The sequence below is a fragment of the Pimephales promelas genome, chromosome 5, assembly GCF_988280905.1.
Source record: "Pimephales promelas chromosome 5, fPimPro1.hap1.1, whole genome shotgun sequence".
NCBI classification, from domain to species: Eukaryota; Metazoa; Chordata; class Actinopteri; order Cypriniformes; family Leuciscidae; genus Pimephales; species Pimephales promelas.
Window position 1 is genome coordinate 28,617,517 of NC_142773.1, and position 267,647 is coordinate 28,885,163.

Here is a 267,647-nt window from a genome sequence, read left to right on the forward strand (position 1 = left end):
TGCCAGTTCACGTCCACATGTGGACACTGAGAAAGTGCAATGACCACATCCACGTAGCCCTGGTAACACGCCACTATCAGACCTGTCTGTTAAGCAGTGGAGAGGAAAAAGATGAGTTATCTACATAGTAATTTTCCTGAATGTCCATCATTACTGCAGAAGAAGGTGTTGTGCAAACTGCAGAGGGATTGAACCCTGCTATATAGCAGTTTATTGTAAATGGTAAATGGACTGCATTTATATAGCGCTTTCATAGACCTAATGGCCACCAAGGCGCTTTACATATTGCCTCACATTCACCCATTCACACACTCATTCATACACCGACGGCGGTGTCAGCCATGCAAGGCGCCAGCCAGCTCGTCGGGAGCAGCTGGGGTTAGGTGTCTTGCTCATGGACACCTCGACACTTGGTCAGGTGGAACCGAGGATTGAACCACCAACCCTTCGGTTTGTAGACAAACCACATGAACCACTGAGCCACTGCCGCCCCATTATTGTAGGCAGGGATTGTTGCAGGGTGAGTTTCCAGATCCATCTTTGGAGGAAACACTTGGGTTTAGTGGTCTTATTTATGAGGTTGATGAGCTCTTGATCTTTAAAATAAATGTGTCAACTGGTAATTAGAATGGCAAGTGTAGCCTATGCTGTAGTAAGGTCAGTCAATATTACTGGAATGTCACCACTGTGCATTTATATGTGCATTTAAGGGTGAAATGTGTATTTTATTTCCCGGAAACTTCCCCTCATCTTGCATTGGTTGGACATGAGATAACCTCACCCAAAGTCTATTAACTAATTTGCGAGTGTTGCTCAAACAAGCAATGTTTTGAATACACCTCATAAGCCAGTGTTTACACTATTCTTGGAAATCGTCTGGGCAATGACTGGCTTAAAGGGGTCATATAATGCCATTTTCGTACAAGTTAATTTATAGGTTCTAAATGAAAAGTTTGTAAGATTCAGACAGATCATTAACTAAAAAAAAGTTGGTTTAGGGTTTAGTTACCTTTTAAGATAGGAAAAAAGTACACATTCAGACTAAATAACACACTCTAAAAAATGCTGGGTTGTTTTAATGCAAATTTGGGTCAAATGTGGACAAACCCAGCCTTTGGGTTAAATTTTTAAATAACATTTTTAACCACACGTTTGGCTTTGTCCATATTTGACCCAAAATTGGGTTAAACCAACCCAGCATTTTTTAGAGTGCAGTTATGCTGTAAATGGAGAATAATTGTTATTTGTAACGTATAACAGTTAAGCATAACAAACTGTACAAATGAGCACAGAGACAAATGCAGTGCAGGGGAGACCTGCTCTTTGAACGTAAGTAAAATCTCAATAGAATTCTCAATAGAAAACTGAGAAAGTAAAGTAGACTGAATTTTGCATTTGAGGTATAAATGATGATTATATCAGAGTTTCCAGCAAGAGATTCTGCCAGTCCTGTTTTCTCTATTGTAAATTATATGAATCAGATTACTGAGACTCTTTGTCTTAAATGGCTTTGGGAGCCCCTGGCTCAGCTTGAATAGTTATGCTGATTGGATTAGGATTTGTATCACTCTTAGTCTTGGGCAGGTTTCTAAACCGGTATACTTAATTTACCTGCTTTGTTTAATAGTGTCTCATCACAATGTAAATCCCCGCCCCTAAATATACATAGATTACAAGGGAAAGTTCCCTTAGTCAGACTTGATGACTGCAGCTACCACCAGCACAGCTCGTGCTCTCAATAAAGAATCCTGCTGAAGGACAACAAGTCTCCTGGTCTTTCCTTCTATGTTTCCTGTACACTTTAGAAGAAAAAAAAGTTCACGACGGTACAAAGCATCTTCCTTTTATTTTGTGTCTCCAGATTGAGTGCTTATAGAGCACTGCAGGCAGATGGTAAGCCCATAAAGGCTATTAGCTAAGATTTAGTATGGAGATCCCTCTGGGCTCAGAGCGCTTGACTGCTGGCATTTATGGTGCTAATTCCAGAATAGCAAGAAACTGAGTATGATCAATGCTATAATATAATCGATATATGCAACTAAATTAAAATATCATTTAGGACTAGTTTTCTCTTAGCCGCCATTAAGGATCTTTTGCAAATATATATATATATATATATATATATATATATATATATATATAAATTTATCTCTTAATATAAAGGTTATTAATAGGCCGAATGAGATAGCATGAGCAATTTCTACCTATGACACTTCATAGGGATCACATCAGGTCAACACAGCACAGTCTCACATGCGAAATGTCATGCTGTCGTAGATGATTGTGAAGAAAAGCCTCTCTAACCTCCTAAAGCTCCCCCTCTGGGGATCAACAGAAGTTCAGCTGTGGAGGTGATTACAAACTCTAAGGTGAAATACAAACTTTAAGCTATCAAATGTGCATCCCCAGTCAGCAGGTTTCCTGAAACTAAAATCTCATATTTTTTTGTTTAATTTTCAGCACTGTGAAAACAGGTTGAGCACTGCCGAGACTGATAAACAGGATCATTAAATATAAGTGCTTAATGGTGCTGTTTAACTGTGCTACACATAATTTCCCCAGTCCTAATGGTGGTAGAATAAGATTTGTATTAAACAAATGATCGGGGATTGTGTTAGTTGAGACGAGACATTTACATGCAAATGGGTCGTAGAGTCTTAAGGAGGACTGCATGTCTTTAACTGCCACACACACAGCCTGCTGCGTTGGGGAAAACAAGAGCCTTTTTATCTCTGTGTGAGTAACCGTTTGTTTCTGTGCATGTATGTGTAGTTTCTGTTTGTGTCCCGAACATTGAGTTTTCAAACTGTGTTGCATAAGAGTGAGTCACAAACCAAGCGTCCAGTTCGACACATTCTCATCCCAAGACGTCATCTAACTACGCTTTTGACCATCCGTCAACATCCAACGTTTTAGGGTACCCTTTAGCGTCAGTTAGATGACGCATGTAGGTTTAGGTCTGGGGTAGGGTTAGGATTAGATAGCATCATCTCACTGACGTTAAAGGGTACCCTAAAATGTTGGATGTTGACGTATGGTCAGTTATATGACGTCTTGGGATTAGAACTGTCCAGTTCTATTCAGCAATGATGAACGGTTAAAGGGATAGTTCACTTTGAAATTAATTTTTGATATGTTTTTAGCTAAGATGTAGGTATCTTTGTTTCCACAGTATTTTCAATTTTGACATTTTTCGGTCCAACCGTTCTTGTCTGTCAGTCATATTAATGCAGGTATGGGGGTCCACGTCAAAAAGCATGCACAGAGAAGTCAAAATTAAACATGATTTAATGACTCGTAAATGTAAGTACACATTGCTGGCCTAAGACACGAAACGAGCGGTTTGCGTGAGAAAACAAACAGTATTTATATCGTTTTACCCCGCGTAATCACATTCACGTCCAAGTGATATGAATCAGTTGTGCAATGTCCAACTGAACCGAACTGAATCATGTTCAAAGTTCCGCCTGAGGTGATCGCTTGCGTGTGTACGTCACGCAATATTTACACGGAGATTCTAAGATTTACCTTTTTCTAAACATATTTAGATTTACCGAAATCGTCTTCCATTGCGATTTTCTGTATCTATTATGTTTAGTGAAAGGTAAAACTTCCGAAATCTCTGTATAAACAAAGAGTGACGTAGGTGCACAAGCGATCACTTCCGGCGCATGCGCAGACTGAAGCGCCTGTGCCATCAGATCAGTTTGACATCGCTGTGGTAGTACGAGGTAAAAACGATATAAATACTGTTCGTTTTCTCACACAAACCGCTCGTTTCGTGTCTTAGACCATCAATGTGTACTTACATTTACGAGTCATTCAATCATGTTTAATTTTGACTTCTCTGTGCATGCTCTTTAAGGTGAACCCAGGGTGGACCCCCTGAACCTCCATTATATGACTGACAGACAACAACGGTTTGACCGAAAAATATCAAAATTTAAAATACTGTGAACACCTACATCTTGGATGACCTTGAGGTAAGCTAAAACATATCAACAATTAATTTCAAAGTGAGCTATCCCTTTCAATAAGACGTTTATTAACAAATTCAATGCTTGTGCCAAGCGGCAAAGTGCACCAGAGAATCTTTTGGTCTCAGTAGCAGCAGAAGCACAAAAGAGGGGAGCAGGTGATGCTTCATTTATTATAGGTTCTATTTTTAGGAAGACCGACACGTTTAGCAGTAGTCAGTGCAATTTGAGTTGAAATGATTCACTGAGGAAGGAAGTCATCTCAATTCTCACATATAATTTACCATGACAAGGTGGCAGAGTCAAATTTAGACTTTTATGGCCTGCAGCTAGACTCCCTTGAGTGGAATTACACTTACATTATAAGGTCTGTGCTAAATGGACAAATTAGGGTTTCTCTCCTCTATTATGACATGCCGGAGAAAAAAAATCCCTGTCTACTGTCTAGGCAGAGCCCTGCAGTATTTTCACATCTTGGAGAGCCTTTAAAAGCTCATTCGTGATTATGATCTGCTTGGGCTGCATCTCATGCAATTCAAACTCCGGGCTTTGCTGGCTGGTGCACCCATTATATTTCGGCTGCAGATCACAGTCACACCACAACTGGACATCAAGTCAAGACATAGATTTGAATTAGAAATGTCATGAATCTTTTGTGGACATTTTCTGTACACACAAAAGTGTTATTTTAGCTTTATTTTTATACTATTACGTTTAATTTTAGTTTTAGTAATTTTGCTACTGTGCTTTTTCCATGGACACCCTTGTAGCCCCTTGGCCACCCATTTTTAAACTCCTGGACTTGACAATGAGCCATTTATTTACATATTGTGATTGTCATGTCAGTGAAAACCTAACTACAATTTAATATTTTTAGACTCGATGCAATTTCATGTCAAGAAGGCACATGTTTTACTTACAGCCGCCATCCGAGCCAGATGTCTTTTCTTATAGATTTGCCTTTAATGTTATATGGATGAAAGTCTCAGCCTCGCTTTTGCGCTACATCGATATTTATGGAGGAAGGAGACAGCCGCCTGAGCTCATTCCCTGAGGAGCACTGCGTGGATCATTCATGTTTAAAGACTCTTTGATATGATAATAGCCTTGCATAAACATGACACTGTTATCACCGACATTGTCATAACTGTAAGCTTCTCAGGGTTAAGGGGAGTGAAAGCCCGTCTCCCAGTCAAGAATGGCATCCTTTAAACACATGATTTAGCTGAATGGATCCTGGAAAGTAACATGTTCATTATTCCAGTATTCAGAAAAATCAAAGCATGGATGGTAATGATAGAGATTTTCTCACACTGCATGAGTGTGTTCCTGCAATTGAATTCTTAACTGAGAATGTTTCAACTGCCTGTGTTGCTAAAAATGAAAAAGACTAAAATAAACATAAGACCACTTAAAAGACAAATGTGAGTCTTAATATTCAGTGACAACTGGTGTTTGATCCACAATCTTCTTTGTGAAATTGAAAATAACAAAAGAGCACTACAATATTTATATCAAAAATGTTTCATTTTCTATAAGTAACTCATTTTTAGCTTGACTTCCCTAGAAAAGTGGAAACACTAAGAGAAAAAAATTGAGCACCCCGACCATCAACACTGATTTGACTAATAGGTTGAGCTTGGGGCCAGCTAGTTTGGGCAATGATGATAGGGGGTGAGAGTGTTTGGGAAACTTTTTAAAACAATAATTTCTGTGATTCAGTTTGGTGGCATTGAAATTACACATTTCCCTTTTAAAACATTCAAAAGCTAACTTACTCTGTTATTTTTGTCCACCTCTCGCACCTCCTCCTCCGTCACCCCTTGTCTTATCAGGATTTTGACAATGATGGCATTGTTAGTGCAGCATGCTTTGAAGAAGCTGAGTGGTTCGGGGCTCTCAGGACCCAGAACTCTTTCGAAGTTGAGCGAATCATCAGGTGGGTAGAAGGAATCATCCGACAAAACGCTCGTGTTATCCTGTAGTTTTGAAAAGTCCAACTCCTCAAATTCTTGGTAGATATCGTCGTCGTCATCATCATCATCAGAAAGATGGTGGTCTTCATCATCTGCATAATAAGAGTCATCTGTTGGCTCCACAATAGTGGCGCTCTGTATGGAGGACTCCTCATTGTTCCAGCCTCTTGCTTGGTTGACACTAGTGCCATTTTGGTGATCTTTGACCAGAAGTACACCCTTCGCAACACCATTTTCAGTAATTAGCACCATTTACCTGTCCGACAGGTGGAACACAAAAACAATAATCTTGTAGGATCCAGAATGAAACTGTCACATAATGAATGGCAATCCTAAAATCCAGTTATTGACACAAGAAATGAAGAACCAGAAGTCATAGAACATTTAGAATGATCTTTTCTATATCATATCTGCTGTTCTTCAAGGACCAGTTTCTGATTATAATATACATACCCAAGCTTGTTTTGTTTTTCACCAAAACTATCCCATTTTTTCTTCACTGGACTTGTTCTGTGAACCAATTTGACTGTTGTTGGAGAATTCACCAATAGCTCAAAGTGAGGATGAAGGACTTCCATCGGAAATGCATGGGCACTGTTTCGAGAGAAGCCTCCTAATCGCCTTAGTCTTTTTCTGTCTGCCTCTCCCCCTCCTTCCTGTGTGCACGTGCTGAACGGTAATCTTACTGTCCGAGGAATCAATGCAGCACATTTTCCAACTGATGCAAAACGAATTTGCATCAGTTACACAAAACAGTTCTCAACACAACTGATGCCTGTTAATGTGCGGAGCACTTTTATATCTTTCAGGATACGAGTAGTCCTGCTGTGTACCATCATTACTCTTATCGCTTCTATTTTTAGCCGACTTTGATACTCACAAGCACATCCAGAGCGACTTTCCACACTTTGATAGCCTATATTTGACTGTGATCAACTGTTGTCCACACAAGCCTCCTCAATGGATTAGTGGAAGGTTAATTGGATGCAGCAGAAATAACATTTTGTTGTGGATAAGCTGTTCTCTCATTTGCATTCTAAGAAAACAATAACAGAATAACATCACTTTCAATGTTTTTGGTTGAACTAAGACTGCTGTTTTCTGACTACTCTGTAAAAAATTGAATGATCAATAAGTTATCACAACATATGTTTTTTGCTTTGCTTTAACTCCAAATAAGTTAAACAATTTGTTGAATCTTGCATAACAAAACAAAAAAGTTGAGAATTGCTTAAGTCAGTCTAATTAAGTTGAAATTACTTACATTTTTAAGTACAATCAACTGGGATGTTTAAGGCAGCAACATTTTTGGTCTCCGGGCTTTAGGATGATGTATTAAGATGTTTTGTACTGATATTTCTTGTTACAGCACAGGCCGTTAAATTATCCCAGAAAATGTATATACTAGATAAACCTGCTTAATATCTTTACAAAAGGTCACGTGATCTAATATTTTCTAAAGGTAATATGGTAACTGATTTGGCCAATTATATTTCATAATGCCAGCTTTCAGCTAAACTCAATTTAATTCACATTTACTTGTATAGCACTTTTCACAATACATATCGTTTCAAAGCAGCTTTACAGAAAATGCATGTGTCTACATTACAGTTTAGTTATCTGTTATCAGAGGTGACTGTCTATTTCAGAAATGTATACAATCACACAGTTAGCTAACAATGTATTAAATTAAGGCAGAAACAATGAGCTCATTTAAGTAGGTTAATTAGTAGGGATGGGGCCGATCCGATCCAGTATCGGTATCGGGACCGATACCAGCGTAATTCACGTATCGGATTTTTCCGATCCAACCTGCGGAGAAATCCGATATTTATGATCCATGTCTGCGCTTTAACGTTGTCTGCTGAAATGACTGCAAAAGGGATTCCCCGGGCCTGCTAATCTGCTAGCTGGCTGCAAACTGTGGAATGGATATTCTGAACGGAGGTGCAGCTCAATCATAGACTGTAAAAAATAGGGCTCAATGAGTCACACAGACCCCCACTCAGGAAATCCATTCCGCAGTTTGCAGCCAGCTAGCAGGATAGGATTGAGCTACCAACATGTTCGCTGTGTGGAAATACTTCACACTGGAAACACCGCAGCAGAGCAAGACCACAAAATGCAATGTTTGCAAAGCCGTATTAGTTAAACTATTTGTCTGTGATGCATGTTTGCAATTCGCAGTCCAGAAGAGAAAGAGAGAGATCTCTCACGCAGTCCCACAGCACGCACAACACGACAGCCCTGCTTAATGAGTGACGACAGAGGAAACGTAGCCTGGTTATATCTATGATATTAGTCTGATTTCCAAAGATTAAAGAATATTTTGAGGTAAAAAACCATTAAAAACAATAGCCGCATTCTGTCTAGCCAACTTTCTTCCCATCGCGGCGGTGCGCTGTCATTTCTCCTTAATACTAAAACTTAAAGACAGAATCAGCACGATCTGTGATTGTTGTAAAATGCAGGCTCTGCTGTTGCTAAATTGCGGGACACTTTTAATGATAAAGAGAGCTATTAAAAGCACAAAATTTGCGCAAGAAATGCTGTTCCCAATGCGCGCGCGCTCCGAAACAGACTGCAACAAGACAAGCAAATTATAATCTGGGCTTCATATGCGCGTCTAAACGATCAAATGTAGCCTGCACAAGAAAAATGTCAAACCGACCGGCTTGGAGATTAACACTTAAACCGCTTATGTCTAAAATGAACGTAGTTATGGAAGTAGTTGGGAGAAAATATGGTGCATCAGTAGATGAAATCTGAACTCGTTCTTAAAGGGGCAGCAGTATAAATGTGACGATTGCGACATTACTGAGAGTCAAACAACAAAAGGCAAAGAGAAAATCACTCACAGCTCTTGAATGAATTACTTCAGCTCTAATAAGCATAAATCTATCTATGGTAAGCTTTGCAGTGCTATTTTACTTTTGATTACTTTATTATAATTCTTTTTAGACCATACCTGAATAATGTTAGTAGACCTTCCTGAAATTAAAGCACTGTGTAGGCCTGTATAATGTGTATCTTTGTTTAATTGTCTATCTATTGTTTAATATATACACTTACATACATACGCACATATCATCCTTGCCTGTAGAGAGGAGTTTATTTCAACATCATATAAAATCAACAATAATGATAAATAATATTAAAGCAAACACAGCTCTGGTATCGGAAAAGTATCGGTATCGGCCGATATCCAAAGTCGGGTATCGGGATCGGATCGGAAGTGAAAAAATGTGGATCGGTGCATCCCTACTAATTAGGCACAAGTAAGCTGTGATTATAATAGAAAATTTAGGATTGGTTCATGTTGATTCAGAGTTTGTGTCATGAGTTGGAGTCATCTCTTCACAGGAAACTGAACTTAACTTAGAAGAAAACATCTACAAAAGAAAAATAAAATTTCTCCAAAAAGGTGGAACAGTGATAGCTTGCCTTACATAGGGATAAACTGTCATGGTGAGTTGAATAATTGAGGATGCTAATATTACATTTCAAATATATATATTTTTTTTAGTGTTTTAGTATTATTATAGTATTTTTAGTGTTCGTTTTAATTTAATTTGTTTGAATAATTTTGTTAGGTGCTTTTAGCATTTTTTTTTCTAATTCTATTTAGCTTTAATTTATATTTATTTCTGTTTTAGTAATGCTTCAACTTGTTAGTAGCCAAGGCAACATTTCTAATTTATATATTTTAAGCTGATTTTTTCATCTAGAGTTTGTATTTTATTTAAGATTTAGTTCAATTACTGAAAATGTTTAGTAGTTTCAGTTACAACAACACTGATTCATAAGACCTTTACAACTTAACAGCACTGTATTGTGGCAGGTCATTCTGTAACTCAGACATGACACATCTGTTACATCACCGTAGACTGTAAAAGATTATGTGACTGACCCACAAGGCATATTAAGGCTGAAGGTTATGAACTTTGACTGAGCGTCCAGATTGTTAACTGGACACTCACATGCGTGTATTTACAAAAGGATACTTTTATTTTGCTGTGTATTTAGGAATACAAAATGTTCTGTACAACCATGCCAAACAACATAATATGCTGCCAATGCTCACATCAAACATCAAACAAACTAGCCTAATTCAATAACAGGAAACCATAGAAAGTAAAAGCACTGGTAACGAACCAGGAGTCCTAGAAATTTGTTGATCTACTTGTGTGCACCATTGATTCACAACATGCCATGATTCTACAGATGACTAGGACAGGACAAGTGTACAGTTTGTACTGAATGTATGAGAAATTATGCTCAGCTAATAATGATACATATAGAGATAATGTATCATTAGACATATCAAAAGTCTCAATATGTTACAAAAACAGAAATACTTGTGGTCTTGTCCTGCATTGCTTTTGTACCACCAAGTTTTAGCTTTTAGTGCAGTTCTCATTGTGTGAGTAGTCAGTCTTATAAATCCAGATGCTGCAAACCCCATTACTGTTATACATCAAACCTGGTTAACTGAGTCGTTTGTATAATAAACATCTTTATATCACACTTTGTAATAAACGGATATCATAAACAGTGTCTCAAAGTTGGATTAAAGACACAAAAGCACTGCGAGTACCACACTTTGTGATTTAATATTTGTAATAAAAGTTTTCAACGAAAAAAACAAAAACAAAAAATTATCTGCCATTATGAGAATGTAATTGTTACAGCGAGAGCCTCCTAGCAGGAGGTTTGAAAACATTCAGAAATACTGAATACTTCTCACCAAAACATGCTATGAAAAGGCTTCGTAAACCAGACACGACGGTGTTTAGTGCTGGACCACTACCTTTTTTTTCCTGGATTCTAGCTGACCTCAGAAAACTAAAAGAGGATATCAAATCAATGGCTGATCAAACATGAAAACGGTGTCACTAGTTGCACATATAAAAATAGAACATTTTCCTTTCAGAGGAGCGCAAGCTATCAAGAAGCATACAGTATCCAGTTTCAGTGTAGTAAGATACTATAAGGTCACTTATAGAATCTCTCAGCGCTGATTAACACTATCTATCTATCTCTAAAGCCATCTGAGACAAATTCTTCGGGAATCGTGAACCTGAAACAGACGCGGCAAATCTGAAATGGAGAAAAACATACACAAAGAATTGAAAGGTTACGTTATATACAAACGTGTTGTCGAGGATCTCCTCCTTACCTACAGACACGAAAAAGACTTCTCTTCTAACAAATGGAAGCAAGAATCATAAACCACACGTTTCGACTGAAATCTGATCAGTTTGATGAATTATAAGGTAAGGACTTAAAATTTTGGTCTAAAGGGTTTCTGAACTATTGCTGCTCTTAAAAAAACGCTTTATTCATTAAAAAAAGCAACAACCTGTGTACGTGCCAGAGTTACATCTATGAGAAAGTGTTGCTAGGCCATGCTGAGCACAAGACAGACATACAACGGTCGATATCAACTTGAACAGCAGACAAATATGCTAGCTCAACCACTGACGAAATTAGCACTCTAAACGGTCTTCTAAACTACTCGAAAGGCTTTTTCAGAGTTGAACGAAGAGCTAGCAGGCAGAGGTAGGCTTTGCGGCTCACTGTGAGCCATAAACACTACCGTCAAACTATGCTTCGTCTGCTAGATACCGACTCTGCTTCGGTCTTCTTCTTGAACAACAGTCGTGCACAAACTGTTGGTGAAATGAAATTCCCTCTTTTCCACATGACAGGAAGCAGATAGGTGTTGCGTAACCGCTTCCATCCACTTCTGCTTCGCACATAAAACTAGGGGGGTTAAAGCATCGAGAAATAAAGGTAAGACACACTGCCAATTGCACCAAATCAAACGAGACACCCTCTCATTCAAAAACCTCAAGATCATATTTCATTGAAAATTCAAAACTAATAAATAAAAAGGTACTAATGTGACAGTCCAGCTCCATTGTGACACAGACGTTTGTCTGAGAGACATTTCAGCTCTGGAGTCTGAGTGGCCTCTCCATGAGATTGGTGAAAGGAACCATGTGGGTCGAGTCCTACCACAAACAAATCTCCACAAATAAGGTAACAACAAGATTTAATAAATTAATACACATACTTAATCTGTTTTTTGTTTTTTTTTTCTTTCTGGGTTTTCTTTTCGAAGCGAGACATTCTTTTTAAATCCACGGTTGGTTGGCTGTAGGGTTTCCATCTTTCGCCCCATTTATGTACATGGCTCTTTCGCCCCTTTTTTGCTGGCAGAGTCAGAGAGGCCAGTTTTTAGTCTTAGTGGACGTGATGGTTGTATGGACGCATACATCACGGGTAAGCAGAGGGAGCAGGAAAATTAATTCAGTCGTTCACGCATGCTCACACATGCTCGCTCAATTACACGCACACACAAAACCATGACTCCAAAGCAATCCCAAGCTCTTTACTCCTGCACTGAACTGCTGTGTGTGGTAGTGCTGGCCTTGCCAGCTTTTCGTTCATAGTTCACAAGTCTCTGTCCAACAAGGTACCTGCGTGGACGAATAAAGAGCAAGTGTCAAATCAGAGCAAAACAAAGTCCAGATAAACAAGGCTGTAAGTATTATTTATTCAAACTGGAGACAAAAACGCTACCAAAATTGTATTTTTATTCAAATTATAGAACAATACTATAATACTTACCGGTACAAAACAACAATCAGAATTTACTGATTTAACTAAATCTGAATTTTTAAATGATTCATTATTTCAATTAAATCTATCTATCAGATTAGTTCAAACATTTGGCGTCGGTGTGATTTTTTTTGAATGTTTCTGAATGTTTATGCTCACCATGGCTATAACGTTTCTGTTAAATAACTGTTTTCTATGTAAATATGTTATAAAATGTCATTTAATCCAGTGATGTTAAGCTGAATTTTCGGTATCATTACTGCTCAGAAAAAAATATTTCTTATCATAAATGTTGAAAACAGTTAAGGTTACACTATTTCGATAGTATAGACAGTCTGCTAACTATTAGTAACTTTGCAACTAGTAGTACACTGTTAGGTTAGGGTTTGGTTTGGTTTAGTCAACATGAAGTTAATTCGTAGAATGTCTGTTTAGGACCATCAAAATAAAGTTAACAGATATTAAGAAGACAGTCTACTAATACTTCAAGGAAAGTTAGTTGACATGTAGTTACAAAGTTACTTATAGTTAGCAGAATGTCTAAAGTGGACTATCGAAATAAAGAGTTACCACAGCTGCTTAATATTTAGGATAAATAAAGGATGAATAAAGATTGTTTGTAACATTATGTATTTTCTCTCACTTTTGAATGGTAGAGTAAATGAGTGATACACCAATCAAAAATGCTTGCAAGGTACAAATGTCCCTGAAAATGTAATCTACAAAGCAAGTATTGGCTCTGAAAAAATAAGTTAATTACTGCTCAGGACTCACTTGTCATTCTTGATGTGCTCATAAAGGCGCTTGAATTGTCGGATTTGGAAAGAGAGGATACCCATCAGCACCACTACCATCAGAAGGAAGGGGTAGATTCTCCTCTGCACCAAATTCTGCATCTCCATAGTGACCCCTATTCAGAGAAAGAGCTGGTTAGAATAGGTAAGAGCGGTTAATGAGCATGAGAGAAGACCCCTGGAACAATCAAAAAGGATTTTGATTGATTTAATTAGGTTGTCCGGCAGACAAACAGAAAATAAGATTTAGTTTAAGGATATCTTGCATGCCTCAAGGAGGCCAGGTGTATTCTCAATGTTCGGTAGCTCCGCCAATGAGGATTTGATTTGATCTTTGTTAACCATAAAGAGAGGTCTCGACCTGAAGAAACGGGTATGTATTGCAAACGCCGCTACACAACTTCAATATGCAGTATGAAGGACATCTTACTGTTCAGACATCAACAGAATTTCGTACTTAAAGAGCTCAAGTAGTCATTTACAATGCATCTGTCAAAACTAAACTTTTCCCCCATTGATTAAAGACCCACAAGAGTCCCACGGGATAAAGCCACGCTGAAACCTCTTTAAACTATTAGTATCAAACAATGTTCAACTGCAACAACCGAGTCAGTTGTTCTGTGAAATTGAGGGTGAATAAAGAACTTTATACATACTTTATATATGTAGGGGTCATTTGAATGAATAAATAAATATGGGGAAAAATGTTTTAAAAATACATAGATAAATTAGTAATAAGCAAATGAATTAAAAAAAATCAAATTATTTGAACAACTATAGAGACTTAAATATATGATACAGATCAATAGTTCAGGCTCAGAACTATTTTTCATGTTTTTGAAAGAAAAAACACCTCACCACGGCTGATTTTATTTTCAAATAGAAATGGAAATATTTTGTATTAACATTATAAATGTCAATTAAAGTTAGTTAAAAAGTTAAAAACCCAAATACAATAAATGAGAAATCCTATAGACCCCAACTTTTAAATCGGAAAATAAAAAGTGTTCGTTTTTTGAATGAATCTTATTTACAGTGACCGCACCAAACTTATGAAACTTAGAAAGATAACAGATAAAGTGTACACAAAATACAACAATGTCCAATACAAAATTTTATATGAGAAACAGAGCTTTGACGCTTCTACCCACCAAGAAGGGGGACGATGCCTACAGAAATCACGTAGGGAATGCAGAGAGAAAGCAGCAATACAGCGATGACCGGGGCCGCTAACTTCCTGATGATGAAATGAAGGTCAATGTTCCTGATTCCATTGGCATACACCTAAAGAGTGGTAAATCATTCAGTTAGTGTGTGTATCCATCTAAAGTAGAGCGGCACGATGCAGGATTATAAATTGAGAATTGCGATTTTCCAGCAGAGATCACGATTCTGAAAAGACAACTTAATAAAATAGAGTAGAGGTTCTGACAAAATGTTAATTGCTGCAATCGATTTAAATTGTTTAAATAATCTGAATTATATTTTAAAAAATGGTTTGAATGATTGATTCAATGACTTCACTTGTTTCATAACTGGATGAATCAGCATTTTTAACAAATCTCAGACATCAGTGTTTTTATCCGATTCCAAACAAAACTTTTATTATACTAAGAATATTTGTATAACAGAAATTATGAGATTATTTGAAAAGATAGCTGGTTAAGAGGTTTCATACCAATACATGATAACTACTCTCTCTGGCTCATCAACAACGCAAAAAATGACTTGAATGTTCCGGTGTGATTTTGTCCAAGGTTTAATAGTCACGTTGTTGTTTATGAATATGATCGCATGGGGGTTTGAATTAATTTAACGATTAATCACGCAGCTCTAATCTACAGTAAAGCATCTAGAGACTTAACAGCACCAAACAACAGCCACTAACCTGCTCAATAACGGTCTTCAACCACCACTGGGGACCCATGAGGGTGATGGCAGCAATGATTTTGGCATGCAGCACTCCTAAAGCCCAGTCCTTAATGATATAGAAAAACAATTAAGAGTCAATATACCTCTGTGCTCAACTTTGCACCTGTGGAAATTAAATTCTCCAAACAGGATGGATTAGATTTAGTAGGGAAAAAAAAATTTCTTTTTTTTTTTTTTAAACTGCCTCCTACTGGCGTAAATCCAAACAAAAATCTGTTTTCCTGTTCATCAGTGACACAGCTCTATAGCTCAAACAGAGAACAGTAGAAGCACAAAGAAAAGCTGTGTCAGATCAATACTGACACACAGAGGACATGTCAGATGAGAATAATGTCATTTTTAAACTCTATTTGTGTATAAAGATCTAACAACACTAATACACCTGGTGGAACTTTATGCACTGGGATCATCAAAACTTTCTCAAGTGGCATTAGACTAATAACACTCAAAACTGAGAAATCTGTCATTTATTCACCCCCGTTTCAAATGTTTTTTTTTTAAAGTTTTGTCTAACAAAAGAATATCCTTTAAAAGGCCATTGGTTCTTTGTGACCAAATGCAAACAATGTCATACAAATTGCTTTTGATACTGTGGATGAAGAGAAAACAGAAATCTTTACAAATAAACCTTTTGTGGTCCACAGAAGAAAGTCATATGGGTCTAAAACAAGATGGTGATTATATGATAGATTTGTCATTTTTGGGTGACCTGTGTCTTTAAAAGCAGCACCCCTAATCAAGCTTTACCTGCCAGGGGTAAAACAGAGGCGTCTGATCCAGCGGCACTCTGAGAGGAGCTACAATCACCAGCTCGAACAGCAGTCCCAAGAGCAGAGGGATCACTCCAGCCAACAGCACAGCCACAATCAGAGTCTTTAAAATCTGAATCCACACAGAAAACACAAATCACCAACACGCTTCATTAGGGAATCATCTGTGTCTTTAATTTACTTAACATGTAATAGCAAAAGTTTTTAATTCCTGTTTGTTAACATTTTTTAAATATTTTTCTTATTCCTTAATTGTTGAGGAAATATTTAAAGTACCCCTATTATGCCATTTATTAAGGCTCCTAATTTTGTTTTGGAGGTATCCTACAACATGTTTACATACATGTACATCCAAGGTAAAAAAAAAAAATACTTTACTTTTTTCAGCATCGCCTCTTTTCTCAGTGTCTGAAATGGTTCGGTCAACGATCAGTACTGATGGAGTCAGTTTTACCATATTAACTACAGCCACAGTACACTTCCTTTGGAAGTGCACACAAAGTGGGTTTGCTTTCGCAATGTAGTGAATCGCGTCTTCTCAACACGTCGACAGCACAAACCAAACTCTTCTAGACTACAGTTTTTTTTGTTGGTGGGTCAAAGTAGGCATTGTACACGGGCAGGCATTATGCAAATGTGTTATAGATTGGTGTCAAATTGAAATAAATAACACAATAACTTTGTAAAAGATCAAAGTGTATGACAAATATTCGCAAACATCTAAATTACACACTACATGAAAGGTAATATGTACAAAAAAAAGCACAAAAGGGGCACATTATCCCACAATGAGGCCAATGAATTAAGTACCATGAGGGTCCACTCCTGAACCTTGAGAAGGATTACTCTACGCCCCTGAGGCATCCAGGCCAACAGCACTGTGATCGCTCTGATGGAGAGCCAGCACACATACAGCCCACATGCTGCAGTGTACAGCTCATGGATCTTAGCACTGCCCGTCCAGAAGGACATCAGCCAGCGTCCAGTGAACACTGCCATGAACACGGAGGAAATCAGTAAGACAAAATGTACCTATGCTCTCTCTCTGAAAGCATAAAACTTATCAGTATGAAAATAAGATGAATAAAGGTAAAGGAAAACATTGATTTAATAAGGGATAATTATTTATTTGTTTAAAAATGCAGTTAAATAAGAAATATGAAATCTGTCATCATTCAATGCTGATCAGTTTTCCATGCAGTTAACTAGGGACTGAATCTTCATACTTCACAAATAGCTTTAAAGCACCATTAAAAAGATCTATAAGACTACTGTGCTTTAAGTCTTATTCACAGGTCCTTTTTTAATCTTGAAAGCTTGTCATTGTAATTAATGTCCACTTTAAGACACACTTCCTTTTGGAAGAAATGCAAGTCTCACAAGTTTGGAAAACAATTAGGGTGAGCAAATGATCAGAAACCCCAATTTGTTTGGATCTCACCTGGTAATGTGAGACACACCAAGCTGGCCAAAAGCAGCGTCAAGCACATGAACAAAATCAGCAACACAATCTATAGGGGGCATAAAGAGGAAAATAAACATTAAACACCTTTAATCTGAAAATCAGATTTTAAAAAAAATCATGACATACACTAAAGACATATGGCATACCCTCAGAGGGAATTTCATAGGCCGGTGATAGGGCTGGAAGCCCACAGGGCCGCCCTGCTGCAGTATGGCCTGGTGGGCAGCGTGCAAACCTTCTCCCACCACAGGAATGGCATTGTTACGGGCCTGCTGGTTGATGTTGTTGGCTTGCTGGTTGGCATTGTTCTCATTGTCTTCCTGGTCTCCCAGCAAGTAAGAGTGCAAGTCTCTAAAAGGTGTGGCACCAAGTAGATTGATCGAGATTATCATCATGACTTCAAGATTCAAGAAAGGTGTAGGCACAATGTAAATTAAAGATTTATTTAGAGATGTGGACAGCTTTACTTATTTTGGATTTGTAATAAGTGCATTAACTCTTTCCCCGCCAGCATTAAAAAAAAAAAAGTTGTGAGCCACCGCCAGCATTTTTGGTCGTTTTCACAAAAGTTTCAAGGCCACCAGAATATTCTGTAGTATGAATATCTGAACATACAATATATCAAAAGAAAGAACAGACCCTCTGCTTTTAAACAAAAAGAAAAATATGATCAAAACATTGATTGGGTGGATCGAGTCCATTAATACCCCCAAAGCTTCACAGTCCTATAGCACTTCCTGGGGCGACATATCATTCAGTAACATTAGGCCATTTTGATTGCATCTGCTTACATATGAGTTCGCTTGTTTCTGCTTCTTTGTCTGCGTTTTGATCTGGAGATACTGTACTAATTAAGGAGATGCGTAATAGTGCCCCCTACCTTATAACAGTGATAACACGGAAAGCCGTAAAAACTCATTGGCAGGGAAGTGTTATATCATGAATGACGAGATAATTGTCAATGGCAGGGAAAGAGTTAATTATAATGGAATGATATTCCATGAAGCATCAACTGCTATTATAACATCAACAGAAATATTCAACAATTAGAATGTCATAATCGTGCTGCCCTAACACAAAGTTCAGTTCCAGTGACTTAAGGACAACACAGAGAGAATCAGGAAATGTTGTCATTTCAGTTCACGAGGTTATCGGATGTAATGGGCAACAGGGTAAATATGGATGTGAGACTCACAGCAAATAACCAGCGGTCATGGTCCAGGCTCGTACCAGACCTTTGAGCCACTGTCGTGTATGTCCCTGTTCCAACAGAGCAGGAAGAACAACCTGCAATAACAGCAACTCCAGAGACAGCTCACTCACTGGAGCGTCGCTGAAAAAGAGAGAGAGTGAGAGAGTGAGTGAGAGACATAACAATTCTATATAAAATACTGGCGTCACTGTTTTCACTTAGCAATAGTGCTGTTCAGGAATAGCAGTAATGTGGAGGCCACCATTAAGGCTAAACCCTTCCCTATGGAATATCTAATTGGTTTTGAAGGTCCCCTGACATGAAATTTTCACTTTCTGAGTTTTTAACATTAATATGAGTTCCCCTAGCCTGTATATGGTCCCCCAGCAGTGGCTAGAAATTTCAAATGGTGTAAACCGAGCTTTGGCTATCTTTCTCAGCCTTTGAAAAAAATGAAAGGAAAGGTTAACTCCCTTTTCTCTGCTTTGTCTGCCCAGAGAGTTCGGCTCGCCCATGAGACAATGAGCTAGGAAGTACAAACGCGCGAGCGCGATTTAAGTTTTTCCTCGGGAGATAACATGGCTTGCAAACGAGCGATGCATGGCAGTTGATCGGTGTTCGGATGGATAAATGAACACAAAAGTATTTGAGTTCCATCATTTCCTCAACTTGGGCCAATACAGAGCTGGCCTCAAAGAACGTCTGAAAATAAATCATCGAGCCATGCAACAATTTCAGATGTGTAAGTTATCCTAATTGTTCAATTCTTCAGTTACACTGAATCCCACAGCAGGCGCCCTTCAAACAGTGCGTTCAAATCAGAGGCTAAAATCAGGCTAGGAAAAATGCCTTTTATTTCTAAATTATGACTATTTTTGATCTAAAAAACATACTAACATTATAAGGGCAACCCAGGAAACATTATAAAACAATAAAATAATCAGGGGATTTAAAAAAAAAATGTCACGGGACCATTGTGAGTCATCTTAGCAGATCTGTGGCATTTTTCACCCCTTACAACACTCATTTGGTTGTCTTAAAATAAACTTGTCTGAAAGTCAAGGTGTGAAATAGTTATTCAATTAAATCCTTTCAATTCTTGAATATAAATATTTAAAAATAGAACTTAGACTACTTGTATGTGCGCATGAGCTTGTTGTGCAATTCATTCGATAACAGCTGTGGTGTTCTTTATGTAGCAACTTGTTGCTGCTTTTAAAGCACAAAATTTCAAAATTGAGGTATAACAGTGTCATTTGTGTGGAACAAAAGGTTTTTTGAAGTGTGGTTAACCACATACTTTAAGGACCATTCACACTAAGGACACGGACTATAAATTCCCATTCCAATGTTTGCTGCAAATATGTTGTCTTCTGATTTAAATGCTCAAGCTCTTTAAAGTAGTTGGATTCTGATTGGCCGACAATGATTTTATCATAAATCAGCTGGGGGAGAAAGTCGTTCTGAAAGTTACTCCAACTATAATGTCCGTTATCATTATAGTTGTGGTTTGGGATTCCCTATTCTCATAGAATTAGAATGATTATTAAAACTTTAGAATTACAGTTATCAATATAGTAATATAGTTATTGTCTTTGATGTGAATTCTGAACATCCTTTTTTTCTACTCATAAATCAAAAAAACATTCTAAAAACTCATTAGATATTCCAGAGGTAACCTAAGGAGTTAAACTGCATGTCCAGGACAAAGAGAGTACAGGATGTTTTGTAGCATAAAACTAAAAACACCACTGCATAGATTCTGCATTCAGAACTGAAATTTCTGTTCATTTGCTTACCCCCATGTTGTTCCAAATTTGTATGACACTTGTTCTTCTGTGAAACACAAGAGGATATTCTGAAGGATGTCTCAGTGGTGTTGTTTTTTGTCAATACAATAAAAGTCTGTGCTGTTTTGGACTGCACTGACAATCACTGCATACAAAAAAGTTGAATCCTTAAATCAAAATATCTTCTTTATGTTCCACAGAAGAAAAAAAGTCATGCAGGTTTAGAAGTCCAAACATCAGCTTTCTCAGTCATTATTTAATATTTAAAAAACCCCAATGGCCTCTTTCCACAGAAGTCAGAGTCATGCCCGCAACAAACACTACAGCGGTTCAAAGTACTCTCATAGTGACGAATGTAAAGCTCAGCATTGCTGACAAAACAGAAAGGTTACATAGGGTAAAATACACAATACAGAGTGAAGAGACTTTTAATGGCATTATTGTTGTGGACAGCTCTCTGCAAGATCAGACTGAAGTAAGGTCTGCTGGGATTCTGGGAATGATGACATCAAGTGCAATACACCTCCCAAATGATACAACAGAGAGTCTTGGCAGTTGGCACTCATTAGGTAACAAAGCAAAGGTCTGTCATGATGACAGCAATAATTAGCACTTCATATTTATGGCCCTTTCTTTTAAACATGATGCCACATCAAGAGAGAACTTTGCTTCTACTGGTTGTAATCTCTGACCAAATTTAAAGCACAAAACGTCACTTGTCCGCGAACTCTGAATCACTTTCTCTCCAAAGTTTAGGCAATTACCACAAGGCACATTCAAGTTTATGACTTCTCATTTACCTGTAAAGCATCACATTGTAGGGAAGAAATGAAGGGAAGATGTGTTTGATTATCCGGATAGGAAGCCACAACATGAGAAGAACGATTGAGCCAAAAACAACCTGAAAAGAGAGCAAAGACTTTACATTGAAGACCATGGAATCCAGAAAAGTACTAAAGAAAAAAGAAAAACCTTTGCCTTTTCTTACAAAACTATTGCGTTCCCTCGAGAAACTTTACATTTGCTTGCTAAAGCAATTAAATATGGGTTTCATCCCACCTAAGTTAAGGGCTCCATGGCAGAAAAAGAAAAAAAAGTGCAACATTTACTCACCACTGATAGTATGAATCGTCTCAGGTGTCTGTATATTGGTAGGTGAATCATTTCCTGCACTGGGTTAAAATCTGGATCGTTCAGATTTCTCAGAAACCACAAGACTCCAGGCCTTAGAACCTGAGCGATAAAGGAGCAGCATCTAAATTCCCCAAACATTTCCGGAAATATCTACTCTATGGTTAAACTGATACAGAAATGCTCACCTCTCTGAGCAGAAGAATAAAAGAGGCAAAATAGAAGACGTAGACCATCCCCACCAGCCAGTGAAGGAACATGGTGGTCCCTGGAGCGGATTCAAAACTCAACTCTCTGTCTTTCAATGAGGCATCAAACATTTCCTAAAAAAACAGGCAGAAAAAAAAAACACTAAGGTTAAGGTTCCTAAACTAAACTTACCAAAAACATATAAAATATTAAGATGAAGCAGAGATCACTGACACTGAAGACAAATTAATGGGAATGATAACTGACTTTCTGTATAACTGAGATATTACAGACCTCGTTGGGCCAACATGTACAAAAATGACTGAGTGCATCTTAAATTAGTATGATAAAATGAAACTAAATACCAGAGAGCAGATATCAAGCCACCAGCCACAGATGAGGGGGAACACGCCAATCTCTACAACTACTAGAAGAGAGACCTGGAAGGAAGATCATTTAATATTAGACTCAAAGTATTACTGCTATGCCGCTATTAAACTAGTAAGCCAATATAAAGACACAAACACACACATAGTAGCATACATACTGTAGGTGTATTAGGCCCAAGCCTGTAATCTAAGCTTAGATAATGTGACCTAATTATAGCAGTAGCATGACTGAAAACACAGCATTAAAAGGTAAAACCCAAAGATCTTATTCAAAACCAGGTGTTACAACTTTAAGTAATTGGTCTCGCCCTTTCAAACGACTGAAAAAGTTTAGCAAACAACACATGCCAACTGCTGATATAACTGACCTTAACCACAATGTAGCAGACTCCTAACAAGCGGCGTGATCTTTGAAATCTCACCAGTGCTGCTAATCCCTGAGATCTGAATTAAGGAAAGGAACATCAAGGGCCGCATTACAGAGACTTCCCATCTTAAGATATGAGAAGTTCAATGTTGTAAACTAAGACCCTAACTGAAATAACTGTTACTAAACATATGATTTAGTAACGAGTTAATGTGCAGTTAACATTAGCGAAATTTCAGTCAAATTTTGTGGGAAAAAAGGTCCAATGTCAATAGTGTAGTGATGTATGCAGAACAGGTCACACAGAAGTCACTTTCAAACCAGGCAGCTTTCTACAAATTTATACAATGAAATTTAATACAATGCAGAATCTGCTTGGGAAAATGTATTCCTATGAAAATAACAGGATTCTGCCCACAAATATTTGCTGAACAGTGGTAAATGTGACCACATCTTTAATATTTTTAAACTGAAAAGTTGTTTTAACTAAAAAAAAGTAATAGTAGTCGTTTGTTGTGTAATTTCCAGGTCTTGAAGATATGTAAACCCGTGCAGGCTAGTTATGTTGATTGGGATTATTTTTTTCCAGGTGTTTCTGAGTGTGGAAGGATACATGACACACGATGAGTGTGATGGCTAAAAGGACATATCCAACTATGGTGGTGATGAGACCCTCAAAGTGTGAGGCACGAACCTGAAAACAGATGAAAGATTGTTGTCAATGTTGAAACAGTGAGTGTTTACATTAAAATCTTTCAATCAAGCTGGAAAAAAGGACCCAAAACGAATCTGATACTCACATATTCTTCAAAACCAAGTCCAACCACTGAGAAGTGGCCAATATGGTAAGGACAGAAAGCTTAAAAAGAGTTGATTTTAAGAGTTGAGGTTTGTAATTGGAGAACACACAGTAAAAGTTGTCATACTGGTGAACATTATTGAATGCGTGTTATAATCTGATTGAAACTTAAATGCAGCTATGCTTACCAAACACCAGTATGAAGAGTGTGTTGAGCGAGACCACCCAGAACACATGCTCCTACAGCAACAATAACAACAAAAAAAAAAATCCATTGATTTTTCTGTTCTCTTCAAGGAGATTTTTATTGAGACTCATGTATAATTACTTACCAGGAAAACCAGGGACCCATCAAGCCCAAGCATCTGAACAAAAAGGGGAAGAACAGGTTTAATGAAGAACTTTCTCTGAAAGATTTTGGTATGACGTACAATATATGGCACACAGGTCTCACCCTTTCCCAAGTGAGCTCTTCAGCTGCCCGATCCCATTCCAGAGCATTCCAGTTCATATCATCTGTACAGAACACACACAAAACTCAAGTTCTAACTAACTACAGTTCACCACCAGTCAACAGTTATACCCACTTAAGAGTTTCTAACTTGTTTAATTGAAGCCTTCGTACCCTGTGGCCCATTGTTGGCATCCGCTGCATCTTCAGCTCCTCCATCCTCCTCATCTTCATTATCGAGCTCCATCTCTTCCGCAGGATCAGCAGGGAGATCAGGAGCCTCAGCAGCTGCAGCGTTCTCTCCTGGAGGTTCAGCCGGGGCCGGGATGGGCTGTTCAGCACCTCCATTACCCTGGCCCGGGGCCTAATGGATAAGATATCACATCGATAATGAAGAAAATCGGCCGGCTGACTGGAGGCAACGATGATAGAGTATCTAAATAATAGGATTTGTAAAGAAGTAAACTGCATCTGATTTAATTCAAGCAAGAACAAACAACTATTCTGGTAAGAAAGCAGTCTCTAGAGATTCAGGGGATAATGTGGGACTTGAAGTTGACAGAAGGTCAGGCAGGCTACTGTGCTGTGCTCAAAACAAAATGATAATTACAGTAAGTAGGAAGCAAAGTAAACAAAGAGGTCATGGCGCAACCTGCATAATTGGTCTCTGAAGAATATCAAGCTTCAGAAAGTTTCACTGACATAAACCGCAATAAGAATGTAATTTTTGCTCTCCAAGGGAATATACGTTCACAAACATAACTTGCCTGTGTGGAAACTTGGGTGTAAAATTACATAAAATAGCAATACATTTTTTTGGCCAAAAGAAAAAAGAAAAAAAAAAGGCTGAACCTGTGAAAATATTTATATTTTGAGATAAGTTTTCTGCACCTCATAATAGCGTGCCAAAAAAATCTGATCTGTTTGGAAAATAAATATTTAAAGTTATTATAAAACAACGTGCATTAATACACTTTAAAAGTTGGGGGAAGAAGGATTATTTTGAAAGAAATTGACACTTTTTTTCACACACTGAAATTTATGTATTTTATGGTTTCCACAAAAATATTAAGCAGCACAACTGTTTTCAACATTGATAATGCTACAAAATGTAACTAGAGCAGCAAATAAGCATTTTAAATTGATTTCTTAAATATTGCGTGACATGAGTAACGGCTACTGAAAATTCAGCTTTGTCGACAGGAATAAATTACATTATATATCTTTTTTATTGTTATAATACCCATGGTGGTCTTTCAAAAAAAAAAAAATTAAATTAAAATCATACAACCCAAACTTTTGAACTGTAGTGTAGATGGTTATGTAATAATGACAAGTAAAGTAAAAACAAAGTGTAGTTATACAATTGTATTAGTGTATTACTATTGTATTTTCTAAATTATTTAAATTTGAGGGTGATCTGCATTCAGTCTGATGAAAAGCGGTGTGGATATTCTACCTCATTGGGCGGTCCTGCTGCATTGGCAGGCTGCTGCTGGTTCTGCTCCAACCATAAAGGGGCTCCACCATGAACAATCTGCTCCCGCAGCCACACCAGACTGATGAAGGCGCAGAGGGTGCAGGTCACAACAAAGCAGCCCTGCAGACAGTCAGCCAGCAAGTTCTCTCTGCAGAGGATGGACAATCGCTGATCATCACTTCTGAAATATCCAACTATTACAATTCACCACATCCACAGCTAAACCCAAGACCGCGGAGAGGAACAAAATAACCCATCATGCTCAGAGTTCACAATGAGCCGATCCGTAATTTAAATGAATATTTTAAGAAGAAAACTTGAGCTTTCCTGTCTGGTACGTACGTGGAGAGCATGTCTAATGGCAGAGTCAGCAGGGAGCTTACGGATCCAGTGAACAGACACTTATAGATGCGACCTAAAGGAAAAGGTGAGCATTATATGAGCAACATATGGAAAAAGACAACGTACTACTCAGTAAAGTCACACACTGTGATCTATGGGCATCACTTACATGCTGTTAGAGGTACAACCCCCAGCCAGGCGAAGGCAACAAGCGTGTAATGAAACCAGTATCGGATTGCCGTGCCTATACTGGTGACCAATCCTGCGAAAATGTCTTGCACTGGCAGCCGTGAAGGCATGTCTGGAGAGTAAACTGAAAGGAAAAGAGATCAGGATTTTAATACATTTTATATCTATCATAGATAAACATTGTAAAGGTTTGTCATAAATTAGTGGAAGTGCAGCATTCAGTACTGAGAAATATGGATTTTAAACTGATTTTATTCAAATGTAAGATGCTCAAAATCCTTTGCAACTATTTGAGTGCAGGCTTGTTTTGATTACTAGTTTATTTTCACAGATGTTTAATATACATCTTGCTCTCAAATCATGTATCAGAAATGCCTCATACCATAACTCTACAAATAGAAGTACAGAAGAAGCAGAAGTGTCCCAAGTGTGTCATCAAAAACTTGAGAATCAAAATAACAATTATTGTCTACATAAACACAGATGGGAACATTTGAGAGCAGAAAAAAAATGTTAACAAGTATACATTTAGGATAACAAGGATACGTCTGGGCTGCACGATTTTGGGGAGAACATTTTTATATTTTTTATTTTATTCAGTTTTGTAGGGCTGGTCCAATGTATATGTATATATTATATTATGTAAAACCTATATTATGTATTATATATGCAAATGTATATATTAATGACAATAACAAAATAATAATAAATAACATTTGTAGTATTATTATTACCAAATAATATTAATAAAGTAAGAAATATTACCATTGTAATATTTCACTGTAATATAAAAGAGCATTCAAGAAAAATAATTTTTCTTAATTGTAATAATTTTCTTTTTTTTTTTTTTAAAGCTGCAGTTCGTAACTTTTTTTGTGTTCAAAATGTAAAAAATGAGCTTTGAGCACCTAATGAGCAAGAACACCGTGAATCCATTTTCCAAACTGTGTTTTTGTCTTATCTCGAATCACTAAGGTACACCAATAATAAATGTTTATCTTGACTATTTTAGGTTGGCTTGGGTCGGCACCTTTGCGGAGCAGCGCGTTACCTTCATGAGACGTCATTGACATAAACAGAGAGAAGTAGCTTTGGCTACAATGTTCTTCCGCAAGACTGTTTACTAACCGCTAGAGCGCCAAAAGTTATGGACTGCAGCTTTAAAATTGTAATAAGACAGCTGTACACTACAACTGTAAAATTACAATACTAATATACTTTATATATGGTTGTCTTAATTTCTTAATTTTCATACATTAAACCATTAAACCACAGGGACTCCAAAAAGCTTCTCTTTTATTGACCACAGCACTTTTCATAACAAGTTTAGGAAGATAGAAGCATTTTGTGACCCCAAATGTGTGTTATAAGTAACCTAAACAGAGCACATGCAGAGATGAGTTCATGGGGAGCATCATTTTCTGTAAACTGAGCCGCTCTTACACACTGAAAACACTGGGTCATGAGCTGTATGTGTGTAAAATAACAGTGCAAGAAACTGGAACTAATGGTTCCCAAAGTGCCTGTGTTTAAATTAAATTAAACGCTTTTGTAAAACATAGCCCAAAACTCAATTATGACATCTTCATTGTAGTAAAGCCCAAAAGCCATGCAACAATGACTCACTCTGGCCTGGGTATAAAAACCTTGTTTCACCTCAGCAAATATCTACGTCAGACAACACGAGTGTCGTGCTTTTAAATCACATGACTCAACCCATAGAACCCTATCGCTCTGAAGCACACAATCACTGCTATTGAACAGGCCATTCGTGGCCGTTGTGACTATATAGAGCTTTGGCTTTACCTCCCCGGAAGAATGTAATGAGAGGGGTTTACTTACTTGGTGTGAAAGCAAATCTGTGCTTGCATAATTCACAGTACTCTTTTCTGCTGTGTTTAAGCCACTGCACCAAGCTGTGAAAACACAAAAGGAAGCAGGCATGAGAGTGATGATCTGACGTATGTGAAAAAGCACTGAAAATCCAGCTTCATTTCCCACTTACACAGGGGAAGAATAACAACAGCTGGAACTCCATAGCTGGTTTTACCATTACATTGACGAGGCCCCCTGAGCTCATAAATTACAGTTTGTAATTTAGTCAAATGGGTGCTGCTGGCTCTGTCTATTCAGTAATCAAATTATATATATATATATATATATACTGTATACACCGGTTTCAGATTTTTTCTTTTTTTTATATGTATTGCCATTTAACTGTTCAAAAGTTTGGGGTCAGTAATATATTTTTTTTCTTTAAAAAATCGAATTAATAATATTTATTCAGCAAGCATTATACAGTATTGATCAAAATTGACAGTAAATACATTTCAAATAAATGCTGTTCTTTTGAACTTTCTAATAATCAAAATCATCAACCATGCTTAATGCCTGCTCTTGTTGGCTTGTAAGCTTAATTTGTAAGAACAGTAAGAACAGTGTAAAACCACCACCTTCTTAAATTGCAAGTGGTTTCAATTTCATGCTGTGCCATTTTTTTTGCCATTACTGACTCGTCACTCCTGACTAGTTCCTTTAGTTTATTAGGAAACCTATTATTATTACTGCAGGACATGAGGTTCAGTGTAGTTAACTGCTCAAATTACATCTTCTGAATTTTATTCCACTCACGATAAACTAATAATAAAGTGACTTTAGGCATGATGAACCAGGTTTCATTACTGATTGTTACCTCTAATATGACACTTTGGAAGACATTTCACATAGTTTCAACCAAAAGCATCTCATTAAAAGAGTTATTGCAAAGGGAATACGACACTGAACGAACAAAGCTCTTACCATTCTTGGTGGATGAACTTAATACTTCCAGTACACACACAGGGATGGTAGAGGGGTTTGTCTTGAGTTCCCTCAGATCGACACACCCTACATATATCAGCTGCCAGAAAAAAAGGGCAAAATAAACTTTTTAAAAAGAAGTTTAAATAGCCTAACACATTCAATTAAATGAAGATGAATGGGATATGAACGTTGCAACAAACCCAGACTCTACTATAACATGAGAGAATGCGAGTTATGAAAAAAGACTTTATTATTTTTTATATAAAAAGACTTAATTTTTTTATGTTTTATTATTTTTACTGACAAATACAAAACAAGGTCGATGCAAGCACGATTATGGCTTTCTATCTTGCCAATCAATCTCTGTACCCTCTTATATTATAATAACTGTAGAAACCCTGACTAGATATAGTAATGAAAAACATGACAACTATCACTCTTCCACACATAAAGTTAAAACAATTATCGAGCACTCACTGCAATGTTTCAAAGATGATATACGTGATTTGACTTACTGACCTACTAGGTTGAACTTGTCATCATATTTCATGTGCGTTTAAACCTGGCCAAAATATGCGTGAGTTACAGTTGTTATGATAAAGGCTAAAACTGGTAACATGACTAATGTGCTTTAAAACATTTCCATGACACGCTGTTAAATCAAATTCATAGTAAAGCCATCTTTATGTGGACGTGCTCGGAGGATGACAGCTGTACTAAAGACCAAGCTGGCAGGGAATCATATAACTTAGCTTGTTAGCTTGCAAAGGCCACATCAATTGCATATTTGCAAGATGGATAGCAGCTATTTGGTTGAGCGCCCTGGCTAAATAAGCACATAATGATAAACACACTTTTCTGTCAAAGCCCATGTACAAAATCAACGACAAACAGACAGCAGACAGATTGCCTCGTTGTCTAGACAGCTTACCTTCTTCGGCAGTGTCCATCTTGTACGGTGACGCACTGTCCTCTTTACAGTCAACACATAACACACACCGCGGAGCAAAACACAGTATCAGCTCACAATTACGCTAAAATTAAACATGACAAAATCGATCCAAGCATGGCCGGTGCATAATCTCAGACCGGACACTATTTATTCGTGTAGTGCACACAAACAGCGCTGATCCAGATACTTGCTGGTCGACTATTTTACACTCGGCTGAACATGTTTGTGGCCTCTGGATCCGAATGGGCTTGTGCTTTGGTTTCGATTTACGACAGATCATCGCGCATGCGCAGAGAACGCTACGACACTTTCTAGCGTTTTCCGGTAGTGACTGCGCTGGATTGTAGAACATTTTCATATCGGGCTCTGCTACTGCTACCACTCGTATGCATAAATTATATAAGCGAATTTGTAACATACCACCCTTAATCTTTGTATTATTCTTATGAATACAAGGCGAGCATTAAACAAGAGGCTTTGTGGTTTGCATGTATGTTAAGGAGGTAAAAGGGATAGAACTGTGAATCTAGTTACACACCTGGGCATGTGCAAAACACACACCTTTTTCTTAGCTACTTTTTAGTAGTAATTCATGTTTTGTATGGGTGCGTTGGTCCCAACAAAGCCAAGTTTATTTGGTGGTGTGTAAATAAATCTTTCTATTTATAAAATCCTTTTCTTTGTCACAATAAAAAAGCTGAAAGAATAGATTACTTTTGTACAAAAACAAAGGGATATTTTATTATGAACATAACACCAAAATAGTCTGAATTTTACAATGACATTACAGAGACAAAATGTTTGTCAATATTGTAAAGAAAGTAGTATTTGTTTTCCTAGGTCATTGCTGTTGAAGACTTATGGCATTTCTCATCTTTCACAGTCTTTATCATTTCTGATGTGTGGTTTGAATGTCTTGGCATTGTAAACCCACACTGTGTCAATTCCTTCTCCAGCTACATCATCAGGAGTCCAAGTGGGAAATGGAAAGCGACAAGCTACTACTTTAGCTGAACTCTGGAGCTCTGTTTGGAGCTTGACTTCAAGCTGCTCCATCTGTGGAGGGAAAAAAAAAGTTAAACAATATTTGTCTGATCTTAGATTAGATGCATTATCGGAAACACACACATATAGATATCAAATATACATCATATTACCATTTGAGGAACCCCAAAGATGACCACGTTGGAATATTCTGAAAAACTGACCTATGAAAAGAGTTTAATGTCACCATGGAATCAAAATGGACAGTTTGTATTTTTTTGGATAAAGCAGTATTTATGATAAATGATACATCCATGGCTGTGCAACACTTTATTTTTGTAAAAATTCATGTGTCCACATAATCTTTAATCAAAATAACTGCCCCTCCCTTTTGCAACAAAAACTCTTCTCTGATGATGTGTTTACTGGCACGAGGGCGGGACAACCTGTCACTCACATGAGATTACAGAAATAGCAATCACAAAGATCCAATAAGTTGTGGACACCAAATTGGACAAACAAGTCCCGGCCTAATTTTTTATTATTGATCATGGACTATTGATCTGTAGATGCTTAATCAACTGATTAATAATACAAAAGGAGATCCACATTTAGATTATGATTGACCTGTTCTTACCTTCCAAAGGTCTGAAATATAAAAAGATGTGCTGTGATGAACACCTTCCCTCCAGGCTTTGTAGCGGGAGTACCAGACCAGCCATGGGTTCAGCTCAAAGCCAACTGCCTTGAAGCCTCTTTTTGCCGCAGCGATAACCTACACCAAACAATGCAGGAATAAGATTTTTAGGAGATTTTGTGATAACTTAATGGTTCAACTATGTAACAGTAAACTAACATCACAATGCTGTAATTTAGTTTAATGACTATGATATAACACGCTACTGAAGTGGTGGGGTGTAGTGATTGTTAGTGCAAACTCCAAATCAAAAGATGAGAAGTCCAATTCAGGAAACTCACTATCCGTCCATCTCCGCTACCGATATCCACCAGGGACCCTGATCTATTTTTCAAAACCTTTAGAACGTTTTCAACTTGTGTCCTTGTTGCAGGTACGAATGGGAGACAAACTTTCCTCAATGCTGGTGTAATAAACGGCCCGGTGACTGCATACAGAGCGACCAATGACCCTCCGACGACACAAGTTGCAATAATACCGATTCGTTTTTTAAAACCACCTTCACTCGCTGATCCCTGTTTAAAAGTCTCTGAGCGTAGATTTAATTCTGTGCCAGAGTCAGACATCCTGAAATGAATCCACTGACCTCCTTACCGAATTCCCAATGACAGCTGTGAGGTCAGATACGCAATGAGCAAAACATTTCAATAAATTAACAACGTTGCCATGATATCTATGTGAAAAAATATAGGCTACCAGCATAAAAGTCTACTGATCTTCTTCTTCTCTTAGTTAATGACGGATTGCAAACAACTTAAAGTGCATAACGCCACCTACAGCACTGGTTTGTGTAACATCATATCGCTCAACCCTACTCTCATATTCTTTTTCTCACGTGAAAAGGGTAAGTTGATTCCTTATATCAAAACAAACAAAAAATATATTACAAGTTTTTTTTTTTTGAAATTGTTTGTTAACACGGACAAACGGTGCATAATATAAAGATCTAAACATTGGGTAATGTATAGCAGGTGAAACTGTTTTTTTTTTTTTTATCTTGTTGACATTTAACAGTAAAAGGCTTAATGTTAAGGTCTGAATGGAACCCATTTAGGCTACCCATGAACATTAATACAGGAAAAAGTACTTCAGAAACCAGCCTTTATTAATTATTATTGCAGAGATGGGGTACAGCCCTTTTTGAGTGGTGAAAATTCCTCTCTTGCAATTACTTTTTAAGCCAGTGGGAGGCACTGTTATGCGGCTCAAAACTCACAACATCTTATGGTTGCTACTATCAACCTTCAATGGCATTTGTAATAAAACATCACTTTTAAAACTTATTTAAATGTTATGACGAGGAATACACATTTGTAGAAATGTTTACATGTGGTACTTATGACCACATTAAATTGCTACCAATAGGTGAAGAAAGTGCATGTACATGACATTTTATAATGCAATAAAATCAGACTGCATAACAACTGTGTTTGTTCGTAATTTTATCAGTAATGTGAAATGAGAATTAAAATTGAAGGGTAACAAAGTATAAAAGAAGCACATGTTCTCACACTGGCATAAAAGCAATGACTATACAAATAAATGAGGTCAAAGTTAAAACAATTAAATTAAACCACAGTTCAAGAGAGAAGCTTGTTACAGATCCCCTAAAAACAATGTTAAATATAACCATAACAGCAATGACAGGATTTTATGTCATGTTTTAAATAATACATGAAACAGTATGCATCAGGTACTGTTGAGAATCTGAAAGAGGACCCAGGCACAGAATAGCTGTGAAGAATAGACAGGACAAGGAGAGTTCATGTGAAACAGTTCAGAGAGTAGGGCTGACGACACAATGAAAGGCAAGGAGGATGACCAATGAAATCAGTCCTGGATGAAAACGGGCTTGAAGAGGCAGTACCAGGTGGAATGATGGTGAGGAAGACCAGGCAGGAACACAATGAACCAGAGGCTTGATCTCTTAGCTGTAGCACCAGTCTGGCTGCAACACAGTGAATGTCAGTGGTCAGGAATTCTAAGGATGCAGGGCAGGGACAAACACAACTCACAATGAACAAGACAAGACACAACAAGATGACAGGGCAAGACAATAGAATATTTCAATAGGAAATAAAAAAATAAAAACTATAAAGACTGAAACAGAACAATGACTAGTGAAGCAAAACAAAAGAAAACTAGGAATAAAGTTACTGAAACTTGCAATCAAAAAATAAAACAAGAATAAACTGACAGGGAACTGCATGTAATAAGAGTCCAAAGAGATAAATAAAATCCAAAGAGACAAAAACAAAAGAACTAAAATTAACTAGAATAAGACTGGAAGGGGGAAAACACAAAATGATACACTAGATCTAAAAAAAACAACAACATAGAAACAAGAACAAACCAGCAAAGACAAGAAGGAAAAAGGCACAATATAAAGGGACCAGAGCACATGAAGATCAGGTAAGTACAATTAGTGAAATGAGGACTAAACAAGGTAGTGTGGTAACAGGAAACAAGGAGGCGGGACAAGAGAAGCACATGGCTAACACAAACAAAGACAAAGCCATGTGCACAAGACAAACAAGGAAACAATGAACAGTGACAAAATAGACAAGACTGTCATGGCGGGACCCTGACAATATGGATCTAAACTATTTACAAACATATGCAATGATCCTCTGTCCTAATATAATTTTTCGACACTAGGAGTAAAAACAAAAGTGCATTACAGTCATCAAATTATATGGAATAGACAGCAAGCACAATATTTTAGGCAAAACAGGGAAAGAAAGCTGACAGTAAAACTGTGATTGTTGTTCCTTTATGGATGCAAAACGGTGAAAATGTGACTAGACAAGGCAATTTTGTCTGTCAACAAACAAAATACTACAAATAAAACCAAGACAAAAGACAATAAAGAAACAATCAATCCGAAAGCTGGGCTGGTGTGCATGGAAAACCATCAAAAGTCATTGGATATTGACCGATGCACAGTTCTGTCCATTGCAGCTCGCCCGTGGCTGGTGGTGGGCCCGTCATAAAATTCATCATCCAGGTCGCACTCTTCAGCCCCATCGTGTGAGTAGCTGTGCTTCATCACCAGAATATTCCTGCGGCCAGTGGGGGTGGCTTGCATAGGGAACTGGGGTTGTACTGACGTCTCCATCTCTGAGAGAATGGCAGCAGCATCTCGCAGGCTGAGGTCGGTGCGGCTGCCTCGAGTGCTGGACACCGCCGAGCCACAGTGGTGACCGTGGACGCATTTGGAGGAGGTGCGCTGCAATTTGGGGAAATCCTCAGGTAACACCTCATCATCGGATGAGGTTGCTTGCCGTAACGTGCACAGCTCGTAGTGCGGGGGTTCAAAGGCCTCGTGAAGCAAGGTGGGGTCAAATTCATCCCTGCGGATTATGTACTTTTTCCGTGGCTGTTTTATTTGAATGATTATCGACACGGTCAGCAGGATAATCACCACTCCGCAGGTCACTCCGATGATGGTTACATTGGTATTGTCAAGGCTGTCCAGGATAGTGGCTTTTCTTTTCTCTGTGTGAGAGGGGCATGATAACTTTATGAGGTATAGTGTTTTGAATTTAGAAAATAATTAAAAGACAAATAATTAAAATAAAATACACAAAAAATACACTAATATTACAGCATGAACAGTAATATGGTAAAATATTATTACAATTTATGGATCAAGAGGTGTAGCCTACTAAAAAAGGGATAGTTCACTCAGAAATGAAAATGCTGTCAACATTTACCTGTATGATTTTCGTTCTTTTGTGGAAAGCAAAAGCATTTTTTTTTTATCATTCAATTTTATTTTGGACCCCAACTGACTTTCATTGTATGGACAAAAACTGTTTTTTTTAATATTCCACAGAAGAAAGAAAGTAATATAGGTTTGGAATGACATGTGGGGGAGTAAATTATGATGTTTTATTTATTTTTTATTTTTTTGATGAATATCCCTTAACTTTACATTAGCTTTGTAAATACATTTGCAAGTATTTCATTTCGGAGTATGTGATTATATACCTTTGCAACCATTCTCATCCCAAGGATAGACACAGTTTTGGATACCATTGCACACCAACGTGTGGTTAATACACATGTTGCTATGGCAGAAGAATGCATCTCCTTCACATGGAGCTGAAGAGCAAAATGATAATTATAGAAACCACATGAGACACTAACATGTCATGCAGTTAAAACTGCTAAAGTGACTCAGTACATCACTCATAATGTGTTAGTCCAAATATGTAGATAAAATAAGAGGTAAATCACAACGTTAATGCTAAAAAGCAAGCTATATGTGCTACTGAAATGTGTTAAGATGATTTTATGACTCACGCTCGTGGAAGGTGGTGAAGAGGATACGAAATCGGCTCCTGCGGCTAGTCTCATCGGCCCACATGCGAATCACACCTAATGAAGTCACCAGCATCACGTCATTGGCCACCGTGCTGCAGAATTTATTCTTCAGATGCTCCACCGAGCTGCTTCCATCGTACACCGCCACAAAGTTACGCTTGCACTCATTCGAGTTCTGCATCTCATAATCCAGGAAGCGCAAATAGATCTGTGCAGTAGACACATCATGCTCAAAACTAGTTTACATACACCTTGTAGAATCTGCAAAATGTTAATTATTATTTTATTGAGCACTGTCCTGAATAAGATATTTTACAATGCGTTTACATATAGTCCACGAAACAAACAAACAAAAATGCTGAATTTATCAAAAGTTTGCATATATGATCCACGGCTGTTTTTATGTTTTGTGAACATAAGTCCCTTGTTTGTTCTTAGCAGTTAAACTGCCTAATGTTTCTCAGAAAAATTCTCTAGGTCCTGAAAATTCTTCAGGTTTCCAGCACATTTTGCAATGGTGAAAACAGTCACTGATGCTTTCGAACAGGATGATGTCCAATTGTTCTTATTTTATTTAAATAACAAATGTTTTAATTTAGTACTGCCCTTCAGAAGCAACAGAAGATACTTAAATGTTTCCCGGAAGACAAATTATAAGTACAATTTACCTTGATCTTTAAAATTCAAAAAGTTTTCACTTTTTGTAATAGTTGCGTATGAGTCCCTCAATTGTCCTCAGGGTGAAAAAAATGGATCTCAAAACCATACATTCACTGTTGGAAAGGGTCATTAGGCAGTTTAACTGCTCAGGATAAACAATGGACTCAAGAACAAGCATCACAAAACATTAAAAAAGGTTGTGAATCATCCAGGTAATGAGAGTAAACTTCTGAACAAGGTCATTTTTCATAAATCCAGCTATTTTTTGGTTTTGTGGACCATATGTAAACATCTTTTATGTAAAATATATAATTCAGGACGGTGCTAAATAAAAAATAACATGCAAATTGTACTATGATTCCTTTTATTTTGTTAAAATAATTCACATTCTGCAAGGTGCATAATCTTTTGAGCACGACTATATATTGACATTTGTTTTTTTTTATTTTATTTATATTTTAATTAGACATAATGGAGAATAACAGGATATTATTTGAAAAATAAATGTGGAACAAGGTAAACCCTACTGGAAAGACTAGCTTAGACCAACATGTTAGGTTTTAATTGAATTGAATACAGTTGTGAATAGAGGTTTACCTTAGAGCCAGGAGGACCTCTTATGAACCACCTGCAGTCTACAGCCTCTGTCTGCAACGCTTTGCCCTCTTTCGCAACCATTGCAGACTCCACAATGCCCTCTGGCCCGCTCATCTCGAACTCACAAACTACACCATGAAAACACAGCAATGAATTGTGAACTGGTTTTCATATCCAGAGGGTAAACTTGAAAAAAGGAAAATAAAACACTTACATGGAAGAGGTGATGGAACTCCAAGGTCCTTAAAATCAGGATCTGCAAATATATGAAGAGTTCAGATGCAAAAGCCTCTAAATGCCATTTGAAATTTTCTTCTAGAATGATCATTTTTATCAAGCTTGTATATTTAAGTTCAGTAATTTCACTTAAATTACAATTAATAGGTAATCTTCATTGCAATTTAAATGAAATTACTGAGCTTAAATATACAGTACAAGCTTGATAAAAATGATCATTCTAGAAGAAAATTTCAAATGGCACTTAGAGGCTTTTGCATCTGAACTCTTCATATACAGAGGAGAGTGAGTGGTTAAGGATTTGAATAAAGCCTTGATCTGTTTACAAGGTCAAAATCACAAGTGATTTCAAATTCAATTAAGTAGCTTTATACAAATTATTGTCCTACATATCAAAATGAATGGTTGTTGTAAAGATCTCTGCAGAGCCGCGTGAATTTAACAGTCATGCTGTTTATCTTCAAAAAAACACTAGTTCTCCACCATCATCTTTCTGCAAAAGTTGGTCAAGCAAGGAAAGTCTTGCTGGTTGCAGTGTGCAAAACGGTGTACTACTGTCCAAAGGTGTAGGATTTGTAAGATTTTGTTTTGAACAACTGTTTTCAACTTAGATAATAATACAAGATGTTTCTTGAGCACCAAATCAGCAGAATCATTTCTGAAGAATCATGTGACATTGAAGATTGTGTAATAACACTGAGTAATGATTTGGAAAAAATCAATAAATCTCATTTGTCACATTGTAATAATGTTTCACAAGATCTTTTTTTTTTTTTTTTTTTTGTCTTTTTGATTCAATAAATACAGCCTTGGTGAGTTTAAGAGACTTTTTTTTAAAACCGACCCCAAACCTTTGGACGGTAGGCGCCATTATTTCTTCCTCGGAACTATTTTAAAAACAGATGTTATTTCGTTTCCTTGACTGTTTCAAAGACTAAAACAGATAAATGAAACACATGGTTTACTTCCTGACCTTAAAAAAAAAAAAAGTATATCCCAGCACAATCATTTATTTTCTTTTTGCCTAATAACTGAAACATGTAGGATTAGGGAATGAGAATGATGTCCTGGGGCTTGAGTCATGATTGTACATGGATTAATAATCCCTGCACCAAACTCGCACAGATTAGACTGCACAGCGTGAGAAAGCAAATTAAATATGATGTAGGTGTTTTTATAGAAGGCTGTTTAATATTTTTGCACAGTATTTCAGGTTTACTGTAAAAAGTTAATAGGTTCTGGCCAGTTTATAATGTAGATCAGTTTAAATCTAGATCTAATCTATCATTTGCAATTAAACTCACTAGGATATTTCAGAGTCCTTTAGAGTTTCAATCTAAAAATCATTCAGGGATTCGCCATAATCCTCTCGTGTTTTCTTACCTCTGGTACAGCTTGGCTAAGATTATTCTCATGATGATATAACAGGACGCATGGATGTAGGTCAATAATAAATCTATAATTTATGATGTGTGCAGGATTGTATTTTATTTCAGTATTCCAGAAGTAACCTAAAATCATTGATTGTAAAATTAAAATAATTTTACCTTTTATTTTTTAGCTTTCTGCAGTGTGTAGTAGATGTCATAGTGTTTGGCTGTAATGCATGGATTTTGTATTGGACTTTATTTAGGGCTCTCAAAATTCACAGTGCTCAGGACAAAAACGTTTTTGCAGGCCCCCCGTCCACCAGGACCTGGCAGGTTATCCCTCATGTCCCTGCTTCATTACCCAAATACTGCTTACCTATCTGTTCACTGTTTATTAGGCGGCTGCGATAAACACGGGTGTAATCAGAAATTAAGTTTAGCCTAACATCACATAATTAGGGAGCCCAGTTTAGTCAAGACGGACATCATATCTGTCTCGAACCTGAGTCGAATCCAGTCATAAACACTTTTTTTATTTTTACTTTGAATGATGTGACTATGAATTCAAAAATATTCTGACAAAATATTTATGACCCCTTTGCAACCTAACAGTAATGCATACTCTATAACAAATTATTTTGGCCATCCCATACGCTCTTAAAAAATAAAGACACTGGCATTGATGGTTCAATGAAAAAACTTGATCATCAATGAAACATTTCATTGGACATAGTTTATGTTCTTCAGACTAAGGAAAAAATGGTTCTTTTAAGAAATGTTCACTAAAAGGTTCTTTGGGGAACCCTAAATGTTTCTTTTAGGGCATCACTGCAAAAAACAAAAAACAAAACTTAATTTGGAATCTTTTGGAACTTTTCTCTTTTTTAGAGTGTGGATTTTCAATAGGATTTGGTGAAGCTGAAGCAGGAGGACAGAGCTCAGGGCATGGAGCAGACTGAGTGTGCTCCTCTGAAGACAAGCTTTCATTAACTGGGATCAGAAAAATCAAAAACCTCCCCCACTCAGCTGCTGCATGTGTGCCTGCACTACAAATGCAGAGCCATCAGACTTGAGCACTGAACACAGCATTTACCAAAACAAGAATGATTCTTACTAATAAACAACCAGTCCCAAACCAACATTCTAACTGTGTATGCGTTTTGTTTTGCAATAGAGCCAAAAGTCAAAAATATGCAATTCAAAACGTCATTTAAACCTGTAACATGCTAAAAGAATTATTTCAGATTTCCAGGTCGCTAATCAAAAAAAGTTAATTTGAGACAAGGATCATATGGCTCTTTGTACAGATGGTCAGATGTTCTCCCACTGAAGAACAAGATGCTCCATGGACGCTTCTGGACAACATGATCATCTGGTTTTACAAAAACTTGTATAAAAGAAATGGATATATAATTGGTTGATACAGACATATGCATATACTCAGGCCTGGCGCTGGATATCCCTGTGCCATCCTTCCGGACCAGGCCCCCGTACCCCCAAACCCCCCACAGCAACCCTCCCGGGCGCCGGACCACAACCATATAATCATGACACAAACAGAACTCTTACCTTGGGTGAAATTGTACCGAGCTGAAAATCCAATGGATTCTAGTTCACCATCTGCCACAAATTTTAACCAAAGGTATCGTCCACTGGACCTAACATAATTCGGGCTCTCTTGTCCACAGAAACGGCCGATGATAGGAGAAAAGCTGAAGGGTCCATCCCTGACTTCAATGTGGTCAAACTTACACTCCCACGATGGCTCAATGGCATATTTTTCATCAAAATACAGGTCGATGCATTGCCTTGGAAAAGCTATGGCACAATTCAAATTTCTAGTTAGATATGGAAATATGACTCAATAACAATGATCAAAATGTAAGCTGAGTAACCTTCAATTATGTATATGCATTCTCGGTCAGGAGGATATTTCTCAGGATAGTTAGGAGATGTAAAAATTCCTCCATCAGAATCTTTGACCCAAGAACCGCACAATCCCGCCGGCGTCACACCTGAGTTGTTTTCAACTTAAGAGACAAAGCATTAAGAAGACTGCCATGAGATTAAAACTTCTTGGGTTAAACAACTACAATGTGCATTGTTAGAATCAGTCAATCGTGATTTTGCACAAGATCACAATGCCCTTCTTTCCCACTTAGTATGTCATTGTTAATAAGAGATAATTACCTACAGCTTTCTTGTTCGGTGGTGCTGTTGGTGCTCCAGAAAATCCAAGATTGACGAGACTTGAAACGACTGCTAAAATAAATAATAATGATCAGAGATACTGATGGTCAAGAACAGCTTGCTTCATGCTTAAAACGTTCTTAAATATGCCAATACAACTCGAATGTAAACATGTATAATGTCTTTTTGCATTTATTGTTTATAAGTGTAAGAGTTTTTGTTACCAATTCCCATCTATCTATCTATCTATCTATCTATCTATCTATCTATCTATCTATCTATCTATCTATCTATCTATCTTTTTATCACTGCATTGTCGAAATTGAGGACAACATAGGCTACAACAGGTACGTCGATGTTTTCTCAGTCAATTGTGACATTATGGTTTCTGTGTGTACCACACAAAAATAAAGACTATAGGCTAAATAACAATAATATGCAATGTACAACGAAATGTTGATCTGCGTTTTACAACTTTATAACCACTTTTGCAAGTGTAGCCCATGTTCCAGCTGCCACTTGAGGTTTAGTGATATTGCTTTCGTGTGAACATTGCAATCAGAATTACACTATTACAGAATTTCATTATTAAATATAAGAATAGCTTAAACTTAAAGGGAATCATGCATGTATCGTTCCCAAGTGTACTTGGTCGATATCAATGAACGAAACATTTATGTTAGGTTTTATAGGCTAACGCACTGTTGATATTACTCACCAAGAAGCAGTTTTACCCGCGGCACCATGATTCTTCCCAAGGGTTTCAACTTTGAATTCCATGAAATGCAAATTGTAGTGACGAAGCGAAGGATAAATTTTAGAGATAATATAACTACAATATATAAAAGTCCGTCATTAGAAGAGGCTGCTTGAAGGACGCGACCGAAATTATGCGAGATTCATTGCAAAGATTGTTGCGCCTATTCACAGAACTCGCGGTGTAGTTGAAGACTGTTTGATGGAACAGGTTGAACACAAACACATCTGCGTAATCCGCCTCATTGCACAGAAGACCTGCGGACATGAAGAGTGGATTAACGAGATCCCCTCTCTCATATGTTGATAGACTTGGCTAACAACGACGTGAATCGACTATCTGCCTCAGATGAAGTTTGTCCAAGTAGCCTGTTACAGTAACTAATGATTTGCTGATTAAAGTTGGCCTACTACTTTGTGTAAAATATGGTTGTTTGACTGTCGTGTGCCAAATGAAAATGTGAGGTATTCCAAGTTCCTGTAGCAGCATATTATGCACCTAACAATAAGAGTGATGTTCCCAGATAGCACAAGGATATTTGATGTCCTATTTACATCTGGAAGACGTATTTTTACTGTAAGAGTGTTTGCTCATCTGCAAGACGTCTATAGGACGTTTCCTGTCAGATGTAAAATAGACGTTTATAAGATGTCAGTTTAACATGCATTCTAAATCATTACATCTTAGAGACATCTTCTAAACGTCTTTGACATCTGCAGGAAACTTCCTATAGACGTCTTGCAGATGAGCAAACACTCTATAAATATAGGAGATCAAACAGCCTTGTACTATCTGGGTTCAAACTAGAAACTAGATATACAGTAATGTAGAGGGAAAAGTGAAAAATAAGACCATAGTATGTTCCCAGATGCTTTCTAAACCAGCATTCGCTGTAGGACTGTTTTTCATTAGCATCTTGAAAACAAGAAATAAATGGATGCTCCAAAACTGGGAAATACTGGAAAAAAAAAAAAAACCTGCTTCCGTCGGCTAAATCTCTCCTCTTTTAGCTGGAAAGTAATTTACAGTTTTTCTCAATTGATAAAACTTTAAAATCCATTGGCTGAACAAAAACCTCAGTTGCCTGAACTCATTTATCTAATTGTGTCTGTTGTCAATACTGTAAACAATTTCACATGGTAAAACACAATTTGCAGATCTCACTTAGACTTTTCAGCAAAACTCTGAACACGTTCTCATTCTCAAAACACATTCTGCACTCTAATGCACATGTCATCCACACTGGTAAATACAAGTGGCAACAATCAAATACAAATAGAGAACACATGTCATTTGATTGAACACAACCACTCAAAACTGATTCAACCTGTTTCAAATGATGTGACAATCAATATTAGCCAGTTCAGAGAGCAAACTGAACTGAGGTTGTTGAAGGTGGAAAGGAGAAAGTGGGGGACATGGAAGAGGAAGAAGAAGTGGAAGAGGGGGGCAAGGGACAATATTGCTTGTGATGTCGACGAAGTGCTCTGGCCTGACCCAGGCCAAAGACAAGAAGCACATTGATCACATGTTTACTCCTTTCATTTGTGTCCCTTTGAGTATCGTATACTGTAGTACAGTGCACCGCTGTAGACTGTACAATGAAAAAATATGAAATGTGTTTTGAGATTTGTTTTGACATATAGTTCTCCCTGAGAACTTATATGTTTTAACAATGTGTTTTACTGTAAATGTTTTGGTGTATTGTTTACTGACTGCTTGATAGTGTATAGCATTTTGATCTCTTTGTTTATGATTTGAGAGCAGTGTTTGATTTTAAACGCAGGTAAAACTCTTTTGAGAGGAGTGTTTGGTTTTGAACACATGTAAAACTGTTTTGAGATGAAAGTTTCATTTCGTAAGAGGAGTCAGAGGATTTGTAAATAGTGCTTGAAGATAAGGTTTTGTGTTTAATGTTTTTAAAAAATGGAGCAAGGTTTAAGAAATTGTGTTTTAGCAATTGAGAAAAGCTGTAATATCTTATAACAACCACTGGATGGAGCAATAGCACATCTAATTCCTTTTTTTAAAACACTCACAAACAATGGGATGTCACCAGTGTAAAGCCATTGTCCTCTTACAGTAAATTGAAAGTAATTTTTGCGTAAATGCTGAGCAGACCCTGTTAAAGTTAATAAAGTGGTAAAATAAGACATTTACTTTACATTAAATTGGATAGAGTCCTTTTAAGGAGATGTGTTTGGACTAGGCAATTTATTGAACCCACAAATACTTAACGTTTATCCTTCTAGATTTGTCGTAGTTGCGTCGTGATTCTTTTCAAAGCACCGATTAGGCTACTGTAATAAGGTTATTCTATAGGCTACGCTATGTGTATTTGGCTGTATAGGCTGTGATGCATCAGTTTTAGATTTGAACTTGATTGGAAATTATTATTGCGCAATTTAAAAACTTTAGCACATGGAGAAAATTTAGGGCGTTGTTTTTACTGTAAATAAGGCTTGCGCGCGTTGTGTGTGTGTGTGTGTGTGTGTGTGTGTGTGTGTGTGTGTGGATGAGAGAGAGAGAGAGAGAGAGAGAGAGAGAGAGAGAGAGAGAGAGAGAGAGAGAGAGAGTGTGAGTTGCTGTCGTCTTCACTGATCTCCTAAGAGTGGTCGTTTTTTGCTGAGAGGTCTTCCACAGTCATGTTGAGAGCCAGGGAACAGGGCTCTTTGGCCGTGCTGGCTTCCACCCTTCTTTTGGGATGCGGCGTTGCGTTTTCCCTCGGACAGAATGACACAGAACCGGTAGTTTTGGAAGGAAAATGTTTAGTAGTATGTGACTCGAACCCGTCCGCCGAAGGAGGAGTGACCTCGTCGTTTGGGATATCTGTCCGGGCTGCTGGTGCTAAAGTGGCCTTTTCTGCTGTCAGAGGAACTAACCATGAACCATCTGAAATGAGTAACAAGTCCATGACCATCTACTTTGATCAGGTCAGACCCTTGTTTTTTTTTACATTTACGCATATCTGTGAGTTAATGTGAGTTAAAAAAAAAAAAAAAAAAAAACATTTGAACTAAGTGAACACACACCTCTTTGCAGGTACTAGTGAATATTGGAAATCATTTCGATCTTAAGGCGAGTGTATTTCAAGCTCCTCGTCGAGGCATTTACAGCTTCAGCTTTCACGTTGTGAAGGTCTACAACCGACAGACAATCCAGGCGAGTCTATGTTTATATTTACATCGGCTTTTTATCATTGCATAGGCTATATTAATTATTAATTCTATTGAAATAGCTGCTGGGATCGTTTCCAGTTTTACTAATACATTTTATTTAACACTATGCTACTACTCATTCTTTATAGTTAGGCTACTATGTGTTCCAGTTTTCTACTAATTGAATATTATTTATTAGATTTATTTATTATTTGTTTATTTATTTATTATCATATGTCATTTCATAAAACATTGGAAACAAAGAAGTAGCCTACTAATAAAAATGTTATTAGTACCATTAAGAATAGATACTTGTGTCTCATAAATATTTACTGTAGTAGACTAAATTAAATAACCACTTGCTAACCTGGAATAAATGTTAGTAACTCCAGTTAGTAACTAAGAAATTAAACTAAGAAGTAAAATTGGAATAAGTATCAGCAACAATTGGAAGTCAATATTAGTCTAAAGGTAATATTTTAAATGGTAACTACATACCAGTAAAAAATAATTTGTTTTCACTGTTGGACAAAACGAATGAATGTAATGGACAATACTAGTGGCTTATTAAATTGAGACTAGCCACTACTGGAATAAGGACTACATCTAACTAGTACTAATGAACGAGTGAAATGTAAATGATGGCTTTATATATACCATCTGCAGTTTCATTCTATGAAGTAAAGGTTAATCTGGCTTGTAATGCATCTGATCACATCTTGTGTTTCCATGTCATTAGGTCAATCTGATGCATAATGAATACCCAATAATATCTGCGTTTGCCGGCGATCAAGACGTGACCCGGGAGGCAGCGAGTAACAGTGTTCTTCTTCACCTAGAGCGTGAAGACAGACTCTATCTCAAACTAGAGAGAGGGAACCTCATGGGTGGGTGGAAGTACTCCACATTCTCTGGCTTCCTTGTTTTCCCTCTCTGATTGAATATAGACCACTTTAAATGGCCCAGACTGAAGACCAAGGGACATTTCCATATCTGCTTTCAAAAATAAAGGTAGCAGAGAGAACATGAAATGCATTCTAGTTTATTTTATTTATTGTTAGGATCTGAAGAAATGTAATGACTTTCTATGTGTGTGTGTTTAACTATTTTTGAAATTTAAAAGCAAGTAGGATAGTAACAGTATTGTCTGCGTATTGCTTTGGAAAAGAGTGGTATGTTATTGTCAATGACATTTTTGCATTCAAGAGCATATTTTGCACGAATTGTGTTTTGTAATGTGCTCGTCATTGTATTTTTTGTAGCCCTTATAAATTTGATGTTCAACATGAACAGAGTACAAGTACAAAAACAGCTATTTCTCTTAAATTTCTCTTGTTGTTTGGCTTAATGCATAGATAAGCAATGATATCTTGCATTTTATATTACTTGAATGTATATATATATCATAAAACAAGGAATGTATTTAAAAAACGAATTTAGGACTTGAAAGTTTTATTTTGAAAAAAGGCAACAAGTCATTAAAGAGAGAGTGGAGGAAAGAAGAAATCAACGCTGTCCGTGGTGCTGAAAACAGATGTCCGTCAAAAACTGCAATCTTGTCCAGTGAAATATGAATGATTTATTTAATTATTACTTAGAAACATGCAGTGCAACATTTATCAGTTACATTTGGTTTGAATACAAACAGTACGTCACCATTTGAGAGTAGACTAGGTAGACTAGATCTATACAGATTCAAGTGTTGATTTTATAATCTTAAAAGTTGCATTTAAGATTACCAAGACTGTAAACATATTTATAAAAATCTTAAGACATATCTGATTAAGTCCATCAACGGGAAAGCAACACCCACCTACGGAGATCAACAAGAAAGATATAGACACCATGCAGATTTGTTGTCTCTTTATTAAGGGCAGGGCAATGGCATGTATTTCAAGAGTCTGTCTTATGCAACAGTGAACTTTAAAGATTTAACATTTATAGATTTATATGTATTTCAAAGCATGGCTGGGAAATGGGATGGAAATTAGGTAATTTATTACCAAGGGCACAATTAAAATCTGTGAAGACAGCAATTTTTGGAGGAGAAATGCAAATGTGATGAGGTATGAGAATGATGTGGGCGTTAAGTGTTAAACAGTGAAATATTCCTTCCAAGATTGGAGCTTAAAAAGACACTTGCACATATTTTCTCTGATCAAGACCGCCATGTGTGAAATGTTTCAGGGGGTAACGAGTGGTTATGTTTGACCTCATGATCAGACCTTTTGAAAAAAAACAATTTATCTCTCTTGTCTGTCTTGGAACTGTCGTTTGATTTGGCTTGGAAGTAAAAGGCATTGCCCAAAGGATGAAAGCTGTCTAATGGATCTATCTGACCTTTTCTTTTTCATAAAGATGATTAAGAATGAAAGCATGACTCAACAGCACATGTCGCTGCTAGGTCACTAAACATGACTTTGGTTTTGGGGGAAAAAAATGCAGAAAATGTTTTTATGCATAATTCTTTCATTTGTCCTTTAAGAACATAAATCTTGTTTCTAAAACATACTGAATTCTCAATATATATATATATATATATATATCTCACCTCCAACAGTCATGCTTTAATTACTGTAATAATTATGTAGAATAAAATATCATGATTTAATAGACAGAGTGCATGCTTTACTCATGGCTTGTACTGGGTGCAAAGAATTCTTTGTTTCTCATTCAATTACACTAGACATGCCCAATTATGTGAACCAGAGCTAAGAGATAAAACTAATGGAAGGATAATAAATCTGCAGTGACTAAAAAAAAAAGTTCCATAAATCAAAACTATAGTTTCTAAAGTAGCCACCCTCTGTCTAGATTACAAATTTGGGCTTCTCTCAACCAACTCCCTGAGGTGCGTCATGGGATGTGTGTTAAGCAGCATTTGGCCTGGTAAACTGGACACTTGCTGGCTGTTGCTCCATCATCTGGTCCAACTCCATTTTATTTATTGAATTATTCTGTTGGCTTTGTAAAGACAAAGTCAATACTAAGCATTTAAGCTTTAAGCTTGAAATACAATTTATAAGAATGCAAAATAGAAATTCAGTCTACATTCACTAATGTTTGGATTCCAAGATTTTTCATTGTAGTGTAAGAAGTCTCTTCTGCTCGCAAAGACTGCATTTATTTAATTTAAAAAATATGAAATAAAAATAAACACAAATTTACAATTTAAAATAACTGTTTTATATTTTAAAATGTAATCTATTCCTGTGACGGCAAAGCTGATTTTCAGTGTCATTGCTCCATGCAGTCTTCAGTGTCACATGACATGCTCCTTCAGAAATCATTTTGGAATGCTGATTTGGTGCTCAAGACACAACCTCCCACAAATGTCTTCACTTTATGACCAATTTAATGCATCCTTGATGAATAAAAGTATTATTTATTTAAAGAAAAATCTTACTGACCTAAAAAAAAATTATCGTGATTTTAACGGTAAAAGAGTGTAAAAACGCTACAGTGAAAAACTGTTAATTGGTTAACAGAACCTTTCCTTACCATACACAGTAAATAACTGTGATCTAATGGTAAATTTCATGTAATTTTACTGTAAAATACCGTTGAATTTACAGTTTTCTACAACTCACTGTATAATTTCCAGTGAAAAAAATGTAAATTGACATTCCCACAATTCCCTGCTTGACACTTCGAATTTGATGTATTTTTGTTGAAATAATTTGTTTCTTCATAGTTTTTTCTTCATAGCTTAGACTTTTTCTAATCAGTTATGTACGTTAGGGTTTTATGTAACATTTAATGTTGTTAAATTAATTTTTATTGCCTTTTTAAAATTTCATGTGTGTTACCATGATGGTGTTTAATGTTTGAGTGAATGAGACTGTGCAGCTTTTCAATATTAATTTTATGTTACTTGTATGTGATAAGCTGCCATGCATCATGTGACTCTTGTCACTGGATTATTGGTTGTCAGTGTATTAAAATGGTCCAAAACAGATATTAATACTTCAATTGGTCAATAATGTGACAATATATCAGATAATAAAATAAGATTTACTTTTGTAAATTTAACTTAAGTCCTTAAAACCTTGTTACCCTAAGTTCTTGCTACCGTATTTAATACGGTAAATTTCTGGCAACCACAGCTGCCGTTTTTTTACCGTAATTTTTTACAGTATTGTCTAATTGTGTGTAATTGATCTAATGAAATAGATTTGATCAGTTCAGTTGGTTTAGTGACAGACCAGAACCTAGCAGGGCAGGGAGTTCTGTAACTTTACATTTTAAAGGCCATAAACCAAAGGAATAACCTAGATGTAATAATAAGATGGGATCAGTCAAATGTTTTTATTTATTTATTTATTTTTTTACTTAATTTCTACAATACAAAAAAGCTTTAATAACAAAATGCACGCGTGGGATTATCCTAGTTTGCTTCAGACTTTTGGTAGCAAGCATTAGGCATTGAAAAGTCATTGTCCTGAAAAGTGCTGCGTATTTTTGCACCGCAATGAATGATTTATTGACCAGATTTAACACTTAACACCCCTCTGAGTTAAACGTGTTACCTCTCTTGACTAGAAATCCTAAATGACCCACCAAGCAAATGCAAATAGATTTTCAAGTCCCTCTTTCCCTATCTCACGCCATCAACAGGAGCATATTTCCTGTCGCTGCATCTATCTTTGGACTGTAATGTGTGTTAGTGTTCTCTGTCCCCGTTCAGATGGTAAAGGCACAGCCTCCTCGTCTTTCCAGCATGAGTGCAACACGGGGCCTTTTGATGTCCGTACCCCTTGTGGGATGCATGCTGGGAGAACCCGAGTGGCAAAGCACCGGTCCAATCTGTGACCCACTGACACATGGCATAAGCAGCTCCATAATCAGCCCGAGCGCTGCAGACTCATGCCAAGCTGGCCTTTACAGGCATGAGGGACAGAAGCGTCCAAAAGAAAGAACACACGGTTACATCTCAACCGGGCATTCATATATCAGGATATCTGGATAACAACTTTTAGCCTGCTGCTTCAAACAAGCCAAAGCACAACTGGAATGGAATAGAATAGTTTGAGACACTAGATAATGTCTTTGAATCAGAATGATTTTACTGTAAAGATGAGAACAAAATGAAAAGCATGCAACTCTGCTTGTAAGAGGCAAATATTGTGCTGATGGCACGATGCTTACAGTTGTAGTAATTAAAACATAATTAGGTGTTTGGCTCCTCTGTGCCTCCATTACACCTGGAACACTACCATCAATCTTCATTACACCCTAACATTGCAGATGCATGCATGCACGCACACACACATTTTTATACAATTTGTATTTATATATATATATATATATATATATATTTACATATGTCAATAATTGAACAATGCAAAAAAAATATTATATATTTATAATATAAATATATTATATTTAATGTATAGATTTCATATGCAGGATTTTAAAAATCATAAAATTTATATCATTCATATTAATTATTTTATGCATTATTATTAGGGCTGTCAAACGATTAATCGCATCTGTGATGCATAATATATGTGGGTGCACTGTGTATAATTATTTTATATATATAAATACACACACATGCTTGTATATATTTAAGAAATATTTTCATGTACAGTATACACTGTATATAGGTTTATGTATAATTTATATTATATCAATATTTTGTATATAAATAATATTTTTTTCTTAAATATACATGCATGTGTGTGTATATATATATATATATATATATATATATATATATATATATATACACAAAATAATTATACACATTGCACCCACATATATTATAGAAAACAAACTTTTATTTTGGATGCGACGATTAATCGTTTGACAGCCCTAATTACTATTAATAATAATAAACAAAGACAATACTTTTAAGAATAATAAATAGTGTTTAGGTAAAATAGTTTGTGAATATATCAATGTGTATCCTTTGTCCCTGTCCTGTTACCCCAAACAGATTCTCACTTTATGGCCTCTGAACAGGTTGTTTGAATGCAATAGTTCACTTCGGATGCTGGCTCCGTCACAGACAGTGGTTTATGGTGTCAAACTTGGCCAGAGCATATTGACATTACAGCATTCACTTTTCTGCATCTAAAGCATTTTTTTTCATATCCCATCTGCTGTGATTTTCAGACCGCTTAACAGAGTATGGCTTAAAATCATAAAATTTATGTCCAATCTGTTGAAAAAAGTTGGTCATAAATTTGCTCCGGTTTGGTTTGAAATACGTGGGACAGCAATTCCAGAAGAGTAATGTCCAGCAATCAGTAATATTAGATTTTTTAAAATAGTCCTCAGAGGAGCACTTCAGTTTTGAATGTGAGTACATTACAAACAAAATTTGTCTAGAGTGTCTAGTGAACATTGGCTCAGTAATCTAGTTATTTTGTCAAACGCATTAAAGCGAATCTTTAATAATCTCACAATCACCAGCATAAGAGTTTGAGCATTTGTCCTCTGTTCTCAGAGCCTCCTGGTTGTCTTGTAAGCTGTAGACCGTGATGCCAACTGAGAAGCTGTCTCTAAAGGATGTCAGTGGCTGTATGTAAATAATAAATAAGGGCATCTGCTGGTTCCTGTTATGTACCCTTTACTTACTTCTCATTAAGTCAGTGAGTCTGAGAGAAGAGCGCACTCCTCACTTCTAGTTATTGTCACAATGATGAGCACATGGTGTGCTGATGATGCTTGAACAATCTCATAGTTTCGGTTTAGCCCATTGATTTTTGTATTTACGGTAACATTAAGGTTGAATATGTTCATATTATTAATGATCTATATTTGATTTCATTGTGACTTTAAATGTTAATTTCTTCATATACTAAACATTTTAGTTGTGCATTTTAACATTAGTTATGTATAAATGACCAAAGATATTTGTTGACTAATAAATGCTTTCAATTGTTGTTAATTGTTAGTTCACTCTAAAACAAATTAACTATTGACAATATTGTTAAGTCACCATCACTGGTGTCATGGGTTGTATAGGCAAAGGAAGACGAGAAGTCCAAAATGTCAACTTTTACTTACCATAAACAACGCACAGGGTCCATAATGGCAGACGGTACATACTCATGAAACACACATAAGAACGGACACTGAACTGAAGACAAGCAAGAACTAAATACACACTAATTAACAGAAACAGGGGGCACAGATGATGACAAAGACTAAACACAGGTGATGATGATGACAAGCAGGTGTGTAGACAATAGGGATGCTGGGAAGTAGTGAAGAGGGGGAGACAAGACAGACTGTGACAATCGGATTGTTTTAAACAGCTAAGTTCTTTTGTAATGCTATATTTTTGTGTTAGATAAAAACACAATTGCAGCCTAATATTAATAGTGTTTTAATGTGTCTTTTGAATTACGATAATCTCTACTTTAATGCTGGCATAATTTAGGCCAAACTTAAGGAATGATCTCCTATGTGGGTGAGACCTCAGGGGATACATTAAATTAATGAAACCACACATTTATTCTTGCAGAGAAGTGTGAATCTCAAACACATGCAAAAGTGGCAGACCCAAATTAATTTCTTTTTAAAGAAGGATGCTTTCACCACTTTGTCATTATTGATCATTTCAGACCTCTTTGTTTAATCACACATCACTGCCTTTATTTATCAGTACTAAAATACTGCACATATTTAGTTTATTTAGTGTATAATGTATTTGAAATATATACATTCATGTATTTAAAAAAGAGAAAGAAATCAAAAGAATGAAAATGAGGGCTTTCATGAGTTTGAAATAAAAAAAAAACATTGTTTGTTGCTATAGATTTTTCATGATGTACACGGATTCAGGATTTGTTGTTTTTAATCTGGTTTCTCCAAAAAAAACAAAAAAAAACAACAAAAAAAACCAAAAGGAGAAAACAAACATCCACCTATATATATATATATATATATATATATATATATATATATATATAATCGCCATCTGTGAAAATAGGTTTACTAATAAGAATTGTCCTGTAATCAGCATATGTTTAATCAGATAAGGCATAGTTTTTAATGTGATCATGGTCATGTAATGTTCCTCTCCTGTAAATTTTGAGAAAATTAGCAACGAGCAAACCAGAGTGTTGTAGATGCTACCAAACTGAGCAAGAATCCTCATGGGACACGATTGCAAGCTATCCCACCAATATGCTACTAAAACAGCTCACCTGAAACCAAAACACAGCTGGAAAACCATGAAACTTTACAGCCCTTCTGATCTTTCACATTTTATCTTGAGCTTAACTTAATTTGGCGCTAATGATTTAAAGTGTTGTATCGGCTACACTAAGATGTATACTACTGAGAACAACAGGTGAATTCTGGGTTATATAAAGCCACATCTGGAAATGCCCTTAGGGTAATCTCATAGAATAATGAATCTTCAAGCGAGTGAGGTACAGTATGGTGCCGCGCAGTACTGTTTGTTTAAGCCACCCTTTTATGTGGAGACACATGGTGTGCTCAGAAAGAGGTCTTCTGGGGTTTCTGACAGATGGCATGGCTCACAGATAAAGACAGCGTCAATGTGACAAAAAGCTCATCTCTGCAGGTCTCTAGTAGAGATCCACTGTAAGACTGCGTATGCCTTTGTGAATTTCTACATGCTCAATTGTTGCTCTTTATGCACTTAAAGAGACTGAATCTGAGATGTTGAGGTGTAGTGCATTACAATAATGCAGAAATTATGTACGTACACTCACCTAAAGGATTGTTAGGAACACTACTGTGTTTGACCCCTTTACGCCTTAATTGTACGTAGCATTGATTCAACAAGGTGCTGAAAGCATTCTTTAAAAATGTTGGCCCACATTGATAGGATAGCATCTTGGAGTTGATGGAGATTTGTGGGATGCACATCCAGGGCACGAAGCTCCCATTCCACCACATCCCAAAGATGCTCTATTGGGTTGAGATCTGGTGACTGTGGGGGCCATTTTAGTACAGTGAACTCATTGTCATGTTCAAGAAACCAATCTGAAATGATTCGAGCTTTGTGAAATGGTGCATCATCCTGCTGGAAGTAGCCATCAGAGGATGGGTACATGGCGGCCATAAAGGGATGGACATGGTCAGAAACAATGCTCAGGTAGGCTGTGGCATTTAGACCAATTGGCACTAAGTGCTTAAAGTGTGCCAAGAAAACACCCCCCACACCATTACATCACCAGCCTGCACAGTGGTAACAAGGGATGATGATCCATGTTCTCATTCTGTTTATGCCAAATTCTCACTCTACCATCTGAATGTCTCAACAGAAATCGAGACTCATCAGACCAGGCAACATTTTTCCAGTCTTCAACTGTCTAATTTTGCTGAGCTCTTGCAAATTAGCCCCTTTTTCCTATTTGCAGTGGAGATGAGTGGTACCCGGTGGGTCCCATCCGCCCCAAGGTTGTGCATGTTGAGGCTTCACAAATGTTTTGCTGCATACCTCGGTTGTAATGAGAGGATATTTCAATAAAAGTTGCTCTTCTATCAGCTTGAATCATTCGGCCCATTCTCCTCTGACCTCTAGCATCAACAAGGCATTTTCGCCCACAGGACTGCCACATACAGGATGTTTGTCCCTTTTCACACCATTCTTTGTAAACCCTAGAAATGGTTGTGCGTGAAAATCCCAGTAACTGAGCAGATTGTGAAATACTCAGACCGGCCCGTCTGGCACAAACAACCATGCCATGCTTAAAATTGCTTAAATCACCTTTCTTTCCCATTCTGACATTCAGTTTGGGGTTCAGGAGATTGTCTTAAACCAGGACCACACCCCTAAATGCATTGAAGCAACTGCCATGTGATTGATTGATTAGGTAATTGCATTAATGAGAAATTGAACAGGTGTTCCTAATAATAATAGGTGAGTGTATATTTAATAAATAAAAATTATTCAAGAAGCAAATTTTAAAGAGCAGTTCTTGTGTTACTGATCTAAAAAACTATATTTAAAGGAAATACAAAATCATGAATGGACTATAGTTGTTTGTCAACTGAGGCTGAAGGTACCGTATTGGTTCAAATGAATACATAACAGGTGGTCTACAATATTTATTCTGAAACATTTGTAGGTGTCGGTCCAACTGAGATAACGTTTCCTCATCATCAAGCCAGGAGAGAAACGCCACCTCGAGCTATGGAAATGTGATTGGATTGTTTCATCTGTGACATTTTGCTCCACTGTGAAATATTCAAATATATTTCAAAAGGCACTTGGCCTTGCCAGTCAAACTCACATCAGTTTTCCAGTGAAGAGAATAAAACCTAATTTAGAGTTTAATCTCTAATGTAACATTTGAAGTTAACAAACATACCCTATATTGAGCAAATCAGCAGTGAACCGAAGAAGCATTCAGTCTTATCATGTGCCAGTGCCATTAAATAAAACTAACACAATAGACTGTGGAACAGATGATATTGTCAATAACGGGATATGTGTACACGACCACATTATTTACAGCAGGTAGAAAGAAAAACACACTTATTTGAAATTCAAGGACGAATGTGCAAGAATTGTGCCTTTGAAAGAAGTATGATGGTGGATGTTATAAGCGTTGGTCGGGGCTTTTCAAGCACAAGAGTCAAAGGTTGAAATGCGAGTGGGGGAGTACTACAAAAACATCCAGAAGCTGTACTCATTGTTAAACTGAAGTCATTATTAAGAGAGGATGAAGTGTACAGGAACAATGAAATAGTGGCAATGTATTAAAAGCATCTATTTGGAGTATATAGCTAACCCAATATGACTACATGATTAAAATATGAGAATTTTGTTTTGTGTCTCAATTAATTTAACTTTTAAATATAGTTGGTTGATGCTCAGATTATGTATTTTTAGTTACCTCAGACTCAATAGACAAACATAATCCAAAGTGGCAATTTTGATTAAAACATAGAAGGCATTTGCACCGGTAAGTGGAGTGAAGAAAGCTCTCAGAGGAGTCTGAAGTTAAATTCCAAAGAAACCAATTAGAACAGAAGGGATGGAGTAATAAACAGAGCCAAAAATCCTTCACCACCTGTAATAAAACATCCTCCAGAGCCTTAACAGAATGGATTACTATAGGGTCACAGTGATGTAGGGGATTGACAAATCATGCATTGACAACATAATAGCCAACATGATGAAATGAGATAAAAATACTTCTGCAGCCTTCTAAGCGAATCCTTACTGACAGTGGATGACAGTTGGTTGGTTTTAAGCAATATGCAAGGATGCTGGTTAAGATAGTATTGAATGATTCATCTTATGCTTATGCTGGATCTTATGCTTTCTCAAGTCTTAGGGCACGTAAATATCACATTGCCTGAGCAACAATCACCTCCGCGAGGGCAGATGTTGACCTTCTTTAAATGAATAGTGGAGATATTTACTTTGTTACTGTAGGCCTACTCAAGAATTTTTTTTTCCAAGTAAGACCTCTGTACTTTTGCTTTAGCTGCACTACATCCCAAAGCATAATACTATACTTTTTACTCCACTACATTTAAAAAAAAAAAAAGTGTCATACTTGCTTGCCATTTGCATCTGTTCTCAACATGAAAGTACCACAAGAACGATTAGAGATCAGAAGCTCCATATGCTTTCGTATCGCTCATGTGGTACTTTGATGTCATACACCGATCGGTCTGCTGCGCATCACTGCTTTTAGTCAAACACACCTAATTTTGATTAAAATACATAGATCTGGTCAGAGCGAGTCACCAGTTCACAATTCACAAGTCTGTCTAAAAATGAGCAAAGGGGAGATCCTCAGCTCAGAGCTTGAGTGCATTCCCAACTGATGGCGCAAAGAGTAAGTTACTAATGCAGAATTTGGGGATTTATTATTTTAGGGCTGGATAAAAATTATAATTTAGTAAATTAATTAGGTCAGGACTTACAAAAATCCTTTTTTTCCTCCCAATGTAAAGGTACACTATTTTAATAGACATTCGTGGAAGTATTCTGCATATTTGTATATCTGATTAGTCTAATATTTGAGAGCAGAGTGTCCAGATTTGTGCGAGATTAGTAAATCCACCTGTGATGTGCTCACAACATTTGTCATTCATTACTGCCCCACTCATTAAAAATACATTTTCAAAACAGTTCCTTGTGCAACACCTCCCTTTTAGTATCATATATACTGCTGTGTTTTTATTTAATCATTTATTTATTTATTTTATGTAGTTATACAATAAAAGCAGGTCAACGCAATGTTATTGCATCTTATTGCATTTTTTGGGTGGAGAGTTTGGGGTGATGGCAAATTTTCCCTTTATAGGGCAATCAAATGAGCCAAAACAACCTGGACCAGGAGGATGGAGTCTATAAAATTGTAAATTAAGTTCATCAGTTTACTTTTAACACTAAAGTACACTAAAAACGAAGTACTTTTGTACTGTTACTCAAGTAAAGTTAAAAAGAAGTACTTAATACTTTTTCAGGAGTAAGATTTTCTTCATCCACCACAGGTGTTTTAAAGGCAGTGAAAAGTACCATCAAAACTTAAAGTTAACAGCTGTCTTGCGGTAAAGCTGGCATTAGCAAAACTTTGCTTTCCTCTTCTACATTCCATCATATGGTGACGAACAGACACTGTGATTATCCTACGGCGACATCAAATTACACTTTTTTCATTACTGTGAGCAGGTCAAAATCATTTTACTTAAAAACATTTCTCTGGAGTCTGAAGACAACTGCTTCTCTGCGTTCAACATATATTTTTTTGCGAAAAGCAAGTTTTGATTCAGCCAAAAAGGGAGTTGTTGGGCCTGTGAGGTCTTTCAGTTACTCAGCAGTTGAAGTTGATTTTATCCTGGCTCAAATTGCTTGGTAATAGTATTAATATAAACGAAGAAGAAAAGGGTAAGAAATTCTTTAAAATGGGCATATGTGCTGGATGGAGAAAACATTGCAAAGCCTATTTGGCAACCAATATTAAAGCCTACACGCTGCCCACTTTTACAAAAGACCATCAATTCACACACAAAAACAGTAAAATAACAGCACTGCAGCATCTCAAAAGGAGCACAACTGAACATTAATCTAAACCCACACACATTTAATTCTGTTCTAGTGCACCAAATGTTGATCACTGAATTTCTAAAGATAGTCATGTCACACACACTTTAAGGATGATGATCAATGAAAAAATAAAAATCTATGAATCAAAGACAACATATATGAAAATCAGAAAGAAAGACTTGCTACTAGTAAATAACTTATTCAAGAATAAAGTATTAAAGATATTATAGCATATAGGAATTATATGCAAGTCAAGAAACTCAACAATGGCACAAAAATTCAACACCATTTGTCCAATTCATTAACGAAAAAAGGTGAAAGCTAAAATAACTACGGGAATAAGTGGTGGGAACCAAGAAAATCTATACATATATACACACACAATCATAGCACTGCTCTCTACTGCTGTTAGAATGATTTTACTACATTTAAATAACAATAATTTAAAGTTTTAAATTAGAAGGAATTGACAGAGATTAACCATATAAAACTTTTATTTTGAACTGGAGAACAAGTTCAAGTTACAACATATCAGTAAGCAAATGATGTTCCCAAAAAGAGATGATTTTAAACTGTACCATTGACATAGTCCATAAGAGGAAAACCCTTCTGTTTTCAAACAATGATAAGTTATTCTAATGAACACTTAAACAATGGACCAGATGCGTTTATAAAATAACTGCATGCCTGTTAAAAGATGACTGTTATAAAGAACAAATCATACAGTCTAAAATCAATTAGCTACAGCAAAGACGAATTTCAGCGAGGCACCCAACCTTGGCTTCACGTGCTAAAAAATGCAAAACAAAAAACGGTGTGACAATATGATCTGGCAAATATGAGCAGCTAATATAGCTTATTAGAGTAACTCCACAGAAGGGTAAGATCATATGTAGGGTGAGAGGACATCATTTGGCATATTGGATAGTACATTTTCCCTTTGAATAAGGTCATGACACAACGATGGCTAGTAAAACAAGTCATGTGTTCAAAAAAAGGGGTGAGGCGGAATGTAGTCTATGCATTCACAAACATGCGGCCATTATTAAGGCATCTATACCTCTGTGCATTGCTGCCAAGAATCTCTAAATGCCCTACAATAAGCTGGAGCTGGAGTTGTGTGCTGATATTTCATAGTGTGGGATATGCAGAACAATTCTGGACTGTCTTTGACTGTAACAGAAATCACATGCTACAGTACTAAGAGAACATGCGAAAAAGGCTCCAAACACTCTAACAACAATCTGGCACTGCGTTTCTTCACAAACCACTGAATGATCTACTCTACCAGACCGACACACATCTTTTCTTTCAACAAAAAGTGTAATTGAATGGTAACAAAACTGTTGAAATGTTTGCGAAACCTGCTTCGGTGTGTTATCCAAAAAGTGCAAGTAGCAACCAAGTCAGGATTTACTGCATTCAGTAGTGCTTTTCCTGCAGGTAATCTTTCATTTTGTTCGGTAAAGGCAATTTCTGGATCAGATCTATCCGCGTGTACTGGCGAATAACAAAACGGCACAAGTACTGCATTGAACGCACTTGCATAAACCTTGAAACGGGATTGGTCAGTCTAACAGGGTAGGTGGCGGAGCCCGGTAAGCGGGATCTGGAGTAGCAGAACGCTCCGTTCTCCGAATCCTTGACTGAATTATCAATGAGATCCACAATTGATACGTGGCCTTCAATGTCAGGCTGCTCATAGAAGCTGAAACTGCCGTTCGAGTGCTCAATCCGTGTGTGGAGCGTCTTACCCTGTGAGCGAAAGCTCAAGCTTAGGAGATATCGATCGTCGGAGCTGTCGCGGACTAAAAAAGAACCGTCTGGAAGATTTGTCAACTTCTCTTCTGCCTCCCATCTGGTGATGGGACCCCAATACCAACCCTGCTTGGCTAGCTTCTTCAGTTCAGCTGTGAGACTAGTAACCACCATGGGTCCGCTGTTCTGCACAGCATCATAGACCCGCTGCACCCCTGGAGCCGAGTTGGGGTCAAAGTTGAGATGTTGCATGACTCTTTCAGCAACCTGAGCGTGAGTACCACCAAACCGAGAGAAGCTTCTCTGGAGATAACTGTCGGGCAATGGAGGTAGCATGGGGGAAAGAGGAGCTTCGAGTCTGGAGCCCTGCAGTAAGACATTTGCAGTGTTTAAAAAGAGCTGGTTCACAGATGACGACTCCATGAAGATGTCTGGTGACAGGAGGTCCTGGACATTTGGTTCCTCATCCACATGAAGAGATCCTTCTGACTGTGGAATAACATCCATGGGTGTGGGACCATCTAAGCAAAAAGAGTGCGAACCTTCGTCGTCAGGATAGAGTACATCATCTAAAGGCATTGTGTACTGAATATAATCCTGAGCTGCAATACCAATGACTACAGGCACATGTTCATCCATTTCAAGGTGTAAATCAGCATTATGAGCTCCAGAATGGTGGTCTGGCACACGTCTGGTGATTTTCAACGAATTGCTTGATTCCTCAAACTCTCTCTGGAGGTTTAGGATGTCTTGGCGCACACCGTTGAAAGCCGGACTTGGATCTGAGGAGTTCATTAATGCCTTGACGTCCATTTTGACGCACATCTCCTCTGAGTTCACTGGTCTGAGAGGCCACGGGGTGGGACTGTAATGATGACTATGGACGGATGTGGAGCGGGAGGAACGCTGGGATTTTATGTCACTTAGAGTAATGGGTGCCGAAGAGGAGGAGAAGGTATCGTCATCTATAGAGCATACAGATGGAGAACCACTCTTGACCTTTGGTTTCTGTTTCGCCGATAGCCTTCGTTTCAAGGTGCCCATGAGACCCTCGCTCTTAGATCGGACTTTGGATCGTTTTTCATCCTCATTATCCAGGTCGCTGCTGACGAAATCTTTGCTGTAGCATCCTCCAAACAGAGAGTCTTCAGCAGAGAAACTGGCTGCCAGGTCCGGCTGCGATACGGCATATTCGTTCTCTTCTTTGCCTTTAATGTTCAATGACTTTCTTATTGTTTTCAGACTGATCTTCTTCATTCTGAAAGATCCCCCTTAATGATCTGGAGGGGGATTACACGTGATGTTCTTGGGATGAGGGAGATGATTGTGAACACTTACACATTGCTGATCACATTCGGCCCACAACTGCCATACCTACAAAACAGAAAAATACATTAATATAGAGTAAAAAAAAACACAGAGAAATCTAACATAAACATGAATTATATTTAGGATAAAAAGATGACTGCAACCCGTTAGTTCCGCAATGAAACTATAAAATCAATACAATTGTCAGCAATTTTTACACCTTTTTGCCTAGCTCATCTTGAGAGGTCCTACGCTGTGACAAAAAAGCACAAATATTCTGTTGTGTCTAATAAATTAATAAGTAATAATTAATTAATATTAGACTACAATTAATGGTTGGTCTCAGTGTGGCATTGGCTTTAATCAACATTTATGTTTGTCTTTTTTCAGAAAAATATAAACCAAATCAAAAATTTTAGCAGGGGAAGTTTCCAAACTGGTTGATTTAACATGAAATTAGCCCTGAATGTTGCTGTTGGCTGGTATTCGTACACTAAATTCGTAGACTCCTCTATAAACTGGAGTTCATGGTGAAACGGAAATATCAGCAAAAATAAATAAAAAATTTGTTCAACAAGATTGCCAGTCTCTTTCTAATAGAAGCTGCACACAGAATTATGAATGGAATCTAAATACTATACAGCAAATTTAGATGGAGTGCAGCACAGAAGGACATGTCAACATCATTAAAGAATTCCAAATCATCTCATGAAGTAACATCCACAAATACTCTCTAAGATCAGCAACACGAACCAATAAAGTAAACAGGGTTACAAGCCAAGGGTTTTTAATTCATGTTGACTTTAAGTGCTTTTTGTTAAATAGATGAACACAGATTCAGTGGAGATTCACTCAATATAACTAAAACCAATTTGCACACAAACAGCGCTTTTAATCTAGGCAAATGTCTTTTCAAGGAAGGCTGACGTTCACAAAATACTGACATTATTTTACACTAGGTTCAGTATTTATTGACTGATAAGGATTAAAGCCAGTATGTAAAGAGAACAAAGTGATTATTCAGCTGATAAGAGGCATATAATATGAATTTGTCACCCTGTTAACAAGTTATACATTTCAAAGTTCAAAATAAAACACTTCTGTAATTCATATATGAGCGAGCTAGCTAACGCTTTAAGAGGAGTTAGCACTCATGCTAACCTGTACAGGCCCTCTACAATAAACATCACTTTTATCTAAAGCTACAACACTAGCCATCAATATTTACACATATATATCAAATATACATTACCTGATGTTCCTTGAATACACTGTCAACTAACAGGAGTGGTCATATCAGTGTCCGGAGAGTTATGAAATCACATAAAGAGACATTATTACTTCACGGCTAGCTGATACCTGTACTTACAAAAACAGCGCAAAAACGAACTCAGTTTTCACAGAGACGCTTAACAATGGGCAGTTTATGACCGCGTTTTGTGATAAAGTGACACCATAGGCTTTGGACTTTTTGAATTGTGCCTATTTTCGCCGTTTGAAACTTTTCTCTAGCTAGCTGCCGTTTCTCCATGTAATGTCTCTTTCCTCTGCCCTCTTTGTTTGCTGTTGCATCATGGGAGTGAATGTGAAAGAGGGGAGGAGATCTCTGATGCTCGTCGGAACCAACACCAGTCTACTTGGTGAGCACAAAACCACATAGATATTATTTCATTTATTATATATAAATGCCAATTCATTTGTCACGTTTATATGTTGTCACATTTATTTGATGTAATTCCAGTTAGGCTACGTTTTGCCCCTTATAGCCCCTTTAAATGAACAGTAGCCTATATTGTTTTCTGGGTGATAACAATAATCAAAATTGTGTTTGAGTGTGAATGTGTCCCAGCACTCTCAGTGGTTGTATTACCAAATAAAACGTATGTGTGAAGCGAACCCTACAAATTAGTGGGAATAACGCTATATGGATAGATGGATAGATAATGGGGGTAATATTTTTTTCTCTATTTGAGATTTCAAGATAGGCTATAAGAGTGATATGGCTTCTGCATGAGAAAAATGTAGGGCAGGATTAGATTTAAGTTTTTGGGAATTGTTCAAATCATAGGAAGTTGGGCGTTTCTAGATCTGAATTCCAGTTTGCTGTTAAATGGAGGATAGGCTTAGCATGCACCCTCCACCGAGACATGGGCTATGTCATGAGAACAGGTGCCGTTTAACATAAAGGGGAGAGAAGGTTAACGTTTTTGATTAAAGATTACGAGGGCATATGATTTTAAAAAGAACTATGAAGCCTACATGGATGAATAATTTATAAATAGGCTAATCACTGTAAAAAGAAACAAATAATTAAAAAAAATGTATTTCATGGTGATTTAATACTGCCAACATATTTTACAAGGTTCTGTAGTCCTATGAATGTTGATTTGTTATATAGCTTTGATTCTAAATTTAATTATTTAAATGTAGGCTATGTGTTTTTCATATTTAACAAAAAAAAATAATAATAATGAGATACACATTATTGTGATCATAATTGAAGAGCTGTTATTTGTATTCTGTAACAAAATATATTTATTCTCAGGGTTACTTTTATTGGGAACAGATTTAATCTGTCAAACCTTAAGGTATTTTTTGATCATTTGTATATATAAAGCCACTGGTACTTCTTTTCAGAGACCTGGGAAAAGCAAACCAGTCTTTCTTACTGCTGCTTACAGAAAAAAAAAAATGCTGTGCTTTTGCACATCAGACTTTTAGATGATTAAAGTGTGGTCTAATTAGTGTCAGTAATATTTTAAAGAGGGCGCCTATGCATGCCAAGGCCAGCTAATTGATGTCATACTCTTTCTCTGTGTTGTTTTTTCCGCCCTGTTTAACTGACAGAGCTGTGGGCTGTTGTGGTCAGGTGTACTGAAAGCTACAACAAGGAGACAGATACTCTGCAGTGGGATAATTAACTTCAGTGATATGGGTTTAAACAAACACCTCTCTCAGACATCGCAATGGGTTCTGCTCTTTTGCATAAATGCAACTTAGAGCATTGTTTCAAAACATTTTATTTAGTATTATTATTTATGCAATGAATCCCTGCCTTGTTGGCTCAGAATTATGGATGTAATTTGACAGGATATTGCATTTTTTTTTTATTGCAATATCCTGCTGTATAACCGCCTTTTATGTCAAAAACTGTATTTTGATCATCCACTCAATAAAGCTTAATTTTCACTAATTAAATGAAGTGATGTGATCTGTAAACAAACACTGTTTGACAAATTCCATCACGACAGCTCGCATTACTTTCCCCTGATAGAAGTAACTGCCTCAGACTCAATGTCATCTGACATGTTTTCATGCCTCGATTAGCAGCGAGGCCAGATGGAAAACATGAGCAAGAGTGATTGACATGCTCGCGAGGGTCGAAGGTCACATTAAGCAGTCATGACGGACCATCCTTTATCAGGTGCACATAGAGGGCTGGTGAGCAGCAGGACAATGAGTTTGATTGGGGGCGATGGAGCCCAGTGTGAGGGTACGTGTGATGACTCACCCAACAGGCTGTTCTCATTCACTGCAAGTCTTCACTGTGTGATGGAGTGATGTGAATGATGGATCGCAAATCAGGGACTGATTGTCGACATAAGGCTTTATTTCGTTCTTCAATGGAGAGAGCTGACCCGAGTTTCCTTCACAGCTCGAGCGGCACATGTTAGCACAGGACATTAACATCAGAGGAAAAGAGCATTGACTCCAGTTTGACTCAGTTGCGCTAAAATATTAGATTCCTTGAATCAACACTGAACTGACTTGAGCTGAATAATGACACTATAATCTTCTGTTTTATATTCGAATTGAGTTCATTATAAAATGAACTTTGCAACACGGACACTGTTTTTGAACTACATTGAACCAACTAAATTGAGCTGAGCATGAATAATGACGCTATTGCCGTTTTATGCTGCTTATACAATTTGTTTCATAGCTGAAGAACTTTGCAACATTTAATACTGTATTTTTTATGACTGTAAGCTGCTTTGAAACCATATAGTGTGCTAAATACATAAATGTGAATTGACTTTACATCTTTTGGAGACATACTTGTGGATTGCTTGTGGAAAATAACAATAATGAATCATAAAAGAAACCAGTGCTTGTGAAAATATAGGCCTGCTGCAAAACAAATCTATATAAGTTCCACAGAATTTTTATTGTTTAATACAATAAACTGGCTACTTTAGAGGATATTTTACTGACCAAACAGCCTGTTTAGTCTATTGGTTCTCTTCAAGTGCTTTTCCATTGTAAGTTAAAAAGTTGAAGCACATTTCAAATAATAGGACTGAGAGTTGTTGGTGTGTGCTGCACTTGTGCAGCTATTGTCATTTGATTAACCATCTTCTACTAAAAATAAATACAAAATGAATGACAATAATGATTTACAAGCAAACAAAGCAGAAACAAAACTGTAAACAAAAGCAAAGTGCTCTTGGTTGGTTTAACAGCTTAACAGCATCTAGCCTGCAGCAGAACACATTTCAATCTCTCACCCAGACACGTCCCTGAAATGTGCCGAAGCATTCAATTTATACTCAAGCTCACTGTTTGATATGTCTCTCAATTGCTAGCTTTGCTTGATTTCTCACTTTCCACTTTGCCTGCAAGTGAAAATAATGCTGAAATTAAGATTTATCTGGTACCCCTCATTATCTGCACCAGGCACCGGTATCTCAATCGCCTTCTACAGCTGTACCTCTGCTTATTTTATTCATACCAATACAACACTTTAGGCTACAGTTGAAAGTAACTAACATCAGCAGGAATGGACAAGCTTCATTTTCATATAGCTTCCTGTACCGGTTCCAGGGTTTGTTTGTTGTTTTGCCCCCCTTGTGTATCCGTTTCCTCCTGACTGGCACTGTTACCCTGGGGCCTGTCTGTTTGTGCTATTAAAATATCTAGGGAAAGGGGGATGCTGCCATCAAGAGGTGTGATAGCATCTCCATGGAGGAATTAAATATTTAAACTGCGTAGCTGCTATGCACTGCTGTGAGACCAAAGCGCTTAAGCCGTTTGCAAACTGCACAGCTTTATGCAAAAAATATGCTACGCTAATGCAAACTGAATAAAATGTGCAGAACTGTGTAGACTAATAAAACACAGTTGTTAGTCATCTATAAATATCACACAGTCAGTATATTTCAAACATAACTTTAATGTCACAATGACAAACTTGTTGAGCAAACTTTAATTCATTTTTTTAAATAATGAAATCAAATTTCTGTCATGACATGTGGTCGACATAGGTAGCCTGGATGCCAGCCCGAACCCCGCCCACAACATTTTTTGGTCGGGAAGTTTTAAGTTTATTTAAGATTATTACAGTATGTTCTGATTATACTCATATTCTTCTGACTAGAATATGAGTATGACGAAGTCAGGCTACGACATAGGGAAGGTCAGGGAAATGTTTGAAAAAAGGATTTAAAAAAATCTTTAAAATCTTTAAAAACATAAAAAGTGTATGTGTAATGTATATATATATGAAGCCTGTCATTACATGAAGCATTGATCATTACAGTGTTTTTGATGATTGCTTAGTAAAAAGTTAATAGTAGTGCAATGTTTTGTAATGAATAAGCCTTCATGAAATCAGTCCCTCAAATGTCTAAAATTGAATAAAAATAAATAAATAAAAATTAAATATATAATCAAAGTGAATATAATTAAATAGATATTTACTTTAAAGAAAAATTAGGGCTGTCAAACGATTAATCGCGATTAATCATATCCAAAATAAAAGTTTGTGTTGACATAATATAGGCTATGTGGGTGATAAAATAATTATACACAGTGCACCGTGCACTGTGTATAATTATTTTATATATATAAATACACACACACATGCTTGTATATATTTAAGAAATATTTTCATGTATATACTGTATATAGATTTATATATAATTGATATTATATATAAATATTTTATATTTAAATAATTTTTTTAAATAATAAATTAAATAATTATACACACTGCACCCACATATAATATGTAAACACAAACTTTTATTTTGGTTGCGATTAATCGCGATTAATCGTTTGACAGCCCTAAGAAAAATACATGTGCGTACATTCATATAAAAAAATGTGTTAAATACTTATTACACAGTGTCCACTCAATGTTCAAATGAAATATATGAACAGCTGTCAATTTCTAGGCTATGTCTAAATATTTTTTATGCTGCTTCTTGAATGATATGATTTTTTTTAGATCTAGTATAATTAATAAAACAAATGATTCATTAATAAATAATGAAATTAAGGTAACATCAATGTACATATCCTTGGATATTAAGACATTAATTAAGCAATTAAGACACTAATTGCACATTTAACATCTACTCACAATCCATGAAAGTATGACTAAATGAGTGACAGTAAATAATACAATTTGAGATCTTTACAGGTCACGCCACGTTTAAATAAAACATGCCGATGAAGTGTGCTTGGTTCACAACTGCTGAAACTGCCATTAGTTAGGTGGTTACAGACAGGAAAACACGTCAATCATCACTGAGGGACTCCTGCCAGACATTTACCCACTGGTGCATTGCCATCCACGAATGCAAAAATCAGATGGTGAGTAAATAATCATAAGTCATATGTGATTATTTTGGCTGTATTTAATGGACTGTTTGTGTATGCAAACCTCAAGATTTTTTATATCTTCAATAGCTGGCTTAGAATTGATTTTCCCAATATGATATTGTGGACTAAGCAAACTAGCGCAAATAAGAACAGAGACACTGCATCTATGCTTGAGAGATGACAAAAAGGGGAGACATTTAGACTTGAATCAATATGTTTTCTTGATGGAAGATTTAGGAAATGCATTTGCATCAAAAGGTATGCAAAAATATCATCAGCACCCACAATGAATATATTTTGGAGCTGAACGAGTAGCTCAGCTGCACATCTGAAGTGCCACAGAGGCCATATGCATCCAGTCTGTTGAAATGGGGTTTATTTATTTTCTGCGTAGCTTAACCCCACTGGTTCCCTGTGGTCTCTCCTCACAGTTCTGCTGCATTTGCTCTTTCTTTGATTATCAGGAAGAAAGCAGTATATATTGTGCCAAACGTCCCTGAAGCGAAACGAAATTTGGCTTCTTCCACGCAGACCAGCTTTGACTGTACCCCCAGTGTCCCCTTATAAAGGGTTCCCTTGTTATCCCAGACTTTGATGAGACTAAATTTAAAGGTTGAAAATAGGCCAAAAAAAAAAAAAAAAGAAGAAGAAGAACATAATGTTTCGTCAAGCGTATAGGTAGACCTGACAAATTGAGCGCTTTCATTGCATTCCTTTGAGGAATAAGCATGAGTGAATGCAGAACAGGTTATGACTGTTCTCTTTGGATTTATAAGATGAAACACACTGCAATAGATAGGAGATCTGTTGCAAGGTTTCTTTTATGAAATGATGTGTAAGTTTGAACATTTCTGTAGTGCAGTCATGGTCGGCTTATAAAATATTACTTGTGGGATAGAGATGGACTAGTTCCAAACCGCCCAGTTGGTTTCCTTGTGATAATGAATTATCACATCTGTTGAACAAAAGGATTTTTGTGCTTAAGGCTAATTGAAATGAAAATTGCAATAACAACAGGAGGAAATTAAGTCAAAGAGTCCAGTAGAGGGCAGTGTTGCATTTAAACAGCGGTTGACACTTGTTGACATAGCCTACCCGAGCCTACCATAGGAGTTTTGCTCAATGTTTGGTGTCTACATTATGAAAATAACAAACATTATAGATTAGGCGAACAGGTAGTTTGTGCTTGTACATAACTTATGTCGTCATATGTTTTGATTTGTTGCGTGAACACGTTAATGTTAGATGAAACAAGCACTGGAGACCAAAAAACTGAATGACATCCAATCTTATGTCCAAACACATAAAAACTTAATACAAAATAAATAATTTCAGGTTATACAAACTGGGAATGCATAAGACTGGACTGGAATGATGCACTCATGTTGTCTTAAACTCTAAGAGGAACAGATCAGCCTACAATACTTAATAATTTTGTATCTAAAACTGTTTTTTACTGGCGTTCCTGTTGGTTGTGTGCCATGGTTTGATGCGTTGACTGCTTCACCTCCATCAGATCAAGATTTTACACTCACCCACTGTCCACAATGGTTTATGTGTGAAAGTGAGAAAAAAAGATGAAATCAAATACCTCCTCCAAACAGAAAAAAGGTCAGAGATGACGTGGAGAGTGAGGATTAGCGCGTCTCCTGACCGTATCATTAAGCGGTCCAATTCTATAAGCAGCACCTCTTGCTGTTTACCCTTGGCGAAAGAAACCCCAGCACCCATATAAACACCACGACTTGGATGAAATCATGTCATCGCATGAGTACACACTGCACAGTGCACTTATGTAAGTACTGCACAGTCAGCATTCAGTTACAGGGCATAGGCCAGGCCTATTTGAAGACAGAGCAACACATCCACAGCAAAAAGTTTGTTTTCTGAAATGGTTGGTAAATTTTCTGCTGTAGAATAATTGATAGTGTGGTTTGAAATGCTTCCTTGCATAGAAAATCTATGTTCTGCCAGAGGTTTGGGACCTCATTAATTCAATACATGAGAAACCTGTGTGCCAGTGATTTTATAAGCAGTTTGACTTTAGGATAGTTTCCTATATTGTGGATGTCCGTTTCTGCCTCAGAGTAAAAGAAAAAAAAAAAGGAAAAAAGGTTACTGTGATACATTTAAAATGAGAAAGAAACTCATTGTGGATACAAATTCATAATTGTGATGTTGGCCATCATCATTTATGAGATATACAAGCATAATTGTGAGATTAAAAAGCCATAATTATAACACATAAAGTCATAATTGTTCATTAAAAATGCAGAATTGTGAGATGTAACATTACATAATCACGTGTAAGTCACGGTTGTAAAATGCAAATTTAAAACATAAATAGTACACGTTTTATCTGATAATGCCAGCCAGACACATAAAAAAATAATCACCATGACTAATTATTTCATTATGACTGATCATGTCACACTCTATCAGTATGATTGGTTACATTGTTTAAAGCAAGCCCCATCCCCTCATCATCCTTTGTTAGTGACATCAGCAAAAATATCCTATATATCCTCAAAAACAGTTGTAAGGGGTTAATATGTCATACAGTAAAAGAACAGAATGTTCAGTTCATTTTCAAAGTTACATTAACCAAGGTTACATTAAGTCAAAAGTTTGTTAGATGGTTAGTTCATATTGAAAGTTCGTCTCATGGCTACATCCTAAATAAGGAATTAAGATTTATCTTTTTTTTTATTGTTAGATCTAGAATGGAAAGTTTAGTCACCTTTAGACAAAGAAGTGGAAGTATGATAGATTTTATCACATGATAGAATATAAAATCATAACTTTATGGTTAGTTAACATAATTAATCTTATCTACTGTATTAAAATTTCTATGACAGAAGTCATAATTGTGAGATATAAAGTTACAATTGTTAGATTAAAATTCATTATTTTGAGATATAAAGTCATAATTGTGAGATATAAATTCATAATTGTGATATAATCACAATTTATAATATATAAATTCATAATTGTGAGATATAAAGTAATGATTATATGATATAAAGTCTCAATTCTGAGATATAAAGTCGCAATGATTGAATTTAAATTCATAATTGTGAGATATAATATCACATTATAAGATATAAATGAGTAATTGTGATTGTATATATATATATATATATATATATATATATATATATATATAGTCACATTGATATAAAGTCATACTATGAGATATAAAGTCATAATTGTAAGATATGGCATCACGTTATGATGTATAAAATTGTGAGAGATAAAGTTGTAAGTCATATTGTTGGATATAATGTCATAATTGTGAGATATAATGTCACATGAGATATAAAGTCATAATTTTGAGATTTGGGCTAAAGTCACGTTGTAAAGTCAGAGTCACAAGAAACCAAGTTGGGATTTAATTCATTTAAAGCAGCAGATCATATTGCTGATAAATGTAAGAATAATGATAAACAAAGCAACATATAATCAGTGCCTGAATTAATTCAGGACATTTAATCAAAATGACCCACTGAGGCATCCAACCCAAACAAACCACTCTCTTACGGTTGGCTTCACACAAGCTGACAAAAACGAACCCTCTGTCGGGATTTCAAGAGATGGTGTGTGCTCCTAATGAATCAAAATATACAATTTAATGAAATTCATAAATATTAAGATCAAAATATAGGCTCGGTTGTGTGCTCAGGTCAGCGACAGGAGGGCACCAAGGGCTCGTGCCAAACGTTAGCATGCCTATTTTAGCCATGGCGGAAAATTTTCCTCAGGTTCTTCGAGGACATACAGTGGGGGTACAGGGAGTGGGCAGAAAGCTCTTTGCTTTACTACTGCTGTGTGAACATAGGGAAAACTTACACAACCACCACACTGGCACAACCTCAGTGTGTGTGGGATCTCGACAAATACATCTTAGAACACAGCCAATATCGCATCCAGGAGGGGGAAACGCAAAAGATTTAGGGTAGTGAGAAACGGGAGGGTTGGCATTAGATGAGTGTGTGGGTGAAAAGGAAAAAAAAAGGTGAATAATATTTCAGCATTTCAGCAAATGGTGTGGCCTCAGTTTGAAAGATTTTGTGTGTGTAAAACTATATTTAATCAAAATGACCCACTCTTTCCACCCATCAGAAAGGGCATCAACATGTGCAACCAACATTTTGGAATCATAACGTTTCTCAGATCAAGTTACAACAGTTTTCCTGTAATTCTGTCCCATGCACAATGTCTTATTTTCAGAAATACACTTACACATATAGAATGAAAACATCTGGAACCAGATATGACACTTCTGTGGGTTAGGAGTTGGATATTTATGTATATAAGCACTGTTAAAAATATTCCATTATTATTATACAAACCAGCAATGCAAAGAAACGCACCCTCATCACCAAGTTCCTGCTGTAAGTATGTTAGAATAATACTCATTAAAATCTGCTGTGGTGGTGAGCTCGCACATGGCCTCTGCAAGCTCTTATGTGAAGGTACTTATTGTCGACCGCATACACCATATACGTCCACTCAACAGAGTGGCTTCTGAGGAATTCATATGAATGTGTGAGGCATTTCTAGAAACTGGCTTACATTGACCAGGCTGTGGATATCAAAAATGGATTGGTCACAAATAGACATCCTTACCGTTCAATGCTGTGGTCACCTCTCTCTGGACCACTGGCTCTCGACTGGTGGGTCACAGGTTTGTTCTGAAAGGACTGTGGGTAGCAGGGAAAAATCCAATGCTAAATACGAATAATAAAATGCACTATGCGTATAATCATGCATAGCAAAAATGCCTATCAAATCTAAAGGCTATGGACAGCAAGGGCAGGTTGCGCATGTCCTCAAGGTATAAAAGAATATTTGACAGAAATATTAACAGAAAATTAATCCAGGCTTGGATTAATGTGGTTTGTGAAACCCACAATCTGTTTCCCGCTGTGATTTATTGGCCGCTGAGAGCATGACACCATTGAAATTACATTTTGTGCAATAAAAAGTTTTAAATTGTACAGTTAAGAATTTAAATTGTAAAAAAAAAAAAAAAACGTTTTTAAATTGTACATGTGTGATTAAGGGTAGCCTAATAATTACATAAATGTTGTCTAAATCATACAAAATTTCTATTCTTAATAAACATTAATGTTGTCTTTAAAAATCATTTGCTATGTATAGTGACCTAATTTTGGCAAAAACAGGTCGATTGACTTTATCCTATCAGACGTGTCACAACTCAAAGTCTCGGTTTGCAACCTCTTACCTGGGACACAACCTGCCTCGGACCTGGTTAGCCGTGAATGTAATTTACTATGGTGATGAAAAGCCAAACCACTTTCATGGTGCCCAAAACCCATGTTTGGCAGGGTTACTGGGAAATGAGCTCTGACGAGGATGATGGTATAAAACATCTGCTCAAACTGAACCCTTTAAGCTTCAAAATGTAACACAAATATGCTTTATTCTTCTGTAATTGTTATATCAGGAGAGTTTTATATTATCGCGACAGTAGCGATACTTCCGTGTTAGAAATAGATCCGGGTCACTAAAGACCCGAATGATAATTGGTCGAAACATTCATGCATTAAATCAAATACATGGGTTAAATGTGAATTAATTTAACTTGATTATCAAATTTTAAAAAATAAGAAAGTACTGCATTACACAATAATTCATATTTTAAGTTTACATTTTGTAAAAAAAAAAAAAAAAAAAAAAAAAAATCTAAAATTTTCCATAGACCTCCACCCCCGTGTGGCACCCCAGACCCATTTGAAACCCCCTGATCTAGACCGTAATCATGCATATATTTAGTTAAGGATCTCTCTCAGTCTAATAAATATTGAGGATTAATCATATTTATTAAGGTCATGGCAATGAACCACATTATTAGGAAAAAACATGGTATGCTCATGTTTGGGGGGGGGGGGGGGGGGGGGTCATATTTTGACCACAATATGAACCACAACGATTTTTCATTACAGTTTATGCATCCAGCCAATAGTCTGTTGGGTGCAAATATAAAGTCACACTGTTTTCAGACCTTGGATCTAATCCAAGAACACATGAGCATGTGAAACCTGTGTAGCTTCACACTCAACACCCTCCTTCAAAGGTCCACAACATATTTGAGGATATAGAGGCATGTGTTTGCTGGGGTTGAGACTTAGATTGTCAAATGTGAAAAAAAAAAAATATATATATATATATATATATATATATATATATATATATATATATATATATATATATATATATATATATATATATATGTGTGTAGAAAAAAACTCCAGGAACAATCCCATTGTGTTTTTGTATGCAGTTCTCTGATTGGTGTGCCATCCTCTGTGTCTTGAGTACAGACATGTCCTTATCCTGTTCCAGCTCCAGCTTCTGCCACACTGGCCTGTGAATTTTGACAGAGCTCTGATGCATGCCTCTTCTCTCTGGATACCATCATACAGATCTGCTCTGCTTGCTCCACAACACAGCTTCCATCTCCAGGTAACTGTCAACAGACTGGTGACTAATTATTTAGAAAGCTTGCTTCAAAGTGTAGTTGGACAAAGAACTACTGCAATGTGTAACTTCCAGAGCAAATTGTCTTGCAAAAGCTCATAAAAGCAAGATGTATGCTATAGTTAACATTTGTGACCTTGTTACAAATGCTTTTGTAGATGGTCAGTCATGACTTTATTCTACCATCAGAAGTCTTCAATAACAGGAGGATTACTGAGATGAAAAGAGTAGTGTTTTGCTGGTCATGTGATTTCAACATGGTGTCCTCCATGAGGTGACCTGCTCTATGTACAATAAAACAGCATTTTAAGGGTTACTTTTATGACTGAAGTCTTATTCTCATAATGAATGTAAGTCATTTTTTCCACACACACTATCTGGGTCAGTAAGATTTTATAATGTTTTTTTTTTTTTAAAGAAGTATCTTATGTTCAGTAAGACTGCATTTATTTGATCAAAAATACTGTAAAAACAGTAATATTGTAAAATGTATAATTACAATTTATGTGTTATTTTTTATTTATTTATTTTATTTTTTTTTCTCTCTTTTTTGTGTTACATGATTTATGACATGATTTCTAAATGACTGACCGAAGAAATAAATAAATATAAAAACAAAAATACAATTTAAAATAAAGGTTTTTGTTTTTTTGTTATGGTAAAGATGGATTTTTAACATCCATTACTCCAAGTCTTCAGTGTCATGTGATCCTTTAGAAATCATTCTAATTTGTTGATTCGGTGCATTTCAAGAAACATTTCTTCTTATTATCAATGTTGAAAACAGTTGTGCTGCTTCTAGATAAATATATATAGAGAGAAAAATACATTTTTCCAGGATTCTTTGATGAATAGAAGTTAAAAAAACCAGCATATATTTGAAACAGACGTATTTTATTACATTATAAATGTTTTTACTGACACTTTTTTTTAATCAGTTCAATGCTTCCTTGCCGAATAAAAGCAAAAAAATATATCTTTTTGGGAAATGTTTCCCAAACTTTTGAATGGTAGTGTTCTACTCATTTCTTCTCGAATAAAACTTTTTAATAAGGAGAAATTGAATGAGTGCACTTTTATATGAACAAGGCAGGAACATACTTGTGATTTTGTGATAATCTAGGGTTCTCTAACCCTGGAGGCAATGATCTTGAGAGAGCCTGAGAGGGCAGACAGGAAATGAGAGAGGTCAAGGTGAGTGACAGAGAGCCTGCTACTACCACTCAACCACATCTGTGCCTGCATGGAGGAAATGCACTCCAGGAAGTGAGATTAAAACCATCACACACACCAGCATACACACAATGTCCTTCTTTGTCTGCTGTGCCGGTCCACTGCCAGCAGAAGTTGAGTATTTTCACATGAGGCACGTTGGGTTTTCATTCTTCAAGGTGCAGAGGCTCTGTCTGTGCTTTTCAGAGTCTTGAATTTGAAGTAACCTCACAGCTGTGTTTAGCCAACAATCACAGAAATTCAAATACATAATACATCAAAAATAAAGATTGTGATGGGACCATTGTGAAATATTTCTTGAATGTGCTTTCACAGCAATAAGATGTACTTTAAAATGTTCACAGTCAAAGTCATAATAGGATATTATAGTAATATTTGAAACAGAAGAATTATGAGTCTAAATATCTTTATTTTAGATTGCATAATAAATAACACAAAAAGTCTCCCTTCGTTTCCATATTGCTCCTTTTGTGGTACATTTTTCAAAATCTTCTATAGCAATAATGATTAATGAATTCCTGGCCTGCCAGGTTGTTACAGTATCAGATTCTGAACATTCGCAGCATAATATACTGTATTGAACACTGATTAAAAAAATGTTTACAAAAATATAAACTGTAATATAATATGGCCTTTTTCTACACATTTGACATGTTCAGAGATTAACACTGTTGTGTTCGCATGCACAATTGCCTATTTTGTTACTTTAAGGAATGCTTTATATATTTATGTGCTTAAAATAACATACACCTCTATAAAAACATACACGAATGAATGCAATGAATAAAAACTGTATTTACACATCGTATATACATGACATTTACATGGGGGGGGGGGGGGGGGGACCAGATGGTGTCAAAGTCAATGTCTTTTTTTTTTTTCCTGTTGAGGATATTTTTCGTGACAGCACTGGCCTTAAATCCAGCCCAGCAAGACCAGCAAACCAAATGCACAGTAATTACCGGCTGTTACATTACCAAGAGCTCTATTTCTTTGCGTCTGTCCTTGGAAGATGGTTTCAAATGACCGCAAACACTCTGAAGGCTTTTCCTCCTGGGGGATTCTGTAGGCTAAATGGAAGAATAATGGCCAATATAAATCCAGATCTAGCAGGATAGAAAGATATATGGTTCATATCTAGCATGATTATGATTCATTAATCACGCTTCAGATACTTATGATACCCTCAACATGCTATGTAATGAAGCAAAATAAAACCAGGCTGTGTTGGTGGTCTGGTTTTATTTAGCAGAAGTGCAGTTTATAAGATTACCGTTCAGCCACCCATTAAATAAAATGATTACGTTATCCAACCAAGCTCATATAGAGGGATATTAGATAATTAGTCTGAGGACCAGAAGCCAAAAAGGAAAGATCATCTACACAGCAGTAGTAGCTCAAAAGCTGACTCAACACACTCAGTACCTCTCTGAGGTGATGCCATTCTGGTAGGAGCCCTTGTACTGCCTCCTTTTGTCCACAGGCATTACGTCCAGATAGCCTCCGGAGTCACTTCGAATCACCCCTGCGTGGATCGCTGCCCTGCATATACTGGAATTCTGCTCAATGGGACAGAAAAAGGATATATGGCTCATTTTCTACAGCAGTTGTAACAAGTAACAGTGACTTAATAGCTGCTATATTGCAACCCAGAGGAACATTTCATTGCTCAGACATTGTTCTTTTGGACAGAACTCATTGTTCTGTGCTCAGGAGACTTATGCGAGTAATCAGTTATGTTTAAGTCTCAACTGAAAATAAAAGTAGACACAAATGAGACTTTTTTACATATAATATTGCTATACAGATATAACAAATAATGTGGATAGTTTTAGTTAAATTAAGTTTTGGTGTCAGAGCAAATCTGAGCAGTTTGAAAACGTTTTTGATAGTTTACAAGGTTGTGAGAGAACTGTGGTTTGTTTCTCAGAAGGAGAATCTGAGAAACAGAAAATGTTGGTAAAAGTCTGTATTTGATTTTTTGTGCTTAAAAACACAATGCCTTATATCTGTAGGGCAGAGAAATGGAAAAAAAATGTCCCTAGATGCTTCTTTTAATTTAAGTGTCAAGTTTTTTTTTTTTACATGTGTCATGTGTGAGACACTTCGAAAGATACAAGATATGAGAGCAATAACCAAAGATGTCCATTTCGTGCATGTTTACATAGAAAAACAATGGAAAAGCAGTGCGATGTGTGAAAATGGGCATGAAGACTTACATCTGAATAATAGCGAGTTCCGATTACTCTGGCATAGCTACCATATAAGCAATTACGAGGACAATACAACCTGAAAAAAAACACAACATCTTGTTAGTTGTTGCGTTTTTAATGACAAACTGATTTTTCCAAATTTACTTCATGGTATCTTGTGTAATCGGTCAATGATATTTTTGATTATAAAGTAAAGTTCACCTGGGACAGTGCTGGACTGGTTTCTTGAAAGGGCAGAATTGTGCCACCGTAGTTTCACAATTAACTGCTTTCACTGGAAGTCACAAAACATTTGTTTTTAAATTTCTTTTCTGAAACTATAGCAACTTTATCTCATTATGAATGATTATCTGTGCACTGACCTGGGACATTTGTTACGGTGAAGGCATTGGCACTCTGATTTTTCCTGAGGAATAAAATGGAAATAAAATATGAGAACAATGTTGAACCTACATCCAGCAGCATGAAACGAGCATGTAGGTTCTATGACTTACGCCAGAGTCTGAACTCCATTTTTGAAGGACTTTGAGAATCGTTGCCTTCTGCCCACCCTTGTGACATCCAGCCAGCCTCCATCATCATCTATTATTCCAGCATGCAAGCCGCTGCCACAGATACTGGATTGCTGGAAAAACAGCAACATTAATAAGAGAGACCCTGAGCTGACCACAATCCATCTGAAATTGGATACAGTATATAAATGTGTAACTGGAAAAATCAACTTGAACATCTTGACAGTTGATGATAAAAAGTAATAGAAAGCAAATGTATTCACCTACCATGTCATAATGACCTGATCCAAATACTTTTCCATAGTTGTACAAACAACCTGGTGGGCACTCGAACCTGATTAAAGATTGACCAGTCATAAAAGTAATTCATAGTGGCATGATCCAACCACATCTTTAGTAACTGATGTGTGAATTATACCTGTTACAAGTAGTTCCTTTGCACTGATCACGTAATCTAGTATCACATTCTACTTGCTGAGCTGCATAAAAAAATATATGGAAACAAAGATGTGTTATGTATTTTAGGATTAACCTTTTAGTACTGTGTTCTCGTGTGCTAAATTAGGGGAATAAGATTCTCTCTTTCTTCAATATTAAACTGCTTGTAAACACACCCCAAGAAAATGTACACAGAAACATACATACCTTCTGATGTCACCCAGCAAAGACATTACAGCCCCACCCACTTTTTCAACCAATGAGCTTAAATTAGCTTACACATCTGGGAAGTACTGACGACTTCATTCCTCTCAATGTTCTCATTGGGAGACGGAGTCGTGGTCTCATCCCTGTAGTGAGTGTCATGGCTTCGGACTGGCTCTGGTTCGATATAGTTATTTTCCTCTGCCTCGGGGGTGTAATGATAATGACTGCCATCATCTGAAGAGAGCACAATTTAATAACTTTTTTCAATATTATTTAAGACTTACAGCCTTCACAAATGTTAGCTAAATATTGCTTTCATAACTAATTTAGCTTAAAATGTTTTAATCAAATTAACCGCATAATACAGTATTGGCCAAAAGTGATGTCTGGCCTAGGAAAATTTACCTATTATTATTGAAGTATTAAAAAAAAATGTGTTGTTGCTTAGTTGTACCGCTTAGTTGTGCTTTGCGTCAATTGTTTTATTTGTGATGACACAATGAATCATGGCAAATTGTGCAAATAAATTTTTTTTTGTCATACAGGTTGTCATACACCGAAATTAGGCACACAGGCAAAAACAAGAGAGATAATATATCAAAATAATAGCCGATTATGTTGTAATGTAATAAATATATGTTTTTTTCCCCCCAGTGAGCTTTTTGTTTTTCTACACCTTTTGTTTTGCACAGTAAAATAAAAACTGTGGCTGTAGTTTGAATTTTTTGCCAAACTTTATCAGATTTTTCCAAATTTACAATTTTATCAGATACATTTTTTCCAAATAATTTGATCAGATAAATACCTTAACCAAGTTCAGTGTTTTGTTCTTCCCTCATTTTCAATATATATATATAATATTATATTTTCCTAATTTTTCATTGTAACCCCTCCAGACATCTCTTTAAGTCATTACTATACGTCATGATAATGAATCAAATTGATTGCAATTAATCACATATCAATTTACTGCCAATATAATTCAAGATAATGAATTGACATTTAATTGAAAATTATTTATCTTTTTTATTATTCATTGTTTTTTAATCATGCTAAATGAACAGATTACAGTAAGTTACTATATTTAAATACGTGAACATTAAACAATTGAATAATATAGTTAGTTTAGTACCTTTATAGCAGAGGTTGTTTCTGCAACCACCGCCATAGCTGGGTGGGCAAGCAGAGCAAGGGGTCCCGTGCTTGTATGGTGCATGTCCCCACCAGTTTCCTCTGAGAAAAGGATGGCACAAGGCAAGAGCTAATAATAATGCTTTATTAGAACTATTTTATATTGCAAATGAAAGAAAAGATGAAAATTCATACGGGGGAGAGTAATTGCAGACCAGATACACGGCTTTGGTCCAGATCATCCCCCATACATTCATGTTGTAGCACACATTGATGGCACAGCCAATTTTGCTGCTTGTGGCCCAAACCAGCTGTGAACAAATCACAATATAACATTTACTACATTGCATATCTCGCCTACTTGAGTGCTTGTATTGTCACAAAATGTCAAAAAAAAAAATTCAAAACATTTTAAAGTTATGTTTTTGGGGTTTATTGGATAGGACAGTAGAGATTTTGAAAAAAATCGTTTTATTTTGCGGGAGGCGCAGTTGCTCTATATGTGTGCGATAATCACAAAGCTATCGGCGCCTATGTTGCTTTTTTTATAAAACCCACCCACATTCAACTGTTGCTTAAAAAAGAATGCATGAAACTAAAATAAAATGGTGACAATGAGTTTCTGTAAAGGTGCTTTGAAACAATGCATCTTGTGAAAATACATTTAAAAAGAAAATTGACAAAACGTAAACTGGTGACTATTTTTCCTGCCAGGGTTTTGTGGATATTGTTGATTTGGTAACATGAATGTGTTTTTACCTGTGTGTAATGAGTGCAGACCGGTCCAGAGCATCTGTAGGGGCAGTGAGGGTTACACTCTTGTGGATAGGGGTAACTGAAATCTCTCACCTCATCATACCAGGCTTGGACATGAAATGTCGGGGGTCTGTCTCTGAAGACAATCATATTTAAAGATACCAGTTAATGCACTGTATAAGATCTGCATGAGATGCAATTGTTATTGACCTCAATATTGTTTGTATCAATTTTAATACAGCACCTGCCCCAGTGAGCTCCCAGGTTCTGGCCAATTCGGGTCAGTAAGTGAGACGGTCCATGTTCCCAAAGACAAGTGTGTGCCCAGTGCTCAGCACTTCTCTCCAGTTCATTGTCCCACACCTGTAACAGCATAGAAACCCAAGCCACTATCACAAAGCAACATCAAATAATTATCAGTCCTGTATTTGAGTGCACAAGAGGGACGAATTGTTATTTACAAGAGAGCAAGCTGTGAAGGTATTTTCGATTGATTATAAATGTATCTCATTTGTGTTGTGTGTTTTCATGTGTGACTTTGGTATTTTGCAGAGACTGAATGAGCTACGTGTCACTGTTTTCCAGAGCTGCTCCCAATCAGTTTTGTGATAACTTATACTAATACATAGGTTATTAGTAGCAACTTTAATACTGTACTGGTTGAGTCACACCTGTTTTGAAATGCAACACAGGAGCTGAATCTGTCATCATTTTAAGGGCCAAAAAAGGTCCAAATTTTAAAGGGATAGTCATGAGGATGAGTAAAAGATAACAGAATTTTTTTATTTCTGGGTTAGCTACTCATTTAAAACACAACATCAAATGTTTAAATGTTTGATATTCTGATAACATTCTTGGCATATGGTTGAACCTGCTTCTGCCTATGTACATCAATGCATGGTTGTTTCTGACCAGTAGATTGATATAAATCTACAAGTGGGGCAGTTGAAGTTAAAAACCATAAAGCATTTCTGTTTCACTAACTTAGGACAAAAGACATTAACCCTACCATTAGGTTTCTTACAGGTTTAAACTGTTTTGTATGAAAGAATAAGCACAGTGTACTGTTCTGCACAGGGCTCTGATTATTTCAATTCACAGCAGTTTCATTTAGAATTACATATACGTCGTTTGCTGCCCTGCCAGTGCGCTAATCTATTCCATGTGTGCAGAGCTGGTGCATTCCATTCCAGAAGTCCTGAACAAATACTATTGCTGAAGAACCTTGATCATTCTTTTATATTTTGCACAATAAACACATCAAATAATTTTCATTTTACAGTAATCTAACTTAGATGCTACTTAGATTGCATTCCTGCTGTTAATGATGTTAATGTGAGCTGTATAAAATATGTCTTGTTGTCAACATGCACTTGAAATGTTTATCATAAATGTAAATGTAATAGCGGTCTTTAAGGCGCATAAAAGCCTAGCAAGCTTTCAAATATGAGCAGAACCAGCATAGAGATGCAAAGCCCGCTGGCATTTTAAGTGGCCTTTGAGACCCAACTTGACATTGTTTATTTGTTGTGATGCCTAATTTGCTGTTACAGAGACCATCTGGGTGCATTCCAAGGAAGATATGCATCCTCTGCGACTCCCTCCACTTCCCTTTCAGAGTAATTACCCAGAGGACTGCACAGAATGGAGGTAGCTAATGTCTCCTCCCCTACCTGCGCCCCACACAAAGACACATTCTGTTCAACTTTGCTGAGGGATACAGGCTGGAGGCATTTGACAGTTTTAACTCTGAATTGTTCAGAGTCCCAGAGCGCCGCAGATGTTATCAACTCAAAAGTAATTGACTAAGAATGTTTTGAAACGGTTCTCTTACAGCTGATTGCAAGTGTCAGTCATATGGAATGATCCATGTGAAATGCAGGGAAATTAATGATATTTTGGACATTTAGTGTTCTATTCTATTCTGTTCTTTGAAGTGCGAGTCAAAATTTGCCTGCATTGCTGCCAACTGCAATGAAGTGGGAAGAAGCAGCAGCAGCAAACCATAGAGAGTTCTAAGAAGTATCAGGTCATATTTGGCCAGAAAGCAATTGAGAGGTCTGGCTGAATGCCATTTACAGTAGGTGAGCCACAGAACGTGGGAAGAAGAAGCTGCATTTTGGCCTTCCTGATGGACCTGATGAACTGTTTGTTGTAGACCACAAACTTGACTGTAGTTCAGTGTGTTTGGATGCATTTGTTTAAAGTGCGGTTATGGTGGGTAACCCAATACTGGTTGGCAGAGCCATCTGATAAATTTAAGAGCCCCTTCATGACCCCTCTAATGTATAAATAGCCTTCTAACTCCAAATTCAATGGAAAAGTTGAACTAGGCAGTAGCCTAGTTTTTGAAATGGCCTACATTTGATATTTTATTCCTGTAGTTTGACTTAATGAAGGGATGAACGATATAGGAGTACCGTATTAGTTATCAGCCGATATGAGAGATTTTCAATTTATTGGTACCTGCCGATAATATTTGATATTTATCGGCAGATAATGCATATTTAAATGTTCATTTCCTATATTTTTACATTTAGATTATTTTGCCATCATCTAATGCTCAGTTAATCTGTAAAGAACTGTAATAGCTTACTAACACTACAATCTTAAAATATACATTTTCAACACTATAATGGTATGATGTCTGATGTCTAAATTCAGTTGTGCCATTAAAAACATTTTTTTTTTTAATTTTAGTGTTTTTTTATTTATTTAGACAAAATGATAATGGTAGTAGACAATTTATTCGTATTGACTATTTGGCAGGTACAAAGTCTTACTGTCAATTTCTGTATGTCCTTCTGCAGTAAATATATATTGGATCATGCTATATCTGTAGGTTAGGAAAATTATTCAGCAGGAATGTGACTGACGAAGAATCATGTGATCTTACCATGTACTCCATGTTTGAGGCAGGGGGGTACACTTGACCCCTAAGCTTATTATGTAGGTCAAGAATGAGTTGCATATCACTTTGTGAAATTGCTCTCCTGCCCCTTGGCTTAGATTGCCACCATGCCTCATCCTTATCCATGTATTTTTCCAGGATGGCTTCTAAGTGGGTGGCATTGGGAATGACCATGGAAACCACTGTTTGGACAATCACAAGCAGCACAAACCCACTAAACAAATCTTCATGTCCACACTTCATGTTTCCTTTACATCTGTCAGCAACAAAATCCAAAGTGGTATCTGTCCTCTGCCTGTAAAATCAAAATGATTGTAATCAGTTCTACATTTTAACGCACATGAATGTATATTTTTATATACATTTTTGTAATAAATGTATACATAATTTGGTATAAGAGAATGACATTAGATTTGATTATGTGCACTGGTTCGCATGGATGCTCAGCAATAGATCAGTTCATACAAGCCTGACTGAAAAGTGCAGTTTCAGCATTTTCACAACTGAGGTGATAGTTTCTAACTTGTCAAAGACTTGTGTACGTCTTTTGCCACACACATGCAATATTTCATACGTTCGTGTCCTGTATTAAAACCAACCACACAAGTCTTTGAAGTCTGAAGGGCTATTGCATCTTCTATATTATGAGTAGCTAACTCTAATGCCATCTCTGAAAATAGTAGTTACTAGAGGTAGCCTACCCTTACAAAGTTTGTAGTAGCATCAATTCCTTTGACATATTGCAGAAGAAATGTTAAATGTTCTTTACACTAAAATGAAAGTAAGCAGCATTTTACCTTATGCGGTTCCGCTTTAGATCCGGTGTTGATCTACTGAAATATTGTTTCTCTGCAGTTTTTGCATTTCAAATACACGAGCCTGGGCAACTGTTTTGATCTGCTTGCAAGTTTCTTTATGAATGAGTCATCATGGGTCTTTGTGCCGCTAAATAATGAACGTTCAAATGTTTAAAGTTGTGATGCTGCGTTTCTCATTTATAGTGTACATTTAAGCCACGCCCACAACCACACCGCCACACCCACAGCACAGAAGCGTTTAGGTAGCCTATATATATACCGGTGCATTTTCCTGTATTTAGTAATTTAGTCAGAGTGAACAAATCATTATTTTTATTTGTGTTTTATGTGATTTAGTGTGTTTATCTTACATGCTTTAAAGAAATTCAACACTATCTATCTATCTATCTATCTATCTATCTATCTATCTATCTATCTATCTATCTATCTATCTATCTATCTATCTATCTATCTATCTATCTATCTATCTATCTATCTATCTATCTATCTATCTATCTATCTATCTATCTATCTATCTATCTATCTATCTATCTATCTATCTATCTATCTATCTATCTATCTATCTATCTATCTATCTATTATGCTGTGCAGTGTTGTGTAATAGGCCAAATAAACACTAGATGACAGCATTGAGTGATTTTTAAAGCCTTCGGTATATGGATAAAATTGACTGTGTGTGAAAATTCTCCATAATGCCATTTGGGCTGGATGATCATATTGATTACATTTAGCCTATACAAAACTGATTTCCACAGCTTGAATTTTATTTTGTGAAGCTTTCTAAGGCAAAGTCACATAAGTCACATACTTTTTCCTGTAATCTTAGTACTTTAAGGGGTATTCTTTACTGTAAATTTGTGCACATCTCATGTAATTGGTAAAGGATGATTTTTCTTTAGTGTGAATATAAATAAAATAATGACTATTTAGATGTATCTGTTGGACGAGAGGGCCTTTAGCAGGCAATGCAGTGGTTTTGACCTATATTTTGCTGGGAGAGCTGGATTGTTATGAGTGTTATTTGATGGTCGAAAGGGGGGGAGTCTTTCTTTTGTTTCTTTGTGCTCACATCCACAGCCAATATCGATGGTCTGCAAAATTACAAAAACAGGGGCATATTGTTTTTTTTTTCCTAAGCAAACATACTATTGGTTCACCATTTCTCGTATTTCAGCTTTATAAACATACAGAAATGCTGAGAATGTTTTCATCAGATCAGTCTTGCACAGTGATCACGAATATTTTCAGGTGTGAAGATTTGAAGACAGCTCTGAATTCTTCAACAGAAACAGAACAGAAAGGCATACAGTATATTCAAAGTTACACAAGAGGTTAACAAAAGAAGAAATAATGAAAAACACAATCTGAAAAGTGGATGAGGAGAATCACTGAAGAACTGTCCAAGAAAACTGAAACCATTTAGTTTCATAGCCACATGTTTACACAATCAATAAAGTAGTGCAGCAGTCTCTGAAAGACACTGAAACAATGTGAACATGCCAGGGAAATCTTGTGAAATGTGTTTACAAATGACCCAATACATCTCTTGTCAGTGTGCATTTGCAAATACAATTTTTTAAATGCAATATCATTAATAAAACTACCACTGAATGACACTTTTCACACACATACAATGCACCTTAAACAGTACCCCAAAACAGACACTCAAAAGTAGTAAAGAATTCTTTATTAGGATATATTTTCAATATTACTAAAACTACAAAACTATAGAAAAACTTAAACTACACCAACTGCATATTGGAGTAAATATAAACAATCTCAGTGCAATAGTGTTAAGGTATCTTGTGTTTAGAGAGATAAATTAAAGAACATACAATCTATATCTCTCATTTACTGTAAAAAGAAGAAGAACATGAAAAAAACAATACCGCTACTATATGCTGGGAATATATAGGCCTAACATATCTCAGTGAGCCACCAATTGAAAGAACTGTTATGCAGGCACAAAATAATGCATTTTATATCATTGTATATGAAATTACACAATCATAATTTGAATAGCTTAGGTGCACCTCATCTCTCCCAGAGAACTAACAAACTAGAATGTGGAGGTTGGTAGAGGTCACAATCTGAGGTCATGCTAGTGTAACCATGGCAACATCACTGTTCAGCAAAACATTACGTAAAGAGAAAAGCAAATCAAATTCAGAGTAGCAATCCTTGAAACAGAATAGCACCATTCCACGATCATTTATCATGATTTGCCAATTGACATAGTTACACACACAAACTGTATAAGCTAAACATGAGAACTTTACATAACCAAATAAAAATGTTGAAAATACATTCAACGTTATCATTAAAAAAAACTTTGTTACTGAAAATACATGTACAGCTATGAAAACAAAAAATAGCTTAAATGTTTAATGTCTAAGCACCTTGGAAAAACCCTGACATAACGGATGTAAAAAAGAAAAGTGTATAAAAGTGGAATACAAACATTCATATAGAGTGATCAGTTCAGACTTGATCTGTGAACCAGAAGAAACTATAACTACTATACATGAGCATCAATATGATGGCTGATCCTAAAACAGTCATGTTAAGATTGTATTACAGTAACATTAGCACCATTTCTGGAATCGATAGTATCACATACAAAAAAGCAGCTAAATCTGCTGTACAAAATGTATATATATATTTCAAAGATATATTACACAGTGCATTACTGTAAAATTGTGTTAAACATATGACAGACAGCTTATTTAAACCAGTACATGAAGTTTGAGTTGATGGCAGGAAAACACATGTTATTGCTGCATGAACCTCCATAGCTTGGAGGACAGGCTGAGCATGGCACACCGACTCTGTAAGGTGCTTCACCAATCCAGTTGCCCCTGAAAAAAAAATAGGATTCGTTTAAAAATATGCCACAAAGGCAAGCATGCGTAACACGTTAGTCGTGCACTGGCATTATCAGACTAAGAAGAACGGTACACTCTGTGCTCTTGTGGAGTGTAAGGTCTGGCTAGAGTCACAGTAAAGGATAAAAACATGACTAACTTTGGGGAATAATTGCAGACCAAGTACGTTGCCTCCCTCCACACAGCGCCCCACACTACCATATTGTAACAGGTTTGGATGGCACATCCGACTCTGTTTGATGATGCCCACACCATCTGTAACATTCAGAGAGAGTCACACATGCACGTTTTTGCTGTTTGCTTAATCTGAATTATGACTTGCAACAAACTCACTTGTGTGTAATGTGTGCACATGGGTCCATAACAGCGCATCGGGCAGCGGGGATTGCAGTCATGCGGGTATGGAAATGCATAATCTCTGACCTCATCATACCAAGGTTTAACCAGCTGAAGAATGGAGCGGTAACTGGTAGGAGCAAAATTTAGGTGGGTGGGGGGACAGTATTATACACTGGACTGTATCCAAAACACAATTCTAGACTGGCATTGAGTTTTGTTCATCATTTGTAATTTGATAATGCTGCCAAAGTGACATTTTTAAGTCTTAAATGAGCACCATTCTTTTTTATTCAAGGAACACTAAAGATATGAGAGGTTTTTCTGTCAATGGCAAACAACTGTTCACCTGCAAGACTTACTAGCCAGTTCGAACTGAGAGGTTTTGACCCAGATATCTGAGAAGGTAAGGAGGTCCATGTTCCCAAATACAGGTGGCTGCCCAAGCTTCTGCTGACCTGGCTAGGCCTTCATCCCAAAGCTAAAAAATACATACAAAATAAAGGTAAATGTCTTCAAGAAAAAAAGTTCTAAGTTATTATTATTATTTTACTTATTTTACATTAGAAACCATGGAGGAAAGCATATAAAATCCATGCCATGCCATCAACATGAAATTTACTATCTGCTACGTACTGTCTGCTCTCTATTTTTTTTTTATTTATTGGAATGTAAGTTACAAACATACAAGCATCACAGTTACTGTCTGCTCTCTAATTGCTCTTGTGGTAGCCTAATTTGATGTCATATACACCGATCAGTCTGCGCAGTCAAACACTACGCATCCGAAATCAAATTCTTTTAGGTAGGCCTACTTGAATAAATAATTATTTTGCAATTACTAAAAGTATGTTCAATATAGTGTGTGTACTATGAATGTAAACTGGACGTAGGCCACTACATTTTTGCTTTTGTTTTGTACACAGGTTGTCATTATCACGTGACCATGCTATTTTGGATGCAGCCCTAGTGTGATTAGTCACATGACCGGAGATGTTTAATTCTCTCTCTCTCAATATGTGTGTGTGTAAATGGCATACTTGGTTTACTTTATAATAGACTACTTGTAATAATTGCAAACAAACATGGGATTAAACTGTTCTGGTCTTGTGACAACAACACCTACGAAATGTTTACATTAAATCAAGAAAGCACTATTTTATACTCATACATTCTCTGTAAAATAAATCAACGAGTATGCAATATATTTTAAACTCATAAGTAGGCCTAGGCTATACATTTACCGGTTAAATTATTTGAGACTAATAAACTAGTATTATTGTGTTGTATCCAGCAGGAGGAGCTGTGGAATGAATTACAGTAAATGCAGCGCCGCATTTCAATCTCAGTTTCATTTAGCTACTGTAGCTAATGTTGATAATGAGGGGTAAAATGCTTCATATTCTTTTTTTTTTTCTTCTTCTTCTTTTTTTTTTTGGAAATGCTTACCATGTACTCCATGTTTGCTGCAGGTGGAAAAACATTCGCGCGCACCTTGTTGTGATAGTCCAGAATTGCTATCATGTCATCTTGAGAAATGTACCGTTTTCGCCTTGATTTGGGTATGGATGCCAATCCGTCATCCCCCATTTCCGATTTTTTGATAGTGAGATTGGTTCCGGTGAGCGTTTCAGACGCATTTCTGGTAATCCAAGCGCTCGCATCACTGGCTACGAATACAAGAAACAAATCGGTAAAAAAGTTGATGGTCTTCATCTCCTCTTTTGGTGACTAATCAGTGATTATCTGCAAGTAAAATAATACTCATGAACATTTACATGAAATAACTGATACAAAAAAGACAAAACAAGATATTTTAATTAGGCTATATAAAAATATCACATACACTGTAATAGGCTATATAAAAAGTGTGTGTAAGATTCCTGCATATGATCTACATCGTACCGTGGAGTCGTTCGTATCTGAATGAATGTGCGGAGCAGCTGTGAGTCTCATATCCTGATGGAGATATCTCATCCCGTCCACTGCTGCCTCTGGCTTTTATAGCCTACTGCTGCTGGGATTCAGGAGGCAAGCGCAAGGTGCTCTGACTGCGAGCGGTCACCTGAACACCAGAATGAGGCCAGCTATTGCAGTATAGTAAATAATAATAAAAATATATAATTACGTGCTGGCTGTTACATTATTACACTGCTAGTTTAATAAATGGGCTACATAAATATAAATTATTAATATTTTTTTTGAAAAGAAATACTTTTGGATATAGAACAGGGATAGGCGGGATTCCCAGATAGACGGTTCTATGTTCTACAATTCCAGAAAAATAAGTAGCCTAGGCTGTTCCAGAAGGACTGTACTAACACTAATTAATCATAGTTTGCTATTAGTTGCATTAAAAATATGCATGTTACTGGATGCATTTTTTTGTCTCCTTAAAAAAAAAAGACAAATGTCACAAAATCAATGTATAGACTAATACCATAACCTTTGTAGAGACTAAAAAATCTTGTTAATAAACACAATTAACCTTTCTCAGTATGGCTAACATGAGATAGTGAGATATGTTTTTGTATTAGCATACTGTATATGATTTTCTTTATTCATTATACAGATACACTTGTTCAGTGTTTGAGTCCAAAGAGCCCATTTGCCAGCATGTGTGCTGAGCCAAGTTAAGAAGCCCTTTAGAAGCATATCGTTTTCTTTGGCAGGTGGAAGCAGAGTAAGAGCAACGTGACGCACATACGATCCCACTCCCCTGTTAACTCTCCTCCCCTTTTCCACTGAACTGTGAATTTGCAGGTTTTCTTGGATTTGAGTGTTACTGCTTATGCACTATTTGGTCCAGAAGTGAGACGTTTACGGGTTACATCTTAAATTGGGTAATTGGGTTAAATAAGGCAATGCATTACATTATCTCATCTCATTGCAACTTTTTCAGTTGCGTTGGATTATACCAGAGGACCTTATTTGGTCCCCCTTTTCACAGGACCATGTTAAATGTTCCTCTCAGTGATATCATTTATCACTGAGATAAAGGATATAGTGAAAAATGACCATTATTTTGACTTCTGTATCACACAATTGTAATTTGCTATAAATCAGCAAAACAGAAGCAAGCGCATACTAGAGTGACTCTAATAACCAGAACAGAATAAACAGTAAATGTCATAGTGTATGAGGGGCAAAACATATTTAAAGAATAGAGAAATAATTGTAAACTGCATAATTTGAGATGGGATCTTATCTGGGGTAAAATATAAAACAGCATGCAAGAAACCATGAATAAGATGAATATCTAATCTTATGGATTTATTTTCACCTGAGCATGGTATTGGATTTTATTAACTCATTCATATTTAATAATGAATATTTGATCATATCACAGTGCACATTCACTTTGACTGGTGCTGTTTAGCTGAAGAGTGGGAGCTGGAAAGAGAAGGTCTACTGCCAAGCCATCCTTGCTTAGCATTTGTGTACTCCACCCAGTGATGTTCTTACTAACTGGCAGCTAACATAACGACTTCATTTCCCTGTGCTCCCCTTACGAGGTAAAAACTGTCCCAGGGAAACTTCCAAATGACAAACCTGTAATCAGAGGTTCACTAAAGCCAATGGCTTCTATATATAACTGCTGTTTATTTTTTTTTCTAAAAAGATTATTCGAACGACCTACTTATGCGCCCTGTATTCTGTGAATTCTGCAGTAATAAAAAAAGAGTCCCAGAAAAGCTTGCCATGCTACATTGCAGTCTTTCAGACTGCTTTCTGCATATACATCTTCATTACATGAGGCAATTATCCATTTCATTCACAATGCTTTCCATTATTTTATAGTCAAAACTCATTTACACACTTAAATCTACCCTATTTAATTAAAACTCCATAATGGTGAAAACACAACAAATACATGATCAGGTTTAATATGAAGGTGTGAGCATGAGGAAATCTTTTGGTCATTAGGTTGAATGGTTCACCACGATTCATTCAGTCTTTAAATCTAGAACTGAAAGTAGAAACATATTTGTAGCAACAACTTATAATGATAAAAAGAGACAGTACTGAATTATTCATTAGGGACCAATGAAAATGTCAAACAGGAACATTGTGTTCATTCACCTTCGCCATGCTGAATTGCTGGTATATGCTCATTTCCTCATTTATGATACAAAGTATAAATAAATATTTGCTTTTATTGTTCTGACATTTTGAAATGTCAGGGAGAGAAAAGCCATTTCCCCCTTAAGGGAACCTCCAAGCACAACAATTCTCTCAGTACTCCATAAAAGCACTGGACAGATATGAAGAAAAGAAAAAAAAGAGAGATTAAAAACCTCCCTTTCTATCATAAGTCACTTAATAGAATTCCCTGGAACACAAAGAGAACAAACTTCTAATGCACTCACTTAAACTGCAGTTCTGTTTATAGCAATCTAGATAGAATTTTTGGGGGGCAATTTATTAACGTGTGAGGTTTATGAGCACTGTAATGAAAACAATTTCAAATGAAGCACATTAATGGAGTCAAATCTCATAAAGCATAATGGGAGATCATCAAACAGCCTCTGGAGCCTCTATGCTGAATTTCATTAACACTATTATATTTTTCTTTAAAAGAGTGACATTGTCTCAGACTAATTCTATGACCAAAATAAAAGTATTGAAATGAAATTAGGTTAATGACATGTACATGAAAAAGACCAGCTGCCTCGTTCTACCACTGAATGTCTTTGAATGACCTTTGGGATGATCCCGTCCTGAACCTATTTGTTAAAAGTAAAGTGACTGAACTGAAAAAAACAACAACTGTATTTTGTGGTGCACGTTAAACAGTGGAAACCATAGGAGCAAGCACTTTAAATAAAAGTGAATTATAGTGTGCAGTGTGGACTAATGCACAAACTAATGTTGAATGTTGTAAAATGTCATGTTGCATCAAAGGGAATTTTAATGTGGTCTAGACCAAATGGAACAGGAGTTGTATTTTTTTGCAGTGATTAAAGTGATGGTGCACTGGGCTGGTCAGTTGTCTGGTTTAGACAGGAAGTGGCAATGACCCACATTTTCAGTGTGGGAGGAACATGTGGACACTTGTTTTAAATCTTGCATTCATTACAACACCATATTTGAACCAAAATTATAGTGTAGAATTGTTTCCATATCTTTAGTGTTGCTCCAAAAGAAAACTTAAATGCATTGTAAATTGTGGATTAATGCCAAATGCATTAATATGAATGCAAAAATCTAATTGTATCTCCAGAGCCTTTGGAAACATCATAACAAACGGGTTGCACTGTAGGTATGAATTTCAATGAGAGCATGGTAACTGTATGTGTCTATGAGTGTGCTTGTGTAACAATTCTTTCTGCATTCCAACATCTTTTTTCTTCCCCAATTCACATGTGTGCCAGAAAAGAAAAGAGCTCTCAGTACCATATATAGAATTACACTACAAAAATAGAATGAACAGGCGGCATTTAAAAACATTCAAACTATTAATGCAGAAGATTATTGCATGACGATATCATCATCCACCACTACAACTGTTTATAGGAATGACACAATGATGACATGCAAAACCTATAAAATGAAACTATGACTAAAACGTATATTATAAAGGAGCAAAACATTTTATTCGAATGCGTCATCAATGAAAAGAACGTTAACAGTCAACCCTTGCTGTTAAAAATGGTTAGTTTTAACAATAACAGCTGACATAATGGCAAGAGCTCATGTTGTACTGGTTGAAATCATAGTTTTAAAAATAAGATGATGTCATGCAACCATGTTTTTCAAGCTGGTACAAGAGGTCCGATAAGGAATAGCATATCAAATATCCCCCTCCACCTGAATGATGCAATTCATCAGCACAACAGCAATTTATGACTACACTTCACAGACAGATTTTGTTTTATCTTTGTGTTGTGTATGGCAACATTGTGCAGTTCTGTGAGAATTTTTGTGCACATGATGAATAAAACTTGACTTAAAAAATTGGATAATGACCAACTGTACAGAAAAACAGCTCAGAGAGATAAAAACCAAAGACACAAAAGCAGATTAACCATATGGGCCATTTGGGCAAGTGCCCAGGGGCACCACATGCAGGGGGCACCACGCAAATATATTTTTTTCTCTATTAAAACAAGCAATTCATTCTCAAACGTATCTCTAGCCTAGGCCTATAGACCCTTTCATCAGAACGTTCTAAATTCCCTGAATGTTTTATTTATTATTTTCATTATTTTATACATTTTTTAGTTGTATTTTTTGTGCGATCTACCGCCAGATTCACATTACTGCATGAGCACGCGCGTTTCATTTCAACGCCTATATTACAGGTAGCATGTCCACTGACACGGAGCGAGCGAGTTTTCAAATAATTCCAATGGAAGTTGAGCTGGATTTTGGTTGGAAGTGAATGTTGGGTTGACAGCAGAACCACAGAATGTCATCAACATCTGACGTCGGACAGACGTTGGATTTTGGTTGGAAATTAAAGTTGGGTTGACGTCAGAACCTAACGTCGAACCAAAAGCCATATTGCCAACATCCGACGTCATACAGACAGATTTTGATTGGAAATAAAAGTTGTAATAATAATACTAGTAATAATAATAGTGATGATTTCCAAATTTACACAGATGTTAAAACTTCATGCTGATTTGTACTCGGCTTTCGCCAAAATAAGCACAAATTAAGACGTAGCTTTAACCTATGCTTCTACATCCATTTACGCTTCTTTACATATGGTTGTGAATCTCCCTCTGTCCGGCGTTAATGGCTGCAATGTAGGCTACTTGGCGCGTCAGCACACACGACGGCTGCAACTGGTCTCCCTTGTGGACCAGCACGACAAACGTCTGGATTGAGCGGAATAGGGGACATCTCTAGGGCCTTCAAGTGGGCACCTTCCGTCCTCAGTGTTTCGTCGACTAGCCGCAACAACTCAAGAGGGCTTGACAGTGACTCTGGCGTCCCAACCTAATAATAAGGCAGGGGCACCAAAGAGTCTTAATATTATGCCACTACAAACATAAAGTATTGTTTGTCCCCATTGTATCTGTATATATTCATCCAGTAAATGTGTCCACGGAATACAACAAATCTCATTTTCACACATGGCAAAGTCCAAGCCAACTGAAATAAAACCAACTGTTTTTCTTAGATATTTGAGCACCCAATCTTTGATGAGGGGTTACTGTGGAAAGTCCACTGCAATATGGCATGCAAAATTGTCTTATTATGTCATGATAAGACTTTTTCATACTTCTTAACGAACAGTAGAATTTTAAATATATTTTATATGCGTTATCTTCAGCAATATTTCTTTAGGCACATAGGAGCACAGGCACTTTGTGGAACAAAGCGCCTACAAAGACAGAGGGAACTGATGGCTTTATCTATAGAAATAGTCTGGCTTTGCAATGCACTCTGGGACCTACTGGCAGCCTTGGTTTTGTCTTTGTTCCATCTAAGTGCTTAGCAAGTGTTATTGTTGGCTTGCTGTTCCGTTTCCCTCGCATTTGAGGCCTGAACTCTCTGCAGTGGCCCCAAACAAATACAGGGCCCAGCCTTTGTGAGAACCACCATGAACTACTGCCCCGAGAGGCACGAAACAGGTTTTAAATGACCAGCTGGTGTGCCCAAAGTGCTTTATTTTGTTAGGTGGCCATGTATATAAGACAAATATTGTATTGGATAACCATGATGCAACCAAATTAGCTCCTGGTGCGAACAGTCAAGTAGGCCATTTTTCAAGATTATAAATTGTCATGTTTGTTTTATGACGCAGGGAAGAATCATTCAGCTGTTCTGCTGTAACCTACAACACACAAAAACTTCCTGTTAGAACAAAACAGAGATATGACTATTGCATAAAACAATGTTCTTACCTTAAAAAGAGTTTAATTTTTCTTGTTGTTACTGTATTTGAACTCTCTCTTGCTTAAAACATCAGCTTTAGGTATAAGAATCTCTGCTGTTGTTTTGCGGAGTGGTTCTTGGTCTCTTTAAACACAGCTGCTAAGTGGGGGAAAGGACACTGACATCATAACCATGCCTGCCCAAATGAAAACAAGCAAGAGCCCTACTTCATTTATATCATTCTTTAAAATGATTGAAACAGTCATTCGGACATGGCAATAAACTGAATGTGTATTTAGAACCAATTGCTGCATTCAAAATGAGGCACAAGAGAGGAAATCTGTATTAAGAGGTTTTCATACCTCATTGAAGATATGTACTGTAACAAGTGAAGTTTTCAGTGAATTCCACATGCAATGGCAAATGTACCAAGCACACAGGGACACCTTGTGGTGGATTATGGGAAAATGTCCTGAAGCAAGATTTTACTTTTCTTATTGGCCATAAAGCAATTATTTTTAACAATGAAATAACTTAAGTAATACAACTCACATTACTCACATTTTAATATTAGCCTAATACATATTCACATATAATATAACTATTTTATATAATAGTTGGCTTCTTTTTTCGATAGGTTATATTTTATATTATGGATGGCATATTTCACACAACTGAATCTTGATTGAATTCCTAAGATTCCTATTTGCATTCTTTGTTGCTCAAATACATTGTGATTTCATAGCCTCATTTACAACACCTGTTTCTAAGATTTCAAAATGTCAGCGATAGGAGGCGCCAGAAAATAGTAGGGTGAAATATGGTTCAAGTTAAATTAACTGAAAATCAATATATTCATTATTTTCTGACCTATATATCGCCGAATCTTGTAACTAAACTAGCTTTAATTAACCTTAAAAAGGGCAAGACCATAAAGAGACATCAGAATATGTATTCATTGCTATTTACCATGTTACAGGACACAAATAATATAATAATAATAATAATAATAATAATAATATTATTGTAATATTTTCTATTATTATATTAATATTATTTCTATTATTTTGAATTTTATTTTTGATTTACTGTATATTTTATAGCCTACTGTATATTTTTTAAATCTTTTTTCACACAATCTACTTGCCTTCTGTCCTCTGATTGATAGTACATACTTTTTTTTATGTAATATTCTTTTTGCTGTAAAATCTGTAATGTTTTTTATAAGATGAACATTTACTGGACTAAAGCAACTTGGGTTTACTTGAAAATATTTTATTTTTTATTTTTTCATGTTAATTTAAATGTCGAATATGACACAATAGGCTTTTGGGGAACATTATTTGTCCATATCTTAATTATCAATGATTTGCAATTAATTGTATATGACCATAAACCTAATGTATGAAATATGATATTCAACAAAAAACACATGCATGTAAACAAGTTTGCATGTGTTTTTTGTTGAGTATAATATTTCATACACACAGACAGACACACACACACTTGCCTAAATGATTATTAGGAACACCATACTAAAACTATGTTTGACCCACTTTTGCCTTCAGAACTGCCTTAATTCAATGTGGCATATATATATATATATATATATATATGAAGAGTTCAGATGCAAAAGCCTCTAAATGCCATTTGAAATTTTCTTCTAAAATGACCATTTTTATCAAGCTTGTATATTTAAGTTCAGCAATTTCACTTAAATGACAATTAATAGGTAATCTTCATTGCCATTTAAGTGAAATTATTGAACTTGAATATACAAGCTTGATAAAAATGATCATTTTAGAAGAAAATTTCAAATGGCACTTAGAGGCTTTTGCATCTGAACTCTTCATATAGATATACAGTATATCTAGATATATATAGATATATATATATAGATATATATAGACACACACACACACACACACACACACACACACACACACACACACACACACACACACACACACACTCACCTAAAGGATTATTAGGAACACCTGTTCAATTTCTCCTGTTCTGTTCACAAATCAACTGCAAAATGCTATCCTATCAACATGGGCCAACATTTCTAAAGAATGCTTTCAGCACCTTGTTGAATCAATGCCACATTGAATTAAGGCAGTTCTGAAGGCAAAAGTGGGACAAACATATAGTATTTTAACAAAATGTATTATATACTTTTATCTGAAGGTGATTTCCCACTACAAGTGACCATGTTGTTTGTAAATGCTGCCCATAAGCTAAACAAATAAGGTATGAATGAAGACACCAGATCTAAATATTCATAACAAACACCCTTCAACATGAAACCAAGAAATGACACCTTCACTTTCACCGCCTCTCCCTACAGCCTCTCAAATGTTTGTATCTCCCAGGATACAAAAACCTTTATAGGGCTAAGTAACTTGCCACTAGGGAAGGCTGTGTACCTCTGCATTCATTGTTTTAGTGTTGTTGTAAAATACTGGCCACATGGATTAGTGTTTCTATTCTGAGGACTGATGACGTTCTGTGTCACCTTTTGCATGGCACAAGTTAATTTATCTTTCAGCAAGTGTCTGACATCATCTGAGCATTCATTTTATACAGAAATTGCAATCTGCAGGGCGACATACTGCAGAAATGTGTTCAGATGTCACACATGGGTTAAGGTTGGCGGTTATTGCCTAAATGACTGATGCCACAGAGAAATTATACATTTTCAGGATCTACTTTTGGCTAGTGGATCTCATAAATCCACCCAGGACAAGTGGGCCACATCTGATAAGAGTGGCCGGCTATTTTGTTGTGACAACATTACCAATGTTTTCTTTAGTAGTTACAATAAGGTAAGCTGCATAATTATAGACTTAGTTGTGGACTAAACTGGTTTGACTGTTGGTGGGAGAACTTAGAAACAATAAAAATCTATGCCAGATCCATAAATCTGAAGGTCCTCTTACAAGCCATTTTGTCACAACAAAATGTATTATGAAATGTTCTCAATATATCTGTCAACACTCAATCTAATCTACAAAAATACGGTGTATAGAAATACTAAATGTAAAAAAATAAACATTATATAAAAAAATTAAAAAATAAATAAATGTGAAATAAATAAAAGGGACGATCTGAATACATATGGAAAGGGAAATAATGTAGATATTTTCTAAATATGGTTAAACATTCGATTCTAAATCTGTCTATATCTAAGTCTCTCTATCTAGTCCTATTTCTGATCAATAACTAAAACTTACAGACAGTTCACTCAACCATTATGTTAATGTAAAACAATGTGAATGTGGTACAACGTGTGGGCGGGCTTGTAGTAGGCTACTGACGTCATCATCTGGGTGTCTCTCGCCCGACTTTGGGCTTCTTTCTCCTCGCTCTCTCCCTCCCTGTGAAGCAAACAGGGGGGAGAGGATCTTTAAAAAAAAGCCAGGAACGGCGACAGTGACAGCGCCTCCGGCTCCGGCGCCTGTGCGCGATCCTCCAACACTCGCACCAATGCGCGCGCTCACCCATCTCCACCACCAGACACCGCCGCATCACACCACTGCGCCCGCAGTCTGATATTTACCCCCCATTTTATTGTTGTTGAGCATCCGACATACGACCAACCATCGAGACGCAAACACTTTCATTTCAACCCTTCATCTGAATGACGGGCGGACGGTTCGACTTCGACGATGGCGGCACTTTCTGCGGTGGATGGGATGACGGAAAAGCCCACGGACATGGCATCTGCACCGGCCCCAAGGGCCAGGGCGAATACTCCGGGTCCTGGTCCAACGGGTTTGAGGTAGTCGGGGTGTACACCTGGCCCAGTGGGAATACATACAAGGGCTACTGGGCTCAGGGGAAGCGGCACGGGCTCGGCGTGGAGTCCAAGGGGAGGTGGCTGTACCGCGGGGAGTGGAGTCACGGATTTAAGGGTCGGTATGGGGTTCGCCAGAGTCTCAATACACCTGCCAGGTATGAAGGCACATGGAGTAATGGACTGCAAGATGGATATGGGGTCGAAACATACGGGGACGGGGGTGAGTTCAGCTAAACATCACTTGACCTATTTAATGTTCTTTAAAGTCTTGCGTAGCCTATATGTGATGATGATGATGATGATGATGATGATGCCGAGTGAAATCAGGTCTCTGTTTTGTAATATAGGCTATCGTTATAAAACTAAGGCCTGTTATGCATAATATAAGGATTCTTTTTCTTCTTTTTCTTGTTTTGTGAAAGATCAAAGCAAGATTGTGAGTTATTTCTACTGCCTGACTGTTCGATTTTGCCCATAAATCATGGTCTACAGATTTATGAAGCAGTTTGCCCATGCTGTTAAGTTGATGAATGGCATATTACTGGACTGGTCAGCAGAAGTTGCTCACAGAGGTCATGGCTAATAATAGTTCCATCTGCAACATGTCAAATGAAAGTTCTCCAGACTAGTAGATCAACAGACAAACTCTTGTCTCAACTTATTTATTTTGCAAAACATATTGTGACTTGAAAATTCTGTACTGTCATTTCAGCCACTGGAAGTTAAAAATAGGAAAATGGGCATTTATTTAAAAATGAAGTTAAAAGAGTGGAATTGTCCACCTGTTAATTCACTTGTTAGTACTCTTAAAAATACAGTGACATGTTTACTGTCACATTACAAGTGGCATTTTTGTGGCTGTGTATTTTACAGTTCATAAGCATAGGCTCATGTATATATTGTTAACTAATATCATGTTCATCTACAAATGCACTTGAATGTGCTTTGTATCCTAAAATAAACAGACAAATAAGTGGTGAAATAGAAGGCCACGTGATCAACTGAAATTAATTAAATATTGATAACATTAACCAAGCAACATATACAATATAAAACATAGTTTTAGCATTCATTTGTGGTAATATATATGTGTATTACCTTTTAAAATATAAGACTTTTTTTTTTTACACTGCATGATTGAAACTTTTTATTCTCAGAATTTCACTCTTATAATTATTCATTATTGTCCTGTTAAATCTTATATATGTCTGTGTGTATTTACAGTTAATATTTTTTAATTATAACATTACTTACAATATGTTACCTGAATAAAATTAATACCTGATATTGCAACATTTTTAAATGGCTAAAAGTATATAATCAAAATTTACTTGGTTTATTGAATACTAAGTTACAAATGGCATTATTATTCAAATAACTTAAATAACATGGCACAGTACATTATGAAGTCTTTAAAGAGGAAATTTTAATCCAAGGTAATTTGACATTTAGACAAGACTTTGGCAAGAACCATGAAGTTTTCTTGAAATGTGGTGGCCTCAGAGAGTTAGGGCTATACTGTCGGGTTTATAGGGTCACACATTACCACTTATTCATAACTCGCTTTCAAAGTCCTGAAAGAACTGATAGCTCAGCTAGGCTGCTGAGACAGAGTGCTGCTGTGCACAGTATATATTCCATAAGTTACTTCCATTCTGCCATTTTAGCTGTTATTTGAATATTAGCTTCTCAGCATCCATTGTTTTTGTGGAGGCAATGGAATACGCAGAATGGAAAAAAGAAGTGTGATGTCCGCACACTGAAAGTAGTTCAGCTCCAAACTACTTTTTATTGAAAGCGCGACATTTCGACTATCAGACACAATGACATTCTTGACCATTCTTGACAATATTGTTATTTTGTTGTCCTGTACCTGAGCCCAGTTACATATGCAGAATCATAAGGAATGAATGGATAAATAAGAGTTATGGTTGGCTGGTGCCACAAACTTCACAACAGCTCAGATTACTCCCATGTTTTAAAATAGTGCTGGCTCTGCTGTTGAAGCTGTTAGGTCTGACAGGCCGGCATATGAGATATAGGAGGGAGAGCTGTTCACTTCGTCAATTCACCGTCATAACGTGGATAAGGTTACCTGTATGTTACTTGCCTGAGGATAATTGATTCAGTTATAATCTGATGATTTTTAATTTATTTATTTTAGAAGATAAAAAACAACAACAACAACAACAACAACAACTCATTCTTAGACATGGTGGCAATTGAAAAAAAAATGCCTAATGTTTATGTTGAATAGTGAGTACATGATTGAACTGTTTAAAAGTTTGGGGTCAGTGAGGTTGTTATCCAGCAAAGGCACATTAAATTGATCATTGTGATATTTATAATACTACAAAAGATTTATATTTCAAATAATTGCTGTTCTTATGAACTTTCTGTTCACCATAGAATACTTAAAAAAGTTAAATATTAAGCAGCACAACTGTTTTCAACATTAATAATAATAATGATATTTTTTCTGAGTACTAGTAAATTAGTAAATAATAATGATTTCTGAAAGATCATGTCACACTGAAGACTAAGAGTAATGATACTGAAAATTTAGCTTTACCATCACAGGAATAAAGTACCTATTAAAATATATAGAAAACGGATTTTTTAAATTTTAATAATATTTGTAAAAATATAAATATTAAATAAATATAAAAAAGGCATAAGAGCCTTCATTCAAAAACATTAAAAAGTCTTACCAACCCCAAACATTTAAACATTAGTGTTTTTTTTTTTTTTTTTTTTTTGAAAGATTCTATTCATGGTTTCTCATGGTAAATTGTTCTTAAAGTGATTTATCAATAATGGACGATTCCCTCCGGCAAGCTGTCTTCATTCTTGAATTCAGTCTTTAAGGAGTTTTTTTTAACTCCTTAAAATTGGAAATACCATTCACTAATACCGTTTTCAGTATTCATGGAATGCAAATAAATAAAATGTAAATAATGCATAAATTATTTATTTAAAAAAACATCTATTTTTTTAATTATTATGAAATGTATCTAATTCATTATTCAATCTAATTAGTTTGAGAATATTGTGATGCCTCAAAAAAAATCTAAATTCCTTAAAAACATCAAAGCACCTAGACATAGTGTTTCCTTTTGTATGTAATCCCAGTATTATGTGTTATGCAATATCTAGTCTAAAATCTCTCTAATCCCTTTGCCAGGTACATACCAGGGCCAGTGGATGGGTGGCATGCGGCACGGATATGGCGTACGTCAGAGCGTGCCTTACGGCATGGCCACTGTCATCCGCTCCCCACTGCGCACCTCATTGGCCTCCCTCCGCAGCGAGCAGAGTAACGGCTCTGTCCTGCACGACCACATGTCCGACAGCCCTGCTGGCACCCGCGGGGGCTTTGTCCTGAACTTCCACAGCGACAGCGAAGTGGGCTCCGGCAAAAAAAAGGGCCTCTTCAGAAGGGGTTCGCTGTTCGGGAGCCTCAAGCAGCTAAGGAAGTCCGACTCCCGCTCCTCCATATCCAGCAAGCGCAGTTCGGCGCGAAGTGACGCCACAATGAGCCGCATAAGCTCTAGCGATGCAAACTCCACCATTAGTTTTGGTGATGGAGAAGTGGCAGACGAGTACCTGCCAACTGAGGACAACGTCGATGCCACCACAACCGAGTCGTACACGGGCGAGTGGAAGAATGACAAGCGGAATGGTTTCGGTGTCAGCGAACGCTCCAATGGGATGAAATACGAAGGGGAGTGGATAAACAACAAGCGGCATGGCTATGGGTGCACAATTTTCCCAGATGGGACGAAAGAAGAGGGGAAGTACAAAAATAACGTTTTGGTGCGTGGTATCAAGAAGCAGCTTATTCCCCTCAAAAACACCAAGACAAAGCAGAAAGTGGACCGTGCCGTTGAGGGAGCCATAAGAGCTTCTGCCATTTCCCGAACAAAAGTAGAAATCGCCACCTCAAGGTTAATACTTCCTCCTGATTAATCCTACACCACACTTTCAATTGCATCTATTTACGAAAACATCTTGGTTCTTTATCTCATTCTCTTTCTGATCTCTTTTTTTCCTTTATCTTGCACATAAGACATACGTTTCTACATCTAACTAATGGTATTGCTCACAATAAATACATTCCTTCAGCTAACATAGCACATGAATGCTCTATCCCAAAATGTAATGGAGCTAAAGTCTGTGCATTCGCCCTCATGTGAATGAGCGAAACGCAGCAGGGAAGTGACCAGGCAAACAGGCAGGCAGCTATTGTGCAGAAAAACCCCAATGAATAGTCTGTTTGCATGAGTGCCATCACATGCCCCCGGGCCATAGCTCTCATGCTGATCACATAATCAATGCAGAGCCAACAGGATGTACTGAATGAAATCACAGAGGAATCAGGGGTGCCAGTCGTAACATTTATAATCATTTAAAAAATGTTTAGAGGAGTAATTGCATGGTACTGCTCATTATGCCGATTAAGCATATACATTCCTAAGAGAAGTTAAGCACAGATGTATCATGCTCAGAGGTGATACTTATGTAACTTCATGGTGTGGTGGGGAGTGTAAATCAAATTGCAAATGTGTTTTCAAAGGCAACGCTGCTTCATACCTCTGGGATTGAATTACCGTCAGTTCTTTTTATATGCATCATGCATAACATGTAATTATCAATTAAGTCACACATGGAATGATTAAGGGAATATCCATTATCGTTTTCTAAATGGCATTTTCCCACCTTAGGAAAGTACAAATTTTCTCTGGTAATTCATTGACAAAGCTTGCTAAATGCACACATCGATTTTTGCAAGTTGAAGCAGGTTGTGAAGATCAGAGTGCGTTAAACAGGAACTCAATAATGTTGTGCGAGCTGAGTGGTACCTCTGAATTATGCTAGGACATGTGAGGCTTTGTACTAATGCTAGAATGGTGTTGATTCTGAAGTTTGGGAACAATTTTTCACTTGTGAGAAATCTCCTTTTAATTTGAGATACATTTAGTTACTCATTTTTGTTCTTTTCCTCAGACATTTGTTTCTCTCATGAAATGCACCAGAAAGTAGTAAGAATGACGAGGTTATGCTTAAAGTGATAAATGATGTTTCACTAAACAAAGTTCGGCAGGAGCACGTTTAAAAAATCAATCCAATTAACTTGTCATCAACAATCAAACTGAGTATACCATCAGCATGAGAGGAAGCATATCTATAGGCCCGTTTTTCAGCATCCCTCCACCAACCTGACATCTCAATCTCGGCTTGTTCCTTCCACAGCCAGGAATACGGAGATGGTCCTCACTGCAGAACACGAAACCCATCGTGTACCCATCTCCGCCTGCTGATCCCAAACCCCACCCCTAATCCTACCCATCTCCGCCTCCTGATCCCAAACCCCACCCCTAATCCTACCCATCTCCGCCTCCTGATCCCTAACCCCACCCCTAATCATATTAATCTCCGCCTCCTGATCCCTAACCCCACCCCTAATCCTACCCATCTCTGTCTCCTGATCCCTAACCCCACCCCTAATCCTACCCTTCTCCACCCCTTGATCCCTAACCCCACCCCTAATCCTACCCATCTCAGTCTCCTGATCCCTAACCCCACCCCTAATCCTACCCATCTCCGCCTCCTGATCCCTAACCCCACCCCTAATCCTACCCATCTCCGCCTCCTAATCCCTAACCCCACCCCTAATCCTACCCATCTCCATCTCCTGATCCCTAACTCCACCCCTAATCCTATCCATCTCCGTCTCCTGATCCCTAACCCCACCCCTAATCCTACCCATCTCCGTCTCCTGATCCCCAACCGCACCCCTAATCCTACCCATCTCCACCTCCTGATCCCTAACCCCACCCCTAATCCTACCCATCTCCATCTCCTGATCCCTAACCCCACCCCTAATCCTACCCATCTCCACCTTCTGATCCCTAACCCCACCCCTAATCCTACCCATCTCCGCCTCCTGATCCCTAACCCCACCCCTAATCCTACTAATCTCTGCCTCCTGATGCCCAACCCCACCCCTAATCCTAGTAATCCCCGGCTCCTGATCCCTAACCCCATCCCTAATCATACCCATCTCCGCCTCCTGATCCCTAACCCCACCCCCAATCCAACCCATCTCCACCCCTTAGATCTGGATCCAACTCCGACCCCTGGATCTCGTGTACTGCAATGAGGTGCTACTGGGAATATGGGTGGAGTACTAGGACTTGGCCCCAAATACCGAACCCGGAGCCCTTTCCTCGAATAGCACACCAAACATTTATTCTGACTTATTTGTAAGTGTGAACTCAAAACTCATAACCAAAAATTGACCTTCTGTCATTATTTACTCACCCTCATGTTGTTCCAAACTTAAACTGTTTGAAATCAGTGAAACACAATATGTGATTTTTTTTAAGAATATCCTGGGCTCTCTTTTCAATAATAATAGGGCTGGGGCTGTCAAGCTCTAAAATGGCAATAAAAGCACCATAAATAATGTGATCCACATGACTTATATGCTGGAAAACATTACGCTCACCCCAGCTTTCCTTGCTGTGTTCAAAAGCGTTCAGTAGTGATGTCAGATTTGTGAATGAATTATTCTTTTGAGCCTGAGCTTTTCTTTTGAATCAGTTGATTCAATTCACAAAAGGTCTGAATTATACAGTTTAATGAATCAAACCAATCTAGTCTTAGTGGTTAACATCTCACAGACAATTATCAGTGCATAACCTAAATTCTCAAAACTCAAAATGAACCACTTATGTCAAACCACTCCAGTTCTAATTCTTTGTAATTTCAAGAGCGGTCAGAGCATTATTTCTCCTTTTTTGTTTCATGAAGGAAAGAAAGTAATGAAATAATATTATGTTGTGTTCTTCTTTAACAGTATTTAGTGGGTAACGCTTCCTTTTACAGTCCAGTTACCCATGTAAATATGTACTTATTTTAGTAACTACAATTACTGGGTAATAACTAGTACTAACCCTTAACCTACCCTAAACCTACCCCTGTTCCATGTACTTATACCTTATATTAGCCAGTAGTTTCTAGGTAAGTACACTGTAAATACTGTACTGTAAAAGGAAGTGTTACCATTTAGTGTTAATTTATTGTATTTTGCATTGTTTTCTAGCTTGAACGTTCTGCTTAGCTCAATTAATGCAGTTATTTACTTCTTTCTGTTATCACAAAAACCAACTCCATGTCCTGTTCATTCATTACCATAGGCTTCTTTCTTATAGCTGAAAGAGTATGAATTTTAATGAAATCTGCTGTAATGAGGCTTGCACAGTTCCATGTAGCTAATGAAATAGTAATATGTCCCAGAGCTGCTGGATGAATAAAAGATCTCAGTGCCTTTGATGATTGTTAGGGAGAGATGTGATAAGCACTGTGAGGGTTCAGGGAATGTGCGGTGAGTCTGAGGCTTCAGATTGCCTTGAAGGAGTCTAGAAAAAGACATAGAGAGCGAGAGAGGGTTCTCCGGCCTGTGCTCTCTCACACATGTGTACACTGTGTCAGCACTGAGCCTGACTAAATAAGGCAAGGCAGGAGTTGGCTTCTCAATCGCTGACAAGAATATAGTCTTGCAGCCGTCACTGACACAGAAGCCAGTCTGCGCCCTGTTATCATCTGTTAGAGCACTCAGGTTTAGAGCCGTGTGTGTGCGTGCATTTATCCTGTCATCACAGACTTTCTTTTTAACCTGGCAATCATAAATCCTGCCAAAATATATTTATTAATTATTTAGTTAAAATTAGTTTTAGTTTCATTTTATTCAATACTTTTTGTTAATGACAGTGGTGAGGAGACTGTGGAAACTATATTTTTTTGTTAAAAAAAAAAGATTTTATGAAAGATTTATGTATTCCTGCACTTTTGTAGATTTGGTCAAGGCTCTAACAGGTGGGATTACTTTAACAGATCAACCATTTTCTTAATCTTCTGTTTGTCCTCCACAACAGTTTATGTAGATAAATGTTTTCTTCTTTGGCAATCTGCTTTATATGTTCCGTTTTGTACTGGTTTGTTGACTGCAAAATACATTTTATGTTGTAAAGTTTCCATAGGCACACTTACGCTTGTTTGATGTCTGTCCAAGGCAAACATTTCGCATTTTGCAAAGTTTAAGGAAGGATTTTTAAAAATGTTTTTGAAAGAATTATCCTATGCTCACCAAGCAAATGCAGTATATAAAAAATACAGTAAAAAAGAGTAAAATTATGTTATATACTATATAATGTAGTATAATATAATAATATATGACAACACTTTTTGACCACTACAAATGGGCTGTCTATCTGGGATATACTGCATATGAAATACAATTCTTCCTCAGTTAACACATTCAGTTCATTATATATAATGAATGTGTTACCTGAAGAAGAATTATGATATTAATCACGATAGATTTTTAGTGATTTACAGCCCTCTAATATGAAAATTACTTATCAATGTAGTCCATCAATGGGAATATCATATAAACTAGCACTATAAGAATATCTACAGACATATACGTTTGCAATGGCTAACTGTACAGATCAGAATCGAGACACGTGTTGCTGTGAGCTCAAGCTGGGAGGATGTGCTCCTTTTCACATCTTTATCTGAGCTCTTGTGTGTGATTGAGTGGGTGAATGTGAGGAGACACTGCCAAATTAAAACCCTCAGAATTTCTGCAAGTGCTCCATCTGTCGCCTAGGAGATGTTCTCTGGCTCAGACTCCAAAGAATATTACATTAGGTCTATTAACGCCTAGAGAAGATACTGATTATTACTTGGCTGACAAATAGAATGTAGATGCTCTCTTAATATTATACATGTTTAAAGGAGCCATGCTTGTTTATTTAAAAAAAAAGTTCTAATCATATTTAAAGGGACAGTTCACTCAAAAATGAACATTCTGTCATTTTTCACTCACCCTTATGTAATTTCAAACCCCTATGCTGTCCTTCATTTTGGTGTATTCTCCAGTCATACAATAGCATTGTACGGAGCCCCTAAGGGACATAGTGATGGAAAAAACTTTTCAGTTTTCTCACAAATGTTTTGCTTTCCTTCACAAACATTCACAGACATTTTGTAGAGAACACAAAAACATTCACTTAAATTTCTTCCCATCTCATACTTCTTTTGCACCCGCATGTCATGTGGGGGGGTCCGTAGCATTGTTATACCAAAAATTAGGTACATTTTCTCTGATAATCTTTAGCATTAAATGTTACTGATGTCTTTCCAAATGCAAATGTCTCACTTCAGCATCACTTCAGTCTTCAGGGTCACTTGATCCGTCAGAAAACAATTCTATTATGATGATTTAATGCTCGAGAAACATTTATTATTATTATCAATGTTGAAAGTGGTTTTGTGGCTAAAAGTTTTTGTGGAAACCGTAATACATTTTCCTCAGTATTTTTGAATAATTGAAAGCTGAATAGAACAGCATTTATTTGAAATAGTTTTTTTTCCCCCCTTTACGGTCACTTTTGATCAATTTAATGCATCCCTGATTAAAATTGTAAATTTCTTTTAAAAAACTCCGCCCCTTTGAATGTTGTGTTCAGCAATGCTGTTCAAGCTAAGACTGTCTCACAAGGCCTAGTGAGCTATTTGGATCCCATCAGGAGCTGATCTGTGCTGGAATGGTTCGGGTAGAACCATAATAAACCATTAATCTCACTCTCACAGAGTATTAGAACTGCTTTTGCTCTATACAAGAGCCAGACCCTCAGTATATTTGTTTTAGCACTAACACATCATGACATGATGACATATATCTTCCTCCTCAATGTTTCATTTATCACCATTATTGCAATTCTCAGCAGAGGACCAGTGTTACATGTCTCAGTTATACTGTATATACAGTGCAGACCTTATTACTCCAGCTTTGTTTTTTTAGAAGGAAAAGAGTTTATTTCATTCAGCCAGAGCTTTAGATTCAATTTAATTTACTCGCACAGCTCTTCTTAGAATGTGTCCCGAAAGCTCCTCACCACAGTTAAAGACTATGATCCCTTAAGCCTAGTTCACACTACATGATTTTAAAATGTTGGGCTGAACTGTGCAGTTCACATTACATGACTTGCTCTCAGTGAAATCATGAGTGTTCAAGTTGTTTAGCTGTTCACACCACACAACACAACGTGATTGATCCACAACAGGAGGTAACTCACTACACGAGTTAACAACGCACTGCATAGAGATACAACCACGATAGGATGATAAGAGCATATCATTTGTGACTCAATGAGAGCTGTTTCAGTACTATAATACGGTCTAAATCCTGAAAATAATCAAACAAATAACGAGTTGACAACAACACGATTCTATCTGGTCTAGAAACCATGTTTTGTAACGAAAAACCACGCAATAAAACGAACCAGAAATGACGCGAAACTACAGAGAAGAACACAACACGCGAATATGGACGTCAGACAGAAACTAGTGCTGCACACTGTTTGCTCGACGATCTGCTCTGAGAAAAAAAATGCAAAAAAGAAAAAGTAAGATTTACCTGGTGTCCTCAACCCATGCGTTGCTATGATTGGCTGTACTCATGACATCACTGAGATTGAGTCGCGCGACTGCTCGAGATATCTAGCAGGCTAGATATTTTTCTGAGCTCGGTGACCTGTCTGCGAGCTGTCTGCGAGCTGTCTTTGATGCGTTGTTGGCTCTTTCACACTAACGGATTGGCGAGCGTTAATCGTCCGCTAATCGCCCGCGATTTGCACGCGATAACACCCTGACTTGTCGGCGACTCAACGATTTGCAAATCGGGCTTAAATCGGGCTTAAAATCACGTAGTGTGAACTAGGCTTTAAAAGCAAGCTTAGCATAACAGTTGCAATGTGGAGTTTGTCTGGAATGTTTCATGACAACTTACTGTAAGTAACACTTTATGACTTCATTCATATTAAGACTACATGTCCTGGTAAAATATTGGTGCAAAGAATACAAAAAACAAACAATAATGGTTAGTGCAATCTTTAACAGTGAGAGAGAAGATGCTATTAATATTCATATTTTACTCTGTATATGCGATAGGAATTTTTGAGTAGGACACTGCCTAAAAAGAACAGAACAGTTTGACTAACCCTACAAAATGTGTTCACTCTCTCTAGATGACATGTTTAAACCAACTAAAGATAGGTCATGAGGCCTTTCAGTGCTCAAGGCACTGCATATGAAGGTATTATACTGTAACATAAATCTGTATACAAAACTGTCTTCACTGACTCACTCAGGCATCCTCTTAACAAGTGTTTATCTGATGGGTTATTTAAGGCATTTTTGGGTTGACACAAAATACTAAGTTATATTTTAAATGTTTTTTGGATTAAATATATAGTAGTTTGCCGTATATTAAATATTGACAATATATTTATAATGGTGTTGGAGTCACCATACAACTTTGTGCATATTACATTGATTTAATGCTCCTATAGTGTCCTAAAAAGATTTTTTTTTTTCTCGATGAGTATTATGTACTAGACCATTATTTAGGACAGAGACGGTTTGATCATCTATCTGATTTGAGTTTTAGTAGCAAAATCAGTGTTTAGAGTTGTTTGAGAGTTTAGAGAGTGTTTGATTCGTTAAAATGACACTCTTAATTTGAAGATTTGTTCATTATCCAGAAATGCTCCTTGCTCTAAAAATGGCATAGCATATATATATATATATATATATATATATATAATCTTCTGTGATGGCAAAGCTGAATTTTCAGCATCATTTCAGTCTTCAGTGTCACATCATCCATAATAAATTATTCTAATATGCTGATTTAGTACTTAGTAAACCTTTCTTATTATCAGTGTTGAAAACAGTTATGCTGCTTAATATTTTTGTGGAAACTGTAATAAATAACTCTACTGTAATTTAATGATCTTTGCAGAATATATATCAAGGCACTGCATATATCAAGATATATATATATATATATATCTTATTGATCCCAAACTTGTAAACGGTAATGTATGTTGAACACTGTTTAATAGTGTTTATCAAATATTAGCAAAAAACTGAAATAGCTTAAGATCTTTTACAACAAATATTTATATATTGCTCAGCCCTAGATATTTGTATATTGACAGAGTCTACTCTTTCCAAAGTTTAATGCCAGCAATTAGCTCAATTTGTAGAATCCTTCACTTTTTATGAATAGGAAAATGAAAGCAGTACACAGTATCATAACTTGTTTCTTAGCTTGTGAATGAATGCATCTTTGTGTGCTTGTTGTGAGCAGCTCTGTGGACTCTGGCCATGCAGCCACTGCAGTGGTGGTGACTGACAGTGCCAGGGGCAGTGTTAAAATGATGCACTCTTCTCCCATATATTATCTTCCAAGCTGTCTGACTCCAGCTTTGTGTCTTTGCTTTACCCAGAACCGCACACGCCAGAGCCAAAGCAGAGGCAGCTGACCAGGCCGGTCTGTCTGCCAGCCAGGACTCTGATATCGCCAGAGCAGTGGCCAGAGAACTGTCCCCCAACTTCCATCAACCAGGTACCCCACCATCCCTGCACACAATCGCTTTCTCTCATGCATACTCATGTTTTATATGCCCTTTCACCCCTCCCAAATTACTCCCTTTGTGTCCTTGTCTTTGTGTCTGGGTCAAGTGTCTCTTTTTTGCCTCCCTGTCAAGCAAAGAAAAAGCGAGCAGATGCAATTGCAAATGAGTTGTGAAGGGGAGGAATATAATTTCCATAAATTATCTACTGCTTCTCTGGGCCCAGCTCAAATTGCTTTTAATGCCTGCAAATGATTTAAGGTGCATTGGACATACATTTTCGTTATTTGCCTTAAAATCATCATACAGACAGTGGCAGTCATACAGTGGGCTTCAAAAGCTTTTTTACTAGATTTAGTTCTGAGATAACTGACAGTCATGACCTTAATTTACAAATTTACAGTATCTCACAAAAGTGAGTACACCCCTCACATTTAAGCAACCATTTTAAGTAGATCTTCTCAAGGGACAATACTATATGAAACTAATGATATATTTTAAAGTAGTCAATGTGCTGCTTGTATAGACCATTTCACAAGATGTAAACAACACCGGTCCAGAAGCACTTCCCCTTACAAAAAATCACTGCAGTTTTTTTAGAAGTAATACTGCATGTAGAAAATGCAGTTTTTTGGACACGAAAAAACTGCATTATTGCAGTATACAGTAGTTGGAGTACAACTGCAGTAGAACTGCAACATAACTGCAGTAGTATTACAATAATACTGCAATATAACTGCGGTAGTATTACAATAATACTGCAATATAACTGTGGTAATACTGCAATATAACTGCAGTAGTACTCCAATAATATTGCAATATAACTGCGGTAATACTGCAATATAACTGCAGTAGTACTACAATAATACTGCAGTAGTACTCCAATAATATTGCAATATAACTGCGGTAATACTGCAATATAACTGCAGTAGTACTACAATAATACTGCACAGTAGTACTCCAATAATATTGCAATATAACTGCGGTAATACTGCAATATAACTGCAGTAGTACTACAATAATACTGCAATATAACTACAGTAGTACTCCAATAATATTGCAATATAACTGCGGTAGTACTGCAATATAAGCGCAGTAGTACTACAATAATACTGCAATATAACTGCGGTAGTACTGCAATATAAGCGCAGTAGTACTACAATAATACTGCAATATAACTGCAGTAGTACTGCAATATAACTGCAGTAGTACTGCAATATAACTGCAATATAACTGCAATATAACTGCAGTAGTACTGCAATATAACTGCAGTAGTACTATAATAATACTGCAATATAACTGCTGTAGTTCTGCAATATAAGTGCAGTAGTACTACAATAGCACTGCAAGATAACTGCAGTAGTACTGCAATATAACTGCGGTAGTACTGCAATATAAGTGCAGTAGTACTACAATATAACTGCGGTAGATCTGCAATATAACTGCGGTAGTCCTGCAATATAACTGCGGTAGTACTACAATAATACTGCAATATAGCTGTGGAAGCACTGCAATACATAATTCGACTAAGTGCAGAGTGCAGAAACTGCGTTATACAATAAGATCTTCATTCTCGCAATCGACAGACTGTCATCTGCTTCTCATTGCTCATCACAGCAACATTTTATGTGATGAGAATCTAAATACTTAAAAAACTTCTCACGATTCAGTAATCTCGATATCTGTAATAGTAAAAACGTATAATAGTAAAAGTATTCAAGAGAGTTTCGCATGTAATATGTAGCTATTTCATATGCAAGCATGTCAGCCAATCACAGCAGTGGGCGGTTGCATTGAATCACACAGCAGACACGCCCCTTCAAACAGAGCGTTCAAAGCAGAGGCTAAAATTAAATCAGGCTAGGAAAAATGCCTTTTATTTCTAAATTATGACTATTTTGGATCTAAAAACATACTAACATTATAAGGGCAACCCAGGAAACATTATAAAATAATAATAAAAAAATGTCAGGGGACCTTTAAAACTGCTCTAATGAGGACACTCGACAAAACTGACATTTTGGCACACATTGTGTGTGTGTTATGGTTTGTTCAAGCCTGAAAAAGAACTCGATACTGAAGCGCACCTTTTCCTCCACACAGCTGGACATTTAAGTTGCTGGCGCTCATGCTACGTTCACGGTCGTCACGTGCGCATAGTATATCCACCACATATTGGCAAGGCTCATCGGCAGAGATATTACTATCGGCCGATACCGATGATCATTAAGCTTTTATCGGCTGATACCGATGTCGTGCTGATGTCATCGTGCATCCCTAACACTTGGCTTTATATGAGAGATCTCGGCTCGATTTTGTCACAAATGCAGTTGAGCAACTTCCTCTTCTAAAACAGTAGACAGCGCTAAACTAAGTGATTAATTTAGTCTCCCAGGAGAAGCCCACTTGCCTTTGCATACAGCTGTGGAAAATGACCGGTGAACAGGTGTTTACTGTATCTTATGAACCTTTTTGAGGTTTTCTTAAGCAAAATGTTATTCTATATCTAGACATATCCATATTAGATTTAATCTTATTGAATTACATCCTATTTATGTTAATTTATGGTTTATTGTTCAGCATTAATAATGAGTTTGAACACTCCAGATAAAAAGTTAAATTACTCACCCTCATGTCATTCCAACCCCGCAAGACACGGGGAACACAACTGAAGATCTTTTTGATGAAATCTTTCTGTCACTCCATTGACAGTCTACACAATTTGCCCAATAACATGCATTTCTGGAAAAAAAGCAGAGACACACAATTTTTAAAGTCTGTGAGTGCATATTTGTGTCACCCCAGCCATCGTCTTCTGTTTTTAGTTGTTACCAGTACATTTTCCTGGAAATAGCAATCACACAAAAAAAGTAAGTTAGCCTGTACTTAAAAAAAAATAAAAAATCTTTTCTGCACATAATGTCAAACTACTGAACATATTTGCTTGTATTTTCCAGTAAGTTAGTGTCTGATATTTCTAATATTCCTGATATTAAATTTAAACAAGTAAAGTCACCGTGTATAGCACTTCATACAATACAGATAGTTTAAAAAAAATGCGTTAAAAGTGATAGACAATAATGCTGCAAAGTGCAAACATAAGTTACACAATCTGCTGTGACGCAGTTAACACTAACGTTAAACAATGTAACGTTAAACCGGAGAATGGTAAAACTAAAATTACAGAATAGAAGCGGCGTTTCCTCTTATTTTCCCACCGGGCTGGGAACTATGTATACGTAAAGTCTTTTTACACCAATCTAAAATAAAAAAAGAGAAATATGAGGACATTATATGTTATAATTTACTCACCTCTAAGCTGAATTACTTGACAAGGCCTCGCGCAATGAACTTCTTTTCTTCCAGAAAACGCTTCTCTTCCATTCCACTTAATGACCGTCGTCACCACGAGTAATGCTGTCATGTCTTTGTGTTTTAATTGTGATAGTTCATAAATATGAACGTAAATGAACGATAATTTCAGTGAGGAAATCAACCAAACCGTATTTTATGGAGCATACACTACGCGGAAAGACGCTAACTGACAGTAATGAGCATCAGCTGCTCTCGAGACTCGTTGTCTGGACAACGCCCGCGGCGCGTGCGCTTGAAGGAAGCTCTGGTCACATGGGCTATGTCTCATAACTGCAGTAGAGTTTAATATTGGTAGGCCAAGATTTCAGATGCAAAAAGCAAAAACTTCATCTGTCTTTTTTTCATACTATAAAGCTCCTTTATTTAGGTTCAGTAATTCCACTTTTTAATGGCAACTAAACTGATATCATTGCCTGAGAGCCCAATAAAAACATAAAACTAAAAAAAAATGGATTAGTTTTCTCTATCAAAAAGAGTCTATCACTTTTTAAAGTGTATCACTGAACTGAAGTTATTGTATCTATAGGCTACTACTTCATTATACTGCAAATCTACAGTTGTACTGCAGTTTTACTTCACTATTCTGAAGTTGTACTTTTTGTACTGCTGTTTTACTGCAGTTGCACTTCAATGTACTCTAGTCACATTGTGTCTATACTGCAGTTATACTTCGTTAATACTGCAAATCTACAGTTGTACTGCAGTCACATTATATCTATACTGCAGTTATACTTCGTTAATACTACAAATCTACAGTTGTACTGCAGTCACATTGTATCTATACTGCAGTCATACTTCGTTAATACTGCAAATCTACAGTTGTACTGCAGTTTTACGTCACTATTCTGAAGTTGTACTTTTTGTACTGTGGTTTTACTGCAGTTGCACTTCAATGTACTGCAGTCACATTGTATCTATACTGCAGTTATACTTCGTTAATACTGCAATTCTACAGTTGTACTTCATTGTACTGCATTTATACTGCTTTGAACTGCAGTTTTACTGCAGTTGTACTTCATTGTACTGCAGTTATTTTTCGTAAAACACTACATAAAACTGGGATAAAATACAACCAACAGAACATTTAAAACTGAATCAAAAAGTTAAACAAACATCTTTAAGATGTTTTCTTTACATGTGAAATAAAGAAAACAGTTACAAACTGAAACAGGGAGTGCTTCAGGACCAGTCCCAGATAGCAAACTGACATTGAATCAACGTGGAAATATGACATCGAAACAACGTTGATCTAACATTGTTTTGCTCATCGAATTAACATTGAACCAACGTCAGATGCGTCATTCTTTCAAAACTAACGGAAAATCAACTTGAAATCAACGCGTTGTTTCAACGTTATGAAAGCAAACCAATTTTCGATTTCATTTAGCTTTGAAGAATGCCGCGTCTGACGTTGGTTCAACGTTAATTCGATGAGCAAATCAACGTTGTTTCAATGTCATGAGAGACGTCGTTTCCACGTTGATTCAATGTCAGTTTGCTGTCTGGGCTGGGGTGTTGTTTACATCTTGTGAAATGGTCTTTAGCAGTTTATATTTAATGTCCTCTAAAAAATAACTCAACATACAGCCATTATTGTCAAAATAGCTGGCAACAAAAGTGAATACACGCTAAGTGCCCATGTCAAAAGTGTCAATATTTTGTGTGAGCACCAGTGTTATCTAGCACTGCCTTAATCCTTCTAGGCATGGGATTCCCCAGAGCTGCACATCGTGTTTGGGGTCGTTATCATGCCGTTCGGCCCAGTTTCTGAAGGGAGGGCATCATGTTCTGCTTCAGAATGTTGCAGTACATGTTGGAATCCATGTTTCCCTCAATGAAGAGCAGCTGTCCAGTTCCAGCAGTCCTCATGCCGCCCCAGACTACCGCCCCATGCTACCACCACCATTCTTGACTGTTGGCAAGACACAATGTTCTTGGTACTCCTTACCGGGGCATGTACTGTAACTCAGTTTCAGGTGTTACCAATCTTCTTATAGCCTAGGTCAACTCAAATCCTTAGAAAGTTCTTAGAGAGCCATGAGGTGCCATGTTGAAGATCCAGTGGTCAGTATGAGAGAATTGTACTCAAAGCACAAATTTGAACTGCTCTAATACAAGACACACAAATTTAAATGGTCCTGTCAAGCAGACAAAAATATGAAAATGATGAATAGGACATGTGGCTTTGCATAATTAATGCAAATGTACAGCTATTATCACTTAGAGTGTACTCACTTTTGTTGCCAGCTATTTTGACAATAATGGCTGTATGTTGAGTTACTTTCAGAGGGGAGTAAATATAAACTGCAATACAAGCAGCACATTGACTACTCTAAAATATATCCAAGTGTCATTTTTTATTTATAGTATTATCCCCTGAGAAGATATACTAAAATGTTTGCTGAAATGTGAGGGGTGTACTCACATTCGTGAGGTATTATAAATTTGGCATTATAACTCACTTTTCTTGCCACCAGTCTCGCTCATATTTAAACTCTGAAGATATACCGATGCTTGGCTCATTTTGACTGGATCATTAAATCAGTGAGTTGTTGATTAAAGAACAGCTGCAAGCAGATCAGTCCGTTTCACAAAGGAAATATTCTGTATGATTTGTGAACCAATTCATCAGGTTTATTGGAAAGAAACAACTTGGTTATGAATCTGGCATCGCTTTCATGTCTCAGAGAGGGTGGCGATTTATTTTCAGTTCGGAATGAGGAATATGTTTTATGAAAAATTGTAAAAAGCACAATAATATTCTTTGGTGTGAAGTAAAAGTTTTCCGGAAAAGTAGAGATACTAGAAAAAGTACATTAACAAAGTAAAAATGCTCTTACTGTCCAGTGTCCACCACTGTGACTGTACGTTAGCATTTGACAAATGTAACATGGCCCATACATGTATGATTCAATAATATCAATATAAATTTCAGTTCAGTGAGGCCAGAGTTTCTTCAACCACTTTCTGCTCATATAAAGCCTTTTTAAAGCCAAAAAGCCTTTGGCATTTGTCCATACATTACCAAATTGTTTGGGGATAATTCCCAAACACTCCAAGTGGACTCCTTAAATCCTCCCCACCCCACCCCACCCCCCGGCCAGTGACATCTTTTGTAAGTTAAATGTATTTTACATATTGTGGATCACTACGGTTTGTTCAAAACTGTTCTTGCTTCCTGAAATACTTTGCATCTCTATTTCCAGGATTCAAAATAGTGGCTGTCAAACATGGAATGCTATGCAAAATTGATTTAAAAAACAAATTAGTCGTTGCAGTCAAACATGTTTATTACACCAGTCAGTTTTTTGCACAATAGCCAGTTTTGACAGAACAATCACGGTGGGATTAAATCTGCTGTTTAGGGGGAAAATTCTCTATGAATAGTTTTCTCCCATCACCATATCCGTCATTTTCAGTCTAAATTCCAACACATGAATTAAAATGGAGACGATTCTTCGAACTTGCTTTGCCAGCACATGTTTTGGGTAAATATTGTCCAGGTCTAGTCAGGCTCATTCATTTTTCTTCAAAATAATCTTGCTGCTGAAATCACGTCTGAACAAAAATTGGGATAGTAATGACAAATATTTATATTAGTAAGACACACTCATTTTAGATTACACTTGTTTTATTTCACATTAGGCTGCTGCAAGTCACATTATGATTAGCAATCTTACAGACTTTATAAAAATCCCCTTAATTCAATGCAGTGAAGCTGATAAATTCTCAAGTGACCTGCAGACTCTCTTTAATAGAAATATTAAAATATATATATTTTTCCCTCATCACAGCATAAACATAATGTTCTCAGGGGAACAACATAGACTAAAATGTAGAGAGTTGCTTGTTGTCAAGGCTCTCCGCAGATGAGCTGTTCCACACTTCAGCTTTGTAAAATGGCTGATAAACAGTGTGATTTATTCGCAGTCTTAGCCTGGCCTTGGACACGATCCAGTGCAAGTTCTAGAAAGCCCATCTGTGTCAGCTGTCAGGCCACTCTGGCCATACCCGTGGTCTAGAGAATCCGGAGAATGACTGGAAGCTCAGATTTGAATCATGAAAAGCAAGTGGCAAAGTTCTTAATGTCCATCCCTGCATAAACACTAACAGACTGAGGCTTTGAAAATGTGAAATTGCATCTGTGCTGGTAGTTTATTCTGAGCTTGATATTCACAAGCAGCACTCTTGAGTATTGAGCATTTGAGCCGCATTTAGATCAAGGTCTTTTTGTCAGACAGGAATAATTTGATCTTAATACATTTGGGTCTTATTAAGATTCAAATTTTGAGTCTATATAAAGTGTAATAAAAATAAAACCAAATATTAAATTTGTAAAATATAATAAAATTAAATATAAAACTAATTCTGACTTTCTTTATACCTTTTTAAGGCCCTGACTATATCAAGCAGAGGTTCTCCAGTGAGCCTATTGAGATTAAAGAAGTACCAGAAGAAAAGAAAGAGAAATCGCCTTCAGGAAGTCCGCACTTTTATCGCAAAGGCACAACCCCAAACCAGTCCCCCTCCCAAAGCCCCGGTCCTACACCTCCTCCCTCACCCCCCCTCAGCAAGAAAAAGCCCTTCTTTAACAGAAGTGCCCCTAAAGCCATCAAAGAAAACAAGCCCCCTGCTGCCGAAAACCTGGCAGCGGGCGTCACCAAGGCTACTTCCAGGATATCAGAAAAACAGGAAGTAAAACAGGAGCTAGTACCTGTAGCCAAACCCTCCAAGCCGCCGACGCTGGTCGCCAATGCCTCCGGCCCTGGGAACGGTGAGCTGCACTCTCAGTATCATGGATACTTTGTGAAGGCTGAGGTGATGATGCCACCTGATGATCTGGAGGATGAAGAACACCAAGTAACGCCGACTGCTCTTGCCAGGATGCCCCCACCTGCAAAGCAGTACCGTGCACCGACACCCAAACCAGTAATGGCCAAAGAGAGCAAACCCGAGCCCAAACTGAAGAAACAAGATTCATTGAAGCCAAAGAGCCTAGCAGAAACTAAGAAAGCCAGCATGGAAATTACTACTGACATTGTTGAGGAGGAATCAGTAAGTAGCTGCAATATGCATGACATTTATTGCTAAAATGACTATTTTTGACTGCATACTGGATACCATAACTGTGTTCTTTGCACAGTATATTGAAAATGTTATTTTTTACAGATACATGATATCTATTCTATATTATTTATTTTAAAAAAATCCTCATCCATGATATAAGTGACTTTAAGCATCACAACATTATAATGTACAGTATGTAAATATATTTTTTTTTTTAGATTTCCTAAAGATTATATTTAGCTGTGTTATTTAATGTTTTAAATTAGTTTCAATTAGTTACGGTAAAAGAATAGTAAAATGTAATACTGCAATATACAATATTGGCTAATACCAATACATTTGAAATTATCTAAAATCGGCCAATAAATCAATATGTCACTGATATATCATTAATCACTACTAAAATGCACACTTATGGGGTAAATAATGTACAAAAGTGTACCCAGTTACAGCTTTTGTATCTTTTTTTTTTTCTGAGATTGTATATACTATTATTTTATTTGTTAGTATTCATTTATTTAAACACAATATTATAGAATTGAAATATTGGCCATTTATCGGCCATTAACATTCGTGATTATTGTCCAATATTCAAAAACAAATATATATATATATATATATTTGTTTTAGAATATTGGACAATAATCAAGAATGTTAATGTTAACATTATGTTAATGTTTCAATATACATATTTCAATATGTATATATTTGATTATCATTCTTGAAAATGATTATCGGCTTTTTGGTATTATTTTATGGATTTTTTTAGGCTATTTTCAGTTGCTATTTGGTGGTATTTCAAGTTTATGTACATTGGATTGCTAATCTACAGCTTTTTCTCTTGTCGGTTATTCAGGGTCCCAACTCAATATTGGTCATTCTAGTGATGCTGATAAATATTGGACTGGCAATTATTTTTGTCCATTTTCTCACTTGACGGAACATTGAACTCAGGTAAGACTCTAGCACTCCAATGGAGGATTTTGCAGGTTGCCATAGAACCTGATCTTTGCCCCATGTCAGTCACCAACTAATGTAGTCTACCTTACTCTTGCCATGTAATTGCAGCTGTGCCTGAATGTTATTCAACATAATTACTTACCCTCTAACTGTTTCGACCCTTCAGTGAGCTCATGAAAACTAGCGGCATAGGCCCCTAATTCTCCGCACTCGCGTCAATGGCCTTTAAAACAAAATGACGCCAGTCAGACTCAGACACAGGCAAAGGACTGGACGACCGGAATTAGAGCAAATCATGGGAGAAAGACGAAACCCGGACCATTCGGCCTGAGCCAACCCAGTTCCTCTGGCGATGATTTGTTACTCGCTTGGGCTCTGAAAGCTGAAGCAAGCAGTCGTTGGGAAAGAAAAAGAATCTGCTGATCCAAGCCGTACCCAGTCAAGTGCATGTCCACCCCCGCTGCTATGGGGAGGGGTGGAATGGGGGGACTTAACTGGATATGTTCGGAGATGCACTTTTAGTTGACAGAAGCAAACAGCTGCCTTACTATTTTACCAACTGACGTTTTAAAGGGGAGATGTGCAGTGGGTTGCCAGTGTGTTTGGGCAGCAGGAGTGTGTACCAGTGTCCGCTTTCCACTTGGTTCAAAACACCATGCACATTTTGAAAGGGTCACTTGCCAGTCTTATTCCATTACCCATCTCTACAGCCTTGTCTAACATCTGCTCGTGTTTTAGGAGATTCATCCATGACATGCCTGTGCATGGTACTGGTTTAACGACTTTGTCTTGACGTTTTTTTTTGTTGTGTTCTTTTTTTCTGCACCTGTAGCTAAAGCTGATGAAAATATCTGTAGCCTGTTGTATTCTCATTCTCAGAAATCAAACTTGAAAATAACAGCACGTTACAGCTGAGAAAAGAAAAATCAAATATTATTTATTTAAATATTGGCTTTTGAAAAATGCAAGTACAGTGCGTGGTTTGATTTAAAAAAATATATATTTATTTGAAGTATTATTGTAAAATTGTGTGTATTTTTCTTTAATGGTATGTTTGTAGTATGTTTGACATTGTACTTACTGTAGGGGTATAATGCATGGCTTTTATTTTTTGAGAAATTACTAAATGTTACATTTTGCACCTTTAATCTTCATGGCCTGATATACTGTGCCCTCTACCCCCCCCCTCCCCCCCCACCCCTAAACTCCCTCGCTCTACCCCTTAACTTGACATGTGCAGAGCGGTACCTGCCTCAATATTATGCCTGCAAAATTGTGTTGAATACATTCAGGTCGACCCACTGGTTATAAATGCGAATGTAGAGATGGCTGCCTTTGAAGAATTTTATAACAGTGTTATAGTTTACCTCAGACAATATGTGATTTTTGAAATGTTGTCTTAATTAGGAATTTTGAGGAAATCTGCTGTTATTCTCCATTAATTTAGTCTGGTGGTGCATGAGGATGTGGTTGCAATTAATGTGCACATGGTGCATTTGCACCAGTATTTAAATGACAAATGTAAACATATAAATAGATATATTTTATATACAAAGTCAGAATATATTTAGTCAACAGTTGGACACTTAATGGCCTTGACTAAAATTACAGCACAGCATCTTTTGCTGATTGATTCGAACATCCTGCATGCGTGTTGTATTTGGGTGCCACGGATGTGGGGCTGTATGTGTCGTGTGAAGAATGAATTTCAGCAGTAACAGGCTGACTATTTTTACAGAGGTTTTGTCAGACTGCGAGAGTATGTGAGAGGGAAGGAGGAGGGAAGAGAAGAGCATCAGAATGGATGATGGCTTGTCATTTGACAAGAGAGATTAATCTTCAAATGTAGAACAGACTTATTATTTTTAAAGAATTATTTATTTGTTCCTTTTGTGGCAGGAGGAAACACCATTGATTTACACTCATCGGCTATGTACATGACTATTTTTAATTTGTTTTCTTTTCTATTTCTGTTTATATTCCATCCTGACCTGATGCATATTAGATGTAATTCAAAGTTCCCGGTGAAATTTGGCATATGTTAAACAAATAAAGATTTTTTGTCATTTTGTTTCTAAGCAAAGTTACAATTTCTGTATTAAAAAAAAAAAAAAAAAAAAAAACAGCAAGATTTTAAGATGTTTTGGTGTAAAACAGCTTTCAACACTTTCGTGCTGTCATGATTGAAGATCCAGCGTAGCTCTTACTAGGTCAAATTGACCATACAAAAGAATCCAGACTGCACTTTAGTTTTAGGCTAAAAAGTTGCAGTAAATCGGTTAACAAGAACAAACCAGGTAAAACAAATGACCTGCAACAGCACAGAAGGGTTAAATACGGCATTTGAAATGGCTGTAACATGTCAATGTAATATCTTCACATTTTCAAACTCATTTGAATGTATTGTTTTCATTTTAAAGGTTGATAAAAGTTTTGATATGAACTGTCCCACACATCTTAATGACACTGAAACGTATATATGAAGAACTTTTTTTTTTTTTTTTTTTTTTGGAAGGTATTGATATAAATTATAATTAAAAAGGTGACTTTGCAAAGTCTTGATGGATGTCCTGACATTATTTTATTCCATTTCATTGACCACCACCCAGTCCAAAATCATATAATAACCTATTATAAGTCAAAGAAAATTATTAGACAGAGTACAGCTCAGACATGGGGCTCCCGTTACTGCCTCTCTAAGCGCAGATATGCTTTATTTTAGAGCGGTCCTTCCCCCTTGAGTGTGAAAATTGTTCCTTGTCTAGAGGATTGCTTTGGTGATCCTGAGACCAAAATAGTGCGAAGCAGCTGCTGTTGGCTGGTAGAGGGTCGTATTTGAGCACCATGAGAGTTGCGCCAGCCTATGTCGTCTCTCTCCTCCTCTGAGCTCACTGGAGCAAGTGGAAGGTCACCCACCAGCTGCTTTGTTCTTCTCTTTTAGTGTACCAACATGGAGCCCATAGTGGACTTTAATAGTTAAGCCTGAAATAGAGGCTCGACCAAGAGACATAACACTCAAAGTTCTGTTGCTCATCAGCCTCAGCCATTAGCGCCTAATCTCACGTGACGTTTTACCTCAAAAACCTCCTGCTGACGCACGAAGAGGAAGAGGATCGCACAGAGGTACTGTATGTCACATAGTCATGACGTCAGAGTGAGCCGTGTTGGTATTTCCTCCATCTTCAGTACGTTGTGTCATTGTTTGCATCATTTTTGAAAAGGTTGTCTCGCACAAATCTCTCGAGACAAACTTAGAACCTGTGTAGTTTGAGAAATATTTTGGAGGGAATTGCCAAGGTTAAACATTTGTGGCATGTCAATGGGGGACAGTGAGAAACCTCAAACATCTCAAGCTACATACACCGGCTCATATTTCACGGGTCATCAATTCTAAAGAAAAGGCTTGCTGTAAAGAGCCATTTATGAATGGAGTGGAGTTCTTTAGTTTTCAGTCAAAAAAGTAAATAAATTAAAGTCCTATCACAAATGCTTGAGGGCACAGACAATGATCATTCTACTGTTCAAAATGACATGTAGTACATTAATATATGACAAATGAAAATATTTTTGCATCTCAACTTCCCTTTTGAAACAAACAGTGGGCAAAGTGGAGTTCCCTAATTAACCCTGTACGCTTAACCCTCTTCTTGCCCCCTCCCTGCCATTAGATCTAGATTGATAGGTCCCAAGGGTCAAAGCTGCGAGGTCAGCCCGTCCTGAGACACCTGCTCTCTCTTGTCAGGCCTGCAACACCCACACTCCCACTGTGAGTATGCCACCTCACACCCAACCCTCTTGACAGGAGTGTTCCCAGCACTCATACTGTATATATTACACTGACAAATACAGCATCTGTCTGCTATGTGGTGATTTCACTTGTCTTTTGTCAAATGAGTAAGGGTTGCACTTTAATTACTCTCACTCTTTCTCTCTCTCTCTAAAAACTTTTTGACAACCTCTTAGATTCAGCAAGGACAAATTAAATTACAAGAAAAGTGACATTAAAGACATTACAGGTAGAATCCTGAAAAAAAAAAATATTATTGTATGCATTATTATTATTTGTAACTTTCATAATAAATGATCCTTGAGCACCAAATCAGCATATTCGAATGATTTCTGAAAGATCATGTGAAACTTAAGACTAAGTAGTAATGAAGTAGTGATGCTGTAAATTCAGCTTTGCCATCACAGGAATAAATTACTTTTTACAATAGCCTATATTAACATAGAAAACAGCAACATTTTCTTAGTTGTTAAGTTGTAATGATAATATGCAATATGTGACCCTGATTCACAAAACCAATCAAAAGTAGCACGGTTATATTTGTGGCAAACAGGTCAAAATTATACTTTTATGCCAAAAATCATTAGGATATTAGATCATGTTACATGAAGATATTTTGTAAATCTCTTACCATAAATATATATAAAACATTTATTTTTGTGAGTGAATACAGCACAACTGCGAACATAAATGGACAACTTTAAAGGTGATTTTCTCAATGTTTTGATTTTTTTTTTTTTTGCACCCACAATCTCTCAGCCGAAATGTCATATCCTAACAAACCACACATCAATGGAAAGCTTATTTATTCTTCTTTCAGATGATGTATAAATCTAAATTTAAAAAAAAAAAATGCACCCATGTGACTGGTTTTGTGTGTGCACAAATATATGTGTATATAATGTATACAGTAGCTCAAAAAAGAAGAGAAAGAAGAAGAAGCTGTATACGCCATGCATTTTGCCCTATAGTCCTCCCAGTTGTGGGACAAACAAATGATTCTCATTGCCATCATTTTTTACTTCTATAGAGGCATTGAATTGTAATGTCACTTTGTTTCCAAGGTCATCAATTATGTTTACAGTCAGATAAATCTGATACTCTCCCTGCAAAGTAAAGTAAATTTTCAACTTAACTTTAGCATATATTTTATTTATTTATTCTATATATACATTTCTGAGGAATCAAATTAAAATAATACATCACATTAGAGTTGATAAAGCATTATTGATTTCTCACCTCAGGGCCATTAAACTGGTTCACGTAAAAAGGAAAGGTTTCATGAAGTGTTTCTGAAACAAGGAAGCATTCTCATTGATATCCCAGCTATATCACTACAGTAAAAGATAATGCAGTAAACATTATAACATGTTGTACCTCCTTTAATGATGTAACATATTTTGAAATCCTCACAAGCAACATCTGGCTGCTCAAGATCCAACCACAGCTGACCTTTATAGTAAACACTGCCATGATAACCAATACGGTTGATTGTGAACACTGAAAAACAAAAAACAATCAAATGTCATCAGCTCACATCAAAGTTAGTTCAGCTATATCAATTTAATTCATTAAATTAAACAGGGGCTGTCCCATATTATGTAGTAGCGATAGTCATCATAAATATGTCATAAACTTACTTGGGATTAGTGTATACGTTAGAGAAAACAATTTCACTCCTAGAGAGCAGGGAGAACCCGTCATTGACAGGTAATACAACGGTCCTGATGAAAGACAGAGTTTTAATGAAAAGACATCTCAAATACGGAATGTTGCAATACTTTTGTGTGTGTGTGTGTGTGTGTGTGTGTGTATTAATAATATGTAGGTTTCCAATTCTATTTTTGAACTATACTGTTCAAAACTTTGGGGTCAGTAATTTTTTAAAACTTTTTTTTATCTAATTTCTTTTATTCAGTCAGGACACATTGAAATGTTACAAAATACTTATGTTTCTCTTGAACGTTCAATTCATCAAATTGTTTCTACAAAAAAATGAAGCCGTAAAGCTTTCTTGAGCAGTAAATCAGCACATTAGAATTATTTCTAAAGGATCAACTGAAGATTAAATGAAAATTCAGCTTTGTCATCACAGGAATACATTTCATGTCAAAATATACTAAAATACAAAAACAGTTATTTTAAATTGTAATATGTGTCACAATATCACAGTTTTACTGTACTTTTGATATGTACAGTATATACTATATATATATATATATATATATATATATATATATATATATGTGTGTGTGTGTGTGTGTGTGTGTGTGTGTGTGTGTGTGTGTGTGTGTGTGTGTGTGAAAGAATGTGTGATTTTTAAAAGATATTTGATATTCCACTCACCGTCCAATGTGTACCAGATACTAAGATGTTCTGAGGAACATAATAATCTTCTCTCTGCAATCACAGATGACACACAAGATAATGCAACAAAACAGAGAAAGATTGAAGGGCACAAAAGCACCATATCTGTTATCCTTCCTGAACAACACCAGTGGCCAAAACTCTATAGTCAGAATGCTTATGTACAAGTTTAGAGGCTGAGATATTAAACAGAACAACTATTGTGTAAAAGAGGTTATTGCTTTTAACAATGCACTGTAGTGTACTTTTGTAAAACACATTTGGCTTGAAACTAACCGCAGGTGTTTTGTTAAGTGCCAGTGTTTTTTTTTTTGTGTTTTTTTTTGTGAACAGGGAACTTTTGAAAAAAGGAAGTTTAGATGAAATCACGAAACAATGTAGTACCGTATGTGCATGACTTTATTCAATTTTGTACTTCAGCATCACAAACAAGATGGGCATACCATTTCTGCCAATATTTAATGTACTAATAGTCCACTGAACCAACAAATTGTATTTCCTGTCTCCTTGCTGTTCACATGAGGAAATGTGGCATCACACTGCTGGACTAGTCAAAACTTCTCACCTATAGGGGAAAAAAGTGTATTAATGGCATTTGTTTTTTATCAAACAGAAATACATTGGACCATCGTATACTGTGTTTTTACAAGTCTGATCAAAGCCAGTGCTCCGGTCAATTTTACTGCCATCAAAATGCCATTAAAACATTACCAATACATTGAGATGGCTTTGCTTTAATGAGATATGAATATGAATAGCCACTGGCAATCACTTGATCTAATCAGAAAACACAGAATGGAATATCTGCTGCAAAAAAAGGGAAAAAAGAGAAAAAGAAACAGCTTACCATATTTAGCTTTTCCTACCTGCCCAGTACAATTGAAATGGACCATTTGCACGTTTTCAAGGTCATCAACAAATGTCACATTCAAATAAGCCTGATATTCGCCCTAAAAGGCAAATACATAAAATATTTTGTTTTAATTTCGACTTGATTATAAAGATATATAACACATTGTTTATTTTGGAAAGAGTAAATTGTTAGTGTTGAAACCTTACTGTAGTGAAAATATGACATATAGCAATCATGGTATGATCATTTTGCTATATATTTTTATACATCTGGATCATAAAAGGCATTAATATTGGAAAAGATAAAGCATGTTGATTGCTCACCTCAGGGGGGTAAAATCGCCTCGTAAAAATTGGGAAGATTTCATGAAGTTTTTCTAAAACAATAATGTGGTCTCATTAGTGAGATAATGCAAAGCTAAAACACTGTTAGGAATGTAATAAAACAGTTTAATAAATGCAGTACCTCCTTTGATTATGTCACATATTTTAAAATCTTCACAAATAACATCAGGCTGCATGTGATCAAACCACAGCTGCCCTTTGTAGAAAACAAGAGCATGAAACCCTATACGTGTGGTTGTGAACACTGAAGGACAAAACAAGGCAAATAAATTATGTAATTATTAATGATGATAATAATAATAATAATAATGATTAATAATACCTTTTTTAGTTATAATTAAATATACTTAATATTATATATATGAAACAGGATAAGTTTAGAATTATGAAGCACATCCATAATGAAAACATTATGTAACCAATATAAAGCATTCATCTTTCATCTTTTCAACTTACTTGGAATTACTGTATATGTTAAGTTGTATGAGTCCATTCCTATAGAGCAGGGGGATGCAGTCACTGACAGGTAATACAATGGCCCTGATTTAAGAGAGCATTGACAAATTTCAATTACATGACATCAAACAGAATCATGAAAAGAGAATCAAATCTCACAAGAGGTGATTCATGAACTCATGATTCATAATCATCATTTGTAAAACAAACAGTACTTAATACGTAAATTGAAATTAAAAATCGAAAGAAACAATTTGGGGAGAAAATCTATTTAAAAAAAACATCCACTGAGCTTTTTTCATCCAAGAAGTATGATCTTTTTTCTGGTAGCTAAGGATCTGAGGTAGATCAGACTGAGTAAATAAGTAAATAAGTAAATAATTGAAAAACAAAAAGATCTTACCATCGTAGCTGCACCAAAGGCTAACATTTTCTGAGGAGCAAATCAATTGTGTCACTGCTGAGGACATATAAGACAATGACACAATATGACAAAGAAAAACTAAAAGGTGCAGAAACACCATTGCTGATCTCCTTTAATGAAAAAATAAATAAATAAATAAAAAAGAACAGTGGCAAAACCTCTCCTCAATGGTTTGTACCATATGTGGATCCGTCTTCAAATCATGATCTAATAACAACAGGACACAACAATGCACTGCATTATTGTAAAACTTCTCTTTTGGATTGAACCATGAATTGTTTTCTGTTTTTTTTTTTCTCTCTCTGTAAGTACTTGTAATTATGTGACAAAGAAGTGCTGGTAAAAAATGTCATTTATTTACAGTTTTACAGTTTCAGCTTCACAAACATACTTAAACCATTTCATGACTCTCATCAGACAATTACACAAAACAGAAAAGGTTCTAAAATAAGAAATAAAATATAATATGTTTATCAAGGTTTATGCTTAAAACATTAACTGATTAGCATTAACATTAACTTGATTTGGTGCTCAAGACACATTTCTAATCACATTTGAAAACTTTTTTTGTGGAAACCTTGATATATAAACCATGTATGGTGCATCCTTTCTTAATAAAAGTATCCATTTCTTAAAAAAAATAAAATAAATAAAATAAAAAAAACGTACTGACCCCAAAATTTTGAGCGGCTGTATACATTTATCTTGTGTTTTCTCTAACTGTAAGTAATTTTCCATGTCTAATACAAGAACTGAGCAATCATTACAGTGCACTGACGATCACATGATCTGCCCAGAAAAAAGAAATGAAAATATAGGTTCTTCATATATCTCCATAAAAAAGAAGAAGCTGTATACTCCATGTATTTTGCCCTATAGTCCTCCCAGTTGTGGGACAAACAAATGATTCATATTGCCATCATTTTTTACTTCTATAGAGGCATTGAATTGTAATGTCACTTTGTTTCCAAGGTCATCAATGATGTTTACGATCAGATAAAGCTGATACCCTCCCTGGAAAGTAAAATAGCAAAATCGATTTAACTATACGATTATAGCTTTTAATCTCATTTATATTATTAATATATATTTGTATAATACATTTTTTTAATTTCTCACAGATCATAATAAAATAATACATTGCATTTAAATTGCAGCGGATAAAGCATTATTGATTTCTCACCTCAGGGCCAAATAACTGTTTCACGTAAAAAGGAACGGTTTCATGAAGTGTTTCTGAAACAAGGAAGCATTCTCATTAATATCCCAGCTATATCACTACAGTAAAAGATTATGCAGTAAACATTATAACATGTTGTACCTCCTTTAATGATGTAACATATTTTGACATCCTCACAAGGAACATCTGGCTGTTCATGATCCAACCACATCTGACCTTTGTAGTAAACACTGCCATGATAACCAATACGGTTGATTGTGAACACTGAAAAACAAAAAACAGTCAAATGTCATCAGCTCACATCAAAGTTAGTTCAGCTATATCAATTTAATTCATTAAATTAAACAGGGGCTGTTCTATATTATGTAGTAGCTAGTCATCATAAATATTTCATAAACTTACTTGGGATGAGTGTATAAGTTATATTATACACATTCACTCCTAGAGAGCAGGGAGAACCAGTCATTGACAGGTAATGCAACGGTCCTGATGAAAGGCGGAGTTTTAATGAAAAATACATAATGTTATACCCTACTTTGTGACTCAGTTAAGTAGGTGTCCAATTATATTTTGTGTACATACACTGTACAAAATGCAGTGTGTGTGTGTGTGTGTGTGCGTGTGAGAGAGTTTTGTGTATGTGTAATTTAAAAAAAATAATATTTGATATTCCACTTACCATCAAATGTGTACCAGATACTGAGATGTTCTGAGGAACATAATGATCTTCTCTCTGCAATCACAGATGACACAGAAGATAATGCAACAAAACAGAGAAAAGCTGAAGGGCACAAAAGCACCATATCTGTTATCCTTCCTGAATGCCAAGAATAGTTATGTATGCTACAAGTTGGGAAGCTGTGATTTAAACAGAACAACTATGCTAACAGTTCTTGCTTTTAGTAATGCACTGCACATTTTGTAAAACACATTTGGTTTGCAACTCACCACGGGTTTTTTGTTAAGTGTCAGTGGTTTTGTGAACAGGGAACTGTTGAAAAAAAAAAGGATTTTTTTTTTTAGATTAAATGTATACATGTGGATTTATGTGGATTTATTTAGTTTATTTAGTTTTATACATTTAGCATCACAAACATGATGGCATACAATTTCTGCAAATATTTAATGTATTAAAATAGTCCACTGCAAACAACATGATGGAATTGAGTCCATACCATAAAAGTATGGAAAGCCTGTGCTGAAATTGTGCTGTATAATATGATCTCATTATAATTTTAGGGTATTTAGACTTGGGTTGCACATGGTGCACTTAACTGTCTCTTTTTTCATGCAATTCAAAACTATAATGAACAGTGCGTATCTGAAGTGACTCAGATGAAGGAAATAATCCATTATTTATCTGCTTTAATTCATCAGCCACACTTTGTTTTCATGCCGATAATAATAACATTAAAAATGAACATATATCAGCCGATACCGATATGGTGCCCAATATATATAAATATATAACATTTTCATAAATACACGCAGTAAAATAAGATATAAAATAGTATGTAAATAATGTCTTGAATAATATGCAAGAAATGTTTTTAAAAGGTTAACATAACAATAAAATCATTTGTGATGTTATGTTTTACTTATTGCATTTTTCTTCGGACTTGACTGACAGACTGGCATTCTGAAACCGCAAGATGCTGTCCGAATCCATGATGTCCTACCTCCCTGTCAGCATATGCCAATATGTATTCCCATAACTCTGCGCACCCATGCACACACAGACATCACAAGTTATCAGCACAGTTCCTCCTGAAGCAAAACAAAAAGCTCATACTGGGTTCACGCCATGTTGTAACCGTAATTGCGAAACGGCAGCCCTGCTCTGGCTGTGTGTGTGTCATGTGTTTTGAAGAAGCTGTGGCTTTGATGGGAGGGAGGGATCTCATGCTTTCAAAGCTTGCAATTGTTAGCCTATCATAAATTGCCTACCCTACCTTTAAGTGAAAACGAGAAGCTTACAGGCTTCCGTATGAGGTCCACCCGCAGTGTCTTCTGGGATTTCTAATGGTTAAATTCTCTGCGCTGTACTAACATGGCCCCCACAGACACCAGATCTCAACCCAATAGAGCATCTTTGGGATGTGGTGGAATGGGAGCTTCATGCCCTGGACGTGCATCCCACAAATCTCCATCAACTGCAAGATGCTATCCTATCAATATGGGACAACATTTCTAAAGAATGCTTTCAGCATCTTGTTGAATCAATGAAACATAGAATTAATGCAGTTCTGAAGGTGAAAAGGGGGTCAAATACAGTATTAGTATGGTGTTTCTAATAATCCTTTAGGTGAGTGTATATATTGACATCAAGCGTGCAAGACACACTGCAGCATTACAAATAGCATATCAATAACCCATTGCAGATCTATACAGAGCTGAGGAAGGTGGAGTGTTTTAGGCCCGTTTCCATGTTTATTTTGAAAAACGGAGGCATTTCCCTTTGTTTGTGCCCTTCGTTTACATGCAATTCGCCTCTGGAACTGATTATTTCTAAAAACCTGCAGATTATTTCAGAGAGGAAATTTTGGAAAACTTTGTTTACATGTTTGCATGTAAACTAAGGAAATGCAGGTGACATCACTAGGCGTATGGTTCAAAGAGGAAGTGATTCGTTGCGGTTGTTGTTATTTTCGGGATTCTGATTCTGGCTACCGTGGGCTTGAGCTTCTCATTACACTGCCACCATGCTCTTGACGGCACACAGGTTTGCGTAAACCAGGGGTAGGCAAGTTCGGTCCTAGAGAGCCGCTGTCCTGCAGAATTTAGTTCCAACCCCAATCAAACACACCTGAACAAGCTAATCAATGTCTTCACGATTACTAAGGAGACTTTTTTTCAGTGTTGGAGCCAAACTCTGCAGGATAGCAGCTCTCTAGGACCGAACTTGCCTACCCCTGGCGTAAACAAACACTTCTGAAAACTGACAGGTGTGCAAAATGTTATTTTTGAAAACAGAGAGGGTGAAATGTCTGTTTATGAACTCCGAAACCATGCTGCAAACTTCTATAGTGAATGGTAACCAGCCTTTTAAATATTGAGCAACAGGCTCATTGGCTGCAGATGCAACATGAACCATTTAGCTTGTGCCAAGTAGTTACCACTGTAAATATTATCAGCTTGCGTTAAGGACCCATCAGCCTGCACCATTTGGAGTTTCATGACAGAACTAGGAATATAAACCATCCACTGAATTTAAGGATCCCTTGTCTTTTGCTGGTATAAGGTAACACATTAAACTGAATAAATGTACTTTTGTACTATACGTATATCAATCTTCTTCCTGAAAGCTGGGATATAAAAACAAAATTTCAAACTTATAACATTAGGACACAACAATGCACTGCATTATTGTAAAACTTCTCTTTTGTATAGTACTTATAGAGTAATTATGTGACAAAGAAGTGCTGGTAAACAGAAACAGTAGTGAATGAGGATATGTCATTTAAATGGAATTTATTTATACAGTTTCAGCTTCACAAACATACTAAAACCATTCCATGACACTCTTCAACAATCCAAACTAAGAAAGTTACTTGATATTATTAAAAACAAATTGAATTGAAAATATTACATTTCTCACATAACAAGTGGAAATAAAATAGTACATATACATATATATATATATATATATATTCTGAATATAAGTATTAATTCCTTCCAAAGAAAAAGTCTTACTAACCCCAAACTTTTGAACATTAGTAAGTTGATCTTATTTTTGCTGTTATACACGTTCAACCATAGGATTTTCTTGTACCACCCTCCTCAAAAAAATCCATTCTTACTACCAACAGCTTTTGTTTCTATAGATAAGTTGAAACGTATTGTCAGCCTTCTTTCAACATCATCAACAATGTTCAGATCCATCCAAATTTGATATTCTCCCTGGAAAGGAAAACAAAATAAACAAAACTTTTTTTTTCATAGCTTTCAAAGGATCACATTTTTATGTCTTTTTTACATTAAATTTTTATTTTTATTTTATATAAATTTTAACTTACAATCGAACACATGACCTTGGTGTTGCCATGCTATACCAGTTCAGCTACAGGAACAACTCGAATTTATAATCGAAGTACATTAGATTTACATTAGTCATGAAGTCTCACCTGAGGAGCATGTAATACGCTTCTTTTTAAAAAAACTGGACAAGTTTCCTGCAGTGTTTCTGAAAAGGAAGCACTCAAATCAATATCCACAACTGCACTACTGAAAGATAAAGTGCAGTGCAGTAAACATATTTTAACATGTAGGCCTACCTCCTTTGGTGATGTAACAGATTTTAACATCCTCACAAGGAATATCTGGTTGTGTGTACTCAAACAAAAGCTGACCTTTGAAAAAACCTCGAACATGATATCCAGCACGAGCAACTGTGAACACTGAATGACAATAAAGTTCATTTCAAATTTAAAAAGCCAAAAAGTTGCTTTTTACAGCTTTAATAGCAAGCTCAAACATTATTTCAAGTTGCATGACACACATATTTGATACATAAAGTGATGTTCCAGAAGAATAGCATTTTAATAAACTTACTTGGGATTATTGTATAAGTTATAATGTGCCAGGCCACTTTTGGAGAGCAGGGGGAGCTGGTCAGTGACAGGTAATATATCGGCCCTGGTTAAAGAGAGACTGAGCATTAATGACAGAATAGTGACATCTCAAACATATAAAGGGTAAAATATCTTCTTTCATTTTGCAAAACTTAGTACACATTGGAAGTGTTGCTATCTTGTAACGGTTTAAATGTCACCTGTCAATGTATATATATATATATATATATATATATACAGTATATATTGTAATTTCTGACTATTGCCTGAAAAGTTACCTGGGTCAAGTGTAGTACCCCTGATAGCCATTTGCGGGCACTAGTGCATGGTGGCTAGATAACTCATGAAGTCAGTTGGTTCAGTTTGTTAAATTGGTCGAGGGAAACCACATGGTTCATCTAAATGATACCTGACGTTTATAATCTCGTCTCATTTACACAGAGACAAAGACAGTTGGTTTCCTTATATTTTGTTATTGTTTGGGGCAATAATATGCACGCGTGTGAAATTAAATAGGAAAATTAATACTTGTTGAGTGAAGTGGTTCTATTTCAGTATCTATCTCGGGGTAACACCTATAAAGAAAAGGGGTGTTACAATCTGAGCAGGTAACCAAAGTGCTGCAGGTTTAACTCCCCAAGAGGTGAACCATGAACTTTAGCCATTGTATCCTTGAGCAAGACACTTTACCATGGGTAGCTCTAATACGGTGCCCGTAAAGGGACATGGGGAGAAATGAGATAGGAGGAAAAATGATATGCAGATTAAATGGGTAAATAGCTTATCGTCACCATTCAGTGTAAGTAATGGAGTACGGCAGGGGGGGCTATTGTCTCCGGCACATTTTAACTTATCTATGGACAACCTCTCAAAGCAGTTGGGGATGATGGGATGTGTCATAGGGAACACTCTGTTAAACCACCTGATGTACGCAGATGATCTAGTTGTTATGTTCTCCAGTAGGCCTACTGTTGGGTTCCAGCAGTTGTTGGATATGCTCCAAGTATGGGGGTGAGTTGGATGTACAGTACAATGCAAGGAAGAGTGGTGTGTTGGTTTGTAGGACTAGGGAAGATCAGAAGCTGCACTTTCCTATGTCTTACCTGTCTGGGCAATGTATCTGTGTAACTGTACAAAATATCTTGGGCATATCATTACTGACAAGATGGAAGATGATGTTGACATTAATAGGCAAAGACGAATGTTGAATGTGCAAGCGAACATGTTAGTTAGGAAGTTTCATTACTGCTCTGATGATGTGAACGTGCACTTGTTTCATGCTTACTGTACCCCTATGTATGCAGCTCCATTATGGGTCAACTACAAAAAGGAGACCATGCGCAAACTGCAGGTAGCATATAATTGCATAGGTAGCATATGATTGTCTGAGGAGGCTGCTGAAGAAGCCCAGGAGCAGCAGTGCAAGCAAGCTTTTTAGTGACTTGAGGGTAAGCTGTTTACAGCCATTATTGAGGAACCTAATGCAAGTTTATGCGTCGACTTGATGAGTCACGAAACTATATTATATATTACGGCTCACAAGTCCCAGGTGTAGCTCGGTCCGATGGAAGCATTGGTGTTTTTTGTAAAAAAAAAAAAAAAAAATCTTCTTTTTGTGAGGTGCAAGTCCTGTTGTTGGGCCTAGAGCCTAAAGTTTATATATATATATATATATATATATATATATATATATATATATATATATATATATATATATATACATATATATTAATGATTTTGCATTCTCTTGCAAAATGTTTGCGTTCCCCCAAGTTTGCATTTGCTCGCAAAACTTTTGTGTTGTGAATAATCTCAATGTGGTCACACTTAATATTCAGTATCTTTAACTATTATGTTGTAACATTTTCATTAATTATTTGATTTGCCGATTTAATACTTATCATTTACATATGAAGAGTTCAGATGCAAAAGCCTCTAAATGCCATTTGAAATTTTCTTCTTTAATGATGATTTTTATCAAACTTGTATATTTAAGTTCAGTAATTTCACTTAAATAACAATTAATAGGTAATTATCATTGCCATTTAAGTGAAATTACTGAACTTTAATATACAAGCTTGATAAAAATCATCATTAAAGAAGAAAATTTCAAATGGCATTTAGAGGCTTTTGCATCTGAACTCTTCATATGTTTTACATACGTGTGAGTGTGAACCAATGCTTTTGCGAATGAATGTAATGATTTATTGCAGAATGCTCTACTTCTGTCAGAAAATGCAAAACCATTTAAAATAAATATAATTTATCCTCCTATCTCATATATATTTCCTATATTATTTCCCTTTAGGGGCTCCATATTCCAATGAGACATATTCCATATGATAAGCTAAACGACCAAATGAGTTGTTTAAAACTTTTCTTTATGTAAACATCTGTTTAACATTTGAACCATTAGTCAAGTCCACAAAACAGAATCATTTAGCATCATATAACAGCACATTGTTTAAAAGAAAATATTCAACTCACCTTCGTAGCTGTACCAAACGCTGCCATACTCTGAGGAGCAGAGTAATCTTCTTTCTGAAGAGACAGAAGACACACAAGGCAAAGCTATAATACAAAAAATAAAAACTGAAGCATACAAGAACACCATAACTGTTGTTTTCCTGTATAAAACAAGTAGACAGATATCTCTCTGACTGAAATAATATCAACAGTTTTTTTTTTAAATTATCAAAATTGTTACAGTGTCACACTAATAACTACTTCAGTAAAACATCCTCTTTCGATAGATAGGTCACTGGTTGTTCCCCCTAAAAATGGCTATGGCCGTGAGAACAAGGAAGAAAAATGTTGGGCCACAAGATAAAATCATGAATCAGGAAAGGAATTGAGATAGGGTGTGCAGATGGTAAATATCCATTTATTTACACTTTGATACAAGTTTCTACATCACTAATATACTGGATGACATATCATTCCTGCTAATATTTAACACACAACAACGGTCCATTGAAATGTAGACATCTTGGTTTCACAAGCTAAATCGATCCAATGTTGGTGGACAAGTTAACTTTTCTCTGGTTTGTTCAAGTCATCTGTATTGAAGGAAAAGGGCCGGTCGTAACCCATGAGGTGGTTGTAGTCGTTGGGCAGAGCAAAAAGCATCGGGTTGACCAGCATCGAATGTTTCTTGGCGTAAAAACTAGTGAACATCCTGCTCACATCAGGGATAATGACATCACTCTGATGGAAAACAGTCCGTTTCTCCACTAGAAGGGCACTGTAAGTGATGGCTGTGTACATGTCGGTCTCCTTGTTGTGGTACAGGCGTACGACGTAGCCTTTGGTGATCAAGTGGAGCAGAATAGGAGTCAGAAATGTGAAGAAACCTATAAAGCCACAGAAAGCCACTTGCACTGCCAAGCTGTTCACACCAATGCCTGTTTTCATAAGGACATATGGCATCACACAGAGACTGAACATACTGCTGGAGTAGGAGAAGAACTTCACACCTACAACAAAGGAGCAGATTTAGATCATACATCAGATATGATAACTATATCAGTTTGGTAGTTCACATTGTATTTTGAAAGTATAAATTATGTAAGTGCTATATATGGCAGGTAATTTACCAAGGACAGCTTTCCCCAGACTGCCTGTGTAGATTAATTCTCCATCTCCAGGCTGGACTGGTGATGATGTATACCATCGAACAGCACAGTATGGTTGAACCTAAAGTACAAACAAACAAAACAATTAAAGGGTTAGTTCACCTGAAAAAAGTTCATAAAGAGATTGTAAAACTAATTTTCAAACTTTTCCGAAGAGACTCTATAGATTTATATGATGAACAGATTCAATTTAGGCTTTTATTCACGTATAACTTTTTGAAGCGTCAATGTGATGGAGTTATGGAGGGACTGTAAGTGGAGAGACAGAAATATCTCAGATTTCATTACAATATCTTTATTTACGTTACCAAGATGAAGTAAAGACTTGCATGTTTGGAACGGCATAAGGGTGAGCAAATGACGACCAAATTTTGATTTTTGGGTGGACTAACCCTTGCAAGTGTAACACTTTTAAACACTGAGATGCTGTAATCGCTTCTCAGTTAACTATTCGGTTGTTAAGTCGTGACGTAATCACGCTCTGATAATACTGTTTCCGGGTCCAAATGCTGGGTCCTCTCTATCTGCTTACCGCTTTTGCCCGAGGTTTAACATGCCGCAGTGCTGTGTCCCATGTTGTTTAAATAGATCGGAGTTAAAAAAAACAAGTGACATTCAACTGTCATTCTACCGCTTTCCCTGTGACGAGAAAGAAAAGAGAAAATGACTGCAGTTGATAAGGTAAGTTACAATTCTTTCCTTTATCCCTAACACCCACTGGCGCTGAAGCGAAGCCAGTCCTTTAAGAAAAGGGCTTAGTCTAACGTTATGGGTTGTAACGTTAATTAGATATGGACGAGCGGAGCGCTTGGACCCGGAAGAGGCTAAACGACACGCGTGACGTCAGACTTAACAACCGAATGGGCTATATGCACGCATAAGTTCCGCATTTGACGCAAGGATGCTCGTCCATTTCCGGTTGTGGAGATTAAAGCGGAGGAGAACAGAGGAAAACGGGATTATGGCAGAGTCTTCAAAATTTACTGTCCTCCCGTCTTTGAAACGAAACGTACATACGTTTAGATGTAATTTGATATATAGTTATGTTTATTTAATATAATTTTAAAAAGAAGCATAAACACAACGAGGGGTGTATGTTTTATCTGTTTTTGTGACTAACGTTTCTTTATTATAACCATGGAGTATAAAATTCAATATAAATTCTCGGTATTGCATTGGACTCTACGATCGGCGGCAGTTATCGAGCATCCCTAATCCTTCACCGGAAATAACGCCGTGCATAGAGCCCATTCGCCTTATTCACTTGGCGGCCATTTTGAAAATGGAACGCCGCTGAGGGGTACACTCACCCGGAAGGATGCATGCGACGCAGCAGCACCAGCAATGAAAACTCGCAGTGCTGACCACCAATCATTCCTGTCTGCCCGAATTAACGATGCAAAATGTGAAGCAAAGTGCCAGTGACTGAAACATCCCCCGGGCTGTGTTAATTAAGGGATACAATACCTGTATCGGAGGTTTTATCCACGACATTGAACGTAAGAATGGACGCCAATTTACCTCAGTTTCTGCAAGCTTGTAGGAAGTTGACTGTGTACTATTAGAATCTATACAAATCCATTACCATCATTATTTTTATTCTTTATGAATACATATATGTAAACTTGTATTGTCACCATAGCAGCTTATTATTGTCAGTGTGTAAGGATCAGTCCCTGTCAGACCTTAAAATCACTTCTCCTCTTTCCTTTTACATACATGAGTGATTTGATTGTTTTACATGCGTGTGTAGGTAAGCTACTGGATGTGTATCTAAACAATAAAGTACAATTGTATCTAACATAGTAACTTACACAGTCAACAACTCCATATTACAGCTTAGCTTACTAACGTTAATTACCTCTGGCTGCTGAAAGCTCGCAGAAACTGGCAAGGCGTCCATTCCTACGTTCAATGGCGTGGATAAAACCTCCGATACAGGTACTGTATCCCTTAATTAACACAGCCCGGGGGATGTTTCAGTCACTGGCACTTTGCTTCACATTTTGCATCGTTAATTCGGGCAGACAGGAATGATTGGTGGTCCGCATTGCGAGTTTTCATTGCTGGTGCTGCTGCGTCGCATGCATCCTTCCGGGTGAGTGTACCCCTCAGCGGCGTTCCATTTTCAAAATGGCCGCCAAGTGAATAAGGCGAATAGACATTAACAACTTTTTTTTATTATTATTATTTAGCCTACATTAAAAGAAATTAATCCGTATTTTAATTATAGTTCATTTGAGATGTCGCAAACAGATTTACAGAAACACTTCAATATAATAAATTAAGTTATGAAACAAACAAAAATAAAGCAATATTTAAATAGAACAATTTATGTTTATTTACAGAATCCATGTTCTTCTGTGCTAAGCCAAATTAATGAGCTGTCCAGGAATAAACAATGTACAGAAACAATCGTACCATTTACAGAAAGGTAAACAGCAAGCAAACGGCATATTTAAATGCTATCTACTATGTACCTTGTTTGCATGGGCTTTTAAAAGTGACCTTGGATTCACATGCAGCAAATTATCCTGCCTCTTTAAAACTACAGCATGAGGGTGGCAAAAACTCCCACGGCTGTGTGATGCCGGACGAACACCGACTTGGATTTTTCTGATGATCTGTTCTTGGATTTTTGAGAGACGCCGCAACCGTTGCAAAATCCCAAACTGATACATTATATTATCATGTGGAGTTTTCCCACTTAGCTAGCAAAATGACAACGCACCGGAAGCAATTTGATGCGCGAGCACACACGTGCGAGTAAAAGATTCGTAATCGATGATGAACTGAACAAAAACCTCATAGATGTGAAGAAGTATATATCTTACACATTATAATTTAATGTCAAATCAACCAAAGCATGCAAGTCTGATGTGATATTAATTATTAAAGCATATTGAGGAGGACTCTAAATTTGTAGAATCTATAACGGAAGTGTATGGATTCTCTGCCTGACAATTGTTTCCTGTTGTCCGCACTGACAACAGAAGCAGTTGCCAGAAGCTCATCGGAGAGAAAACAGAAAAAAACTGCCCTGACCAGCTCAATCTTAGTGAGGTGAGACAATACCTCTTGTATTTAATTATGATTATTTAATCTTTATTCGTGCGAATTCTGTCTACTGAATTTTTTTTTTTTTTTTGAAAAACACGATTTGTACATAACGTTAGTGCTCCTTGAGCTTACTGGGAAGAAAACTCATTCCCTATGATTTACTGTTCTAACTTGCATGGATGACCCAGACTGCATCACGACTCGTGGATTGTTTTTATTATTGTGCCTATTATTAATAAAAATATATATTCAATATAAATCAGATCACATGTGGTTCTTGTTTGGTTTCAGCAGCCCTTTTCATGAACATTATGTGCGTTGTTACTACCGCTACTTTGTACGTGGTAAGTAACTATTATTTTCTCTTAATATTTCAGAGAGAGAGAGAGAGAGACAAGGGAAGGCAGTAAAAATGGGTAAGGTTTTCTAAGTTTAAAAAAAAAAAAAAACAAACAAACAAACAAATGAATTAACTACTTGGGAGAATAAACCATACATTACTTGGATTAAGGGATGTCTGTATGATGTATTTCTGTGTATGTTATGTTGGTAGTTCGAGTGTATGATCAAATTTATACATTGTAGATGGAGAAGAAAAGACCTATGGTGGCTGTGAAGGGCCAGATGCCATGTATGTGAAATTAATCTCCTCTGATGGCCATGAGTTTATTGTGAAGAGAGAACATGCTCTGACATCTGGAACAATCAAAGCTATGCTTAGTGGTCCTGGTGAGTATTAGTTACCAAAGGGAATTAATAAAATTTGAATTGCATCTAAAAATAGGATCTTCCTGAATTTTGCCCAACAGTAATTATTCCACATATTCTTTAAATGTGTCATTTTAAATGTTGTAAGTGTGTATTGTATTGGTACTTAATTTGTGTTTTTTAATGTGATAGTAACATTGCATCTCTGTTTTTTCAGGCCAGTTTGCTGAGAATGAAACGAATGAAGTCAACTTTCGAGAGATCCCATCTCACGTTCTTTCTAAAGTGTGCATGTACTTTACATACAAAGTCCGCTATACTAATAGTTCAACAGAAATCCCTGAATTTCCTATCGCCCCAGAGATAGCGCTGGAGCTTCTGATGGCTGCCAACTTCTTAGATTGTTAAACATAAAAAAAGAAACACTCATAAACACGTCTGGCTGCAGAATAAATATGAAAAGCAAATTATTATTGGTTTATTTTATTGGTTTTAAATTTAGGTTTGCAAACAGAGGTATACTGTGCTGAATGAGAGGTATAAATTTTGGTTCCTTGTTCTATTTAAACTGTAACTGCTTTACAAATAAAGTTATTTTATTTTACTTTATTGTTTTAAGCTTTGACCCAGCATAAATTTACATAATTTCTGTATTGCAAAATAAAGATGCCTGGAGTGATGAATTCCTAATAAATGTTTTCATGTCTAGAGTCAACCAAACAGACATGTAGTTTTACAATGTATCTATTTGTGATAAGTTAAAAATGTATTTGTTCTTCTTTTGGTTATATGGTGGGTTGTGAACCAACTTCATAGGTAGGCTACATACCTAGAATTCAGTTGAAATAGATTTCTCATACCTTTTCTGCATGTGGATTCGTCACACAGAAATCTTGTAATTGCTCGCAGTAGTCATTAATTTGTTTAATGAATAAATTCAGTTGTTCTTGAATTTTTTTTGTTCATTCGTTTAATTCTGCTTTTTGGAGATTATGTGCACTTAAATTTTCAAACAGTGAATTCTCCAAAATAAGGGTTTGAATCAAACATTGTTTTCTGTCCTCCATGGGTGACTGCATCTACAAATATTTTTTGAAAGTTAATAACACCAAGGGATGAGTCTAGATAGGTTTACTATAATAGCAAAGGGAGGTTAACAAACTTTAATAAAATATCTAATTAATACTTAATTAACAGGTCTATATTACATATTTAAATGATATTAAATTTTATATATAACATTATATAAATATGTATTTAAAATCATATATTATTGGTCACAAAAATAGTGTGACATTTTCGTGTTGCCTTTTAACATTTAGTTTTTTTTTCCAGTTTACATATAACGTTAAAAAATGGCTAGCTGAAAATGTTGAATGGCAGGTTAAAGTTACCCCATAGATATACACCCAAACAGTCTTTTTTTTCCCCTGTGCTATAACTGAAGGAATGTTCGATTAATTCAATGTACATAATAATAAACGGGCATTCAAAAATAGCATCACCATGAGTAATAACAAAGTAATATCAATAGTCTCTGGTAATATTCGCTGGCATGTATAGCAACCAGATAGCAACACGCTTCTTTCTCTCCATTTAAATGATGCATACTTCGCGTAGTTTGAACATCACGTTTCAAAACAAATGGTTTGTTAGTTTCTTATTAAAAGAGTCTTTTACACTATTTTAACCAGTAAAATAAGAGGATTTGAGCATTTTCACCTGTAGTGCCACTGTACCCTCGTTTCAAACCGAATGTTGTTGCATTGCGGTTCCGTGAAAAACCTGATTAGACGTCATTCAGCCAATCGCCTCTCTACAGGGGCTTTCCATCATGGCGTCTATGCAGGTGAATATCTCCCTACACACACAAGCATTTTCATATAACATTCTTTCTGCTTTTAGCTGTGACACGTACCGGGTTTCGTCCTGTGTCCCTGCCTGTGGTAATCTGAACACAGGACAGTCAGCCGTTTCATTCGTACGCACATTTGTTTACTTTGTAAGCTAACCTTCAGTCAGTCTGACAGCCCCAAAAAAACTCTGTCACATCACAGTTGTAGCGGTGGAAGACGATACTTATAAACGGGATGTGAAACGGGAATTATTATGTAGCAGAGTTCTTCCGGAGCTGTAAACAATGGCTATGGTGCTTAATCGCTAGTTTTTATAGCACTGCAAATCGTTAGTTTGACTAGCTCGTTAGCGGCGTGCTTGCTAGTTTTATTTTCCAGATATTGGAATTTAATTTAGGTGAATGGTTTAAAACCACGCACCCTGAATTAAAATGATGTATTAATAATTTAGAATGTTAATAGTTTAGGAAGGCCGTCCTGTTTTTACTTTCAGTTGTGCCTTAACCCAAGTTATTTTCACTTCCCAGAAGCGATTGCAAAAGGAGTTGATGGCATTACAAAGTGATCCACCTCCTGGAATGACACTAAATGAGAGAAGTGTACAGAACACAATCACTGAGTAAGTTGTGAGATGTGTACATGTGAAAGATGATCAAGCAGTAAGTTCAGTTAGACAGTTTGCAACCTTTCCTTAAAGTTGTTGACATGAAAATTAATTTATTTTCTAATTGCATGCTTTAGGTCTTATTGTGAACTATTAATCTGTGCACGTTTCTTTTTTAATTTGACCTTGTAATGTTTAATCCAAATGTCATAACTGGATCTTCCGGTGAAAACAACAGACTGGTGACGTTTGTCAGATTCTCCAATCATTTAGTCCACCTAAACCCCACCCCTGCAAACTCACATTTATCGTCCTCCACTTGTTTTGAGCAATGTTCTGATTTACTCCGATGCAGGCTACATAATACTATGTAAGAAATAATATGTCAATTGTTTTGTTTCATTTTCGACTTTAAATGGACAGTTCACACAAAAATGTAAATGCTGTAGTTTTTCTCACCCTCATGTCATTCCAAACCCATAAGACATCATCTTAGAAAAACAAATGAAAATATTTTTAATAAAACCTCCATTGAAAGTCCTTGTTACCAAATTTGTTTATAAAGAGAACATTTCTGAAGAGAAACTTTTGCTTTATAAACAGATTTAATTTTCGCTCATTCATTCACTTATACACATCGACCTGCATGCACACATTGAACAAATCCAAATACTTGCATGACCATGTGTTTTCTAGATCTTTTTGAATAATCAAAGTGTTGGTGGAAAGGACTTTCAATGGAGGGAGATACATCTCACAGGTTTCATTAAACAAATATTAATTTGTGTTTTATGACTTTGAAACAATGACATGAGGGTGAGTAAATGATGACAGAATTTAAATTTCTGGGTGAACTAACCCTTTACACCAGTTAATTTCTTTATTGAATGGGTACATTTATATTTATTTCAATCAAAGCAATGAATCAATGATTTTATTCTTGTATTTGTCCAGGTGGTTTATAGATATGGATGGTGCTCCAGGTACTCTTTATGAAGGAGAGAAGTTTCAACTCCTGTTCAAATTCAGTGGTCGATATCCTTTTGATTCACCTCAGGTAAATTGTGAATCTCCTTATATATGGTGGTGTTTTATGTGTTTTTGTATCAAAGCTAAATGCTTGTTGCTAATAAATATTGTTTCCATAGGTAATGTTCACTGGAGAGAATATACCCATCCATCCTCACGTCTATAGCAACGGTCACATCTGTTTATCTATTTTAACGGAAGACTGGTCACCAGCTCTGTCTGTGCAATCGGTTTGTTTAAGCATTATTAGCATGCTGTCAAGCTGCAAAGAAAAGGTAAACTTAACCTTTTAGTTAACCAAATTGAGAAAGGTATAAAAGTATCATTATGGTTGTCTAATGAGCTGTTTTGTTGTCGATGTTTCAGCGACGTCCTCCAGATAATTCATTTTATGTAAAGACATGTAATAAGAATCCAAAGAAAACTAAGTGGTGGTATCATGGTGAGTATATCCCATTATCTTCTCAATAACATCTTTTCATGTGAGTTTGTATTAAAACAGATATGATCAAATAACTTAGATTTCTTTGGTCTCTATGCATACTTATGTCTTTTTTTGTTTTTTTGTTTTACAGATGATACATGCTAGTATCAACACCATTTTGATATAAATAAACAAACTTTTCCAAGTGCATCAAGTACTTTATGACAGTCTTTGGGTTAAGACTGAACCAGCAGACCATGGGATGTTGATTTATGTATGGATTAGGCATACACTTCTGCTGACTGCAAGAAGTGCATAAAACTGCAGGAATGTAACCCGCCCGGCAAGTATATTTTGATGGAATCAAGATGTGAAGCTTTTTTTCCTCCCATTTTGGTTATTTGGTTTACGTTGTAATGTTTTTTTTTTTTTTTTTTTTTTTTTTTTTCCATAAGCTTCTAAGGGTTTTTACCGTTTTTGCAATAATATCTTCATTTAGGTTTGGAATTAAAGGGGTCATGACATAAGAAATCAAATTTGCAGTGATATTTTGATATAGAGGTTTTTGTACCATTAAAACATCCTAAAAAATGTCATAGCTTGAAATGTCCTCCCATTATAAACAAATCAAGCTCAAAAAATGGCTTGTTCTGATATTGGGTGACCTGTGACGTCACGTGGGCAAATATTTGCAAATGACTTCCTATAGAGCAAGACATTGATGACATTCATACATCACCGCACCATAGGCCCCGCCTACTTGCTACTACAGCTCATTTGCGTCTCTGTACAGATTTCACGGCATCAGAAACAAGGGGATGGTTTATTTAAATGGTGTCCTGGATACTGTCAGAGTGTTATATTTTTGTTTGGAACATTTTTCTTTTGTAGACAAGGCAAAGTGTACTAATGAATAATTTTTTTCAAAACATTTACACGCGTGCAGTGGGCGTTGATACTGTTCCTAACCAATCAAAACAGTGGCCGTTTATTGACAAGCCTTAAAGGAGCCGCCCCTTAAAATGAAGGTTTAAAATACCAGTTTTTACACACACACACACACACACACACACGTATATATCTATATGTGTATGTTTTTTGTATGCACCCCCCCCCCCCCCCCAAGGAACTTCAAGGTACATATTAAGATAATTTAAAAAAAAAAACATCCATGCCATGACCCCTTTAAAGGAAAACTGCTGTAATGTAATGGTTCAATAATCAAAAGCAGAGACAGATGTCTATCTTTTCCTTGCGTGGTTATGCACTGTGAAATTCGAACAGGGCAAATATGTATGTGAAGATTTTATCTGTATACTTAAAAACTATAGTTTCTTTTCAAACAAAATTATGCCCTGCACCTTTGGTCCTTGTCCCCTAATAAGCCATTTTAAGTTGAATTTTGTAGCTGGGTGTGGTGTATATGACTATTCTGATAAATGTCATATTTATGAATATGTACAGTTTATATGCAGTGTGTTGATCATATTACGTGATCTTAAAGGTAATTTGGAATTACACAAAGAAATGCTTTATGGGTTAAGGTTTAAGCACTGGTTTTATAGATAGACCCACATTTTGTGTAGTTAAAACAAGAAATAACTTTAGACATAATCACTTTATCTTTTATGTGAAGATCTATCTAGTTCTATTAAAATTATATGTTTGATTTATTGGTTGTATCCTGCTGTGCTGGGTAAGATTCTTTTAAAAATGCAACTTTTTCAAGCAGTTAGCTTTAGAAAACTTAAACTTTGTCTTCATCGTTTTGTTAACTTTATTTAACTTTATTTAAAACAAATGTTCTTATTAAAGTAATATATTTTGAAATGCTGTGTATTTTAATTAGACTACTTTGTAAATGTATATTGTTTGACTTCAGATATTGTTTGAATAATGAAGTTCTCTTCAAAATTGTCTACAGATTGTTTTAAGTATAAGAAGAGTATGTAAATTACACACTTCACCATTTAAATGCTGATCTGTCCACTAGAGGGAAGTAGTGTCATGTAAGCAGTTACAATACATTCACATTCAGCAAAACTGTAAACTACTTACTATGGGTCAGTAAGATTTTTTTTTAATGCAAAGCTGCATTCATTTGATCAAAAATTATTTCAATTTAAAATAAATCTTTTCTATTTTAATATGTTTTAAAATGTAATTTATTCCCGTGATGACAAAACTGAATTTTCAGCACCATTACAACACTCTTCAGTGTCACATGATCCTTCAGAAATCATTCTAATTTGATCAGTGTTGAAAACAGTTGTGCTGTTGAAAACAGTTGTGATTATGATCAAGATTTTCTGATAGATGAATCAAAAGAGCTGTATATATATATATATATATATATATATATATATATATATATGTGAATTTTGAACAATACCTGTTCTAGTGATCCATTTCAAATGTTGACTACTGTAGAAATATATATATATATATATATATATATATATATATATATATATATATATATATATATATATAAATATATATATATATATATATATATATATATATATATATATATATATATATATATATATGGCTACAGTGTAAGTCTTCACTGACACTAATGGAGTCTTGCTTAAAAATATTTATATATAATTATTTATAATATTTATTTATATTTATAAAAATGTAATGGTAGTATATGCCTTGAAACTAAGTCAATACTTTTTAAAAATGGTATTAAAAACAGTTAATAACATTAATTAATACCAATGTATTAATGCAATTAAAACAGTAAGAGGATATAAATAGAATAGTTGTGTGCACTTTACTATGTATATTTGAAGAGTTCAGATGCAGAAGCCTCTAAATGCCATTTGAAATTTTCTTCTAAAATGACCATTTTTATCAAGCTTGTATATTTAAGTTCAGTAATTTCACTTAAATGACAATTAATAGGTAATCTTCATTGCCATTTAAGTGAAATTACTGAACTTAAATATACAAGCTTGATCAAAATGATCATTTTAGAAGAAAATTCAAATGGCTCTTAGAGGCTTTTGCATCGGAACGCCTGTGAAAAGCAAAATGGAACTAAGAAGACGAAGGTTACTTTTGGGAATTGTTCTATTTTTAATTTTTAAAATAGTAGAGAAATGAAGTCACAGGGACCATCAGTAATTACAGTGTGATTATGAGTTTACTAGTCATCAAGAATGACTGAATAATGATAGTGAGCCATTTCATTTCAAATAAATAGTCTGGAATGTTATTTTCTGAAATGTTTATACAGATGTGATTCTAAAGTCCTCTGTCTGATGAACAATCCAGCCGTCGGTTTTTATCTTCCGCCAGACGGAATTCCACTGGAGTACGAATGCTTAGGATTTTCCTCATGATCTTTTGAAATATGTCTGCTGTGACATCATCACATTGGCGATGTAATGGTATCATCCAAATGAGTGTGGGAGTGGGTGTCATTTCCTGGTAAAGAGAACGGAATTGATTGTAGATCTGTGATCCCTCATGCTTGTTCATTTTCAGGGGTGTTAACAGAGCAGGTCTCAACCTATTAGTCAGAGGGACATTTGGGGGAGCCCCACAGGGGAGCAGTCTGCTTTTCATGTGTCATTGTAATGAGTTGCCAAACCAACATTACTGAGATAACAGGGCAGTGATGTAAAAACTTTCCTTTATTTCATTTGATAAAATAATCTGAAGAAAGAAAAAAAAAGATTTTTTATGATAACGAAACTTAGATTGTTCTTAAGACTTTTGCTGCAAACACCCACATTAGAGCTAAATAGAGATGTAGAGATGTATCAATGTAATTCATAGAGAATCAAAATAATAATCAGTGCATGATTAATAACTGATACAACAGATTCCAGTGAAAGCACATCACAGACACCTTACAATGAGATGCTTCACATTGAACTTCAGACCAGTGCTGTCATCTCCAATTAGGGATATGCTGCATACTTTTTGAGTTTGTACAAGGGGCTCATTATTGCTTTGTGGTATTTAGGCTGAAAGTGGAGTTATCTAACAGACAAGCGTCACTTGTTGGCTTTTATTCACTGAACTGTCAGTGCATGTTCCAGGTTTTTGTTACACTGTGACAGTTTAGTTTAGTAACACTGGTACCTCTGTCTGAAGTAAGATTACATAAATGTCATTCTGATCATTTCATCACATTCACAAAATTAGAAAAAATCATCATGATTTTTTTGTCTTTCCTATATTTTGCATAGTCAAAAACACTTCCTATTGTAAATATGTTTCTGCAGCCGATGTGATCTAAAGACCGAACTCTAACATTATGTGACTTCATTCCTGATTTGACTATCACTGGCAATTGAGAGAATCCCTTTTTCCCTTAGGCCGGGAACAAGTGTATGTGTTTAGAATCAGTCTGATGACATTTGAATGTGATTCCCTGCTTCTCTCATTCCATTGATAAGGATGTCTGATATTTCTCTCCGATGGTCACTGGTATTTCCGCAAGTGTGTGGGCAAGGGAAATACTCATTTAGGCTTTTCATTTTGTAGTTATATGGGGTGTTGGTGATATTACTGATTGGGTGGCCGAGGATAATTTACTTGTACATACAATTTTTACATGTGAATCACCATTTCGGCTAAAGAAATTATAATTTTACAGCAATGTTTTCTCTCTTTTGTTTGTTTGTTTTTCAATTTTAAAAACATATTTGAAGAGTTCAGATGCAAAAGCCTCCAAATGCCATTTGAAATTTTCTTCTAAAATGACCATTTTTATCAAGCTTGTATATTTAAGTTCAGTAATTTCACTTAAATGACAATTAATAGGTAATCTTCATTGCCATTTAAGTGAAATTACTGAACTTAAATATACAAGCTTGATAAAAATGATCATTTTTAAAAGAAAATTTCAAATGGCACTTAGAGGCTTTTGCATCTGAACTCTTCATTTGTACATCCTTTCCCTAAGGGGCCTAATCATTCTGTAAAGAATTTTATGAATTTTCAGTTACATAAGAAGATTTTTTTCAGTCCATATTTTCACCCTGAAATTATACACAGTGCCTTGCGAAAGTATTTCAGCCAACAGTGCTTTTGCCACTACTGCTTCATCTTGTTTCATCAATTTTTAAGCAAATGTATGTTGTGACCCCCTTAGTAAATCATACATTCATAAAGCACCCTTTTAATGCATGGTCTAACCTGTTCATCAATTTAGCATAATGGTGTTCGGGCAAGGTTTGCCATCAACACTAAACCAAACACTGTCATAATACTGCAGCCAGATTTCATCCAGACATCTTTCTCTGCCTCCAAAGAAAAATATTTCATTCTCTGCAGGGAGTAAGAAGAGTCAAGTCAAGTCAACAGAGTACAACATCTTTTTTTGCATTGCAGCAGCTTTTGCATTTCCTATAGAAAATGTTAATTTGAGCTGTACACTTACAGACAGAAATGCGATTAATAGCATCCAGTAAATTTGACACTAATGCTGCATGGTCGACCATCTGACTTAAAAAAAAAAAAATCTAAATGTTCAGTATTCTCACAGCGCCCCCCAAAAAATGTACCCCAAAAGAATAACAGGAGTCTGTGTAAATTGTCACACATTTTTCCAGTTATCAGTTTACACACTTCAGTGTGGCCCACAAGCTCTACTGCTTGTGCCGAATAATTGGAAGGGCAACGACCCTGAGGTTAACACTTCAAATTCAGTGATTACAGCTTATCCTGCTCAATTCAGGTATGTCATTTGGTCTACAAACAACACATTCACACAGTTATCAAGTGGTGTGTAGCAGGTCAGGTCGTGGTGTACAGACTTGGTCAAGGACAGTCAAACAACAGTGATGTTCCTCACCGACCTCCTCCTTTCATATAATTTGAGGGGCTCTCTGGATAATTTTTATGGCGACTTAGCCAATTTGTCACTCTGCCGTGAAGTCTATTATTTTTAGTATTACCATTATGATCACACATAGTTTATGATCACACACTCTAAAAAATGCTGGGTTGTTTTAACCCAATTTTGGGTCAAATATGGACAAACCCGAAATGTTGGGTTAAAAATGTAATGTAAAAATTTAACCCAACGGCTGGGTTAGTCCATATTTGACCCAAAGTTGGGTTAAAACAACCCAGCATTTTTTAGAGTGCAGTAATTAAATTTAGACCCTCGGTTGAACTTAGACAAGAGTTTTTAACCCATATTGGAAGACAATCTTTAACCTCACAATTCCAATTTACATAAATATACTAATCCAGAGTGTAATTCAAATCAACATCATAAATGACAGAAGCAGTCATAATTACCAATAGCAGACAGAGCTGGATAATCAATTAAAGCTTGTCTCATGTTTTGATCGTCTCCCCCTCGTGTCAAAGCCCCGGTCAAAGCGCGCCAATCAAAACCTTTTTGGTGTAGGCTATAAATAGCACGAGAAATTAAATTCTAGAGAATCGACAGGAGAGCACATGGCACAAGGAAACATACAAGACAAGCCATGTGCTCACACCAAACATTCAAACACAAGCCACAAGCTAACACAAAACGCAGTCAATGAGAACACTCGACTCATAAGCCACGTGTTCACACAAAACAAGACAACATGAAAGCATGAAACAAGGCACACAGACAAAACAAAAGGAGTGTCAGGTGTATAGAGTTGCGTGCTGTCAATTACTCTATATCAGTGTATAAAGCGGTATGATGCTAATCACTTTCCAGCGCATTGAGTGGCGGGAGGTGTGTGGCCAACTACTTGATTGCAAATGTTTATTTATTTATTTATTTATGTATTATGTTTGTTTTATATGTTTGGTGCTGCAGTGGCAGTATCCGTAAACCCAAAACAAATTTCTCATTAGGACAATAAAGTGTACCTAACCTAACCTAGACATTATGCTTGGAAATGAGGTTCATCAGAGCAGAAAGTAATTAAGGTGTGTTTTTTTAATTTATTTTTTTTACTTTGTGGCTTGGTTTTTGTATTTTCAACTGTTAGACATTTTATTGAAAAGTGTGTGCCTTTCTAAATCATACCCATTCAATTGAATTTGCAGAGGTTAACTCCACTCAGTGCTCATGAGCTAAATTTCAAGTGTCCTAGAAAAAGGTATGAATACAATTACAATTTATTCATTTTAGCTGACACTTTTATCCAAACCAACTTACCATTGCTATATTTGTCAGAGGTTGCATGCCTCTGGAGCAACTAGGGGTTAAGAGTCTTGCTCAGGGACACATGGTGTCTTGCAGTGGATTCAAACCCAAAGTCTCTCACACCAAAGGCATGTGTCTTATCCACTGCGCCATCACCACCCCAATACATATGCAATGTGATCATTTCAGTGTTTCCTTTTTAATAAATTTGCAAAGTTGTCACAAAACTGTTTTTTGCATTGTCTTTATGGTGTGTGGAGTATAGATTAATGTGAAAAAAAAAATTAAAGTAGTTTAACATTAGGCCACATTCATTGCAAAATGTGAAAAATATAAGGAGTTCAAAATCTTTCGCAAGGCACTGTACTCATATACACAATAAATATATTCCTATGGACTAGGTCTGTTTCCAACCCCCCCCTCCCCCTTCCCCTTCCCTTTCAATCAGGGAAATAGACCACTGTACATGATTATAGGAAGACTGTTTATTTAACAATAAGCACTTATGGCATTCTCTGAGTCTGATAATCTTGTGCATCATAATCATTGGTATTATCCAAATCAAAACCACAAAAAGAAATACTTTCAATACATGTAGTGCATTTTGTAGAGTTATTAAGAGGATAAAACCTCTAAAGTGACAAAGTCATGGAATGTTGAGGAAAGCAACAGTACACAACAAATAAAGTGAATACATATAAATAGGTGACAGGCCTTCTTATGCATTATTACAGTAAGACAGCATTTAATAATTAAGGCTAACCGCTAAATGTGATGTACAACTGCATTCTCAATTCTTGCATTCTCAAATTTGACAGCAAAAGGTCATCTGGAAAAACTGTAATATACAGCTTTCATCGTTCCAGAGGAACTACACAGATTTTAGCAGCACTGCTCAGTCAGAACCAGTTAGATTCCAGTCTTTGATTCATTGTTGTTCGTGGACTCCTTCCGTTGAGCCAGAAAGGGGTACATGCACTTATCAGCACCAATAAATCTGTACATGCACACAATGGCATCAAATGGCAAAATGCTGCAAGATGAGAGAGATTATGGACCATTATACATACACAGATTAAATAAAACAAGAATCATGACATTACACTAACTTACGTTTTCATGAAGGTGACCATGTACATGATTCGTGGTGTGCAGATCATTGCTTGGTCTGTTAGTATGGCTCTCATGGCCTGTTTTACACAGTACTCCGGCTTTAGCGGTGGGAAAAGTGGAGCCATTTCTTTCCTGTTTAAAAAAATTATAAGGTAACAATTATAATTAGAACATGTCTTATCATCAGAAGTAAATTAAAGATATTTAGTTACACACAAACCTAATTTTGCAGCCTTTGAACATGCCAGTGTCAACTAAAAAAGGACAGACAAGCGTCATCTTTATTCCATCCTTATCAGCTGCTTTCAGTTCATGGCTCAAAGACTCATGGAAGCCTATGGCTCCAAACTTGCTTGCACAATAGTCCTACAACAAAGAGGAGAAAAGTGTGGGTTACTGAATTTCAAAAACATCTTTGCAACAAAATACATTACACTACGAGATTTTATTTTATTTTTACCTCCACACCAGCAGTAGTGAACAAGCCCAATGAACTAGCAACAGTTACAATGTGTCCGTGATTCCGCTCCAGCATCTTGGGAAGAAAAGCTTTCGTAGTCTGTGAATATAAACATATAGAATCAAAAGATGAACACAAATTATCAAGTGTGAATAATGTCTACAAAACTAGACATTCATGGTACCGAATCAAAGGTTAATACTGACCCAGAAGTGAGCATGGCAATTGACCATCATAGTCCTTTCAATAAGCTCATCTGGACACTCAAGAAGATGACGTCCTGAGACAACTCCAGCATTATTGATCAACAGGTCGATGTTGCCCACCTCTTTTCGCACCTTCTCTGCAGTCGAATACACACTCTCGCGTTTACTGACGTCACAAAAATATGTGTAAACTTTCAGCTGGAACAGAGGCAACTCTTGAACACTATCTGAAGACCCTGAAAAATATAATTAAAGAATAGACTTGATAACAGAACAGTATTGCAAACATTTAACCCCTTTAAATGGTTGTTGATGTATTCATCATAACAGTTAAATAAACGTAACAAAAGGACTCTTAATATTGGGTATTATTACTAACGAACTGAGCAAAACGCTGAAAATTCAGCTAACTTACTAGTATAAAACGCACTTTAATAAGGTCTAAAACTTTTTAGAAAAGTAATTTAGTTTGTTGTATTTGGTTAGTTTTCCTGTGAAATTCTGGGATTAAAGTTGTTAAGAAAAACACTTAACATGAACTTCCATAGCACTTATTCAGCTTTCTTAATCGTTTTCAAATATATCGTTATAATCACAAATTAATAATTACAGAACTTGCCCACACGAACTGTACACATATTTTATTAACTAACGTCAAATACGACTAATAAACAATAAGGAACAAATGTATGCATTAACTAATGTATTTTAAGAAACTAATTAATTAATTGTAGTATTACAATATAGAATCTTGTGAAAGACTACAAAAAATGGCTAAGAAAGGGTCGCTTAATAAACTTACCAGCGGACGGCTTCATTTTTCGGTAAATTTCACGCACTTTCTCAGCGGTCTCCTCGTTAGCCTGTCGGTTAATGTCCCACAAAACAAGGATCGCTCGTCTCCGGGCAAACTCCAATGCGAACAACCGTCCGAGACCGCTTCCTGCACCGGTAATAACACACACCTGGCCCTCTACACTCTTGTCCCGTGGCCGAATAAACCATTTACCACCGGCCAGCACAAACGACCAGATTATTTTAAAAGTGACCACGAATAATTCAGTGACGATATTCATGATGATGTGCGCGTGCCGTTGAGTTTCCATTCGCCAAACTAAACTAACAAATTACAGCGACATTCAGTTCCAACAGCAAAGATAGAAATCAAACTGCAGAGGTGCAATTTAAAAAAATAATTACAAAAACCCCCCGTCGAGCAATAAACAGAATCCGGGACCCTCCGTTTCCTCGACTGGATGAAATCTGCCCATTCCACTATGTTTTCGTGGCTCTTTAAATAGGATCGAACTCACTTGACTTCATAACTTTCCACGCGTGCGTCCGCCTGCTATGCAAAGTAGTAATAACTTTTGCGTGATATTTATATATACATTGTTACCAGCCTATCTAGGTCGCAACATAATGTATTTTAAGAATAAAATATCAATTCAACCAGAAAGTCTCTTCAACGTAAAATAAATACGTAATATTTTTTAAAAATGCAGGCAGTATATCTAGAGACCTAATACTTAACCGGAAGTATGAAGGACCTACCTTATAAGACCTCACCGCGCATGCGTAGAAGCCTCTTTTACTGTGGGGATAATGGCGGGTGAAGCGTAAGTTGGAAACCGTGCTATTTGAATCTTCTTCCATCGGTTTAAATATAGCTCATACGATGTTGTTCGGAGTCCATATGAGCAATATGTGTATGTTTAAGTGTTATGAAGGTGAAATTGGGAGGATCGGGGAATGATGAATCAATAAAATTTCATATGAATGTCGTGTAGTCTGCCGGGTGGAATCGGTTGAGCAACGTGTGGAAAAGCAGTTAATTTAGTAACATTAAAATGTACCCAAATAAGTATTTCTGTACTAACATATATTAAAATGCGCTATGGAGTTATGGAATAGTCTTTGATCTAATATTAATTTGTCATTAGCTGCTAACTTAAGGTAAAGGCATGATGCTAACGGTTACTCTGCTAAGTTAGTGTTTTTATGAAGACCAGCTTTAGTGAAAGGTTATGCTGTCATGCATTATGTACATTGTTGTTGTTTTTTGTTATGTAAAGTGAGTTAGCTGTCAATATGATAACCTGGTTTGCTGGCCTAATGTGGTTATAAATTTGCTACCATTTCTCATCAGGAAGAAGAAGGTTCCCTCAGTCCCCGAAAGCCTCTTGAAGAGGCGACAGCGATTTGCTGCCATCAGGGCCGTGCGTCTGAAGAAGGCGATTGCTGACAAGAAGGTTGGTGGTTCATACTTTACCTGCTAGCTTTGTTTATAAACCGTGGTCAAGATAATCTAATGATAAAACGTCAACATAGAGCCCAAATTGAGAATGTGTGTCTTCTCTCACCCATTAGGCCCACAAAGTCACCAGGAAGCTTATCTTCAAGAGAGCTGAAGCTTACCATAAGGAATACAGGGAGATGTACAGGCGTGAAATCCGCATGAGTAGGATGGCTCGCAAGGCAGGCAACTACTATGTCCCAGCTGAGCCCAAACTGGCTTTTGTGATCAGGATCAGAGGGTAAATTTTCCACTTTCAAATGACCTGCCATGCTGTTGGCAGACTTCACAAATTGTGGTTAATGATGTTGCTCTTTTTTCCCCGTCTTATCGACCATGGTGATTACTCTTGAAAATAAGCCAAATCTTCTGAAACCACCACTACATAATACTGTTTTTAGTGAAACTGTCTTTTGAAAGTTGATGATGGGATACCTCGTCTATCCTCAGTATCAATGGTGTCAGCCCCAAAGTCCGCAAGGTGCTTCAGCTGCTCCGTCTCCGCCAGATCTTCAACGGCGTCTTTGTCAAACTGAACAAGGCCTCCATCAACATGCTCCGAATTGCAGAGCCCTACATTGCATGGGGGTAAGTAAAGCTGTGTTCTGGGTCGAACCTAAAAATTGTCAATGTCCACGGCGTATTTATAGCCGTTTTATGGTTCAAGGTACACTACTATTTGAAAGGTTAAGGTGAGTAAATTTGTTTGATGCCTTGGTGAGCATAAGAGTCTTCTAAAAACAATCTTACCGACCCCAAAATTTGAAACATTAGTGTATTCTTGGCTCAAATGAAAGTTTCTCATGTGGTTCCAATCCAATAGGACTTTTTATTTTTTTAATCGTAAAACAGAAAAGAATAGTTGTAGAATGTACTGGCTTCCTTTTTATATAATTAAGTGAATGTGGAATCTGTTCTCCAGAGTCTAAATAGCAGAGAGCATATCGTTACGTCATATGACACGCCAGTTGACTTTGACATCTAATATTGACCTAATAAAGGTGTCATAATTTGAATGCTTTTTCTTGCTCAAAGCTATTGTTAGCTTGAGATTATTATAGTGCATAATATGAAAATCAATCACGTGGGCTACTTTTTTGGTGGTGCTTTGTCCTGTCATTCCCCATTTACTAATATAGAGAAGAGTGGCTGTTATCTCAGTACTTTTCGTTTTGTGTTCAGTGGAAAACAGTTCACCCAAAGATAAAAATTCTGCCATCAGTTACTCCTTCACGTCCTTCCAAACCCATGAGACATTTGTTCATCTTTGGAACATAAATAAATATTTTTTTTATATATTTATGTTAATAAAAGCTCAGTTTAATCCAAGTCTTCTGCAGAGATGTTTGTTTTATGAAGAACAGATTTGTCGTTAAACAATCATGTATCTTCAGAGGACTTGGATTAAACCACTTATTATTTTACGATCTCCTTATAAACATTTGAACTGATTCTCATTGAAGAACAGAAAAAAAGATATTAATTTGTGTTTTGACTGTTTTATAGGTTTGGAATGACATGTAATTGACCTTTTCAACTTTTGGCGGAACTGTCCTTAAATGTTCTAGCAAATCTCATGTAAAACGTAATGTGTGCCATAATACAATGGCTGAATTTGGAACAGCATATCACTTACCATTTTTGTCATGGAAAAATATTGTGAAATTAATAAGAGTGGTTCTGAATGCAGCAACTGTCTCCTAAGTGTGTTATGAACTACCTGCTTGCTGAAGTCCAATTTTGCTTTTTCAGCTACCCCAACCTTAAATCTGTGCGCGAGCTCATCTACAAGCGTGGATTCGGCAAGATCAAAAAGCAGCGCATTGGACTGACAGACAACTCCCTTATCGAGAAGACCCTTGGTAAGCCCAGGCAGTGTACACCATGATGGAACTTTAGGTATTGCAGTAGGGCATTTTAGGATTCAGTAACATGATTTGCATATATCCAGGTCAGTGTGGAATCATCTGTGTTGAGGATCTCATTCATGAAATCTACACTGTTGGAAAGAACTTCAAGGCTGCAAACAACTTCCTCTGGCCATTCAAACTGTCCTCTCCTCGTGGTGGCATGAACAAGAAGACGACCCACTTTGTCGAGGGAGGTGATGCAGGAAATAGGGAGGACCAGATCAACAGACTCATCAGGAGAATGAACTAAGAACATTAGGTGAGCACCTGACTGAAACACATGCCCAGTTCTTAAGTTTGACAAATATTTATTTGCATTTAACTTGTCCTTGCATATCATACCAACAATGCGTAATTCAGGTTATTAGTGGATCGAAGAAAAAAAGTGTTGCCTGAGTGATGTTTGTGTTATGGAATAGCTGTTACATTTCGCTATAATTTATTATGTTCATTTGTGTAGTGTGGGCTGTTTATTGTATTAATTCATAAACATTTCCTTAAGGCATGATTTGCTTGATACTGATGCTATTTGTAATTTTACTGGTTAACTCGATAGTAGGGTACAGGTTACAATATCCTCAAAAAGGCCTGTTGGGAATGAGACCCATTTAAAGTAAATGTCGGGGGACTAACTGCCTTTCAAGTCAAATTTCTAATCTTAAAACTTTTTTTTACTTGTCTCTACAGGTCGTTGGAACATTTCTGTTATTGGTCTGTGTGAAAATAAAATCATTTACACAAACACTGATTTAGAGATTTATTTCTTGGCATCCCTTTATTGTGACACTTAAGTGTGCTCATGATATACGGTAAAAGCATGTATCTCTGAGTTCTCAATTGCATCAAAAAGATGCTACACATCACATCTAAAGAAGCTTCTCGCTATTAAACCACTTAAAGATGATGTTGAAGGTCTACTGATGTTTTAACTTTAAAGAACACACTCGGAGTGTCCTGTACAAACATTTATTTGTGCAACGGTTCTCTAGGTATCTGGAACAATGCAGTCACTATTTCAAAGAAAAGATGTACAACTATAAACATTACATTGATATACAAACTAGGATCCATCTTGACAAGAAAAAAAAGTTTGATATATGCAGAAATTAAAGTGTTTTGGAATGTACATACAATAGTCATGTATTAAAGAAATCTGCTCAAATTTTGTGCAAGTAGATGATCATGCAGCTTATTGTTCCTTTTGATTTGACATCAGCAAAAACATTTTCACATACAGAAACATTAGGGCTTTCAAGATTACATTAAAAAAACCTGAGAACTTAATTGTATTTGCATATTTTACTCTATAAAAATTAGGACTTTCTGTACAGACTTGTCTGAACCAAACCATAGATCTTAACGCCTTCTCATAAATGACTGTTTATGAAAAGGCACCGATTTGAATACTTAAAGCAGGATTTGTTCCTGCCTAGTTTGTTTTAAAAATCACTTGAGTACGATCAATTTAACACAACTTGTGTACCTGTGTTTCTACACTAAATGGATAGCAGATAATTGAATGTACAGTTAATATACAAATCATACACTCATTCGAGGCTCTACTTTAAACTGTTGACATCCATTGACCTCTTTTTTTTTATCCGTGCAACTGTACTGCACGTCGGGGAGAGGAATGTCAAAATGACAATCTTTAAATGTACAATATTCCCATCCATTCAAACTGGCATCATACAGAAATAAAGTGCCATTTCCTTCATCCAGCAGAGGGCATAGTTGATTTACTATATCATAGGTTTCCCTCAACTGAGTCTGAATTGAAGGCAACTTAACCATCTTTCCATACATCTTTACTGATGTGGAGAGTTTCCCACAGCAGTAAACATCCTAAACTATTCAAATAATTAATGTATTTCTAGGTTGGCTATGGCTCAACTATAAAGTGATGCAAATGGAAACACTTGAACTTGCGTTTCACTGAAACAGACATGCTCATAATAATATCAGAATATTTAATACTGACGTTTTTTATTTTTGTTAAGAGTAGGTTTTCCTCTTGAATTACTTGCTCGAAGGGACAGTTGGGGAGGTTGATTTGAACCACATTTGCAGTGAGAACTGAAAACTTTGTGTTGCTTCACATATGACCTCTGAGGAATAATATCACTCAGCAAGAAAACATCAAATGAAGGCATATTTTGGTCAAAAATATTATATCAAGTCAAATGCTGACTGCCAATTTACACTGGTAGCACTTTGGTCAGAACTATTAAACAAACCCAGCACAAATGTTACAGTGGTTAGTCTTTAAAAAAAAATATGTGTATGCTTACAACATCTGCTCAGGGCTGTTAATCTACAATGAAGAATTTGTGGTATCTTATCACAGTTGCCTGAATCAGTCTCTGATCCAAAATAAATATGATTCAACTAACTAAACCTTCACACGGATGGTCAAACTGTTTCAAAATAATAATGCTAGAATAATAAGAGTATGTTTTGTTCTTTAATGTCCTCCCTCTGAATGAATATCACTAAGCTCCTGAAGGTGAGAGCAGACCTTGTCTCTCAGGATCTTTAAGTCAATCTCTGCGGCTATGCAGTTCAATAGTGTCGAAGAAAGACAATAGAAAGTCCCCTTCACTACATCAGTTATTCTTTCTGTTCACATGCTTAGGTGCATTCATTCTGTGTGAACATGTTGGACAGATAGCATGTTAATGCATCTCATCACATCACATGCTAGTTTCACATGGTGGTGAGCGACCTCCATCCCCTGAAGACTTCAGAATATCAGGGGAAAGGAGGTGGTTGTCCACCTTCTGTCCACTTTGAATGCCGTCTTCCACTCCAACGGCGCCAACCGTTGCAGAAGCACAGTTTTGTGCACTTTTAGGGGACGTGGGAGTAACAGCGGCTCTATCGACGTGGTTTCTCCCTCTTTGGCTTTCAGAAGACGACAGGCTTGTGGCTCCATCCCCTTCGAAGCCTTTCCCCGGGGACCTGGGACTCTGCCGAGAACCCGCCAGCAGTAATGGGTCAGATAGCGGTAGCTTTGGTGTCAGTGTGGCCGCGTCATCCGTCACGACTAAGTGCAAGTTGGAAGCCCCTTCGTCTGCAGATTCGGTGAAGTTCACTTTGAGTCCCTTGACTTTGACTTGGTTTCCTTGTGGAGGGCTCCTCACGTTTTCACCGCTCGGATCGAAGCTTTGGTTCTCCTCACCCTGTGACACGGTGCAGCTGTCTGACTTGCACGGGACAAACTCGTAGAGGCCTTCTTTAATGATCGTGGCCTGCTTTTCTCTGTCAGATGCTCGTTTCTCCAGGGAGGTGATCTGGCTGAGGTCGAGTGGCGGAGGAGCGCGTGGATGTCTGGGCAGTAGTGCGCTTTTTTCGACCTCACTGATGTCTGTGGCACAGCTGGCGAAACTGTCGACGCTGGATACGCTTCGGATCTCAGTGATGGGTCTTTCTTTGACCCGTGGTTCACACTGCACTACCTTCATCTCCATCTGTTCTTCTTTACCAACAGTGGTCACTTTGGAAGCCGAAGGTCCACTGCTGCTCATGGATGAGGCGGCCGTCATCTGGTTGTACATTTGTTCAAGGGATTTTGCGTTTAGCCTCTGAGGGCTTGAATTAGGTTTGAATAACCGATCTGGAGAAGCCAACTGTCTTACTTCTTGATATTTTGCGTCTTTGGAACCGAAGTCTGGGCTCTTCTGATAGTTCCAGCGACTGGGTGAAAGATGATTGTCTGAGCCCTTCTCCTCATTCTTTTCGATCACAACGTCCAGTAGTTCCATGTTGCGAGTGAAGGCATCTTTCAGGTTCATCGACACGATGCTCCCGTTTCTCTTGGCCCTCTCAAGTGCTTCTCTTCGTTTGATTGCCTTCTCTTGTCGCTTCTGTTCTTTGTAGAACTCAGAGAAGTTGTTCACAATAATAGGAATGGGCAGAGCAATTACTAACACACCAGCAATACAACAGAGGCCACCCACTATTTTGCCCAGGAGGGTTTGGGGATAGATATCCCCGTAACCCACAGTTGTCATGGTAATTGTTGCCCACCAGAATGAAGCGGGAATACTGGTGAATTTCGTAGCATCTTCGTCTTTTTCAGCAAAGAACACCAGACTGGAGAAGATCATGATGCCCATGGCTAAAAACAATATCAACAGCCCGAGTTCATTATAACTTCTTCTCAGAGTGAACCCAAGAGACTGAAGACCAGTCGAGTGTCTCGCGAGTTTCAGAATTCTCAGGATTCTCATGATCCGGAAGATCTGAACTACCCTGCGCACATTCTGGAACTGGAGGACACTCTTGTTGGATTCTGTGAGAAATATTGTGACATAATAAGGGAGGATAGCCAACAGATCAATGACATTCAGAGGCCCTTTGAAGAACTTCCACTTGTTTGGAGAAGATAAAAAGCGGAGAATGTACTCCATAGTGAACCAGGCGATGCAAATGGCTTCAACGTGGGCCAGGTTTGGATTGTCGTTGGACCCTCCGAATTCATCAATCACTTGTAATTCAGGCAGGGTGTTCAGTGACAGTGCAATGGTTGAGAGTATGATGAACAGAATTGATATTATGGCCAGAACCTGCATAAAAAAAGAAAAGAAAAGAAAAATGCTGTTTAGTGATGTGACTTTAAATGTACATATATTACATCCCATCTTTATTTATATACATATGCTTCCAAGAGTGTCCAAAAAACTGTGGCCACTTTATGCCCACAAAGAATATAGAAGAAAAAAAGCATATCAAAATGTATAATACTTAAACTTAGATTTGAAGTGTTGCAGATATTCAAAACTTTAAGTTAAGAATGAGTGACATTTCTTGGAATTATGCAAATGCTAATTGGACTGAGTGAGAACAGAAATGAAAGTGAAAAAGAGACTGTGCCCTCATCCTAGCATAATGTGATCTGCATCGGCTGTTCTCTCATTCTCCTACTGCACATCAATTCACAAATGGCTTTGACCAGCACTTATTCATCCACTGCTTTGTTAGAATATGGAGGTAGTGGCACTGACAGGACGCTGAGCACTCCTTCACTGGAACTGCATTAAGAGGGGATTAATAATGATCCAGGGTGGAGAATAAAACAGCTGACCTTGACAGTGTCCTGTCATTGTGGATGCCGCACATACCGTTATGAAAGAGATGTCATAACACACTTTTACAGATTCAGCACATTTTATACAACTTCTTCACCAGAATTGTTTGACAAGACATTAGAAGTCATTTGAATTGTTCAAATCTCTTAAAAGTATATGATCCTCAGAGGAATGGATGATTAAGCTAATTTCACACGATCAGCAATATGTCAAAATTTGCCAGCCAACTATTCTTTACTAGTGTGCTTAATATTACAATGTTTAAGGAAGACTAAAGAGATTACAGGTTGATTCTTCCCTTGTGGGGGGAGGGGTGGGGGAAAGACTGAGTAACTGCTCCTAACCTTTCCATATCCTTACTATAGATAGAAACTCAATCCTATTACAATTATCCTGAAATGTCCTCTCACACAGACGACAATGTGAACACCTTTTGCGAGGTTCATACAGGTCTCAAACAAGAGTGACAAATGTCACAATGTTCCGATTACAACAATACAATTACATCACGAGAATGAATGCTCTGGACAAGGTTAATTCAAAAGTCTTGTTGAGGGCTTGAATAATGCAGTGTCTGAAACTATTTCTACACTTGCTACACCAATATCATTTGTGTAGTAAAACCGAGTGCTTTGTTGTCATTGATTACCCAAGTATTGAGTGTTGCTAGAGCATGTTAAACAACTGGTGAGGCAGGCTAAACAAATGTCAGGGGCACAAATAAAAGCATGTGCTTGCTGATTGACGTGTTTGACCTTGTGTAATGAAGTAGAAGTATAAGCAAAGAAATATAAGAAATTCTGAATAGCCCCCAGGGAGGCTGTAATTGCCATGGCTTGACACAGGGATTGTCCCCGCCAGGTGTTGAGTAACGTGACCAACAGACCTAAAGTCCAGTCAGAGGTTGGCGTACCCACGAAGATGAGAGTTAAAAAAGTGCTGATTTTAATCCCTAAGGAGAGGGTCAATGAGGTAACTCTACAGGACAATTTATATTTCATCCAAATGAGATCCAATTCAGTTTGTGTGATATTTTTAGTTCTTCTTTTTTTTTTACATTCCAAACTCTTTCTGAAAATAAAAACAAACAAACATGGCAATACTTCTAAATGCCTCTGAATCAAAGAACGCACTTCATCCCTAAGGAATAAACGTAAACAAGAGTTTTCTGACATCAGCGAGGTAGTGCCCTTTCTCTAAGACCGAGTTAAAATAGGGTTAGGTGACATGAAGGATCTCTTGGTGCTTCTTGTGCTTCCCTATACCCATAAGCCATGGCCTAATGCCAGACATCTCCCTGTGTTGAGATCATTGCCCATGTAATCACGTTTATACAGATCCACAGATGAGGACAGTTAACTAATCCTCCTGCCTTTCTCCTTCAGTACTTATCGCTCTTGTCTCTCGTGTTGAGAACAAATACATGTGTCAGCAAAGGCATTACACTGAGGCCTGTATGACGTACCTTGATATAATTGTTTTTTTTCCCAAACCCTCAAACTGATTAATGAGCTGACGGTGGCAACACATTGGGCAGGGAATTCATGTCCTTCAAACTTAAAGTCACATTAAAGTCAGAAGAGAACATTGCTTGTTTTTAAGTATTTTAGTGGGGGTTCATACATTTTATTAAAGAGTTTACTTTTTGGAACAAACTAAAAACAAAGGATGCTCATTTATTTTATTTTATTATTATTTTTTTTTTGTCTGACAGCTATGTTGTTAATAATGTGAATATGTATCTCTTTAGGCAGGCTTTTATGTGAGTAATTGTATACTTGTATCCAGGGAGTAATGATGATTATTTGTTTGTAAGGTGTCTTTGAGTGTCATATAGGCCTAAGGTGCCTACAAATAATATAATAATAAAATGGTACAATGGCAGTTGAAATCAACATTATATATATATAGGCTGTGTTATTATTTTAAAACAATATGCTAGGTTGTTTTAACCCAGTTTTGGGTCAAATATGGACATTTATTTATTGCATTTTTTAATCCAACATTTGGGTTTGTCCATATTTGACTCAAAATTGGGTTAAAACAACCCAGCATTTTTAGAGTGTACCTGTAGCCTATATTATTATTGAGCTATTGCTAAGAAAGAAAATCAATCCATTACGATGTATAAAATAACAAGAGCAAACCTGCAACAATAATACGTTTATATTACTACTAAAGTAAATTTTTGACAATCGCAAACTGAGAAGCAAGATGGCGTAGCATTTTTACGAAAGAAGAGAGCATAGCCTATCTGCTGCGAGGGAATGAACAACGGCTAATATTATGAAACATTTGACCACTAGTTGGCCCTACTAAACAGATTCGGGAATTCCAGAAAGGTTTGTGTAATAAACGAAAATAAATAAGATGGAAAAAAATAAGTAATTTTACTTCATATTTAAATTTCATTTTAGGGAGCTGCAGCATCTCAACGTTGAATATGTAGAATTTCAAAAGACCACCAAACCAGACCCACAATGTAGGCTACATGACTGTACACACTGTTTTTTAAACGTTTTTAAATAGTATGTAAACGGAGGGCAAAAATGGTGTATTGTAAGGCTGGTTTAGGTTTCTACTAGGTTTCGCTGCTTTGGTCCTTGAAACATCTGGCCCTTATAATGAGCTTGTACAAAAACACCTGGACGATTTTTTTCATTCAAATTCACTGCCCAGAGAATTATTGTCTCGGGACTGACCTGAGGATCTGAAAATAATCACAAATAATACATATGAGGGAAAACTGAAGGCAATCATGGCCAAACATGAGGATTTGCCTTTTAATCTGCCTGGTGAGGTGGATTTACCTATTGCAAAAAGTCTAAGGTTCACATGTGAGTCAAAGTCCAGGAAATTTTTCTGAATGTTTGGTAAAGCCGATTCATTTTTCAGACCAGCACCACGGACAGCTCCTTCACCATACAAACCACTTATACAGCAAATGCCCTGTGCTTTAGGAATTAGAGCGTTAAATCCATCTTTTTTTATCTGCAAACCTTGCTGGGATGCTCAAATGACTCAGTAATGTGTTCTCTCACAAAAAATTACAACAGACCAAGCTTTCAGCTCTTCTTTCAGGAACATCCATGCACAAACTATATTGACATCTATTGTTAGACAGACCCTTGTTCCCGTTTTCTCTCTGCTGGACTAGTTGAGAAACACCTTTCTGATGTAAGTGAGCAAACTTATAACTTTTGTCAAACAAATTGAGGATTAAGAGGTGCATTTGGATACTGTCAATTAAACTGTTATGCAGTGTAAAACTCTAAATGAATCGTCCTATATTTATCTCCTCAGAAGACACCTCTCTTCCAGAGAGAAATTGAAGGTTAAATTATTTCTGGAGAATATTGTTATCATTACAGCCATGAGAGGAAGGAGAAACTCTGTCTGGAAACCCAAGAATGTCTTGATCGATACTGAAGGGTTATTTATAAAGGGGTGTCATGGGATCTGTTTGATTGTGTTTTTTTTATAGGATAGGTTAATTTGGAGCTTAAAGGGATACTTCACCTCCGGAAAGATGAATGTGTATAGAAAATGGGTCATTTATGTAGAAGAAATTTTGAATTTTGAGCTTTCTAGAACAATGAATGGCGACTGCAGAAAGCAAAAGCTAAATCCCGGACATGTGTGGGAAAAAGAGGAGGAATGGTGGGACTCAGGTTACTAAGCTTTCTCCACAGAACAAGAGCCTGTTAGCTTAGCTTCCAAAAATGGCTGACACTATGTGTACATTCTATGAGTGAGATCCCACCCTCTATGGGCAGGTTGAGAACATGCGGGACAGCCCCTATTACTGGCTGTAGTCTTAAGCCTCTGGCCAAAAAATCTTCCGATGATGCAAAATGAAAATTTTTGTGTCATCTGATGATTTTTTCCAGACAAAAAATTCGTAAATCTCTCGTCTCACGGGGATATGAGGGTGTAAAGCATGGTAATTCGAAAATACTACAGGTTTTCTACTAATACAAAGCTTAATGCTAAATCCTGAAGTATCCCTTTAACTCCCACATTTGTCAAGCTTTTGCTGAGTAAAAGACACACTATATGATATCCAGTTCCTCTATAATGTGCAATGTTGTGTCCAACACGCATGAAAGCAGCTGAGCTGAGCTACAAGATGACTACTCTGTTTTTGACAGTGTCTTTGCGTGCGCGGGGGTGGGAGGAAGCAGGGGGTCTTGATTATAGTGATTAGTCAATAATATGACCCTGATGATTGCTTGTGGTTTACAGGCTAGCCCTCAACCTACCACTTACTCGCATGCAAAATCCTCAGCCTCACAAGTGGGGTAGGCAGGCAACCTCTACTTAAACACAGTTTAAAGCCTGCTATTCAGTCTGTCCAACTGCCACTGTCTATTTTTACACAATCTAACATATCTGCCGTCATACCAGATCCACGAGAATTTGCCCGGTATCCGTCCCCCAAAAACGAAAATCAAAAAAACTGGGTTCAAGGTAAGGTAGGGGTTCAAGGTGAGATAGAGCTTCAGAGGATAAAACTTTAAGTCTTATCCTTTCAAGACTGGCAGTGCTTCTGCCCGTGGCAGGGTTTTAGCTCTTGTGGGTTGGTAAGGTAAAGCTAATAGCATGTATTTTGTTGTCAAAATGTAGGAATACAAGTCAAGTCACATTTATTTATATAGCGCTTTTTACAATACAGATTGTTTCAAAGCAGCTTTACGGAGATAACAGGCAAGTAATGCATGTTTGTTTCCAGAAGAAAACAGCGATATATATATATATATATATATATATGCTCTGAAGTAAACTGTGATGTCATCATCCAGCTCAGTTCAGTTCTCATATAATGGTGTCAATTCTGGCAGAATATTACATTTAATGTTAAATTTAATGTCCCCAACTAAGCAAGCCAAGACAATGGCAACAAAGGGGAAAAAGGCGACAGTGGCAAGGAATCAAAACAGGTGGCAGAATGGAGACAAAAACCTGGGGGCCAGTTTTCCTCTGACCAATGAACGAACAGTGTATGATTATGATTCAGGCAGCATTAAAGGTCAGAAGTCAGATTGGAACAACCTGAATATTATCCAGTTCCATCTGGTTGAAGATTGGAGCACAAAGATGGCCTGAGCATCATTAATGCAAGAATGAGCATCATTAATGCAACAGAATGGGATCGGATCAAAAAATTGGCTTTCTACTTTCAGTACTATACCCTATATATATATATATATATATATATATATATATATATATACAGTATATATATATATAAGGGATGCACCGATATGAAAATTTTGGCCGATACCGATTATTCTTTATATTTGAAAGCCGATAAATTTAACTCCAAATTTTTATCTAATTTTGAGAGCCTGACTACAAAAACAAAAGTCCCACAATTAAATCCATGTCTTAAGCGCACGATTATATTGATGTTCTCATTATAGTGTTGTATAGCCGATATGACAGATTTGCGCTGCACATGTTGTACCGAACCATATTTTAATTTTTAAAAATCTCTTTTTAAATAGATTTCAAAAATATTTCAAGAAAATCAAAATCATAAACAGTGCTCAACAAGTGTCTCAGTTGAAGGGAATAATACATTATTTATCGGCTTTAATATATCGGCCACATTTTCTTACAAGGCCGATAACGATAACATTAAAAATGAACATATATCGGCCGGTACCGATATGCTGGCCGATATATCGTGCATCCCTAATATATATATATATATATATATATATATATATATATATACTGACACAAGAATCACAGAATCACATAACAGTGAAAAGAAATCCAATTACATTATCAGTGACCCAGTCAATAGTGTCTAGACTCTAACGTGCAGAGATAGAAAGAAATCACCCATGCATGACATTTATCACTGTATTTTTTTTTATCAGATATTTGTAATAACGTTCAGTATTTGAATAACTTCACTTTTGACTTAAAGGGCCAGATTTACAAACAGCTTGAGCCAGCACAAGCTATACTATCAGGAGACACGGTGAAAAATGAGCAGTGAAAAGCCATGGACGCAGTTATTTTTGTGTGGCTTTGTAGTTTCAATTTCAGATGCAAATTTATGGGAGGAGAGTCTTTAAATAAATCATGGAATGTGATTTACTAGGTATTTACTGGTATTTGTGCCATTATTTAACTCATTTAGTCTTAACTCATTTAGCTTTTGAAATGACTTCATCTATATTCTTTAATTTGCACATTTTCAGTTAGATCACCCTCATATCTTGCCACTACCATCTGCATTTTTATGGGATAGCAGTCTCACGGTAATGTAATGTTTAGTAAATCTGGCCAGTAGTCTTTATCTTCCCATTGACTGTTATGAATATTCTCTATATTGATCCACCACATGTCCTGTAATGCATCATTTTAGAAAGGAATCTTTCACAGCTGAGAGTGACTGGCAGATTCATCATCCCCTTGTGCACCTCTGACTTTGGCTTCACATGTTGCCAAATACCACAAAGGGAGTTTTGTTTCACCACATCAGATAAGAGTCTAAAAAAGTTTTCCAATCAGTGTGTAGCACAAAGCTACACTTTTTGCCTTGTTCATAATTGTATCTGCCTTTGAACATCCCTCAGTATGCAGTGTCTTTTAGGATTAAAGGAATTACGGAAAAGCCTTAATAATTTGAATTAATTACTTTTTTTTGTAAATTTAACCTCCAGGTTATGAAATATCCTAATATGAAAATGTGACAAGGTCATACACGCTAAAAGAATACTAGACACACTACTAATGGACTCAATGCTTATTGATTGTAGGTCACAGTACATTAATAATTGGCTTTAACCCTCAATGAGGCTTCAATTACAGGATCAGATCTTGTATATAACTTCCACATCCACTAAGTAGGATTTTATCCATCAGAGTGGAATGAAAGGTGAAACTGTAGCTATTTTGTTTGTTCATTACTCAGATTAAAGGTAAATCCCTTTAGGTTTCCCAGGCTTAACTACATAATTGTTTGACATTATGGGGGATGGAAACTCCTCTGTGTCGGCAGAGAGGCTAAGCGAAAGGACTTGTTCCAAGGTTCAACGCCCACATTGGGCCTATGTACTGTACAGTTCGCTCCCTCTGGGTCACAATCTCAGCACTTCCTTTTTGAAAGCACTGGATTACATAACATGACAATTACTTTCAATGTCTATTCTCATCTAAGGATATATCAACTTTGAATTTCATAGTTTTAACCTACGTCTGAACTCTCACATGGATTTGATAACTGAACCGGAAAAACGCTTTGCTATTTCTGTCTTGATTCATTTATTTATTTATTTATTTATTTTTCTAAATCTGTGCACAGTGATAAACAGACAGTACATTCGGAACAACCTTGCACTTTTAATGGTCTCTTTTAACATAAAATGCACCATTGTTTTGAAAGTCAGTTCAATTCGTTTCAACACCATTTACTCATGTTTGAAATATAATTCAATTAAGTTGAAAGTATAAATGCCACATTAAACAACCAGCTGTCACCTTACAGCACATTATTCTCATAAACATAGCTCTGCTCTGTCCATTATAATTTTAAGACGGGATCAATTTACCAACCTCACTGTAAAATAGACATTGAGAAATAACCTAAGTGGACAAGGCGTGAATTGTTTTAAAATGATTAATGCAATCTCGCTGAAGTTAAAAAAGCACTGGATGGAACCTTTACTCATCTTCACATTCACTTTGTCTATTGACCCAACATATTCTCATCCTACTAGGGCCTCATATAGGTGACGCTTTGGCACCACCCTTTAGCGTCAATACAATACGCTTCGGTTATCGGTAGGTTAAGGTCTGATGTAGTGTAGGAGGCGCCTTCTGGCCCATATATATATCTGCGTCTCATATTGACGCTAAAGGGTGCCATGTGCGCCGGATGTATACACAATGTCAAAATATGGCATTGGGCTGGGCTGGTTGACCTCCATGGCTCTTGAAGTAATGCCTGAGAGGGGAATTCACCAGGTATCTCCTTGCACCCAGAGTCCCAGCCAAAACCCAAACCTCTTTATTTAGTAACAGAACCTCCACTGACAAAGAGCTCTTCTTCCTTTTTCCTCTCTCCCCCTAATCCAACCCCTTTCTCATCCCTGGGCTTTGTGCAGAGAATTTCTGCTCTGTCCATAGAGCTGAGAGCATAGAGTATCATGTCATGATCAATTAGAGTAAATACACATAAATTATTCACACCACCGACATTTCAGAGGAACAGTGATCTCATCAAAACAATCTGCAGTGAACACCTCTTTACAGATTATGATATCTGATTAGATGTCTCTCGTTGTCAAGTATGAATCCTGCAGTTATTTGACATTCAAAAAAATGCAATAAAATCTAAAAAAAAAATATATTCAAGATTTTGTATTGCATTTGAAATATATCTGCAATATGCTGTGTGTGAGTGTGAAAATATGAAAGAAAGACAAATTCAACCTCCTGAAATATGTATTGTTTTACTGATTTTTTTATGTTTCTTTGCGTTGCTAACTAAAAGCTCAGGGTGTTTATACATGCAACATAAATCAAGGTGTGACAGAGCTGTTTAAATTAGCTCAGCCTTACCATACAATGATCTTTTGAGAGGACACACAAGTCATCTGATATAAGAAGAGAATCAAGGGGAAACAAGATGGAAAATCCCGGGTACACCAGATACCTCACTCCTCATCCAGGACATCATGGATGTCACAACATTTTTGCTCTAAGACAAGAAAATCTTGGTTTAAATGGATAAAGTTCATCTTCCCAGCGTGAGCTTAGAATTATAAGGTTCTATCTCCACTTTTGGTCGAAATTGAGTTTTTGACATAATCTGATCCATTAGGTGTTTATTAATGCCTGTGTGGTGTTATTTTTGTAGATTAATAAATAAAGCTATAATAGAAGATTATACTACATAACAGTTTTGCCAGCTGGGATGTAAAAACTTTGATGCTCAATATCTCAGAACTGCCCTAAACGGAGATAGAACCTTATAATTCTAAGCTCACGCCAGGCCATTCACGATGTTCGCCTTGGCATTCAGAAACAGCGGAAACAATGTGGAAAAGTGTCCTAACTCCTAATAACGTCCGCAGGGTGGAAAACTGGCTTCACTAATTGATTAACTGCTAAACACGTGACCACATTACACACTGTAGCCATAAGCCAGACAGAATGCCAGCAGTCTATTTGTAGGAGCAGACTAGGTAAATCACCAAAGGAGATTAAGTCTCCATTGCCTCGCAGAGAGCAGTGTGCTGACCACTGAACTAGCTACTGTTAGCTTTCTCTTTACCACTTAGAAACTGTCCACTTGCAAATATATTATCTTTTGTATAGTATGATAAAAATAACAATAAAATGTAGGCTAACAGCTTATTTGCCATATAAGCTCTGCAAAGCATGTTACAGCTGAGAATTCCTGCTGCATTCCAACCCATAAAGCAAAAACATATATTTTCAGATATGAAATATCTGGAATGTACTGAAACTGACATGGCAACAAAGTAACAGATTATTATTGGTAATTACAAAGTATTATTGGCGATATTCTGCCTGCAATATGCTATTGGTAAATACCTCCTCAGTAACACAGTCATCATGCTCAAAATCCAGTGTCCAGTAACCAAACCACTGAAGCCACAGAAGTGAAGGTCGACTAACGTCGATTAATCTTGTAGCTAACATGCAATTAATTATTACTGGACCCCTGTAATGTAAAGGGGTTCCCTCTGTTTTCCCCAGATCCAGGCATGCAGAAACCCAGACAGTAAAGTGGGGTTTATTGAAGGGAAATTCTTTGTAATTGAATATACTGCTATACATTGTGAGCACAAGTCTGCCATCCCATCTTGCAGTGATCACAGCAGTGATATGATAAACTGAACTAGGCTGAAGGTGATTTTGGTCAATACAAAGCTGCTTTTTGCCTGTCAGAGCAGACATTATAGACGATTGGTGTAGGCTGAATATATGCTGACTCACTCAAAAGATTGACTGGCTACAAATCATTGTGGCAGTGACTCAACCTTCATCTTCCTCTCTAAGAGCAGAACGTGCAACTCCACCTGCCCAGTCCCGATCCAGCATCTAATGCTACAGTAAATCTGTCAAATACAATGAATCAGAGCGAGATGATGTAGCTTTTCCTTTCTGGTCAGCTAACAGTTGTTGACAAATATGCCCAAGCAAACACATGGATGCAGTTTAAATAGAAACTCAGAGTTTTCTGAGCCGGCTATAGTGGGAACGTTTATAGGGATTACCATTTGTCCTTTCTCTCCTCACTCCCCCATTTTTTCAGGTGAGTTTAATTAGATGTATTAACTTTTTTCATTTATTTAAAATGCTTTTTTTATTCACCCATTGGAAAGACGCTTTTCTTAAGAGCCTAAGGAAAAAATCCTGTACATTAAAGCATTTCACTAATGGCTCCTCTGACTGCTTACCCTGTCTGAATTCTGGGAAGTAGACAATCTGCGTTTTGGGACTGGGCAGTGAGTGGAGACAAAGCCTTTCAATACTCTCAGCAACCTTCTATGGAGACAATCTACTAATGCGAAAATATGATTAGAAAAAATATGATTAGTCAAAATGTTCTTGAAATTATATTCAAGACTTATTGTTTTAATGATTCATTCGTAATCATTCTTGTTTAAGATGTGCGCATATCACTCATCCATGCAGCATCTCCCCACATCAGCAACAACAACAATCTCGGATAGAAAATGTTGCCAGAAAAGTTTCACATATGACATGCCGTACCAGAAATCTTCCCTCTAGCAAGCTATATACCACAAAAAATATGCCTCTATACTTTTGTGGCATAAAAGCCTGGGCTAATATGTCAATCATGACAGCCAGGAAATGCATATGGGATGTGTGTATTTATAAATTCATCTTTGGGTTTCATATTTCATCATATCACTGCTAGCATCAGTCTCAGAGCTCTGCAGCCCTTGAATTGCCCCTAGTCATTGTAAGGCAAGTTAATAATTCATTTCAAATTGAATATTTGGATTATCATTCTTCCGTGTTTTTTTAAGTGTTAGTTTGTTAAAGAAATGTCAGAATGTGATCAATTTATGTGGCTATACTCTGACATTTGGTATTGTGCGTGCGTGTGTGGGCCGTGTGCTTGCCCTACCTTGGCCGCCACAGAAGAGCTCGGTTTCTCCAGCAAATCCCAGAGCTTCTGCCTTTTGTCTGGGCAGCAGCCGGTTTCCACCTGATCTCCATCCTTCTCCCTGAGAGTTTCAGCCTCTCTTCTTAGCTCTTCATTCATCTGCTCCTTCTTCTGATGGTACCGCGCCTGGCAGCACGACTCCAGATAGATCTCATCGATGCCCCAGTAGTCAAGCTCCTGGCCAAAAGACAGAGCGCACATCTCTTCCATCATGTGTAGCTTGCCAGTCCGGTAAAAGTTTAAAATGGAGGAAAAGGCACCGGGGTGCCTGTCAAAGAAATACTCGTTGTCATTTAGACTGTAGTCATCACAGATCTCCATTAAGGTTTCATGGGTGTTGCAATCTCTGAGTTTCCCCAGACGTGTTCGCGGCAGTCGGTCCAGGGTTCTCCATAGCACCTCGTGGACAAGCCCACCCACATTGATCCGGACTCTTCTGGATCTGGCTTTGGTCCGGATAATGTCGATGGGTTCTGGCGGGAGTGAGCCTTGTGGCCGTGAGACCCTCTGAGCCCCAAAGTTTGCCCTATCAGCCATGACTGCTGCTACACAAATGTTATGCTAATTCGGACGTCAATTATGAGTACTATGATGAATCCACCTCAGACAAGGCCCTCCATGGTTGCACCTGAAAATAAAAGACACTTCAGGGAGACTTATCATGGAACTAATTTATAATTCACAGGAAGATGAATAGGCAAAGTAATAGTGGACAATTTATAAATAAAATATATTATAAATAATATGATATTAAAAATATATGTATAATCATTGATAGATGAATGATAGCTAAGACCATTACTAAATAACTCCAACACTATTATGACCTTATTTTATGCAGCAAAAATAATGAACCAATAAACTTTGCAAGCTAAAACCAGTCTCCAAAAGCACACAGTTTTGAGAATGGAGATGATTATACGTAAAATGACTTAAATACTGCTCTGATATAACTTCTAAATAAGAAGTTTGACAATAATTGCAGGGCTTAAAGGGAAAAAAAAACATCTAGGTGTTGTGAATAAAAAGAGTGTACTGAAGTACTAAAACAACAATTAAAAGTTTAAAAGTTTCATCCACCAAATCAAAGTTCTTGTGGCATTACCAACATGTAGGAGGCCATCTTGTTGTCATGTGACAAGAAAACCTGTGTGTCAAGGTCATTAAGATTTTTGTTTGTTTGTTTGTTTATTGAATATTCTGATATTTTGATGTACAGGCATGTTTTGGAGTAACATTAAGAAAACTTGATATTCAAAAATGTATATCATTATCTTAAAAACATGCTTAAAAATTATTGATGCCACTTAACATGACTATTAGGCCTACACCTTTTGACATTCCCAGAGTTACGAAATAAAATGTTCCTCCTAAATATGAGTTTGAACCAAAATCGACACAATAATTACTTTTCTAAGAAATTAGAACACATTTTGTGTGTGTTTTGTTGTTGTAGTTGTTTTAAACCATCTCGAACATGCAAATTCAACATAATGACAATTGCCACGTTCTTGTAGGCTATAGCAATTGGATGTCAAGTAGGCTATACTTTTGGCTCTTAGGACAGACGCTAATGCGATTGAGTATTTAAGAATGTCTTGATGATAAATCCCGCTAGGACTATTTAGCGGGCTTCTATTTCCTGCTCTTAAAAGACTTCGAAACAGCCGGCTATTTAAAACTCTCTTACAGAGAGGAAACTATATAGGCCAGCATTTCATAATGATGCAGCACTGCGATGTATCCAAGGCTATAATGTCCCGTTGTGTAGTTTGCATTGCGTTAACACCCACCCACATAATATATCCGCTGCTTTACGCTTTATCCCCACAAGGTTAAGTTGGTGTGCCCTAATGTTACCGATATCACGAAAAATCAACTCAACTGTCCTCAAGATCCGCGGGCCAGGAGAGAAACAAAAATACTATCGAGACACGTTTGTTATACAGTTAAAAATAAAGATAGCTTATCGTAAATTAAATAGGCCTACTTTGTATAGTCTAATAGCCTGCGTTTTCCCATTATCAACTTTGCATTTCAAGCTTTTCAAGCAGACGACTAATCCTTAATCGGGGAGGTAGAGTCTTTACTTTCTAGTGCACCTGTTTCAGGACAGCTGACAAACACTCGTTCACACAAAGGTTCTTCGGTTCTTCTTATTAAGGACCACTTGTGCTGTATAAAAACCTCTTGAGCTGAGACTGCAAGTTCATGTAAAACCAATTGCATCAAGCTAAGCCCTTTCCCGTTGCTGTCAGGAACCTTTATTTGCGAGAGTGAACACTAACTGCTGGGATACGCTGAGAGCAGCAGAACTGTAACGTTAGTGTTCTGGCATCCCTGTTCGCGGAGTTTATGTGCCCAATGAAAACAGTGCAATCTTACGCACAACGTATCCAAACGACCTCCGGTTCTTTTAAAGCGGATAAAAGCAACGAAATCTTACCTTCCCGCCGTTCACCTCTTCTTCCTTTACCTCTACAACCAAAATGAGTCAATTAGCCACTTATTTCCCACTCCATCTGCTCAAGAGATAAAGGTATCAGTGGTACCCCTGCTGAAAGGGCAGTCGTTCCTCTTCATTCTGTATGGACACAATCTCACAAGTAACTCGTGCGAATTAAGCAGAAAGAAGGTGGGGCGGGGAAACCCCGAAACTGTTGATTATTCTCGCCACGAAGCCATGCCCTATGTTTAAAGTGAAAAGAAGCGCGTATAAGGACTGTCACACACTTATCGCTCAGTGGAGCTTCGACTGAGCAGGAGCGCGCGCTGCATCACAGCCCGGGGGTGAAGACTAATTGGATTGAGAGCTGTACATCACCAAGGATAGCAGCAGCATCAGATCCCTCCGTCGAGTCCGTCCCATACAGGAGTCAGTGTCGCTGATCTCTAGCTCTTTGTCATAGCAAGTTCAAATGAGGTGGGACATGATGACACAATGGAACACGATGATCCCCACATTAGGGAAAGGCGGAATAGCATCACAAGGGACTTGATATAGTTTGCGTGATGTATAAGATGATATTCAAGATTCTGTTATAGAACCTAAGCAGGGATGACACAACTGAAAAGATTAAAAGATTTAGATCGTGAGAGACTTATTGTCTTAGATATATAACTTGCATTATTTCTGTATTGTAGGCTATAAGCTATAAATATTATAGTCTTGGCTTGACTTCCCCAAGAGATTATATATATATATATATATATATATATATATATATATATATATGGATGGATGGATGGATGGATGGATGGATGGATGGATGGATGGATGGATGGATGGATGGATGGATGGATGGATGGATGGATGGATGGATGGATGGATGGATGGATGGATAGATAGATAGATAGATAGATAGATAGATAGATAGATAGATAGATAGATAGATAGATAGCAAATGCAAGACCTTAAACACAAGACCTCTATCAGGCCATTAGTTGTAACAAGACAGATCGGGGCAAAGTGCTGTATTTAAATTGGCCACTGGATGGAGATATGATCCTTCTCTCTCTCTCTCTCTCTCTCTCTCTCTCTCTCTCTCTCTCTCTCTCTCTCTCTCTGTCCACTTTATCACACCCCTTCACCCTACCTCCACTACAATATACTCAATACTCCTGTCGGCATTCTACTTGACAACTTTAACTAAGTGGGACAATAGTTCCCTTGGGATCCGTGACAACAGAGAAACTGTCTCTTTCTCCCCCTTCCTTATTGTGCTTCCTGTTCATGATTCATGAACAACCTCAGATGCAAATTCATTCAAAATACAGAGGATTTGGTTTTAGACCTGCAAGCCAAACACTCCCAGCTAAATGAAGGTCACGTTCAAACTTTTAAGAAGTCATGCTCAGAGAGAAGCAGACAGTCTTTGTTAAAATTAAATAAATCAAAGTGTGAAATGTTTCTCTCAAGTTCCCATGGTGAAAATGTATAAATGGTTTAAAAAAATACCATGTCATTTTGCTATAAATGCAGTATAAACATGATTTTGGAGGTCAAAAAGAATGAATTATCAAATAATGTACAGTTCGAATATAAGAAAAAAAACAAGTATTTTACAGTATTTTTTGTTGTTAAAATTATGTCTTTAAAGTACTGTAAATGACACCTTATAATTTACAATGAAATAGAGCAAAAGGATATTTCTAGAAGCCCCGTGTGATTATATTTTAGATAAATGGTTTTTTTTCTTCTATTTTTCATATAATGTATCTAGGTGTTTGTGTAACATTTCATTGTTAAATTTATTAAAACACTTTTTACAGTGAGATTGTTGACCATCTGGGGTTTTTTTTTGTCCCCTCTTTCTAAAAGAACAGCAGGCCTCTGCTTTTTTTTTTTTTTTGTCTTGTCATTCTTGTGTCTCAAACTACCAAGCTAGACAGGAAACAGTTTAAAGCTTTCTACATTGTGCCACTATTGCCATTGGAACAAAACCGTGAGGCAGATGGTCACCGTCTGTCTGGTCTGAGAAGTCTCAGTCACTCGCACTCTCAAACTGTACATCACTGGTGCACCAATGGAATAAGAAAGATGCAAGGACACCACAATGTATTGGGTGTTGATTTTGACGTAATAGGATTCCTTTAACAATAGAACCGACTGAGGTGGTAAATGTTCACCCAAATCTCTCACAACACAGAGAAAAATCTGAGATTATGGAGAGAAACTCTCCAATTAATCCCGATTAATCGTTTGACAGCCCTAATATAAAAATATTACATTATGTATTTTATATATAATTAACGACAACGTTGATACTCAAATTTAAATATGAATAATATATTAAATGATTATGTCAGGGTAGTAGCTTCAGGTCATGACTTTGGACTTGTAAAAGTCCTGGTGTGCCAGAAGCGCACGCTGTTCCTGTCTGCATCATGCATCCTGCTATTAGGTGCTGGATTGTCTCAGGAGGATCGGCCCTATTGATTTAGAGCTGAGTGCTTGTTCTTGTCCTGCTATGATTAGAGCCTCTGTGCTTTCCAGCGGTCCTGCCATTTTAAACCAATTTCCCAAAGTCGGCCATACCAGCTAGCTACAGCATCTGGCAGTGGTATATCCCATTGAGAGGTTTGTCTTCCGATGAGGCTTCCTAAATTATTTTGAAAATCTCCCTTAGATTTGAGTTAGTCCCTTGGACCTTCAACACTGTGGGTCATGTGTCAGGATGCTTGGCAAATGAATATATTTTTGGAAGGAAAATATTTTTTAATGTAATTGAAAAGAAAGAATGCACAAAAATAATGGCAGTGAATCGGTTCATGATATTTTTCAGACAATGAAATGTGATAAATAATGTGATGAAGTTCAAAATCCTATTGATTGTCTTAAGTGTTGATGATAATAGACAAATGTCTGTTTATTTATTTTTATTTTTTTATGGATCATACAAGTCTTTTACCTTTAGGTCAGTAGATCAAAAACAAAACAAGCCTTTTCCATTTCTTATCACATTCTGCAAATGTTTAATAAAGATAATATTAAATCATAAAACTGAGAATTGTCAAGTAACTAAAGCTATTGAAGTTTTACAATAATTTTAAAACTTGAGTAAAGGAACTGAACTGGACTATAAGTGCAATCCTGAGAAGGAAATTTTGAAACGCAAAACGGTTTCTTAAGTAAATACATGCAATGTTTATCGTGTTAAAATGTATCTTGAAATCATTATAGATATTATACACCTCCAATATTGGTTTAAAATTCAAAAACATTGTATGAATTACTGTCTATATTAAAGCAAACATCCACATATTACTAAACATCACATCCTCGTAATTGATATGAGCTGTTTGCTTCTTCATCAACAAAAAATAATAATCATTTAATTTGTTAGTTCTTTTCCAAATGAAATGTTTGATATGTATAAAACCATATTTTATGGAGAGACTGCAATATTTTATAGCTGGGGATGCTTTAGTTGTACTGGTCACAAATAATGCTTTTGATGAGGTCCTGAGCAGTAATGGCCCATGAACATAATCAGGGGGTTTATGCCTCTGCAGTCCCAACAGGAAATGATCTTAGACCTGAAGCGGAACACTCTGATGCTAATATGTAACCCTTTAACTCCTAAATCCTTGATTGATATTTACAAATCTTACAAGTAATGCTTCAGTTATTGAATTAGCCGAAAAAAAAGAAGGTTGATGTAAATAAAATATAATTATAACTTGTATTATACAGAATCACAATTATATCATCTCATACATAAACCTTAATAATGTAATGTATCTAGTGGAACTTGATTCTCAGCCTCCATGAGCTTACATTTTTGCTCTTTTCTAAGTGCCCGCAAGTCTCATTAGGAGCCGGGTGGTTGCATCAGAAAAATAGTTAAGGCTCTATCCCTCTCTCTCTCGCTTAGTGAAAAAGTGTAATCTGATAACCAGGACACATCTAACCACACTATAAAAACCCTCTCACAAATAGCAAAAAAGCCACATACAAGCCAATATAGAGGAGAATCCAAATGGGTAAGAATGGGCCTCATCAAAAGCCTCTTCAACTTTTTTTATCTTGTGTTGTTTATATCTGATGTTATGATCTGTTTCATATAATACTCTTTTGTTTGAAGCTTGTGTGTTTGAAAGGCAACCAGGCAATGCTTTTTTTTTTTTTTAGAAAGGCTGAAATCATAAGAAATGACTAAAAAGGATGACTAAAAAAGGTGCAGAAATGACACACATCTCCAAAACAGAGTCAAAATCTAGACAGCAGTCAATTGACAGTGTCATGGATGGGGACGAGAGCAACCAGATATCTGCAAATGTGTTTGAGGTACTTATTTATTCAGAAAGTTTGGAGTCAGCAATATTTTGCAATGTTTATAAACGTCTAATTTTGCTCAACGAGGCTGAAATGATTTGATAAAAGAATACAATAAAAACAGTAATATTGTGAAATATTCTTACAATTTAAACTGTCTGTCTTGTATTTTAAAATATATCGATCGGCCACAAAAAAAGTCGCTGTTTGTATTTAAAAAGGCAAACTCAAGAGTCTATGATTGGATAATGATTATTATGTTTGTCAATGACAATGTGAAGATTCGTCAGGCTCAAATTGGGAAAGAATGGTTGGGATGGAGCATGAAGAATCATTTTGACACATGGATTGGCACCTCTGAGTCCAGACCTTAAATTCTTCTTTGGGATGTGCTGAAGTAGACTTTACAGAGTGCTTGACTCTTGCATTGTCAATACAAGATCTTGACCAAACATTTATGCAACTCCTGATGAAAATAAAAGCTGTGATGCCATTTCCATCATGAGGCACATTCATATTTGGTCATGATCTTCAAGCACTCTGTAAAGTCTCCTTCAGCACATCCCAAAGATGAATTCAAGGTCTAGAATCAGAGGTGCCAATTCATGTGTCAAAATGATTCTTCATGCTCCATCCCAACCATTCTTTCACAATTTGTGCCTGACGAATCTTGACATTGTCATCCTGGAATATGACCATGATGTGTCTTCCTACAGGGTGGCTTAAGAAATCAAAATGTATTTTATTTCTGTGATGGCAAAGCTGAATTTTCAGCAGCCTTCCCCTTCAGAAATCATTCGTGCAGCTCAAGAAACATTTAAGTGTGGAAAAGAGTTCTTTGCTGCTTAAAATACCTATGGAAAATACTATATTTTTGTATAGTGGATTCATTTTGCAATTGAATGTTCTTGCTGAACAAAAGTATAGATTTCTTTAAGAAAAACTACTGACCTCAAACTTAAATGGTATAGTGCAAACATAGAGTCCCAGCTGGCATTTTAACGTTGAGTCACTATTTCATCAACGCAGGTGCCAGTGTTGGATAACCGTTGAATTTTGAGGTGCAAATAATGTTGATTTGATGTTCCACTTTAAAAATTGTTGATATGTTGAATCCATAGTGAGTTAACAACACCACTTCAACTATATAGTGTTCAACGTTTTTTTTTTTTTTTGATGTTGAATTCATGTTTTTTTTTTCAGAAACTGACATTATTTCAACAACATTTAAACGTTTAATGTCAGTCGAATGCCAGCGGGGGTGTAACAAATTATTTTCAGCGAGAGCAAATTCTGTGCCTTTCATTTCAGTTGTGTTTAGCTTCCCCTGTCTGATATTGTGTATTGTGAGGACAGCTTGTGCAGGTGGTCTAATGTTCCTCATGACTGAATTTTAAACTCTGTTGGCTTCAGTGGGCTAAGAAAGGAAACGCAGTGGCTCTGGAGAAGCACTCCAAGTACCTGGACATACGCGACCACATCGGTGCCAGCCCACTGCACTACGCATCATCAAAGGGATACTTTCGCATCATCAGACTTATTGCGCAGGTCGTTGGACAACAAGGTAATAGAGCCACATCAATTTGAGCTTGAATTCATGTTGCTGTAAATGAAAATAAAACAAAAAAGGTCATCACTGCAGAGCTCAATGCCAGGGATGAGGAGGGGGATACACCTCTTCACTGGGCCGTGCAGAAGGACCAGCCAGGGATCTGCTCTGTGCTGCTGACTCTGGGAGCAGATCCTAACATCCTAAATAACAGCCAGCAGTCACCGCTACATACGGCAGTCAGCCTGGGCAAAAATCTGGTGGTAGAGGTGGGTGGCTTTAAACACTAATTTAAATCTTATAGTCGTGTGATTCATTGGAAAAAAAAACATACTCCTCTTCAATGTAGCTAACATGATTTTTCTTTTGGGTTTACTTAGCAACTTGTCTCACATAAACAAACTGATGTGAACTTGGAAGGGGACATGGGAAACACCCCTGTCATTTTAGCTGCTTCTTTGGATAACCATGAGGCTCTGGTTATATTGGTAAGTTGATTTTAAATCAGTGGTGGGTGAATGATAAAGTTCTATTAATTGAATTGAATAGTTGAATCGAAACATATTTATTATATTCAAGTATGTATAAATCTTGCACGCATAAAATCCATGTTCACCCACCATTGTTTAAAAAACGTATAAATAATCATCTAATCTTATTGTACTATACAAACCCGTGCACGCACACACACACACAAAATCATTGTAACCTCTCTCCTCCAGCACAAACATGATGCAAAGTTCTGTCGTCAGAACAAACTTGGACTTTTTCCAATTCATGCTGCTGCTTTTTCTGGAGCTAAGAAATCCATGGAGGTCATTCTTCTGAAAGGTGAGATGTTGTATCACTGAACCTGAAACATTATATTACATACCTAAAAATGTAGTGTCTTCTATTTCTCATTTCTTTTCACAGGAGAAGAATGTGGTATGTCCATTGAAAGCCATATAAACTATGTGGATAAATCTTGCAGCAGTCCACTCCACTTGGCTGTACGTGGGGGGAATCTCGACATCATTAAACTCTGCATTACATATGGAGCAAAAATTGATCAGCAGCAGGTAAAAGAGGATCTTGTCATGAAAATGAATACCGAGAATTAATCGATTTAATTCTATTTTCATTTGTAACATATTTTTCTCTTTACAGTGTGATAAATCCACTGCTCTCCACTTTGCATGCAGTCAAGGTGCCATTGAGGTTGTTAAAGTCATGCTCTCGTCTTATCATAAAGTGTGTGACCTTATCAACATCACTGATGGGGCCAACCAGACACCTCTACATAAGTACTTCAGCGTTACACATTAAACAAGACTAAACAAACTAACATAACTAACATATTTATTTTCCTTTTGCAGAGCAGCGATTTTTGATCACTTTGAACTGTCCGAGTACCTTATATCACAGGTATGGCAAACACAGTTGTTAAATGAATATGAACTACATTTGATATACTGAGAGTTACTGTAAACCCAGGCATTATTGTTCCAGGGTGCTGACATTGACTTTGTGGACTGCAAAGGCCATTCTCCACTACTTCTGGCAACAAGTTGTGGAGCATGGAAAACTGTCAATCTACTCCTCTCCCATGGTAGGTAACTTTAATAAATAATAATAATAATAATATATTAATTTAATAACATATTAAATATAATAATAATAATAATAATAATAATAATAGGGCTGGGTATTGACACACATTTCACAATTCAATAAAATTTTGATTCACAAGCTTGTGGTTTGATTCGGTTCCAATTTTTATTCAGTTCGATTCAATATCGATTAATTGGGGTATCTATCAGTACAGTATGTGGCACATTTAAATTACACATAAGGACTTTTTATAATAATATTACAGCAATTACTTTTTAATGACATAATTGCATTTCTACTTGTTTTTTTAAATATAAACATTTAACTGGTGGCTGTCATAAAAATATTATAGATTTATTGTAGGCTTTGTTAAGAACAGGTAAGTAAAAATGTAATTAAATAAAAAATATATATATTAAGCTGTTTTATTGACATCTTTCCACGGTTGAAAATTAAAAACAGTTTTCGGTAACTTGTACAAACTTATATCTTTCAACATACCTTCTGATGTTTATTTTGTGCTGTAACTTGAAGTGACTGGAATAATCAGTTGCAAAACAGTATTAAAGGGTAAGTTAACTCTTGCCAAAATCAAACCTAGGCTCTTTGTTTATCTACCCGAGTCAAACTTTCCAGTAAAATCATAATTAGAATGGAAACGCCACTTTTAAGATAGGCCATATTTTAGTTTTAGGTAAAATGCCTTTTGAATGGAAGTGCATATAGGGCACTTCTATGATAGCATCAAAATCACTGTTTTTAAAACAATAAGAAGGCTCGACAAAACATAAAACTGTGTTTGAAGTATCACTAGGGCCTCTACACATGAACTTGAACAATTAATTCATTGTAGGCCAACACAAAGTTTACTAAAAAAGAAAGGTTTTGTACGACTCACTTTATCAGTTAGTGTTTCCGGTGGCTGGAATTTTGTCAGTCAAACGTAGTAGATCTCCGAATGCTACGTAATGAACTGACTCCATATGAGGAAATGTTATGAACTTATAATTTCACTAATGACAAAACAAAAAAAATTATCTTTGAATTTATATGTAAACCAGCTTTATGAGCTTTCTATCTTTACTCTCCTCATGTTACGTCGTTGCATTCGGAGATCGACTACTTTTTCGAAGGGCTGGGTCTTTTTAACCCAGCCCCAAAAATTATTTTTTGCTATCTTATAACAGTGGTTCTCACCTTTCCCCCTTTGACTCCAAGTAGACAACAATATTTGAAGGCCCTGCTCATTTTTTGAGCCCTGCCTCTGAACCACTGTTGTACAATATTATAAGAATAACACGTACAAGCTGATTAATCTGTTTGTTTTATAGGAGCTGATCTGAAGAAAAAAGACACATCTGGATGCAACTTCCTGCATCTGGCCATCCTGCAGCCCAGGGGTCTGAAAAACCTGCCAACAGAGGTACTGCAGGTAAAACATGCAGGGCTTTAAGAGCCTGGACCCATCTTTCACTGTTGTTCTCTTTCCTACTGTCTATGTCTCTTTCACAGCTTTTTTATGGGATCCAAAAGGAAAAGTCACTGCTGCCCTCTACTGTTAGTGTCATTAAAAAGAGGTAGAACTGTGTAGGACTGTGCAAAGTTTCCATGAGGCTCTTTTGGTTTATCCACAGCACGAGAGTGTGAGAAAACTCCTCAATGATGAGGATATTGAGGGCTGTACTCCTCTCCATTACGCCTGTAGACTGGGAATCCCAGAGTCTGTGAAGAACATGCTGGGATTAGAGGTCTCGCTGGACCAAAAGTGCAAACAGAAGAAATCTGCACTTCATTTTGCGGCCGAGTAAGTCTGATGTCATTGAGAAGATTAAGAAATGGCAATAAGAAAATAGTAAAGAGCATTTGCCAATCTCCTCAACAAATTGAAGGAAATCTGGCCTAGAGACAATGTGCATCATTTTCTGTATCTGTTCAGATTTGGGAGGATCAACACATGTCACAGGATTCTGGAGATGGTGACAGACACCAGACTGCTGAATGAGGGAGATGAGAAAGGACTGACACCTCTGCATCTGGCGTCGCGTGAAGGTCACGTTAAAGTAGTTGAGCTTCTCCTACGCAAGGGGGCGCTGTTTCACAGGTATGAGGGATTGCACAATTTGCCTGGAGTAAAAGAAACATACTTTACACAGTTTCAACATGATCCCAATGAGCAACGTAAACTCCTTAAATCCTAATGCAAATCATGTATATTTTGGTTTAGTGACTATAGAGGATGGTCATGCCTGCATCATGCTGCATCTGAAGGATACACACAGACCATGGACACTTTGCTGACGTCAAACATCAAACTTCTAAACAAAACCGATGGAGAAGGAGTAGTCTGTCTAATCTGCTAAAACACTTATGACACAACTTGGTCATAGCATCTGATTTACATTGGGATCCAAACATCTGAGACCAGCTTTAATTTAGCATTTTTAAAATCTAAACGATTTTTTTTTTTAGTAGTAGAGAATGAGGCTGAATATATTTCAGAATATTGTAGTATTAGGTTTGTCCTTTTTTTCTGAAGAATCATGCGACACTAAAGACTAAAGTAAAAATGCTGATAATTCAGCTGTCATCACAGGAATAAATTACATTTTAAAAGTAAGAGTTCAGATGCAAAAGCCTCTAAATGCCATTTGAAATTTTCTTCTTTAATGATGATTTTTATCAAACTTGTATATTTAAGTTCAGTAATTTCACTTAAATAACAATTAATAGGTAATTATCATTGCCATTTAAGTGAAATTACTGAACTTAAATATACAAGTTTGATAAAAAAAATCATCAAGAAAATTTCAAAAGAAAATTTCAAATGGCATTTAGAGGCTTTTGCATCTGAACTCTTCAAATATAAAACTTATTTTTAATTGTAATATTATTTCACAATATTACTGTTTTTCAGATGTTTTTTTTTAATCACAATGGGGAGCAAAAATTACTTCAAAAAACATTTTAACTTACCGACACTTAACATGATTATTTTGAGAACACTTACATTGAATACATTACTGATGGTGTTGCTCTGTATACTGATCTCTTCTAGAACACCGCACTGCATCTGGCTGCTAGAGCAGGTCATGTGGCAGCAGTGAGACTTCTGTTATACAAAGGGGCCAAGATCATCCTCAATAAGAATGATGCGTCTTTCTTGCACGAGGCTGTACATAACGGGAGGAAGGAGCTCACTAACACTGTGATTGAGAGTGACAGGTCAGCTTAGCCATTATTGTTTAATAAATGTTAGAAATGTCTTTTCCAGTTTCTTCATTTATCTAATCTTTAATGAAATCAGATGTGAAGAAGCGATGACAACGTACAAACCAAACTCAGCAAAACGCTGCATTGTCATGGACATGATTGAGTTTCTTCCAGAGTCCTTTATAGTGAGTTTTAACTATAGCTTATGCTTATGAAGGCACTTAAATTGAAGGTTGAACACATGCACTAACCAGCAAAGCAATGCAATTTCCCCAGCATCTTCTAGACACTTGCATAAAGGAATCAGATGAAGATGTGAACAGCACCAATTACTATGTAAGTTTCCTTTTTCCTTTCATATTGAATCTTTAAAGTAACAACCTCTTCAACTAACACCTTGTTTGTTCACCAGATTGAGTACAACTTCCGTTGGCTTCAGCATCCACTGCAAAATCTTAAAAAAGCAGGCATTAAAAAAGACACCACCTACAAACCTCTTAGTGCATTAAATGTAGGTATATGTAGGCTATAATAATACTATATATATATATATATATATATATTTTTTTTTTTTCATTGTGAATGGGCATGTTCATAAAAAGTCTCCCTATACAGGCTATGGTGAAATTTAATCATGTCAGCTTGCTGACCCACCCAGTCTGCAAGAAATATTTGGAGATGAAATGGTGAGTATTTGCCATTATATTTGCCATTTTTGGTCTCAACATCCTTCAACAGCAGTTTTTTGGAACCACAGTTTTTGGAACCACTTTTTCTACAGGAATGCCTATGGGATCAAAGCACATCTGCTCAATATGACTGTCTATGCGCTGGGGGTGTTTCCTTTAACTTACCTCATTGTGAACCTGAAGCCCACATTGGTCACAGGAAGAAATGTCACATCAGTCAACATGGTCTGCACTTCCATGTACAAGGTACAATAATACTAAGGCAATTCATGAAAAAGATGTTGTGACACTGTATACATCAAGAAACAAACTGATGCAAATTCTCTTTAATTTACACAGCAATCATATGTAACAACAGCATGCATGCTCTTGGTTCTTGTTATGAACATGTATGCAGTTGGGAAAGAGATCCTGCAAATTTTTCAACAGGTTTGTTTACGCTGCACTAACTATTGTCAATCTTACCTGTATATTGCCGATAATAATTAAAAACATAAATGAATGCAGCCTGTGACGGAATCAGTCAGAGAGGCTCATATGAATACTGATCAAACCAATAAATGCTTGCAACCAACTTGATTAATGTATAGCTTTTTATGATAATTATTATCCCGTGCACAGGTGATCTTGATAATTAATAACGTGTTACAGCCTTGCAGCGTCATACTGTATAAAGACACTTGGCAATTTTAAGCATTAAACATGATATGAGGGGTGAGCTCTGTTCCATCTAACATTTAATCACCATTGTTGTGTAGATTAGAAGAACTCCTTATTATGGTAAATTCATATATAGCTCTCAAGTTTAGTCGTGCGTTTAGTCAACGTTAACGTTTCATTAGCCTACATTTTTTTGGCAAGATGTGATAGTTTCTTTTCACCTGATGGTGTCGCAATAAAGTGATACTTAAAGCGGATATGCTTGAATGGTTAATCAATTAATGGTTAGCCTATATTATGCGAAATGAGGCAAATTTCATTTTTCGTGTATGATGCTGCATCATTTGAATATTAATTCTAATTGGTCAGTGGAGTAGCTACAATCAAAAAAAGATGTAATTCTTTTTTCAAGAATTACATTTCAATTAAGAGCAAAATTCCATCAAATTGAAAAGAATAATTCATGATATGAATAAATCCTAACGATTAAAATTTTTAAATAAGAGTAAAAAAAAATATAGAGCTTAAAGCATTTTGTGTAAATGTTAATGGAAAAGGGAATGGATCATTTAATTTGTGATTTGTATTTATAAAAAAAAATACGTTTACATTTAAGTTTAAGACTTATACAAAATATTAATTGAAATGCGCAAATCTTAAAAAAGTACACTTTTGTGTAATAAGCACAATTTGACTACATCGTTAAAAATAAATAAAACAAAAATATAATACCATTGTAAGGCGGCTCATCTTCCCTATACTCCTCTGACAACTTAAATCTCTCCATTTTATCAGTTTGAAAATATTTGCATTCTGAAAGTTCAAGTATGCGCAATCATTTTAACCGTGGCTTGTTTTTGGAAGCGGTTGAATTATTTGCGAGATCTGTCAAACTACATGGACTGGTCCGCTGCGATCTGCGCTCTGCTGTTCGTGGTGCCGTTGCTGATGAACACCAAGAGTTCCTGGCACTGGCAGGCAGGAGCACTGGCAGCTCTGGCCTCCTGGATAAACCTGCTCCTCTATCTCCAGCGGTATTGGACTAGATGACATTTAATACATCCACAGAACAAAATTACATAACATGTTTACCATCTGTATTCTCTCTTGGCTGTAGGTTTGAACGGATTGGTATATATGTGGTCATGTTTCGGGAGATCTCACGGACACTGCTGAGCATTATATTGTTGTTCTTCTACTTGATATTGGGATTTGCTTTGTCCTTCTATGCCTTGATGATCGAACAGGTGAGCATATGAGTGTTCATAAATCATCGGGAAACGTAAAAACGATTAATTTGGGAAAACTAGCTTTAATGCTTTAAAGCCCAATTTAAAATAGAAATTTACTTTACAGCAACATTTTGGAAGGATGTTCCTGTCACTGCTGCAGACCTTTGTCATGATGGTTGGAGAAATCAACTACCAGGACAATTTCCTGAAACCCTACCTGCAAGGAGACCTTCCTTTCCCAAACTTGACATTGGCCATCTTTATTTGGTTTGTCTTACTCGTGCCTATTCTTCTCATGAACCTGCTGGTAAGTCCAAAAGAAAACATGGTCTGAATTGAATATAAAATAACAGTCCAGTATGTCTTTTTACGCTCAAACGCGTGTATTTTGAGTTTAGATTGGTTTGGCTGTTGGTGACATAGCAGAGGTTCAGACAAACGCATGTTTGAAGAGGATTGCAATGCAGGTGATTCCACTCAAACTCTCTAATATTGTGTCCTAATAAAAATAATAAGTAATTTCTCCCTAAAAACAATGGTTTACTGTCAATCCACAGATTGATCTTCACACTAATCTGGAGGAGAGGCTTCCCTATTGGTTTATGAAGCGGGTGGACCAGGTCTCCATCAGAGAATTTCCAAATAGATGCTTCAGAGGAAAGGTCTGACAACACTATAATGATAATAATATATTGATGTTTCAAAAGGCAATGCAATGATAATTGTGCAGCAAGTTCACCTTGATGAATGCAATTCCCACCAGCTATTCAAGGAGTTGTTGACTTTTAAAAAAACATTTGCTGATAATTTACTCACCCCCATGTCATCCAAGACGTCCATGTCGTTCTTTCTTAAGTCGAAAAGAAATTAAGGTTTTTGATGAAAACATTCCAGGATGTTTCTCCATATAATGGACTTTAATGGGAACCAGATGGTTTAAGGTCTAAAAGACAGTTTCAGTACAAACTGCAAACTGTTCAAAGGGCTTTTAATGATTCCAGAAGATGAATAAGGATCTTATCAAGCGAAACGATCGCTCATTTAAAAAAAAAAAAATGGAATCGTTTAAAGCCCTTTGAACAGTTTGCACTGAAACTGTCTTTTGGACCTTGAACCGTTTGGTTCCCATTGAAGTGCATTTAATGGAGAAAAATCCTGGAATGTTTTCATCAAAAACCTTAATTTCTTTTCGACTGAAGAGAGAAAGACATGGACATCATGGATGACATGGGGGTGAGTAAAAAAAAGTTTTTTTTTTTAAAGTGAACTACTGCTTTAAAGCTGATTTATTGTGCTTGTGCACAGAAAAGATGGTTTTTCAGTGGGAATGAGGTGAGGAAGTCCAGGACCCGTCTCAGTCCTACCAGCCACCAGTTATCTCCACTGGAACGGGAGATAACCAAACAGAAATATAGGTAACACCAATCAAGTTATTCACTTCAAGTCCTAAATTAAACCCAATAGCCCTTCATGTCAGACAATGTGCTGTGCAATTTCTCAGGCTGAAGGAGATATCAGAGACTATGGAAAAGCAACACAACCTGCTAAAGCTCATAGTGCAGAAGATGGAGATCAGCTCAGAGGCCGAAGAACATGACGGACCCCCGGTTTTTCAGGAGCTGAAAGAGAAACTTCTCAGCAAGAGCAAATGGGGTCCGTTGCTCAGGGCAGTGACCGCCAGAAAGAAGCGAGGCTGCAGTTTCATGAAAACGTCATGAACACAACATTGTTTCAACGGAATTGTTGTATTTACTCATAAACTGATGACATGGCTAATATTTCTCAGTGTGACTTTACGTTTGTACAACTATCAAGGCTAAAACCAAATACCAAGCATTTAGCATTGTGTCTACATACGGGTATTATTACTATAAATTCAAACCTGTTTTATTACTGGAAAAGCAATGTAAACTGGTTCTTCATTCATTAATAAATTGTGTGAATCATGCGAATAAGAAATGCTCACTTGCACATATTTTCATTAAAACTATTCATCCTTTTGTTTTTTATTTGGGTATCAGTCACAGTTCTTCAGAGCAGTGATCATTCATTGTTTGTAATACTTATTGATTAGTAGCGGCAGAAAAGAAATAAAAAAAAAAAGTATAAATTGTAACTTTGCATCCAAAAAATAACAAAAAACAAACAAGAAAACGCTAGAGTGTTTTTCCGACCTCAACACAGAATATCCACAGCTACAGTATGTCAGACTATCAGTACTACGAGTTCAGATGCAGCAACAAATTTAGGACTCTTTGGCCTTTTTGGTCTCTCCCTTCACCGTCATTCGCTTCCTCTTGACTCCAGTTTGCTCTGTTGGGATACATAACTTTTAAGTATCACAAGCATCATGCTTGAGCTCCAGGAATCTGACACGATATATGAAATGGGCTTCTGACCTTTGCCTGCAGTTTTATTTTGCTCCTCTCTCTGAGCTGACTGCCTTGCAGAGTGTGAGGAGGAGAAGGAGGAGGAGGAGGAGGAGTCAGGGAGCTCCTTCCTCTGTCTGTGACCCTCCAGCATGCCCATCTCCTGGGCTCTTCCTAGAGAGAGGGGTGCGGTTTAGTTTAGAAACTAATTAAATAAGTGTAATAATATCTGCCTTTAATTTAAAACAGATGTTTTGCAGAACTATTACACTATCTATTACCAGTCAGTTTTCCCGGTGATAATTCTGCACTATGCATACTATACCTCTGACAGCCAGAGGTAGAGATGCATTTAGAGAGCATAAAACAAAATCACAAAACTTGTTAGTTTTGTTAGCCATGCATTCTGGTAGCACTGCAGCGAGCTTCATTTGGCAGGCGGAAGGCATCAATGAAAGGCATTAAACACAGCTAAGAAATGTTCTTCTACATAAGAGATTTCAAGACAACTTTAACTGATAATTATGGCTAAATAAAAAAAACTGTAATCATTATTTAATAAAAGTTATCCACTCTTCACAACTTAAAAAAAAGAAATTACACTTCTATTGATCACTTTTATTTTTTTTGATTAATAATAATAGTACAGAGTTACATTATAGGACAGTTTAAATAATGTACATTCAAATAGTTAGAAAGTTGATTTCTTTAATACGTTTTCATTTCAGAATGTACATTACGTAATCAGCACTATCACATGATATTTGTTAATGGCTTAAGAAAGTTACTATTTAAGGAAGACAAATTGCGCCGTCCGTATTGTTTCTTGTTGGAATATACTTGATCGATTATGATCTGCTTGAAGTATTAATGATCATAAATTTAAGTCTCATAAGAATATCGCTCACTCTAAACTCCAGAAAACTTAGAAGAATCTAAATCATACTTTGTTATAAAAGAAGGTTAGTATAAAACAAGCTGCAACACACTCCCTTAATGATTGGATTTGGAAGAAAATCAAAGATAAAGCAAAACTACATAGACTGCAGAGCTGCCACATCCCCAAAAAGGATGAAACTCATTTATTTAGGTTCAAATTATTTTACAAAGTACACAAAGTTCCTTGAATGGTCATAAATCAGTTATATTATTAACTCCGGTTCTCATCAGGTTATTTAGTAATAACATTACAACTATAAACAACATTTGTTGTTTTACATGCAACAATGAGGGGGAAAAAAACAACATTTTCATTAATTAAAAATAATAAAAATTGCATAACAGTACAATGGATCTAGCACTCTACCAGCATTTACAAATGTTAAACAAACGAATCAGACAAGTTGCCATAGAGTTTGAACAGCAAGTTACATACTCCAAATCCACACTCAGTTGGTAAAGTCATGCACAAAGCACAATTCTCTTTTCCTTTTAGGCCAAAGCACTATTCAAAAGGCAATGTGCAATCATGACGACACAGCAACACAAAGTGCTAGCGGAAAAAACAAAACTAATCTCACATTATGGTCCCAAATAAAAGTAAATTTACACGCATCCTGCGCAAAACACTGACAGTCCTCATTTATAAATATATAAACCAAAAAATTGTTCAGAAACAAGTCTAAAAATGGAAAAGGGGGAGGGGGGATGAGAGAGGGGAAAACAACAAACAGGCAACAACCCAAAAAAACCCGCAATGTACAGACATCTGAACGACAGTACTAACATTGTTTGAGCTCGAATTTGTGCTGAAAGGGCTCCATTATCTTACTTGTGTTCCAATCGCAGGAGCTGTTCCTTACCATTTATGGTTAGAGATTTTAACTGTCCATCTTCTTCCACTTCTACCCGTTCCTGTCCATTCTCGACGATTCTACAGAAACAAATTAATACCTCATCTATGAATTACAAAAAAAGAAACACTTGTAGGGTTGGGTATCGTTTGAATTTTGGCAATTCCAATTCTCATAAATTCCCAGTTTATATTCCAATAAGGTAATAAGTATTTTTTTCATTTTTTTTTTTTTTTGCAAACATTAATTTTTGTTGCTGAAAAACATGAACAAAAATGTGTAGCCTAAAGAAAACTTGCACAAGCAAAAATCACTAGCATAACTAAGGTAAATTAAAAAAAAATATAAAGACAAGTAAACAGTCAATAATAAAATGAGAACAAATAAACAAATCAGCAATAGTAAAAATAAAAACAACTGAACAAAGATACAAATGAATCAGTGTTTCAAGTTGTTCAGGTAGGTCCACTGCAGTCTTTACTTTATAAATAATATCTAGATTAATCCTAGTGCTGGGTGGTATGACCAAAAATCCATTTCACAGTATTTTTCTAAATTATACCGGTTTCACGGTATATGATGGTATTTTAACCATGTTTTCAAAGTGTTTACAAAGAGGTGCCAGCAGGATTTGATTAATATTAATGACGCATATGGCAGCAGAATTTTGCCGGATAGGGTTGAAGGCTAGTTTCAGGCTATGTAGTTGGTATAATTTTTTTTTTTTTTTTTTGACATCTTAAAACGTATTAAAAAATTGGTGCCTACCTTTTTGTAGTGATTTTCCTCCCATTGATGAATTTAGTGGAGGTTGAAACAGAGCGGAAGCTGCCCATGCCTCCGCCTCCACCTCCCCCTCCCCCTCCCCCTCCACCAAATGAAGTTGAAGAAAAGGAAGAGAAGCCACCTCCTCCTCCTCCCATATGCCCAAAAGGTGTGAAACCTAGAGTTAAAACAAAATAATATATATGTATACATTCCAAAATGCAATAAATGCCATACATTTTTTTTTAAAGAAAATTAGTTTGTCATGTCATTTTGCTGTGTGCTGAAGCTGTGTGCAAATCCAGACTGATCTCATGAAATGGCTTATGTATGACACACCAATTTGTATTTCCATTTTTGGCGTGCTATAAACATGCATATTCGCTTTTCAGCTTGTTTAGGAACGCCGTTGACTTAACATTACATTACTGTGTATATATATAAATATGACCTACCCCAACCCTGTTCCTAAACCTACCCGTCATTGGGGTTAATAGCATTTATGAATCTTCCCCTACCATCCTAGGAAAAAAAATATCGCTTGCCAGATGTAGATCTACATTTTGCTTTGTTTCGATCGGACATTTAAAGCCGTGTACATACACGTGGAATCACTCTGACATTTAACGGCATTTATATTAATTTATATAATATATTGTAGTGAATGTGAGATACATAATTCACCTTTGTTGTTAAGCATAGTTCTATACACTGTTGGTTGTCAACACAGCACTTTGTTCTTAATGACTGCTCAGGGATCGCGGCCCCTTCAAATGCTCTGAGTGTGTGCTCACGTGGGGCGCTCGTCAGCAGCATTTGTATCTTATGTGTTTACGTTCAATAAATAAATGACACGCGCATTCGAGTGCTCAAAGTGAGAAGTTGTCTTTCAATCAATATGTTGATTATATGTTGCATGTTCTCGAGTTGTTGTTTTTTTTTAAGACAAAAAAAACAACAACACATTTTAACAGGATAAATTGAATATTCACAAAATGAAATGTCAAAAAATGTATAGCATTTTGGAAAAGAGCTCCTCATATCTTTATCCATAATATCCATGTAAGTCGGCAAACATCTGCACAAAATACTTTGAAAACAATTTCAGTTTTGATTGTTGTAGAGTCTTCCTTGAACAACAATATAGTCTTGAAGGTTGTTAAAGATCATAAACCCTGATGTTTGACTTTTAGTACAAGTTTCCGGATTTTTAGACAGCATTTGGTTTTCATTTTAAGCAGTTTTATGTATGCCCCCTTTGCATCAATTGAAAAGATTTTTAAATGAAAAGTGGACATATTTGCAACATCTGACCTGAATCAAACGATGAAAACCCTGCCCCAAAAGGTGGGAATCCTCCAAAGCCTCCAAAGAAGGACCCTCCTGTCCGACTCCTGCTCATGCCCCGCTGGTGGGGGTGCCTCCGACCGCCACCAAAAAAGTCATTGCCAAACGGATCTCCTCCTAAAAGATAGAAGAAAAACAAAACAGATTTGCATAAAACATTTAAAGAGCTGCCTAAAAAAACCTGCTCTGCCATTGAATGCTCACAAAAAACAGCGAGGTAAATACAAACTCACCAAAGAAGTCTGCAAATGGATCTTGTCCACCAAAGAATTCCCTGAAGACATCCTCTGGATTGCGGAATGTGAATCCAAAGTGGTCGCCATTAAAGTGCCCTCTTCCTCCTCCTCCTCCTGTTCAAATGATAAAGTTACAGGTTTAAACATGGTACATTGACATCATATTGGCATATTATTTATATACATTTATTTAATCCAAAATAAGAATTTGACCAAAAATATCACTGTTGTATTACCTCCACCTGGTGTTAAGCCTTCTTTTCCATACCGATCGTATACGTTCCTCTTGTTTGCTGAAGGAGAGCAAAGCAAGAGTTAAGCAACTACATCATGGGTCATCGTTCATTTTTTGAGAAAATTAACACAGTAACATTAACCTCAGAACACAACCCCTCCTTCTGAAGGAGTGTCTCAAAAGTGCAGAGTCTATGCAAGGCTGATAAGGCTGGGAGATCCATAATGGCACATGGAATGTTTTACATGCAAGTTTAGCATGCGAATTTCAACAATTTGTGTTATCAGCGGTCACGTTTGGCTTAAGAAAAAAACAACAACACCAGCTGACTGTTACTGCTAGCACAAAGAGTAGGGGTGATCAATTTATACTGGGCATGAGGAAAAATGAAAGAAAAAAAAAAACAGCTATTAAAAGCTAAATATTTTTAATAAAAAGCCATATCCAAAGCATAATTATTGTTATTACTTTGTATTATATTCTCTTTAAGATTACCTATATTTTAAAATTAAGTTTTATTTTTTTTCAATAATTTATAGCTGTAAATTACACAGCAGGGCTCTTCATCCCCAGTCTTGCAGAGCCAGTTTTCTGCAGACTTTAGTCCTAATCTCAATTTAACACACCAGTCTGTAATTTGCTGAACACCTTCATTAGCTTGTTCGGGTAAGTTTGGTTAGGGTTAGAGCTACATGCAGTTGGACACTTGCCCTCTAGGACTGGAATTGAAGAGTGTTATATTATACAGTTTTAACATGGCACCCTAAAGGATAATTTAATAAAAACAAGACGCTGAGTTTCACAAGAACAGCAAAGTATATAGGGGTATACACACAGGAAGCATTCCAGAGTTATTTTTGTGCCTGTTTACATCTGATAATAGAGATGTGACGGTGATAATATTCTTCCACTGGTTAATCGACTTGTGACAACACCGGTAATACCGGTGTCAGCGGATTTGGGGTGATGTCAAAAAAGTTTTACATTTTTACATCGCTTATAAAATGCAAGTGCAGCGGTGTGACTTCACTTTCACTTTTAAATTAGCGTCAATTCATCCTTCGGAGGGACGCTTTAAACTTTTTTTTTTTGGTGCCGTGGTGGGCAAGTGATGAAACCGGTGTTGTGACTGAACACACGTGTAACACCGGTAACACTGACAATCGTACAAGCCTACCTAGTAACCATGCATTTTTAGTGATTGGATAGCCATTTGATTTGTTAAAAACATTCCATTTACATTCGCCCACATAAATGTGTCTCCGCAAATTTTGTTAACTTCAACAGAACCAACAGATATGAGCGGCAAAGACCACAAAAGGAGAGAGAGCACTGGTAAGATCATTAAGTCGTACTACTTATAATGACGATTATGCTGTGTTGAGCGTCTACAACTTATTTTCAGTTTCATTTGTGGCAGTTTGCGCATTGGCCTGCCCAGCAACTCATCTCAGTGATGCGTGTTGCAGTAGCACTGTCATATCGGACTATAATGTTCACGCTCTCTGACATTTCTTTTTTAAACATATTGATAGGAGTAAAATTTACACATGTGGTTTCAACAACCAGATGCATTTACACTTGACCGATTTTCTCGAAAGCATTTCGGAGGGCCTTTACGAGTAGATGCGTCAATTATGGCCGTTGACTGGCCTGGACCTCTCTAACACATGCCCTGGGCTACCCTTATTGTTGAACCTGTCACCTAGTCTGGTGATTGTTAAGACTTACCATCAGACAGGACTTCATAGGCCTCTGAAAGCTCCTTAAACTTCTTCTCTGCATCCTCCTTATTATCTGGGTTCTTATCTGGATGCCACCTCAGAGCTAGTTTCCTGTAACTGTAAGGGCAATAGACCATGACAAATGAGACTAGACAGGTAAACACCACTGGAAAAAAGTGCTACTATTTTCTACAGCTTAAATACAGTTTAATTTTAAATAACAAGCATTGTTGAGGATGTAAAGAGGACTAAATTAAAGCAAAGATGAAGCTTACGCTTTTTTGATGTCATCTGGAGATGCATTTTTCTGCACTCCTAGAATCTGGTAATAGTCATCATCCATGGCCACAAACTACAATGGCTGGCAAACAAATGGGGGATAAATAACAACAACAAAATAACAATAAATAGCACATACCTGCAGGCACTTCAACCACTGTATCATATCAGATGCATTTCTACAGCCTCTAAATTATCTACAAGATTAAATCTGTATTGAAAAACCCTGACGTACACAATCTGCCACATGCACTTTGTCCTCTGATTGATAGCTCAGTTTTAGTATGAGAACTATCAATTTGAGCACTTTTTAGCTATTTACCAATAAAAATGTCCACCTTCAGGGTATGGTACATGTGACGTTGGTGTAAAATCTTTAATGAATTACATAAAGAATAACTAAACTTTTATACTGTTATTAATGTTTCAAGAGGAACATTTGCTACAATTAAAGCACTGTATTGCAAGGCATTGTATTGAATTGCATTATAAGTTTTGACCCTTCTCCCATGAATATATAAATGCCCAATTAATTCAGTCATAAAAAGCCTGATGTATCGTCATGATACAGAACAAAACACATAAGCCTAAGCAAAAGTTTTTAAAAATATTTTCTCAAAGGTTCAATAAACTTTCAAAAATGATTTCTCAGACTATTATTTCTCGTCAGACTTTGCAGTTTAAGACAGTGTCCAACAGGAAAGAGCTAAACATAAAGGCTCAAAAAGCACAAAAATATAATTAATTAATTAAATTAATACACAAATCACAGGATGCTCAAATGTGAACAATGCCCTGTATTTGTTCAGGACAACAAATGTAATAAAGTTGTCTAACCTTATTTCATTTAAAATAAGAAATGAATAAAAAGGTTTTTAAAAAGCCCAAAGAAGCTTAAGAAGTAGTCCACGACTGACTGTTTCAGAATATCAACCAGGGTTACTTGTCTCATTACTATTTAAATGTACACAGAACATGATGACATGCGGAAAATCAATGTTAACTGCAATTTAACAACCTGCCTGTTACAGTGAGTAAATACAAAATATTTCTTTCAAGATGAATTCATTTTAGATCTCTTAGTAATAGGCCTATATGAAAAACATTAATAAATAATTTAATATATGCTTGGTGAAAAAATCTGGTGTTTGCATGGGTCCATGTAAATAATAAACTAGTTCTCGATCGGATTTTGATTTGCATGAAATTGAAATCACCCCGTGAGACAGTCACATTTCCACACAGCAGCACCTGCTACTCCCAGGCTGTTTTCATTTCAAATCCATGATAGCAGCATGTTATGTCCAAGATTTAAGCTCAGATCTTATTCATGTATGTCAAACATCTTGGGGCATTTAACTGCATGTTAGATGAGTTCATTTTCTCACAGCTAAACCATCAGGGAACTTCAGAATGTTGTTAAGGAGCAAAGTAAGTGATAGAGCAGCTAAAACATACATTTGTGCAAAATAAGCAATGCATTTTGGTGCAGTACAAATAGACAGCCACTAAAATACACTGAATACATGTAGTAGACGGATAATTCACCTTAAAAACTAAATAATAAATAAAATGTAGTGGCCTTAAAGTTGTAAACCTGCACTTTCTAAAGTGGAACACAAACGACCATTCACTTCCATTGCATGGACAAAAGATGCAATGCAAGTGAACAATGACTGAGGCTGTCATTATGAAAAGCATCATTTTGCGTTTCACGGGAGATAGAACATCATCAACCAGATTTGGAACAAAATGAAGGTGAGTAAATTAACAAAGACTATTAATGTTGGGGTGAACTATCTCTTTAAAGCTACGCTGTCAACAAGCTAGGCAACCACGGACAATACTATTAACACGTCCCATTAATGTTCTATTTATTAATAAATAAAAGCGGTTTTATATATAATAAAAATAAAAAAAATATATATATATACCCACGGGAGGGCAAAACGTCAAAAGAACGATATACCTTGCTTTTATTCATGTTTCCACCTAGCAACCTTGTTATCTTTTAGATGAGCTAATCAGCTAGCAACAATGCTATGATCTGGCGAGCAGGAATTATTCATATTTATATCATAAAGAAAAGCTCTCACGTAAGCCTGGAAAACATACTGAACGATTAGCATACCTTGTGTTTTAACTGCCAGAGGCAGCTGCTCTGTTTTTGGTCGACTAACCTCAGCCTGTGGGACGCTGTATTGAGCTGATGTGACAAGCAACGAAGCGTCCGGAAACAACACGAATCTTCTGGTTTTTGCGAGGATTTGACGTCACGTCCTGTTTGAGGTATTCAAAGCATTCCCACCTTTGGTTCCTGCTAATCTCACGGTGCTTTTTCGTTTTCGACTGCTTTATAAAAAATACTGGCAGTTATTGTCTCTGTAGAGTTGTTCAACAATGTTATGCAATAATCTCTCTCTCTCTCTCTCTCTCTCTCTCTCTCTCTCTCTCTCTCTCTCTCTCTCTCTCTCTCTCTCTCTCTCTCTCTCACACACACACACACACACACACACACACACACACACACACACACACACACACACACACGAATACAAACTATGAAAATACAAAACAGCAATTAAGACTTATGTTTGAAACCACTATAACAGAAAGAGTGAATTAAATAAGCATTTTTTTCTACTTAAACAAGAAAACAAGTTTATTTTCTGAGAGTCCACGTGCAGAGTCGTTGCATAAGGGACATTCTAAAACGCTTAACGTGAAAAACGCTTAACGTGGCTTACTGTACTAAGACAGTGATATTAAAAGACCAAATTCAGTACACATCATATTAATAAACCATACTATGTATAAAAAAATAAGATGAGTCCAGGATATCAACACAACACGATTAATAACACGTTAAGCATTTTCTTCCCATACAAAACCGTTATGAGAAAACACTTAACGTGGCTTACTGTACCAAGACAGTGATATTAAAAGACCAAATTCAGTACACATCATATTAATAAACCATACTATGTATAAAAAAATAAGATGAGTCCAGGATATCAACGCAACACGATTAATAACACGTTAAGCATTTTCTTCCCATTGAAACCGTTATGAGAAAACGCTTAACGTGGCTTACTGTACCAAGACAGTGATATTAAAAGACCAAATTCAGTACACATCATATTAATAAACCATACTATGTATAAAAAAATAAGATGAGTCCAAGATATCAACACAACGCGATTAATAACACGTTAAGCATTTTCTTCCCATTGAAACCGTCATGAGAAAATGCTTAACGTGGCTTACTGTACTAAGACAGTGATATTAAAAGACAGATATAGAAAATTTGATGTGGCTGGACACCCATTGATGTGTAGGCCTATAAGCAAGACAGAGTTAAAGCAATGAGCTAAATTTCTCATTAAGCGTTTTCACAAGCGTTAATAATGCACAAAATAGATTCAGGATTTTTTTTTATTATGCTTACAAACAAACAAAGATGACAATCATAGCATACAATTACGTAACAAAATTGCAAACATATCTGTACAAAATATGATAACAAAAGGTACAGAGTCATCTTAACACAAGTACAAAAACAAAACAAAGAACATAAAAACTAAAAAAACAAAGAAGAAGAAAGAAAGAGAATTAGAAGAATTAGAGAAAAATAAATAAATAAATAAAATGAGGATCAAGAGAGCAAGATATTCTATACAAAATTTTATAGTAGGACTAACCAAATTAAAGTCATTACAAAATAAAAGTGTTTTTATTGCTTTCTTATTTACTGAGGATGAGATGGTGTTAAGGTACATTTCAAACTCTTTAAAAAAAAAAAACTATAAAAATTGGTTTGTTGTTGGAGAATTTACATTTATGGATATAGAATTTCCCAATAAAATAAATTAAATTGGTAACAAAGCAGGCTTTTTTATCGGGATCAGAGTCAAAGTATCCAAAAATAATGTCTTTAAAGGTTACTGATATATCTTGCTGGATATTATCTTTAATAAACTTGTCAATAGGCTACTTTCCCATAGTTGTTTAGTATAGAAACATGACCAAAATAAATGATAAACAGTTTCTGTGTGAACTTGGCAAAATGAGCATCTTGTGTCAATATTACTCTTATATTTAATCATGAAATATTTAGCTGGGTAAAATGTATTTATTATTTTGAAGGATACTTCTTTAACTTTATTTGTTAAAAAAATATTTTTGTGGTAAGGACCGAATCTTTTCCAAATTTACATTTTTAAATAATCTACTCCAGTATGAAATTACAGGAGAAACAGAAACTATATCTAAGAAAGAGGGATCTAACTTTATTATTTCTATCTTTTTTTCCTGAAAAACAAATAAATTCAGAATTCTACCTGGCTTCCCTTGTTTAATCCACAGCAACAGCAACACCAATCAACGATTGGTTGATTCAACGAAGACTTATCAACGATTGGTCGGCTACTAAGCTGCATACCACTTAATTAACCACACCCGTTTCTCACAGGAAAGGTGGCGGGTTTTCTACCTGCTGCTGATTGTTGTTAACAATCTTGATTGATTTCTTGTTCATTCAGAGGTATGTATGTTTAGTTTGATTTATGTTACAAAAGCTTGGATTTCAACTGATAATCGAATGATGTTTAGATGCATGAATCGTTTAAGCCTAATTAGAGAATGTTTTTGTTTTGTTTTGGGGTTTTTTTTACCAAAAATATGTGAGACATTGTGAAACTGGGATATGAATTAAACTTTTGATTTTATATATAGCCTTTTAGTTTCATATTTACATTAAAATATCAGCCTTTAAATTGCAGCTTGATGCATGGATGGATGAATATTAAACCATTTAATATAATTTAATGTCTAAATACATATGAACATGTCATACTGTACTTCAAATTTGAAGCAGATGCTTTATAGATAGGTATTAAACTACATAATATAGTTTCATGTCTGCATATGGCATACCCTTCAAATTTGAAGCATTTGCTTTATAGATAGATAGATAGATAGATAGATAGATAGATAGATAGATAGATAGATAGATAGATAGATAGATAGATAGATATTCATACATAGAATATACATTATCTAAAGAACATATAACTAATAAATAATAATTATGTTAAAGAACAGAGACTCAAGAAAGAGAAAATGATAATGAACAAAAATTTATAGACAGGTAGACGGGAAACACTGGCGAGAGTGGCAGATGCAGCAAGGTGAAATGTGCATATAACCAGAGTGAATACTGACAGTTTATTGTGTTGTAGAAGATGGAGGAGATCGTGGATGACAGACGAAGCGCAAACACAGACAGGGAACCGGCGAGTAGAGTAACACAGGAGACAGGAGACATGGAGGACCAGGAAGACAGGAGGTAAGGTAACATATACTTGGTTTTAGCAGGAACAACAGGTAAGATAGTCTTAGCTCAAAACAAAACCAGACAAAGTGCCAGAGTGAGGTGTGTGCTTTTACACTGCAAAGGTGATCTTTGTGATTGGGTGGTGATGGAGCCTGGCTGTGTACGTACACACACACACACACACACACGTATATGAAAATGGTATACATTATCTATTCTATCTATCTGTATACTGCGTGCATATGTATTATTTATGATTTTCTGATCAGATTTTTCCCCCAAGCAAGCACATTTTACCAATTCCAAACCACATCAGTCTTAATAACTACTATCAATTTTGTATTTAATAATTTAAGTGATATATAATTGTTTATGAAGGCTGGAAGTGAAAACCGCATGTGCATAATTATTTAGCAGTTTTTTTACAGATAATATGAGCCAAAAAATAGATTTAAAAGGTGCTTGGGAAAATAATATTATCAGAAAATCAACTTGCATAATAATTAGGCACACAGTGTGTATGTATATATATATATATATATATATAATATCATTATTTATATATATATATATATATATATATATATATATATATATATAAATAATGATATTATTTATATATATATATATATATATATATATATATATATATATATGGAATAATAATAATTATATATATGTTTATATAATATTTATAAATATAATATATGTATTATAATATAATGTATTTAAATATAATATAATGTATTTATTTATATATATATATATATATATATATATATATATATATATGGAATAATATAATATATATTTTATAGTCTATTATTTCTTTTTTCTTTCTGGGGTATTTGCAACAGTTCACTATCAATTTTATTGATCATGAAAACCTCCACTTCATTCACAGTGTTAACACATTTCATTGTGTTGTTTCAAATTTGTTGCCTCAGGAACAGCACATAAGACATTTATGATAATCTGTGCAAGCAACAACTAACCGGTCAGCTGATGGTGTGCATTTAAGGTGGAACCACCTTCGGCAAATAATGCACAAGATATAGTCATCTCTGTGCTTTGGGTCACCCTTACACGTTGAGGTTAAACAGAGAGTCCAATCTTTGCTGTTTGGGTCTAGTCTTTTCAAGGTACCAGTGTAATCTGCTTTGCTTACATGTACTGTTTGTGTGACTGCCTGTACTTCTTTTTTAAAGCATTGCAGTTTTTCGTGTGAGAGTCCTGCCCTTCTGACCTTTGGAGGCTCATACTGTTCAATAAGGGTATGAATCCACATTCTTGCCTTGACACTGTTGACTGGACCTAATGGTGTGTTGTCAATGATAGCACAAGCATTCACTACAGTGAAGACACCGCAGTCATACCCATTTCCTTGTTGTGGAGTATTCACCACATCTGAAGTTTTCCAGTCAGAAGCCTGAAAGGTTTCTGTTGCTGAAGTGTACATGCAAGCTACTACTTTCATTAGTTTTGGAGCAGCATGCTTCAAAGTTTTAAGACTGTGGATTGAATTGAACACTGAGATTTCTCGCTCTCTGAAATTTACAGTGGCAAGAACCCAGTGATAACCACAGCCAGTAATGTCAGTGTTGAAGGGTATTATGATTAGATCATAATTTAGAGCCTTTTTTGCAGCACAAAACTGCAAAATTGGAGTAAAGTCTTCTAGTGCAGCTAGCTGGTAAAGGTATGTGGGTACACATAGAATTGAGTCTGACTTTTTTTGTTGGTGAATGAAGACATTAATTGCCTGCTCAATTGTTTCCCCTTCAAGCCAGGTCATTGGAGATAGACAGCGGCTTTTGGGAGAGACCTTTGCCCAGTCATGAATGTCATTGATGCCCATCCAAGGAGCAAAGGAATCCCCTGCACTGTTTGGTGTAGATACTCTGGAAAGATGTGGTTCTAGAGGCAGACTGTCACCATTTGAAAGCCAAAACTGGTAAGTGTTGTCCTCTTTTTCAGGTTGTGAAGGCACATTTGACAATGTAGCTTTATCAGAACACTCCTGCTCTGTATTTTTTTTATTTTCAGCATTCAAAGAAATTGATGGCATGCTGTCCACCAAAGAGGCGGATTCATATGAGCACCCAAACTGGCAAGTATCTTTCCCAGCATCAGTCTGTGGTGGCTCCTTAGACAGAGCAGCTGTATCGGAAGACTTATTTTGATCTTTTGTTTTGTCCTCGTTTTCAGCATCCATTGGAATTTGTGGAATGTTGTCTACCAGAGAGTCAGGCAATGAAGACAGTAAAGAGTCTGGTGCTGGGTTCACCATATAATCATAATCTTTTGTTCTGGGTTTTTTCCGGCCCGATTTTGTTTCATTGCCTCTCCCTCTCTTCCGCATCACTGAGAGGCTGTATGTTCGATTTGTAGCAAAGTGAAGCCCCGTAGCCATTTCTACTGCAAAAATGTGGTAGCATTTTCCAGTGCTGGGACAAGAGCATAATGCACCATTTGCAGTATTCCGAACTACATGTACTGATTCGTTTGAGGGACTTTTCACGACAAACACTTTCAATGATGGATTTAGACTCACCAGATTTCAATGACTGTCTTGGCCAAAGATGTCTGAGAAGACAGAAGTTTCACTCCTTCAACTTTGCATGGCTCATTTTCTGTGTTGGTCTTTATTCTTTTGATGATTTCTTCCAAAGGAAGAAAAGGGGGCATTTTCACATCCGTCACTGCTACACTGAGGTTCTGCTTCATTGCATAATTTCCCAAGCCACATTTTGCCCTCTGAAATTCAAATAAAAAGTATGACTGCATGTAGTACAGTGAGAGCACCATTGCGTCCACTGGAAGTTCTCGCCATTCATTTTGGGATTTTATCATTTTGTTGATGCTCTCACTTATATTGTTTGTTGGTGTTTTGTCTTTAAATGCACAGAATTGTTTGGTGTAGTATGCAGCCATGTTTTCACAAATGTCTGCTTTCAGGTGATGGTCAAAGTAGCAGAGGAATCCTTCTGACCATACTTTTCCGAAGGCATCATAGCGGGCATCAAACTCATCTGGACAGGAGGAATCAATGAGCTGCTCAACATGGTCTTTTAGGACCTTCACATCATCCCTTTTCCCCCCATGTGTCTTAACCCAATATTCCACATCTCGCAAGATGTGGTTGCGGCAGAACACTACACTTAGATTGGGAAAGTTTTTTTTCAAAGCACCTACAATTCCTTTCTCCCTGTCAACTGTCACTGGTATCTTTTGGTATTTTTTTGAGTCCATTCCCAGCTTTCCAAAAATCTCAGTCAGAAATTTCTCATGGTGTTGCATGAATTTACGTTCATGTAGCATGAAGCCAACTGGATACACTGGGTCATTGACCAGTGCAGTGTTTCTCATAGCCAGCACAGACACATAAAAATCCCCCATTTGAAATGTTGTGTCATAACTAATCATTTGTGGGTACTCAAACCTCACTGATTCATCTAAGTTTGCACATGCCAAATCAACAATGTCTGTCATGCCAGCATAAACAAGAAGGTCCGGGAACGTTGTAATGTTCCATATGAAACCTGGTAGTTGGTATGCCAATTCATGCAAACTAAACAGTTCATCTCGTGATATTCGTTGGTTGCATCTTTGTGCATATACTGTGTTCTGGACTTGTTTAAGGTTTCGTGGTGTGTTTACTGCCATGTGCTCCAGATTAACACTGCCTGTTTTAGCAAGGACAGTTTTGTAGATGTTTGACGGGGCTTGACCGTGATCGTTTAAAAGTATGTTCGAGAAAACTTCTTTTTTGGAGGGAATAAATACTCGGTCCGTTTTGGCATTTCCATGCTTTCGTGGTACATATACGGTCTCATTTCCCAGGTAATGAATCAAATAGGATTTTTTTTCCTCATTAACAAGAGAGTAAACGCACTTCCTGAATTCTGAGGAGGTGCCTTTTTCACATTCACCAGCTCTAATGTGATAGTAGCGTTTTAAAACCCTTCCCCCATACTTTCTGATGTTGTGATAATTTGAACCCTTCTGCTTCCACATCATTTGATCAAACCTAAAGTCCATGTTAGGTTTATCTGACTGTGAACTTGTGTAAAGGAACACATCACCACCCTTTGGATGTAATGGTGGTTCGGTGGAAATTAACTCCTTGTATTTTTCAACATCATCTAGAATTGCTTCTGCTTCTTTAAGTGTAAACTCTGACTGTCTTTGCATTAAAGTCATTTTTTATATTCACCTGTGTCAATGTGAATATACAATAAAGGGGGAAAAAAGACAAAACAAACAAATACAACAAAATATAAAATACTATACTATAATATAATATACTATAATATTAGTAATAATATAATATACTATAATATAATATTATATAATATATGTATATTAAGAATACCCTGGTAATTAGAATGACACCAGTGAAAATGAGTTGTAGCCTTTAAAAAGGCTTTTTATAAAGAAATTTCGATTCCAAAAATCTGAACTTAATGATCTATACAGCGACTAGCAAGGTGACTGCACAAATGACAGTTTGTGGTGTCAGTGCCACTGACATTGCCTTATATATACCTACAAATGACAGTTACACGGATTTCAAAAGATTACATTGTGTGGTGATTGGACATCCAAAAACAAAGATTTGTGATTGGTTGTAGGCAACCTTGTCCTCTAAAATGGGGCGTGTTCACAAAAGGCCGTTGAAGGGGATTTTTTTTTTTTTTTTACTCCGCAACGTTTTCTTATGGTTTTCTATGGGAGGAAAATGCTTAACATGTAATTAAACACGTTGCGTTGATATTCTGGACTCATCTTATTTTTTTATACATAGTATGGTTTATTAATATGATGTGTACTGAATTTGGTCTTTTAATATCACTGTCTTGGTACAGTAAGCCACGTTAAGCGTTTTCTCATGATGGTTTCAATGGGAAGAAAATGCTTAACGTGTTATTAATCGCGTTGTGTTGATATCTTGGACTCATCTTATTTTTTTATACATAGTATGGTTTATTAATATGATGTGTACTGAATTTGGTCTTTTAATATCACTGTCTTGGTACAGTAAGCCACGTTAAGCGTTTTCTCATAACGGTTTTCTATGGGAAGAAAATGCTTAACGTGTTATTAATCGCGTTGTGTTGATATTCTGGACTCATCTTATTTTTTTATACATAGTATGGTTTATTAATATGATGTGTACTGAATTTGGTCTTTTAATATCACTGTCTTGGTACAGTAAGCCACGTTAAGCGTTTTCTCATAGGTTTTCTATGGGAAGAAAATGCTTAACGTGTTATTAATCGCGTTGTGTTGATATTCTGGACTCATCTTATTTTTTTATACATAGTATGGTTTATTAATATGATGTGTACTGAATTTGGTCTTTTAATATCACTGTCTTGGTACAGTAAGCCACGTTAAGCGTTTTCTCATGATGGTTTCAATGGGAAGAAAATGCTTAACGTGTTATTAATCGCGTTGTGTTGATATCTTGGACTCATCTTATTTTTTTATACATAGTATGGTTTATTAATATGATGTGTACTGAATTTGGTCTTTTAATATCACTGTCTTGGTACAGTAAGCCACGTAAGCGTTTTCTCATGGTTTCAATGGGAAGAAAATGCTTAACGTGTTATTAATCGCGTTGTGTTGATATCTTGGACTCATCTTATTTTTTTATACATAGTATGGTTTATTAATATGATGTGTACTGAATTTGGTCTTTTAATATCACTGTCTTGGTACAGTAAGCCACGTTAAGCGTTTTCTCATGATGGTTTCAATGGGAAGAAAATGCTTAACGTGTTATTAATCGCGTTGTGTTGATATCTTGGACTCATCTTATTTTTTTATACATAGTATGGTTTATTAATATGATGTGTACTGAATTTGGTCTTTTAATATCACTGTCTTGGTACAGTAAGCCACGTTAAGCGTTTTCTCATAACGGTTTTGTATGGGAAGAAAATGCTTAACGTGTTATTAATCGCGTTGCGTTGATATTCTGGACTCATCTTATTTTTTTATGGTTTATTAATATGATGTGTACTGAATTTGGTCTTTTAATATCACTGTCTTGGTACAGTAAGCCACGTTAAGCGTTTTCTCATAACGGTTTTGTATGGGAAGAAAATGCTTAACGTGTTATTAATCGTGTTGCGTTGATATCCTGGACTCATCTTATTTTTTTATACATAGTATGGTTTATTAATATGATGTGTACTGAATTTGGTCTTTTAATATCACTGTCTTGGTACAGTAAGCCACGTTAAGCGTTTTCTCATGACGGTTTCAATGGGAAGAAAATGCTTAACGTGTTATTAATCGCGTTGTGTTGATATCCTGGACTCATCTTATTTTTTTATACATAGTATGGTTTATTAATATGATGTGTACTGAATTTGGTCTTTTAATATCACTGTCTTGGTACAGTAAGCCACGTTAAGCGTTTTCTCATAACGGTTTTGTATGGGAAGAAAATGCTTAACGTGTTATTAATCGTGTTGCGTTGATATCCTGGACTCATCTTATTTTTTTATACATAGTATGGTTTATTAATATGATGTGTACTGAATTTGGTCTTTTAATATCACTGTCTTGGTACAGTAAGCCACGTTAAGCGTTTTCTCATAACGGTTTTCTATGGGAAGAAAATGCTTAACGTGTTATTAATCGCGTTGTGTTGATATTCTGGACTCATCTTATTTTTTTATACATAGTATGGTTTATTAATATGATGTGTACTGAATTTGGTCTTTTAATATCACTGTCTTGGTACAGTAAGCCACGTTAAGCGTTTTCTCATGATGGTTTCAATGGGAAGAAAATGCTTAACGTGTTATTAATCGCGTTGTGTTGATATCTTGGACTCATCTTATTTTTTTATACATAGTATGGTTTATTAATATGATGTGTACTGAATTTGGTCTTTTAATATCACTGTCTTGGTACAGTAAGCCACGTTAAGCGTTTTCTCATGACGGTTTCAATGGGAAGAAAATGCTTAACGTGTTATTAATCGCGTTGTGTTGATATCCTGGACTCATCTTATTTTTTTATACATAGTATGGTTTATTAATATGATGTGTACTGAATTTGGTCTTTTAATATCACTGTCTTGGTACAGTAAGCCACGTTAAGCGTTTTCTCATAACGGTTTTCTATGGGAAGAAAATGCTTAACGTGTTATTAATCGCGTTGTGTTGATATTCTGGACTCATCTTATTTTTTTATACATAGTATGGTTTATTAATATGATGTGTACTGAATTTGGTCTTTTAATATCACTGTCTTGGTACAGTAAGCCACGTTAAGCGTTTTCTCATAACGGTTTTGTATGGGAAGAAAATGCAACGTGTTATTAATCGTGTTGCGTTGATATCCTGGACTCATCTTATTTTTTTATACATAGTATGGTTTATTAATATGATGTGTACTGAATTTGGTCTTTTAATATCACTGTCTTGGTACAGTAAGCCACGTTAAGCGTTTTCTCATAACGGTTTTCTATGGGAAGAAAATGCTTAACGTGTTATTAATCGCGTTGTGTTGATATTCTGGACTCATCTTATTTTTTTATACATAGTATGGTTTATTAATATGATGTGTACTGAATTTGGTCTTTTAATATCACTGTCTTAGTACAGTAAGCCACGTTAAGCGTTTTTCACGTTAAGCGTTTTAGAATGTCCCTTGCATAACGATAATTTACTTGGACTTATGGAGAGCTATAGGCCTATAAAAAAGCTTTTGATGACAAAACTCGATCACATAATTCTTTTATATTTATTTGCATCAATCCTTGGCGAGAGGCGTAGCGTGCCAGCTACTGGGTCCCTCTGCTGGCTTGTTTTTGCATTGAGCTTCGCAGGTGCACGGAGTTCAATTAAGACAGACATAAAATAATACAATAAAATATTTCCTAAAATAAATTTGTTTTTAAATATAAAGTACAAATATATTATTTAATTGAAAAATGTCCATAGCAGAATTTCAGATGTTATTGAATTTCAAGTGGCGCAAAAAGTGGGTATGCGCTATATGCGGCGCATAGGGGCGCAGCACAATGGGGGGCGCCAAAGCGATGGTAAAAAAAAAAAAAAAATTATATATATGCTATATTGTATTTCTATATGTAGCTGCCGTTGTGCGTTCCAAATCATTTCTGCATTCCTTCAATGTTATATAAAATTTTAGAGGACTAACAGGCTAGAGTAGGCGCCCTCATGGAGAAGGGGGGCGGGTAATATCGCGAGCGAGCGGGGGGCGCCGTGAGCGCTGAGCGAGCAGGTAGGCTACAAGTAGTGAGTTCAGTTGTCGTCGAAAAAGATGGATAAAACAAAATGCTGTGGGGCTAAAAATAGAAAAAGAAAGAGAGAAAAGGAGATGGCATGTAAATTGAAATAACTGCATGCATTGCTGAAAGCCAACAGGTAGGATTTAAAATGTAACATCCAGGCATGTAGGCCATCTATATCTCGGTGGCCATCGGGACTACCGGGAGATTCCCGCTGGGCCGACGTGCTTTTCAGCCAATACATTTAATCCTTTTTTAATTTATTTGTCTTAACGGCCCACAAAACTCATACATTTGTTGTTTGTTTTTGTTTTGTTTTTGCTTAATTGGCGGCGCTGTGCTGGTGTAATGCATTGGTCAAAAAAAGTCAGCTTTAGTTTTTTTTTTTTCTGACACACTGGCCCATGAAACGTGTCGCTTATGAAGTATAGAAATTAGTGCAAAACTAATTATGAAAGTTTCCTTTATTTTTCTGTGCATTTGTTTTACAATAGCCTTTATGGCTATTACTATCATGGAATTAATATTATAACTATTATTATGTAGTAGTGTAATGTAGACAGACACTAATTAAAAGAGGTTCAAATTTTTCTTTGTTTAATTTGCACCCTGAATATGGGTTGGAGCTTTTAATTTTGAAGTCTCAAAGTGCACCAGACTGCTGAATTTAACATTACAGAACAAAAAATGTTCTTACGGGGGAGCATGCCCCCGAACCCCCCTACAGAAACAGAGGTCCACCTACCACAGTTTTACCTAAAGTCCTGTGAGAAACACTGGTATTGCTGTTCCAATGGAGCTTATACATTTTTCAAATTCTATAGTATTGATATGGCAACTAGAAAATTCGTCCGCTAACCTCCATAATGTGTCGTGTTTCAAATCAATGCCAGTTGGAGCTCCTAATCAAATGATAACATTAATTACTGCCAGGTGGTGTTTAATTAGTTGAATTAACGAGATGAATGCGTTCCTGACATATTAGAGTCTGAAGAGTGGCTTGATAAGGGTTAGTCTTGGGTGATCTGTCCTCATGGCTGTGAGGGAGATTTGTGTTTGGAAGAAGCTCATTTTCACCCTTTTTCTCTTTGCTGTTGATGGACTTAAAGAACCAGGTAAGTACCAGCTTTGAAGTAAACAGAAGCATTCTGTTTTTGTGTCAAAGTTGTTTACTAAACTTTACAGATGGTGAAAATAAGCTTTGTGAACCATTGAAGCTTTCCTTTAACACCATTACTACTCTTGGTTTGTTTGCCATCCAGTGATCAAATGGATGATAGTCATGTGTTTTTTTTTTTTTTTGTTTCCCCTTTCCTAACCTTGATCATTCCTAACAGATATCCGTGACTCGTTTTGATAAGACTCCAATTGTGAACAAAGTGACAGCGTCGATATAGCTCCAGCAGTGCAGATTCTGGTCTACAGCGGTCTTCCCAGTGAGAATGTTGCTGTGCTCTCTTACCACCCTTGACTCCAGCGTGGACCTCGGCCATTCAGCCTCCCTCTGTTGGACATTACATCTTCTTCGCCATGGACTTTCTGCCCTACGGCTCTCCACCTCTTTCGCCTTTGACTAGCTCCGCCCTCCCTCAGGTTCCACCTCCATCTATGGTTGCTGCAGCTCAGCCTCTAACCTAGGATCGCTGCTTCCACTTCAGGGGGTCGGCGCTGTGGCCTAGTCGCGGTCGCCTAGGTCTTTGTGTCTCACTGCCTCATCGCTTCTCTGGCTACGTGGTGTGCTCCACCTCCATCACCTCTGGTAAGCCCCTTGGTAGTGTTGGGACTCTTCACTCCATGGCTACTCCATTCTGCGACGCCACTGTGGGAAGCAGTCCTGACTGTGGGCTGAGTCTCCGTCAGCCCTTCCCTGCTCAAGGCCATACCCCTGGCTGTCACCACCATCTGCACCAAGCCGTCCAAAGCCGTCCGTCTGCCCGCCCAAGCCGTCCGTCCGCCCGCCCGCCCAAGCCGTCCGTCCGTCCGCCCGCCCGCCCGCCCGCCCAAGCCGTCCGTCCGTCCGCCCGCCCGCCCAAGCCGTCCGTCCGCCCGCCCGCCCAAGCCGTCCGTCCGCCCGCCCGCCCGCCCAAGCAGTCCGTCCGTCCGCCCGCCCGCCCAAGCCGTCCGATCCGCCCGCCCGCCCAAGCCGTCCGATCCGCCCGCCCGCCCAAGCCGTCCGTCCGCCCGCCCCGCCCAAGCCGTCCGTCCAACCGTCCGTCCGCCCGCCCAAGCCGTCCGTCCGTCCGTCCGTGCGCCCGCCCGCCCAAGCCGTCCGTCCATCCGCCCGCCCAAGCCGTCCGTCCACAGTCAGGACTGCTTCCCACGGCGGCCATCCGTCCGTAGTTGGAGGAAAGGTTGGTGCAGGTGATGGTGACAGCCAGGGGGATGGCCTTGAGCAGGGAAAAGCTGACGGAGACCCAGCCCACAGTTAGGACTGCATCCCACGGTGGCGTCGCAGAATGGAGTAGTCATGGAGTGAAGAGTCCCAACATTACCAAGGGGATTACCGGAGGTAATGGAGGTGGAGCACAGCACGTAGCTAGAGAAGCGATGAGGCAGTGAGACGCAAAGACCTAGGCGACTGCGACTAGGCCGCGGTGTCGCAGAATGGAGTAGCCATGGAGTGAAGAATGCCAACACTAGTCTCCCAAGTCTTGAAAAGAGAGACCAAGAGGTGAAAAAATACGCAAGTAAGTTGTTGTGTAAGGGCAGTTCAATGACAAATCTGAGGCCTTAATCTAAAGCACTTTGTTTCTGGTTTAGTTTTGCCCAAGTTTGACATGACCGTAAACACACCGCAGACCTACAGCATTGCAGTTATGGGACTAAAAGTTGAGTCTTGTGCCAAGTGAGTGATGCTTTATTTTCTTGTCTTGTGGTTGGTCAGTTCTTTATCTTGTTATGATGTTTCCCAGATATACATATATATATCTCCTACCAGATGAATGCCACTCTTACTGTTGATGCGTCAGTGTTTTTCAACACCAAATTTGAGGACCAAATGCAAGACACATTTCTTGTAAATGTGAATGTTACTGAGGAGGGAACAGGTGAGCTATTGGCTGATCTGAACCATGTACTCTTTATCATCTTTACAAGACATGCACTTTAAGCCACAAAGTTGATATTCTTCGATATTCTTCTTCACTGTTTGTTTGTGCGTTCTCTCGCAGATGTAATGGTGTCAAAATCTGCAATGGTGTCCTTTACAAACAAAGCTGTATATCTCTTGGAGGGGAGCAACTGGCCCAACAAACTGCTGTTTAATCTAACCACAATCAAGAATGGACGGGCTGGGTTCTCCATAAACAGTGCTAATCTTAAGGCTGATCTGAATCTGGTGGTACGACTTGTATTTTGTAAAACTTAAGACTTTCTCTAACATGATACTGATTAAGTTTGATCTTCCCCAGGCGAGTGCTAATCCAGAGGTTTTTTATGGTTATAAATCGCCATACTTCACTACAGATACAAGGTTTGTACAGCTTCTCCTACCTGTTTCTCCCGACAACCTATTGTTTAGTGAACTGACTGTAGTGAAGCTCAATCAGCCGCTCAAATGTGGTGTTTCATTTCCAGTGACCGTGGAGTATTCATTTGTTGGAGAGGCTGGTAGCTACAGTGCTGACATAATCTATAGGGTGAGTGGACATAACTTTTGTAGTTAAGTTTGCTGGTCTGTTTGTTCCGCAACTTGCACACCTATGTCTTCTGTCAGGTTTTATCCAAAGGAGTGATTGTCCTCCATGGATTTCAGACGGTTAAAGCAAAGGCTGGTGATGCAGTCACAAGTGGCTCTGTGACGTTCCAGTTGTCTGTCAGCGTCGATATGGCTCCAGTAGTGCAGATTCTGGTCTACAGCGTTCTTCCCAGTGAGAATATAGTTGCTGGTAGTGTGCCGTTTGACACCGATCTGTATTTGCAGAATCAGGTACTGTATGATGTGGCTATTTTTCAATTTGGTAATGTTGGTGTATGTCCTACAGCGTGTTGGTCCTTGTTCCAGGTGTCTCTGCAGTTTTCTCCAGCTACGGCTGTTCCTGCGGATGGAAACGTTCTGATGGTTTCTGCTCAAGCAGGATCTCTGCGTGGCCTCAGTGCTGTAGATCAGAGCGTCCGGATCATGGAGCCAGGAAGACGTCTGAGTGAAGCACACAGACAGCCTTTCAGCAATCAGGTTTTTTGTTTGGGCATTTAATCTGAATATTTCAGTGTGTGGCACTTCTAATTAGAATGCCACTTCAGTTTACCCCAGTGTCTGAAGTACAAGGGCCTGAATTTTTATTGCAACTTCAGTGTCGGTACGTCTGTTAGTTTGATTCTTGCTCTAGAAATTGGTAAATGACTTAAAGATAAAATGAAAAAAATGTAGGCTTTTAATATAACGGTCGGAAGTCCGTGCGTGCGTGCGTGCTTGCGTGCGTCTGTCCGTGCGTGCGTGCGTCCGTCTGTCCGTCCATCAGACACAAAGACCTAGGCGCCGCAGAATGGAGTAACCATGGAGTGAAGAGTCCCAGCACTAGTCTCCCAAGTCTTTGAGGTCCAAAAAATACGGTAAGTTGTTGTGTAAGGGAAGTTCAATGACAGATCTGGGGCCTTAATCTAAAGCGCTTTGTTTCTGGTTTAGTTTTGCCCAAGTTTGACGTGACCGTAAACGCACCGCAGACCTACAGCGTTGCAATTATGGGACTGAAAGTTGAGTCTTGTGCCAAGTGAGTGATGATTTATTTTCTTGTCTTGTGGTTGGTCAGTTCTTTATCTTGTTATGATGTTTCCCAGATATACATATGGCCAACCTGTACCTGGTCAAGCCTTAGTGGAAGTGTGCCGTGATCCATTTCCACACAGTCTGCTACATAATTTGACCAGACCGTGCCTGACTCAAACCGCAAAGGTGTGTGACTCCTGCCTTACTGCTGAGGTTTTTTCTTTTGCCTGTGGTTGACTTAATTGTATCTTTGTTCTCCTACCAGATGAATGCCACGGGCTATGCCTCTCTCACTGTTGATGCGTCAGTGTTTTTCAACACCAAATTTGAAGACCAAATGCAATACACATTTCTTGTAAATGTGAATGAAACTGAGGAGGGAACAGGTGAGCTATTGGCTGATCTGAACCATATACTCTATCATCTTTACAAGACATGCACTTTAAGTCACAAAGTTAATATTCTTCTCTGTTTGTTTGGACTTTCTCTCGCAGATGTAATGGTGTCAAAATCTGCAATGGTGTCCTTTACTAACAAAGCTCTATATCTCTTGGAGGGGAGCAACTGGCCCAACAAACCGCCGCGGCCAATGCCCTGTACTCGGACTTCTCCAAGGCGAAGAATTTATGCAGATCAGAGAGTTCTCTCCTCAAGTCCATATACAGCAGCCACTGAGGGCAGGCCAGTTCTGCCTAGAGATCAAGACGATCCAACTCAGCCCATGAGGGCACTGCCTGTAGATTCACGAGGTGACGTTCTGCATTCTCATTCTGTCAGTCACAAAGAGATTGATTATCTCACTGACAACCTAGGAGACCTGAGACTACCAGGCTCAGCAACTCTGCTAACTTCAAGTCATCCTTTCTCTTCTTATGAACCAACTCAATCCCAACACAAGCTAGCCCATCAAGAAGATGCTACATATCCTCAACCTGGTATTAGGCACATAGATAGACCACGTGGTTACTACAAAACAGACCACAGAGGCCATAACATTATGTCCAATGACCAAAGAGATCGCAACCAATATCCCGCAGCCGCAGTTTATGCCTCAGGACTACAGTCAAGAGACAGCAGCTACGTATGGGACTTATAAAGATCAAAGTCTGAACTGCAAACCGGTCCGCTATTTCCCTTCCACTGAACTATATGGTTATCAGCAACCTTATCATGGGATTCCAGCTACAAGTCCAGTCTATTGAGATTAGAGACTTACTTCAAGGGATGCATTAGCTCACCGTGCACATGAGAGACATGCATATGAGAGACACTCAGACAGCTATGGTCAATCAGCTCCTAATCCGGCAGACAAATCAAGCTTCTTGACCCCACGACAGTACGCAGATTACGCTCAGCCTGAGACATATCAGCCATACCACCCAGTGCGCCCTCCTTCTCTTCCATATCCTCATGTAGAGCCCACCTACAGAGGTCCTATTCCCACCATTCCTCATTTTTTCAGTGAAGATCCCAGAGAGTTTGCACGACTCAAAATTGACTCAAAATTGCACTGGAGAATTTGCTACCTGCTGAGGCTACAGAACGTTTCAAGTACCAAATACTCGTTGATCATCTGAAACAGGAGAATGCCTTGCTCACTGCAGACTTGTACGTCAACGGCAGGTACCCATACACCAACACCATGAGGTCTCTAACTGCACTTTATGGTCAACCACATCAACTCGCACTACAAAGAATTGGAGAATTGATGGATGGCCCAAAAATCAGGAGTGGTGACACTAAATCTTTTAGACTGTTTGCCCTCAAAGTGCGTGCATTAGTTGGAATGCTGGACCAACTTGGAGCTAAAGGATGGACAGAGCTCAAATGTGGGTCACATGTTTAACGTCTCCTTGCCAAATTGCCTCATGATCTTAAAGCAAACTTCAGAAGGTTTGTTAACCCCATTCAGAACCCAGTTCCAACACTGATAGAACTCAGCGATTGGCTAGAATATGAGCTCAGAATACAAGAGGATGAGTCACAATACGTTTGTAATGTAAGCAGAGCCTACTCTCAGCCACAGAGAGAACAGCAAAGGAATTGCAAGCCGGTTCAACGATTTGCTACTGTCTTGCTTGGTGGAGAACAGAGTAAACCAGCAAGTGTTACAGCAGTCAAGAAGGAGAAACCAACAAAGTACTACCCCTTCTGCAACTGTGTGCAGCATTACTTCAATCAGTGCGCTAATTTCAAACTGCTGAATCAAGATCAAGTGGAGTCTTGGCTCAAGTCAAATCAGAAGTGCTCTAGGTGTGGCTGTGAGCACCAGATCTCACAATGTAATCTTAAAGCCAAATGCAAAGAATGTGAAAAGAGACATTTAAAAATACTGCATGACTTCAATGCCAAAGGTAAACATGAAACACAAGCTTCAGCAGAAAACAGTTGTCTTGTGAACTCAGAAGTAGAGACTTTGTATCTGGACAGACCAACTGCAGGCAGCAAAGTTCTTTTCAAGGTCAGCCGAGTGATCTTGAGAAATGGAGAGAAAGAACTTGACGCATGCGCTATATTGGATGACGGATCAGAGAGGACAATGTTACTGTATGAATCAGCACAGCAACTTGATCTTCAAGGACTTCCTGAAGATATAGCCCTCCGTACTGTGAGACAAGACATACGGGTTGTTCATTGGGCGGCTGTTTCATTCTCAGTACCTTCTGCATTTCAGCCAAACAAATCCTTCACCATTGAAAGAGCTTTTACAGCCAAAGAACTGAGCCTCGCAAAACACGCTTACCCTGTTAAGTTGCTGCAGAAGAAATGCAGAGATCTGCAAGGTCTGCCCATTCCCTCATTGCAGCAGGCTCAACCACTCTTACTCATTGGCTCAGATTATCCACATTTAATCACAGCTACAGAGCCAGTACGTCTCTGACCTCCTGGTGGTCCTGCCGCTGTGAAAACCAGACTCGTGTGGACTCTGCAGGGCCCGTCAAAATTCCTTGCCATTCATCTCTTACCTCAACAGTGTCTATTAACCTCCCCTTTGTCAGCAGAAGCCAAACTTTTTAACAATGTACAGAAATTGTGGCAAATGGACACACTTCCGTATAGGAGTGAGACGCAGAAGGCAAGACACAGAAGCGGTGCAAATCCTTGAGGAGAAAAACAATCAGGGTGGCAGTCGGAGACATTCAAAGTTATGCAACACCTCTCCACCAAAGAAGAAATCTTCCACCTTTGCAATCAGCTAAAGAAGCAGTAACAGCCCATTTAAGAAGCACAGAAAAACACCTTTTGCAGAACACAGATCTTGCTTCAGTGTATGTTAAAGAAGTGCAGAAACTTGAAAAGGCAGGCTATATCTCAAAGCTGATACCAGAGGAGACGGATAAAAGCCGATGGAATCAAGGTCCACAGTTCTTAACTCAGTCAGTTAGTTGATGGCCCAAACAGCCTCATGATGTTGTAAGCGATGACATCCAAGAAGACAGCAGTTATACTTTCTGTGGAGTGCTATCCTCCAGTCAAACTGATATCCCAGATATCTTTCGATACAATTCACTTCAAGATCTGATTAAGGCTACTGCTATTTCCCTTCATGGGGCGGCAGACGAAAGTGAACTCTCTGCTGACGACTATACACAAGCTGAACAGGAACTTCTGAGACGTGCTCAAGTTGAAAACTTGGATAGCCCAACTCCAGTTTTTCTTTTCTTTTTTCTAAAGGTCAAGCACTTAAAGGGTTAGTTCACCCAAAAATGAAAAAAAAAATTATATATTTATTAGAGATTGATTGATCTTGCAAAAGTGAGACAGCACCAGTATTTTCTTCTGCATGTCGCATACCCTGCTGGGTCAACAAAACAGCAAGTTTTTAATAAAAAAAACAGAGAATTGCATTGTCAAGTGTAAGAATTAATATTGTAATTAAGGTGTCATACAATGCAATCCGATGATACTATCAGCCTGTGAACGAAACAGGCATGAGCCCATTGACATAATTAAGTGCATTTCGAATTATTTTAATATCATATTACTAATCGTAATCCATGACATTACTGGCGCATGAAACTCTTCCAACGAAATTTAAACAGGCTATTTAATCTCCAAACCAAAATAGCTGAAACCATGAAAAGACTTGATTAGACTTTAACTTACCGGCCAGATAAGCACAGATGATAAGAGCAAGTATGTTATACCAACATTTAAGGGAGGAAATTGACAAACTTTCCACATATCAGCTTTTTAAGGCCTGAAATATAACTGTGAGTGCGCACTTTAAGGGTTCAACCAAAAATCCGGTCATTATTAAGGTGCTGCACTACCTTCTACAATAAAAAAAAAAAAATCTTTCTGATGAAAGTGACTACGTTTACATGCAGCCAATTTTCGGGTTATGGTCGGGTTAAGGTCACTTTTCGGGTTTCTGAAACATTAGGGATAAAGGGCAGAACTGGGACAAAAAATCGGCCCGGGCATTTTGGCCCAGACTGGCCCACTACATATGAACATAAACACAACTGAACTGTGGACACCCTTGAATATGTATACCAACAACTCCTATTAAAACCACCAACGCCATCTAATGAGTGAGATGAAATAACTATTAAGTTTAAAATACAATTCTCCAATTGCATTGGCAATACGCAACATACCAGTCTTTCTCACAAGATGTTTATAGTATTGGTCAGTGCACCTCTGTCCCTCTAGGGGGGAGGGGGGGAGGAGGAGGAGGGGGGGGGGGGAATGTTCGGGGGCATATTCAGTGTGCAAATTGAACAAAGAAAAACTCAAAACTCTTTTGACAGTTATGACAGTTATAGCCATATATTGTAAAACACATGCTCTGAAAAATAAAAGCAACTTTCATAATTAGCTTAGACCTAATTTCTGTAACTTGAAAGAGATATAAACACATTATCTTTTATTATGATGGAAACGGCATTCAGCTTTTATTTTGGCGGAAAACATGGTTTACAAACGGGTCTTATAATTAATTAATTAATTATAATTATAATTCTAGTAAAATGCGTAATTGTCAAATATGCAGACGTGGAAATAATGCATAACTGGGTGATGGGTTCCTCACAGGCTGCCCGGTGTTCTGAAAGTAGCCTAGTTCTGCTTACCACAGTTCTCTACACTCACTAATGTCTCTCGTGATCCCCCTCATCAGACACTGAAGGCAGTTTCTTTTTTTTTTTTTTTTTTTTTACGCCCTTTCTCTGCACATTCCTTGCGTTTCTTCTCCTTCGCTCTGACTATTTTGACAGATACTCACTGACACTGCACGCTCGCTCAGCCCAGAGGGGGAGGCGATTAAAGATGTGATTGGACCAGCCCAGTGTCAATCAAGAAAATAACCAATGGGCCGCTGATCTCCGTTTCATGGGCCGGTCTGTGAGAAATAACTTTTTTTGTCCGATGCGTTTCAACGGCACAAAGATCCCAGCGCCGCGGCCGCTAAAACTAAACGCAATGAGCCGCTGACACGAGTTGGATGGGCAGTTAAAAAAAAATTAAAGTTTGAGATGTATCCGCCCACCGGCCCACAAAGCACGTCGGCCCATCGGGCAAATGCCCGAATTGACCCTTCGCTAAGCCACGCCCGAAAACCGCCACTGGCCAATCATGTCTTAGCAACCGTAACTATGCACGGGAGGTCTGGCAAGCTTTCGAACGAGGGAACATGCTGAAGCATTGTGCGTATGGATTGTGCAAATCTGATACCGGTATACTAAAAGTTTTGACGGGGGAGAGGAATTGTTTTCCTTCCAGAAAATCTAAAAGCCAAGGGGAGAAATGATTGGCGTGATCTAGCATCTAGTGCGAGACCCATTCTGGTAAATGTCGACATGCTTAACAAAAACTGGTCATAATGATATTACGTAAAATAAGACGATTAAAAAGACAAGACAAAGGCTCGACTGACATACTTTAAAATATATTTCAGCATTTTGTTAATCGACGTACTAACGTTACCCCTTAACGTAACCCAATCCGATCGCGGCTCTCCCGGTATTAGTGTTATTCCACAAGATTTATTGATAAGCTGTTTGATTTATAATTATTAAGATTATTTTCACATACCCTGCTGTGTATGAACATAGAGTTGTTCCTCAATTTGTGTTTCCCATACGCTCACTCAGCGCGCTGCTGCTTGCGCTGGGACTATAACGTTAGGCTTTAACTTCAATTTTTAAGAAATTATTCTCTAATCGGTTGCATATAATGTCCTGAATATATCCCTCAAATGCATACTGTAGTCCCTTTTGTCTTGCTCTCAGATATTTCACTTGTTCGCCGAAAATTACTAATTATCTCATTGGGAATGTCTGACACCGGGTGCATCCACACTAGATGGGCCAGCCGTGAAAGCTTGACAGGCGTAGCAACAGTAACTAGGGAGGGCGGGGCTTAGCGAAGGGTCAATTGCCCGATGGCCATACAGTCCAGCCCTGGGGATAACCCGTTTACATGCGTGAGCAGAGAGAGTTTCTCCTGTATTGCAATATCCCGATGTAAACGGCGACGCGCGGTTAGCGTCTAGATGTAGGCCTACGGACAACCTTAAAGTCCCCGTGAAATCAAAATTGAACCTATTTACTTTGTAAGTGCATATTACTAGTCTTGTGGTGAACAATTAATCCGTGCAAGTAAATATATTTTAAAAAAAAATGTTTTATTGGTAATCTTTAATCAAAATCTGAAAAGTTACTTCCGGTCTGGAATGGTTTCTTTTTCTGATGACGTAGGTTTCACAGCTTGGGTGGGGCAGAGCCAACGGCTGGGGTGGGGAAACGCTTAACCACTCCCCTCAAACCGCTAGTTTGCTCTGATTTGTCGCTGGATACTCTATAAAGTCCAGAGTCAGTGGTTCTGGTGTGTGTGATGGTCAGAGATCCAGTCTTCTCATCCAGTGTCAGTCTGTCTCTGAATCTCTCAAAGTTATTTCCTTTGATTTTAGCTATGAGAGTGAGACTGTTGTGTCCAGTTCTCCAGGTTATCATTTCACCTGTCTGTATTTCAGTATCAGTGTTTAGAGTGACAGATTCTCCCTCAGTCACTGACACTGACTTCACGGCATCAACACCAAACGCTCCTGAACAACACACAGAAACAGTTTCTCAAAACGAAGCTTTTAGCCATATTTAAACTATTTGAACTAAACTGTCAGGGCAAAACAAATTTTCAAAGCACTTATTTCAATGTACAATTCAATAATTTTTAATATTTAAAAACTTTCATATTGGAAGGGAAAATCGGGAACGTTCAGAACAGCATTATGAACTCAAAAATATTTTAGTCTGATAAAACATACATTTTATGGGAAATATTACGAGCAGAGGTATGGGTAGTCTATACTATTGGTCCACCTAAGTGTCAATCATTCTGGTGATATGTTTACGTAAGGCCGTCGTAGGCTACGTGCTCATCCCTATGTAGTTTTCACTTTCAGGTGTATTATGTCAGAGTTAATGTTTCAGCCATTCCTTTGAAAATGGGTGAGGGTCGAAAGAGAAAAAATGTTTACGAAGTGTATGATAAGAAGAGAAAGGCCGCAGAATATAGAAACAAGACCAGAGTGGTTTTTGACTGCAGTCAAGCCAGCCTCCAGTTCAAAATGAGCAGTCAAACTAGCCGCCCCTATATTTCTTTATGCGCTTATACACTAGCTATTACGGTAAGACCGTCAACCTTTCTGAAACTGAAAACATTGATCTTCCAGCAAAAGCGATTTCAGTTATTCCGTCCATCCGTCCGTCCCGTCCGTCCGTCCGTCCGTCCGTCCGTCCGTCCGTCCGTCCGTCCGTCCGTCCGTCCGTCCGTCCGTCCGTCCGTCCGTCTATCTATCTATCTATCTATCTATCTATCTATCTATCTATCTATCTATCTATCTATCTATCTATCTATCTATCTATCTATCTATCTATCTATCTATCTATCTATCTATCTATCTATCTATCATTAGACATTCAGAATGTCATATAGACATTCTGATGTTGTTTTACAAAATAAGAGCCCCCTGTTTTGTCCATACATTCAGAAAATCATAAAAATAAAAGTCCTAGCTTCCACAGACCAATTCCACCTCAGATGGAGAGGACACCTTCTCAAGGTGTCCACTGCAAAGTTTCAGGACATTCTGATGTTGTTTTACAAAATAAAAGCCCCCCAAAACTCTATATAGTATACCTGTTTTGTCCATACATTCAGAAAATCATAAAAATAAAAGTCCTAGCTTCCACAGGCCAATTCCTTCTCAGATGGAGAGTACACCTTCTCAAGGTGTCCCTTGCAAAGTTTCAGGACATTCTGATGTTGTTTTACAAAATAAGAGCCCTCCAAATCTCATATATTACCTGTTTTGTCCATACATTCAGAAAATCATAAAAATAAAAGTCCTAGCTTCCACAGGCCAATTCCTTCTCAGATGGAGAGTACACCTTCTCAAGGTGTCCCTTGCAAAGTTTCAGGACATTCTGATGTTGTTTTACAAAATAAGAGCCCTCCAAATCTCATATATTACCTGTTTTGTCCATACATTCAGAAAATCATAAAAATAAAAGTCCTAGCTTCCACAGACCAATTCTACCTCAGATGGAGAGGACACCTTCTCAAGGTGTCCACTGCAAAGTTTCAGGACATTCTGATGTTGTTTTACAAAATAAAAGCCCCCCAAAACTCATATATTATACCTGTTTTGTCCATACATTCAGAAAATCATAAAAATAAAAGTGCTAGCTTCCACAGACCAGTTCCACCTCAGATGGAGAGTACACCTTCTCAAGGTGTCCCCTGCAAAGTTTCAGGACATTCTGATGTTGTTTTACAAAATAAAAGCCCCCCAAAACTCATGTATAATGCCTGTTGTCTCCATACATTCAGAAAATCATACAAATAAAAGTCCTAGCTTCCACAGACCAATTCCACCTCAGATGGAGAGGACACCTTCTCAAGGTGTCCCCTGCAAAGCTTTAGGACATTCTGATGTTGTTTTACAAAATAAAAGCCCCCCAAAACTCATATATTATGCCTGTTGTCTCCATACATTCAGAAAATCCTAAAAATAAAAGTCCTAGCTTCCACAGACCAATTCCACCTCAGATGGAGAGAACACCTTCTCAAGGTGTCCCCTGCAAAGTTTCAGGACATTCTGATGTTGTTTTACAAAATAAGAGCCCTCCAAATCTCATATATTACCTGTTTTGTCCATACATTCAGAAAATCATAAAAATAAAAGTCCTAGCTTCCACAGACCAATTCCACCTCAGATGGAGAGGACACGTTCTCAAGGTGTCCACTGCAAAGTTTCAGGACATTCTGATGTTGTTTTACAAAATAAAAGCCCCCCAAAACTCTATATAGTATACCTGTTTTGTCCATACATTCAGAAAATCATAAAAATAAAAGTCCTAGCTTCCACAGGCCAATTCCTTCTCAGATGGAGAGTACACCTTCTCAAGGTGTCCCTTGCAAAGTTTCAGGACATTCTGATGTTGTTTTACAAAATAAGAGCCCTCCAAATCTCATATATTACCTGTTTTGTCCATACATTCAGAAAATCATAAAAATAAAAGTCCTAGCTTCCACAGACAAATTCTACCTCAGATGGAGAGGACACCTTCTCAAGGTGTCCACTGCAAAGTTTCAGGACATTCTGATGTTGTTTTACAAAATAAAAGCCCCCCAAAACTCATATATTATACCTGTTTTGTCCATACATTCAGAAAATCCTAAAAATAAAAGTCCTAGCTTCCACAGGCCAATTCCTTCTCAGATGGAGAGTACACCTTCTCAAGGTGTCCCTTGCAAAGTTTCAGGACATTCTGATGTTGTTTTACAAAATAAAAGCCCCCCAAAACTCATGTATAATGCCTGTTGTCTCCATACATTCAGAAAATCATACAAATAAAAGTCCTAGCTTCCACAGACCAATTCCACCTCATATGGAGAGAACACCTTCTCAAGGTGTCCCCTGCAAAGTTTCAGGACATTCTGATGTTGTTTTACAAAATAAGAGCCCTCCAAATCTCATATATTACCTGTTTTGTCCATACATTCAGAAAATCATAAAAATAAAAGTCCTAGCTTCCACAGGCCAATTCCTTCTCAGATGGAGAGTACACCTTCTCAAGGTGTCCCTTGCAAAGTTTCAGGACATTCTGATGTTGTTTTACAAAATAAGAGCCCTCCAAATCTCATATATTACCTGTTTTGTCCATACATTCAGAAAATCATAAAAATAAAAGTCCTAGCTTCCACAGACCAATTCTACCTCAGATGGAGAGGACACCTTCTCAAGGTGTCCACTGCAAAGTTTCAGGACATTCTGATGTTGTTTTACAAAATAAAAGCCCCCCAAAACTCATATATTATACCTGTTTTGTCCATACATTCAGAAAATCCTAAAAATAAAAGTCCTAGCTTCCACAGGCCAATTCCTTCTCAGATGGAGAGTACACCTTCTCAAGGTGTCCCTTGCAAAGTTTCAGGACATTCTGATGTTGTTTTACAAAATAAAAGCCCCCCAAAACTCATGTATAATGCCTGTTGTCTCCATACATTCAGAAAATCATACAAATAAAAGTCCTAGCTTCCACAGACCAATTCCACCTCATATGGAGAGAACACCTTCTCAAGGTGTCCCCTGCAAAGTTTCAGGACATTCTGATGTTGTTTTACAAAATAAGAGCCCTCCAAATCTCATATATTACCTGTTTTGTCCATACATTCAGAAAATCATAAAAATAAAAGTCCTAGCTTCCACAGGCCAATTCCTTCTCAGATGGAGAGTACACCTTCTCAAGGTGTCTCTTGCAAAGTTTCAGGACATTCTGATGTTGTTTTACAAAATAAGAGCCCTCCAAATCTCATATATTACCTGTTTTGTCCATACATTCAGAAAATCATAAAAATAAAAGTCCTAGCTTCCACAGACCAATTCTACCTCAGATGGAGAGGACACCTTCTCAAGGTGTCCACTGCAAAGTTTCAGGACATTCTGATGTTGTTTTACAAAATAAAAGCCCCCCAAAACTCATATATTATACCTGTTTTGTCCATACATTCAGAAAATCCTAAAAATAAAAGTCCTAGCTTCCACAGGCCAATTCCTTCTCAGATGGAGAGTACACCTTCTCAAGGTGTCCCTTGCAAAGTTTCAGGACATTCTGATGTTGTTTTACAAAATAAAAGCCCCCCAAAACTCATGTATAATGCCTGTTGTCTCCATACATTCAGAAAATCATACAAATAAAAGTCCTAGCTTCCACAGACCAATTCCACCTCAGATGGAGAGGACACCTTCTCAAGGTGTCCCCTGCAAAGCTTTAGGACATTCTGATGTTGTTTTACAAAATAAAAGCCCCCCAAAACTCATATATTATGCCTGTTGTCTCCATACATTCAGAAAATCCTAAAAATAAAAGTCCTAGCTTCCACAGACCAATTCCACCTCAGATGGAGAGAACACCTTCTCAAGGTGTCCCCTGCAAAGTTTCAGGACATTCTGATGTTGTTTTACAAAATAAAAGCCCCCCAAAACTCATATATTATACCTGGTTTGTCCATACATTTAGAAAATCATAAAAATAAAAGTCCTAGCTTCCACAGACCAATTCCACCTCAGATGGAGAGAACACCTTCTCAAGGTGTCCCCTGCAAAGTTTCAGGACATTCTGATGTTGTTTTACAAAATAAAAGCCCCCCAAAACTCATATATTATGCCTGTTGTCTCCATACATTCAGAAAATCATAAAAATAAAAGTCCTAGCTTCCACAGACCAATTCCACCTCAGATGGAGAGGACACCTTCTCAAGGTGTCCACTGCAATGTTTCAGGACATTCTGATGTTGTTTTACAAAATAAACCCCCCCCAAAACTCATATATTATACCTGTTGTCTCCATACATTCAGAAAATCAAAAAAAAAAAGTCCTAGCTTCTACAGACCAATTCCACCTCAGACGGAGAGGACACCTTCTCAAGGTGTCCCCTGCAAAGTTTCAGGACTTTTATTTTGTATGATTTTCTGAATGTATGCACAAAACAGTTACTATATTAGATTTGGGGGGCTCTTATTTTGTAAAACAACATCAGAATGTCCTGAAACTTTGCAGGGGACACCTTGAGAAGGTGTCCTCTCCATCTGAGGTGGAATTGGTCTGTGGAAGCTAGGACTTTTATTTTTATGATTTTCTGAATGTATGGACAAAACAGGTAATATATGAGATTTGGAGGGCTCTTATTTTGTAAAACAACATCAGAATGTCCTGAAACTTTGCAAGGGACACCTTGAGAAGGTGTACTCTCCATCTGAGAAGGAATTGGCTTGTGGAAAATAGGACTTTTATTTTTATGATTTTCTGAATGTATGGACAAAACAGGTGATATATGAGATTTGGAGGGCTCTTATTTTGTAAACCAACATCAAAATGTCCTGAAACTTTGCAGGGGACACCTTGAGAAGGTGTCCTCTCCATATGAGGTGGAATTGGTCTGTGGAAGCTAGGACTTTTATTTTTATGATTTTTTGAATGTATGGACAAAACAGGTAATATATGAGTTTTGGGAGGCTTTTATTTTGTAAAACAACATCAGAATGTCCTAAAACTTTGCAGGGGACACCTTGAGAAGGTGTTCTCTCCATCTGAGGTGGAATTGGTCTGTGGAAGCTAGGACTTTTATTTTTATGATTTTCTGAATGTATGAACAAAATGGGCTATATGCACGCATAAGTTCCGCATTTGACGTAAGGATGCTCGTCCATTTCCGGTTGTGTAGATTAAAGCGGAGGAAAACCGGAGAAAACGGGATTATGGCAGAGTCTTCAATATTTACTGTCCTCCCGTCTTTGAAACGAAACGTACATACGTTTAGATGTAATTTTATATATAGTTATGTTTATTTAATATAATTTTTAAAAGAAGCATAAACACAACGAGGGGTGTCTGTTTTATCTGTTTTTGTGACTAACGTTTCATTAGTATAACCATGGAGTATAAAATTCAATATAAATTCTCGGTATTGCATTGGACTCTATGATCGGCGGAAGTTATCGAGCATCCTTAATCCTTCACCGGAAATAACGCCGTGCATAGAGCCCATAGGTAATATATTAGTTTTGGGGGGCTTTTATTTTGGAAAACAACATCAGAATGTCCTGAAACTTTGCAGGGGACACCTTGAGAAGGTGTACTCTCCATCTGAGGTGGAATTGGTCTGTGGAAGCTAAGACTTTTATTTTTATGATTTTCTGAATGCATGGACAAAACCGGTAATATATGAAATTTGGGGGGCTCTTATTTTGTAAAACAACATCAGAATGTCCTGAAACTTTGCAGGGGACACCTTGAGAAGGTGTCCTCTCCATATGAGGTGGAATTGGTCTGTGGAAGCTAGGACTTTTATTTTTATGATTTTTTGAATGTATGGACAAAACAGGTAATATATGAGTTTTGGGAGGCTTTTATTTTGTAAAACAACATCAGAATGTCCTGAAACTTTGCAGGGGACACCTTGAGAAGGTATCCTCTCCATCTGAGGTGGAATTGGTCTGTGGAAGCTAGGACTTTTATTTTTATGATTTTTTGAATGTATGGACAAAACAGGTAATATATGAGTTTTGGGAGGCTTTTATTTTGTAAAACAACATCAGAATGTCCTAAAACTTTGCAGGGGACACCTTGAGAAGGTGTTCTCTCCATCTGAGGTGGAATTGGTCTGTGGAAGCTAGGACTTTTATTTTTTATGATTTTCTGAATGTATGAACAAAATAGGTAATATATTAGTTTTGGGGGGCTTTTATTTTGGAAAACAACATCAGAATGTCCTGAAACTTTGCAGGGGACACCTTGAGAAGGTGTACTCTCCATCTGAGGTGGAATTGGTCTGTGGAAGCTAAGACTTTTATTTGTATGATTTTCTGAATGTATGGAGACAACAGGCATTATACATGAGTTTTGGGGGGCTTTTATTTTGTAAAACAACATCAGAATGTCCTAAAGCTTTGCAGGGGACACCTTGAGAAGGTGTTCTCTCCATCTGAGGTGGAATTGGTCTGTGGAAGCTAGGACTTTTATTTGTATGATTTTCTGAATGTATGGAGACAACAGGCATTATACATGAGTTTTGGGGGGCTTTTATTTTGGAAAGCAACATCAGAATGTCCTGAAACTTTGCAAGGGACACCTTGAGAAGGTGTACTCTCCATCTGAGAAGGAATTGGCCTGTGGAAGCTAGGACTTTTATTTTTATGATTTTCTGAATGTATGGACAAAACAGGTAATATATGAGATTTGGAGGGCTCTTATTTTGTAAAACAACATCAGAATGTCCTGAAACTTTGCAAGGGACACCTTGAGAAGGTGTACTCTCCATCTGAGAAGGAATTGGCTTGTGGAAGCTAGGACTTTTATTTTTATGATTTTCTGAATGTATGGACAAAACAGGTGATATATGAGATTTGGAGGGCTCTTATTTTGTAAACCAACATCAAAATGTCCTGAAACTTTGCAGGGGACACCTTGAGAAGGTGTCCTCTCCATATGAGGTGGAATTGGTCTGTGGAAGCTAGGACTTTTATTTTTATGATTTTTTGAATGTATGGACAAAACAGGTAATATATGAGTTTTGGGAGGCTTTTATTTTGTAAAACAACATCAGAATGTCCTAAAACTTTGCAGGGGACACCTTGAGAAGGTGTTCTCTCCATCTGAGGTGGAATTGGTCTGTGGAAGCTAGGACTTTTATTTTTATGATTTTCTGAATGTATGAACAAAATGGGCTATATGCACGCATAAGTTCCGCATTTGACGTAAGGATGCTCGTCCATTTCCGGTTGTGTAGATTAAAGCGGAGGAAAACCGGAGAAAACGGGATTATGGCAGAGTCTTCAATATTTACTGTCCTCCCGTCTTTGAAACGAAACGTACATACGTTTAGATGTAATTTTATATATAGTTATGTTTATTTAATATAATTTTTAAAAGAAGCATAAACACAACGAGGGGTGTCTGTTTTATCTGTTTTTGTGACTAACGTTTCATTAGTATAACCATGGAGTATAAAATTCAATATAAATTCTCGGTATTGCATTGGACTCTATGATCGGCGGAAGTTATCGAGCATCCTTAATCCTTCACCGGAAATAACGCCGTGCATAGAGCCCATAGGTAATATATTAGTTTTGGGGGGCTTTTATTTTGTAAAACAACATCAGAATGTCCTGAAACTTTGCAGGGGACACCTTGAGAAGGTGTACTCTCCATCTGAGGTGGAATTGGTCTGTGGAAGCTAAGACTTTTATTTTTATGATTTTCTGAATGCATGGACAAAACCGGTAATATATGAAATTTGGGGGGCTCTTATTTTGTAAAACAACATCAGAATGTCCTGAAACTTTGCAGGGGACACCTTGAGAAGGTGTCCTCTCCATATGAGGTGGAATTGGTCTGTGGAAGCTAGGACTTTTATTTTTATGATTTTTTGAATGTATGGACAAAACAGGTAATATATGAGTTTTGGGAGGCTTTTATTTTGTAAAACAACATCAGAATGTCCTGAAACTTTGCAGGGGACACCTTGAGAAGGTATCCTCTCCATCTGAGGTGGAATTGGTCTGTGGAAGCTAGGACTTTTATTTTTATGATTTTCTGAATGCGTGGACAAAACAGGAAATATATAAGATTTGGAGGGCTCTTATTTCGTAAAACAACATCAGAATGTCCTGAAACTTTGCAGGGGACACCTTGAGAAGGTGTACTCTCCATCTGAGAAGGAATTGGTCTGTGGAAGCTAGGACTTTTATTTTTATGATTTTTTGAATGTATGGACAAAACGGGGGGCTCTTATTCTGTAAAATAACATCAGAATGTTATAGATAGATAGAATATAGTTATATAGTTATAGGCAGAATATATAGATAGACAGACAGACAGACGGACAGACAGATAGACAGACGGACGGACGGAATAAATTAAATAGCCTTCGCTCGCTGGAAGATCAATGTTTTCAGTTTCAGAAAGGTTGACGGTCTTACCGTAATAGCTAGTGTATAAGCGCATAGAGACATATAGGGGCGGCTAGTTTGACTGCTCATTTCGAACTGGAGGCTGGCTTGACTGCAGTTGATTTTGGGTGAATATCCAACACAGTCTCATGAAGATGCGTATCTATACCACGAGTGTCATTTCTCGTGGCATTTATACGCCAAAAGTGTTTTTTTCGTGTATATGGTACGCACTAAAAAACCCTGGGTTAGGTTTAGGGGGGAGGGGGGTGGGGAGTTCGTGCGTATTATACGCAAAAAAGTGCGTATCATATGTACGCGAAAATCGCGTGCCAAATACACGCAAAAACTGTTTTTGGCGTATAAATGCCGTGCGCTAAAAGCACAGGTTGGGCTTCTCATTGATGCCGCAGTCGTGAAGATTCTACCAGACAGGTAAAGTTTGTCACGCTATTTGGAGAAATCCATTTAAAATCACTAAAAGTTAATGCAAGCTACAATGCCCTGGCACGAGTCATGCACCGCATAGAAACGGTAAACATCTCAATTTGTCTAAAGTAGCCTTTTGACCAAAATGGTAAATGGTATCACGCTGAAATATTCTAAAATCTTGTGTGTTTATTATTACACAAATGCAACAAGCTACTTCTCCATATGCAACTATGTATAAAAATAACGTATTAACAATGAGAGATATTAGGTTAAGGACCAACGTAATAGCACTGTTTATATGTTGCTATGTAACGTAATTGCGATTTGCAAAATAGTTTCCTCAGAACGTATTTCGTGTGATACAGGGTTGCACATATCATGTCTTGAGTCCTCGGTCACTCAATCGATCAGTATAATAAGTAAATAAAACACGGAAGGGCATTTGACATGTTGTCTTTTTTATGAATGTTTTTGAGTTAGTTTAGAATTTGCAACATAATTGTGCAAGGCGTAATAGACGTTCCCTCTCGGGAGCAAGAGTGTTGTGTTTGTGCATGTGCATTTTTTTTTTAAATTGGAGAGGGCGGGTCTTCTCTAAAATTCGGAAAGATCCTCCGCTATACCTTTAATAGACAATCTTTTTCTATAAACGTTCAACAACCGACTGTAATAGCCAGTGATGTTTTATTTATTTATTTATTTTGAATTGCTATCATTTAGATAGGCTTCGTGTAATTTATAAATCACTTTGAGACATTTTGCGTTTTTGAATTAGGCTATTAGACATAGGCTACGAATAAGAGTGAATGTGTGTAAAAAAGTAATAACAAAAAGTAATATTAAATTTATTAGTATTAGCCTACTTCATAACTAAGCAAAGACCTTTAGACATTGAGCATTTATTTTATAGGATACTTTTATGATGATATTTCAGTATTATTATACATTGCAGCAGCAAGCTTAACTCCATCTTTATGTCCATCTGTTTTTCTTGTAGCTGTTTCTGTGATGAGGGGTGAAATAAATGAAGTGCTGCGCTTCATGTCAGCTACACGTTCAGGCATGTGGTACATGATGGTGCCCTTCAGGATGAAGGAGCTTTAGCCTATAAGTTTGGGAAGTTCAGCTTGTTGAGACAACCCTAGGAAGAAAACAGTGACCTGCTAAATCACAGCCATACACTCTACCATCTCTCTCCCCCCCCCCCTTCTCTTTCTGTCCCATTTGTCCCTTCAGGATTGTGATGTCTAATTTTATCCATGGTTATTGAATAACAGCTCATGAGAAGGCAGAATCAGAGTCAGGTTGAATAATCGATCGTGCCACTCTGGCCGCTATAAATAGAAGTGGGCTAAGTGCTTCATCAGAGGGATGGAGAGGCCTGTGAACAGACTTCACTGTGAACAAAGCTCAATGGAAAATCAGGAGATAAGGGTCATAAGTCAAATTTGTTGATTGATGAATTATATATAGTGACATTAAAGCTTATTTGGAGGAATATCATCACACATAGTGGTTCTAAAGCAGCGAAGTCTATTTAATCTTCTTAAGTGTTTAATGCACGACAGGTGAGACGAGTTTCACTGGCTTTAAAGTCATTTGCAACTTAACACTTGAACTACCTCACCTCACCACTTGAGGGCTTCACAACACCTCAGACATCAGTCTGCAGACAATCATGCTAATAAATCACTGCACACCCAAGCGCTGCCCCTTTTCCAGTACATTCTGATATACAATATTACCAAAGAGCATTTGGATCTGTGGATTCATAATTGTAACAAGTTTTATTAACGGTCATAAATGTTTTTTCTATTTATTTGATGTGATCAATATGACAACTTATGTTTAAATACACATTTAAACATCTACATCATTTAAATACCCTTGTAAAAGTGCAAATGGCCCTGAAAATCAATCACAGTGGCAATCTGAACAAATTAAATGGATGAAGATCGGCATCTTCGATTGTCAGTAATCTCGAATCTTGTTTCTCTAATCTGAGTTTAAAGAGGGATCAAAGGCTGCATTATTAGATCATGAATGCAGTAAAAACAGTAATACGGCTAAATATTATTATCATTTAAAATAACTGTTTTCTATTTCAATATATTTTCTAAAATGTTATTTATTGCTGTGAAGCCAAAGCTGAATTTTCAGCATCATTACTCCAGTCTTCCAAACTATGCTAATTATCTTGAACTTGCTTTATGAATGATTCTCCTCGTCCTTATTCATGATTTTGTGCTCATTCACTCAGGCTGAAGCAGTCGAGCTGAAGGAGGAAATGATAAGAGAAGTCCTGCTGTTAATAGACAGGCTCAGATACATGCATTAAATTAACTGTAGTCACATTCACATTTATGGGACTTGCATCTCTGTGAGTCCAAATCAAGGTCTGCTCTGTGAAGGATTAATGGGGAATCGTTGCTTTTATTCCAGAGGGATATTGGAAGGAACTGGATTCAGTTTTGTTCATTTAAACAATATCTCAAAACACATCTTTATTTTTTAGGTTTACACAAGCAAATAGCTGAGGACTAATTCCTGTTTTGTGACCGAACACAACATTTTACCAAGAAGGACAAGGAAAACACAGTTTATGTGCATAAACCATTTATCAGTTAATCACACCATACATCAATATACTAATGCATGTACTTTGAGATAGAATTCATGAAAAGGCTGCAGCTGGGACTGAATGAAATGGATTAATCAACTATACACAAGATCTTGTGGTGTTCCACAGGAATCCCCTTTTATCTTCACTTGACAAGTCACTACAAGCATGTTCCTTGCAGAGAGCTTACAAGACTCAGCTCACAGTTTTCCATTAGTCATTTAGAGTCAGAAATCAAGTTATCTATGGATTGATTTCAATGTGAATCTGTAAAAAAGGTTTAATTTGTGTGTAAACCTAAGCAGAGGGACAGTTCAAATATACCTTGACTGTAAAATTGGCAAAGAGTGCAAAGTCGGGTGGGATCTCCAAACTTTGACAATCTCCTCTCTGGACTTTGGTGCCGCTCACTGAAGCAGGCCTCCTCTTTTGGAGGTGCATTATTGATGGCTCACTCTGTGTTGCTGCTGCTTAGAGAGGGATACAGAGGCACTTAGGAAATTGAACTAGATGCAAACTTGATTGCACCAAACCTTTTAGTGAAGTCATTAATTAAACTCCATTGTGAATATGGTGTGTTTGGCATGAAAGTGTGACAGCCATCGGCTGCTGGACTGACTGCTTCCACTGAAGCACTTTGACAAACACACAGAGTGATGTCATCTAAGCAACGCACTGCTGAGAGTTTTGGGAAAAGTAGTTTTTAGTCGGCCATGAATTTACTATCGATTTGAAGCCAGAAATAAAATGATCCTACATTTAAAATGAAAGTTAAAGAGCCCCAATCATGGATTTTTGAAAATGACTGTTCATATGGTGTGGAATATAGCTCTAAGGGAATGAAAACATCCTGCAAAGGTTTATATCTGAAAATGCACCGTATATAAAGTTATTGTCTTTCAAAAGTGAGAGTCGACTCTGAGTCTATGAATTGAATTGTTTTTGAAACGAGTCATTAGCTGGTTCGTAGTGATGTAGATACATACTGGCCGCGCCCAGTTACTGCGCGCGCAGACGGAAGTGTAAACTTGAAGTGTACACATTTAAATACTTCATCATAGCATCATGTCGAGAAGACGCTGTGTTTTACAATCCAAAGATAGTTCAGCCACTTTGTTTTCATTTACCAGGGACGAGCATGTGAAGAATCGGTGGTTAGAGTTCATATTTGCAATGATACCACAACAGTATAGACCGAGTTCAAAAACAAATGAATTCAAATGTGGATTCGCAAGCGGTTGTTCCCGAAGGAGGGCTCAGTAACTTAATACTTACCCAGTGTATATGGATCAGCTTCCTCCTTCAAATCACAACTTGTAAGTATTATTAATAATTGTTGCTTTTATGGGTTTTGAATGGTTGGGGTGTGAGGCAGTATGTGTGTGCGCGTGTATCTGCGTGTGTGTGTAAGTTACGCTCAGCGCAGCTTCTGGGTCTCCAATGTCAATTTTTTTTAAATATGTGAAATGTTTGTCGCTGTTATTGGAGTTGTCATAAAGAATAGAGCGTCTTGTAGTACTGCAGTGCTTTATCAATATGTTTATGCGTTATGCTAACAAACAAAAAAACTGACTGGGTCTGTTATCAGACCAATCACCGCCGATAGCGTCACGCAAAGGAGTGGTTTGGAAAAATGAGTCGTTGTACGAATCATTTGGGAGTCGGTGAGCAAATCAGTTAAAAATAAATGCATATTATAAGACAAATAAAGTGTTTTTTATCCTTGCATGCATGTTAAACTGTTTTTGGGAACTCCTAAAACAAAAATAGGAACATTTCAATGCTATGATAGGGGCTCTTTAAACCAAAAGCTACAGATAGATACATGATTAAGATATATATATATATATATATATATATATATATATATATATATATATATATACTGTATATAAATTATTAAAACAAAAATAATCAAAATGTAGATGTATATAGATGAGATATAAATAATAATAAATTAAAATATAAATAATAGATGGCCACAAAATAGAAAGAAAGAGACAGACATACACACATACAGATAGATGGATAGATAGATAGATAGATAGATAGATAGATAGATAGATAGATAGATAGATAGATAGATAGATGATATAGACAGGATATAAAGATGGTGGTATAGACAAACAGACACAGATAGACAGATGGTGGTATAGACAGACAGACAGATAGATAGACAGACACCAATTGATGATGATATAGACAGACAGACAGACACAGACAGATAGATAGATAGATAGATAGATAGATAGATAGATAGATAGATAGATAGATAGATAGATAGATAGATAGGTAACAACACCAACATAGATAGATGAGAGAGACAGATATATACAGTAGATATAAATTCTTGTTTTGCCACAATTTCGACTTTTGTTATGACTTTTTAAATCATAATTTAGACTAGACTAGATCTCAAAATAATCTCAGTTTAGATTTACTTTTTGTCATAATTTCAATTTGTCATAATAATGATTTACCAAAGCATGATTTTTATTATTCTTTTTTCCCAAACTTGAATATTAAATTGTAATTAATTGAGTATAGCCATAACCACCAGAGGCAAATGTTCTGAACATTTAATGCCTGTTTGAAGAACATTATCTGAATGGCTTTTATTGGCTTCTCTTTGAAGAAACCCTCTGTTTGTCATAAAAGGCTGTCCAGTATCACTGCCACTCATGGTTTCATGGGAAAGGTGATTCCGCTGAGGCCTCGTCTCTCTCTCTCTAAAGGTGTTGGTTAGTTTATAGTCACATTGCAGGTACCTGTGGAAGGTGTGCTGCACTCCGCCCTCACATTGACTTGTTTCTCTACATCGTCAGTCTGACAACAGAACTGACACCCTCATAAAAGCCCTGAGCTTGTGAATTGGCACTGCTAGAGCTCCATTCTGTACCTCCTTCAATCCCTCCTCTATCTCTCCCTCCCCTTTCTCTCCGACCTTTCTTCAGGCTCTGAATGCCTCATTTGATCTGACCGATGTTTGTTTATGGTCTGCGCAAATACAAATTGAGTTTTTCCCCCACCTTTTCACCAAAGATGTGAAAGAGCAGGAAAAGGATGTGCTCTGTTTGGTTTGCATGGTGCCCCATTCATTTGTAAATGGCTGTGGATTGGAGAGGCTTGTCCAGGAGCTGTGACAGTTCAGTGAAAGGACTTATCCACAAAGAAGAGATCCAACTAATAAGCAACTTCAGAAGGACTAATTGCATAAGGAATGCATTCGGCCAGATGAGGTGTGAGGAGGTACGTGTGTGCGCTCCATCCATCAAGCTGCCACTGTGAAAGGAAAAAGAGGGGGGAAAGCTATTCTTTGTGAGAAATTGCAGCCTTTTAACGTCATCATTTTCAAATGTGCACATTATGTAAAAATAGCTTCGCGCAAGTGATTTTCAGTGAAGATCACCAACACCAGCTCATACGGACCATCTCTGAAAGCTAGAGAACCACAATCAACTCAGTACCAAGCCTCCACCCAAAAAACTGTCTAGACGTCTGTTCTATGACCAATTTTTGGTCGGTTTGTCAAGAGCTTTCCGAACAAGGAGGAGAAGCGCAGGATGGCAGGACCACAATGGGCCTGATAAAAGTGTGGAGTGGAGATGCAGCTGTTCAAATAACAAGCATGTTGCATCTAGGCTACGATGAGTCATATAAGCCCCTTATGGGATATCAACAGGTTCTGCCTCCCAGGATTTGCCTGCTGCAGTTGAATAGATGAAAAAAGGGCAAATACCTTAAACAGTTTCCTAAAGCCTCTGTGAAAAGCCTACTTGAGAGAGGAGAGGGTGGTCGGCTGCGTTTTAAGTGTGATGGGAAAGATCCACAAGCCTTCACCGTTGGTCCACATGTATGTGAATTAACTTGTCAAAGGATAAACAGAGAGATATAATTGGTGACAGACAAGCCACCAAGGAAGGGATTCTAGGTAAAAGAGCAGTGTTTTTTAACAGTTTTTGACAGGGCTAAATCAGACAAAATGTTCGATAACAACACAAACAGTCCTTTCACATGCCTTGTTTGTCAAGATTTGAGCTTAAACAATTAACATACATATTTCAACAAACACTACACTAAAACAATTAGGAAACAATGTTCAGTAACCCTTTAGTTTGGGGTCCAATTCTCACTATAAATTAATTGTTTATTAGCATGCATTTTACTAGGATATTGGAGGTTTATTAGCATATATTAAAGCCTTATTCTGAGTGACCATATTCTACATCCCTAAATCCTAGCCAATTCTTAAACTTAACAACCTTACTAGCTACCAATAAGCAGTTATTATGAGTATACTGAGGCAAAAGTCGTAGTTAATAGTGAGAATCGGACCCTAATCTAAAGTGTGACCTTTAAATCGCAAATAAATTTCCCAAATAATAATAAGTAGTTCACTGAATTAAAATTGGCATTTAGAAAGACTGAAATAGTATATTCCTGTAAAACGTACACACTAATAATCTGTTTGATTTACAACTACAAACAATAAAAAAAGAAAAAGTAAGCACGATCAATTTATTTATGACTAAGCAAATTAAGTTCTCAATCTGAATAACAAAATGCTTTGTTAGACTGTTAAAACATCTTTCTGTTGAAAAAAAAAGTTACAAATGAATTAATTTTGTAATAGTATATACTCTAAACACCCAACCACAATGGAGAAAGCTTATCCATCTAGGTTAATTCAATTCCCCCAGTGACTCCAATAAACATCTTTGGCTGGTAAAACAATTCAATCAACATCAACAGAAACATTTGTAACTCATTAGAAGAGAAGGTTTCCATGGTGCCTGATTGAACTTTTGACTGAATAGGAGAGCTAGACGAGTTTGTTTGAATCCGGCTGGGTGACCCTCTGTTTGCTGTGCAGCTTTACATTCCCACAATCCTTCCCATGCGCCATCCTCCACTTTGATACAGCGGCATAGCAACCGTGAAGACTGGCATTTTAGTGACAGAGACACAAGAGAGGCAAACACAAGATACAAGAATCTGCTACAGACAATTCTCTTGCTCCCTCTTTCTCTCTTATACCAGGGTCATTTTTTGTTTTTTATGACGTTAACTTTAAACGGCATTGCAACCTTTTTCATATTTGAGTCGGTAATCACTAAGGCAAATCTGAACCACAATAAACCATGTCTGAAAGCGCTGTTAATAGTTGCACAAGCTTATTTCATTGAAGATCTATTGATTTTTGCACTGTGCATAAAATACTGTGGCCATAAATGTTTTATTTGCTATTAATAGTTGTTTCAAAATCCATTAACACTCATTCCTGAGAGGTTAACTTGTCGTAAAACCAAGATCGATGCTTTCTTGTCTTGCGCGAGGCTGAGGAACCATTAAAACAGGACTGACTGTTACTTTGTCATAAATCATCTTTACTTTTGCTTGTGACCTGGTTTCTTCTGCTTCATTGATGACAAATTGGCATGACAGAGAAAAAAAAACCATAATATTATCAAATATTTATGAATCTGTCATGCATGCTCAATGCTATGCAATGGTGGGAATTTGGATGCATTTAGATGTCCTAACGGTGGCCACCTGCTATTTGCAGAGATGTTTCTGTTGGGTAGATATTCCAAAAACGCAAAGTGATAAAAAATTACCTCATTAACGCAGCAAAAGGTTCATTTAAAAAGCGGTACAAGCTTTAATATACATGCCCTCCTCTGCTCTGAAAACAGCCCGGGGAGACTGATTCATAAAGACGTTAAACTGGCGATGACAGATAGCAGATTTAAGAGAGAGACACCTAATCCTTACATTCTTTTTTCTGTCTGTTCACATTACCATTGCCAGACTAATAAAAATCACAAACTATATTAAAGAAACACTAAGATCAAAATCGATGTGCAATTAAAATCGCAATAAAACCATTTAAAGGTTAATACTGGCTAAATTAACAGGTTTACACTGCCATTCGAAAGTTTGGGGTCAGATTGAAACTCAGGTTGCATTGGTCAAAAATACAGTTAAAAGAAATTAAAAATAGCTGTAATGTATTATATTTTAAAATAAATGTATTCTTGTGATGGCAAAGTTGAATTCTCAGCAACATTACTCCAGTCTTCAGTCTTCTCAGGATATAAAGTTTTAAAGACAACCATTTCAAGTAGAAATCCTTAGTAACATAAAGATCTTTCACTGTAAAAAAATATATATTTTCAAGATTTGTTATCACAACATATTTTATTTTGTCAAATCAACTCAATTTATTTAGTTCAGATAACTTATTATTTTGAGTTTCTGATGATTAAATCAATCTCCATTGTATTAACTCACTTTTTCCAGTTCAATCAACTTAAAATTAAGGCAACCGCAGGTTACTTAATTTTTTAAGTTAAACCAACAATATTTTTTTACAGTGTGTTAATTTTGATCAATTTGATGCGTTCTGGCCGAATGAAAGTGTTAATTTCTCTCTTTCTTTCAGACAAGAAACAGACAAGCAAACAAAACATACCGACCACAAACCATTGATTGAACAGTAGAGTATCACAACTTACACTGCTTTTGAAGGTAACACCACCCTTGCTATAAAACTCTTATCCTTTATAGGCTGTTATTTTTTTTTTATTACTTTTACTGATCTAAATTGATTCCCACCCACAAGGTGACCCCCCCCCCCCCAAAAAAAAGCCTGACACCTGAATGTCCCTGTGATACGCGTGTAGATGAACTATGACCAAGTGTTATGAGACACTTTAAATGACTGATGGATCAAGTCAAGTGACTGAGAGACTGGAACAGGATATTGTGGGTAATTATCAAGATCCATAAAAAGTTAAATATTACATCTGTCTAGAGATATTAATCAGGTTTACTATGACTTTTTTTTTTACTTGAGGACAGTATAGAGTAAAATAAAATCAATACTCGATGTGTCAATCTCTTGTGAAACTAATAACAGGTAAAACTAATAAAATAACAGATTAATCTAGAATGCTTAACACAAACTAAAACAGGTCCAAATTCTAAGACATGTAATTTTACTAAGATAATAGCATCAGTACTATTGTGATATTCTTAAGCTAGGCCTACATAAATGTACAGCGAGACCAGGCTCTGTGCCAAAGTTAAGCCTCCATTTTTGTTCCATATGATATGGCATATGACACTAATGGACAGAAAATGACATAAATGCATTCACAGTTTGTTTCATGATGACAGGACCGTGAGTGAAACACACCGCAAGTGAATAAAACATGCGCAATCAGATGGATGCCGGCGACCGAACGAAGGTAAGCAGGCCAGGTTGAAAGAGTTCAAATGAACAGACGTGATGTGACTTCTGTGGATTAAATACAAATCATAAATTTTAATAGTAGACTTTGGTTTTACTTCATTTACTAAGTGCAGCATTACCTCATGCTCTCGTCCTCACAATGGATTTTCGATAAATCTCGGCACGCTCTAAATGATGGAGGGCTCTACATATCACAAAAATATGACAGCACTTATTAGCCTTTGAGATGTTATTGATCGGACAGTTTTGATTAATATTTTACGGCCTTCTGTAGCTTTGGTGCCCAGAGACAGTGGTGAGGATTGGGCAAAGTTGCCAGTCCTTAAGCACCGATGGTCCACAGCTTTTAAAACTAACTACAAATAAACCCATCTTAAACTCACTCAAGATGACAACTTCTTTGACAGTACTTTTGATGTCGCAAGTAGCAGATAATACACTTTCAGTTACTTATCAACAGAGAATTATTGAATTTGACCAGTGACTCCCTAAAAGAATCAACACAGACTTAGCAACATACATATTAAATTAAAATAGTTGTATTTTTAAATATGCACAACTGTTCAAAAGTAAAATTTTAAAGAAATTGTTCATTTTATTCAGCAATGATTCATTAACTTGATCAAAAATTACACGGAGGACTTTTATGTTACAAAAGATTTGTAACAAAGATTTGATTTTGTATTCGTCAAAGAATCCTGCACCTGTATCACAATTTCCGCAAAAATATTAAGGAGTACAACTGTTTTCAATATGGTTAATAATAAGAAATGTGTCTTGAGCATCAAATCAGTAAAAATGTTGAAAATTCAGCTTTACCATCACAGGAATAAATTACATTTTGAAAACAGTTAATGTAAAAGGGAATATTTCACAATATCAATATTTTCACTGTATTTTTATTAGAGCTGTCAAACGATTAATCACGATTAATCGTATCCAAAATAAAAGTTTGTGTTTAAATAATATATGTGGGTGCACTGTGCTTGTATATATTTAAGAAACATTTTCATGTATATACTGTATATAGATTTATATATAATTTATATATATATATATATATTTTATATATAAATAATATTTTTTTCTTAAATATACATGTATGTATATATATATATATATATATATATATATATATACAAAATAATTATACACAGTGCACCCACATATTATGTAAACACAAACTTTTATTTTGGATACAATTAATCATGATTAATCATTTGACAGCCCTAATTTTCACCAAATAAATGCAGTCTTGGTGAGACTAGTGTACCTGATGTCCTTCAGCTGTTAGTGCTTAACATCCATTACTCTGAGAAGGTGAGAGGTCATCCAGTTTAGAGTATTTTGTCCTGCACTCTGATCTATGGGAATATGGCTAGAAAAAAGATTATGAAATAGAAACAAATCTTATTAGTGATCAGTAAGCAAGAATTAGGACTAATTCTTGTACACATTTCCCCTAAAATCCTCTTTTGTTCTTTTAATGACTTCAAATTCCTGCTGATGTCAGAGCACGTATTTTAACGTTGTGCCTCACTGAGCTGTTCACATGGTCAAAACCACAAAAATCAAAATGAGTAGCCATGATGCATTATATTTTTGATAACAAGATGAAAAAGTCACATCATGATCATAAAGTCCAGCTGAAAATTAAACTAATTAGCCTTAGTGTGCTCAAAACAAAGTGTGTTTTTAAAGCATGGCTTGCTACTCGCTAAGCTATTGTGAGCATTTTACAATTATAACTGCGTCTGTGAATGAGGCTGCCTTGTCTAATCACGTTTTTAAGTAGCTTTGTGCAAAATGTGATCCCAACTAAGCAATTCCCTTTAACAATTCGCCATTGTAACATGTTTTAATGTCATGCATAGTCCCCTTTTAACAAGCTGAGACAAATCATGCAAATATTACAAAACATTAAGGAGGTCCTATCCAAATCATGTTGACTTTATACATTGTGCAGTTTTAAATCATGTTGCTCAGATTGCTATCACTTCTCTTTGGCATTCTTTTTAAGACGTGCATTCAAACAACTGCATTCTTTATTGTTTATTACATTCGTATTTTGTAGCCCTGAGGCCACGTCTAAAAGCCGCAACCATTAATCCCCTGAGATTCCCTCTTGAACATTGAAAACATCATTTCTGTAACACATTTTGTTCAGCAGTCTAAACATTAGACACACCCTTTAGGAACTATATTTTTTGATCCTAGATGATTTTTTCTATTATTACCATTGTTACTAGACCACAATACAATATCAAGGAAATGTTTCACACAATGAAGATGTTTATCGGGAGTGTTTTGGAATGAATCATCCCTGACATATCTTTACACATTCACACTCAGTTTTTCCTTATGTTTTCCTTCTGAACCCATTCAATAATTATAATAACTTTGCAAATTTTGCTTTGCTGTTGTTTTTGTTGGCTTGACTCTACAAAACAGTAAGTAGCTCACTACCACATGAAATTATTACAAGGAAAAGTGATCTCTAGACAAACATCTCACCATGCAAATATTATACAAGTCAGATTCTCAACCTTCTTGACCCAAAGATCACCCATTGTCCACCAAAACCGACCCAAATTATAGGATAAACAAGATATGTTCCCTATTTCTGTTGTAATCATGACTAGGCTGCTTCTGCCCGACCAAATCCTTAAGAACATTTTTACAATTAAGAAGGGGGAAAAATATATGTTATTTTAATATATTAATAATTTGTTAAATACTTGTTTATTATTTAAAAAATAATTTTAAGTTATCCTGCAGCTCCCCACTGTAATATATATATATATATATGTTGGTTCAATTTAAAATAAGTAACCTGGTTGCCTTAAAATTTTAAGTTCAATGAAATGGAAAAAGTGAGTTAATACAATGAAGGATAATGATTTAATCTTCAGAAACTCAAAATGATACAGTATGTTATCTTTTTTTTTACAGTTTGATGAGGCCCTTGACCCTGGGTGTGGTGAATATTGCACAAATTAAGCTTATTTTAAAATAGACATAATAATAATTGTTCAACAATAAAGTTATCCTAATTAAATCATCATCATTAATAAACACAACACTAGTGAATTAAGTCATTAAGGAGGAAACCATGTCCCTTGAAAATTTAATTATCACTCTTGCTTCCTTAAGGTTTATTGTAATTTCTAAGGCTACAATTCTGTCTTCTAACAGATAGACAGAGGCAAGACTCAACATGGCTCTACAGTTGTGGTGCATGACTATGTGACAACTATGTTTGTTTATTTGTTTGTTTTATTTATTTATTTACATAGCACAGTGTAATACAACTCACGTTGCCCAAAGTCAATCCCAATCGTTACCCAATCAATCATAAGTTAAAACACCAAATATAGCAGAAATAGACATATACATCACATAGACACATAGACAATAACCCAATTAAGAAACCTCTCCATTAGAAGATTTTGTTTTAGCATTGCATTGAACATGTTTAAGGATTTGGCAGATTGAACAGATTGAGGAGGTCATTCCACAATTTAGAGCCAGCTTGAGAAAAGGCACTGTCACCTTTGTGTTTGTATTTTTTTTGGGTTGTGCAAATCAATTGTTTATTTTCTGATCTTAAGGATCCAGCCGGGATGACACCAAACCAATACACAGGAGCCAAATTGTGCAAGGTCTTAAAACCAACAAGGATTTTGTAAATAATTCTCATTCGTATTGGCAGCCACTTTAGTGAATATAATAAAGGAGTCGCAGAATCGTATTATTAAAATTAGAGTGTGCCAGATTTGCATCATGTGTGGCAGGTTTTAAAGTGACAGCAGCCAAAATGCTTCTGTCTGTAATTAAAGGGAGAGTTCACCCAAAATGTAGATGTCCACGTATATGTGGAACTGGCTTCGTTCTCCTCTCGGTGAAGCACAATGGATCTGCTTCGTTGCCAGCCACAGTGCTCTCACTTCATTGCAAGCGACGACCCGCATAGTAAGTGTGTGAAATGCCTCAGTCTGTTGCATGCTCGCTATTTATGGTGCTTCTGTCTGCAGGTTTGGTGAGGATTTAAAAAAAATAAATAAATAACAGACGCAAGGCTTGGACACAAATCCGAGCAGCGGACTGGTCTGTTACCGTGGACCTGAAGAATGTCTATTTCCACAGCCAGGTCATTCCACGGCATAAGAGGTTCCTCAGGTTCACAATTTGGGGAAAGGCGCACTAATATCAGGTCCTTCCAATTGGCATAGATGCAGCCAAGCGCATAGATGAAGCTCTGGCCCCATTGAGACTCTAGGGCATTCGTGTACTAAATTACCCAGCCAAAAGTCTCATTCTGGCTCAATCCAGAGAGGTAGTGTGTCATCACAGGGACATCTTTCTTCACCACCTCCACTCTTGGTCTCAGGCTGAATGCTCAGAAGAGCGTCTTCTTAACACCTTCTCAGCAGACCATTTTCTTTGGTGTCCTGGTCGATTTTTCTCTCAATGCAGGCCTGCTCGGCCCCTGCTCGAGTTTCCAGTCTCCGTGCGTGTTTGGACCATTTCAGGCTTGGCCATCATGTTGTGGTGGGCACATCACAGACTTCTGGAGCTGATGGCAGAAGCCACTCATGTGCTGCATTTGGGTCTGGTTCATATGAGGCCATTGGTCAATGAAACTCAGGGGCATTCACCCTTCTTGGTTAGCTTTCAGTCTGCTGAGAGTATCGCACAGTTGTCTTGGTGCTCTCTGGAGGTGGAAAGACCCTCTTTTTGCTTCAAGGAGTCAAGATGGGTGTGGTCTGCCACTCTCATGTTATCACGACAGCGTCACAATGCTCGAGCTGCTCTCGTGGCACACAAACTGCCTAGAGTTGTGATCCGTCTCCCTGGATCACTTCCTCTTGGTCCTGATGGGCTGTCATTTTAATGTCAGGATGGACAATGTGGCAGTGGTGTCCCACATAAATCACCAGAGTGGTTCGCGGTCATTCACCCCAAACAAGCATGCACGCCGCCGCCTCCTTTGGGCTCAAGACAGGTTCCTTTCGCTGACAGCAGTTCACGTTCCAGGAGCCTTAAACCTTGCAGGATAACTTCCAGTCGAGACAGGTCAGGGGAGTGGATGCTGCATATTTGGAGCCTTTTTGGCGAAGTAGTAAGTGGACCTCTTTGTGTTGCAAGTCAGTTGCAAGACTCAACTCCCCTGTGCGCCCCCTGTGGTTCTACCTGTCTCATCCGGCACCTCTGTCTGGGGATAGATGCCTTTGCTCATCCATGGCTGGATTTTTAATGTTTGAGAGACTATTGATAATGCTTGTGTGCCTTCTACTAGATGGCTTGTGTGTCTTGGTGTACAGCTCGTGCAGTGGATCCAGTCACATGCCCAGTTGGTTCAGTGCTAAAATTCCTGCGTGATAAGTTTGCAGCCAGAGCATCTACGATTATTTTAAGGGTTTACTTCGTGGCTATCGCAGCATGTCGGGAGTCAGACATGGTACCCTTAGGTAGAGTTTGTCTAGTTTCTTAGTTAATGCGTGGAGTTAGACACTTGAGGCTTGCATGACATGTTAGTGTCCCCACCTGGAATTTGTCGGTGGTTATTGGAACCTCTTTTGAACCTTTGAAGTCAGTTCCTGACCGGATGCTGACTGTCAAATTGGCGCTTTGGTTAGCATTAGCCTCTCTCAAGCTTGTCGGGGATCTGCAGGCTCTTTCTGTGAGAGGGACTTGCATGGAGTTTGCCCCGGGTCTTGTGAAGGTGTCTCTGCAGCCCAGGCCTGGTTATGCCCCCAAAGTTTTCTCCACGTCATTCAGGATCTATTTGCTTTGCCCTGTTCAGGCTTTAAAGGTGTATGTGGATCGCTCTGGCTAGTAGTGCAAGTCCTCTCATTCACATTTAAACATTGATCAGCAAACATAATCAGAAGCTCAACCGAACCTGCTTGATGCATGAGAACAAACCTCATTAGTCCTTGTGGAAGCTCAAACATACTGCGTCAACATGAGAATAAACCTAATTGGTTCTCACAAGTTAACCGAACAGCTTGAGCTTCCATTTGTCACAACTAATGAGTGAGTTAATTAATGTTTATAAGTGAATCAACCCCTAAATCATTTAATCATATAAAGCGATCGTTCCTCTTCAGTAAATTTGGAGTAAACTGCTCAATTCATATGGATTAGGTTTTCGATCTCTTTTCGAAATGATCAAACTTTTTGAAGCTTCAAATTGGCACTTGCATAGTTGCATGCAATTAATGACTGAATTTTTATTTTTGGGTGAACTATTCCTTTAAGGATAATAAAAGAACAAAAGAAAAAAAAAACTTAATAAAAAGATGCCACTAAACAAATATTTAAAATATCAGCTATTGTCTTACATGTTCTTTTTTTTACAGTAATCTGGAGATTAATGTGAAATTATAATATAGAAATATTTTAAAAACTTTAAAGCTGCAGTTTCTAGTGTTTCTTCTTTGTCGCCATCTCTGTTCGAAATCTGCAATTGCAGTTTTTCACGGAATTATCAACTGAACTGGGTTGTGCCTCGGCACGGGATTGAGCAGATGAATCCAATGTTTTGAGGAGAATGTGTGGCTGACAGATTCTACTTTTTGGAAGTATGACCAACATAAGGAAAAAATTAACTAAGGAAAAAAAAGCATAAATCCACCAGTACCACTGGAATTAAAAACATTATTACAAACTTACAGTTTAGATTTATTACTAGAGCGAGTAATATTACTAATATTATTAGTGCGATTAATTACAGAAAAATTTTATATGAATTAGTACAAAAAATTAAATCGACTGACAGCACTAGTATTAGCATGTGGTGAAAACCTAAACGGTTTGTGATATACAGTAACCGTACAGGTAGGCAGGTACTGTTTAATCAAACTGCACAGGGCTACAATGCATAAGATCTTTGGTAGCAAACCTCTACTGAATTCACTATTGGTGTTAAAAAAGCAAAAGCATCACACCGCAAAGGCTTAAAGCATTGGTTTAACCTCAAATGGGAGAATTTCTAGCATTCCTCCTCCAGTTGTAATCTTCTTTCATAGTTGCTTGTAATTAGACTGAAAACACAGAATTAATCTGGAGAGATCAGGAGATCTGTAGCAAATTTTCTTTGCCAAAAGTAAAAGCGTACATCGAGAAAAAACAGTTTTTCAACCCAAACAAATACATGAGATTTATCAATACCAACTCACAACACACTTTGGATCAGGGCCTCAGTTCTATTTTAAATTCTGTTCTTTTGAACTTTCTATTCATCAAAGAATTGTGAACAGAATGCATCACGGAATGTATTACATTTGTTTTCAACAATGATAATAATGTTTCTTGAGCATCAAGTCCACAATTTAGAATGAGGATCATCAATATCAGAATATACATACTAAAATGTACAACAACATTAGATAATTGGGGTTTATTTGTCTGTCACAATTTGAAGCAGCTATCCTGAGAGAGACAGGATTCAGGGCTGGCAGGATTGAGCATTCACCCTCATTATCTTGGGCCTTATTGATCCTGTCTGTCTTTGCCACCTCACAGGATCCTTCCCCTCACCTTGTGGAATTACCCAACACTTTGTGCCAGTTGCCATAGAGACAGACCATTGATCCACTCCACACCCGAGGTACTGATTGATAAAAATGGCAGCTAATGGAAAGTCTACTCTTCTATAAATGAAACAGACCAACTAGATGGAAGGTAGGTAAAAAAAAAAAAAAAAAAAAAAAAACACACAAAAAGAACATGATTGTCAAATAGCAAGTGTCAATTCCATGAACTTCAACTTCGCTGTGCCTTTACCACAGATTGAATCCACTGTAAAAAATTATATGATCAATAAGTTATGACAACATTGTTTTTACATAGCTTTAACTAATTAAAATAAGTTGAGCATGTTTTTGTGTTGCACAAGATTCAGCCCATTTTTAAGTCAGTTTAAAGGGGTTATGTGTAGGTTTTTACTTAAAAAAAATCTTTAAGATAGAGTCTTCATTTGTACATTTATGAGCCAACCATAATGTAATAGAAAGAATGACACCTTGCTGTCCACCATGGTTCAGAATATCAGCCTGTAGGCTCAATTGTGTGTGTAAGAGTCGGGTCTGAATTGCCGTGAAAATTCACAAAATGTGACGTCATGCATGTTCTCGTCTACTTGGGCTTACATCCGTACAGCAGCCATTAGTAAGCAGCAGAAATCGCTAGCGGTATTGTTTCAAATGGACTCTGTGCTGGAGGCTGGTCGCTTCTTTCCATCCGCAATCCAGATACCCACTGAAACTCCTTATTAGTTTAAAAACAAAACAAAAGCCTTATCTAGTGCGGCCAGTGAGCGTGCGCACGAGAACGAGCATGAGACTGGCTGCAGTTTCTCATGTAATTTAATTTGAAATTACTTTAACATCCAAGTTGATTACACTTTTTTTTTGCTTTGTTTGTTTTTTAACAGTGTAGCGAGCTCACCTCTGTCTTCATTTAATTTAACAAAGGAAGGTCTTTGAATGCAAGTGTACACACTATATGTGAAGGACACTGTGGTCAAGTTTATTTATCAAAGGGTCCTGATAATTATTGCAGGAAGGGAGCGACAGCATATCCAGTGGAACAAAACCTCTGTTCATTGTTGAGCGTAAAAAAAAGACAAAATTTGCGGCAGAGAGGCCTACTGTTTCTTGAGGTTTTCATTCGGTTCACATTCTAAGTATAGACTGACTGTTGTCTCACCAACTAATTAGGGAGTATTGGACACATTTGTCTAAAAGTCCACTATATGAGCTGCCAAGCAGTGTTCTCAATTACTGAGACATGTGAATATGGTAACTGCTTTCCTGTACAAACCTCAACTCCAGGAACCTCAGGCCTGAGGGGCGGAGAGGAAATTCTCAGATAGCACCTCAATCCTATTATTTGATTGTATTCTTCATTTAATAAACCATGAAAGGATGGAAACAGGAGGTGGCGTGGAATATATATATTTTTTTTTCCTCAAGAAGGGACTTGGGACTGGCCATGAAAGAGACTGCGTACACTAAACAGCGTAGCTGACTTACAGATTCAGTTAACAAATGAATAAGAATGTTTATTTTTAAACCACAATTTTTAAACCACAAACCTCTCTAATGTTAGAATGTTTATTTTTAAACCACAACTTCAATGTGTGCTTCTTTTACAGATTTATTTACCGATATCTTTCACATTTCTAATCCAAACAACGTCAAACTCGGCACTGCACTTACTCGTGCCCGTAGCAAGACACTTGTCAAGTTGAGATCCATCGGACTAACGGTTCGAGCGATATGCGATTAACAGACAGACACACACACACACACACACACACACAAACAGACAGACGTTCCTGTAATGTATAGATAGATGGGATTTTTTTTTAAACGCAGGAGGAAAAACTCTGTTTATAAAAATACCTGTGTCCATGTGACCAAGGCCTGAGTCACCCAAGTGATGCTGGTAGGAAGATGAGTGAATTAGACGGCTTTATTGGCATTAGAGCATTCATTAGTGGTAAGACCCGCTTTGACAAAGAGAACAGTGAGCCCGGTGAATAAAATAATTGATATTATGCTGATTCACCAACAGAAATTCTGTTTCAATGCTTCCATTTCACAAACATACTGCAATTCTAGAGGAAATCACTTATCAGGAACTCATTAGTTAATGATTTTTTTTATGCTCGTTAGGTCAGTAGCGAATTCAGATTTTTACACACTGTGCCAATTTTGTCACTGGCTTTGTGACAAAAGTTTGTACAGTTGTAATCAAAATTATTAACCCCGCATTGCAAATCAGGTTTATTGGCAATATACAGACTTGCTAGCCTGGGTTTCCGCATGCAGCCTTGCCGCAGCGCAATTTTATTCACGCTGCTAGGCAGCCTGGACACCATGAACCAAATTTTCCCCTGAGATAGGGAACCAATCACAGAAAGAGCAGCAATGACGACATATACGCGACACACCAAAGCAGTTTGTTTATATCTATGGACCATGTCAGCCGACACGAAGTTACCTTTTGATACAGCTTAATGTTTGACATTAACATATCGGCTCAAGTGATTTGCCGAGGGGGGATTTAAAGCTGTTCCCTGATACTGGGGACTTCACTTTTTAATTTTTATTTCATAAAATGTTAGCCTTTTTTGTTAATCACATATTTTACCATTTAATGTCTTTTAACAGCTAGATCGTGACAGCTAATAATCGTTTTTAAATTATTAAACTCTTTTTAAATCAATATTTTGTGTCAAATTATTGATTTAGTTGGTAAGTAAAGTGGGAAAATGTATAGCAGTTGCTACAGCGAATACAACCCCTTCAGGCTGATTCAAGACCCCTCCGCTTCGCATTAGAGTTCGCGGGGTTGTATTTGCTATAACAACCGTCTCCCTATAGATTATCCCTTACTTTTATTTATTTATTTCTATAAGGACTGACAAGACAAAATAAGGGCCGTCAAGTGTGTTTAAACAGTGCGGTACAGCAACCAAACCAGTAGCACTACCATTTTTACAGCGCCGAAAGCAGACCTGTCACTGATGTAATGATGCAATGACATGCACTTGCTAGCCTGTTCCATTTACGTGAGAAGCCTCGTCTAGTCTCTGAAGGAAATGACTTGGAAGGACCCGTCCTGCCAAGGAAGTATCCTTGACATTGAGAAACACGTTTAGTGTATACATAAATCTCCTAAATCTCTGACCCATCGTCGTCTTCATCGTCTAATTTTCTGTCGCTCTACATACGTCAGGTGTTGGTGTGATGGTCCAACTGTGATGGTCACTTTAGAATCTTCCAGGACTTAAACCAAGCTTTGGTGGAATTTGAGGTAAGCTTGGGCTCATTGTCCTGTTAGAAGGCCCAAGCTTCAGCATCCTCACAAACGGCACAACGTTTTCTCCTTGGATTTCCTGACACTTTAATGAATCCATCTTGCCTTTCACACTCCGCATGTCATTTTCACTGGCATGAGTTTAGTACGCACCTTTCTGTGCAAGCTGGTACCTCAGTGCCTGTTGCCACCAAGTCTTGCTGCAGCTCTTCTGCAGTCACTCAAGGGTTTTTATGAACCTGCCTTCTCAGAAATCTGGTTGCAGCCGTTGATAGTTCCTTTTTCTACCCTGGCCAGGTAGTGTAACCACGGTTCCTTTAACTTTGAACAATGCTTCCAACGCTGTCTCTAGGAACATTTTGTACCTTTGCTATATTTTTGTATCCCATTCTTTGTTTGTGAAGGGTGATGATATCTTAACTTTTTGGACCATTCTTTTGACCATATTTCTAACATGCAGTCAAACATAACACTCAACAAACCTAGCCAGTTCAAATATTGCATGTGTTCTGATGCAACAAATGAAGCCCTTGATTAATGATTAGTTGCATCAGGTGTGTTTGAGACAATACCTGTTTTGCAGATTTGTGCTGTTGTAAGGGATTATATTCAGAGGGTTGAATAATTTTGAGACTGCAGAAGTCATTAAAAGTTGTATTTTCAATGGAATTTGGGGAAAGCACTTGTAATATTTGTTGTGTTGAGCTATTTCAATTACACTCTAAAAAATGCTGGGTTGTTTTAACCCAACTTTGGGTCAAATATGGACTAACCCAGCCGTTGGGTTAAATTTTTACATTACATTTTTAACCCAACATTTCGGGTTTGTCCATATTTGACCCAAAATTGGGTTAAAACGACCCAGCATTTTTTAGAGTGTACTTTTGATTGATTTGTCTTTTACAAACAGCAGTCTGTAAATTTGGCACGTGATCCGATCAAGAAGATCAATAGCCAATCAGGACATGGCGCGTTTACATTTGTTCACATTAAGTAGCCTCTGTATGGATAACCGATCGGATTTGTGTTTCCTGAATAATATTTAAATTAGGTCTGTGGCACGACACCAGATTAAGAGTAAAGATGATACCAATTAAACAATTTACCAATTGCTTTCACTCACTCACTTTCCTTTTCTGTGCAATCTCCAGTCTTAGATCAAATTTTTGAATGAAGGAATACTTCCTGAGTTGATCATACAAAAATAACTGGGTTGATCATCATAACAAGTCACATTGTGCAATAGTGCAATGACTATATTGACAGAAATGGGAGATTGATAAACATGCTGAAACAATAAAAACATTCAACATTTAAAACATAAAAAAATTCTGATTCTGATTATTCCTCTGCAAAACAGACAAGATGAATTCAGTATCCTCGACTACCTTAGAGCCTGGACACTGAAGTGCGTTTACACGTGTAAACAACATCCGGATACAGGTTGCATGTTAATGCCAAATGTAAATGCAGCCTATGTTAATCGATAATGGTCCAATATAAAAATTAAATATTTTGTCTAAATAATTCAACAGTAAAACATTGAAGTAAAAATTATTCAAAAGTAAAGCATTAAAAACTAAAATTAATAATTTTATCAATGTTATCAATACTAAAAGTAAATAGGCAACACTTATAAATTATTTAAACAAATTAATAAATCATTTTATTGTACATTATGTAATATGGATATTCACTTAAAGATTACATTTATTAAGCTAGTCTTATTGCAATATGGTCTTTTTTTAAAGATTTACTTTAAGTGAGTGTTAGATGACAGCAAAGGTAATCTAAAAGCATAAATAGCTGAAATGAGCATGCACAAATAATATTCAAAATGTTTCAGTCACTCTGTCAGTCAACACAGGCCAATAATTGATATGGTACAGATATATGGTGTATCCCTACTGTTTACTGTCCCAAAACATATCACAATGGCCCCTTCTTATCCCTACCTGAGACAGATAGTGGACTGTTCATTTAAATGTGGTAGGTACTGAATGTTTGTAGATGATGGAATAAAAAGAAAGCAACTGATCAAAACTTCAGATTGTTAAGAAAAAGAAATCAAGCATTGGTTCAAGTCACGCAACCTTGCAAAATGAGGATAGAAATCTAAGAGCATTACTAAAAATGACATTGCTTTGTCTCATTGCTCTGCAACATTCAAGAGGTCCCTATATAACTCTGTAACCATTGTCAGAAACCACTACAAGTCTCACAACCAGATATAGGAAGGCCATAACATTTACAAGGGTCCGTCAAAACTTAAAAAGGAGGCCTCCCATTAGTAAAGCCAGGTATTTCCTGTGGATGTGAATGGCCTTTTGGCCGACAAGAATAAACCATACCTATCTGAAACAGCTTAACTGGTCCAGTGACCCATCTGTCCACAGGTATTTTAAAGGACTAAAAAGACTGGTTCAAGTATGTCTTTCAGACCTGACCAGATGGATGGTTGGCACTGAGAATTTACATAAACCATGAAACAACTAAAACTGAGGCACGGCTAAAAAAAAATCCAGCATTTTCAAAGCCCATAGGGTTGAATACTCAACTTATAGTGATTTCGACAGTTATTATAGCAAACTGCTAATCCTTGTTCATGTTTAAGCATGTTGTGATGCAAAAAAAAATTGAATACTATACAGTGTAATGTAATTTGCTTTCAGAAAGAGTACACACCATCACTATAGCATATATATATATATATATATATATATATATATATATATATATATATATATATATACACACACACTCACCTAAAGAATCATTAGAAACACTTGTTCAATTTCTCATTAATGCAATTATCTAATCAACCAATCACATGGCAGTTGTTTCAATGCATTTAGGAGTGTGGTCCTGGTCAAGACAATTTCCGGAACTCCAAACTGAATGTCAGAATGGGAAAGAAAGGTGATTTAAGCAATTTTGAGTGTGGCATGGTTGTTGCTGCCATACGGGCCGGTCTGAGTATTTCACAATCTGCTCAATTACTGGGATTTTCACGCACAACCATTTCTAGGGTTTACAAAGAATGGTGTGAAAAGGGAAAAACATCCAGTATGTGGCAGTCCTGTGGGCAAAAATACCTTGTTGATGCTAGAGGTCAGAGAATAATGGGCCGAATGATTCAAGCGGATAGAAGAGCAACTTTGACTGAAATAACCTCTCGTTAGAACCGAGGTATGCAGCAAAGCATTTGTGAAGCCACAACACTCACAACCTTGAGGGGGATGGGCTAAAACAGCAGAAGACCCCAACGGGTACCACTCATCTCCACTTCAAATAGGAAAAACAGGCTACAATTTGCAAGAGCTCGCCAAAATTGGGCAGTTGAAGGCTGGAAAAATGTTGCCTGGTCTGATGAGTCTCGATTTCTGTGGAGACATTCAGATGGTAGAGTGAGAATTTGGCATAAACAGAATGAGAACATGGACTAAATAACACAGCACTAAATAAAAAATGACACGCATTTTGTATTATTTCTCTTATATAGTTACAATAGTTAACATTTTGGAGATTCTGCTAGGTGTATGTAAACTTTTGGCCATACAGTAGCCCTATATATACACAGTTCTGTTCATAAGTTTGTGTATATATGACAATAAATCCAGTATTAATTCAATTCCGACACAAATGACTACGGGTGTACTCACACTTGGCGATCTGAACTGTGCCTGAGCACGTTTGACCCCAAAAGTCTAGTGTTTGACTAGTGTGATCTCACCATACCCCAAGTGTGATTATACGCCCTGACTAACCGAACTGATTGGCCAAACAGGCAACATGTAACAAAATATTGTCAGATTTAATAGACTGGCCTACTTAGCCTGACTTATTAATGTGAATGTCTCTACTTACTGCAATGTGAAAAAGTTTGTCTTTGTCAGAGGGAGTTGAGAATTCAGTCCTAACATTGAGGAGTCTGTTCATTAAAGCATGTCTCACTGAGAGCTTTCAGGATTGACAGCACTTGTTGCCAGAACAGCCAAATGGTGCAAGGACATCCTGACATCCACCATCATCCCATCTAAATCAAAAACAAGAATGGTTTCATCTCACAAATTGAACTTTTTTTGAGTTAAGGTCACCCCAGCCTTTTAAGAGTGATTGCAGGACTAAATATTTTGTATAAAGAGATCACATGTGTCTGGCTGTGTACCACTGGATTCTAAACAAATATGTTGGTTTATGTAAACATCATAAATATCAACATATATTTGTATATATAGATATATATTTATTTCTGATTGAAGAGATTAAAAGGCCACTTCACTCCATCATGGAACACCTGTTGCAGAACGGATCTTAGTCTGAAACATCCTGTTAACAAATCCTTATTTTGTATACAAAATTGTGTATAGCTATATATTCATGTCACATAAATACATTTGTTTTAGCAAATGAAGGTTTAGCGTTTTCAAATGTAACTGAGTCATCTGTGGGTCAAACCACACAGAGTGGCAAGAGGGTGAGTTTTTGCTCACTCACATGACAATTTTCAGAAGCTCTTGAAAGGCCAAACCAGGTAGGTGTTATAAATTCAGAGATGCACCATTTATTCATTTTGCCTAAACAGAGAAAACAAACCCCTTCAAAAAGAGTCACAAAAAATATAAAATGCTGATATTTTTACTAAAGCAGCACAAACAACAGCGCATATTAACAACCAAACTCAACACACAATAAACATTTCAGCAGTCAAAAGTGCTTTATAATCATCTTGATGATAGCAACTTTTACTTTATTACAAGATGTTCTATTAGCATTACGAGGCAGACATAAAGGCAAAATAGTAAACAGGAGGATTTAGCCCACAGTCTAAGAAAGCATGCAGGATCTAAACTTTAGGACAGGAATGAATGATTGGACTTTGTATTCCCTGATTATTCCCTACCAAAGACATAAAACGGATGAGAGTAAAAAATACAACGGTCAACAGTGTAACTCAGCATTTGGATCTGTGAGTGACTTACACTTCGCTGTCCTTGGACTTCATGAAGTCTACACCAGCCTTGAAGAGAAGTCTGACTAAATAATAATAATAAAATAAGACAGTCAGTGTAAAGGAATGAAGAGACAAAAAATAATCTATTTTAATTCTTCTTAAAATCACATGTCCAAATGTCAACTTTTGTACATTAACCTATAATCAATACAAATAATCTGTTAAAAAGCAGGATGTAGTGACCTTGATTTATGACAATGTTTTAAAAAGAGGGGTAAAGGGTATTTCCAAGGGCTGATTTTAAATATATTTTTGTTTCTTTAAAATATCATTTTTATAACATTTGTTATTTCTGATTTGAAACCGCTACTAATAACATAATTTTATTGACATTAAACCTAGAGTTTACCATGGCAACTTGAGTGACATTTCTGCAGAAATGAGGGAGGTATGGAGACAGTCTTTTTTCGGATGGCATCATAGTTGGACGGCACTCCGTCAAGTCAGTAGACTCCCTCCCCCTGCCATAGATTTGCTCTGTAATTCATATGGGTAGACTGCCTCTACTCATAAGCGTCTCACCCTACCTCCCGTCAAACTAAGTCGCTCTTTCGTCTCCCACTTAGCAGTGACAGCCAACCTCCAATGTGCTCAGTCAGTGGCTATCGAGAGCGGTCGTTATTGCACCTGCTTCGGTAGTGGTCGTTGGGTAGCATCCGGCACGCGCGAGAGTACCCCGTGAGTGACTAAACTTTAGAGATCCGAAAGAGATCATTTAACGTCATGGACGTAAGGCTGCATCTGAAGCAAATTGCTTGTCTGTGTTTTATCAACCTGCTTCTGACGCCTTGTGGATTAGCCTGCGGTCCTGGTAGAGGGTATGGAAACCGAAGACACCCAAAGAAATTAACCCCGTTGGCTTACAAGCAGTTCATTCCCAACGTCGCTGAAAAAACGCTCGGGGCCAGCGGCAAACACGAAGGCAAAATCACAAAGGATTCAGAGAGATTTAATGAGCTGATTCCGAATTATAATCCCGATATCATCTTTAAAGACGAGGAAAATACAAACGCGGACAGACTGATGACCAAGGTATGGACTCATGCGTGCGTAATTACCCAGACGCACACTATCATAAATAATGCATCTCTAGTTTGGCCGTTAAAAAAAAATCATTTCAGATATGGCTTTATGAAGATTGTAAAAAAAACAAAAAAAAAACATTGATGTTGCATTATGGGCTCTTGTGTTCTTTAACGCACCAGAACAGAGCAGGGATGTTTTATTGCATAACTAGAGAATAAAACTTATTGGTGTAATTCTAATAAGTTGTTATATTTCATCAGGCTGTACAAATTTGTAACATAACCTTTATTTAGGATTCCCAGCACTTTGACATTGCGCGGTAAAACTAAAACTTTAACTGTTGATAATCCGACATATAGCAGTGCGCTATAACATTTTCACCATGCAGGCACCTGGGCTTAAGTGATGTTCTCAATATGAACATACTTAAGACTTTGCGTGGAACGTTTGTACTTTGATTTACATTTACATATATATATATATATATATATATATATATATATATATATATATATATATATATATATATATATTAAATGTAATTGAATTAAAAATGACTATTCGCTGTCCTGAAAATTTGCATGATAGTCTATCTTTGACATTGGAGCAAACTAAGCACCATTGGATAATTTAGTGTTAGTGGTGAAATGCATTTGCTGAGCATAGCCTACGTTTTTTTTCTCCTAATAAAGAAGGCTTCTGAAAGTTAATAACATAATTAAATACACGAAACACCCCGCCTCCACACATCGTAAGCATTGCGTAATATATTTTTTTTCCCTCTGGTCTGCCCGATCAATTAATTCGTTCCCCCAAGATCACTTCTGCGTGTCTGTTTATGAATACATCTCATGACCTGCTTTTATTGTCTTCTTAAGAAAATGTGGGTCAGACGTGATCTTTGTCACTGATGTTGCGCGTAGTAGGCTATTGGATAATACCGGCTCCCGTGGCGAGCGCGTTTTGTTGCCATTCACTCAGCCGGTGCACTGCTTTCTCTGATTAAAATGTTTTAGGATAATTACTTGAAGCCAATTACAAAACGTTTTCTCTCGCAATCTCTAGCATCAAAGTAACTTGCCCCAGTACAAAAATGCACGTCCACAATGCCATGGAAGAATCAGCATTTAAGCAATTCATTGGTGGCGCAACGTCTCTGTATTACTGCTGCACATGCTGAGAGAAAGAACTTGAATTTTCAGCTCTATTTACTCCTCTCGGTTATCGATCGGTCGGTCTAGAGTCTGCGCTTTTGACCTATGGCAATAAACGATCTCTCCATCGCACAAACTGATGTCAACTGTGGCTGACTGGCAGTTATTTAAATCAACCCAATTCTGAAATGATTGCATCAATTGACCAGTAATTCCTTTTTAGATGTAGGCTATATTTAGCATTTTGCAAGAACATTTGTTTTAAACACACAGAAACAATATAAAGGTCACTGTATAGTCGTATGCATAGCCTACGAAAAACAAACTTTTTTGGATAAGTTGCAGTGATGACTTGGAGAGGAGAACCGAAAGACCCTTTTGGGCATACTTTTTATTTATTTATATTTTTACCTCTAAATATTCAGTAAATCTTCTGACACTTTAAAAGGGTAGGCTATATGTATTGTGATTGACAACCTTCCTCTCTCACTCATTCAGCGCTGTAAGGACAAGTTAAATTCGTTGGCGATATCCGTTATGAACCAGTGGCCGGGCGTGAAACTGCGCGTCACTGAAGGCTGGGATGAGGATGGTCACCATTCCGAAGAATCTTTGCACTACGAGGGACGCGCAGTGGACATAACTACCTCAGACAGGGATAAAAGCAAGTATGGGATGCTATCTAGGCTTGCAGTGGAGGCAGGATTCGACTGGGTCTATTACGAATCTAAAGCCCACATACACTGTTCCGTCAAAGCAGGTGAGAACAATGTTACTTTTGGCCTAGCTGACATAATACATGTAGCTTATGCTACATAGATGCATAATTTAAATATCTCAGTCTATTTATGTGTTAATATAATTTTAGAAACATATCCAAGAACTTCAGCAAATAGCATGAAAAGATAGGCTTGAGGCATCCTTTGGGGTTCATCAGATTGCCACATTGCATAACCTTGGCACTGTTAGTCTAGAATATAGTTTCCAAATATTGAGATCTTATATAAAAAATCTTTTTTTTTTCATTTTACAGGGTAATAATTTGTTAAATAATCATTGTTAACACATCAATACATATTTTTTTTCTAACCAAGAGCAGCTGAAATAACAAATATAATGACAAACTTATAAAACTTATAAGAAGTGTTAAATGCTGCTAATTATGTAGTTTACTGCGCGTTGGGATTTCTGCACCTGTGTAAACAGTTATACAAAACTAAAGGGATCAAGGAAAAGCAAAGTCTGTAGGCTCAATTTAAATGACAATGTCGGATCACTTTTGTGTTAATTCAGGAGCCAGAATCACCAGACAGCGTTTCAACCCTTGCAGCTTTAGTCTACCCGTGTTTGGATTTGTTTCCATATCCCCAGCAGTCAATCCATTTTTTTTTTAAAGCTTTACAAATATACATTCCTAAATGGTCTATTTTTACTTTTATCGCAGAAAATTCGGTCGCTGCTAAATCAGGGGGATGTTTTCCTGGAACGGGTACAGTGACACTTGCAGACGGGAGGAGGAAACGTATCAGAGATCTTAAAGTGGGCGACCGGGTTTTAGCATCCGACGAGAGAGGAAATGTCTTATTTAGCGAATTCATTATGTTCATGGACCACGATCCGAAAACGAAAAGACAATTCGTCGTCATCGAGACGTCAGAGCCTTTTACAAAGCTGACCCTCACAGCCGCGCACCTTGTCTTCATCGGGAACGCTTCAGCTAGTTTGGGTATTACAGCAACATTTGCAAGCAACGTGAAGCCCGGAGATAACGTTTTGGTGTCGGATGGCACAAGCAGGACCCTCAAGAGCGTTACCGTAAAGAGGATTTACAATGAAGAGCACGAGGGCTCTTACGCGCCAGTTACAACTCACGGAACTATAATAGTGAATCGGGTGCTGGCTTCGTGCTACGCGGTTTTTGAGAATCACACATTGGCACATTGGGCTTTTGTACCGGTCAGGTTAAGTCACAAGCTGATGACGTGGATTTTTCCGGCTCGTGATTCAAACGTCACTTTTCAGGAGGACGGCATCCACTGGTACTCAAATATGCTGTTTCACATCGGATCTTGGCTGCTGGACAGAGACTCTTTCCATCCTCTCGGGATTTCACATTTAAGCTGAGACTGCAGCTATACAGTGTTTCACTACGTGGACATCAGACTATGTAGCCTATCTTTATTTTCTGTAAGAAAAGCCTTAAAGTGTTCACTCAATAATTTATTTGTATTGGATTATCTGTTTCTGAAAACGTAGGCTACACGCCGTTTCAAGCATGTGACCGTTTTTTTGTGCATTTTGTGAAACATAAAAGAGAGTATAGGATTTAAGAGAAAGCATTGAAATTACAGGACTGTAACGTTACAGTGAGTGTGCAACCGACTGTTCTGTTATATTGGATAGGCTAAGCATAGGATGGCGCTCAAAATTATATTTTTATACACAGATTTGTATATTATTAGATTTTTGAGGGATCTAAAAGTATTTACAGAATCATATTTCGTTATTTGAAATAGTGCCAAGTAGGCCTACGAAAGCGCGGTAAATTTAAACAGTTGCGATGTATCAACGAACTGTTCATGCCATTATGTCATGTGTCATTGTTTTTGTGTAGCCTATTCACTACACTAACAGTTTTTTGTTTAAATGTAGGCTACATTTCTTGACAAAAGTACTCAAAATAAATTCATGGTACGAAGTGTAAATTATTCAATGACCTTCAGAGCTTGACTTGTAATTTGGGGGTTAAAATGTATTTTTGAGAAAAAGTTAGCTTACCATCAAATAGGCCATTTTAAAGGTATTTTAAACAACTAAAAATGCTAATATTTGTGTTATTTTCTTGAAATACTATAAAGTGATAACGGAAACCGCTCGAGCAGCCTTCTGTTGCTAGGTTACCCCTGGTGGGAGCGCGACTTTAGTTAACCCCGTTGGCTTGCATACGACTTTACCAACCTCACAATTCGCTCTGCGTAAACGGTACATTTTTCACTTTTAAATGTTTTAGGAATTGAAAAGACAAACTTTAAAATTTGGATTAGACGTAACCTATGTTTTATTTTTCCACTGACTAATCTAATTTTTTGTTTGTTTGTTTGTTTTCTTGAGGGGTTCAATAAACAAGCGCTTTAATATCGGGTTGGGCTCATAGGCCATTTGCATAAAAGCAAAATCTCGAATGGGACTACAAACCAATAATTGCCTAAATTAACTTAAAACTCAACGCACATCGTTTTTGTATGAGCATCTGGCCTCGACCCTTAATCGCCGATGTTGCAGCAAGACTTTCGACAACATTTAGGAAGTAGCCTAACGTTTGGCCTATTGTGTCTATTAATGTCTTAAAGTAAAACCCAGATCAACAATTTCCCAGCGTTAGAGTAATTTAGTCACCACTCTGATAACCAATCTACAAAATATGCATTTTACACATGATGCTTGAAACGTCCACAGTAAGAGACGAGTATGGTGTGTGTAAGGCTTATGTAGTGCGACATCTACTGGGTCTTTACGGCTCTGACACACTGCTCCAAGTTTCCCCATGACAAGCAACATCAGCGCATATTTTCTCGAACAACGGATGAAGTTTATCTGAAATGTTTTGAAACATTGTATTTGAAACGTTCTTTTTAATTTTAAAGTCACCACCCGACATACTGACATAAGCTTACACTCTTAAAAAGAAAGGATCCAAAAAGAAGTTTTGTAGGGAAGCCATTTTTGGTTTCCCAGAGAACCTTACAGTGAATAGTTCTTAAAACCATTTGTTTTCCTTTGTGTAAAACATGCTTATCTAAAGAACCTCCACTATAAATACCCTTTTGTGAAAAGGTTCAGTGGATGTGCCAATAACCATTCTTTTTAAGAGTACTCCTTTGGTTTGGTCAAGTTTGCATATTGAATGAAAAAGCCAACAAGATAGATACATTAACCACTATGCAGATCTGAAGATAAAAGAACACCTTGTAAATTACAAGAATAAAGCAGTTAATTGACATGTTAATCCCTGTGTGACCTTTGACATGATTGTTAGTGGATTTCCATGGCAGTTAGCCTGACAGATGTACCAAATATATGCCTTTAAAACAAAATCAATAATTTTGAAGGCTCCCTGTTATAGTAAAATCAAGCTCAACATGACCAAGACATATTCTTAAAAAGTCCTGGACGGTCTTGGAAGAAATATCAAGAAGCCTGAGACCTTTTCAGTCTATAAAATAGCCACAAAAAGGCTTAGAAAAAAAACACCACCACTGTTTCAACTGCACATATTGGTAAATTTCTGATAACATGCAAGGCATTCTGTAGACGGGAAAGGCCATTCAAAGGCCATTCAACTCGTTATTATACAAGAGCTTATGTAGAGATGTGGAAAGGCTCATTGACGTAAAGCTCTAAAATAATTGAAAGCAATAAAGCTCAACTTTGGCACAAGTTCAAGCAGTGACTAGCTCAATAACACTGCCCACCTGAGTCAGTTAATCCATCAGACTTCAATCAGACACCAGGCACAAAACCTGTGATGAATGATGTAGACAGGCTGGGAGATACACTGGTATGCTGATCTTTTTCCCCCTCAACATTTTAGTCAAACACAACATTGGTGGTAGTGGTGGGGAGGGGGACTCAAATTGCTTAATGAGAAAAGTAAGTAACATTTAAAGAGTGTTGCGACAAGGATTGAAATTCCACTCACATTCAGCTTTTGAGGAGGGAGCGGTGTTGACTCTGTGTGGTTGAGACTTGCTGGAAGACACAAAAGGAGCTGCGTGGAGACAGAGGGATGACCTTGGGCCCGGCCCAGGTACAAAAGCACTGCTAAAGGAACATTCCAGGGGACCAGGAAAACAAACTAGCCCCTAATCCTCCCTCTATCCCACAGTCTGCTGGATTAGAGCAGGGCCACTCTCTGCAAATGTTGACATTCCCTAAGACAAGACGTTAAAGTCTTGGAAAATATTTCAGAATGCAACATCTGTTGCAAGCAAAAGACGGAGCACAATAGATGAGGCAGTCTTGTTGTACCTAAAAGAAGCAGTGAACTTCAAATGGTCTTTCAATGGTCTGTGTGTTTTCAGATAGAAGGTATTCATTCGTTCAATCTTTTTTTGTGAAGTTAAATCAATTCAACAGACAATTCAACAAACAAGAATTTAG

At 37.1% G+C, this 267,647-nt stretch overlaps 22 protein-coding genes, 2 long non-coding RNA genes and 1 other non-coding gene across 43 annotated transcripts in view; 10 read left to right on the plus strand and 15 right to left on the minus strand.

Annotated features, from left to right (window-relative positions):
* ankrd33bb (ankyrin repeat domain 33Bb) overlaps window positions 1-7,082 on the minus strand; it is a 10,872-nt gene extending 3,790 nt beyond the window's left edge. The window contains exons 1-4 of the mRNA XM_039675954.2: window positions 6,834-7,082; window positions 6,407-6,671; window positions 5,756-6,209; window positions 1-86 (exon numbers count right to left, since the gene is read on the minus strand). The exon at window positions 1-86 is cut by the window's left edge and continues 44 nt beyond it. Of these exons, the coding sequence (XP_039531888.1) occupies window positions 1-86; window positions 5,756-6,205 (536 nt within the window). The 5' untranslated portion in view covers window positions 6,206-6,209; window positions 6,407-6,671; window positions 6,834-7,082. The remainder of the gene's footprint in view (window positions 87-5,755; window positions 6,210-6,406; window positions 6,672-6,833) is intronic.
* A 3,465-nt stretch (window positions 7,083-10,547) lies between these two features.
* marchf6 (membrane-associated ring finger (C3HC4) 6) lies at window positions 10,548-29,878 on the minus strand. The gene is made up of 26 exons (XM_039675900.2): window positions 29,594-29,878; window positions 28,660-28,759; window positions 27,703-27,776; window positions 25,841-25,984; window positions 25,672-25,744; window positions 25,309-25,477; window positions 24,024-24,213; window positions 23,853-23,914; window positions 23,731-23,763; window positions 23,587-23,638; window positions 23,400-23,458; window positions 23,213-23,293; window positions 22,601-22,669; window positions 22,209-22,283; window positions 21,843-21,977; window positions 21,637-21,756; window positions 21,324-21,424; window positions 18,737-18,874; window positions 17,688-17,892; window positions 17,518-17,587; window positions 16,887-17,068; window positions 16,054-16,188; window positions 15,263-15,352; window positions 14,526-14,658; window positions 13,355-13,490; window positions 10,548-12,438 (listed from the first exon to the last, which is right to left on the minus strand). The coding sequence occupies exons 1-26, from the start codon at window positions 29,610-29,612 to the stop codon at window positions 12,351-12,353; spliced, it is 2,733 nt and encodes a 910-aa protein (XP_039531834.1). The 5' UTR covers window positions 29,613-29,878; the 3' UTR covers window positions 10,548-12,350.
* A 446-nt stretch (window positions 29,879-30,324) lies between these two features.
* On the minus strand, window positions 30,325-32,032 carry atpsckmt (fATP synthase c subunit lysine N-methyltransferase). Its single transcript, XM_039675901.2, is given in 5 exon segments — window positions 30,325-30,485; window positions 30,488-30,670; window positions 30,772-30,822; window positions 31,236-31,373; window positions 31,577-32,032. Coding segments are annotated over 5 exon segments (687 nt in total). The 5' UTR covers window positions 31,862-32,032; the 3' UTR covers window positions 30,325-30,455.
* Window positions 32,033-32,377: 345 nt separating this feature from the next.
* LOC120481796 (neuropilin and tolloid-like protein 1) lies at window positions 32,378-41,716 on the minus strand. 2 transcript variants are annotated; one of them, XM_039675614.2, is made up of 9 exons: window positions 41,397-41,716; window positions 40,683-40,750; window positions 40,384-40,518; window positions 40,058-40,306; window positions 37,096-37,137; window positions 36,882-37,009; window positions 35,604-35,832; window positions 35,289-35,402; window positions 32,378-34,793 (listed from the first exon to the last, which is right to left on the minus strand). In XM_039675614.2, the coding sequence occupies exons 1-9, from the start codon at window positions 41,456-41,458 to the stop codon at window positions 34,210-34,212; spliced, it is 1,611 nt and encodes a 536-aa protein (XP_039531548.2). In that variant the 5' UTR covers window positions 41,459-41,716; the 3' UTR covers window positions 32,378-34,209. The 2 variants fall into 2 exon arrangements, with proteins under 2 accessions (XP_039531548.2, XP_039531551.2); XM_039675617.2 differs by having other exon boundaries at window positions 40,679-40,747; window positions 41,397-41,715.
* A 2,285-nt stretch (window positions 41,717-44,001) lies between these two features.
* cbln2a (cerebellin 2 precursor a) lies at window positions 44,002-45,904 on the plus strand. Its single transcript, XM_039675785.2, has 3 exons — window positions 44,002-44,368; window positions 44,478-44,597; window positions 45,333-45,904. The coding sequence occupies exons 1-3, from the start codon at window positions 44,081-44,083 to the stop codon at window positions 45,528-45,530; spliced, it is 606 nt and encodes a 201-aa protein (XP_039531719.1). The 5' UTR covers window positions 44,002-44,080; the 3' UTR covers window positions 45,531-45,904.
* Window positions 45,905-58,608: 12,704 nt separating this feature from the next.
* socs6b (suppressor of cytokine signaling 6b) lies at window positions 58,609-62,241 on the minus strand. The gene is made up of 2 exons (XM_039677492.2): window positions 61,909-62,241; window positions 58,609-60,722 (listed from the first exon to the last, which is right to left on the minus strand). The coding sequence occupies exon 2, from the start codon at window positions 60,603-60,605 to the stop codon at window positions 59,013-59,015; it is 1,593 nt and encodes a 530-aa protein (XP_039533426.2). The 5' UTR covers window positions 60,606-60,722; window positions 61,909-62,241; the 3' UTR covers window positions 58,609-59,012.
* A 13,147-nt stretch (window positions 62,242-75,388) lies between these two features.
* crispld1b (cysteine rich secretory protein LCCL domain containing 1b) lies at window positions 75,389-84,193 on the minus strand. Of its 2 annotated transcripts, none has more exons than XM_089131249.1 (15): window positions 83,965-84,193; window positions 83,153-83,462; window positions 80,501-80,619; window positions 80,260-80,392; window positions 79,696-79,811; window positions 79,502-79,602; window positions 78,442-78,603; window positions 78,143-78,203; window positions 77,992-78,058; window positions 77,707-77,837; window positions 77,575-77,618; window positions 77,414-77,486; window positions 77,219-77,288; window positions 76,425-76,558; window positions 75,389-76,105 (listed from the first exon to the last, which is right to left on the minus strand). In XM_089131249.1, exons 2-15 carry the CDS (start codon window positions 83,408-83,410, stop codon window positions 76,018-76,020), a joined length of 1,557 nt encoding a protein of 518 aa, XP_088987375.1. In that variant the 5' UTR covers window positions 83,411-83,462; window positions 83,965-84,193; the 3' UTR covers window positions 75,389-76,017. The 2 variants fall into 2 exon arrangements, with proteins under 2 accessions (XP_088987375.1, XP_039531680.1); XM_039675746.2 differs by having other exon boundaries at window positions 75,389-76,069; window positions 83,965-84,191.
* A 1,459-nt stretch (window positions 84,194-85,652) lies between these two features.
* pi15b (peptidase inhibitor 15b) lies at window positions 85,653-89,451 on the minus strand. 2 transcript variants are annotated; one of them, XM_039675895.2, is made up of 6 exons: window positions 89,112-89,451; window positions 88,656-88,952; window positions 87,569-87,687; window positions 87,204-87,336; window positions 87,010-87,125; window positions 85,653-86,843 (listed from the first exon to the last, which is right to left on the minus strand). In XM_039675895.2, exons 2-6 carry the CDS (start codon window positions 88,920-88,922, stop codon window positions 86,708-86,710), a joined length of 771 nt encoding a protein of 256 aa, XP_039531829.2. In that variant the 5' UTR covers window positions 88,923-88,952; window positions 89,112-89,451; the 3' UTR covers window positions 85,653-86,707. The 2 variants fall into 2 exon arrangements, with proteins under 2 accessions (XP_039531829.2, XP_039531830.2); XM_039675896.2 differs by having other exon boundaries at window positions 88,656-88,876; window positions 89,112-89,449.
* An 8,924-nt stretch (window positions 89,452-98,375) lies between these two features.
* On the plus strand, window positions 98,376-122,854 carry jph1b (junctophilin 1b). Of its 3 annotated transcripts, none has more exons than XM_039677762.2 (6): window positions 98,376-99,058; window positions 102,023-102,785; window positions 111,204-111,322; window positions 119,098-119,759; window positions 120,628-120,725; window positions 120,898-122,854. In XM_039677762.2, exons 1-5 carry the CDS (start codon window positions 98,680-98,682, stop codon window positions 120,706-120,708), a joined length of 2,004 nt encoding a protein of 667 aa, XP_039533696.2. In that variant the 5' UTR covers window positions 98,376-98,679; the 3' UTR covers window positions 120,709-120,725; window positions 120,898-122,854. The 3 variants fall into 3 exon arrangements, with proteins under 3 accessions (XP_039533696.2, XP_039533698.2, XP_088987376.1); XM_039677764.2 differs by having other exon boundaries at window positions 122,470-122,854; XM_089131250.1 differs by having other exon boundaries at window positions 120,628-122,854.
* Window positions 122,855-125,458: 2,604 nt separating this feature from the next.
* On the minus strand, window positions 125,459-127,039 carry LOC148981460 (uncharacterized). Its single transcript, XM_089131731.1, has 5 exons — window positions 126,865-127,039; window positions 126,159-126,242; window positions 125,896-126,018; window positions 125,758-125,810; window positions 125,459-125,624 (listed from the first exon to the last, which is right to left on the minus strand). The coding sequence occupies exons 1-5, from the start codon at window positions 126,986-126,988 to the stop codon at window positions 125,484-125,486; spliced, it is 525 nt and encodes a 174-aa protein (XP_088987857.1). The 5' UTR covers window positions 126,989-127,039; the 3' UTR covers window positions 125,459-125,483.
* A 235-nt stretch (window positions 127,040-127,274) lies between these two features.
* LOC148981461 (uncharacterized) lies at window positions 127,275-129,216 on the minus strand. Of its 2 annotated transcripts, none has more exons than XM_089131729.1 (6): window positions 128,942-129,216; window positions 128,539-128,622; window positions 128,204-128,326; window positions 128,062-128,114; window positions 127,752-127,835; window positions 127,275-127,450 (listed from the first exon to the last, which is right to left on the minus strand). In XM_089131729.1, exons 1-6 carry the CDS (start codon window positions 129,060-129,062, stop codon window positions 127,433-127,435), a joined length of 483 nt encoding a protein of 160 aa, XP_088987855.1. In that variant the 5' UTR covers window positions 129,063-129,216; the 3' UTR covers window positions 127,275-127,432. The 2 variants fall into 2 exon arrangements, with proteins under 2 accessions (XP_088987855.1, XP_088987854.1); XM_089131728.1 differs by having other exon boundaries at window positions 127,733-127,835.
* A 388-nt stretch (window positions 129,217-129,604) lies between these two features.
* LOC148981462 (uncharacterized) lies at window positions 129,605-131,064 on the minus strand. Its single transcript, XM_089131730.1, has 5 exons — window positions 130,822-131,064; window positions 130,545-130,628; window positions 130,284-130,406; window positions 130,146-130,198; window positions 129,605-129,976 (listed from the first exon to the last, which is right to left on the minus strand). Exons 1-5 carry the CDS (start codon window positions 130,943-130,945, stop codon window positions 129,836-129,838), a joined length of 525 nt encoding a protein of 174 aa, XP_088987856.1. The 5' UTR covers window positions 130,946-131,064; the 3' UTR covers window positions 129,605-129,835.
* Window positions 131,065-137,577: 6,513 nt separating this feature from the next.
* tmem70 (transmembrane protein 70) lies at window positions 137,578-141,177 on the minus strand. Its single transcript, XM_039676896.2, has 3 exons — window positions 140,829-141,177; window positions 138,310-138,409; window positions 137,578-138,189 (listed from the first exon to the last, which is right to left on the minus strand). The coding sequence occupies exons 1-3, from the start codon at window positions 141,027-141,029 to the stop codon at window positions 137,744-137,746; spliced, it is 747 nt and encodes a 248-aa protein (XP_039532830.2). The 5' UTR covers window positions 141,030-141,177; the 3' UTR covers window positions 137,578-137,743.
* Window positions 141,178-141,315: 138 nt separating this feature from the next.
* On the plus strand, window positions 141,316-143,068 carry elocb (elongin C paralog b). Its single transcript, XM_039676900.2, has 4 exons — window positions 141,316-141,411; window positions 141,788-141,824; window positions 141,994-142,137; window positions 142,334-143,068. Exons 2-4 carry the CDS (start codon window positions 141,821-141,823, stop codon window positions 142,522-142,524), a joined length of 339 nt encoding a protein of 112 aa, XP_039532834.1. The 5' UTR covers window positions 141,316-141,411; window positions 141,788-141,820; the 3' UTR covers window positions 142,525-143,068.
* A 746-nt stretch (window positions 143,069-143,814) lies between these two features.
* On the plus strand, window positions 143,815-148,176 carry ube2wa (ubiquitin conjugating enzyme E2 Wa). Of its 2 annotated transcripts, none has more exons than XM_039676898.2 (6): window positions 143,815-143,965; window positions 144,500-144,591; window positions 145,531-145,633; window positions 145,725-145,880; window positions 145,972-146,047; window positions 146,181-148,176. In XM_039676898.2, exons 1-6 carry the CDS (start codon window positions 143,951-143,953, stop codon window positions 146,192-146,194), a joined length of 456 nt encoding a protein of 151 aa, XP_039532832.1. In that variant the 5' UTR covers window positions 143,815-143,950; the 3' UTR covers window positions 146,195-148,176. The 2 variants fall into 2 exon arrangements, with proteins under 2 accessions (XP_039532832.1, XP_039532833.1); XM_039676899.2 differs by lacking the exon at window positions 143,815-143,965 and adding an exon at window positions 144,118-144,265.
* Window positions 148,177-149,226: 1,050 nt separating this feature from the next.
* On the minus strand, window positions 149,227-156,416 carry rdh10b (retinol dehydrogenase 10b). Of its 2 annotated transcripts, none has more exons than XM_089131251.1 (6): window positions 155,734-156,416; window positions 154,932-155,167; window positions 154,726-154,824; window positions 154,486-154,631; window positions 154,266-154,397; window positions 149,227-149,470 (listed from the first exon to the last, which is right to left on the minus strand). In XM_089131251.1, exons 1-6 carry the CDS (start codon window positions 156,035-156,037, stop codon window positions 149,464-149,466), a joined length of 924 nt encoding a protein of 307 aa, XP_088987377.1. In that variant the 5' UTR covers window positions 156,038-156,416; the 3' UTR covers window positions 149,227-149,463. The 2 variants fall into 2 exon arrangements, with proteins under 2 accessions (XP_088987377.1, XP_039534098.2); XM_039678164.2 differs by lacking the exon at window positions 149,227-149,470 and adding an exon at window positions 153,618-154,185 and having other exon boundaries at window positions 155,734-156,414.
* Window positions 156,417-156,443: 27 nt separating this feature from the next.
* rpl7 (ribosomal protein L7) lies at window positions 156,444-159,885 on the plus strand. The gene is made up of 7 exons (XM_039676916.2): window positions 156,444-156,550; window positions 157,081-157,183; window positions 157,302-157,468; window positions 157,678-157,815; window positions 158,980-159,089; window positions 159,179-159,396; window positions 159,825-159,885. The coding sequence occupies exons 1-6, from the start codon at window positions 156,537-156,539 to the stop codon at window positions 159,385-159,387; spliced, it is 741 nt and encodes a 246-aa protein (XP_039532850.1). The 5' UTR covers window positions 156,444-156,536; the 3' UTR covers window positions 159,388-159,396; window positions 159,825-159,885.
* LOC120483290 (small nucleolar SNORD12/SNORD106) lies at window positions 157,520-157,609 on the plus strand. The gene has a single exon (XR_005623582.1). It is a non-coding gene; the product is annotated as a small nucleolar SNORD12/SNORD106 (small nucleolar RNA).
* Window positions 159,886-159,995: 110 nt separating the features above from the next.
* Window positions 159,996-178,180, minus strand: kcnb2a (potassium voltage-gated channel subfamily B member 2a). The gene is made up of 3 exons (XM_039676915.2): window positions 177,859-178,180; window positions 175,374-176,040; window positions 159,996-163,705 (listed from the first exon to the last, which is right to left on the minus strand). Exons 2-3 carry the CDS (start codon window positions 175,947-175,949, stop codon window positions 161,831-161,833), a joined length of 2,451 nt encoding a protein of 816 aa, XP_039532849.2. The 5' UTR covers window positions 175,950-176,040; window positions 177,859-178,180; the 3' UTR covers window positions 159,996-161,830.
* Window positions 178,181-182,063: 3,883 nt separating this feature from the next.
* Window positions 182,064-192,961, plus strand: trpa1a (transient receptor potential cation channel, subfamily A, member 1a). The gene is made up of 27 exons (XM_039677177.2): window positions 182,064-182,202; window positions 183,604-183,754; window positions 183,833-184,008; window positions 184,120-184,227; window positions 184,462-184,570; window positions 184,655-184,800; window positions 184,889-185,025; window positions 185,098-185,146; window positions 185,231-185,330; window positions 186,664-186,764; window positions 186,967-187,136; window positions 187,269-187,433; window positions 187,557-187,671; window positions 188,388-188,554; window positions 188,637-188,727; window positions 188,819-188,878; window positions 188,955-189,053; window positions 189,158-189,228; window positions 189,324-189,477; window positions 189,571-189,660; window positions 190,756-190,925; window positions 191,009-191,138; window positions 191,248-191,430; window positions 191,522-191,590; window positions 191,681-191,785; window positions 192,429-192,538; window positions 192,625-192,961. The coding sequence occupies exons 1-27, from the start codon at window positions 182,080-182,082 to the stop codon at window positions 192,839-192,841; spliced, it is 3,366 nt and encodes a 1,121-aa protein (XP_039533111.2). The 5' UTR covers window positions 182,064-182,079; the 3' UTR covers window positions 192,842-192,961.
* A 137-nt stretch (window positions 192,962-193,098) lies between these two features.
* Window positions 193,099-202,247, minus strand: dnajb6a (DnaJ heat shock protein family (Hsp40) member B6a). 2 transcript variants are annotated; one of them, XM_039677179.2, is made up of 10 exons: window positions 202,052-202,247; window positions 199,868-199,953; window positions 199,600-199,709; window positions 197,870-197,926; window positions 197,631-197,747; window positions 197,365-197,514; window positions 196,054-196,228; window positions 195,295-195,365; window positions 193,523-193,666; window positions 193,099-193,436 (listed from the first exon to the last, which is right to left on the minus strand). In XM_039677179.2, the coding sequence occupies exons 2-10, from the start codon at window positions 199,933-199,935 to the stop codon at window positions 193,369-193,371; spliced, it is 960 nt and encodes a 319-aa protein (XP_039533113.2). In that variant the 5' UTR covers window positions 199,936-199,953; window positions 202,052-202,247; the 3' UTR covers window positions 193,099-193,368. The 2 variants fall into 2 exon arrangements, with proteins under 2 accessions (XP_039533113.2, XP_039533112.2); XM_039677178.2 differs by having other exon boundaries at window positions 202,003-202,244.
* Window positions 202,248-202,788: 541 nt separating this feature from the next.
* On the plus strand, window positions 202,789-209,421 carry LOC120476271 (uncharacterized). 3 transcript variants are annotated; one of them, XR_016168562.1, is made up of 6 exons: window positions 202,789-204,414; window positions 205,112-205,218; window positions 206,415-206,905; window positions 206,993-207,160; window positions 207,253-207,316; window positions 207,415-209,421. It is a non-coding gene; the product is annotated as an uncharacterized LOC120476271 (long non-coding RNA). The 3 variants fall into 3 exon arrangements; XR_016168561.1 differs by having other exon boundaries at window positions 206,415-206,480; window positions 206,854-207,160; XR_016168560.1 differs by having other exon boundaries at window positions 206,415-207,160.
* A 6,624-nt stretch (window positions 209,422-216,045) lies between these two features.
* On the plus strand, window positions 216,046-222,037 carry LOC148981463 (murinoglobulin-2-like). 8 transcript variants are annotated; one of them, XM_089131253.1, is made up of 12 exons: window positions 216,046-216,171; window positions 216,245-216,329; window positions 216,423-216,531; window positions 216,655-216,824; window positions 216,895-216,956; window positions 217,061-217,122; window positions 217,200-217,412; window positions 217,488-218,035; window positions 218,109-218,193; window positions 218,261-218,375; window positions 218,455-218,575; window positions 218,684-222,037. In XM_089131253.1, exons 9-12 carry the CDS (start codon window positions 218,165-218,167, stop codon window positions 219,283-219,285), a joined length of 867 nt encoding a protein of 288 aa, XP_088987379.1. In that variant the 5' UTR covers window positions 216,046-216,171; window positions 216,245-216,329; window positions 216,423-216,531; window positions 216,655-216,824; window positions 216,895-216,956; window positions 217,061-217,122; window positions 217,200-217,412; window positions 217,488-218,035; window positions 218,109-218,164; the 3' UTR covers window positions 219,286-222,037. The 8 variants fall into 7 exon arrangements, with proteins under 8 accessions (XP_088987379.1, XP_088987378.1, XP_088987386.1 ...); XM_089131252.1 differs by having other exon boundaries at window positions 217,488-218,193; XM_089131257.1 differs by lacking the exon at window positions 218,109-218,193 and having other exon boundaries at window positions 217,488-217,658.
* Window positions 222,038-258,084: 36,047 nt separating this feature from the next.
* On the minus strand, window positions 258,085-260,845 carry LOC148981464 (uncharacterized). The gene is made up of 5 exons (XR_016168563.1): window positions 260,657-260,845; window positions 260,276-260,330; window positions 259,791-259,870; window positions 259,161-259,329; window positions 258,085-258,676 (listed from the first exon to the last, which is right to left on the minus strand). It is a non-coding gene; the product is annotated as an uncharacterized LOC148981464 (long non-coding RNA).
* Window positions 260,846-261,030: 185 nt separating this feature from the next.
* shhb (sonic hedgehog signaling molecule b) lies at window positions 261,031-266,493 on the plus strand. The gene is made up of 3 exons (XM_039675827.2): window positions 261,031-261,339; window positions 262,986-263,247; window positions 263,932-266,493. The coding sequence occupies exons 1-3, from the start codon at window positions 261,031-261,033 to the stop codon at window positions 264,609-264,611; spliced, it is 1,251 nt and encodes a 416-aa protein (XP_039531761.2). The 3' UTR covers window positions 264,612-266,493.
* Window positions 266,494-267,647: the final 1,154 nt, after the last annotated feature.

What these genes read in the sequence shown, in the direction of transcription:
- elocb (XM_039676900.2), top strand. An exon ending in AGCTATGCTTAGTGGTCCTG is followed by an intron (nt 142,138 to 142,333) that starts GTGAGTATTAGT and finishes CTGTTTTTTCAG; the next exon opens with GCCAGTTTGCTGAGAATGAA.
- dnajb6a (XM_039677179.2), bottom strand. Translation starts at nt 199,935, where the DNA reads ATGGATGATGACTATTACCAGATTCTAGGAGTGCAGAAAAATGCATCT. An exon ending in CCAGATGACATCAAAAAAGC is followed by an intron (nt 199,710 to 199,867) that starts GTAAGCTTCATC and finishes TTGCCCTTACAG; the next exon opens with TTACAGGAAACTAGCTCTGA. An exon ending in AGGAAAATCACTACAAAAAG is followed by an intron (nt 195,366 to 196,053) that starts GTAGGCACCAAT and finishes TTGTTTCTGTAG; the next exon opens with AATCGTCGAGAATGGACAGG.
- rpl7 (XM_039676916.2), top strand. An exon ending in TTTGTGATCAGGATCAGAGG is followed by an intron (nt 157,469 to 157,677) that starts GTAAATTTTCCA and finishes GTCTATCCTCAG; the next exon opens with TATCAATGGTGTCAGCCCCA. An exon ending in CCTTATCGAGAAGACCCTTG is followed by an intron (nt 159,090 to 159,178) that starts GTAAGCCCAGGC and finishes GCATATATCCAG; the next exon opens with GTCAGTGTGGAATCATCTGT.
- rdh10b (XM_039678164.2), bottom strand. Translation starts at nt 156,037, where the DNA reads ATGGAAACTCAACGGCACGCGCACATCATCATGAATATCGTCACTGAA. An exon ending in ATTGCCATGCTCACTTCTGG is followed by an intron (nt 154,825 to 154,931) that starts GTCAGTATTAAC and finishes TTATATTCACAG; the next exon opens with ACTACGAAAGCTTTTCTTCC. An exon ending in TTCAAAGGCTGCAAAATTAG is followed by an intron (nt 154,398 to 154,485) that starts GTTTGTGTGTAA and finishes TTTTTTAAACAG; the next exon opens with GAAAGAAATGGCTCCACTTT.
- tmem70 (XM_039676896.2), bottom strand. Translation starts at nt 141,029, where the DNA reads ATGTATCAGTTTGGGATTTTGCAACGGTTGCGGCGTCTCTCAAAAATC. An exon ending in TAAAAGCCCATGCAAACAAG is followed by an intron (nt 138,410 to 140,828) that starts GTACATAGTAGA and finishes TTTGTACTTTAG; the next exon opens with GTTCAACCATACTGTGCTGT. An exon ending in TCTGGGGAAAGCTGTCCTTG is followed by an intron (nt 138,190 to 138,309) that starts GTAAATTACCTG and finishes CCTTTGTTGTAG; the next exon opens with GTGTGAAGTTCTTCTCCTAC.
- pi15b (XM_039675895.2), bottom strand. Translation starts at nt 88,922, where the DNA reads ATGAAGACCATCAACTTTTTTACCGATTTGTTTCTTGTATTCGTAGCC. An exon ending in CTCTCAGTTCGAACTGGCTA is followed by an intron (nt 87,337 to 87,568) that starts GTAAGTCTTGCA and finishes TGCTCCTACCAG; the next exon opens with TTACCGCTCCATTCTTCAGC. An exon ending in GTCTGCAATTATTCCCCAAA is followed by an intron (nt 86,844 to 87,009) that starts GTTAGTCATGTT and finishes TTTTTTTTTCAG; the next exon opens with GGGCAACTGGATTGGTGAAG.
- LOC120481796 (XM_039675614.2), bottom strand. Translation starts at nt 41,458, where the DNA reads ATGGAATTCAAAGTTGAAACCCTTGGGAAGAATCATGGTGCCGCGGGT. An exon ending in AGTTCCATCACCTCTTCCAT is followed by an intron (nt 37,010 to 37,095) that starts GTAAGTGTTTTA and finishes TTCATGGTGTAG; the next exon opens with TTTGTGAGTTCGAGATGAGC. An exon ending in CTTCACCACCTTCCACGAGC is followed by an intron (nt 35,403 to 35,603) that starts GTGAGTCATAAA and finishes TTTGCTCTTCAG; the next exon opens with CTCCATGTGAAGGAGATGCA.
- LOC148981462 (XM_089131730.1), bottom strand. Translation starts at nt 130,945, where the DNA reads ATGGTGCTTTTGTGCCCTTCAGCTTTTCTCTGTTTTGTTGCATTATCT. An exon ending in TATCTGGTACACATTTGATG is followed by an intron (nt 130,629 to 130,821) that starts GTAAGTGGAATA and finishes GCCTTTCATCAG; the next exon opens with GACCGTTGCATTACCTGTCA. An exon ending in AACTTATACACTCATCCCAA is followed by an intron (nt 130,407 to 130,544) that starts GTAAGTTTATGA and finishes TTTGTTTTTCAG; the next exon opens with TGTTCACAATCAACCGTATT.
- socs6b (XM_039677492.2), bottom strand. Translation starts at nt 60,605, where the DNA reads ATGAAGAAGATCAGTCTGAAAACAATAAGAAAGTCATTGAACATTAAA.
- LOC148981460 (XM_089131731.1), bottom strand. Translation starts at nt 126,988, where the DNA reads ATGGTGCTTTTGTGCCCTTCAATCTTTCTCTGTTTTGTTGCATTATCT. An exon ending in AACGTATACACTAATCCCAA is followed by an intron (nt 126,019 to 126,158) that starts GTAAGTTTATGA and finishes TTTGTTTTTCAG; the next exon opens with TGTTCACAATCAACCGTATT. An exon ending in ATGTTACATCATTAAAGGAG is followed by an intron (nt 125,811 to 125,895) that starts GTACAACATGTT and finishes TCCTTGTTTCAG; the next exon opens with AAACACTTCATGAAACCTTT.
- trpa1a (XM_039677177.2), top strand. Translation starts at nt 182,080, where the DNA reads ATGACTAAAAAAGGTGCAGAAATGACACACATCTCCAAAACAGAGTCA. An exon ending in ATGAGGCTCTGGTTATATTG is followed by an intron (nt 184,228 to 184,461) that starts GTAAGTTGATTT and finishes TCTCTCCTCCAG; the next exon opens with CACAAACATGATGCAAAGTT. An exon ending in CTGCTCCTCTATCTCCAGCG is followed by an intron (nt 190,926 to 191,008) that starts GTATTGGACTAG and finishes TCTTGGCTGTAG; the next exon opens with GTTTGAACGGATTGGTATAT.
- ube2wa (XM_039676898.2), top strand. An exon ending in GTACAGAACACAATCACTGA is followed by an intron (nt 144,592 to 145,530) that starts GTAAGTTGTGAG and finishes GTATTTGTCCAG; the next exon opens with GTGGTTTATAGATATGGATG. An exon ending in TGTCAAGCTGCAAAGAAAAG is followed by an intron (nt 145,881 to 145,971) that starts GTAAACTTAACC and finishes TCGATGTTTCAG; the next exon opens with CGACGTCCTCCAGATAATTC.
- jph1b (XM_089131250.1), top strand. Translation starts at nt 98,680, where the DNA reads ATGACGGGCGGACGGTTCGACTTCGACGATGGCGGCACTTTCTGCGGT. An exon ending in GTAGAAATCGCCACCTCAAG is followed by an intron (nt 102,786 to 111,203) that starts GTTAATACTTCC and finishes TGCTTTACCCAG; the next exon opens with AACCGCACACGCCAGAGCCA. An exon ending in CCCCAACTTCCATCAACCAG is followed by an intron (nt 111,323 to 119,097) that starts GTACCCCACCAT and finishes TACCTTTTTAAG; the next exon opens with GCCCTGACTATATCAAGCAG.
- crispld1b (XM_089131249.1), bottom strand. Translation starts at nt 83,410, where the DNA reads ATGAAGTGTGGACATGAAGATTTGTTTAGTGGGTTTGTGCTGCTTGTG. An exon ending in CTGGGAGCTCACTGGGGCAG is followed by an intron (nt 80,393 to 80,500) that starts GTGCTGTATTAA and finishes GATTGTCTTCAG; the next exon opens with AGACAGACCCCCGACATTTC. An exon ending in AATGGCATCACCTCAGAGAG is followed by an intron (nt 76,106 to 76,424) that starts GTACTGAGTGTG and finishes CTATCCTGCTAG; the next exon opens with ATCTGGATTTATATTGGCCA.
- LOC148981461 (XM_089131728.1), bottom strand. Translation starts at nt 129,062, where the DNA reads ATGGTGTTTCTGCACCTTTTAGTTTTTCTTTGTCATATTGTGTCATTG. An exon ending in CCTTTGGTGCAGCTACGATG is followed by an intron (nt 128,623 to 128,941) that starts GTAAGATCTTTT and finishes CTCTTAAATCAG; the next exon opens with GGCCATTGTATTACCTGTCA. An exon ending in AACATATACAGTAATTCCAA is followed by an intron (nt 128,327 to 128,538) that starts GTAAGTTGAAAA and finishes TTTGTCCTTCAG; the next exon opens with TGTTCACAACCACACGTATA.
- shhb (XM_039675827.2), top strand. Translation starts at nt 261,031, where the DNA reads ATGGACGTAAGGCTGCATCTGAAGCAAATTGCTTGTCTGTGTTTTATC. An exon ending in CGGACAGACTGATGACCAAG is followed by an intron (nt 261,340 to 262,985) that starts GTATGGACTCAT and finishes TCACTCATTCAG; the next exon opens with CGCTGTAAGGACAAGTTAAA. An exon ending in ACACTGTTCCGTCAAAGCAG is followed by an intron (nt 263,248 to 263,931) that starts GTGAGAACAATG and finishes CTTTTATCGCAG; the next exon opens with AAAATTCGGTCGCTGCTAAA.
- LOC148981463 (XM_089131252.1), top strand. Translation starts at nt 218,165, where the DNA reads ATGGGACTGAAAGTTGAGTCTTGTGCCAA. An exon ending in AAAGTTGAGTCTTGTGCCAA is followed by an intron (nt 218,194 to 218,260) that starts GTGAGTGATGAT and finishes GATGTTTCCCAG; the next exon opens with ATATACATATGGCCAACCTG. An exon ending in GCCTGACTCAAACCGCAAAG is followed by an intron (nt 218,376 to 218,454) that starts GTGTGTGACTCC and finishes TTCTCCTACCAG; the next exon opens with ATGAATGCCACGGGCTATGC.
- marchf6 (XM_039675900.2), bottom strand. An exon ending in ATGACCGCTGGTTATTTGCT is followed by an intron (nt 17,893 to 18,736) that starts GTGAGTCTCACA and finishes CACACCTTTTAG; the next exon opens with AGACTTGCACTCTTACTTGC. An exon ending in AGGCATCGTCCCCCTTCTTG is followed by an intron (nt 13,491 to 14,525) that starts GTGGGTAGAAGC and finishes TTCTCTGAATAG; the next exon opens with GGGTCACTATGGAGATGCAG.
- kcnb2a (XM_039676915.2), bottom strand. Translation starts at nt 175,949, where the DNA reads ATGGCTGATAGGGCAAACTTTGGGGCTCAGAGGGTCTCACGGCCACAA. An exon ending in GCTCTTCTGTGGCGGCCAAG is followed by an intron (nt 163,706 to 175,373) that starts GTAGGGCAAGCA and finishes TTTTTTATGCAG; the next exon opens with GTTCTGGCCATAATATCAAT.
- cbln2a (XM_039675785.2), top strand. Translation starts at nt 44,081, where the DNA reads ATGTTGAGAGCCAGGGAACAGGGCTCTTTGGCCGTGCTGGCTTCCACC. An exon ending in TGACCATCTACTTTGATCAG is followed by an intron (nt 44,369 to 44,477) that starts GTCAGACCCTTG and finishes ACCTCTTTGCAG; the next exon opens with GTACTAGTGAATATTGGAAA. An exon ending in ACAACCGACAGACAATCCAG is followed by an intron (nt 44,598 to 45,332) that starts GCGAGTCTATGT and finishes CCATGTCATTAG; the next exon opens with GTCAATCTGATGCATAATGA.